The 286,511-nt window shown below is 42.9% G+C and overlaps 1 protein-coding gene across 1 annotated transcript; it reads left to right on the top strand.

The window, feature by feature from the left end:
* Positions 1-46,668: 46,668 nt before the first annotated feature.
* Positions 46,669-272,753, top strand: vwa5b1 (von Willebrand factor A domain containing 5B1). Its single transcript, XM_060852285.1, has 22 exons — positions 46,669-46,807; positions 64,590-64,751; positions 66,868-67,087; positions 68,391-68,533; positions 75,741-75,872; positions 98,062-98,186; positions 107,367-107,543; positions 116,648-116,758; positions 127,435-127,637; positions 139,594-139,708; positions 140,144-140,329; positions 146,611-146,800; positions 149,732-149,931; positions 166,585-166,807; positions 184,310-184,597; positions 186,741-186,886; positions 216,375-216,397; positions 219,083-219,186; positions 254,339-254,413; positions 269,288-269,348; positions 271,475-271,598; positions 272,001-272,753. Exons 1-22 carry the CDS (start codon positions 46,669-46,671, stop codon positions 272,751-272,753), a joined length of 3,900 nt encoding a protein of 1,299 aa, XP_060708268.1.
* The last annotated feature ends 13,758 nt before the right edge of the window (positions 272,754-286,511 follow it).

The raw sequence follows: 286,511 nt of genomic DNA, 5'->3' as shown, positions 1-286,511 counted from the left end.
TGTCCTCTGGTTCAAAATCTTCCACAACCAAGACATTGGTTTGGCCGCATTTAGAATACTGTGTACCGTTCTGGGCGCCACATTATCAAAAGGTTGTGGACGCTTTGGAAAGGGTGCAGAGAAGGTTTACGAGGATGTTGACTCGTATGGAAGGTGCTAGCTATGAAGGGAGGTTGAGTACGTTAGATTTATTTTCATTAGAAAAAAGGAGATTGAGGGGGACCTGATTGAGGTTTACAAAATCATGAAGGGTATAGATAGGGTGGATAGGGACAAGCTTTTTCCCAGGGTGAAGGATTAAATAACAAGAGGTCACACTTTAAAGGTGAGAGGTGGAAAGTTTAAGAGGGGTACACTCAGCAAGTACTTCACACGGAGGGTGATGGGCTTTTGGAATGTATTGCCAGCAGAGGTGGTAGAGGCAGGCATGGTAGATTCATTTAAGATGCATCTGGACAGATGCGTGAGTAGGTGGGCAACAGAGGGATACAGATACTTAGGAAGTGGGCGACAGGTTTAGACAGTACATTTAGATCGGGCCAGGCTTGGAGGGCTGAAGGGCCTGTTCCTGGGCTGTAAATTTTCTTTGTTCTTTGTTCTTAAACAGAAATGATTCATTCACATCTGCCCGGACAAGCCCTCTAAGAATCTTTTATGTCTCAAGAAGGTCACCTGTGATCCTTCTAAACTCCAGTGAGTACAGGCTCAACCCACAAAACCTTTCATCATAAGACAATCGCTCTCTACCTAGGATCAAACTAGTGAACCTTCTCTGAACTGTGACCAATACAAAATACCTTTCCTTAGATAAGAGGACCAAAATTGGTCCCAATATTTCAGTTGTGGTATGACTAATGACTTATATAGTTTGAGCAGACCTTCCTATTATTATACTCCATTCTCTTTGAAATAAAGGCAATCTTCCCTCTTACTTGCTGACCTTGGGTGCTAGCTTTTTGTCATTCAGGAGGACACCCAAATCCTTTTGTGCTACAGATTTCAATAGTCTTTCCCCAAGTAAATAACATTTAGCTCTTCAAAGATAGGCAGCACTGTAAATAGTGCAAATATCATAAAATGATAAAGGATATTGATAAACTAGGTAAACGGGCAAAATTGTGGCAGATGGAGATCGATGTAAGCAAAACTGATAAATCAGGGTACATTCTAAACGGCACAAAATTAATACGGTGGGTGTCTAATGAGATTTGGAGTTCAGATGCACAGACCTTTAAAATGCCATAAACAGGTAGAGAAAATATCCAAGAAGGCTAATGGAATGCTGGTCTTTATATTTAAAATACCAGAATATAAGGACACAGAGGTTATGCTGTAGCAATACAAAACCCTGCTTAAATCCCAGACCTCAAGAAGGATATATTGGCCTTGGAGGGAGAACAACGTACATTTTCAAGAATAATGCCTGGACTTCAGTTTGTGACGAAGCTGCTCCTTTAACAAGGTTATGGTGTCCTTGGCTCTTTTTTCAGAGAGGTCGTAAAAGACACAGATTCCGAAAATTCTAAGTTTAAAAGCTCTTAAGGCCAATTTGATTATAGCTAACAGATACTGCCTCAGGCTAAAGGCTTTAAAGTTTAAAAAAAACTTGGACAATGAAAGAGGCATGGCCAGTTATCCTAGCTCAGCTTTTCTCTGGTTTGATTTGGTTTTTGGCAGTCTGGCTGTTCACTGAAAGCAGTCAGGCAGCTTTGAAGCTGCTGGACCCAAAGAAGCAGGTCCATACTGATCCTCCCTCTCTCTGACATCATTCCTGTAAGACCCTGTGTTTGATTTACCTTTTGTGCCAAGGGGTGTTTATGGGGATTGTTGCAAGTATTAGGAACAGCATCATTAACTTGGTATAATCCGTTGGGTTTTGGATAGTTATTCCGTATTCTGTTGTGAGGGGGTCTGGCCTGGTCCATAACAAGTCACAATGAGTGATCATACAAATTAAGCCTTATTATCTTTAGAATTTAGAAAGTTAAGGGGTGATCTGATCGAAGTCTTCTAGCAGTTCCAGATCAACAGGATAGGGAAGAAGGCGTTTAGTATGCTCGCCTTTATTGGTCAGTGCACTGAGTGTAGGAATTGGGAGATCATGTTGCAGCTGTTCAGGACATTGGTCCAACCAGTTTTGGAATATCACATGCAGTTCTGATCTCCGTGCCAAAGGAAGGATGTTGTGAAACTTGAGAGGATTCTGAAAAGATTTACAAGAATGTTGCCAGTGTTGGAGGAATTGAGCTATAGGGAAAGGTTGAATAGGCTTGGGCTATTTTCCCTGGTGCATCGAAGGCTGAGGAGTGACTTTATAAAGGTTTATAAAATCATGAGGGGCATGAACAGAGTGAATAGACAAGGTTTTTTCCTTCAAATGGGGTATCCAAAATTAGAGGACATAGTTTTAAGGTGTGAGGGGAAAGAATTAATAAGGGACCTAAGGAACAATGTTTCTAGGGGAGACGATGGCCTTGTGGTATGATTGTTGTTTTGTTAATTCAGAGATCCAGGTAATGTTCTGGGAACCCAGGTTTGAATCTTACCACAGCAGGTGGTAGAATTTAAATTCAGCAAATGTCAGGAATTAAGAGTCTAATGATGACCATGATCCATTGTCAATTGTCAGGAAAAAGCCCATCTGGTTCATTAATGTCCTTCTGGGAAGGAAACTGCTATCCTTACCTGGTCTGGCCTACATTGACTCCAGAACTATAGCAATGTGGTTGACTCTCAACTATCTTCTGGGCAATTACGCATGGGCAATAAATGCTAGTCTAGCCAAGGACACCCTCAACGCTGGAATAAATTAAGTAAAATTTCCAGGCAAAGGGTGGTGTGAGTATGGAATGAACTGCCAAACGAAATGGTAGAGGTAGGTACAAATACAACATTTAAAAGGCATCTAGATTGGTATATGAATAGGAAGGGTTTAGTGGAATATGGGCCAAATGCTGGCAAATGGGACTAGATTAATTTAAGATATCTGGTCAGGATGGACAAATTGGACCGAAGGGTCTGTTTCCATGCTGTACAGCTCTATCACTCTCTATGACTGTATTTTAAAAGGAAAAGCCAGCATAGATAAAAATAACTTTTCCATGTGTTGAGATTTCTAGAATTAGGGCAGCATAATCTGAGAATTAGGGTCAGACCGTTCAGGAGAGATACTAGGAAGCACTTCTACATGCAAAAGGGTAGAGATTGGAAACTCTATTCTATAAATAGCAGTTGATATGCAGTTCTATAATTCTATGATCAGTTTTTAGTTTTAAAATCTGAGATGGATTTTTTTATTAAGCAAATGTATTATGGGATATTGGCCTAAGGCAAATGCATGGAGTTAGGCCACAGATCAGCCATGATCTCATTAAATGTGAGAACATGCTTGAGGGGCTAAATGGCCTATTCCTGCTTCTATAATCTATTTGTTATGATTTGAGCCACACTTAACCTGTCTATAGCTCACTTCAGACTCTTTATGTCATCTTCACTATCTGCCTTCCCACTTATTTTTGCGTCATCCAGAAATTTAGAAATAGTACATTTCCATTATTCAAGTCATTAATAGATATTCTAAATAATTGTGGCCTCAGCATTCTTTCCATCATGAAAACTCTCCCTTTATCACAACACTCTGTCCTTTATTGGTTAGCCAATCTTCTATTCATGCTAATACACTCTCCCTAACACTGTGGGCTCTTAGCTTATTACATCAATTTATGTGCAGTACCTTATCAAAGACCTTTGGAAATCCAAGTATACTTACTGGTTCTCCTTTGACTATCCTTCTTGCTGCCTCTTTAAAGAACCACCATATATTTGTCAGGTATGATTTCCCAATCATGAGACCACACAATTCTTCATGATTTTATCATGTATTTCAAGATTCATAGAAGACAGCATGGAAACAGGCCATTTGGCCCAACAAGTCCATACCGACCCTCTAAAGAGTAACCCACCCAGATTCATTCCCTATTACTCTACATTTCCCTGACTGATGCACCTAACCTAACCAATTCTAAACACTATGGGACAAATTAGCATGGCCAATTCACCTAATTTGCACATCTTTGGACTGTGGGAGGAAACCGGAGCACCAAAAGGAAACACACACAGACAGAATGTGCAAACTCCACACAGACAGTTGCTCAAGGCTGGAATCAAACTCAGGACCCTAGTGCTGTGAGGCAGCAATGTTAACCACTGACCCAACATGCCACCTCATGTATTTTCTTTGCTATTACGTAATTTATAATGAACTCTTAACATTTTTGCAATGGCAGTTGCCAAGATAACCGGCTTACAGTTGCTTATTCTTTTTCTCCTTTTCAAATAAGGATCTTGTGTCAGTAGGTTTCCAATCTTCTATCTCTATAAGTACTTTGTTTATAACTCTGGGCTGCAACACATCAGGTCTAGGTGATATATCAGCCTTTAGTCCCGTTAGTTTCCATAGGAACTTTTATCGAATGATAGTTATGGTGTTTATTTCCTTGGGCCCTTTGATTATTTCATATTTTTGGAATGCTATTGATGTCCTTTACTGTAAAGATATCTGCAAAGTATTTATTCACATTCTCCACCATTTCCTGCTTCTCTATTTTTATTTCTTCAGCCTCATTCTGTAAGGAACCTATATTTTGTTTTGGTCTCTCTTTTCCTTTTTATATTTTTAAAAAAATTCTTCCTGTCTGTTTTTACATTACTTGCTAGCTTGCCCTCATAGTTTATTTTAGAAATTATAGAATCCCTACTTTTGGAAGTAGGCCATCTGGCCCATCTATACCCACCCCCTGTAACCCTACATATACCATGCCTAATCCACTTAACCAACACACTTTGGGCAATTTAGCATGCCAAACCCACCTACCGTGCACATCTTTGAACTGTGGAAGGAAGCTGGAGCACCTGGAAGAAATCCATGGCAAACTCCACACAGGCAGTTGCCCAAGAGTGGAATTGAACCCATGCCCCTGGTACTGTGAGGGAGCAGTACTAACCAATGAGCCACCATGCCACCCTATTTTCTCCACCATAATTTTTTTTTGTATTTAAAACTTTCCCAATCATGTGGTTTACGACTGATATTTGCCAAATTGTATATTTTTTCTTTCATTTGGTACTATCCTTCTTTATTCAAACATTATTAGATTATCTCTTCATAGAATTCTTCCTCAGTAGGATATACTCTTCTGTGAGCCATGAACTATTTTCTTAAATGTCTGCCAATGATCTTTCAACATCTTTCTCTGTCTACGTCAGCCAACTCAGCCCTCCTCCCTATGTAATTATCTTTAAGTTTAGTACAGTTGTTTCCAACCCAAATTTCTTGCTCCCAGATTGAATACTAAAACATACCATGTTTTGTCATTGTTTGCTTGAGAATCTTTTACACTGAAACCTACCGCATTTATCAGAATCAAAGTAGCCTGGTCTCTGGTTGGATCATAACATAAATTATTACAGGATATTTTTCCCCAATACATTCTATGAAATCTTCCTCATAGCTACCTTTGTCAATTTGATTTTCCTAATCTACATGAAGATTAATGTCATCTATGATTAGTGCACTGCCTTTTTTTACATGCATTCATTAGCTCCTGATTTATTCTCTATCCTGCAGAGTAAGTATTGTTAGGAGGTCTACAGTCTACTCCAATCAATGTCTTCTTCCCCTCATATTTCTTACATTCACCCATATAGATTCTACATTTGCTGATGCAAGACAATTTCTTACTATTTATTCTGTCTCATACTAACAATGCTACCCCATCATACTTTCCTTCCTGCCTATTCATTTGCAAGGTGACATATCCCTGAATATTTAGTTGTTATTTTGGACTACCTTGTAATAATGTATCTGTAATGGATATAATATCATAACCATTAACATGTATTTTTGTGCCTTAAATTCATTTATAGATCCATTTAAGTGTAGAGCCATTTATTTAGCCTTTTTGTCAATATACCTATCTTGATCCTATTTACTAATGTCTTCTTATTCTTTGACACTTTGTCCCTTCCTGAGCCAGGAGAAAGTGAGGACTGCAGATGCTGGAGATCAGAGCTGAAAAATGTGTTGCTGGAAAAGCGCAGCAGGTCAGGCAGCATCCAAAGAGCAGGAGAGTCGACGTTTTGGGCATAAGAAAGGCTTATGCCCGGAAACGTCGATTCTCCTGCTCCTTTGACACTGCCTGACCTGCTGCGGTTTTCCAGCAACACATTTTTCAGCTCCCTTCCTGAGCCATCCGGGATATCATTATCAAAACATCTGCCCTGCAATGCCACATATCCTTTTGCTTTATAAACTTACATATCCCCAGTCCTAAGATAGCTCCCTTCCCTCCAAAATAGTTTTAATTCATCTCTACAGCCCTAAGTTATTCAATCCATTCAGATACTGGTCCCAAAGTAGTTCAAGTGAAGCCCATCCCACCAGAATATTTCCTTCTACTCCAGTACTGGTGCCAGCGTTCATGAACTGAAGTTCATTCCTCCAAAACTAATCTTTAAGCCAAATATTTAACTCCTTGATTATAAATACTAAGTAAGGAATCCTGAAACTATTAGCTTGAAGGTTCTGGTTTTTAGTTTTAGCTTCTAACTATTCAAATTCTTTCAACATAACCTCTTTTCCAGTTCTATCAATATCATTAGCACCAACACAAATTATACAATACCAAGTTATAATCCAACAGATTTATTTGGAAGTACAAGCTTTTGGAGCACTGCTCCTTCCACTGCTCATAGGACACAGAATTTATAGTAAAAGATCAAAGTGTCATACAACTGATGTGATGTAGTGAACAAATCTAGATTGCTGTTAAGTGCAGTTAACTTAGAATGAGTTGCAATCACTTAGAATGAGTTGCAGGTTTCAAATCACTAATATGTAAATCCAGAACTTCTTTCAATCACATTCCCGAAATAACTTAAGGTTAGATATAAAAAAGGTGACACCGCAGCTTAGACAATGCATTGAAGGTGTGAGGTTAGAGTCTGTCTGTATTCCAACCTTGAGTCAGACTGATTCTATTTCCAAAGTAGGTACTCATAAATGTCACATGGACTGACTGCCTGAAGATTGTGTGATTTTTGAACAAAATAGAATGTATCTGCAAATTCAAATTCACCCCATAGACTTATATGTGTGTGGATGTGCGCATGTGAGGGAGAGAGAGAGAGAGAATATGTGTGTGCACATGGAGTATATGCCTGTGAAAGGATATGCGTCTGAGTGGGTGTATATATCTGAGAGAGAGTGCGCGCATATGAGAGAAATCAGGTTCCCTACAGTATGGAAACAAGCCCTTCAGCCCAACAAGTCCACAGCGATCCTCCGAAGAGTAACCCACACATCCCCTACCCTATAATTACCCCGACTAATGCACCTAACACAATGGGCAATTTAGCATGGCCAATTCAACTGATTTGCACATTGTTTTGGATTGGAAGGAAACTGGACCACATGGAGGAAACCCATGCAGACACGGTTAAAGTCCAAAGATGTGCAGGTTAGGTGAATTGGCCATGCTAAAAGTCCCTGTAGTTTTAGGTGTAGGGGAATGGGTCAGGGTGGGTTGCTCTTCAGAGGGTCAGTATGGACTTGTTGGGCCGAAGGGCCTGTTCCCACATGTAACTAATCTAATCTAATCTAAACTCCACACAGTCACCCAAGGCGGGAATCAAACCCGGGTCCCTGGTGCTGAGGCAGCAGTGATAACCATTGAGCCACTGTGCCACCTGCGTGAGTCTGCGTGAGTGTGGTCATGCGTAAAAGTGTGTGTATATGTGCGTATAGTGTATCGTGTGACATGAATCTCAGATCTCAGCTAAGGCCATTCTCATGGGTACCGAACTTGGATATCAGCCTCTGCTTGGCAACTCCGCATTGTTGCATATCCGGGGATCACATTCTCACACACAAGCAGACCTTCTCTCATACACACGTTTTCTCTCAGACACACAGAACACACACACTTCAATACTCACACTCACGCACACACCCTCTCAAAGGCATATACTCCATCATACTCACACACACGCAGACATATTCTCTCTCTCTCTCTCTCTCTCTCTCTCTCTCTCCCCCCCCCTCTCCCTCTCACAGACACATACATTTTAGTCTATGGGGTGAATTTGCATTGCAGATTTGTATTTGCGGATACATTCTATTTTGTTCAAAAGGCACACAATCTGCAGGCAGCCAGTTCATGTGACATTTTTTAATTGAATTGAGTTGAATTTATTGTCATGTGTACCGAGACACAGTGAAAAGCTTTGTCTTGCAAGCAATACAGGCAGATCACAGAGTTCAGTCGCATAGATAAGAAATAATAGGTAACCAGCGGTAAAAACAAAAACACAGGTACAGGTGAATGTTAAGAGTTTGTGAGTCCATTCAGTATTCTAACAACAGTGGGGTAGAAACAGTTACAAAACTGGCGGTGTGTGTGTGTTCAGACTTCTGTACCTTCTCCCCGATGGTAGAGGTTGTAGAAAAATATTGCCAGGGTGGGATGGATCTTTAAGGATGCTGGCAGCCATTCCTTGACAGCGGGCCTGGTAGATGGATTCAATAGATGGGAGGTTATCTTTGTGACTGTCCGGGCCAATTTCACCACTCTCTGTAACTGTCTCCGATCTTGAAAGGTACAGTGCCATACCAGGTAGTGACACATCCAGACAGAATATTCTCGATGGCGCATCTATAAAAATTGGCAAGGGTATTCGCTGTCATGCCAAATTTCCTCAGTTGTGTGAGGAAGAAGAGACATTGTTGGGCCTTTGTAACCAGTGCGTCCACATGAAGAGTCCAAGAAAGCTTGTTGTGGATGACCATTCCCAGGAGCTTAACTCTCTCCACTTGTTCCACCTCTGTACTGCAGGGGTGGTTATTTATAAAACCTACTTTTGAAATAGAATGACCTGACTCAAGGTTGGAATACAAACAGATTTTAATCTCACACCTTTAATGCATTGTCTGAGCAGAGATGTCACTTTTTTTTATAGAACCTTAAGTTATATCAGAAGAGTGACTTGAAAGACGTTCTGGGATTTACAAATTAATGAATCAAAATCTGCAACCCATTCTAAAAGATGAAAGCCTTAACAGCAATCTAGGCTTGTTCAATACATTGCATCAGTTGTGTGACACTTTGATCTTTTACTATAAATTCTGTGTCCTATGATCCTGTCCCACTAGCTACCTAATGGAGAAGCAGCGCTCCTAAAGCTTGTACTTCCAAATAAACCTTTGGACTATAACTTGGTGTTGTGTGATTTTTAACTTTATCCATCCCAGTCCAATACTGGCACTCCACATCAATGTAAATGATGACAACTGGATCCTTCCTCTCCCTGTCAAACCTCCTCTTCAGCCCTGAGAAATGCCCTTAACCCGGCAAGGGGCAGGTAACACAGACTTTGAGCTTCACATTCTGAGCAGGAGAGAACATTATCTGTCTCCATATTTAGAAAATAGAACATAGAACTGTACAGCACAAGAATGAGCCCTTCAGCCCACAATGTTGTGCCAAACATGACGGCAAGTTAAATTCACCCCTTATGCCTGTCCTTGGTCCATATCCCTCCATTTCCTGCACGCTCATGGGCTTATCTAAAAGTCTCTTAAGTGCCCCTATTGTATAAGCCTCTATCTCTACCCCTAGCAGTGTGTTTCACAATCCTACCACTCTCTGTGTAAAATACTTGCCCCTCATATTTCCTTTGATCTTTCCCCTCTCACATTAAATGCTTGCCCCTAGTTTTTGACTCTGGGTAAATGATTCTAATCGTCAACCCTAGCTATATCTCACAGTTTTATAGACTTCTATCAAGTCTCTTCTCAGCCTCTGCTGCCCCAGAGAAAACTGCCAGAGTTTTTCTAGACTTACCTTATAGTTCCCACCCTCCAGTCGAGGCAGCAACTTGGTAAACCTCTTCTGCAACCTCTCCAAGGCCTCCACATGCTTCCTGTAATATGACGACCAGAGTTGAGTGCAATAATCTCAGTGTGGCCTAAATAAAGACTTATAAAGCTGCAAAATGAATCCTGACTCTTGTACTCAATTTCCTGACCTTTAAACGCAAGCATGCCATACATCTTCCTTACCATCTTATCTACTTGTGTGGCCACTTTCAGGGAGCTGTGGACCTGAACCCCAAGACCCCTCTGTACATCAATGCTACTCACGGTCCTGCCATTAACTATATACTTTGCCTTGACATTTGATTTCCCAAAGTGAAGCACCTCACACTTACCCGGATTAAACTTCATCTGCCATTTCTCCACCCATACCTGTAACTGGTCTATATCCTGCTGTATCCTTTGACAACCTTCTACGCTATCCACAACTCCACTGAACTTTGTATCATGTGCAAACATACCGATCCATCCATCTACATTTACATCCAAGTCATTTATATATATCACAAACAGCAGAGGTCCCGAGATGGATCCCTGTGGAACTATTCATGGGCCTCCAGCCTGATCAACAACCTTCCACCACTACCCTCTGCCTTCCATGGGCAAACTAATTCTGAATCCACCTGACCAAGTCACCAGGGCCTCCATGCACCTCAATCTTCTGGATGAGCATAGCCTTAAGTAAAATCCATGTAAACAGCATCCATTGCTCCACCCTCTTCGATCACCTTCTTCACCTCCTCAAAAAGTTCAATCAAGTTAATAAGATGTGACCTGCTCTGCACAAAGCCATGCTGACTGTCCCTGAAGTGTTCATCTATCCCTCTCTCACCAACCCGCACCGCCCCTGCCCCCGTCTATCTGCAGCTCCCCTTACACTCACCACCAGCCCTGAAGAAGGGTTACACCTGAAACGTTGACTTCTCCACCTCCTGATGCTGCCTGGCTTGCTGTGTCCTTCCAGCCTCCTGTCTGTCTACTTTGGATTCCAGCATCTGCAGATTTTTTGCCTCTAACCACGACTGTGCCGAATTAGGCCATGTCTTCCTAAACATGTGTAAATCCTATCCCTAACAATCCTCTCCAATGGCTTCCTAACCACTGATGTGATAGTCACTGGTCTGTAATTTCCTGGATTGTCCCTATTTCCCTTCTTGCACAGAGGAACAACATTAGCTAGTTGCCAGTTCCCTGGGATCGCTCCAGTGGCTAGTGAGGATACAAAGATCTTGGAGAATCGATGCCTCATCTTCCGCCAAGGAACCCTCCAACCACAAGGGATGAATGCAGATTTCACCAGCTTCCTCATTTCCCCTCCCCCCCACCTTATCTCAATCCCAACCCTTGGACTCAGCACCGCCTTCTTGACCTGCAATCTTTTTCCCGACATCTCCGCCCCCACCCCCTCTCCAGCCTATCACTCTCACCTTAACCTTCTTCCACCTATTGCATCCGCAACGCCCCTTCCCAAGTCCCTCCTCTCTACCTTTTATCTTAGCCTGCTTGGCACACCTTCCTCATTCCTGAAGAAGGGCTTATGCCCGAAACGTCGATTCTCCTGCTCCTTGGATGCTGCCTGACCTGCTGCGCTTTTCTAGCAACACATTTTTCACCTCTGATCTCCAGCATCTGCAGTCCTCACTTTCTCCTACAAATATCTTGGCCAAGGCCCCAACAATCTCCTCACTTGTCTCTCACTAATCTGGGGTAGATCATTAGGCCCTGAGGAAGTATCCACCTTAATGCCCTTCAAAAGACCCAAACGACTTCTTTCTTGATCTCAAAATGCCTTAGCATATTAGTATGCTCCACACTACTCTCTCTGTCCTGCATATTCTTCTCTTGAGTGAATACCAACGCAAAGTACTCATTTAGGATTTCACCCACATCCTCTGTCTCCAAGCATAAGTTTCCTCCTTTATCTTTGAGTTGTCCTACCTTTTGTCCTTTTAACTAAATCCAGAATGACTTCATTATCCAAGGATCTCTTACCTTGCCATCTTTGTCCTTCCACCTTACTGGAACATATTGGACTTGAACTCTCCCTAGCAGGTCTTTAAACAGTTCCCAAATGTCAAATGTGGTAACAGCTCCTCCCAATTAACACTCCCTAATTCCTGCCTAATACTGATATAATTTGCTCTCCCCAATTTATTACTTTGTTACAAGGTCCTCACTTATCCTTATTCATAGCTATCTTAAAACTTAAGAAGTTGTGATCATCGTTTCCAAAACGCTCTCCCACTGAAAGGTCAGTCACCTGGCCAGGATCATTAGCTACGATAAGGTCCAGTATAGCTGATCCCGTAGTTGGACTATCCACATACCATTTCAAGAAACCCATGCACTTAACAAATTCCACCTGCCTAATCCTCTTGATCTAAAAGAATCCCAGTCAATATTGGGGAAATTAAAGTCATCCACTATGACAACTCTGTTTTTATTCCATCTTTCCATAATCTGCCTACATTTTATTCCCCATTATCTCGGTGGCTGTTGGGGAGCCTATAGTATAATCCTATCAGAGTGACTGCATTCATCTTATCTTTTGAGCTCTACTCATATTGCCTCAATGGATGACCTCTCCAATATATCCTCTCTGAGTGCAGATGTGACATTCTCCCTGATTAGTAATGCAACTCCTTCACCTTTTTTTATCTGCCTCTCTATCTAGTCTAAAACAATGAAACCATGGAACATTGAGCAGCCAGTTCTGCCCTCTTTCAACCAAGTCTCTGTAATGGCCACAACATCACAGTTCCATCTACTAACCCAGGCTCGAAGCTCATTTGCCTTACCTTTTATACTCCTTGTGATGAAATAAACACACTTCACTCCATTAGTGCCATTGTGTTCATTTACCAGTCTCTGCCTGCCCTTTCTTTCTGATTCACTGGTGCTAACATGTATCTTCCTCTCAATCCCTCCACTTGCTAACTTGCTGCTCTGGTTCCCGGCCCCTGCCATAATAAGTTGAACCCTTCCGAGTAGCACTAGCAAACCTTACTGAGAGGATATTGGTATGCCTCCAGTTTAGGTGAAACCCATCCCTCTTGTGCAGGTCACCCCTGCCCCAGAAGACATCATAGTGATCCAAGAACCTGAAACTCTGCCCCCTACACCAGCTCCTTAGCCACACATTCATCTCTCCTATTTATACTGTCCCCTACTATTGCAACATTCTCATTTCCACCCCTGACTTGAGTATTGCTCTGTATGGTGGTCTCTGGGGTCAACCTCAACACTAGAAATCACAAGTGCTTTGCCAAGTCATGCATTAGCGTAAAAGTGGTGAAGTCACCCCAAAGTGTACTCAACAAACAGCCTGACATAGCCATATTCAACGAATCATACCTTATAGCCAATGTTCAAGACTTTTCTGTCACCTTCCAGAGACATATATGTTTCATCGACAGCAGGATAGACCACCAGAGATGGTGACAGCATGGAACAAGTGACCCTGGTTTCAAATCCTGAATGTTAACTTCAGAGCCCATAAAGCTTCAATGTATTAGATCAAGATGGGCGATAAAACTGCTTGATGATTTTAGTGAGATCAAATTGAGGCTGTAGAGAGAGAAGTCAATCCTCACACTGGTGACTGACAACCTTCATTATACTAGATATAAATGGGTAGGAGATAGCATTCTTAAAACTCTGCAGGCTCAGCCCCAATTCCAAGCAACCTAATATCATCAGCTATCCTGATAACATACATTATTCATTAATGAGACTTACCCAACATCCTACATTGATTACCATCTCCTGTTCTCTCTCATGTAAAACAGTACTTCTTCTTGATGAGTACCTGATGAAAGTGCCAAGGGCTCAGAATTTACTCTGGGAGATAACTTCAATGCACATCATAAAGAGAGATTTCCTGGCATCATTGCTGACTAAACTGAATCACAGAAGTGTGGCCAGAAATGGCCAGCATTTATTGCCTGTTCCTAGTTGTCCTCGAGAAGGTGGTGGTGAGCTGCCTTTATGAATGGCTGCAGACCACGTCTCTCCCTGAGATCTTTAAATAAAATACTAACACAGTTCATTTACTATTTAACATAGGTTCCTAAAGCTTGTTTTTATAAGCATCTATTTCTGGTGGTTTTCTCTTACTTTAAGCCATCCAGGATTTATTTCCTTCTGCCTTGACTATCTTGAAGACTTTTAAGGTGCATGCTGCCACATGGATTTTTCTCTTTGAAAGAATTGCTTCTTTCTGAGAGAAACCTGCATTCTGCCTTTCAAGTTAAATTGTTTCTGATTCTGCTTCTGTCTCCCTGTGTCATAGGTCACCTTACTAATAGGTGAACAAGCTATTTTTATCCTCACGTCTATTGTTACAATGAAACTGTTCTATTACCTAAGATTTATTAAAGACCTTATTGAGATGCATGTTAACAGATTTTCTGACAACCCAGCACATCACTGAACTCAAAAATGACATGATGACTATTTTGTTTTATTCACTCAGGAGATGAGGGTGTTGGTAGATGAGCTAGCACTTATTATCCATCTTCAGTTGCCCTTGAGAAGATGGTAGTGAACTATCTTCTTGAATGACTGTAATCCTCTTGGTGTAGGAACTTTCTCAGAGTTGTAAGGGCCCGTGTTCCAGAATTTTGACTCAACAACACTGAAGGAACAGTGATATATTTCCAACTCAGAATGTTGAGTGGCTTGGAGGGGGGACCTTGCAGGTGGTGGTGTTCCCATGAATCTGTTGCCCTCATCCTTCTGGAGGATGGTACATGTGGGTTTGGAAGGTGCTGTCTCCCTTTCTTAATGCTCACAACACAGAAATACAAATCAAACTCAAAACTAGACTTGGTTCTTTGATTTTAGAATTCACGTTTCCATATCATGAATCTTCATCACACACCTCAACCTCTGCCCAGTCTGTGACTAGATGCCTTCGTATAGGATATGACCAATTTAGTTTTAATCTATGCATTATCTAGATACATAAATTCAGTCAAATGCTCTCTTATGAGTAGTATACCAAAGGTCAAAACATAAATTTGGAGTATTTGAAGCATGATCAAACCAACTAAAATTAATGGAGTATTTTTGCTCATTAATTATTCCATATATTTAATCTTAATTTCCGGTTCAGAATTTTTCTCTTTTACCGTATTAAGTTGTGTTTTCAATTCCAAATGCTGTGTTTGATCCATATTTAATTAAAGAGTAATTACATTACAAAAGCTTTGTGGTGACCAAATGGTTTTAGCTTGAATTTAAATTACTTTAAATAAAATGGACTTTTAAAATTCTTGAAAGGCCCTATCTGTCCTCACACAAAATAGGCCAATATCATACAACTAAACTGCGAAATTATGGAGGATAAGGAAATTAACTCTTTTAATCATTTGCATGTTATGTTTCTACATAGGAACTAAGGGACAAGAGTAGGCCATTCAACATGTTGAGCCTGTCCTACCATACATTATGATCATGGCTGATCAAACACTTCAATATCTTTTACCCATTCCATCCCTGTAACCCTGTACACCACTGGGAATCAGAGATCTACTGATCTCTACCTTAAATATTCTCAAAGATCGAGTTATCACAGCCCTCTTTGGTCGATCATGGCAAAGATTCACAACCTTATGAGTAAAAATAAATTGTCCTTATCTCAGAGCGAAGTGGCATCCTCCTTATTTTTAAATTGTTTCCCCCAACTAAGGTTTTGATTCCCAACCAGGGAAACATCTTGCCTTCAACTACCTGCCTACCCTTTTAAGGATCTTGTCAGTTTCAAGTGGATTACCTTTCATTCTTCAAAACTCTACAGAATAAAGACTCAGTGTTCCAAAACTTTCCTCGTAGGATAGTGGTTATTGTTGAGATAATTTTTTGTTATCATTTATTCTTCCTGAGCCTATGGGCATTCTTTCCTAAGCTACTATTTATCACCCATCACAGATGTGAGCTGTTTTGGTCCCCTCATTTAAGGAAAGCTATCATTCATTGGAGGTAATTCAGAGAAAGTTCACTAGGATGATTCCTGGTATGGAGAGAATATGAACAAATGTTAAAACAGGTTGGAGCTCTACTCACTTGTGTTTAGAAGAATGAGAGGTGATCTTATTGAAACATAGGGAGTTCTTAAGGGCTTGATGGGGTAAATCCTACTGTGACAGGTTATTTAGGAAAAAGTTTCCATAACGTGTTAGAAATTCTAATTAGGATTACAAGTGAAATAGTTCAAATTAAACCCTAAATTGAAATAAAGGAACCTAATATATGAAGAGTGAGTTGACAGATTGAATAACTTCATTAAAAGGCATAACAATGGATAGGCAATGGCTAACATTTAAGGAATGAATGCATCCATTGCAATAGTTACATATTTCTTTTAGGTGAAAGAACACAATGGGAGCGTGACGGGCACCTGGAAGTACTCAGGGATGCCCTCATAAGAATGGGGTACGATGCTCAACAGTTCTGACGTGCCACAGCAAGGAACCGTAATGACCTCCTCAGGAGACAGAAACGAGCTGTAACCGACAGGGTATCCTTCGTTGTCCAGTACTTCCCAGGAGCCGATAAACTACGCCATGTTCTTTGTAGACTGCAACACATTATATATGAGGATGAGCACCTCACCAAGACCTTCCCCACGCCTCCACTTCCTGCCTTTGAACAGCCACCAAACCTTAAAAAGATCATTGTTCATAGCAAACTGCCCGGCTTTCAGGACATTACCATACAGCCTTGTCACGGTATACGCTGTGAGACGTGTCAGAATGTCGACATGGATACCACCATTATGCATGGGGACACCTCCCACCATGTACATGGCAGATACTCATGTGACTCAGCCAACATTGTCTATCTCATACTCTGCAGGCAAGGATGCCCTGAGGCAAGATACATTGGTGAGACCAAACAGAGGCTATGGCAACGGATGAATGGACACTGCTGAACAATCAACAGACAGGAGTGTTCCCTCCCAGTCGGAGAACACTTCAGAGGTCTGGGACATTCAACCTCTGACCTTCGGGTGACCGTCCTCCAAGGCAGACTTCGGGACAGGCAACAATGCAAAGAGGCCGAGCAGAGGAAGACAGCCAAGTTCGGTACCCATGGGGATGGCCACAGCCGGGACCTTGGGTTCATGTCACCCTACAGGTGACCTCACTACACACACACACACACACACACACACACACACACACACACACACACACACACACACACACACACACACACACACACACACCCTCACAGACTTAAATCCCTTTACGCTCACTTTCACACACATACACACACCCTCTCAGACACTCATAACCCAATCCCCTCCATACCCCCACCACCCCCACACACACCCACATGCACACATACACATATAAGTTTGTGGGTGAATTTATACTTGCAGAATTACATTTTACTTTGCTCAAAAACTGCACAAATCCATGTAAGATACTGTAAATCCATTTTTTAGATTAGAATCAGTCTGGCCATTGTGACACAGACAGCCTCACGTGGAGTTAACACCTTCAATACCTTATCTGGGCCGACATGACACCAATTGTTAAAGTGCACTTGAGAATGTAACTTTTAAAAAAGTTTTGTGATTTACGTGGGAAAGAACTGAAACCGAATGGTTATTCTGAAAGATGAGAGACTTAACAAACAATCCGGGTCTTTTTCAATATATAATTTCAGTTATATCACACTGTAAACTTTTGCTATAAATTCTGTGTCTTACAATCTGATTCTCCACAACACCTGATGAAGGAACAGCGCTCTGAAAGCTAATGCTTCCAAATAAACCTGTTGGACTATAACCTGGTGCAGTGTAATTTTTAACAATGGGATAACTCAGCTAATAATGGCTAACAAAATAAATTAAGAAACTTATTTGATTCTAAGACGTGTCATAAAAGTCTGAGGACTGAAACAAGCCTGAGGACTGTGGGCAGTTTAAAATTCAGCAAAGGAGGACCAAGAGTTTGATTTGGAAGGGAGAAATAAAACGTAAGAGTTAATTTGCAGGAAACATTAAGTCTGTTTTTAAGAGCTTCTATAAGAATGTAAAAATTGAACAAAAAGATTAATGAAGACAAATATAAGCCCTTTACAGTCTGAAATTCTCAGGAGAATTGACAATGGAGGTCGAGGAATTGTGAGAACAGTTAAACAATTACTTTTTGCTCCACTTTCATAGAAAACAAAAATAATTTTCATTGGAGAAGAGAAGGTTTAGGGGAGATCTGATAGAAGTGTATAAGATGATTAGGGGTTTAGATAGGGTAGATACTAAGAACCTTTTACCGCTAATGGAGTCAGGTGTTACTAGGGGACATAGCTTTAAATTAAGGGGTGGTAGGTATAGGACAGATGTTAGGGGTAGATTCTTCACACAGCGGGTTGTGAGTTCATGGAATGCCCTGCCCGTATCAGTGGTGAACTCTCCTTCTTTATGGTCATTTAAGCGGGCATTGGATAGGCATTTGGAAGTTATTGGGCTAGTATAGGTTAGGTAGGATTCGGTCGGCGCAACATCGAGGGCCGAAGGGCCTGTACTGCGCTGTATCCTTCTATGTTCTATGTTCTATGTAATTCCCTGGAATCGGAGGGAGGAATGTATTGGGAAAGAGAAATTGAAGGGGTCTTTAGCTGGTAGGATTAGGGAAAACCCAAAGGCTTTCTATAGGTATGTCAAGAATAAAAGGATGACTAGGGTAGGTATCGGTCCAGTCAAGGATAGTAGTGGGAAGTTGTGTGTGGAGGCGGAGGAGATTGGAGAGACATTAAATCAGTACTTTTCATCAGTATTCACTCAGGAACAGGACACTGTTGCTGATGTGAATATGGAATCACAAATAATTAGAATGGATGCCCTGGAAATATGCAGGGAAGAGGTTTTGGGAATATTGGAAAGGATGAATATAGATAAGTCTCCTGGGCCTGATGGCATTTACCCCAGGATCCTATGGGAAGCTAGGGAGGAGATAGCAGAGCCATTGGCCTGGATTTTTATGTCGTCATTGTCAACAGGAATAGTACCAGAGGACTGGAGGATAGCGAATGTGGTCCCATTGTTCAAGAAAGGGAGTAGGGATAGCCCTAGTAACTATAGGCCAGTGAGTCTGACTTCAGTGGTGGGCAAAGTCTTAGAGAGAATGGTAAGGGATAAGATTTATGAACATCTGGGTAGGAATAACGTGATCAGGGATAGCCAGCATGGTTTTGTGAAGGGCAGGTCGTGCCTCACAAACCTTATTGAGTTCTTTGAGAAGGTGACTAAGGAAGTGGATGAGGGTAAAGCAGTAGATGTTGTGTATATGGATTTTAGCAAGGCGTTCGATAAGGTTCCCCATGGTAGGCTAATGCTAAAACTTCGGAGGTATGGCATTGAGGATACATTAGAGGTTTGGATTAGGAATTGGCTGGCTGGAAGGAGACAGAGGGTAGTAGTTGATGGATTATGTTCATCTTGGAGCGCAGTTACTAGCGGTGTACCACAAGGATCTGTTTTGGGACCATTGCTTTTTGTTATCTTTATAAATGATCTAGAGGAAGGACTTGAAAGCTGGGTAAGCAAGTTTGCGGATGACACAAAAGTCGGTGGAGTTGTGGATAGTGAGGAAGGAAGTGGTAGGTTACAGCGGGATATAGATAAGTTGCAGAGCTGGGCGGAAATGTGGCAAATGGAATTCAATGTAGCTAAGTGCGAAGTCGTTCACTTTGGTAGGAATAACAAGATGATGGATTACTGGGCTAATGGTAGGCTACTTGGTAGTGTGGATGAGCAGAGGGATCTTGGTGTCCATGTACACAGATCTCTGAAAGTTGCCACCCAGGTAAATAGTGCTGTGAGGAAGGCATATGGTGTACTGGGCTTTATTGGCAGAGGAATTGAGTTCCGGAGTCCTGAGGTCATGTTGCAGTTGTATAAGACTCTGGTGAGGCCTCATCTGGAGTATTGTGTGCAGTTTTGGTCGCCATACTATAGGAAGGATGTGGAAGCTTTAGAACGAGTGCAGAGGAGGTTTACCAGGATGTTGCCTGGAATGGTAGGAAAATCTTATGAGGAAAGGCTGAGGCACTTGGGGCTGTTCTCATTGGAGAAGAGAAGGTTTAGGGGAGATCTGATAGAAGTGTATAAGATGATTAGGGGTTTAGATAGGGTAGATACTAAGAACCTTTTACCGCTAATGGAGTCAGGTGTTACTAGGGGACATAGCTTTAAATTAAGGGGTGGTAGGTATAGGACAGATGTTAGGGGTAGATTCTTCACACAGCGGGTTGTGAGTTCATGGAATGCCCTGCCCGTATCAGTGGTGAACTCTCCTTCTTTATGGTCATTTAAGCGGGCATTGGATAGGCATTTTAAAGTTATTGGGCTAGTATAGGTTAGGTAGGATTCGGTCGGCGCAACATCGAGGGCCGAAGGGCCTGTACTGCGCTGTATCCTTCTATGTTCTATGTTCTATGGGTCTGCCCAAATGTTGACTCTCCTGCTCCTCAGATGCTGCCTGACCTGCTGTGCATTTTCCAGCATCACACTTTATCGACTCTGACTCTTCAGCAGCTGCAGTCTTCACTCGGAAACATTGAAGATTAGCAGCAGTTAAAAAAAAATGCTGGATGATTAACTGGCCTTGAATATTAATAAATCCCCAGGGCCTGACAATGTACACCCAAGAATACAAGATGAGGTAAACTGTGGAAATAGTGGATGCATTGGCTGTCATCTTGCAAAATTCTGAAGTTCTAAAACATGGCAGACTGAGGGTTGCAAATGTAACCTTACCGTTTAAGAAAGGACAGCAGAAAACAAATATGGACTATAGGCTGGTTAGCCTAACATCAGTATTAGGGAAAATGTTGGAGTCTTTCATCAAGAATATAATAATGGGAGATGTACAGTCATAAAGTTACACAGCATGGAAACAGACCCTTCAGTTCAGTCACTGATCCATGCTAATATGTTACCCTCAACACCAGGAAATCTTGTTTTGCTTCAGAATCTATGATGTGGCAGCTTGCCAAATGCCTTCTGGAAATTTCCTTTATACTTGATGTATACAGTTTGATGATGTCACAAGATTCTACTGGTGGCACAGAGTATCACTTACAACTCAATCTGAGGCAGAGATACTAAAGGAGGGTCTGTGAGATTTCAAGTTCAAGAAATAAACCTGGAATTCAAAAATAGTCTTACTAATGATGATAATGAAAATATAAATGAGTGTATTAAAAAGCCATCTGGTTCACTAAGATTTTAGGGAAGATCATCTCATGTCCCTACCTGGTCTTGTCAACATATGAGTCCAGACCCACAGCAATGTAGCGACTGCCGTCTCTACACTGTAGCAAGTCACTCAGTTCAAGCTCAACTACGAATGAGCATAAAAGGCTGGTCTTTCTGCAATGCTCATATCCCATGAAAGAATGAATAATACTGTCTTCAGGAAGCATCATGTTCTGTGTTAACAGGATAGCCAGGAGGAAATTCTACACCTCAGGTCTGTAATGTGCTACTAGACCTCAGAGGACAGAAAACCCCAATCCTGATCCTTGTTTGGTTAACAAGTCTCTGCACAGAGATTCTTGAAAGACGACAAGAACTTTGCACTAGGAAACAACACGAATTTCATTATTTCTTGGCTTATGGCATTTATTGTTAAAAATAATAAAGTTTACATTGTACAAACTTCCCAAATGCGTTTGAAAAAATGTCAGGCAGCATTTGCCAATTGTGGCTTCAAGAAGCCCTTGTAAAGCTAGAGTTAATAGGAATTAGAGGAGAAATTATTTGCTGGTTGCAGTTATACTTGGCACATACAAAGATGGCTGTGGTTGTTGGAGGTCAGTCATCTCAGCTCCAGGACATCTCTTCAGGAATTACTTAGGGTGGTGTCCTAGGGTCAACCAACTTCAGCTACTTCATCCATGACTTTCCTATAAAAATGGGGATGTTTGTTGATGATTGCATAATGTTCAACATTGTTTAACTTTGTTCGTAACTCCTCAGTCTATAAATAAATGCAGCAAAATCTGGAAAATATCAAAGCTTGGGCTGATAACTGACAAGTAACAATTGTAGGTAAATATAGGCTTTTATTCTTACTTTCCCTGGTCCATCATGTGTTAAGGCAGTTGAGAATAGTGAGGTCATGACTGAGGCCTTGAAGTTGCAGGAGTGACCCGGCAAGCAGGAAGGTGGTTTGAAGTGTGTCCACTTCAACACCAGGAGCATCCAGAATAAGGTGGGTGAATTTGCAGCATGGGTTTGTACCTGGGATTTTGATGTTGTAGCCATTTTGGACACATGGTTAGAGCAGGGACAGGAATGGTTGTTGCAGGTTCCGGGATTTAGATGTTTCAGTTAGAACAGAGGAGGTGGTAAAAGGGTTGGGAGGGGGTGCAATGGGGGGAGGGGAGAGGGAGGAGGGGAGAGGGGTTTGGCATTGTTAGTCAAGGACAGTATTATGGTGGCAGAAAATTTGTTTGATGAGGACCCATCTACTGAGGTAGTATGGGCTGAGGTTAGGAAAGGAGAGGTGACCCTCTTGGGAGGTTTCAAGAGGCCACCGAAAAGTTCGAGAGATGTAGAGGAAAGGTTTTGCAAAGATGATTCTAGATAGGAGTGAAGGTAACAGGGTAATTGTTATGGGGGCTTTAACTTTCTAAATATTGACTGGAAATGCTATGGGTCAGTTTTTGTCCAATGTGTGCAGGAGGATTTCCTGACACAGTATGTAGACAGGCCAACAAGACACAATGCACATTGGATTTAGTACTGGGTAATGAACCCAGCCAGGTGTTAGATTTGGAGATAGGTGAGCACTTTGGTAATAGTGACCACAATTCGATTATGTTTACTTTAGCGATTGAAAGGGATAGGTATACAGTGCAGGGCAAGAGTTAAAGCTGAGGGAAAGGCAATTATGTTGCATAGGATGGGAAGGAAACTGCAGGGGATGGGCACATTTGAAATATGAAGCTTATTCAAGGAACAGCTACTGCTTGTCCTTGATAAGTATGTACTTGTCAAGCAGGGAGGAAGTGGTTGAGCAAGGGAACCCTGGTTTACTAAAGAAGTTGAATCTCTTGTCAAGAGGAAGATGGAGGCTGATGTAAGGATGAGACGTGAAGGCTCAGTCATGGTGCTTGAGAGTTATATGTTAACCATGAAGGAACTAAAGAGAGAACTAAGAAGAGCCAGGAGGGGATATGTGAAGTCTTTGGCAGGTAGGATCAATGAAATCCCTAAAGCTTTTTACAGGTATATCAGGAATAAAAGACTGATGAGAGTAAGATTAGGGCCAATCAAAGATAGTAGTGGGAAGTTGTGCTTGAAGTCTGAGGAGATAGGGGAATGATTTTCCTTAGTAATCACACAGGAAAAAGACAATGTTGTTGAGCAGAATATTGAGATACAAACTAGTAGACTAGATAGGATCGAGGTTCACAAGTGTGAAAATAGATAAGTCCCTTGGGCCAGATGAAATTTATCCTAGGATTCTCTGGGAAGCCAGGGAGGAGATTACACACCTTTGGCTTTGATCTTTATGTCATCATTGTCTACAGGAATAGTGCCAGATGACTGGAGGATAGCAAATGTTGCCCCCTTGTTCAAGAAGAGGAGTAGAGACAACCCTGGTAATTATAGACCAGTGAGCCTTACTTTGGCTGGGGGTGTGTTGGAAAAGGTTGTAAGAGATTGGATTTATAATCATCTAGAAAGGAATACATTGATTAAGGATGGTCAACGCAATTTTGTGAAGGATAGGTCATGCCTCACAAACCTTATTGAGCTCTTTGAAATGATGACCACACAGGATAATGAGGGAAAGCGGTTGATGTGCTGAATATGGATTTCAATAAGGCATTTGATAAGGTAGGCTATTGCACAAAATACGGAGGCATGGGATTGAGGGTGATTTAACAGTTTGGATCAGAGGTTGGCTAGCTGAAAGAAGACAGATGGTGGTGGTTAATGGGAAATGTTCATCCTGGAGTTCAGTTACTAGTGGTGTACCACAAGAATCTGTTTTGGGGCCACTGCTGTTTGTCATTTTTATAAATGACCCAGATGAGGGTGTAGAAGGATGGGTTAGTAAATTTGCAGATGACAGTAAGGTCAGTGGAGTTGTGGATAGAGCTGAACAATGTTGCAGGTTACAGAGGGACATAGATAAGCTGCAGAGCTGTGCTGAAAGGTGGCAAATTAAGTTTAATGCTGAAAAGTGTGAGGTGATTCACTTTGGAAGGAGTAACAGGAATAAAGAATACTGGGCTAATGGTAAGATTCTTGGTAGTGTAGACGAGCAGTGAGATCTCGGTGTTCATGTACATAGATTCCTGAAAGTTGCCACCCAGGTTGATAGGGTTGTTAAGAAGGTATACGGTGTGTTAGCTTTTATTGGTAGAGGGATTGAGTTTTGGAGCCATGAGGTCATGGTAGAGCTGCACAAACTCTGGTGCGGCAGCACTTGGAGTATTGTGTACAGTTCTGGTCACTGCATTATAGGAAGGATATGGAAGCTTTGGAAAGGGTTCAGAGGAGATTTACTAGAATGTTGCCTGATATGGAGGGAAGGTCTTATGAGGAAAGGCTGAGGGATTTGAGGCTGTATTTGTTAGAGAGAAGGTTGAGAGGAGACACATAAAATAATCAGAGGGTTAGATCGGGTGGACAGTGAGAGCTTTTTTCCTCAAATGGTGATGGCTAGCGCAAAGGGACTTAGCTTTAAACTGAAGGGTGATAGGCCAGTAAGGGCAATTTAGAATGGCCAACCCAACTATCCTGCATACCACTGGAGCATCCTGAGTAAACCCACGCAGAGACAAGGAGAATGTGCAAACTCCACTTAGACAGTCAGCTGACAGTTGAATCGAACCTGGGTCCCTCATGCTATGAGGCAGCAGTGCTAACCACTGAACTACTGTGCCATCCAAATTTGACTTGTACCTCTTTATTAATTCTCCAATTAATATTCATTGCTGTAAGCTGTTCCAATTCAACCTTCAAGCTCCTCTGCAGTCCTTGGGAAGTTTCTGCACTGTTTCCTGCTGATTCTAATTATTTTTCTGAACTCCTCCAACAACACAGTACATGATACATCCACTAACTCAGCATCAGCAAGAGGAAGTCAAAACACACCTCATGTGCAGGTTCAGTGCAATACCATTATGGCTTCAAAAATTCATAGAATTCATAGAGTATAGAAAGAGGCCAGAGTCTGCACCAACTCTCCAAACCCACCACTCAATTCCTGAAATCCTGCATTTAGCATGGCCAATCCACATAAAATGTACGTCTTTGGATTGTGGGAAGAAGCTGGAGCAACCGGAGGAAACCCACACAGTCACAAGGATAACATACAAACTCCACACAGTCACCCAAGGCTGGAATCAAACCCAAGTCCCTGGCAGCATGAGGCAGCAGTGCTAATCACTGAGCCACCGTACCATCCTTCCAAATATGGCATAGCTTGAGCATGCTCTGCCATTTAATAAGTTTGCGGCTGATCTGATTTTAACCTCAACAGCCTTTGGTTCCCTTGTTTCTCAAGAAGCTAACTTCCTTAACCTCAGAAGCCTTCGATGACCCTGCTTGCACCATTTTCTGGGGAAGAGGGTTCCACAAACTCATGATCCTCTGAGACAAAAAAAATTCTCTTTACCTGCCTTAAATGGGAAACCCCTTATTTGAAACAATGTCTCCCAGCTCTGATCTCTCCACAAGGAGAAACATCTTTTCAGTGTCCAAAATTATTCTAAGATCTTACCCATTTAAATAAGCTCATCTGTCAGCAGATTAGTCCAATGGTACAGGTTCAAATTGTCTTTCCTCCTTATACAATCCGCTCATCCCAGAGATCAGTTGAGTGAACTTTTTCTGAACTTGTCCATTTTGGCAGTTCACAATTCATGTAAGTGGAAAGAGAGTTCAGAACTCTGACATACAGAAGGATCTGTGTGTCTGGTGCATGAATCAAGAAAGTTTAGTTTGCAAATATTGCAATTAAGTAATTAGGAAGTCAATTTGTATATTGCAAGAGAAATGGAAAATTAAATAGAGATGTTATGCTATAGGGTACTATTGAGACCACATCTACTGTAATGTATTCAATTGTTGTCTTCTTACATAATTTTGGGGCAGTGTTTGTCCAATGTGTGCAGGAGGGTTTCCTGACACAATATGTAGACAGGCCAACAAGAGGTGAGGCTATACTGGATTTGGTCCTAGGTAATGAACCAAGCCAGGTGTTAGACTTGGAGGTAGGTGAGCACTTCGGGGACAGCGACCACAACTCGGTGACTTTTACTCTAGTGATGGAGAGGGATAAGTGTGCACTGCAGGGCAAGAGTTATAGCTGGGGGCAGGGAAATTATGATGCGGTGAGGCATGACTTAGGATGTGTGGATTGGAAAAATAGGCTTCAAGGAAAGAACACAAATGATATGTGGAGATTGTTCAAGGAACAGCTATTGGGTGTCCTTGATAAATATGTACCTGTCAGGCAGGGAGTAAAGGGTCTTGTGAGGGAGCCGTGGTTTAATAAGAAATTGGAATCCCTTGTGAAAGGGAAGAGGGCGGCCTATGAAAAGATGAGGCGTGAAGGTTCAGTTGGGGCGATTGAGAGTTATAAGTTAGCCAGGAAGGATCTAAAGAGAGAGCTAAGAGCAGCGAGAAGGGGACATGAAAAGTCCTTAATTGGTAGGATTAGGGAAAACCCAAAGGCTTTCTATAGGTATGTCAGGAATAAAAGTATGACTAGGGTAGGTATCGGTCCAGTCAAGGATAGTAGTGGGAAGTTGTGCGTGGAGGTGGAGGAGATTGGAGAGACACTAAATCAATATTTTTCGTCAGTATTCACTCAGGAACAGGACACTGTTGCTGATGTGAATATTGAGTCACAAGTGATTAGAATGGATGACCTTGAGGTATGTAGGGCAGAGGTCTGGGGAATACTGGAAAGGATGAAAATAGATAAGTCCCCTGGGCCTGATGACATTTATCCTAGGATCCTCTGGGAAGCTAGGGAGGAGATAGCAGAGCCATTGGCCTTGATTTTTATGTCGTCATTGTCTACGGGAATAGTGCCAGAAGACTGGAGGACAGCGAATGTGGTCCCCTTGTTCAAGAAGGGGAGTAGGGATAGCCCGAGTAACTATAGGCCAGTGAGTCTCACTTCTGTTGTGGGCAAAGTCTTAGAGAGAATTGTAAGGGATAGGATTTATGAACATCTGGATAGGAATAATGTGATCAAGGATAGTCAGCATGGTTTTGTGAAGGGCAGGTCATGCCTCACAAACCTTATTGAGTTCTTTGAGAAGGTGACCAAGGAAGTGGACGAGGGTAAAGCAGTAGATGTAGTGTATATGGATTTTAGCAAGGCGTTCGATAAGGTACCCCATGGTAGGCTAATGCAAAAACTACGGAGGTATGGCATTGAGGGTGCATTAGAGGTTTGGATTAGGAATTGGCTAGCTGGAAGGAGACAGAGGGTAATAGTTGATGGTATAGGTTCATCTTGGGGTGCAGTTACTAGTGGTGTTCCACAAGGATCTGTTTTGGGACCATTGCTGTTTGTCATTTTTATAAATGACCTAGAGGAGGGGCTTGAAAGCTGGGTGAGCAAGTTTGCGGATGACACGAAAGTCGGTGGAGTTGTGGACAGCGAAGAAGGATGTGGCAGGCTACAGCGGGATATAGATAAGTTGCAGAGCTGGGTAGAAAGGTGGCAAATGGAGTTCAATGTAGCTAAGTGTGAAGTCATTCACTTTGGTAGGAGTAACAAGAAGATGGATTACTGGGCTAATGGTAGGCTACTTATTCTCTATTCCTGAGATGCTGCCTGGCCTGCTGTGCTTTGACCAGCATCACATTTGCAGCTGTGATCTCCAGCATCTGCAGACCTCATTTTTTACTTGGTAGTGTGGATGAGCAGAGGGATCTTGGTGTCCATGTACACAGATCTCTGAAAGTTGCCACCAAGGTAAATAATGCTGTGAGGAAGGCATATGGTGTACTGGGCTTTATTGGTAGAGGAATTGAGTTCCGGAGTCCTGAGGTCATGTTGCAGTTGTATAAGACTCTGGTGCGGCCTCATCTGGAGTATTGTGTGCAGTTTTGGTCGCCATACTATAGGAAGGATGTGGAGGCATTGGAACGGGTGCAGAGGAGGTTTACCAGGATGTTGCCTGGCATGGTAGGAAGATCGTATGAGGAAAGGCTGAGGCACTTGGGGCTGTTCTCATTGGAGAAGAGAAGGTTTAGGGGAGATTTGATAGAGGTGTACAAGATGATTAGGGGTTTAGATAGGGTTGACAGTGAGAACCTTTTTCCGCTAATGGAGTCAGCTGTTACTAGGGGACACAGCTTTAAATTAAGGGGTGGTAAGTATAGGACAGATGTTAGGGGTAGATTCTTTACTCAGCGGGTTGTGAGTTCATGGAATGCCCTGCCAGTAGCAGTGGTGGACTCTCCCACTTTATGGTCCTTTAAGCGGGCATTGGATAAGCATATGGAGGTTATTGGGCTAGTGTAGGTTAGGTAGGCTTTGGTCAGCGCAACATCGAGGGCCCTAGGCTGTATTGTTCTATGTTCTATGTTCTATAATTAAGAAGGGACATAATTGTATTGGATAGTGTGAAGAATGTTCATTCAATTGATTCCTCAGATAAGATGTTATTTTCTTAGAATGTTAACTCTTCAATCGTGTTAGTCACTCATCAAAGAATTCAATGGTCATTTTGAAAGTGGGATATGCAACAATAGCCATGTATAAACTGCTTGAAACAGGGCCGGATCTTTCATGTGTTGGATAATACTGAGAATGAACAGTTGTGTTTGGACTTGATTGACGAGGATGGATAGATGTGTGAAAACTGATGGAGGATTATATATAGCAGTCGTAGAGTCATAGAGATGTACAGCATGGAAACAGATCCTTCGGTCCAACTCGTCCATGCCGATCAGACATCCCAACCTAATCTAGTCCCATTTGCCAGCACTTGACCTATATCCCTCTAAATACTGCCTATTCACATACCCACCCAGATGACTTTAAATGTTGCAATTGTACCAACCTCCACCACTTCCTCTGGCAGGTCATTCCACACACGTACCACCCTCTGTGTGAAAAGGTTGCCCCTTAGGTCTCTTTTATACCTTTCCACTGTCATCCTAAACTTATGCCCTCTATTCTGGACTCCCCCACCCCAGGGGAAAAACTTTGTCTGTTTATCCTATCCATGCCCCTTATAATTTTATAAACCTCTATAAGATTACTTACAGTGTGGAAACAGGCCCTTCGGCCCAACAAGTCCACACCGACCCGCCGAAGCGCAACCCACCCATACCCTTACATTTACCCCTTACCTAACACTACAGGCAATTTAGCATGGCCAATTCACCTGACCCGCACATCTTTGGACTGTGGGAGGAAACCGGAGCACCCGGAGGAAACCCACGCAGACACGGGGAGAACGTGCAAACTCCACACAGTCAGTCGCCTGAGTCGGGAATTGAACCCGGGTCTCAGGCGCTGTGAGGCAGCAGTGCTAACCACTGTGCCACCGTGCCGCCCACTAAGGTCACCCCTCAGCCTCCAAAGCTCCAGGGAAAACAGCCCCAGCCTATTCAGCCTCTCCCTATAGCTCAAATCCTCCAATCCTGGCAACAGCCTTGTAAAGCTTTTCTGAACCTTTTCAAGTTTCACAACATCCTTCTGATAGGAAGGAGATCAAAATTGCACACAATATTCCAAAAGTGGCCGAACCACTTTGTACAGCTGCAACATGACCTCCCAACTCCTGTACTCAATGCTCTGACCAATAAAGGAAAGCATACCAAATGCCTTCTTCACTATCCTATTTACATGTGACTCTACTTTCAAGGAGCTATGAACCTGCACTCCAAGGTATCTTTAGATGAGACATATAAGATAATCAGAGGGTTAGATAGGGTCAATAGTGAGAGCCTTTTTCCTTAGATGGTGATAGCTAGCACGAGGGGACATAGCTTTAAATTGAGGGGTGATAGAAATCGGACAGATTCCAGAGGTAGTTTCTTTACTCAGACAGTAATAGGAGCATGGAATACATGGCCTGCCAGCAACAGTAGTAGACTCGCCAGATTTAAGAGCATTTAAATGGTCACTGGATAAACATATGGATGAAAATGGAATTGTGTAGAATAGTTGAGCTTCAGATTGGTTTCACAGGTCAGCGCAGCATTGAGGGCTGAAATGCGTTGTAAAGTTCTATGTTCTGTCAATTGATCTATGCTCCATTCCGGGGTTTTATAGCCATCTATTCTTAATGCAAGGTAAAGGTCTTCAGTGGGCGTCCTTTTTATTCAAAATACTTGTCCATTGTCAAGACACATAATTATAAAATACTGATGTTTGTTCAGAAAATGCATTTTTACTACAGCTGAGACCTGTCCCATTCTTCCAGACATCAGTAAACTATAAGACACTCACTCTTATATCCAAAACCTGTTGCCCTGTACACTTTGACCCCAGCTAGGGTGCTCACTTGGAATAATTTATTAATGGGCAGAATATTCAATGCACACATTATGTTTTCATTGACAATAACCTCCAAATACTCTGTTTCTTCAGCAGATGCATTTTGTGTTATGGCTGGACAGATGACATTTTTAATATATGCAATGTCATGTTCCTACTCAATGTTACCGACATATGCTGATTGCTAATAATGCAATTTAAAATTTCCTATTCTTGTTTTTAAATGTATCCATGTCCTTTCAGTATTTCTGTAACATCCTCCAACACTATAATCTTCACACACCACTGCGTTCCTCAAATTCTGGTCTCACATACATTCCTAAACCTAATCACTCCACTTTTAATGACTGCCTTCAACTGACTTGGTCTAAAGCTCTGAATTCCCTTCCAAACTTGTTTCCTTTTCTACTTCTGTTTTATCTTTTAAGATATTTCTTAAAACCTAATTCTCTGACCAAGATTTTTAGCATCAATCCTAATACCTTCTGACGTGATTCAGCATTAAATTGTGTTTGATATAATACTGCAATGACACATCTTGAGATGTTTAACTACAATAAGGCTCAATATGAATGCAAGTTGTTGTTGCATACAAAGGAATAACAATTCTGGGGAATACAAAAATCGTGTTTGTATTCGTTCATGTCAGATACATCAGTCAAGCAAAGTTTGAATTGATGTGACATATAACTGTCTGGAAACCTTTTGGTACCAGCCTTGCAGCAAACAATCCTTCCTACATCCTTGCGGCTATTTAATTAGCTATAGCACAGACTCTTGGTCCTGACCATTAAAATGTATCTTTTTCTATAAATTGGACAGTTATTTTCTTGAAGGCGCAGTAAGGTTGAACAATGTAATCTGCAATTTCCTCTCACAATTATGGAAAAGAATAAGTAATATTTTTCATTTGATGTGAAATTAGGTGTACATTTGGTCTCACCGAAAACCTATTTATGTTCATTAGACACAGGAAATGTGTCAGATTCTATTGACAATACTTGATCCAGGTTGCAGACACTGGAAACAATTTTTTTAAATCATTATATCTCTCCATGGCTATATGAGAAATTTGAGACAAGTACCTGCCTGAAACATGGAAAATTGAATAGATGAAAGTTTGCATTTTTATTTTGGGAAGTGGGAAAATATTGAATATTCTTTGAATAACCTATTGCTTTATTTTTGCCATTTTAATATATTGTTCAATAAATTTTGCAAAACTCATCTTTTAATAATGATAAATAATGTTGCTTATTTCTATCTGCACAATGAAATTATTCTGCTTTAATATTACTAAGTAGCAAAGCCCAAATTAATTGTACAGCAAAAGGCACCAATATAGTTGCAGACTTTGCAGCATCCTTTGAGGAAAAAACTCAGTTATGCATCGATTGTCATGGTTACATGCTGCCAAACAGACGAACCTGGCTCAGATGTCCTCATAATGCAGTCACAAAGTCTGCCACATTGGATATTTCCATCTAAGGCTCTCATGTTCAAGCCTTTCAAATATTGTTTAAAATGTCTAAAGCTTGCTGGTAATTTGTGATATAAAAGCTGCAGTAAACAACGTAAGATGACAGAAGCATGCCATTAGAAAGACACGTGTTGCCGGCAGAGATTTGTTTTCAGCAAAGGATTACAAAGCCTGCAAAGCTGTAGGGTGTGGGGTGCTGATGAGGTTCAGGAAACATCGCAGATCCACAATTATTCACAAGATACTTTCAGTTTCTCATTTGGAATGGTGGCCAAGGTAGGCAACTGAAACAGACCAGCACTTCTGAACAGGACAAAAGGTAACCACATTGTTCCTCCTTCAATTCATCTTCTGAATAATATGCTAGATTCTGAGATCATAACAAGTGAAATTTTAGAGGATGTTATTTGTTAAAGTGCTTAAAGATACCTTCCCTTTTAAGGAATTGTGATTTGCTTTTAAAACTATATGATACATTATAAGATGTATTTAACTTAAAAAAACAAATTTAACAAAATATTATTCCAAGCATACAATGACATTAAAGTACTATACTGAATTTCTTAAGAAGTTTAGCTGAAAAGGAAAAATAAACTGACATAATGTGATGTAAAACCATATGTTTCTACTGTTAATGTCAATGATGAATTGTATTTTAAGCCATTACTTAACAAAATAACTTTAAGATTTGTTTTGAATATTTAAAATCTGAAATATAATTGATTCCTAATTTAATCAATAATTCCAAAATTAGTTTTCACAAACAATACTATAAGAAGAACAGTTCCAACAAGGCATGAGGCCATTGCATAATTGTATGATTTTTAAAAATTCTTTCATGGAATGTGGGTGTTGGTGACTCGGTCTGCATTTATTATCCATCTCTAACTGTCCTTGAGGAGGTGGTGATGAGGTGCCTTCTTGAAATGGTGTACTCAGTTTGCAGTCACCAACAGTGCTGTTAGGGATAGGATTCCAGGATTTTGACCCAGACAATGAAGAAACAATGATATAGTTCCAAATTAGGATGGTGTATGGCCTGGAAGGGAACTTGAGTATCAGACTACTTCTTCAATTTCTGGTATGGTTTTAAGCTAACTTGAAGAGGGAAATGTGGTGTTAGGCTCAGATATCTTGCTTTAGAGGAAAGATGAGGTGAATAATAATGTACTTTCTGTTGTTATTGTACTTAGTGCTTGCAATTTGTTTTTGTCTAGTTTCTAATTCCTTTTCTTGGAGGGAGAATTTCTCTTTTTGGTGACTTGCGTTAAATATATTCTTATGGAAAAAGCAAATGCATTATAAACTTATTTGTGGTACATTTCATCCTCTGATTTCGCTAACCTGCATGTGTGATTTTTAATTAGATTGAAAGCTGAGGGACAGCTGCTGAATCATGTACATGTAGGTTGACCATCAACCTGTTTTGTTCAACAGTTAATCATTCTCTTCCCAGTCAGATAGAATTGAATATGATGTATTACACCGTGTATTCTTTCTGTGTTGAATGGTTGCCCTAGCAACCATGCATTTTGCATATTTCTTGAGTAATGTTTTAGTTTTAAAAGACAAAGAATGTTGAATTCTAATTTTCTGTCTAATTATAATATTATTTGCTCTCAGCAGGATTAGTAGCAGGCACTTTTTAATGCACAGCAGTAAAATGTACTAGATCAATAACAATTTACTAACTGAATCTGAACTGAAGTTGTCTTCTGTTGGTGGTATAGTCCATAGTATTGTTAACAAAGGCATTACCTTGAATAAAAATGGAGACCTCTGTGCAAGCTGCATTGTTATTTCTTTAAAGGGAGTGCAGTGAAGGCTTACTAGGCTGATTCCTGGGATGGTGAGGGGAGGTTGAATTATATTTGCTAGAGTTCAGAAGATTTGGAGGGGATGTCATAAAAACCTATAAAATTCTAACTGGACCAGACAGGTTAGAACATAAATGATATTCCTGATGGCAGGAATCCAGAATTGAGGTCACAGTCTAAGGATACTGGACAATTCATTTAAAATTGAGATGAGGAGAAATTTCTTCACCCAGAGAGTGGTGAGCCTTTGGAATTCTCTACAACAAAAAGAGTAGTCAAGACCAAAACATTCAAGATTTCAAGAAAGAGTTGTGTATTGAACTTGGGGTTAAAGGGATCAAAGAATATGGGAGGAAAGCAGAAACAGTTGGATGAATAGGCATAACCTTAATGAATGGCAGAGCAGCTTCAAAGGGTTAAATAGCCTACACCTGTTCCTATATTTCTGTATAGTCAGAAGATCCAAGCTTTAATTTCCTGTTTGAACTGGTCAGCAAATCTGAGGCAGGAACAGACACAGTCAATTTCAGTTCAGCTCTGTTGCATAGTGCATTAATCTGTATCTAAAGGCCATTTTATCATTTGTCTCATCGATAGTTTAGGAGCTAGAGGAAGTAGCAAAGGATTGTGGCTCTCTCTCTTTCAGTCATCAGGTGAAACGAGATTCACTGCACTGAGCAATTATCTCAAGTACTTGAGAAGGATTAGCTTCAATGCTGATGATTCAAGCTGATGCTCCTACTGTGCAAGCCAGATGCTAGAATGAAATCTGACTTGGTAGATTATGGGGGGAGTCTAATATAGTTCTGAGCTTTGTGGGCTATGGAAAGATGTGTGGCAGAATTGACAAGTGTCAACATTGAGATGACACTGTTCCATCACCTATGCTTTTCACAAGTGGCATGACAAAATTCTCATTCAGCATTGGTGAGGTGACAATTGATTGTCTTATCACAGAATCCCTATAGTGTGGACACAGGCCATTTGGCCCAATAGGTCCACAACAAACAGCGTCCCACCCAGAACCATCTCCTTACCCTGTATTTCACATGGCTAACCACCTTGCCAACACATCCATGAACACAATGGATAGTTTTGCATGGCCAATCTGCCTAACTTGCACATTTTTGGACTGTGGGAGGAAACCAGTGCATCCAGAGGAAACTCACACAGATATAGAGAGAATGTGCAAACTTCACACAGTCACCCGAAGATAGCATCAAACCTGGGTCCCTGGAGCTGTGAGCAGTAGTGCTAAGCAATGTGCCACTTCGCTTGACAACTGACTTGTTAATGCCTCAACTCACTTCATCAATATTCAGACTCCAATTGCCTAACTTGCCAAATAAGCTCAAAGTTGGGAATGCTTGACAAGGAAACTACAGTTTGTACCTGTAGATTCAGTTTGCTTCTTGCAATAAATGACCTCCATATTAGACACTGGGCAGCAACATCTCAGGGCATGATCCATGGGCATCAGCAGAATTCACTCCTCCTCCATGGACATTGGCATCCAGAATCAGCAAACCCATCACAATCATCTAGCATTTCTAGTATGCAATGTTTTCTAGATGCAGAGACCTACATTGCAGGGCATACCAGAAACTGGCATTGAAAAGCTAAGCAGGGACATATTGTACATAGAGACAGGTATCCAGTTCACCAACTGGATTAGGCTGGATCTCAGGGCTGCTCACTTGCTCTCTTAGCATTCACTCACTTAGCATCTATCTGCTTGCTCACAGAATCCCAGTCTTGCCTTGTCCTGCCTTGCCATGCCTGGTTGCACAGTCACACAATGAGACAACTTGCCTTGCTGCTAGTGATCCTCATTACAGTTCATGGAGGAACCAGTCAGTCAGGAGGTCCCAGCTCAATGGGTCAAGGGTAGTCTTTGACATTGGCACTCGCCATGGTCAAACATCTTGGGGAGGTCTTGGTCAGAGGTCAGTACCTTTACAATCCAGGGAGTGGGCCACCATCAGTCCATTGGCTCTGTAGTGGCAAGTCTGGAGGGGTGTCCAGGGGGACTAGAGCAGTTATAGTTGGGGAGATTTACAGGCACATTCAGGAGTGTCAGCACATCATTGCTGGGGCTCTCTAATCATGTCAGTTGAAGCGTTGGCTATGGACAGTGTGTCAGGTCTGTCCACAGAAACTAAAGGGGAATGAGGAAGGTGGGTATGAAGTGCAACTGTAGCCATGGAACTGAAGCTCAGCAGTTCAGACATTGGTAATAGGGCCTGGAGGATCTGAACAAGGTCTCAGTATAATTGTGAGGAAGGGCAGAAGGCTTTGTAAGGGGTGGGGGGGGGGGGGGGGCAGTGCTGGGAAGGTTGCGATGCAGATGGATGGGGAGGGTGGGTGATGGAATGGTGTCATCTACAATCTGTTTGTGGTGGTGGGTGTGGGGGCAGGGTGGCGTGGAGAGAGAATGACAACACCAGGCATGGTGACTTCATAAGACAGGGCCTGGATGGAAAAGGTAGGCAGGTGTAAGCTAGATGCCTTGGGTGGGACTTGAAGAGCTGTGCAGACCATGGGGCTCTCAGAATGGACCACAAGGAGGGAATGCAGTTATTTTGAGGCTCACTGACATGGTTAAGTTGAAGCTGGAAGAGGAGTGGTGGCTGTTGCCTTCCACTGTCCTAGAAATCAAACCTGTGCAATGGGGGAAAAATGGCAGTGAGCACACTTGGAGTGGGTGTTTTAAGTGACATAATTTGTGAGGAAGGATTTATTGCAGAGGCCATTTAAACGGCTTTTAAATGCAAATATCTCTGGTCACAAGCCTGTGAAATGTAGAGCACACAGGCAAACAGGCTATCAACTGCCTGTTCATCCTCCAGTATTTACCCTCTCTGTAAATTGCATCTCCCTATTACAGCCATTACTCTTTGACAGGTTCACTTTGTGCAGAGAAGGAGCCAACATTTTAAGTGAAGAGGGGCAAATGTTCATTTAGGGGAGACAATGGCTTAGTGGCATTATCACTAGATTATTAATCCAGAAACTCAGCTCATGTTCTGGGGATCTGGGTTTGAATCCCACCATGGCACATGTTGGAACTTGAATCCAATTAAAACAAAATCTGGAATTATGAGTCTAATGTTGACCATGAAACTATTGTCATTTGTCAGAAAAACCTATCTGGTTCACAACTGTCCTTCAGGGAAGAAAATATGCAAACTTCATCTGGTCTGATTAGACCTGACTCCAAAGCAATGTGGATTTTCAATAGCCCTCTGGAATGGCCTAGCAAGCCACTCAGTATTATCAATTACTACTTAAGTCTCAATGAAAAGAAACCGGATGGGTCAAAACAACAGCAGTTTTAAAAGGGAGTAGAACAGACAAAGAAAGCACATGGTGAGGACAGTGCAGGAGAGAGAGAGAGAGAGAGAACCTGCACAGTTACTGCCTTTGCTGATTGAATTCATGTGTCACTGACATCGGAGTGCGTCTGGGAAAATTAACAAACAGTGAAATTCACAACTAATCTTGGAGGAACTGATTTGGGCAAAGTTCACAGCACAGAATCAGATAAGTTAATTGTTGTTTTAAATCTGTCCAAGAGAAAGGCTGCAGTAGTGAGTACAGTGGGTTCTTTCTTGATTATATGTTTTTGGAGAGAAGTCTCTTGATTAAACTTAAAATATAAGCCATAGCTATTAATTTAACCTGGGGCAGTGTTTTGTAGAGGATTAAGATGGTGTTATTTTCTCGGTCTGGAGATTGTGAAGGAGCAAAAATAGCCTTTGCAGTGATATGTACTTCTTGTCAGATGTGGGAGTTTAAAGCGAGTTTAAGGGTTACTGCGGATTATATCTGCCATAAATGCTGTTGGATGCAAATCTTATCAATCGAGTGGATTGGTTGGAGAGACAGATAGAAGCGATGAGGAATTTGCAACGGCATCAATATGTGATGGATGGCAGTTATAGGAAGGGGGGGAGGTCTCAGATACAGTCACATAGATGGGTTAACTCCAGGAAGGGTAAGAGAGGTTGGCACCTAGGGCAGGAGTCTTTGTGGATATACCCATTTCCAACAGGTATGCTGTTTTGGAAAATGTAGGGGGTGATGGATTCTCAGGGGAATGTAGCACAAACAGCCAAGTTTCTGGTATTGAGACTGGCTCTAATGCAATTAGGGGTACATCGGCTTCCAAGAGATCAATTGTATTAGGGGATTCTGTAGTCAGAGGTACAGACAGACATTTCTGTGGTCAGCAGAGAAAAAGCAGAATGGTGTGTTGTTTCCCTGGTGTCAGGATCAAGGATGTCCCATGGGGGAGAGGGGGCAGCAAGAGGTCGTTGTCCACATTGGAACTAACGATATAGGAAGGGAAAAGGTTGAGATCCTGAAGGGAGATTACAGAGAGTGAGGCAGATGTGTAAAAAGGAAGTCCCCAAGGGTAGTAATGTCTGGATTGCTCCCAGTGCTATGAGCTAGTGAGGGCAGGAATAGGAGGATAGAGCAGATGAATGCATGACTGAGGAGCTGGTGTATGGGAGAAGGATTCACATTTTTGGATCATTGGAATCTCTTTTGGGGTAGAAGTGACCTGTACAAGAAGGACAGATTGCACCTAAATTGGAAGGGGACTATGATAGTGAGGAAAGAGATCAATCTGAGATTGCTACAGTTGAGAACAGAAGTGACTTAAGCAGTCAGGGCAGGCAGGGACAAGGTAGGACTAATAAATTAAACTGCATTTATGTCAATGCAAGTGGCCTAACAGGGAAGGCAGATGAACATATGGCATGGTTAGGAACATGGGATTAGGATATCATAGCAATTACCGAAACCTGGCTCAGTGATGAACAGGACTAGCAGCTTAATGTTCCAGAATACAAATGCTACAGGAAGGAGAGAAAGGGAGGCAAGAGAGGAGGGGGAGTGGCATTTTTGATAAGGGATAGCATTACAGATGTGCTAAGGGAGGATATTCCTGGGGGAAATACATCCAGGGAAGTTATCTGGGTGGAACTGAGAAATAAGAAAGGGATGATCACCTTATTGGGATTGTATTATAGATATTCTAACAGTCAGAAGGAAATTGAGAAACAAACTTGTAAGGAGATGTCAGTTATCTGTAAGAATAATAGAGGAGTTATGGTCGGAGATTTTAACTTTCCAAACATCGACTGGGACTGCCATAGTGTTAAAGATTTAGATGGAGAGGAATTTTTTTAGTGCGTACAAGATAATTTTCTGATTCAGTATGTGAATGTACCTACTAGAGAAGGTGCAAAACTTGACCGACTCTTGGGAAATAAGGCAGGGCAGGTGACTGAGGTGTCAGTGGGGAAGCACTTTGGGGCCAGCGATCATAATTCTATTTGTTTTAAAATCGTGTTGGAAAAGAATAGATAAGACCTAAAAGTTGAAGTTCTAAATTGGATAAAGGCCAAATTTGACGGTATAAGGCAAGAACTTTTGAAAGCTGATTGGAGGCAGATGTTCGCAGGTAAAGGGACGGCTGGAAAATGGGAAGTCTTCAGAAATGAGATAACAAGAATCCAGGGAAAGTATATTCCTGTCAGGATGAAAGGGCTCTGGCCCGAAACATCAAATTTCCTGTTCCTTGGATGCTGCCTAACCTGCTGTGCTTTAACCAGCAACACATTTTCAGCTCTGGTCTCCAGAATCTGCAGACCTCACTTTTTACTACAGGATGAAAAGGAAGGCAGGTAGGTATAGGGAATGCTGGATAACTAAAGAAATTGTGGGTTTGATTAAAAAATAGAAGGAAGCGTATGTCAGCTATATGCAGGATAGATCGAGTGAATCCTTAGAAGAGCATAAAGGAAGTAGGAGTATACTTAAGAGGGAAATCAGGAGGGCAAACGGGGACATGAGATAGCTTTGGCAAATAGAATTAAGGAGAATCCAAAGGGCTTTTACAAATATATTAAGGACAAAAGGGTAACTAGGGAGAGAATAGGGCCCCTCAAAGACCAGCAAGGTGGCTTTTGTGTGGAGCCACAGAAAATGGGGGATATACTAAATGAATATTTTGCATCAGTATTTACTGTGGAAAAGGATATGGAAGATATAGACTGTAGGGAAATAGATGGTGACATCTTGCAAAATGTCCATATTACAGAGAAGGAAGTGCTGGATGTTTTGAAATGGTTAAAGGTGTACCTGAGAACTCTGTGGAAAGCCAGAGAAGTGATTGCTGGGCCTCTTGCTGCGATATTTGTATCATGGATAGTCACAGGTGAGGTGCCGGAAGACTGGAGGTTGGCAAACGTGGTGCCACTGTTTAAGAAGGGTGGTAAAGACAAGCCAGAGAACTATAGACTGGTGAGCCTGACCTCAGTGGTGGGCAAGTTGTTGGAGGGAATCCTGAGGGACAGATGTACATGTATTTGGAAAGGCAAGGACTGATTAGGTATAGTCAACATGGCTTTGTGCATGGGAAATCATGGCTCACAAACTTGATTGAGTTTTTTGAAGAAGTAACAAAGAAGATTGATGAGGGCAGAGTGGTAGATGTGATCTATATGGACTTCAGTAAGGCATTTGACAAAGTTCCCCATGGGAGACTGATTAGCAAAGTTAGATCTCATGGAATAAAGGGAGAACTAGCCATTTGGATACAGAACTGGTTCAAAGGTGGTGGTGGAGGATTGTTTTTCAGACTGGAGGCCTGTGACCAGTGGAGTGCCACAAGGATCAGTGCTGGGTCCTCCACTTTTTGTTATTTATATAAATGATTTGGATGCGAGCATAAGAGGTACAGTTAGCAAGTTTGCAGATGCCACCAAAATTGACGTGTAGTGGACAGCGAAGAGGGTTACCTCAGATTACAAGAGGATCTGGATCAGATGGGCCAATGGGCTGAGAAGTGACAGATGGAGTTTAATTCAGATAAATGCGAGGAGCTGCATTTTGGGAAAGCAAATCTTAGCAGGACTTCTACAATTAATGGTAAGGCCTCAGGGAGTGTTGCTGAACAAAGAGACCTTGGAGTGCAGGTTCATAGCTCCTTGACAATGGAGTCGCAGGTAGATAGGATAGTGAAGAAGGCATTTGGCATGCTTTCCTTTATTGGTCAGAGTATTGAGTACAGGAGTTGGGAGGTCATGTTGTGGCTGTACAGGACATTGGTTCGGCCACTGTTGGATTATTGCGTGCAATTCTGGTCTCCTTCCTATCGGAAAGATGTTGTGAAACTTGAAAGGGTTCAGAAAAGATTTACAAGGCTGTTGCCAGGGTTGGAGAATTTGAGCTATAGAGAGAGGCTGAACAGGGTGGGGCTGTTTTCCCTGGAGCATGGAGGCTGAGGGGTGACCTTATAGAGGTTTACAAAATTATGAGGGGCATGGATAGGAAAAATAGACAAATTTTTTCCCTGAGATTGGGGAATGCAGAACTAGAGGGCGTAGGTTCAGGGTGAGAGGGGAAAGATATAAAAGAGACCTAAGGGACAACATTTTCACGCAGAGGGTGGTACGTGTATGGAATGAGCTGCCAGAGGAAGTTGTGGAGACTGGTACAATTACAACATTTAAGAGGCATTTGGATGGGTATATGAATAGGAAGGATTTGGAGGGATATGGGCAGGGTGCTGGCAGGTGGGACTAGATTAGGTTGGGATATCTGGTCAGCGTGGACAGGTTGGATCGAAAGGTCTGTTTCCATGCTGTATGTCTCTATGGCTCTATGGCTCTATGACCTGGCATTGAATTAGGAACCGGAAAAGATAATAGCAGAAATAGCCTTATTACTTCTGCAAAGTCCTCCTCACTAACATTTGCCCGTGACAAATTTGGGAGAGCTATCTATAGACTAGTCAAGCAACAGTCTGACATTCATAGTCACAGAATCATACAATGTCCCAGACACTACCATCACCATTCCTGGATATGTCCTGTCCCATTGGCAGGATAGACCCAGCAGAGATGATAGCATAGTGGTATACAGTTGGGAGGCAGTTATCTTGGGAGTCCTGAACAGTGACTCCAGATCTCATGAAGTCTCATGGCTTCAAGTTAAATATGGGCAAGGAAATGTCTTGCTGATAACCATGTACTGTCCTCCCTCAGCTGATGTTGAACAATATTTGGAGGGAGCACTGAGGATGGTGAAGGGTCAAACTGTACTCTGGGTAGAAGGTTTCAAAATTCATCACTAGGAATGGCTTGGCAGCAGCACAACTGATTGAGCTGGCCATGTCCTCAAGGACAGACTGTTAGATTGGGTCTGTAGCATGTGGCGAGGGAACCAACAAGAGGGAAAAACATACTTGACCACATCCTTACCAATCTGCTAGCTGCAGATGCATCTGTCCGTAACGTTATCTTAAAGAGTGGCCAGCTTCACATTAGATATAATCTCCGTTGTGCTGTGTGGTACTATCACTGTGTTAAATGGGACAGACTTCAAACAGATCTAGCAGCTCAGGATTGGGCATCCATGAGGCACTGTGGGCCATCAACAACAGCAGAATTGTACTTCAACTCAATCTGCAATCCCATGGCCTGGCATATACCCCACTCCACCATTACCACCATGTCAGAAAATCTACCCTGCTTCAATGGAGAATGGAGGAGAGCAACCAGGAGCAGTTCAAGACATTACTAAAAATGAGGTGTCAACCTGGTGAAGCCACCAAACAGGACTACTTGCATGCCAAACAGCATAATCAGCAAGTGATAGAGCTAAAATCCTACAAACAATGGGTTGGTTCTAAGCTCTCAGGCTTGCCACAGCTAGTCATGAATGGTGGTGGACAATTAACCAATTCAATAAACAATGGTGGCAAAGGTGCCACAAATATCCTCAAAGATGGATGAGCCCAACACATCAGTGCAAAAGAAAAGGCTGAAGCATTCACAGCAATCATCAGACAGAAGTGTGGATGATCTCTCTTGGCCTCCTCCAGTGGTCCCCAGCATCACAGATACCAGTCTTCAGCCAATTTGATTCTCTCCACAAAATTTCAAGAAATGGTTGGAGGCACTGAATACTGAAAAGGCTGTGGGCCCTGACAACATTCCAGCAATAGTTCTGTAGACTGGTGCTCCAGAACTTGCCGCTCCCATAGCCAAGCTCTTCCAGTCCAGTTACAACAATGGCATCTATCCAACAATGTGGGTATGTCTGTACATAAAAAGCAGGACAAATCCAAACCAGCTAATTACCACCCTATCAGTCTACTTTCAATCATTAATGAAAATGATGGAAGGTGTCACCAACAGTGGTATCAAGCAGCACCTGCTCAGCAATAACCCACTCAGTGATGCCCAGTTTGGGTTCCATCAGAGCCACTAAGCTCATGACCTTTCTACAACCTTGATTCAGACATGGACTATAGACCTAAATTCCAGAGAGGAGAGTGACAACCCTTGACATCAAGGCTGCATTCCAACGAGTGTGGCATCAAGGAACCCTAGCAAAACTGGAATCAATGGGTATTCAGGGGCCAGACTCGCCACAAAATAGATCATACCTGGTACATAAGAAGATGGTTGTGGTTTTTGGAGGTCAGCCATCTCAACTCCAGATATCTCTGCAAGAGTTCCTCAGGGTAGTGTCCAAGACCCAACCATCTTCAGCTGCTTCATCAATGATCTTCCTTCCAGCAGAAGATGAGAAGTGGGGATGTTCACTGATGATTGCACAATGTTCAGCACCATTCATGACTCTTCAGATACTGAAGCAGTCCATATTCAAATGCAGTAAGATCTGGATAATGTCCAGGCTTGGGCTGACAAGAGCCAAGTAACATTTGCAACACACAAATGTGAGGCTATGATCACGTCCAATAGGAATTAGATTAAAAATTAGCTTTACTGTCTTTTGTACTCAAATTAGTACATTGAAAAGTTTACAAGTTATCACTTACAGAGCCATCACGGGTACAAAGGTATCTAGATACAGATTCTAAGTACAAATTCTTAGGGAAAGAAAATTAAGAAAATATAGAAATAAAAAGAGCCTAGCATGATAGATCATAGGAACAAATTAGGAATATAGAGAAATAAAAAGTTCAGAATAACAGTCCTTCCAACCCAGTTCACACCAGTACCTAGCCTCTAGTCCATGCTGGGCTTCACCTTGATGCTCTTGAGGATGAAGGCCACTCTGGAATCATCTCAAGGCTAGAAGTCCACGCTAAGGCCACAGTGGATGGAAAGTCCACCACGTTGAGTCACCAAGAGACTGCCACATCAGGCTGGGACACTGCCATGAAAGGCCAGAAGACCACCATGATGGACCGAGACAATCACTGAATGCCCTATTATTAATAACTTTGGGGTTACCATTGAACCTGAACTGGACCCACCACACAAACACACTGGCAACAAGAACAGGTCAGGGGCTAGGAATATTTGACAAGCAAATCACCTCCTGACTCCTCAAAGCCTGTCCATCATCTACAAGGCGCAAGTCAGGAGTGTGATGGAATATTCCCTACTTCCCTGGATGGGTGCAGCTCCAACGATCATCAGGAAACTTGATGCATCCACCACTAGGCAACCTAGTTGATTAGCATCACATCTACAAATATTCACTCCCTTCACCACCGACGCTTACTAGCACAATGTGCACTATCACTAAAGTTCCTCAGACAGCACCTTCCAAACTCATGATCATTTCCATCTAGAAGGACAAAGACAGCAGATATTTGGTAACAGTATTACTTGCAAATTCTCCTGCAAGCCACTCACCATCCTGACTAGGAAAAATATCACTGTTCCTTCAGCATTGCTGTAGTTGTTTGCAGATGGTGTAGTCATTGTGCTGCAATTATGTACTATTGATGTCTGTGCATTGATCCTCAGAAATTAATATGAACTGCTACCAGGAGCTATGAAAATGCATTGAGCACCAATCTAGAGAGACTTCCAAATACATACAAGACGGTAACATTATGAACATTAATGAAGAACCTGCTAACCACAAAAAAAAGCCTCTTTGCCTGTGCTGCTAAAGTGACCTCCATAGATTTTCTTTTCTCTCTCCATCCCATTATGTCCCAGTGTCTTCCCTGTTTCTGCAGCTGAGGTGCAAAGAGCTAACTGTAGTGTGGACCCTATTTTCCCTGGAGGTTTTGGGGTGCTGATTCTGGGGCACTTGAGTCCAGATAAGCCAATGAGCCGTTTGAGTCATAGATTTATGGAGGTCTACAACACAAAAAAAGGTTATTTAGCTCATCGAGTCTGTGCATCGAGAAACAACCACCTAACTATTCTAAACCTATTTGCACACACCAAACTCCGGTGTTATGATTTTAATAACTATTGATCCAAATGCCAGGGATAATTCCTCTGCTATGGGATCTTTCATGTCCATCTGAGAGGGCAGATAGAACCTCCAAAAGGAAATACATCCAATATTGCAGTACTCATTCTGTACTGTACTGGAGTGTCAGTTTTGGTTTTGTCCTCAATTCCTGAACTGATAATTGAATGAGAGACAAAAATACTACCAACTTGACCAGGACTGGCAGAGATGGCTGAACCTATAAATATCATATTGTAATTTTTTACATCCAGCTGCAGTGCTTACACCACTTGAATGCTGAAGAAGGGTGACTGGACCCAAAATGTTAACTCTGCCTTCTCTGCACAGATGCTGCTAGACCTCCTGAGTTTTTCCAGCAATTTCTGATTTTGGTTATAACACTAGCTATCTTAGAAAAATTAGCAAAGTTTAGATCCTTAAAAGTCACTCAGCAGAATTCCTGTTGGAGTCCAATCAATAATGATAACAGAATGAAATGTGTGAGCATTGAAACAGAGTTTGCAGAGTAACCAGAATCCACACACTACCAATCTGCCTCTTCAAAAAATCCCAGTCATGAAATCTCAAAATAATTTAGTATATTGAAACCAGAAAATCAATTGAGATATCTGTGAATGTTTTTATTAATTTTTAATAATTACGATTCTTAGTGTTTAACCTGTTCTATATAAACTGCTTGTTTTCAAATATTTTGAAGAGACTAAGAGGTCTCAGCCCATAACCACCATGTGCTCTGACAGTGTAAGAACTAACATATGAATGTACTCCGAGGTAATTCTGCATAACCTCAAATTTCAGTTTAATAAGCACTCAGTTTTTGAATCTTCCATTTGTAATTAATTAACAGGAAAAAAAAATCTTCTTTACATTTCTTAACATAGGATACGTGTTCCCTGATTTTGGCTGTTAATCTGGTCCAATCGGGGAGCCCTGGCTGACAGATATAAACAGGAATGTCAGAGGTCTGTTCACTCTGAGAGCTGGCTCTGAGGAAACTGGACCAGTGTCAAGTAATATGCGCATGTAAATAAAGGGTTACTAGGTGATGGGATACCAATCTCTCTGGAGTTATTTCAGGATGGACAATAAATTCCAGACTCACTAGAAATGCCCATACCCTATGCATAAATAAATCTAAGTAACACAAATCCAGAATATTTGTTAGACAACAAAAATTGTTTCACTAAAATCATGAAGAAAGGAACTCCAGCAATACTTTGGAGGAAGGTACTGTATAAGACATGCCTTTGTTAGTTTTAAAGTGTTGCAACTTCGGTTTCAGTAGAAGTTGCCATGTTTTTCATATCTATCTAACACAAAATTAGGATGTGATACAAAGTTCACATGTTCAATAGTGTTTTAAGGTTTCCTACAAATTTTGTGAAAGTTGATTATGTCTAAAAATTGCAGTAGTGGCATACATTGTGATTATTAATTGGAGATTGCATTGTGTTTGATTCTCAATTAATTTTCTATGATTGTTTCAGCTGATTGTCCTGTTGTCTGTGCCAGTGGTATAATGTTTATTCAGATGATGACAATATTTTCTTTCATAGGTTTTTTTTCTCCATCAGGTTAGAGCAAATTAAACTGCTTTGAACATTGCTGTATATATATGTGTGTCTACTTGTGTACCTGCACACAAAAGGTAAATGCTCCAACAAAATGCCAGGGCTTATTAACCGACACAACAATCTCAATCTGCCATTAAAAGCATCTGAAGTCACATCTTGTATGATAGGCTACAGCCTGGGAATGTCAGCATCTTTAGTTTATACCAACATGGATGATCATCCTGTTGAAGGTATGTGGTCATTAATTATAAAATATAATGTGATTGAAACAGAATTACAAATTTTATTAATTCACTCGACATTAAAATGTTACTAAAATGGAATATATAGCTGGTAGCATCAACAGTAAATATTAATGTCCCACGGTAGTAGACATGTAAAACATTACTTTGGGAAGTGTTTGATGGAAGGATTGAATTTTTGAGACTACTGTTTTTCAAACTTCATTAAATCTTGATTCTCTACCTTTCCAGTTTCTAATTTCTAAGGCTCTATCTTCCCCAACCTACCTGCATCCTGGTATTCTCCTTTTTAAAAAGCTCCCAACATGGTGAAAATAGCAACTGATACTGTAACAAGATGCTACTCTGCTCACTGATACCTGACAGGTTGAAACTCAGAGACCGAAATGCTTCATTTGCCACAGAAATGAACCCCTGTCAACTGCCACTAATTTGTTGCTTTATCAGTACAATATTTTCTCAATTGCTTGTTGAGAGGAGAAAGACAAAGCAATGGGGGATGGTGGGGGACAGCAGCTGATAGTGGAATAGTCCAGTGTCACTGTTCCTGTGCTGGAGTACCAGTTATAAATTCACCAACAGTAAAGCAACAATTTGAAAGTGGAACTTTCATTTGTAGCAAATTTAAGCAAAATAAAATTTTGCAACAAAAAAAACAAGGAGGAACAGAACATGCAACAACATAATTGCAGGTTTAGAAGATTTGTAATGTATCATGCTGGCATGGAAAATTAAGATCTTTAGATGGAAAAAATGTGAAGGCGTTAGGGAGCAGAAAAAGTTCATGAAAATAGTTTGAGGGAAGAGTAGTTTCAGTCGAGAAGATAGATTGGAGAAATTGGGACCATGTTCCTTGGAGAAAAGAAGTTTGAAGTATTGAATATAATGATTGAATATAATGATCTGATTGAAGTATTCAATATAATGAAAGATCTGGATTGGGTACATAGGGAGAAACTGTTTCCAATTTATTTTAAGTCTACCTTGCCTGAAAGAGACATCATCTGTAAGGACTCCAGGTGCTGTGAATAAACATTGCTGTATCTCTGCCTGCCAGTCAATCTAACTGGACTATGCCAGCTGTATACACAGAAACAATTTGCTCTGCTATAACAACGTACTACATTTTGTTGTCTTATATAAACTAAGTCATAGAACTCATAAATCTTCAATAAGTGATTGATTAACTGACCACTGTTAAGAACCAAAGCTCGCAGATTTAAAGCAATTGTCAAAATAAGGAAAAGTGAAATGAAAAGAAAACTTCTTAGCACAGCTAGGGATTAACATTGGGAAAGCACGACTTGTACATATGGTGCAGTTAGGTTCAAATCAAACCATACAAAAGGAAATTAGACTGTTATCTGGTATGGAAAAATACACAGGGTTATCGGGTGAAAATGGGAGCATGGCATAAACTGAATGGGTATTTGGAAAGCCAGTACAGACATGATGGATATCGTCCATTTGGAGCAGAATTCCATGAAAAAAAAAGAGATTTCTTTGGTTAAAAGGACATAACACTGTTGGATTAATCCAGGGAAGAAGAGTTTAAGGAATAGAGAGGATCATAATTTTTATACTTGATGAAAATTCTGTTAGAAGCAAAAAGAGGACACAAGACAGATTCATCTTCACTAAACTGCAACCATTCAAAGAATGGGTTGAGGTTAGAATGGCATAAGCAGCTGTCTTTATTCAACATTGCATAACCTTCGCTCAACTGATTTCAATAGAAACTGACCATGTTCTACCAAAGGTGACATGTTGCTAGGGTAAATCTCTGGTGCATGCCACATTACTGTCTAGGTGACTCGGTCACCTCCATAAATCCTAAAGTCTTTTAGTAACTCTAACCTGCTAAGAAACATTGATGATTTGAACAAGAGCAGAAGGTCATAGAGTCATAGAGATGAATAGCATGGAAACAGACCCTTCGGCCCAACTCGTCCATGTCGGCCAGATATCCCAACCCAATCTAGTCCCACCTGCCAGCACCCGGCCATTATCCCTCCAAACCCTTCCTATTCATATACCCATCCAAATGCCTCTTAAATGTTGTAATTGTACCAGCCTCCACCGCATCCTCTGGCAGCTCATTCCATACACGTACCATTCTCCACGTGAAAAAGTTGCCCCATTGGTCTCTTTTAAATCTTTTCCCTCTCACCCTAAACCTATGCCCTCTAGTTCTGTTCTCCCCAACCCCAGGGAAAAGACTTTGCCTATTTACCCTATCCATGCCCCTCATAATTTTGCAAACATCTATAAGGTCACCTCTCAGCCTCCAACACTCCAGGGAAAACAGCCCCAGCCTGTTCAGCCTCTCCCTATAGCTCAAATCCTTCAACCCTGGCAACATCCTTGTAAATCATTTCTGAACCTTTTCAAGTTTCACAACATCTTTCCGATAGGAGGGAGACCAGAACTGCGCACAATATTCCAAAAGTGGCCTAACCAATGTCCTGTACAGCTGAAACATGACCTCCCAACTCCTGTACTCAATACACTGACCAATAAAGGAAAGCATATCAATGCCTTCTTCACTATCCTATCTACCTGCGACTCCACTTTCAAGGAGCTATGAACCTGCACTCTAAGGTCTCTTTGTTCAGCAACACTCACTAGGACCTTACCATTAAGTGTATAAGTCCTGCTAAGATATGATTGCCAAAAATGCAGCACTTCGCATTTATCTGAATTAAACTCCATCTGTCACTTCTCAGCCCATTGGTCCATCTGGTCCAGATCCTCTTGTAATCTGAGGTAACCCTCTTCGCTGTCCACTACACCTCCAATTTTAGTGTCATCTGCAAACTTACTAACTGTACTTCATATGCTCGCATCCAAATCATTTATGTAAATGACAAAAAGTAGAGGACCCAGCACTGATCCTTGTGGCACTCCACTGATTCCTGAAGAAGGGCTTATGCCCGAAACGTCGAATTTCCTGTTCCATGGATGCTGCCTGACCTGCTGCGCTTTCCCAGCAACACATTTTCAGCACTCCACTGGTCACAGGCCTCCAGTCTGAAAAACAACCCTCCACCACCACCCTCTGTCTTCTACTTTTGAGTCAGTTCTATATCCAAATGGCTAGTTCTCCCTGCATTCCATGAGGTCTAACCTTGCTAATCAGTTTCCCATGGGAAACCTTGTCGAACACCTTACCATATAGATCACATCTACCACTCTGCCCTCATCAATCCTCTTTGTTACTTCCTCAAAAAACTCAATCAAGGTTGTGAGACATGATTTCCCATCCACAAAGCCATGTTGACTATCCCGAATCAGGCCTTGCCTTTCCAAATACATGTACATCCTGTCCCTCAGGATTCCCTCCAACAACTTGCCCACCACTGAGGTCAGACTCACCGGTCTATTGTTCCCTGGCTTGTTCTTACCACCCTTCTTAAACAGTGGCACCACTTTAGCCAACCTTCAGTCTTCCGGCACCTTACCTGTGACTATCCATGATACAAATATCTCAGCAAGAGGCCCAGCAATCACTTCTCTGGCTTCCCACAGAGTTCTTGGGTATACCTGATCAGGTCCTGGGGATTTATCCGCTTTTATGTGTTTCAAAACATCCAGCACTTCCTCCTCTGTAATCTGGACATTTTGCAAGATGTCACCATCTATTTCCCTACATTCTATATCTTCCATATCCTTTTCCACAGTAAATACTGATGCAAAATACTCAGTTAGTATCTCCCCCATTTTCTGCAGCTCCACACAAAGGCTGCCTTGCTGATCTTTGAGGGGCCCTATTCTCTCCTTTTGTCCTTAATATATTTGTAAAAATGCTTTGGATTCTCCTTAATTCTATCTCATGCCAAAGCTATCTCATGTTCCCTTTTTGCCTTCCTGATTTCCCTCTTAAGTATATTCCTACTTCCTTTATACACTTCTAAAGATTCACTCGATCTATCCTGTCTATACCTTCCATATGCTTCCTTCTTTTTCTTAACCAAACCCTCAATTTCTTTAGTCATCCAGCATTCCCTATACCTACCAGCCTTTCCTTTCATGATACTGCTGTCTCAAAAATGTAATTTCCTTGTGCAGTTAGATTAAGATTCGGTTTTATTTTGGTTTGGCTGTTATCTACTTTTTTAAAACTTAATGATGAAGGCATCATCCTTAATTTGGAATTCTCCAGGCTTTGTGTTTCCTGTACGGAAGTATTTGACCAAAATGAAGGAGAAGGCTGCAGTAGAGTAGTATTTGCTTCAGAATAGTTTACACTGTATAGTTGGGAACTACTTTTAAAAATTGAAATACAGGAAATTACTGAGACTTCCATAAAGCTGAAGTTAAAACAGAAAATGTTAGAAATACTCAGCAGGAGAGACACTACCTGTTAGAAGGGATCCAGATTTAATGGGTTCAATTTAATTCTGCGTCTTGCTGAGAGTGGGATTGGGAGGGGGTGTGTATGTGGGAAGTTTAGTAGTGAAAGATTTATAACTCAGTCATTGCATTAATTTGACTTCCATGATTACCAGTCCATTAGTCCGAGTGGGTGTGATATGGATTCACATGACACTGCAGCATTTAAAATAATACTCCAAGTTGGCAATTTGAAGGGGTTTGGATTTAGGAGTCAAGAAGAAAGAAGAGTTAGAATGAAATCTATTGACAAGGCTGTGCCTTGTCTCAGCAACTCCTTTCTACTGTTGCTGAGGATTGTGAGAAGGCAGAGTACAATACTCTTCCCTTTCAATCATGTTATCATTTTTTGTGATTAGTGTCTAATTATATCCAGGATTGGGGTTACTAGAGACTCCAGGAGATCTGTTCATTGCTACCTTTATTGAACATTGTTTTAAAATGATATACAGAAAAAAGACTTTAAATGAATCTTCTACAAAAAACCATCTCCCAGCAAGTTTTTTAGTCATGTGATCTTACCTCACCGCTGATGTAGATGATCTTATTTCCATTTGACATTTACACAACACCCATGAGAGGAAGTAACCTGGAGCAGAGGCCATTAGGGTCAGAGGAGAAGAGCAGCTGAAGCAAGGTGTTAAATCCCAGTTTCACTGCAGAATGCTTTAATGAGCTAAACAGGGCAGTAACGGTCAATATCACTTGATTCCCAGCATTGTTTTCTCAAGTCAATTCCATTCAACAACAGCAACTTATATCTAAAGAGCATCTCTCTTCACGCACAGTTACATTGCAGGGGTCTTACCCATCTTTATCAGCGATCTTCCTGTTTCTCTTTTTTCTGTACTCACATTGTTGTTAAGCAATGTCATGCTTTTCCATTATCATCACCGTTCTTAAATGTGCTTCATCAATTAGATGGATAAACGTCATTATTGACTGAAGGATAAACTATTGACTTTGAAATGGAAATTGGATTTAGTATCTCTTCTTATGATCCAAACTTCATATCAGTTGGTCAACAAACACCAGAAAGTTCCCTATAACTCTAAAAGTTGAACGCAATTTTTAAATGTAAATCAATTTGTAGAGAATTCTCAATTCTTGGTCAACACTCCACCCTGTTGCCTGTGCACATTTATCAGCTGTGATTCAACGGACTCTGATTCAGAAAGTTATGCTTTCAAGTCCCACTTCAGAGGAGTAAACATTTATCAGCTGTGATTCAACGGACTCTGATTCAGAAAGTTATGCTTTCAAGTCCCACTTCAGAGGAGTAAACACCTAGACAGTTGGTACTCAGGGAATCAAAAGAGAAACTGCGTAACTATCAATAGGTCTGGTGACATGTGTGGAGTGAGAAACATTTGAGATTAATGACTCTTGCCTTTGTAATAGCACACTGTTTGAGCCATATATGCTTTTATAGTTGTCATAAGACATTCTGGATAAATTAATTGTTAGTAGACTTCCACGTATCTAGCAAAGATATCACAGCGAGCGATGAGTTGGATTTGTGAATATCCCCAACCAAACATATTTGGGTTGAATAAGTTTGGTATGAACCAGGACTAGAATTTGAAATATTTTTAGAAATAATTTTTGTAATTCAGTCTTTGTGAAAGTTGGCAGACTAAGATTGCTGCATCAACAGCCAGTGTTGGGAGACTGTGAGTGTACAGCTATGACTGAGTATGTTTTGGTGCATTTATAGAGCGGCTGGAGAGGATTTTTGCTGCTAATACTATCCATACTAATACCACCCATACTATCCATACACTAATAGTTGACCTTCATGATAATCCAATTGTTAATCAGGCAGTGGGAGAAGGAAACGGACAATATTGATGACTAAAGCAGACTGAGTAGAATTTGAAACACTCAAAAGACACATTACCACCAGAGTTAAATAAAACAAAAAAAAACTGCAGATATTGGAGATCTGAAACAAAAACTGAAATTGCTGGTGAAACCCAAAAGGTCTGGCAGCATCTGTGGGAAGAGTCACTGGACTCGAAATGTTCCTCCGTTTTTTCACACTCTGTTCTTGTTTCATTGCTATTAGACATTTTGTATAAGCTTGAGCAGCACTATAGCTTAAAACCATCAGCAATTTCAGAAATCCATTGGTTTAGAACAAGGAATTAGTTAACCACTCAGGATAGTGGACACTTTATCATTGCTAGATTAGAGTTAGTTAACCACTCAGGATAGTGGACACTTTATCATTGCTAGATTAGAGTGGCGCTGGAAAAGCACCGCAGTTCAGGGAGCATCCAAGGAGCAACCTGAACTGCTGTGCTTTTCCAGCACCACTCAAATCTAAACTCTGGTTTCCAGCACCTGCTGCCATTGTTTTTACCTACTTTATCATTGCTTTAAATTCCATTGCAATTTTGGAGAATATTAGGAAAGAGAATGTGGGACAGATTTGTGTGCAGTTTAAAATATGAAGATATTTGTAGTAAGTTGATGGCATTATTAGAGTTACCTTTTGGCATAGCTTGCCAAACAGCATTGTCCATGGACTTGGCAGAATGTGAAGTATGAAATGTTATGGTTAACAACCCCTAGCCATCTGCAGAAGTAAATATGCTGCAGCTGAGCAAACTGAAGGCCCCAGCAAAGACAGTCACAAAGCCTTTTAATTCTCTTTTGCCATTAGCTACAAATTGCCCACTGTGAGCAGATTGCTGCAACAACAAGAGGGTCATCTCACCAAGTCAAATGAAGATAAAGGAATAAAATGTATACATGCATAGAGAAATGCAAGCAGAAGGAAAGGCTGTCACTGTATATGCAGCAGCCAATGATGGGATGGGAATGGTTCCAGTAAGCAATAAGCAAAATTATCATTAAGCCATTATCAAAGTAAAGGGTTAAAGGCCAGCTTTATTCAGAAGGAACTGGTTAAAAACGTTAAAGTTAAACTGGAAAAGAGCTTGAATTGAGGCAAAATGTATAGCATGAGATCACGTGATTAACAAGCACCTGCAGATGTTTAATGAAACTGGCAATCTGATTTATGGACATTAAGCATACCTATAGATTCAGAGGAATGCCAATCAACTCTGCCCTTAAGGGAGAAAATAGAACAAAAGGCAAAAAGATTAGAATGTGAGAACATTACCTCAAACTTTGAATAGAGTTGTTCAGTTACTCTCTTAGTGGTAATACCAAAGGCAGTGCAAGAATATGTGGGATTATAAAGTAATTGTAGAGTTTAGAAGAATGAGAGGCAATATTATGATACATGAAATTCTTTAGGGACATGATACGGTTGATTTAGATATGTTGTTTCCCACTGTGAGAGAATCTAGGTCTCGAGGGCATAATCTCAGAATAAGGGGTCAGGCATTTAGAACAGAGAACATAGAAAAATACAGTACAGAACAGGCCCACGATGTTGTGCCGAGATTTAGTCTAATGTGAAATATAGTAACTTAACCAAGCACCCCTCAACTCACTGCTATCCATGTGCATGTCCAGCAGTCACTTAAATGTCCCCAATGACTCTGCTTCCACCACCACAGCTGGCAACGCATTCCATGCATTCACATCTCTCTGTGTAAAGAACCTACCTCTGATGTCTCCTTTATACCTTCCTCCTAATATCTTCAAACTATGACTCCTCGTACCAGTCGATCCTGCCCTGGGGAAAAGTCTCTGGCTACTGACTCTATCTATTCCTCTCATTATCTTGTTTACCTCAATCAGGTCTCCTCTCTTCCTCCTTCTCTCCAGAGAGAAAAGCCCGAGCTTATTCAACCTTTCTTCATAAGGCAAGCCCTCCAGTCCAGGCAGTATCCTGGTAAACCTTCTTTGTACCCTCTCCAAAGCCTCTGTATCTTTCCAACAGTAGGATGACCAGAACTGGACACAATATTCCAAGTGTGGTCTCACCAGGGACTTGTAGAGCTGTAGCAAAACCTCATGGCTCTTAAACTCGATCCCCCTGTTAATGAAAGCCAATACACCATATGCTTTCTTAACGACCCTATCCACTTGGGTGGCAACTTTGAGGGATCTATGTACTTGCACACCCAGTTCCCTCTGTTCCTCCACACTGCCAAGAATCCAGTTTTTAATTCTATAATCAGCATTCGTGGTTGACCTTCCAAAATGCATCACTTGCATTTATCCAGATTGAACTCCAAGTGCCATTTCTCAGCCCAGCAATGCATCCTGTCTATGTCGTGCTGCAGCCTGCAGTAGCCCTCTATACTATCGACGACACCTCCAACCTTTATGTCATCTGCAAATTTACTAACCCACCCTTCAACCTCCTCATCCAAATCATTTAAAAAAACTACAAAGAGCAGAGGCCCAAGAACAGACCCCTGCAGGACCCCACTTAACACCGACCTCCAGGCAGAATACTTTCCACCTACAACCACTCTCTGCCTTCTGTCAGCCAGCCAATTCTGAATCCAGATAGCCAAATCTCCCTGTATCGCATACTTCCTGACTTTATGAATGAGCCTACCATGGGGAACCTTATCAAATGTCTTGCTGAATTAACAGAGATGAGGAGGAATTTCTTCTCTCAGAGTGTAGTGAATCTGTGGAATTCTTTATTTCAGATAGCTACCAAGACTGTGTAATTAAATACATTCAAGGCTAAGAAACACACGGATTTTTAATGAATAAGGGCCTTAGGGGTTATAGGAACAAGCAGGAAAATGAAGTTCACGAGTATCAGATTAGCCATGATCTCATTGAATGGCCTGAATGGCCTCTTCTGCTCCTATGTTTCATGATCTTAAATCAAGTTCTAGAATGCAAACGAACCAATAATTTGCCAAAAGTGGAGGATTTATTCATACTGTTATCAGGAGACAAGTTTAAGAAAAAACTCAATCTGACAAAAGTCTTTCTGCAACTGGAGTTAGATGGTGAGTCAAAGTTATAAATGACTACAGTATTAACATGGAATCAAGTTATTTTCATAGACTTCCATAAGACCATAAGACCATAAGACATAGGAATGGAAGTAAGGCCATTCGGCCCATCGAGTCCACTCCGCCATTCAATCATGGCTGATGGGCATTTCAACTCCACTTACCCGCATTCTCCCCGTAGCCCTTAATTCTTCGTGACATCAAGAATCTATCAATCTCTGCCTTGAAGACATTTAGCGTCCCAGCCTCCACTGCAGTCTGCGGAAATGAATTCCACAGGCCCACTACACTCTGGCTGAAGAAATGTCTCTGAATTTCTGTTCTGAAATGACCCCCTCTAATTCTAAGGCTGTGTCCACAGGTCCTAGTCTCCTCTCCTAATGGAAACAATTTCCTAGTGTCCACCCTTTCCAAGCCATGTATTATCTTATAAGTTTCTATTAAGTCTCCTCTTAATCTTCTAAATTCCAATGAATACAATCCCAGGATCCTCAGCCATTCCTCGTATGTTAGGTGCTTCTTCAGCCCCCAGAACTTTTTGAGGGTTAATGAACAAAATTGTGCAAGAAATTCAAGGTGTAGTGTGTGATTTGGATGATATACTTATTTCAGCTTCAAATAGGCAGAATCATGAAGACAGGCTGAGAAAGGTGCTCCAACATCTGGAAAAACCATGGAGTTCAGGTCAAGTTACACAAATCTGAAATGTTTAAAGATTCTCTTGAGCATTTAGGTCACAGAGTAGACACAGGTGGGTTGTAACTTCCCAAGTCTAAGTTTCAAGTACAATAAGGAATTGTTTAAATAAGGTTATAGAAGACACAGGGAAACAGACATTGAGTCAAGCTGTAGAATAGAGGATTCTACTGGGACACTTGCAACATAGAAATGGCTAGCTGGTATGTGACAGAAACCACACATTGACTTGGCAAAATTTGATGAGCAGCAACTTTTTGCTGTGAGTTGTAACCGTATGAAATAGGTTGAGGGCTTTCCAATTAATTAAACAATAACTAGCAAAGCTCTGGTGATTTTGCACGGTTTGATTATGGGTTCAGTTTGTTGAGAAGAGTTTTAAAAGTTCACAGAAATGGATGGAGTAATCACACTTAGGTTCTATCATATCAGCTTGCTTCAAATGGAGCAACGGAACACAGTAAAATTGTTATGCGTGCTCTTGTTAAACAAATATTAGATACAAATTGGAACAAACATCAGATGTCATTGATTCACAAACTGGCAAATGTTTTGTTTATTTATCATAACACATCTCACGCTATGATTGGTAAAATGCCAGCTGAATTGTTAGAAGACATGATAGAAATGTTACTGAGAGAAAGAAGTCTGAAGTTGAACCAAAGATTAGAGTAAAAGATAATCATCATACGTGTTTTATACAAATGAAATAGATGAAGGGACAGAAGGTACTTGCCAAAAACACAAAGATAAGTCAGAAAGTAATGTGTGAAGAGGATGGAAGGAGGCTACAAAAGATTTTGTGAGGTACCTGTTGCTTTGACAAGGTTAGGTGGTCCTTGGTTTTTTTTCAGGGAGGTTCTAAACAACCCAAGGTTCCAACTAGGCTGGGTTTGAAAGGGTTATTGGGGCCCTTTTCGTTTACCCCTAACAGATAATGCCTCCAGCCTAAGCCTTTCATGTCTTTAAAAAAAGGCATAATTAAAGGGGAGTGGCCAGCTGGCTGTGTAGCAAGCCTTTGTTTACATCAGAGTTAGTTCAACAGCAGTGTGTATAAAAAAGGCTGCTGAACTCTCTCCTCTGATTGGAAACCTAGAAGCTTTTTGAGTCATTTTTAATCTTTGTGCGAAGGGGTCTGTTTACGGGGATTGTTGCAAGTATCTTTTGAACAGCATCATTAAGTCAGGGATAGTCTATCGAGTTTGGATAGGATAAATTATCCAGACTTCTATTTTCTGTTCTTCGTGTTTCATTGCATAATTTTGTAAATAAATTCTGTTTGTTTAGAACTTGGCAGTCAGACCAGCTGATTCACTCCGCAAATATCCACTATATACTTAACAAAAACAAAGAACAAAGTTATGGTCTGGGCTACTTGCTTAAAAATGTTTTGAGAGCTCGGGCCTGGCCCATAACCATTTATATAAGTTAAATGAGTGGATAACGATTGGCAAATGGAAGGAAAATATGAAAATGTCTGTTTTGATAGGAAAAACAAAAAAAAACTAAATGTTGAGAGATTGCAGAACTCTGAGATGTGAGAGATCTGGGTGTCCTTGTGCATGAATCATAAAAGCTTCACATGCAGGTACAGCAGGTAATTAGGAAAACTAATAGAATGTGAACAATGATAACAAGGCAAATTAGAAGGGAGGTTATGCTTCAGATGTACAGGGCACTGGTGAGATTGTCACTGGAGGACTGGACACATTATCAGTCATCTTGCTTAAGGAAGGATGTAAATGTATTGGAGGCAGTTGAGAGAAGGTTTACTAGACTAAAACTTCCTGAAGAAGGGCTTATGCCCAAAACGTCGATTCCTCGGATGCTGCCCGGCCTGCTGTGTTTTTCCAGCACCACATTTTTCAACTCTAAAACTTGGAATGGATGGGTTATCTTAAAAGGAAATGTTGGACAGGCTAGGCCTGTATCCAAATGACCATGAACAAAAGAGTATATGAAATGAGAACGTAAGAACATAAGAACCTGGAGCAGGAGTAGGCTGTCTGGCCCTTCGAGCTTGCTCTGCCATTCATGGCTAATCTTTTCATGGCCTCAGCTCCACTTACTTGCCTTCTCACCATAACCCTTTATTCCTTTTATGTGCAAAACAATCTGTCTTAGCTTTAAAAACATTTACTGAGGAAGCCTCAACTACTTCACTGGGCAGGGATCTCCATAGATTATCACCCTCTGGGTGATAAAGATCTTTCTCAATTCAGTCCTAAACCTGTTCTCCCTAATTTTGAGGCTATGGCCTCTTGTTCTAGTTTCATCCACCAGTGGAAACATTCTCTCTACTTCTATCTTATCTATTTCCATCATAATTTTATATGTTTCCATAACATTCCCCACCTCATTCTTCTAAATTCCAAAGAATATAATATCAGTCCACTCAATCTCTCCTCATAAACCAAACCCCTCAACTCCAGAATCAACCTGGTGAACCTCCTCACAATGGCACCCAGATTCCTCTGCACAGCAGCATGCTGCAATCTTTTACCATTAAAGTAACAGTCCTTTTTACTGATATTCCTACCAAAACAAATGTCTTCGCATTGATCAATATTGTACTCCATCTGCCAGACCTTTGCCCACTTACTTAAATTATGTCCTTTTGCAAAGTTTCACAGTCCTCTGCACACTTTGCTCTACCATTCATCTTAGTGTCATCTTTGACACACTGCACGTGGTCCCCAACTCCAAATCATCTATGTAATTGTGGTCCCAGCACTGATTACTGAGGCACATCACTAGTTACTGATTGCCAACTACAAAAGCACTCATTTATCCTCACTATTTCCTTCCTATTAATTAACCAATAATCCTGTATTCATGCTAATACATTGCTCATAATGCCTTGCATCTTTATCTTATGCAGCAGCCTTTTGTGTGGCAACTTGTCAAATGTCTTTTGGAAATCTAGATACACCATATCTACTGGGTCCCTGTTATCCACCATGCTCGTAAGGTCTTCACAGAATTCCAGTAGATTAGTTAAGCATGACCTATTTTTCATAAACATATGCTGCATCTCCCTAACGAGACAATTTATAACTAGATGTCTTGCTATTTCTTCCTTGATAATAGACTCAAGAATCTTCTGCACTACAGAAGTTAAGCTAACTGATCTATAATTACCCATGTTTTGTCTACCTCCTCTTTGAAACAATGGCATCACATTTGCTGTTTTCAAATTTGCTGGAACTACCTCAGAGCCCAGCGAATTTTGGAAAATTACCATAAGTGCATCTGCTCTTTCTCCCACCATCTCTTTTAATACCCTGGGATGCATTCCATCAGGGCCAGGAGACTTGCCTACCTTTAGTTCCATTAGGTTGCCCAACATTACCTTTTTCGCAATAATAATTGTTTCCAGGAGCTCACCTACCTTCATCTTTTTGTCAATTACTGGCATATTGTTCATGTCCTCCGCTGTGAAGACCAACACAAGATACTTGTTCAATGCTTTGGCCATTTCCTCATATCCCATAACTAAATCCCCCTTTTTATCCTCTAAAGGACCAATGTTTACTTTAGTCACTCTTTTTCATTATATATATTTATAGATACTTTTGTTATCTGTCTTTATATTCTGAGCTAGTTTAGCTGATAGCTGATCTATCTTACTTTTCTTTATAGTTTTTCCTTTGGCTTTCTGTTGACCTTTAAAGCTTTCCCAACTTTCTAGTTTCCCACTGAACTTGGCCACTTTGTATGCCCTCTTTTTCAATTTGATAACCTTCCTTATTTCCTTAGATACCCATGGCAGATTTCCCTTTTTTCTACAATCCTTCCTTTTCACTGGAATATACTTTTGCTGAATACATTGAAAAATTGCTTTGAAATTCCTCCACTGTTCATCAACTGTCCCACTGTTTTTGCTTCCAGCCAACTCCAGTCTCATCCTATTGTAGTGTCCTCTGTTTAGCTACAGGACCTTGGTACTGGATTTTATCCTTGTACTTTCCATCTGCATTCTAAATTCAATCATACTGTGATCAATCTTTCCGAGAGGATCCCTAACTATGACATAATTAATTATTCCAGTGTCACTACACAGGACCAGACCTAGAGTAGCTTGCTCCCTCGTCAATTCCATTATGTAGAGTCATAGAGATGTACAGCATGGAAACAGGTTCCTCTGTCCAACTTGTCCACGCCGACCAGATATCCTAAATTAATCTAGTCACATTTGTCACCACTTGGCCCATATCCCTTTAAACCTTTCCTCTTCATGTGCCCATCCAGATGCCTTTTAAATGTTGTAATTGTACCAGCCTCTACTTCATCTTCTGACAGCTCATTCCATACATGCACCACCCTCTACATGAAAACGTTGCCCAATAGGTCTCTTTTAAATCTTTCCCCTTTCACCTTAAACTTATGCCCTCTACTTTTGGACTCCCCTACCCAAGGGAAAAACCCTTAGCTATTCACCGTTTCCATGCTCTTCATAATTTTATAAACCTCTATAAGGTCACCCCTCAGCCTCTGATTCTGCAGGGAAAATAGCCCCAGCCTGTTCAGCCTCTCCATATAACTGAAACTGTCCAATCCCATCAACACCTTTATAAATCTTTTCTGACCCCTTTCAAGTTTATCAATATCTTTACTATAGCAGGATTATCAGAATTGAACATCATATTCTAGAAGCGGTCTAATTAATGTCCTGACATCCTAACTCCTGTACTCAAAGGGAGAAAGGGGGGACTGCAGATACTGGTGATCAGAGTCAAAAAGTACAGCAAGTCAGGCAGCATCCGAGGAGCAGGAACCCTGATAAAGAACTCATGCTCGAAACATCGACTCTCCTCCTCTTTGGATGCTGCCTGACCTGCTGTACTTTTCCAGCACCATACTTTTCAACTTCTATATTCAGTGTACTGACCAATAAAGACAAAAGTACCAAACGTCTTCCCCACTACCCCTGTCCAACTGTGACTCCACCCTCAAGGAACTACGAACCTACACCCCAAGGTCTCTTTGTTTGACATATCTCCCCAGAACCCTCTCATTAACTGTCTAAGTCCTGCATTAATTTCCCTCACCAAAATACTGCACCTCAGATTTATCTAAATTAAACTCCACTCGCCACCCTTGTTTCATTGACCCATGTCATGGACAGGTACTGCTCCATAATGCTATTCACAGGCAGCAATGAGACAGTGACATCAAACATTCTTTAAATTAACAAAAGGTCAGTGCTCTCCAGAGAGCTTTTTCTTGCATGGATCCATCCAGCTGTTTAGACTTGATGCCACAACATGGTTCAAAATACAATACAAAAATGACATGTACCTTGGGCATTGTCCATAATCTCCCAAGAGGGATGGATGTCATCTTCCCAATGGCTAAACACACACACACACACACACACACACCTCATACTGCTCAAGCTAACTATCGCCAATATATTCAATGAACTTCTGCTCAGGCCTACCCCAAGTGACCCGGTTTGACCAATTGACATGTAGATTAAAACCCTCATGATAACTGCCATACCAGTTTTACAAGCATGACTTATTTCTTTGTTTATTTCCTGTCCCAATGTGCTATTATTATTTGTTGACCAAAGACCACGCCTACAGTAACGTTTTCTTCTTAGAATTTCTAATTTCTACCCAAATGGATTTAACCTTATTCTCCATAGAACTTATATAATCTCTCAGCACTGCTCTGAGGTCATCCGTAAATATCAGAGCTACACTACCTCCCTTACCTTCCTGTCTGCCCTTCCAAATAGTCTGATACCCCGGATATTTAACTCCCAGTCGTGACCATCCTGCAAACCATGTCTTCGTAATGGCTACCGAATCATATCCATTCGTGGTGATTTGTACCATTAACTCACCTACCTTGTCATGAATGCTACAAGCATTCAGGTAAAGTGCCTGTCCACTTTTGTGCTTTTTCCCCAGTAACACTTAATTCCTTAACCGATCAAGAATCTATCTCTCCGTCTTAAATATACACAAGTCTCTACCCCCACAGCTCTCATTGGCAAGCAATTTAATAGATTCACAACCCTCTGAGAGAAGAACTTTACGGTGAACAGCAAGTGGCTTAGAGCAGATTGAGAATTTTGTTTTACTCGGAGGGGAGTAGATATATGGAATGTGCTGCTTGAGAGGAGATGGAGCCAGGTACTCTCATCTAGATGAGTTCTTAAAATGCCAAGGCACTGTAGACCATGGACCAAGTGCAGTAAATAGGACTTACCAGTCATTTTATGTTTGTTGGTCGGCATAGATATGGTGGGCTTTAGATTCTGTTTCTATGCTGTGTAATGCTACGAATCCATGAACTCTAAGGAATTCCTCCTCATCTCAATCTTAAACTGGTACCTCTGCATTCTGAGACTCTGTCCTCTGGTCCTAGACTCTCCCATGAGGAGAAATATCCTCTGATCATTTACTCTGTCAAGCCCCTTAAAATCCTTTATGTTTCATGGAACTCACCTCATATTCTTCTAAATTCCAATGAGTAGAGTACTGACCTGCTTTAAGGTTACAATCAGTTCAGCCATAATCTTATCAAATGGCAGAGCAGGTGTGAAGGGTCCAAATGGTCTACTTCTGCCCTTATTTCTATGTTTCTAGGTATGTTTGTGTAAATGATTGAAGTGGCTACTAGGAAGAGTCATGAAAATAAATGGCTCTTGTTTATAATTAATCAAGCTATTTGGCAGTGGAAGGGTTAGATTTGTTCATGTTGATGATGCTTTTTCCGTCAGAAGTCCATAAAGTCGAGGGCTGGGAAGATTTAAATTAGTCTTATGGATTCCCTTCATTTTGATAACATTGCCCTTGTCAATTCTTTAGCCAAAGTTGACATCACATTTTTCCATTTGACTTCACCATTCAAATCTTTGCTCTTTCACTCCACCCTATTCTTGTACCTTTGTGGTATTTTGCAAGACTTGTTTTTCTCCTAATTTTTGGATCATCAACAACTTTGATTAAAATACACTGGTCGCTTCATTCAAGTGTTACAAAGACACAGTTTATTTTTTCTCTTGGAGTTCTTAGATTTTGAAGGAATGGCAAAAAAATGTATTTATTTTAAGTTTTCTGGAGTGGTTTCTTCAAAAATGATCGTTGTGTGGTCCCTGTGGCTATTGGAGCTTTTTTTTTAACAAGGCTTCCAATACATCACAAGACTGGTGATGACCTTGAGTAAGGCACTGTAAGACCATGCCAGGGCTGTTCTGAACAATGAGTAGTTTGTTTTTTCTGATCCTCAGCTGGAGGATAAGTCGCTTACACAGCTCATCTCCCATTTCTCAAAGGAAATCCTTCCTGATGAGGTCAAGTTGAAACCTATTTGTTTTTCTGATAGATTGATTGAAGAATTATCTGTCATGAAAAAGCTATATTGACAAGTTCCCGGAGACACTGACACGCTGTGGGGATGGGCATCATTGAGTGTCTGGCGGATGGTTATCAGTGACTCTCTGTGGGGATGGGGATTACTGACTGTCTGAGGGTGTGGGGATTACTGATTCTTTATGGGGATGGGGATCACTGTGGGATGGGGATCATTGAATGTCTGGGGGATGGGGATCACTGTGGGAATGGGGATCACTGTGGAAATGGGGATCACTGAGTCTCTGGGTGATGGGGATCACTGTGGGAATGGGGATCACTGACTCTCTGGGTGATGGGGATCACTGACTCTCTGGGTGATGGGGATTTCTGTGGGAATGGGGATCACTGACTCTCTGTTGGGGTGGGAAGAACTGATCACTTTCTTTAAAGCATTCTGTTTTCTTCCAGCTTTATTTATTTATCCCTTGGATGAATTCACTACTGTGATTGGATTTGAAGCAATGATTTCTGGGCGCATTATAACAATGCATATAAAGGACAAAGCTAAAATAGATAATTGTAATTTTGACTGTTGTAACAGCTCATCCAGATCTTTCCAGAAATGCCAAGGTAAAGACTTTTAAAAGTATTTCTTTTGATTGAAATTGTTTGAAGAATCATTTTTCTATTTTAACTCTCAGTTTCATATTCCTTTTATTGTGGAGATCAACATACTTACTAATAGCACTGAGACCTCAATGCTGAGTATCCAGTCAGTATATATTGTAGGGAATATGATTGAGAAATGCTGGAAGATTGCCTTTCTCTACTTTTTGGTCTTTTCCTGAAGGTGCCAATCTAACTTTTCATGTAAAAGAGATATATCTGAATAGAAGTTATTTTGGGATGAGCCGGGATGTGTTGGTTGTATGTCAGACCTAAGCATTATTAAGCCTCATCCAGTTCTCCTTTGATGCAATATTTTTACCCTTGGCTGTGTCATCATTGGAAAACTGATTTCCCTTATCCTGAGCCAATGTTAGCACCTCTGCTGCCATCACAGTCAAGGACAGTCCATTCAGTTCAGGCAAGAAATGCAGCCTGGGATTTTCCTGAAGTATGTAAACAAAGATCCAACTCCACTCCAATAGTTGAGTATTTTGGACTGCTGACATTCACAAATAAGCCATTGTTTTATTGCCTGTAAATTTTCACACTGAGCTATAATTTTATCTGCCAATTGTGTTAATATCTTGCCTCAAAACCCTTGAGTGAAATTGATTTTTTGGTTCCATTGAGTTGATGTTCATAACAACAGCCTGTGATGTGACTTTAATCTTGCCAGTTTAATGAAAACTACACAGCTGGGATTTACCTCCCAAGATGCTGTTGTATTTTCCTCAGACTCTGATTTTTAAATTGCTGTTTTGCAGGTGCGAAGGATATCTGCCAGTGAGAGCAGCAAAGTACATCTTTAAAATGCTAAACAAGTTTCAATTACATCTTTAGGGCCTGACAACCATCTTTAGCATAAAGTTGAGGCCTAATATTTCTGGATTTCACATTAATGTTCCTAGGTTCTATTGCCTGCCTCATACCATCCTTCAACTCCCCCCACCAACACCCCCCCCCCCCCCCCCCCCCGCAACAGCTGCTGGCCCAAGTTAATAGCAGCAGCTTTTTTAGTGGTCATTGAGGTAACTGAGGACTAAATAGAACAGTTGCATGTTGCTCTGGAAGACGTTAATCCAATTTATAAAATTTAATACCTTTTGTTAAGGTCAAATGAAAGGAGCTTATTTTGTATCAATTTTATCCATCTGGATTCTAGAAATTCACAAAATAAAAGTTAAATAATGAGTTTATATTTAAATTGAATTTCTGTTGGGAGCAGTGGTGGTGTTAACAGGGGAGTTTGACAAGAAACAGGGATGTTCAGCATCTTTGTTTACAGTTGGGAGAATGGTTAACTGCATGGGACCATGGGAGAAGAGCAATAGTGGACAGGCAGTAATAGTGGTGAATAAGCCTGAGAGGAGTCTTATTTGTTTTAAAGCCTAAACTCATGCAAAAGGCTGCCTCCTGACCTGACTGAAACAAGCCTACAAATCCGTCCCTCTTGTCCAATACTCATTGGAACCCTCCCTGCAACCGAAAGCATCTACATAATAAGTCTGAACAGCTGTTTGTGTGAATGCCAGCCATTGCTTCCTCTCACCACAGGCATGATGAATACCTATGGAATACTTTGAGAAATTGAGAACAAACAGTGACTCAAGAAGCTTGGACATAGTGCAACAGTCAGAATGCCAAATTATAGGACCATACTGGAAATTGTTGAATAAAATATATTTCATTCAATGTTCATGAGTTTTTGTTCATTTGATTCTCTCCAAACCTGTGACAACTACCATGTGGAAGGACAAATGCAGCAGATACTGAGACTACCACCACCTGCAGATTCCCCTCCAATTCACTCACCATCCTTTCGCTTTGTTGCATCAAAACCGTGAAATTCCCCACCACCACCCCCCAGCATTCTGGCTGTAACTACAGCATAGGGACTGCAGTTCAAGAAGGCAGCTCATCACCTCTTCTCAAGGGCAAGAAGGGAAGGGCAATAAATGCTGGCCCAGTCAGTGACACCCATGTGCCATGAATGAATAAAAAAACTCAGTATTATGCAATATTAGTTTAAAGCAACATGTTTTTAACATAAGAAAATTTTGACTTTTGTTTCTAACAGATCACTTTATTCTTGACGAAGATTTAGAACGCACATTATTTACTGTGAACTTCGGCATCATCCCACCACTTGAAACAGTAACTGTGCTGATTAATACTTCCTTGGAGCTGCAAACTCTGCCCAATGGGACAGTTAGGCTACAACTTCCATCCTTGTATGTCCCCAGGGTGACTTCTTCTAGGACTGATGAACAGAGTTCAACTGAAAATGAGCTCAAAAGGTAAATTATAAATTGACTATATCAAATTCTGTTTGAGTAAGCAGAGAAACTGACAGTTTACTTTAAAGAGTACATTTGTTTTGTTTAACTGTTTGAATTCACTTAATTTAAGTGTTATTTAACTGTAATTCAGCTGTTACTTTCAATTTTTTTAAAAAATGGGCGGTAGAGTGGCACAGTGGTTAGCACTGCTGCCTCACAGCGCCAGAGACCAGCGTTCAATTCCCGCCTCAGGCAACTGTCTATGTGGAGTTTGCACATTCTCCCTGTGTCTGTGTGGGTTTCCTCTGGGTGCTCTGGTTTCCTTCCACAGTCTAAAAAATTGTGCAGGTTAGGTGAATTGACCATGCTAAATTGCCCCTAGTGTTAGCTGCATCAGTCAGAGGGAAATGGGTTTGAGTGGGTTGCTCTTCAGAGGGTCGGTGTGGACTTGTTGGGCCAAGGGGCCTGTTTCCACACTGTTAGTAATTTAAAGATTGAATTTTTATTCAGATATTCTAACACAGTCAAAATTTTGGAATTTCTTTTCAACATACTGTACTGTTCAAAAAGGCAAATTGCCACCACCTTCTCAAGGGGCATGAGATGGCAACAAAACCTGATCTTAGTAACATTTCAGGTATGAATATTATTAAACCATCAGATAATAGGGCCAGGAAGCTGTGAGATTGAGTTTTAAATACCTGGAGATTTTAGGATTGAGGAATGTCAAATTATAGAATCTCTACAGTGTGGATACAAGCCATGCAGCCCATTGTATCCACATCAACACTCTGAAGAATATCCCACCCAGGACCATGTTCCTCCCATCCCTGCATTTCCTATGGCCAAACCACCTAACCTGCACATCTTTGGACTGTGGGAGAACATCCACATAGACACAGGGAGAATGTACAAACTCCATACAGAGAATTGCCTGAGGATGGAATTGAACTCAGATCCCTAGTGTTGTGAGGCAGCAGTGCTAACCACTGAACCACCATACCACCCTTTAATGGATATAGGGGATTTACACAATGTTGAGGGTGCAAGAAATGGTGAATGAGTCTTGAGGAAGGAAGGGAAAACTGCATTTAACACTTTAGAAGAACTAAAGAAAAATAATTTCAAACTTGCGTTATTTTTCCAGTGCGTATAAAGCTTATATTAACTTAGAAATGCATCAAACTGATCTTGTAATATTAGGTAAAATAGAGATAATAAAAGTATTTTCTTATGATTTTATTTAAAATAAAATAACATAAAATAAAATCATTCTCATGCTATTGATATTTTCTTTCTTTTTAAAATATATTTGTTGCAGCAAAGATAGATTTCGAAGTGGCTTCACCCCTCAGCACCAAAGTGGGAACTCGTTGGTAAAACACTTGGACAATGAGGTCACCAATCCTACTACATATGACTTTAGTTTCAAGCTTGAAATCAGAGCACCCTGCTTGCTGGCAGGTCAGAATGTGAAACATTTTACATATTTAAGTAAATAAACCTCAATGCATTGCTGCATGTTCAGATCATCATTGGAATAGCTTGAATTGTAGCACCTTGAACTTGAGCAAAAACCAGAGTGGGTGGGGGGGCTGGTGGTGCTTGGATGGTGACAATGCAGGGAAAAGGTTTGACCTCTACATTAATGCCCTCTCTGAAAGGTGGGAGAAGATAATCCTCAAGAGGCCTATCTAAACCTTTAGCTGTTAGCCAAATGACTGTTAGGCAGGAAGTGGATTACAAAATACTAACGATGTATTTTGGTCATGTTTTTGAATGCCAACTTTCTGGCCTCTCCTCATTGCCCTGAATGAGTTGTTTAGGCGGATTTGTGAGTCAAGTTGAAACCACGTTTATGGAATTCTAAGAGAAATAAGTTCCAACAATTTGATTTCTAGTATAACCAATCATAGATGAATGCATTTTATCTAATATTTTGAATGCTGGTTATTTTTCATAGAAACACATGCTTCTTTTTTATTGGGAACTCTCAAACTCTTGAATGTACTGGATATAAAATGACTGGAAATGTAGTAAGTTTGACTTTAGATTGAATGTGATTGGTTTTCCAATCAATTTTGACTGTTTATTCAACATGTCCAAATGTTGCTGTGTGAAATAACATAGAGGCTGGTATTCCATCACCAAGTCATCCTTTATTTAACATGAGCACTTCTTGACTTTAATATCGCCTCATTTAGAGTCAGTTTTTAGACTAATGGTAAACAGACACAGACCCTTTTCCTTTCCTATTTTTTATTTTTTAAAAATCTTTTTTATCCCCACTGTTATACAGCAGTAATGCTTCTATTTTCTCCAAGTCACCCCCAATTCTGTGTTTATACAGACTTAGTAAAAAAAGACACCATTGTGAAAGAACTTTATTCTGTATTTCCACCACCACTCATGTGGCCAGTGAAGCATTAACAAGCAATAAGGGCTATGCCTACATGAGAAAAACAAAGTGGAGAAGGGTAAGGACTAAATTAAAATCAAAGTGGAAGGGTAAATAAAGCATTCGATCCCCTGTGGTGCCAACCTCTCTAATTCTTTTTAATCTGTCAGCGAGGGCTTCCTGATTTTACCAAATTATCAGCCCCAATCACGGAACTCATATTCTATGAGGTGCATTAGGCTGACCTTGTTATAATCACTACATCCCTCCCTCTTTGAGCCCAAGGACATAGGTCATTCCTTTATGTTGGAGAGCCTCCTGGGGTGTTTTAGCACTGGGTCAGGTTCCTCTGACTCAGCAAAAATGAGGACTGCAGATTCTGGAGATTAAAGTTGAGAGTGTGGTGCTGGAAAAGCACAGCAAGTCAGGCAGCATCTGAGGAGTAGGAGAATCAAAGTTTTGGGCATAAGCCTTTCATTCTGGTGGAGGCCGGAAACCTTACAACCTTTATAGGACATTTGGATGAGCATTTCAAATATCATAACATCTAAGGATATGGGAGAAGTGCAGTAAATTACAGCATTTTTAGCAGTAGTTATATCGGTTCAGACTCAATGGGCTGAGGGCCTTTTCTTCACTGTATGAATTTATGAATTTATGATCAGCTGTGAGAGATGGTGTGTCTGCTTATGAGAGGTGGCTTCAGTGCATTTGCATTTGCTACTTGGCCTCCAGGGCCATGTCCTAACCTGGAATTATAAGCAGCTAGCATTGGAGCTCACCGCTAATTGTGGCCTGTAGCTATGGCTGGCACTGCCTTGTCCTCTTTAAGCAGACCAAGTCGGGGTTTGTGGGTGGTGATTGTCACAAATTTTCAACTGTAAAGGTATTGGTAGAATTTCCTGACTCCAATATGTGTGCCAATCCTTCTTTTCTCATCTGGGCATATTTACATTCTCCATTAACCAAAGTCCAAGATGCGTACACTATTGGACATTCCTCTCCATTTTGCCATCTATAAACTAATACAACGCTGATGCCATATGGGAAGAATCACATGTCAATACCAGATCTTTCTTATGATTATAATGTGCCAAAAGCTTACAGAATGAGAGCTGTTTCGTTACTTCATTGAAAGCTATGACTTGTATATATGACTATTTCCATGACTGACCCTTTTTTGGAGTCAATGCAGAGGTGTCAGGATGGAGGCTAGGTTATATGTGAACTTTGCATAATAATTTACCAGCCCCAAAAATAACCTAAGCTTGTGGACAGATGTGGGAGTTGGGGCACCTTTGATCGCCATCACTGTGTCTTCCAATGGGAGTAATGTGGTCTTCTCACCTCTATAGACTAGGTAGGTCACTTGGAATGTTTGGAACACACATTTTTTCTCTTTTCAGGCATGTGCCTGCCCTTAAAATTGTTTTAGGACTAAATCCAAATTCTCTAAATGTTCTCTATTAGTTTTGCCTGTTATTAAGATTTAACTTGGGTAAATGTCGAACTGGGGTAGACCTTGTAAAATGTTTTCCAGATTGCACAGGCTGATGATTCCCCAAATGGCGGTCTCATATATTGGTACAAACCCCAATGGATATAAATTGTAGCATACCTCTGGGAATCTTGGCCTAAATGCAATTGCAAGTAAGCATGGCTCATGTCCAGATTCATGAAGGACAGCCTCCCCATAATTTTTGCGTATAAATCCTCTATGTGAGGGATTGGGGATTTATCCAGTGATGTAAAATGGCGTTCCATTTGTTTGAAATCCACACAGAAGTGAATCAACTCACTGGGCTTCACAATAGGTATGACCAATGCTGCCCATTTCATAAATTGGTTTGGTTTGATGATTCCTTCACTTTCTAGTTTTCTGGTTCAACCAGAATTCTTCCTGATGAAAGTACAAGGTGGCCTTGGCTCCTCTGATAGTCCCTAGAACTTCTTGGAAGACTTCAGGGTATGTAATTCAGGCTTCACTAGACATTTCTAATTAAAAGTTTTGAGCCAATTTTTCTCCACCAAGCTTGGGCCCAAGCCTTTTACAACAATCATTGGTAACTGAACCAACTGCTTCGTACCCTTACTATATAAAGGTTCACTTGTATAGGTTCTCAGCCTAGCTGAGGTCTTGCACAAAGTTAAGGGCTGGAGTCCACAGTGAATTTTATCAAAAAGCTGGCTCTGTGATCACTGTTATGGCCACACTAGTATCAACTGCCACTAGAAACACATCAACATTTAACCGGACATTTATCATGATTGGTTCTAATTTTGTTAATCAATTTAACTGTGCCAAACCGATGTAGGTTGAACTTTCCAAGTACAAAATCTCCAGAATACCCTTCTGGATACCGGCCTATGAGTTATCTTGATCCTGAAGAAAATTTTAACTGTTTGGCTGAGCTTGGTTTTGTTTTGGGGTTTTGTTAAGGGCTGATCTAGAGTCTGTCTGATCAGGACATGTCCTGAGTAAGGCTGAGGACTTGTCTTCACTCAAGTGGTGCTCCCCAAGCTCAGTCTCAGCTGGAGATTGTGTCCACTTCTTTCGGAATAGCCTGCAACTCATATGCTCCACTTGCTGCATTTTTCAATGATAAAGCCAGTTGTAGTGCTGGTTTGAAAGCCAGTTCAGCCTCAGCCAGTATTTTTTCGTAACTACATCATGAATCCCACAGTGGAAAGTGAGGACTACAGATGCTGGAGATCAGAGTCTAGATTGGAGTGGTGCTGAAAAAGCACAGCAGGTCAGGCAGCATCTGAGGGGCAGGAAAATCGACGTTTCGGGCAAAAAACCTTCCCGATGAAGAATTTCCAGAAAACATTTGATAAGGTGTCACATCAAACAATATTGCGGAACATAAAAGCTCATGGTGTAGGGGAAAATATATATTCATGGAGAGAAGATGAGTTGGCTGGTAGAAAACAGTCAGTTTGCATAAATAGATCTGATTGTCAGAATGTGACCACTCAAATCCAGTCGGCATCTGTGTTCTAGCTTCAATAATTTACAATTGACATCATTGACTTGGATGAGGGGAGAGCAGCCTTGGAAATTAAATTTGCAAACAGCACTGAGATAGTTGGAAAGTATGTGATGATGAAGACTTAATGAAGTTGCCATTGATATAGATATGTTGAGTGCATGGCACAATATCTCGTAGATGAAGTATAATGTGCGAGAATGTGAACTTGTTCATTTTGACTCAAAGAATGAAAAAGCAGAATATTATTTAAAATGCGAATGACTGCAGAATTCTGAGATGCAGCAGGATTTAAGTGCTCTAGTCCATGAGTCACAAAGGTTAGTGTGTAAATACAGCATATAATCAAGAAGACTAATGGGTTGCTGTCCATTATTATGAGAGGAATTGAATAGAAAAATAAGGTTGTCATGTTTCACTTACACAAGGCATTAGTGAGAGTAGATCAGAAATGCTGTCTGCAGTTTTGCTCTTTTCTACTTAAAGAAGGATGGAAATGCAATGAGGGACAGTTCAAAGGAGGTTCACAAGGTTGATATCTGGAAAATCTGGAAAAGCTGTGTTTGTATGTGGACAGGTTGGAGAGACTGTTCTTGTTTCCACTCGAGTTTAGAAGAGTGAGGAGCAATTTGATTGAAGTGTATAAGGCGCTGAGTGGTGCTGTTAAGAGGGGCATGGATAATGTTTAAAAAGCTGAAATCAGTTGAATCACATTTAAGGAGGGGGTGTTCAAGATAGGACCTTAGATTTCAAATGTGTTGAAAGGAGTAAATTAGAAATCGAATTGGCAACATCTTTCTTGCTGAATTAAATAGGAAACAAGGCAGTTCTCACACAGGTGAGCTGATTGTGAAGGAAAGGCCCCACACATTTGAAGAGCCACATAGAAACATAGAACATAGAAAAATACAACGCAGTACAGGCCCTTCGGCCCTCGATGTTGCGCTGACCCAAGCCCACCTAACCTACACTAGCCCACTATCCTCCATATGTCTATCCAATGCCCGTTTATATGCCCATAAAGAGGGAGTGTCCACCACTGTTACTGGCAGGGCATTCCATGAATTCATGACTCGCTGAGTAAAGAATCTACCACTAACATCTGTCCTATACCTACCTCCCCTTAATTTAAAGCTATGCCCCCTCATAATAGCTGACTCCATATGTGGAAAAAGATTCTCATGGTCAACCCTATCTAAACCCCTAATCATCTTGTACACCTCTATCAAGTCACCCCTAAACCTTCTTTTCTCCAATGAAAACAGCCCCAAGTGCCTCAGCCTTTCCTCATACGATCTTCCTACCATACCAGGCAACATCCTGGTAAACCTCCTCTGCACCCGTTCCAGTGCCTCCACATCCTTCCTATAGTATGGCGACCAAAACTGCGCACAATACTCCAGATGCGGCTGCACCAGAGTCTTATGCAACTGCAACATGACCTCAGGACTCCGGAACTCAATTCCTCTACCAATAAAAGCCAGTAAGCCATATGCCTTCTTCACAGCACTATTTACCTGGGTGGCAACTTTCAGAAGTTTCAACATGGTGGAAGTGTAGACTCAATCCAGCCCCATTTGAGTCAGTGTGTTTCAAAGAACATGGGATCAATTAGGAATTGGATCCGTCCTGTGGGAGCCGAATGGTAAAATTATTAGCCCACAAACAAGACTGTTACTGCAACCATTCAAGGATCAGTTCAAGTGCTGCTGATAAGTCTCCATGTATCCAAAAACTGTTGTGCACAACTCACTGAGGCACATACAGGGGTTGAAGGAGGGATAGTAAAAAGTGAGGTCTGCAGATGCTGGAGATCAGAGCTGAAAATGTGTTGCTGGTTAAAGCACAGCAGGTCAGGCAGCATCCAAGGAGCAGGAGAGTCGATGTTTCGGGCACAAGCCCTTCCTCAGGAATGAGCCCAGCCTGGCCTGCTGAGTTTTTTCAGCTAACATATAAAAAGGGTCAGTGACAGAGATACTGAAACTCTGACTCTGTATGAGGCAGTGCTACAGTCATGCATAAATAAAGGGGACTTGGTGATGGGATACCGACATCTATGGAGTTATCTCAGTGGGTGTGAAAAAGATGTTTCCAATAGCGGGTCAAACATGAAAGTAGGGTACACAATTTTAAAATGTTCGGACAGAGAAGAGAATATTTTTCCCTCAGAGTGTTGTGCAACTTTGAAACTCTCTACCTCAGAAGGCAGTCATGGCAAGGTCACTAAACATTTTTAAGCTGGGGGTAGATAAATCTTTGTTAGGTAGCGGAATTGAAGAGTATCAGGAATAGATGGGAGTAGGCTGGAGCAGGCTTAAAGAGCAAATGTTCTTCTATTGCTCCTTATTCAAATATTGGCAATTGATTCTGCTGGATAAGCAAGAGGTTAAGCTAACCGACACCGTCTTTCCCACCTAATGGGGAAACAGAGATATTCCAGATACACCTAGAGATGGTGAGAGAGATACCTTATCTACTTGATGAGCTGAGGGCAGTGTATTAGGAGAAGGAAAGTGTAACAGAACTTGTACTGTCCGAAACAAAATCAGACAGGTTAGGACCAACCCCTCCTGAACGTGGCAGACTATGGAATCTTAATCTGATGTGAAGGATTATCATATTAACCATGATCTCATTGAATGTACAGCAGACTCAATAGCCTACTTTTGCTCCTCTGTCTTTTAGTGTAATGAACCTAAATGTCCAGTTATCAACTCTGGCAGAGAGCGATGGGAGAATGTAGCCACCCTGCTCAGGTAATTTAGAGAGTGGGTGTTCTGCACTGAGAGTCCGAGGGAGAATTCCCACCAATAAATCAAAAATCCCAGCAGCTGATACCTGATCCGGACACCCATTCGGTTAAAATCCAGAGCAACTCGAGACCACGGCCCCTGCCCCTGCCCTTCCCAATAACACACTGGTCCCCAAACTGAACAGATCAATGGGTGGGTGGGTGTGTGCCGGGGTGGGGAAGATCAGGTTGTCCTGACCTGGGAGAGCAGGAAAATGTTATGTCTGGAACAATGGGGAGATGTTATGTCTGGTATTGGTGCAGGGGAAGGTGTTAGACAAAGTGCTGGGGAGGGATGGTTGGGTCTGTGGTGGGGGTTATTAAGAGATTGTATTTGATCCAGCTTTGCAGAAGGGTGTTTTGGTCTGGTGGGGTTGATCCTCTTGTTCTGAGGTTATGCAAAGCACAGCAGGAATACAATTGTGCCTTAGGTCTATCAATTTACTGACAGCCTTTGCCCTGACTAAATCTCCAACTGTTAATGTTCTGCAGGTGTGGAAAGTCCAACTCACTCAATCCGAGCTGACGCAGACCCCTCAGCATTTTGTGCTTCCAGTGTGATGATTACATTGGCAGAGGAACATACCTTTGACAGACCGGTGGAAATCATCATACACCCGAGTGGTAGGGAAGGATTTCAATTTTAATTTCTCTTCCTTTTTTTAATTTCTTCATTAAATGCAGTTGTGGAACTTGCTAAACACACAAATTTTATTTTAAAGCAGAAATAATGGTATGGAAAACCCACTGGTTTTATTGAGAAAAGAAGATATAAATATTCATTCAAAGAATAGGAGTAGGTCAGTCAGTCCCTTGAGTGTGCTCTGCTATTCAATAAGATCACAGCTGATCCTGAATTTTCCTCAAATCCACATTCCGGCTTCTCCAGAAACTTTCATTCCTTTGGTTTTAATGAGAATCTATCTGCCTCTGCCTTTAAAATATTCAAGGACTCTTTTTCCATCACCTTTTCAAGAAAACATTTCAAAAAACTCAAACGTCTGGCAGAAACACTTTCACTTTATCTCGATTTCAAACAGTGAGCCCTAGTTCTAGATTCTAGACAAGTGGAAACATCCTCTCCACATTCAGCTTGTCAAGTCCCCTTAGAATCTTGTTTGATTTCATCAAATTGCTCCCCCCAGTTTACTGTGAACAACATTGGTCAGACTTCAATCTCTGAGCTAAATGAATATGGTGTACTTGGCTTCAGGAATTAGAAAAAAATAAACCAGTCTTCCAGCATCAGATACTTAGAGTAACTCGCAAGAATCTGAATGAAAGGAGGAGACAATGCGATCCATTCAGCCTTCTCTACCATTCAATACTATCCTGGCTGACCTTGGGCATTAGCTATACTTTCCTGCCAGCTCCTTGTGATTCCCCGAGAAACCAAAATTCATCCATTCAAGCCTCAAAGTTATTCAATACAAAGTTATTCAATAATTGATCTCACATGATTATGTACTTAGCTCTGCTGATAATCTATTTAGTTCATATGCAAATTATAGCCTGAGTTAAATGGTGAATTACATGCAGCTGGCGAGTAGGAAGTTCTTTCCAGGTGGGCCTTTTGGGGTCATAGGTTCAAATGCATTATTTAAAGGTAACATGAGCACACCATCGTTCATGGAAAGCTAGAAGCAACAGAACAGTCTGTGCTGATTGCTCCTATCCCCTTAGAAGTGACACAGTGAGGTCTCCAGGCATTATGTTCCAGAACATCTTTGGCAGAAGTGAGATCTTCCTGCACTGATAACTAAGGATAGGTCTCCTAGAGCAGACGTGGTGACTGTGACCACAATCAGTAAGGAGGTCAGTACCTGTGGACAGATTGACAGAACCTAAACTCAATGCAAATGTGAGATAACCTATCTTCTGCACTCCACAGGGGTAACTGCCATTATTTTTTGTAATGTAAACTCACACTCCTGAATTAGGCTGCTGCCCCAGCCACTGGCCAACTAACTACAATCACATTGTATGATACATACAGAAGGGCTCAGACCCACCTTCAGTTACAGATGTTCTAAAACTTTCCAGGCACTGCCCAGAAACAAACCTAACATTTTCAATCAGATATGACTGTTCTGAAAAAGAAGAGTCTGTTCTAAAGAGTCATAGAGGACTTGAAGTGTTAACCGTATTATTCTCTCCACAGATGCTACCAGACCTGTTGTGTTTCTGCAGTGATTTCTGTGTTTGTGGCAAGAGATAGGGCCTGGGACAACCATATGGCCCAGCCAACACAGGTGATGAGTGGAAGGGGTGCAGAGGTGAATAACATCTGCAGGCTGCAGGAAAAGACCACTACTTCCCTGATCAGAGTTTCCATACCCACAAAAGGTGCCCCCAGAATATGAAGGAGGCAATGCATGCCTGACAGTGACTTCCTGTATCCCTCAGTTGGGGGAGGTTGGTGGGGGGTGAGGCTAGTGGAGAGATGGTTTGTATTTGTCACTGAGGGTGCTCAGCCACTGCAGAAGTATTTTGAAGGACCAGAACATTCTACAGGACTGAGGGAAAAGTGAGGGATTAATGTGGTACTAGAATCCGATTTGATGTTGCTGAACTGGGAATCCTTCTCTAAGGTGAGTAGGAGGGATAATACAGGATCTTGTAACCCAGTATGAGCTGCTGCTCATGGGGCCACCCACTGTGCAGCAGTTACATCTGCATGGAGTTTATGTAAATTTTAGATTTTTATCCAAGCTTTCTGCCTCAAACAGATCACAATCAACAAACAACCATGATCTGAGACACTCTGTCTGGGTGTATTGCATTACACTACGTGACTGACCCAGGCATCTGAATCTCATCTTCAGGATGCTATTGTGGAGTGTGTGCAGCTCTGTATCTCTCCTCAGTATTGCCCTGAGGATTCTTGATGGCGTTAGAGGTTAGGTCCCCGACCTACTATCACTGTATGGTCGGAGGCTGGTTAAATGAAGCAGGCAAATGTGGGTTTACCACAATGTAGGCATCATGACCCTTCCCTGGATAACATGATTGTCGTGTCACATCTCAATGGGGAGCACATTGGAAATCAACTCTCGCTATTTCTATGGTCATCACAAAAGGTAATGTTTCATCAAAGTATGCAACATTTTCTGATTATACCTTCTTTTAAGACCATGTCGGCAGGTGGGGGGGAACAACTCATGGGTTCTGATAGTTTTGCCGGAGATTCTGCGGGGTGAGAGTGTGTTGCTGGAAAAGCAGAGCAGGTCAGGCAACATTCGAAGAATAGGAGAATTGATGCTTTGGGCCAGAGCCCTTCATCAGGAATGAGGCTGGGAACATCAGGGTGGAGAGACAAACCCTGGTGGTGGGGTCAGGGGGAAGGTAGCTGAGAGTGTAATAGGTGGATGGAGGTGGGGTAAAGGTGATAGGTAGGAGAGGAGGGTGGAGCGGATAGGTGGGAAGGAAGATGGACAGGTGGGGCAGGTCATGGGGATGGTGCTGAGCTGGAAGGTTGGAACTGGGGGAGAGGAAATGTGGAAACTAATGAAATCCACGTTGATGCCCTGGGGTTGAACAGTCCCGAGGTGGAAGATGAGGCGTTCTTCCTCCAGGTGTCGGGTGGTGAGGGAGCGGCGGTAGTGGAGGCCCAGGACCTGCATATCCTCGGCACAGTAGGAGGGGGAGTTGAAATGTTCGGCCATGGGGCAATGGGGTTGATTGGTGCGGGTGTCCTGGAGATGTTCTCTCAAAGCATTCTGCGAGAGGGCGTCCAGACTCCCCAGTGTAGAAGGGACTGCATCGGGAGTCACGGATTTAGTAAATGACATGTGTGGAAGTGCAGGTGATATTTGACTGATGTGGGAGGCTCCTTTGGGGCCTTGGATGGAGGTGAGTGGGGAGATGTGGGCACAAGATTTGCAATTCCTGCGATGGCAGGGGAAGGTGCCAGGACGGGAGGGTAGGTTGTTGGGGGGCATGGACCTGACCAGGTAGTCATGGAGGGAACGGTCTTTGTGGAAGGTGGATAGGGGTGGGGAGGGAAATATATCCCTGCTGGTGGGGTCCATTTGGAGGTGGCGGAAATGTCGGCAGATGATGCGATTTATGCGAAGGTTGGTGGGGTGGAAGGTGAGGACTAGGGGGGTCCTGTCCTTGTTACGGTTGGAGGGGTGGGGTTTGAGGGCGGAACTGTGGGATGTGGATGAGATGCATCGGAGGGCATCTTCAATCACGTGGGAGGGGACATTTCGATCTTTAAAGAAGCAGGCCATCTGGTGTGCTCTGTGGTGGAACTGCTCCTCCTGAGAGCAGATGCAGCCGCGGCCGAGGCAGAGGAATTGGGAATACGAGATTGCATTTTTGCAGGAGGTAGGGTGGGAGGAGGTGTAATCCAGGTAACTGTGGGAGCCGGGAGGTTTATAAAAAATGTCAGTTTAGAGTCTGTCCTCATGGATGGAGATGGAGAAGTCTAGGAAGGGGAGGGAAATTTCAGAGATGGTCCACATCAATTTGAAGTCGGGATGGAATATGTCTGTGAAATTGATGAACTGTTTGACCTCCTCATATGAGCACGAGGTGGTGCTGCAGCAGTCATCGATATAGTGGAGGATGAGTTGGCGAGTGGTGCCAGTGTAACTACGGAAGATAGACTGTTCCATGTAACTGTTACATGCTCTAATGAGTTATTAATTAATGGTATAACTAGTGTTGGGGCCTTGTAAACTACTCGCTCTGGAACTTTTAATCATTGCTTATTTCCTGCCATACTGATTGCATTTCCTAATTTTCCAAACTAATATCATCCCTCTCTCATGTACTTATGTCATTTCTTATAATCTAAACCTTCAGCATGTTACTGGTTAAAAATCAGAGTGAACTCGTCAGCTAAGAACGAGAGCACAGTTCATTTACATGCCCATAATTGAACAACTCATCAATGCTTGAGTATAAATTTCCCACTGGGCAGGTTCACTCATATCACAGGTTCACCACTTCAACATACAAAAACTCAAAATTGCTCAGTCAACCATAGTTAACAAAGGAAGTTAAGGATTATATATATATTTTTAAAAAAGATGTGTAAAAATTGCCACAAATAGCAGTAAATCTGAGGACCAGAAGGTTTTTAGAATATGGCAAATGAGGATCAAGAAAGGGAGAATGGAATATGGGGTGCAATCTAGCATAAAACGTAAACAGACAATAAAAGCTTCTTTAGGTACATTAAAAGGAAATGTTTAACTAAATCTAGTGTGAGTCCATTTAACTCACTTGTGCTACATGGATGTAACTGACTGAGCCAATATTTCTTGTCGATCTCTAGTTGCCCCTTCAGAAAGTGCTGATGATCTGAAGTCCATATGTTGTAGGTAGATCCCCGATGCCTATAGTGAGGGAATTCCAGGATTCTGTCTCAACGACACTGAAGGAATGGTGATATATTTCCAAGTCAGGATGGTGAGTGGCTTGGAGGAGAACTTGCAGGTAGTAGTGTTCCCATGTATCTGTTGCCCTTGTCCTTCAAGATGGAAATGGTCATGGGTTTGTAAGGAGCCTTGGTGAATTTCTTCAGTGAATCTTGTAGATAGTATATACTGCTGCTGTTGAATATTGGTGGCGAAGGGAGTGAATATTTATGGATGTGGTGCCAATCAAACATGCTGTTCTGTCCTGCTTTTTGAGTGTTGTTGGGTTTACACACATCCAGACATGTGGGGACTATTCCATCACACTCCTGACTTGGTCTTGTAGATAGTGGATAGGTTTTGGGGAGTCAGGAGTAATTCTTCGCCCCTGTCCTGCTCTTGTAGCCAATGTGTTTACATGGCTGGTCGAGTTGAGCTTTTGATCAGGATGGGGAAAATGGCAGAGAAACAATTGGTTACTTGGTGTCTGTTTTCACTAAGGAAGGTACCTGAAATCCTCCATACTGAGAGGGTTGCCATGAAGAATGGAGACTTGAAGGAAATTAGTGTTTGTAAAAAGATTTTACTGGAGAAACTAATGGGGCAGCAAGTTGATGATTCCCCAGCACCTGAGAGCAATGAGGCTTTGTGAGTGGAGCGAAGATCTACGTTGTGATCATTCTGATGCATTTTGATTGTCTTCCAAAATTCTACAGATTCTCGAATGGTTCGAAGAAAAGTAATAGGCATCGCCCCCACTATTTAAGAAGGGAGAAGGAGAGAAAACAGACCTGTCATCATTACATTAGTGATAGAGAAAATTTCAGAATTTATTATAAAGGATGTGATAAATAAACATTTGGACAATAATGATCTGATTGGGCATAGTCAGCATGAATTTGTATGAATGAATGATTTATTGCCGCATATATTTAGGGAGACAGAGTGAGAAGCTTTTTCTCACCACAATCCGGCACTACCTTAAGTAGAGTTGGTCTTCATCGGCCAGGGTCCCAAATATTGCTCCAGGGCTTCTGCAAGGTTCCTACTCTGGGCCAACTGCAGCCAGGAGTTCCCACTCTGGGCCTACTGCAGCCAGGAGTTCCCACTCTGGGCCTACTGCAGCCAGGAGTTCCCACTCTGGGCCTACTGCAGCCAGGAGTTCCCACTCTGGGCCTACTGCAGCCAGGAGTTCCCACTCTGGGCCAACTGCAGCTAGGAGTTCCCACTCTGGGCCTACTGCAGCCAGGAGTTCCCACTCTGCCATCACTGCAGCTGACACCTCGCAGTCAGTTCCAGGAGTGAATGAGAATTTGTGAATGGGAAATCATATTTGACAAATTTGTTAGTTTTGTTTTGGAGATTTTACTAGCAAAATTGACAAAGGGGATCCAATGGCTATAGTCCCTTGTAAGGGAAGAGAAATGAATTAGTTGCAACACAGTAGCCATTCAGTCCTTTGTGATAGCGTTGTCTGGCTGTAAGAGCAACAAACCTAGCCCTGCTAATTTTCATCCTCGGGCAAAAGATGTAGTGGTTATGTTATTAGACTAGAAATTCATGAGGCTTTGACTAAAATATCCAGGTATGAATTAAATTTCACCATGATAGTTTCTTGTCAGGTAAATATAAAAGTCCATATAATTTAGTAACTAGCTTTTATGTGAATTCTCACCCACAACAAACCATTCTGTCAAAAACATGGCTAATCACAACCCTGGCATGGGGGAGAAATATGACCATCAGCAGGAACACACATCCTGTGAATAAACAAATTCCAAAAGCCTTTTGGATTAAACTGCATTTATTTCAATGCAAGAGGGCTGACAGATAAAGACAATAAACTCAGGGCGTGGATAGGTACCTGGGTCTGGGAAATTGTAGCCATTATAGAAACATGGCTAAAAGAGAGATAGGACCTGCAACTTAATGTGGCAGGCTAAGGTGCTTTAGGTGGGACAGGTGGTGGAAAGAGAGGAGGGAGTTCAATTTTTGATGATGGTGAGTATCACCGTGGTAGTCAGAGATGAAATAACTGAAGAATCATCCAGTGAGGCTTTGAGTGGAGCTAAGAAATAAGAAGGGGATGGTAAGTTACTGGGGTTGTACCATAGGCCCCCAAATAGTCAACAGGAATTAGAGGAACAAATATGCAGGGAGATTGGGAGACTTGCAGGAGCAATAGGGTGTCATAGTAGAGGGTTTTTATTTTCCTAATATAGACTGAGACTACTAGAGGGTTAAGGGCTTAGATGGGGTGAAATTTAAGTGTGTTCAGGAAAGTTTCCTTAGCAGTATATAGAGGTTCCTACTTGGGAAAGGGCAAAACTCAACTTACTCTTGGGAAATAGGGCATGACACATGATTGAGGTGTCAGTGGGGAATACTTTGGGACCAGTGACCATAGTTCTATTAATTTTAAAATTGTTATGGAGAAGTATAAAACGGTCCAAAGGTTCAAGTTCTAAATGGGCTGAGGTGAACTTTGATGGAATTGGACAAGAGCTTACAGGAGTTGATTGGAATAGCTTGTTTGCAGGCAAAAGGACCTCTGGCAAGAGACAGGCCTTTCAAAGTGAGATAGCTGGAATCCAAGGTCTACATGTTCCTGTGAGGGTGAAGGACAAGTTTGGCAGCAATGGGGAACTCTGGATGACAAGAGATATTGAGGCTTTGACCAGAAAAAAGGAGAAGGCATGGCTCAGGTACAGGCAGCTGGGATCAAGGGAATCACTAGAGGTATACACCCTATTCTGATATAACACAATAAGTCTGTTCCTGTGTGATCCTGCATTATAAGAAAATCCTATAATTTAGGCACCATTTAAAGGGAAGGGACCAGAATCATGTTATAGCCAAAACAGGTAAGGAAAATTCTCCTACAAATAGTGGTCTAAATTCTTCAATCACATTATAGCCAATGTGTGCTGAAGAAACATGCATTAGAGCAGAACCGACTGTATGGGATAAAGGAGTGTGCCGAAGAAGGAAATCAGGAGAGTGAAAAGGGGACATAAGAGAGCCTTTGCTGAAAAGATTAGGGTGAATCCAAAGAGGTTCCTAAGTACATTAAAGGAAAAGGAATAGCTAGAGAGAGAATAGGGCTCCTCAGGGACCAGAGTGGTGATTTATGTGTCGAACCCCAGCAGATGGGCGAGATCCTCAATGAATACTTCTGTGTTTACCATGAGAAAGACATGAGGACTTAGGAACTTGGAAGTTAGTGGTGATATCTTGGGGACAGTCCATATCACAGTGGAGTAGGTGTTGGATGTTTCAGAATGTATGAAGGTGGATAAATCTCCTGGTTCTGACCAGAACGGGCGGCACGGTGGCACAGTGGTTAGCACTGCTGCCTCACAGCGCCAGGGACCTGGGTTCAATTCCCGCCTCAGGCGACTGACTGTGTGGAGTTTGCACGTTCTCCCCGTGTCTGCGTGGGTTTCCTTCGGGTGCTCCGGTTTCCTCCCACAGTCACAAAGATGTGCGGGTCAGGTGAATTGGCCATGCTAAATTGCCCGTAGTGTTAAGTAAGGGGTAAATGTGTGGGTGGGTGGCGCTTTGGCGGGTCGGTGTGGACTTGTTGGGCCGAAGGGCCTGTTTCCACACTGTAAGTAATCTAATCTAGATATATCCAGGAACCCATACAAAATGCCAGAGAAGAAATTGAGGGCCCTGGCTGATATTTTTGCATCATCACTAGCCACGGTGAGATCTTGGAAGACTGGATGTTAGCGAATGTTGTGCCCTTATTCGAGAAGGGCTACAAAGAAAATCTTGGGAACGAGAGACCAGCAAGCTTAACACCTGTGATTGGTTAGTTACTTGAGAGGATTCTGAAGCATAAGATATACATGCATTTGGGAAGACAGGGTTTGATTAGGAGTATTCAGCATGACCTTGTGAGTGAGAGATCATGCAACTCAAATTTGTTACAGTTCTTTGATGAAGTGACCAGAAAGGTTGTTGAAGGCAGGATAGTTGATGTAGTCTGTATGGATTTCAGTAAGGTCTTTGACAAGGTTCTACATGATAGGCTGTTCTGGAAGGTTAGATTGCATGGGAAGCTGGCAAATTGGGTGCCCAATGGCTTGATGGTAAGAAACAGAGGGCAATAGTGGAAGGATACTTGACAGACTGGAGACCTGTGACTAATGGAGTGCCTCAGGGGTCGGTGTTGGGCCCATAGCTGTTTGCTATCTATATCAATGTTTTGGATGAGAATGTAAGTTTGCAGATGACACTAAAATAAATGGTTTCATGGACCTTAAGGAGTGTAGTGGAACAGAGACCTTGGAGTTCAAGTGCACAGTTCTCTGAAAGTGGAGTCACAAGTAGACAGGGCAGTGATTAAGGCTTTTAGCACACTGGCCTTCATCAGTCAGGACATTGATTTATAAAAGCTGGGAAGTTATGGTGCAGTTGTACAGGACATGGGTGAGGCTGCTCTTGGGGTTTTGGTCACCTTGCTATAGGAAGGATATTATTAAACATGAAAGAGTGCAGGAAAAATTTACAAGGATGTTGCCAAGACTCAAAGGTCTGAGTTATAGGGAGACATTGGACAAGCTAAGGATTTATTTTCTTTGGAGTGTAGGAGACTGACAGGGATCTTATAGAAGTACATACTTTCATGAGAGGTGTAGAAAGGGTGAACGCACTCAGTCTTTTTCCCAGGGTTGGAGAATTGAGGACGAGAGGGCATCAGTTGCAGGTTAGAGGGGAAAGAATAAAGAGGGAACTTGAGGGCAACTTTTACACCCGGAGGGTGGCACACATATGGAATGAGCTGCCAGCAGGAGTGATTAAGGTGGACACATTAACAACATTTAAAACGCGTTTGGACAAATACAGTAGATGGATAGGAAAGGATTAGAAGGATATGGGCCAAGTGCAGGGAAATGGGGTTAGCGTGGACGGACATATTAGTTGTCATGGACCAGTTTGGGCTGAAGGGCTTGTCTACGTGATGCAGGACTCTATGATGCTAAAACGGAAATTCTGACACAGATTCCCATAAACTAATATTTGAATTGTGCACCTTTAACTGGGTACAATTGGTTAATTTGGAAGTACACCTTCAATTTCATTGGACAAAATCAAAAATTTTAGATAACTTTCTGGAAGAGATATATCAAATTCCAAGATGAAATTGAATGATTTTTAAAGAGGAGCATGAAGGCTAAAACCTGTTGGGTTCCTGATAATAAGCTGTTAAGTGATACCAGTCGTGAGCTCACAAGTTGACACAGGTGTAAATGAGAACTGCATATGTTCACTATGATAGAAATGATTCATTTTCTGCAGCCCATTAGTCACTGGCTCATTCCATTTGTACAAAAGATGTTTAAACATTGACTTGTTCATTTTTTACAAGTTGCTGTTGATGAGTGACTCATTCAACCAGCTCCTTGCTGATTCAATGTGTTAAAACACATGAAAGGTCTATTTTTAAAAAAAACTTCCACTTATAAAACCACTCTCCTCTTCCCCTGATTTCACCATCTGCTCATGATGGCTTGTGAAATGAGTCACCAGGTGAAAATCCACCTATCTCTGTACCTGGTCTTTGTAAGGTATTAGGTGGGATCAGAGCAAGAAGTAATGTAATAAGATCTAAATTCATTTACATAAACCTTTGTAAAACTAACACAATGTGGCAAAGTTTGGTGAGCAACAGGTGCAGATAGGTACAGAAGAATATGATGTTAGAACGATGATCGAGATCTGGCCTGAAAATGGACTGGACATCTAAAATTCCTGGATACAAAGTGTTCAGGAAAGACAGGGAAAGAGAGACTTTATTTTGTCCTACAACAATTTTATTCTAGAGGAATTTCTGGAATCATTAATTAAGAAAAACATTTCAGTATTGGAGACAGGTGTTCCAGAGAGGTCCAAGACAGAGCAATTTGGTCTGATTTAAGAAATAAAAGTATAATTACACTATTGGTGTATTGTATAAGCCATAAATTCATGGGAAATTCATAGAGGAACAAATTTAGAAGAAAATTAGAGAGAAGCAAATATTGTACAGGAGTTATAAGTTAATTGCCATTGTAGTTTCTCTTACGGCTATGTGAAGAGCAGAGAGTATGGAAGATTTCTTAAGAGTATTTTTTGATCAATGTTTCCCATTAAACAGGGAATGAATGTCACTGAATCTGATTCACAAGAATGAGGTCAGCTAAGTGGGCATTTCAGGGCCAGTGATCAGGGCAGCATGAAGTTTAGGGGAAGGTGTAGTATGGTGGTAATATCACTGATCCAATAAAATCCAGAGGCTCAGACAAATGCTCTAGGAAAACAAGTTCAAATCCCACAACTGCAGCTATTTGAAATTAAATTAATTGTTCTTGACGATACAGCTGGAATATTGTCCTGAAATTACCAACGTCATTTAAAGAAAGAAATTTTGCTATTCTTACCTGGCCTAGCCAATGTGCTGACATGAATTACCCTCTGAAGTGGCCAATATGCCATTCAGTTCAAGGCACTTAAAGATGACCAACAAACACTGCCTTTCCAGTGATGCCCAAATATCATGACAAAATAAAGGTAACGACATTTAGCAATGGAAAAAGGGAAGGTGCAATGCAAAGTATTTATTTGCAGAGATGAAAATGTGTTGCTGGAAAAGCGCAGCAGGTCAGGGAACATCCAAGGAGCAGGAGAATTGACGTTTCGGGCATGAGCCCTTCTTCCTCATTTATTTGCAGAGGGCCAATTTCAATATGATGAGAATGGATCTGGATAGGACTCAAAGACTGACAGGCCAAACATTAAAGGAATAATAACCTGGCTTTATAGAAGAGTTGGCTCAGTGGAATAGAGGTGTTTTCTTAGGGAGGGGAAAGATTGGAGGGGTTTGCTTATGAGGAGAGACTGAGTAGACTGGGATTATATTCATTGGAATTTAGGAGAATGAGGTGGGGACCTTGGAAACACATAAAATTATGAAGGGCATAGATGAGATAGAGGCAGGGAGGATGTTTCCTTGGCGGGTCAAACTAGATCAAGATGGCATGTCCTCAAAATTAGTAGGAGCAGCTTTAGGACTGAATTAAGAAGGGACTCCTTCGCCCAGAGGATTGTGAATCTATGGATTTCCATGCCCACTGAAGTAGTTGAAGCTACCTCATTGAATGCTTTTAAAGCTAAGATGGATATAATTTAAACAGTAATGGAATTAAGGGTTATGATGAGAGTGTGGGTAAGTGGAGCTGAGGCCATCAAAAGATCAGCCATGACCTTATTGAAGAGCCAGACGGCCTACTCCTGCTCCTAGTTCTTATATTCTTAAAACTGGATAAACCTCTAGTTCATTTATCCCAAGTTATTGAATGAGACAATGGAGGAAATAGCAGGGGTACTTGAAAAAACGTTCAATTCATCTCTGGCCACAAGAGAGATATTGGAGGACTTGAGAATATCTAATATAGTATCCATGATTTGGAGATGCCGGTGTTGGACTGGGGTGTACAAAGTTAAAAATCACACAACACCAGGTTATGGTCCAACAGGTTTAATTGGAAGCACACTAGCTTTCAGAGCAACTCTCCAAAAGCTAGTGTGCTTCCAATTAAACCTGTTGGACCATAACCTGGTGTTGTGTGGTTTTTAACTTAATATGGTATCATTATTCAAGAAGGGAGCAAAAGACAAATGAGGAAATGACAGATCAGTCAATCTAACCCTGCTGCTGAGGAAAATATTGGAAGCAGTTCTGAGGGACAGAATTAATCAGCACTTGGAGTGACAGGGATTAATCAAGACTAGTTAGCCTGAAACAAAACCTGAAATTGCAGGAAGATCTCAGCAGGTCTGGCAAAGTTAACGTTTTGGGTCCAGTGAACCTTCTTCTGAACAGTCAGCCTGGTTTTATTAAGTGGAGGGGTCATGTCTGACCAATTAGCAGTCATAGTGTCATAGGGCTTGTTTCCATGCTGTATGACTCTTCAGTACAACTTGTTCATGCCAACCAGACCTCCCAGTATGACCTATTCCCATTTGCCAGCATTTGGCCTATGTCCCTCCAAATCTTTCCTAATCATATACCCCCCCAAATGTCATTTAAATGTTGTAGTTGTACCAGCCTCCACCCCTTCCTCTGGCAGCTCATTCCATACTCTCACCGCCCTCTGCACAAGAAAGTTACCCCTCAGGTCTTTATTTTTAACTTTTCCCCTCTAACCTATGTTTTCTAGCTTTGGACTTCCTCACCATAGTTAAAAGACCTTGGATATTCACCTTGTCCATGACCCTCATGAATCTATAAATCTCTGTAAGGTCACTCCTCTGTTACCAGGGAAAAATGTCTCCGCCTATTCAACCTTTCCCTATAGCTCAAGCTCTCTGGGCCAGCAACATCCTTGTGAATTGTTTCTGCATCCTGTCAGATTAAATAACATCCTTCCTATAGAAGGGCGACCACATTGTATGCAGTATTCCAAAGATGACCTCACTGTGTTCTATATAACTGTAATATGACATCCTAATTCTTATACTGAATGTTATGACTAATGAAGGTAAGCATACCAATTGCCGCCTTCACCACCCTGTCTACCTGTGATCCCACTTTCAAGGAACTATACCCCAGCACTCCTAAATCTCTTTGTTTGGCAGCACTCCTCAGTGCCCTATCATTTACTGAATAAACCCCACTCTGATTTGCCTTTCCAAAATGCAGCACCTCACATTTAACTAATTAAACTCCATCTGCCACTCTTCTGCCCATTGGCCCATCTGATCAAGATCCCGTTGTACTGAGGTTACCTTCTTTGTTGTCCATTACACCTCCAATTTTGGTGTCATCTGCAATCTTACTAACTATATCTCCTATGTTCACATCCAAATCATTTATATAAATGATGAAAAGCAGTGGACCTTCACCAATCTTTGTAACATACCACTGGTCACAGGTGTCCAGCCTGAAAGGCAACCATCCATTTCTGCGTTCTATCTTTGAGCTAGTTCTGTATCCAAATGGCTAATTCTCCCTGTATTCCATGAGATTTAACTGTTTGATCAGGGCTGGGTTCACCACTTTTCATCATGTATATAAATAATTTGGATGTGAATATAGGAGGTATAGTTGAAGAAACCAAGAAACTGTTTATAGATGTTTGCTTTGATATACTTCAGGGCTGACCAGTCACAATATCGACCCACTCTTCATGTTGATTGAAAGGCTGCAGTGAGGCATTGATGAAAAGAGCTGTCTTGGTGGAATCTTTGATCTTCAATGTTAATTTTCTTTGAAGGATTTCTTCTGTTGCCTTCACTGTCCAAGAATCAGGGATACAGAGACTTTGATCTTTCCATCAGAATCACACACACATTCTAATGGATTCCCACATGAAGATGTGTGAAATAGCCAGGGAGGGGGGTTTCAGTCTATTTCCTCAGTTTCTTAATTCCAGCTGCCTGATCCTCCACTCTTACGTCTGCATGCATTGATCTGTTTAAATAGTTACTTATATCACCTTTAATTTTATTAACTCCAACAAAAGGAGAAAGTGAGGAGGCCACATCGGGTGCAGCGGATGCAGCAAATGATGTGTGTGGAGGTGCAGGTGAATTTGTGGTGGATATGGAAGGATCCCTTGAGGCCCTGGAGGGAAGTGAGGGGAGAGGTGTGGGCGCAAGTTTTGCATTTCTTGAGGTGGCAGGGGAAGGTGCCGGGAGTGGAGGTTGGGTTGGTGGGGGGTGTGGACCTGAAGAGGGAGTCACGGAGGGAGTGGTCTTTTCAGAACGCTGATAGGGGAGGGGAGGGAAATATATCCCTGGTGGTGGGGTCTGTTTGGAGGTGGCGGAAATGACGACGGATGATATGGAGGTTGGTGGGGTGGTAGGTGAGAACCAGTGGGGTTCTGTCCTGGTGGCGATTGGAGGGGCAGGGCTCAAGGGCAGAGGAGCAAGAAGTGGAGGAGATGCGGGGGAGGCCATCGTTGATCACGTCTGGGGGGAAATTGCGGTCTTTGAAGAAGGAGGCCATCTGGGTTGTACGGTATTGGAACTGGTCCTCCTGGGAACAGATGTGGCGGAGACGAATATTCCTAATTCCCCGATGTGGCCTCCTCTATATTGGGGAGACAGGCCGCCTACTTGCAGAACGCTTCAGAGAACACCTCTGGGACACCCGGACCAACCAACCCAACCACCTCGTGGCTCAACACTTCAACTCCCCCTCCCACTCCACCGAGGACATGGAGGTCCTTGGACTCCTCCATTGCCAGACCATGGCAACACGACGGTTGGAGGAAGAGCGCCTCATTTTCCGCCTAGGAACCCTCCAACCACAAGGGATAAATTCAGATTTCTCTAGTTTCCTTATTTTCCCTCCCCCCACCTTGTCTCAGTCAAATCCCTCAAACTCAGCACCACCTTCCTAACCTCTCCGTCCCCACCCCCACTCCGGCCTATCACCCTCACCTTAACCTCCTTCCACCTATCACATTTCCAACGCCCTTCCCCCAAGTCCCTCCTCCCTACCTTTTATCTTAGCCTGCTGGACACACTTTCCTCATTCCTGAAGAAGGGCTTATGCCCGAAACATTGATTCTCCTGTTCCTTGGATGCTGCCTGACCTGCTGCGCTTTTCCAGCAACACATTTTCAGCTCTTAACCCCAACAAAACCCAATCATTGTCCTGGCATTGGCCACAAAGATTTCAGACTTGTGCACATCTGGCACAGAGCTGCTATTTCTGTTTATTACTAGATTTATCACTGATGCAAATGGCCCTCTGCCTCATCCTGGCCTAACCCCCAACTGCAGCATTCCTCAATTTCTCTCTGATTTCCTCTCATATCCTGTTTAGTGTTGCCTTATCCAAGAAGCATGCATTCTGAAATAAAAGAAAAGAAGTAAGAGCAGGGGAGAGTCATTCATCCCCATCGATCCTCCACCACTCAATAGACTCATGGCTGATCTGATAGTGGTCTAAATTCCACGACACTACCTCTCCTCCATAATCTTTTTCTCCCTTGTAGATAGAAAGTCAATCAAATGTGACTTTAACTCTCTTCTGTTCCCTTGACCTCATTCCAGCAGAAGTACTGATTGCCCAACTGTTTCTGAAATCTACTTGTCAGTGTTGAAAATATTTTCTTCTCCTCATTCTCCTTTACAGAAGTTCCATCATTGAAGCTGAGCCCCACTTCTCCTCCATCATCCAGCTTGGCTATTCCAACATCAATAATAATAACAAAAGCAGCATGCTTCAGTTTTGCTGCCTAGTGGCCACTGAAATGAAGAGTAATGCAAAAGCAGGTAGACAAAGATAATGGTTTGACCTTCTGTGGTGAAGCAGTGGGTGAAAAGCGAGAGAGAGATGGGTGAAAAGGAACAGAATTCTCTCTGTGTGTGTCTCTCTCTCTGTGGCTCTCTCTGTACCATTCCATGCTCTTATTTCTTATCTTTTGTTTCGGAATGCATGTTTCTTGGATAAGGTAATGCTGGAGAGGATATGAGAGGAAATCAGAGAAATTGAGGAATAATGCAGTTTTGAGATTAGGCCAGGATGAAGCATCAGTGAGTAAGTAAAAGGGAGAGGCAGCTCAGCTGCCGCCTTTGATTCTCTCCCACAATTTTCACTGATGCACTGATTTACTGGTTTCTGATTTTGTCCTCTCATCAGTCCACACGGTTATCTCAGCTGCTGTATCTCACTAGCATCTATTAGTTGTTCCTCTCTGATGTAGTCCAAGTCTCTTGTATGATGTAACAAGGGCAGTCCCTGAACAGACTTGGAGATTCTTCCTTTTTGTTTCAGTGATATCTTCCACATCATCGCAAGAGTTCCATTTCTGTACTTCCACCTCCAGCTATGAGTAATCACAGGTGCTTGCAACTATTACATTTTTCCAAGTCTTCATGTATAATCTTTACACCTTCGCTCTTATTGTCTTCTTTAAATTTAAACTTATATTCATAAATTGTCTCTTTGGTCTATTTATCTCATGCATTCGTCTTATTTTTAAGAGGGTTCACCTTTGATGTGTACTGTGTGTACAACCTTAGGACGCTTCTAGGCAGTGGGCTTGTAGTATGTATGCAAGGGAAGCAGTTCACTTGTTGTGATGTCTGCTTCATGACTTATAATGTATCCTACTATTTTAAATAAGTTAAAATACAGAATGAATCAATCTCTGGAGAGTTTGATCTCTGGATCATTATCATAAACGTGACATCTTCCTGTAATCTTTTCCAGACACTCAAACTCCACACCACATGGCTCAATGCCACTTGCAAATGTAGCACTCCCCATCTCACTTCATCAGTTGGAACATTCCTGATATTTGGGAAAAGCAGGGTTCCTTTGCTTATAATAAGACTATAAAAAGTAGGAAGAGGAATCTATCTATCCATCTCAAACTTGACTATACACAAGAACTCTGCATGACACCAGTCTCTGTGGCAAGGAGTTCCAAAGTTTCTCAATGCTCTGAAAGAAGAAATTCCTGCACATCTTAATCTTAAATTGGCACCCCTTTAGTCTGAGACTACACCTCCTGAGCCTCGACTCTCCCATGAGGGAAACTTTCCTGCCAAGCCCTTTATGAATCCTATATATTTTAATGAGATCACCTTTCATTCTTTTAAACTGCAATGGATAGAGTCCCAACTTGTTTAAACCTTGTTCATAAGATAATTCCCTCTTACTAGAGATCATTCTAGTGAACTTTCTCTGAACTGTCTCCAATGAAATGATATCCTTCCTGAAATAAAGAAACCAAAATTGCTCACAGTGCTTCAGATGTGGTCTCACCAGCACTATGTACAGTAGTAGGATGACATTTCTATTTTTACTCCAACCCCCTTGATATAAGGTTCAACATTCCATTAGCCTTCCTTATTCCTTGCTGCCCTGTTTTGTTTCGTGCACCTGAAAATCCCTTTGTGTTGCAGATTCCTCTAGTTTTTCTCCATTTAAATAATATTCTGTCTTTGTTCTCCCTTCCCAAATGAACTTTATATTTTTCAGCATTTAGTGGTCAAAGAGTAAGCAGATGAAGTATTGTTAACTTACCAATATCTCTCTATAAACTGTTTGTATCCCTCTCTCAATCTGTCCTTCCACCTATTTTTGTGTTGTCTACAAATTTGTATGTCTATTTCCTTCTTTCAAGTCATTGGTGTATATTGTTAATAGTGGTCTTCCCAGCACTGATCCTTGTCACTAACCTGAAAAAAGACCCCACCTCTCCTCTTGCTGTTTTCTGTCCAACAGCCAATTCTCCATGCCAATGTACTATTTCTAACACTGTGGGCTCTTATCTTATGACTTAACCTTTTGTGAGGTAAAGTGTTGAACACCTTTTTGGAAGTCTAAATATAATACAAGTACTGGATCCCCTCTATCAACATTTTTAAGGAAGTCTCCACCACTCTAATAAATTTGTCAGGTGCAATTTCCCTTTCGTGAGGCGATTCTCACTCTGCTTGATTAGATTATGATTTTCTCAATGTTCTGGTATGATTTCCTCAATTTATTCAACACTTTTCCAGTGATAGATACTAGGCTAATCAGTGGATTGTTACCTGCTTTTTGCCAGTCTCCCTTTTTCAATAGGGATGTCACATTGGCAGTATTCCAATCCTATGGTACCTCTCCAGAATCCAAGAATTTTTGGAAAATTACAACCAATGCATTCAATATCTCTGTAGCTACCTCTTTTAGGGTCCTTGGATGCAAGCCATCAGAACCACGGAATTATCTGCATTTAGCTGTTGTGGTTCTGTTTGCCGAGCTGGAAGTTTTTGTTGCAAACGTTTCGTCCCCTGGCTAGGCGACATCATCAGTGCTTTGGAGCCTCCTGCGAAGCGCTTCTTTGATGTTTCTTCCGGTATTTATAGTGGTCTGTCCTTGCCGCTTCCGGGTGTCAGTTTCAGCTGTCCGTTGTAGTTGTTGGTATATTGGGTCCAGGTCGATGTGTTTGTTGATGGAGTTTGTGGATGAATGCCATGCCTCTAGGAATTCCCTAGCTGTTCCCTGTCTGGCTTGCCCTATGATAGTAGTGTTGTCCCAGTCGAATTCATGTTGCTTGTTGTCTGCGTGTGTGGCTACTAGGGATAGCTGGTCGTGTCGTTTTGTGGCTAGTTGATGTTCATGTATGCGGATTGTTAGCTGTCTTCCTGTTTGTCCTATATAGTGTTTTGTGCAGTCCTTGCATGGTATTTTGTAAACTACATTAGTTTTGCTCATGCATTTAGCCCCGTTAGTTTGTCTAATACAACTTCAGTGAGTCTGGTTCAATCCAACTTTTGATTTTGAAACTCCCTTTCTCATAGTTACATTAATCGCTGTCACAAAAACCTTCAAGCAGAAGTGTAGAGAGTAAGAGATAAAAATGTGTAACCAGTTAAGATCCTGTGGAATTGATTCCTATTTTTAAATGTCAACTGGTTCTTGAATATTATCATGTTGTAGTCTGATTGTTGCTACCATTTGAGAGTTTTTTAGGTAAAAATGTTTGTTTCAATCCATTTCCTCAAGGTCATTACCCAATTCCTCATTGTGACCCAAATTGTTTGTTTGAGATACATTTAAGCTGAATATCACTCCTTTTTGGTTCTAATATCAAGACATTCCACAATGCATATTTAAGGCAAACCTTCATATTTCTCCCATTCAGGTACCTGTCCAAATGCCTTCTAAAATGTTGTAACTGTACCTGCAAAAACCACATTTTTTGGCAGTTCATCCCATATACTCACCACTCTGTGTAAAAAAAACAGTTACTACCTCCAAGTTTACCTCCCCCAATCTTTCCACTCACCCCAAACCCATGCCCTAGAGTTTTGAACTTTCGGGAAAAGACCCTGACACTCAGCCCATCCATGCTTCTAATGATTCCCCAAACCTCTACAAGGCCACCCTTGACACTATGGTTCCAATTAATGTTGTCAAATAATTCCTCATTTACAGTGTAATAAACTAAAATTGTTTTTCCCATACCAAACATCTACTGTCCATAATAATTTCATACTACAATCTGCTATGACATAGCATATGATTAACATGTAATTTAGATTCACAACATTCCAATTGTTCCAGCTCCATTATTACAGAACAGACATGTCCTGATTAAAACCACAGTAATACAATATCATCTGCACATTTCCCAATCATATTTAAACTTCAAAGCCATTGACATTTAATGTTTACAAATTAATATGTATCCCACATAAATCTAAGTAATGATTTTTAGTTTTTTTTAGTAAAGGGCTTTGTATAAATGAAATCGCATTTTCTTTTTGATTGAAAAGGCTCAAATTTTACACTGGCGCTCGGATCCACACTGTGACCAATGGCGCTCGGATCCACACTGTGACCAATGGGGCTCGGATCCACACTGTGACCAATGGCGCTCGGATCCACACTGTGACCAATGGGGCTCGGATCCACACTGTGACCAATGGGTCTCGGATCCACACTGTGACCAATGGGGCTCGGATCCACACTGTGACCAATGGATCTCGGATCCACACTGTGACCAATGGGGCTCGGATCCACACTGTGACCAATGGGGCTCGGATCCACACTGTGAGCAATGGCGCTCGGATCCACACTGTGACCAATGGGGCTCGGATCCACACTGTGACCAATGGCGCTCGGATCCACACTGTGACCAATGGCGCTCGGATCCACACTGTGACCAATAGGGCTTGGATCCACACTCTGACCAATGGCGCTCGGATCCACACTGTGACCAATAGTGCTCGGATCCACACTGTGACCAATGGGGCTCGGATCCACACTGTGACCAATGGGGCTCAGATCCACACTGTGACCAATAGTGCTCGGATCCACACTGTGACCAATGGCGCTCGGAGCCACACTGTGACCAATGGCGCTCGGATCCACACTGTGACCAATGGGGCTCAGAGCCACACTATATTTGGAAGTTCCTCTGGTGCAGTGGTAGTGTCCTTACAACTGATCCATGAGATCCAGGTTCAAGTCCCTGACACATCTCTTCATCCTCCATTTCTCTGCATTGCCATCTCATCCCCATAGCAACAGTGACCAGGAGGCCTGCTGTGGCGTGGGGAATACCATAAACAGAACAGCTCCTTAGTAATGAGAGCAGTCAGCATTTCGGGTTCTGCCCAGGTCTCCAGGCAGTGAGACACAGGGCACTCTGACAAGGAGGGCCATGGGATGGCTCCACATGGACCTTCTTCTGATGAATTCAGCACCAGGCACGTGACAAAGGAAGAGTAGCAGATTGCTGCATGTGGCCTGAGACCTTGTCCTGCCAGCCTTACATCACCAGGAAAGGCAGCGTTGTAGGTCAGAGCATGGTGTAGAATACTTAGAGTTCAAAGTGAGAGGCATCAATTCAGTGCCACTGTGCAGCCAATGAGATCTTGAATTATTTTTGTTCTCTGGGGTCCTGAGGGGTCACTTTAAGGTCACCTGGGATTAATTCTGCTTCACAATCTAGGTCCCAGTGACGTGGTCAGGTTTACTTGTGCCTGGTTGGTATACCCCACCCAATTTGTCACTGCTGCATTTCCCAAGCAGGGAACAGTGAATACAGATGATTTTCATGTATGGTTTGCAATGCATGATTGATGTAATTGCCCCTTGAGTGGCCTACTGATGCTCAGAGATTAAGCCTGTGGGCAGAAGACAAACACTAATTGCATCTGCTCTGGGCATGGCCACAGCTAATTTCCATTTAATGGATAGCATTTAACACTCAAGTTGTGGAAGGCTATGCAGGTAGCACTGGGCACAGAGATCCAGATTCAGGCTGGTCATCAGGTTTTCCCACCCCAAACCTGCATGTCCCTCTATCCAGCGCAGCCTAGACAGTTCATCTTTACTGACCACACATGTTCCCAGCTCTCACCCTTAACTCTTGAGGCCCAAGACTGCAATTTGTTCATGTTCTCCATTGTGTTGCAAACTCCCCTTGTCGAGGTTGTGGGAATGGTGACTGACTACAACCTCTCATCCTGCAACATTCCATGTCACCAATGCACTCCCATCTTTTCCCCATGATATGTCAAGTTACCAGCTTTCACAGTCTTTGTCCCCCTGCATCCCAGGTTGATGTGTATAATCCCCAACATAGACTCCCACCATGAACAGGTAGAGAATAGAGGGATATGGACCATGTGCAGGTAGTTGGGATGTGTTTAGAATGGAATCCTGGTCAGCACAGCGATGGTGGGAAGAATGCCCTGTTCCTGTGCTGTACTGTTCGATTCTATGTCCGGTGTTGATGTCTGAGACTTGTTTGGAAAATATGACTTTTTGGTCTCAATGTCGAGAAGTGCCCAGTGAATATTTCACCTGATTTTCCCAGATTTCTCACGATAACCCTTATCATTCAGGGCCTAAGAAATTTCCAGCCATTAACTCTTGCCAGACCTCCTGCACTTCTGACTTTAATTGTTTGATAAAATGTTGTGATTATTTTCCTCAGAACCTCATATGCCACATATCTTAATAGAAAGTGGTGACATGACACCAGATGAGTACGAGCAATTCTTGAAAGGAAGAAATGATTTCATTAAAGGAACCAGGAAGGATCCCAGTTCAGAAAAAAAGGTAATGATTTGTCTCTCATTGTACAACAAAGCTACAGAATGTCTTTAGTTCCTAATCTGCAATCTGAAACCATCACATCTGCAGCCAAATTCTTAATTTTCTCATCCTTATCAAACTCTCTTTAGATTTTCACACTATTAACTGCATCACTCTCCTCCAGCACTACTTCACGGTTAACCAACTCACTAGATCAGCAATTTTTGGTTCCACAGAGTCATCAAACTTAACAGGCCCTTCAGCCTGCCCTGTCTATGATGACCAACAAATTCCAAACAACACTAATCCATTTACCTGCTCTTTGTCCATAGTCTACTATGACCTGGAATTTTAAGTGCTTGTCCAGATGCTGCTTTGATGTTAGAAGACTACATTGCTTTGGGTGAAGACATTTTTCTCCGATCCCCTCTAAACTAGGTATTCTTCACTTTAAACTTATGGCCTCTAGTCTTAAACACGTCTGTCATGGGGAAAAGATTTTAATGAACTATTCTGTCTATGCCTCTCTCAATTTTGTATATCTCACTCAGATCCCATCTTAGCTTCCTCCGCTCCAAAACAAAAACAAACCCAGCCTACCTAGACTCTCCTTATACCTGAGACTTTCAATCCCAGGCAAAATCCTGGTGAATTTCCTTTGCACCCTCTCCAGTGCAATCATTTCCTTCTGATAGCATAGCGACCAGAACTGTATACAGTATTCCATCTATGGTAAGGTGTTAAAAACTGTCCACATCTTTCCACCACCAGATGAGCTAATTGTGTTTGGAAGAAAAAACATTAAAATGTACTCCTTTTGCAAATTTTCAACCCTATTTTGCATTTGCATTGACTTTGCACTTGTATTCTGTACTTGCTTGATGCTGCATGAACAGTTCTATAGGTTTCTCTAGGAATACATTTTCCCAACAATGCAGGTTTGCTTAATGTGATAGAACACACTACTTTGTTAATTGAGACCAAATCATGACCTAGCAGGCCGATGGGAACCTAAATTGTAGGTCAAGTATAGAGGAGGTTGAGAGTAGTGACGTCCAAAGTAAGGTTTCAGGTCACGAGAGAGCATCAGCAAGCAAGAAGTTGGTTTAAAGTGTGTCTATTTCAAAGCCAGGAGCATCACGAATAAGATAGGTGAACTTGCAGCATGAGTCGGTACCTGGAATTTTGATGTTGTGGCCATTTCAGAGGCATGAGTAGAGCAGGGATAGGAATGGTTGTTGCTGATGATTCCGGGTTTTAGATGTTTCAGTATGAGCAGAGAAGTTGTAAAACAGGGGGAGATGTGGCATTGTTAGTCAAGGACAGTATTACGACTGCAGAAAGGACATTTTGAGGACTCGTCTACAGAGGTAGTATGAGCTGAGATTAGAAACAAGAATGGAGAGGTCACCCTGTTGGGAGCTTTCTATCAGCCTCCAGATAGTTCCAGGGATGTAGAGGAAAGGATAGCAAAGATGATTCTTGACAGAACCGAGAGTAACTGGGTAGTTGTTATGGGGGCCTTCAACTTCCCGAATATTGACTAGGAATACTATAGTTCCCAGATGGGTCAGGTTTTGTCCATTGTGTAGAGGAGGGTTTTCTGATGCAGTATGTAGACAGGCCAACAAGGGATGAGGCCACATTGGATTTGGTACTGGGTAATGAATCTGGCTGGGTGTTAAATTTGGAGATAGGTGAGCACTTTGGTGATAGTGGCCACAATTCAGTTATGTTTACTTTAGCAATGGAAAGGGTAGGTATACACTGGAGGGCAAAAGCTACAGCTTGGAGAAAGGCAATTACAATGTGATTAGACAACATTCAGGATGCAAAGGATGAGGAAGGAAACTGCAGGGGATGGGCAGAATAGAAATGTGAAGCTTATTCAAGGAACAGCTACTGGGTGTCCTTGATAATTATGTACCTGTCAGGCAGAGAAGATGTTGTTGAGCGTGAGAGTGTTTACTAAGGAGCACTTACTAAGGAAGTTGACTCTCTTGTCAAGAGGAAGAAGAAGCCTTAGGATGAGACATGAAGGCTCAGTTAGGGCGATTGAGAGTTACAAGGTAGTCAGGAAAGACCTAAACAGAGCAAAGACAAGAGAGGAGCGGACATGAAAAGTTATTGGCAGATAGGATCTATTGGTATATAGGAGATAAGAGGGCCAATCAAGGACAGCATGGAGTCAGAAGAGATAGGTAAAGTACTGTATGAATATTTTTTGTCAGTATTCACATGGAAAAAGACAATGTTGTTGAGAATACTGAGAAACCAGCTACTAGACTGGATGGGATTGAGGTTCACAAGGAGGAGGTGTTAGAAATTCTGGAAAGTGTGAAAATAAATAAATCCCCTGGACTAGATGGGATTTATCCTAGGATTCTCTGAGAAGACTTTTGCTTTGATCTTTATGTTGCCATTGTCTACAGGAATAGTACCAGTAGACTAGAGGACAGCAAATGTTGTCTGCTTGTTCAAGAAGGGGAGTAGAGACAACTCTGGTAGTTATAGACCAGTGAGACTCACTTCAGTTGTGGGTAAAGTGTTGGAAAAGGTTGTAAAATATAGGATTCATAATCATTTAGAGAGGAATAAGTTGATTAGGGATAGTATGGTTTTGTGAAGGGTAGGTAGTGCCACACAAACCTTATTGAGTTGTGAGATGGTGACCAACTCAATAAGGTTTGTGAGGCACGACCTACCCTTCACAAAACCATACTATCCATAGACAACTTATTCCTCTTTAAATGATTATGAATCCTATCTTTTACAACCTTTTCCAACACTTTACCCACAACTGAAGTGAGTCTCGCTGGTCTGTAACTACCAGGGTTGTCTCTACTCCCATTCTTGAACAAGCAGACAACATTTGCTGTCCTCTAGTCTACTGGTACTATTCCTGTAGACAATGGCAACATAAAGATCAAAGCAAAAGTCTCCTCAGGGAATCCTAGGATAAATCCCATCTAGTCCAGGGGATTTATTTATTTTCACACTTTCCAGGTGTGTAAGGGTAAAGCAGTCGATGTGGTGTATATGGATTTCAGTAAGGTGGTTGATAAGGCTCCCCATGATAGGCTACTGCACAAAATACTGAAGCATGGGATTGAGGGTGATTTAGTGGTTTGGATCAGAAATTGGCTAGCTGAAATAAGACATAGGGTGGTAGTTGATGGGAGTTCAGTTACTATTGGTGCACCATAAGGATCTGTTTTGGGTCCACTGCTGTTTGTCATTTTTATAAATGACATTGGTGAGGGCGGAGAAGGAAGCATTAGTAAATCTGTGGATGATACTAAGGTTGGTAGAGTTGTGGATAGTGCTGAAGGATGTTGCAGGTTACAGATGGAAATGGGTAAGCTGCAGAGTTGGGCTGAGAGGTGGAAAATGGAGTTTAATGCAGAAAAGTGTGAGGTGTTTCATTTTGGAAGGAGTAACAGGAATGCAGAATACTGGGCAAATAGTAAGAGTCTTGGTAGTGTGGGTGAGCAGGGAGATCTGTGTCCATGTACATAGATCCCTGGAAGTTGCCACCCAGGTTGATAGGGTTTTTAAGAAGACATGTGGTAGAGGGATTGAGTTTTGAAACCATGAGACCATGTTGCAGCTGTACTAAACTCTGTTGTGGCTGCATTTGGAATATTGCATGCACTTCTGGTCACCGCATTATAGGAAGATTGTGGAAGCTTTGGAAAGGGTTCAGAGCAGATTTACTAGGATGTTGCCTGGTATGAAGGGAAGGTCTTATGAGGAAATTCTGGGGGACTTGAGACTGTATTCATTAGAGAGAAGAAGGTTGAGAGGTGACTTAATTGAGACATATAAAATATGTCCTTTCCTGAAGAAGGGCTCATGCCCGAAACGTCGACTCTCCTGCTCCTTGGATGCTGCCTGACCTGCTGCGCTTTTCCAGCAACACATTTTCAGCACATATAAAATAATCAGAGGGTTAGATCAGGTGGACAGTGAGAGTCTTTTTCCTTGGATGGTGATGGTTAGCATAAGGGGGGAAGCTTCAAGTTCTGGGGTGATAGATATAGGACAGATGTCAGAGGTTGTTTCTTTACTCAGAATAATTAGGGGTGTGGAACGCGCTGCCTGCAACAGTAGACGACTGGCCAACTTTAAGGGCATTTAAATGATCATTGGATTGGCATATGGACGAGAATAGAATAGTGTAGGTTAGATGGGCTTCAGATTGGTTTCACAGCTTGAGGGCCGAAGGGCCTGTACTGCTCTGTAATGTTCAATGTTCTATGACCTGCAAATGAAATTAGAGATAGTATTTGATACAAGGAACAGGCATAAAATTGATCAGAAAAAGCAACAGACCTGAGGAATGGGAGCAGATTAGAAAGCAGCAAAGGAGGACCAAGGTGTTGATTAAGAAAGAGAAAATAAAGTTTAAGAGTAAGCTTGTGGGGAACATAATAACCAACTGTAGGAGTTTTTATAGATTAGCAAGGAGAAAAACGATTGGTGAGGACAAACGAAGTCCCTTATAGTCAGAAACAGGGAAGTTTATAATATAGAACAAAGAAATGGCCGACCAACTGAAGACATATTTTGGTTCTGAGTTCACAAATGAGGACAAAAATGTACCAGAACACAGGGGTTAGTCAAAGGGAGGAACTGAAGGAAATCAGTATTAGTAAGGAAATGGTATTAGGGAAGTTGTTGGGATTGAAGGCTGATAAATTTCTAGACACTGACGCTTAAGGACATAGCCTTCAAAATTTTGGATGATAGATGACCAACTTCCAATGTTCTATAAACTCTCGAACAGTTCCCACAAATTGGAGGACAGCTAATGGAACCCCACTATTTAGAAATATGACTCGTGGGTACCGCAGGGATCTGTGCGAGAACCTCAGCTATTCACAATATGTAACTGATTTAAAGGAGGGAATATAACATAAATATAATATAAACATAATATCTCAATCTGGGTGGGAGGATGAGCTCTGAGGAGGATGCAGAATGCTTCAGTGTGATTTGGACAAGATGAGTGAGTGGGTAAAGACAAGACAGAAGCAGTGTGAGGTACTTTGGTAGCAAAAACAGGAAGGTAGATTATTATTTGAAAGACTATAAATTGAGAAAAGGGAATATGCAACAAGACCTAGCTGGCAATAAACATGCAGGTGCAGCCAATGGTGAACAAGACACTTGGTATGTTGAACTTCGTAGTGAAAGGATTCAAGTAGGATTTGGGATGTCACAGACTTGGTGAGACCACAGCTAGAATATTGTGTGCAGCTTTGGTCTCCTTATCTGAGGAAGGCTTCCCTTTGGAGGGAATGTAGCAAAGGATTACCAGCTGTTTCCTCAGATTGTGGGACTGATGTATAAGGAGAGGTTGAATCAGTTAGGATCATATTCGCTGAAGTACAGAAGAATAGGAGGGGATCTCACAGAAACCTACAAAATCCTAACAGGACTAGACAGTGTATAAGCAGAAAAGATGGACTTGTTGGTGGGGGAGTCTAGAACCAGAAATTACAGAATAAAGGTACAGGTAAATCATTTAGAATTGAGGTGAGGAGAAATTTATTCTTCCAGAGAGTGCTGAGCTTGTGGAATTCATTGTCACAGAAAACATTTGAAGACAAAACATCAAATAATTTTAGGAAGGAATTAGATGTAACACTTGGGCTAAAGGAATCAAAGGATATAGAGGAAAAGCAGGAACAGGGTATTGAGTTGGATGACCAGCTGTGAGGTAGCAGGCTTAAAGGGCCAAGTTTTCTATATTTCTATTTTCTATAGTTCTATAATACTTGAACTCTGGAATTTCCTCAAAAGAGCAGGTGAACGTTTTGAGCTGAAAAGCTGTCCACACCAGTTGCAGAAAGGTTCAGTTCAGGGAGATGTTTTGTTTAGGCATTACAGCTAAATTATAGTAAAAGCATTTGATGAACTTAACAATTGTACAATATATTTACATGATCAGATTACAAAAAACTATAAATAAGCAGCCATTGACTTAAAGGTTGAATCAATGGTAGCTTAGAGAGGGCCACAGCATCATGGCGGTGAATGATGCTTAAGGATTTTCTGTTCTCAACTTATCTGTTTGTTTGACCGGGAGAGAGGTTAACTGCAGTTAGTGCTGAAACAAAGAAAATCCAGGCAGCACAAGTCAGAGTGTAGTCAGTTAGTGCAGGAGAAGTCCCTGAAAGCCGTAGAAAGTTAACTTCAGTTGAAAATGTGATGAAGGAAGCTCACCTACAGTATTCATTTGTACAGCTGAGAAAGATTAGAGCAAGAAATACAGCAATAGCTCAGTAAAGCTGGATGTTTGATATAAGCTGAATTTGTGTCAATAATGAGATTCTTGGAGCAGTCTCTGGAGTCCTGGGAGCTCACTCTCAGAAGAAGTTAGGCAAGGCAGGACACAATGAGTGTCAGGATGCCAGGTAGAAACAGGGATTCTGGAGTGCTTGTCCACAGATCCCTAAAGGTGGGAGGGCAGGTTAATATACAGTTAAAAAGATATATGAGACATATCTTTATCAGTCGTGGCATAGATAATAAGAACAGGGGAGATTATGTTAGAGCTAGACAGAACTTTGGTTTGAGCCAGAACTGGAGAACTGTGTTCAGTACTGGTACAGTGCAATCTGATCACCACACCTTAAGGTGTGATTACACTGGAGGGAATGCAAAGGAGATTTATCAGAATGCTGCCTGCGATGGAGCACTTCAACTATGAAGATTAACTGGATAAACTTATTGTTTTCTTTTGGTAGTGAAGGCTGAGGGATCCTTGGGTGAATAAAATTGAGGGGCATGTATAAGGTGGATAGATAAAACTGTTCCCCATAGATAAAACTGTTCCCCTTAGTTGATATACATAAATGATCTGGAAGAGGGCATTGGTGGTCTGATCAGTAAGTTTGCTGATAACACGAAGATTGGTGGAGTAGCAGAAAGCATAGGTGACTGTCAAAGAATACAGGAGGATATAGATAGACTGGAGAGTTGGGTGGAGAAGGGGCAGACAGAGTTCAATCCAGATAAATGTGTGGTGATGCATTTTCGGAGTCTAATTCTCGAGTAAACTATGCTGTGAACGGAAGAGCCTTGGGAAAAGTTGATGAGCAGAGAGATCTAGGAGTTCAGGCCCATTGTACCCTGAAAGTTGCTGCACAGGTGGATAGAGTGGTCAAGAAGGCATATGGTATGCTTGCCTTCATTGTACGGGGTATTGAGTATAAGAGCTGGCAGGTCATGTTAAAATTGTACAAGACATTTGTTCAGCCGCATTTAGAATACTGTGTACAGTTCTGGTCGCCACATTACCAAAAGGATGTGGACGCTTTGGAGAGGGTGCAGAGAAGGTTTACGAGGATGTTGCCTGGTATGGAAGGTGATAGCTATGAAGAGAGGTTGAGTAGGTTAGGTTTAAAAAGAAGATTGAGGGGGGACCTGATTGAGTCTATAAAATCATGAAGGGTATAGACAGGGTGTATAGAGACAAGCTTTTTCCCAGGGTGAAGGATTCAATAACAAGAGGTCACGCTTTCAAGGTGAGAGGTGGAAAGTTTAAGGGGGATACACATGGCAAGTACTTCACACAGAGGGTGGTAGGTGCCTGAAACGCTTGCCAGCAGAGGTAGTAGAGGCAGACACAGTAGATTCATCTGGACAGATGCATGAGTTGGTAGGGAGCAGAGGGATACAGATCCTCAGGAATTGGGCGATAGGTTTAGATGGTGAATTTAGATCAGCAAGGCTTGGAGGGCCAAAGGGCCTGTTCCTGGGCTGTAAATTTTCTTTGTTTAAAAGGTCAGTCCATAATGTTAAGGTGAAAGGCAAAAGGTTTAGAGGGAAACATTTTTCACCCAGTTGGTGGTGGGAATCTGGAATGCACTACCTGGGAGCCTAGTTGAGGCAAAACTCCTCAAATCATTTAAAAATATTTGAATGTGTACTTAATGTTAACACATTCAAGCTTATGGACCTATTGCTGGAAACTGGCACAAGCATAGTTTTAGATTAGTTCTTTTATCAATGCAGACTTGATGGACTGAGGGCATCTTCTGTAATGTACAAATCTGTGATTGTAAGAAGTTAACTACAAAGACGTGAGCAGTATGTAAGGCAGTTCTGAGGCAGAAATACTTTCAAGTGAGTTCTGAATCTAGATATTCAAAAGTGAACAATTAGAATCCCTTGCAAAGGAAACAGACTTTGAATTGGATTTGATGGTCCACACTGTCACTAACGTCTGGGTGGGATTTGTCTTGACTGCATCGGCCTTTTAAAGTGCTGTCTATGGGATGTATCCCAAAGTTTGTTTATTAACTCTATATTCATCATGTTAATGCTGTTCAATACCTGAATTGCATGGCTATTGTAAATTGTTTTATTTTCTAACTTTCTATAGTAGAAGTTTAGTTTTGGTTCAAAACTGTGGAGTTTCTTTTCTGCAGTAACTTTTATTTGATTGTTAAAACAATAGTGACAGCATTCTGCGGTTACGTTCCAGTAAAAGACCAAGTTAAATAAAACAAACAAGAAACAGATCCATCAAGCCAGATTTCATTCTGGGATCTGACTTGCCCAGGGTAACATTAACTAGGATGAGAACACAGTCATTCCACTGCTCACCCATCATAAACATATCTGATCAGCATGGACAAGTTGGGCCGAAGGGTCTGTTTCCATGCTGTACACCTCTATGACTCTATATGCACAAATGGATTAGGGGCAGGAGTGGGCCAGACCATGTATTTCAAGAAGTTTTGTGGCAGCAGGCTGTTTGGCTGTTGAAAACGTCATGGTTTATTCTATCCTTTGTTATTCCAATTTTCACAGGCTTTCTGTAAAATTTAGATTTTATACAGATTAATAATTCACTTCACAGTCTAAGACTAAGGGGTAAGTCTTTCAGGATCTGAGATGAGGAAGGACCTCTTCACTCAGAGCTGTAATTCTGTGGAATTCTCTCCCACAGGAAGCTCTTGGGGCCAGTCCGTTAGATACATTCAAGAGGGAGCGGGACGTGACCCTTGCTGATAGAGGGATCAAGGGGAGAGGCCAGGAATGGGATACTGAGATTACATGGTCATCCTTAATCATGATGAATGATGGGTCATGCTCGAAGGGCCAAATGATTTAATCCTGCAGCTATTTTCTATGTTTCTGCTTCTGTTTAATTTATGGTCAATTAAATATATGCTTTATTCCTGACAGTCTGAGATCATTAGAAAACGCCTCAACAAAGATATTGGGCACAATCCTGTCATCATGTTGAATTTCTGTCCTGATTTGAAGACTGTTTCCCCAGATTTAAGGATGGCACAGGGCGAGTTCATTTTTCTAATAGACTGTAGTGGAAGCATGAGTGGAGTGAATATCAGCTGTGCCAAGGTAAGGACAAACAGTTATGCTTTTACTGTTCACTGTTTTATTGAAGGGCATAGTCACAAATAATGTGTTCTTCCTCAGCTTGGGGTGGCATGGTAGCTCAGTGGTTAGCACTGCTGCCTTACAGCACCAGGGACCTGGGTTCGATTCCATCCTTGGGCGACTGTCTGTCTGTGTGGAGATTGCTCATTCTCCCCGTGTCTTTGTGGGTTTCCTCTGGATGCTCATGTTTCCTCCCACAATCACAAAGATTTGCAGGTTAGGTGAACTGGCCATGCTAAATTACTAGGAGAAAGTGAGGACTGCAGATGCTGGAGGTCAGAGCTGAAAATGTGTTGCTGGAAAAGCACAGCAGGTCAGACAGCATCCAAGGAGCAGGAGAATTGACGTTTCGGCGTGAGCCCTTCTTCAGGAAACTGATTCCTGCAGAAGGGCTCATGCCCGAAACATTGATTCTCCTGCTCCTTGGATGCTGCCTGACCTGCTGCACTTTTCCAGCAACACATTTTCAGCTCATGCTAAACTACCCCATCATGTTCAGGGATGTTTAAGTTAGGTGTATTAGTCTGGGGTAAATGTAGGGAATGGGTCTGGGTGGGTTACTCTTTAGAAGGTTGGTATGGACTTGTTGGGCTGAAGGACCTGTTTCCATGTAGGGATTCTATGTCTATGTTGAGCTATTTCCAAGAATCTTTCAACATATTGCACCATCCAGTGAAGAACAAACATCTATGTCTGACATTCACCCAGACAGTGAGATCCCCAATTCAAATGTGCCATATATTTGTGATTGCTGAGTAGAGATCAATTAAATCCCTATATGAATTGGAGAAAGCCTACATTCCTAATGGTGTGATTGTTTCAATAATTCACTTTTGATTTTAGATTCTGGGTGCTGCAGATTGTACTATCAACAGACAGTAGCTGCTTTAGCAATATGTTGAAGCCCAAAGATACATGAACCAAAATTCAGCTGAGGGTCTCAGATCAAGAGAACAGGCTAATTAAATAAATCAGTCCAATGACTGAACTCCTGCACATATTCATTTATTAAACTGTCTTGTAGGTAATTTTGATTAGTTAATCATTCCAGAAATTGGTGCATCCTGCACTTTAACATTGACAAGAATAAAAACAGAGTGTAACTTCTGGTGAAAGGTCACAGATCTGTAATGTTGGCTGGAATCTAATGGGGGTTTATGGAGTCTTGGCCACTATCTTGACATTCAGGAATGGCCTTGCATTCCTCTTTCCGGAGGGCCAAATGCATGACGGAATCACAGAATAATTACAATTTGGCTCAAAGTGTCTACACCAGATCGATTACTGGTCTGGATCTTTGTCTCGTGCCAATCTTAGAATCAACAGTACAGAAAGGGCCTTCAGCCCATCAAGTCTGTGCACCACCATAAAAATCAGCCAATTCCCTGCATTTTCCCCAAATCCATACTCATCATTAATATTTGCAGAAACCTCCATGTCCTCTGGAGTGCCTCAGTTATATTTCCAGGCAGTGCATTCTAGACTCTAACTGCTCACTGTGAGAAAAAGCTTCTTCTCATCTCAACTTTGCTTCACTTGCACATTACCTTGAATCTGAGCTGTCTCATTCTATTTTCTTTTACAAGTTGAAACAAATTCATCCTATCTACTCTGTCCAGTCCTCCATGGTTTTGAAAATTTTGATCAGATCTCCTCTCAGACTTTTCTGCAGGGACAACCTGTCCAGCCTATCCTTATAACTCAAATTTCTCATTCCTGGATCAATTCTGGTAAATCGCTTCTGCACTCCCTCCAATGAATTCACATCTTTCCTATAATGTGGAGCCTAGAACTTTACACAATGCTCAAACTGAGGTCTAAAATAGAAACATAGAAAATAGGAGCAGGAGTAGGCCCTTTGACCTGTTCCACCATTCAACATGTCTGATCATCCAACTCAGTTCCCTGTTTTCATTATTTCCCTTTACCCTTTGATTCCTTTATCTCTAAGAACCATATCTAACCATTTCTTGAAAGTGTTTAATATTTTGGCCTCAACCACTTTCTGTGACAGAGAATTTCATAGGGTCACCACACTCTGGGAGAAATTTCTCATCATCTCAGTCTGACATGGCCTTCCCCAAATCCTAAGACTCTGACCCCTGGTCCGGGACTCCCCAGTCATCAGGAACATCCTTCTTGCATTTACCCTGTTTAGTCTTGTTCGAATCTCACAGGTTTCCATGAGATCCTCCCTTATTTTTCTAAACTCCAGTGACTCTACTCCTTATTATCCAATCTCCCTTCATACATCAGTTCTACAGTCTAAGAAATCAGAATGGTAAATGTTTGATGCACTCCCACCAAAACCAGAACATCTTCCTCGCATAAGGAGACTAAAACTGCGTCCAATATTCTACTCCAGGCATGGTCTCACCAAGGCTCTGTCTAATTCCTTGTTACTGTACTCAAATACTGTCACCATGACGGTTAACATACTATCTGCTTTCTTCATTGCCTGCTGCACCTATTTATCTTCAGTGACTGGTGCACAAAGATACTCAGTTCTTGTTGCACCTTCCCCCTTCCCGCAGACAAGGGAGGCGCGGTGGTAGTTTGGCGCACTGACCTGTACACCGCTGAAGCCAAACGCCAGCTCGCGGACGCCTCCTCTTATCGCCCCCTTGACCACGACCCCACCTCCCACCACCAAACCATCATCTCCCAGACCATCCAGGACCTCATCACCTCAGGGGATCTCCCATCCACCGCCTCCAACCTCATAGTCCCACAACCCCGCACCGCCCGTTTCTACCTCCTGCCCAAAATCCACAAACCTGCCTGCCCCGGCCGACCCATTGTCTCAGCCTGCTCCTGCCCCACCGAACTCATCTCCCAATACCTCGACACGGTCCTGTCCCCTTTAGTCCAAGAACTCCCCACCTACGTTCGGGACACCACCCACGCCCTCCACCTCCTCCAGGATTTTCGCTTCCCCGGTCCCCAACGCCTTATTTTCACTATGGACATCCAGTCCCTGTACACCTCCATCCCCCATCACGAAGGACTCAAAGCCCTCCGCTTCTTCCTTTCCCGCCGCACTAACCAGTACCCTTCCACTGACACCCTCCTTCGACTGACTGAACTGGTCCTCACCCTGAATAACTTCTCTTTTCAATCCTCCCACTTCCTCCAAACTAAAGGAGTTGCCATGGGCACCCGCATGGGCCCCAGCTATGCCTGCCTCTTCGTAGGATATGTGGAACAGTCCATCTTCCGCAACTACACTGGCACCACCCCCCACCTTTTCCTCCGCTACATCGATGACTGTATCGGCGCTGCCTCGTGCTCCCACGAGGAGGTTGAACAGTTCATCAACTTTACTAACACCTTCCATCCCGACCTGAAATTCACCTGGACTGTCTCAGACTCCTCCCTCCCCTTCCTAGACCTTTCCATTTCTATCTCGGGCGACCGACTCAACACAGACATCTATTATAAACCGACTGACTCCCACAGCTACCTGGACTACACCTCCTCCCACCCTGCCCCCTGTAAAAACGCCATCCCATATTCCCAATTCCTTCGTCTCCGCCGCATCTGCTCCCAGGAGGACCAATTCCAACACCGCACAACCCAGATGGCCTCCTTCTTCAAGGACCGCAGATTCCCCCCAGACGTGATCGACGATGCCCTCCACCGCATCTCCTCCACTTCCCGCTCCTCCGCCCTTGAGCCCCGCTCCTCCAACCGCCACCAAGACAGAACCCCACTGGTTCTCACCTACCACCCCACCAACCTGCGCATACAACGTATTATCCGCCGCCATTTCCGCCACCTCCAAACGGACCCCACCACCCAGGATATATTTCCCTCCCCTCCCCTATCAGCGTTCCGCAAGGACCACTCCCTTCGTGACTCCCTTGTCAGATCCACACCCCCCACCAACCCAACCTCCACCCCCGGCACCTTCCCCTGCAACCGCAGGAAATGTAAAACTTGCGCCCACACCTCCACACTCACTTCCCTCCAAGGCCCCAAGGGATCCTTCCATATCCGCCACAAGTTCACCTGTACCTCCACACACATCATCTATTGCATCCGCTGCACCCGATGTGGCCTCCTCTATATTGGTGAGACAGGCCGCTTACTTGCGGAACGCTTCAGAGAACACCTCTGGGCCGCCCGAACCAACCAACCCAATCACCCCGTGGCTCAACACTTTAACTCCCCCTCCCACTCCACCGAGGACATGCAGGTCCTTGGACTCCTCCACCGGCAGAACACAACTACACGACGGCTGGAGGAGGAGCGCCTCATCTTCCGCCTGGGAACCCTCCAACCACAAGGTATGAATTCAGATTTCTCCAGCTTCCTCATTTCCCCTCCCCCCACCTTGTCTCAGTCGGTTCCCTCAACTCAGCACCGCCCTCCTAACCTGCAATCCTCTTCCTGACCTCTCCGCCCCCACCCCACTCCGGCCTATCACCCTCACCTTGACCTCCTTCCACCTATCCCACCTCCATCGCCCCTCCCCCTAGTCCCTCCTCCCTACCTTTTATCTCAGCCGGCTTGGCTCTCTCTCTCTTATTCCTGATGAAGGGCTTATGCTCGAAACGTCGAATTCTCTATTCCTGAGATGCTGCCTAACCTGCTGTGCTTTGACCAGCAACACATTTGCAGCTATTCCCATTCAGACAATAATTTGTCTGTTTTTACTCCAAAGGGGATAACCTCACATTTATTCACATATACAAATTCACCCATGCATTTACCCACTCACTCATCCTGTCCAAATCAAACTGAAGCATTCTCTCCATCCCCCTACCAAAAGAGAAAATACTGGAAAATCTCAGCAAGTCTGGCAGCATCTGTAAGGAGAAAAAAGAGCTGATGTTTCGTCTAACTGACCCTTTGTCTACATCCTCCTCACAGTTCGCCCTCCCACCCAGCTTTGTGTCATCTGCAAAGTTAGAGATATTACATTTAGTTCCCTCAACTAAACCATTAATATCTATTGAGAATACGTAGGGTTCATGCACTGATCCCTGCAGTATGCTAACAAGTGCTTTGTACAAGTTCAACATCACATCCTTACACTCTGCTCCTATTAGTAAAGCCAAGAGTACGATGTGCTTCATTTCGTATGCATTATGTGCCATTCAGGCTGCAGTGATAGGCCTCCCCCTGAGATTAAAGACTGCTGGAGTGGATGTCCTTTCTACTTGCAAATCAGAGGGTGGTAGCTTTATTGAACAACAATGCAACCAGGAAAGTAATGGCTGTTGCTGATGTGACACTCACCAGCAACACAAGATTGTCACTGAATTATAGGTCACATGTAAATGATGATAGCGGAAAGAAGTTGCAGATCAACACCATTTTTCCACCAGGATCTCCGATTAGGCAATACACACTGGGCTGGCTAGTCATGTCTTGATCCGTTGAAACAATTAAAACAAATGAAATCACTTCTCTTCCCATGGTCCTTCCTGTGCCAGTGCAATATCTGTTTCATTTACACTTTTACCTCTGCTTTCACACCATCCAGACTCCAAAACCTCTTTGCAGGTCAAAGAGCGATTGACTTGTGTTTTTTCTTTAAATTTAGCGTTTTGCATTTATTGTTTACCATGCAAGCTCTTCTATACTGGGGAGACCAAACACAGATTAGATAATCACTTTGTAGAGTATTTCCCCTAAATCTGTGAGAATAACCCTGAGCTCATGATTCCAAGGCAATTAGTGAGATTGAAACTAAAACATGTTTCTTTTCATGGCAGAAATTGTTTATGGACTTGTTACGTCTTACCCCTTACATCCCACATTCAGAATCACAATTGCTTCATTATGTTTTGTAAACTCCCACACTACTGCCAAACTGTGGTAGTGCTTATTTCTCCCCAGCATCCATGTCAGGTGTGTGTAGGTGTAGGACACATTGAGTGCAGAAAACTTTATTCATATTCCATCACCAGGAAGAAAAATCCCCCGAGTGGCCAGTGACAAGCTGTGCTCCTCTCTTTTGAGGCAATGCCTACGTGATTGAAAATTGCTTCCTTTTTATGTTTTCAAATGATTAATAGCTATCAAATATTTTCTTAATCTGAATCAAGACATTAACAAGCCTTATTAGCAAACATTATCACCCTGTGATAATTATTCTGCTGTGCTTCTCCAGCACCACACTTTTTGACTCTGATCTCCAGCATCTGCAGTCCTCACTTTCTCCTAAATATTATCACCCTGTAAACTGCCATTTTGATTCTTTGCCCTGATCCCCCTCTGGTCTTTCTCTTTCATGTTGAAAAGTCACAACTAATGGAATGCCACAATGTATAGTCTTAGAAACTTATTTATTATGTAAGTTAATGGCTAGGAGGAGGGGGACCAGGGCGTAATATATCTAAATTTGCTAATCGTAGAATCCGTACGATGTGGAAGGAGACCATTCAGCCCATCGAATCACAACAGTCCTCCAAAGAGTATACCATCCAGACCCCCAGTTTCCCCCAACCCCATCCCTGTAACTTTGCATTTTCCATTTCTAACCCACCTAACCTGCACATCTAACCTGCATTGTGGGCGGCACGGTGGCACAGTGGTTAGCACTGCTGCCTCACAGCGCCTGTAGATCCGGGTTCAATTCCCGACTCAGGCGACTGACTGTGTGGAGTTTGCACGTTCTCCCCGTGTCTGCGTGGGTTTCCTCCGGGTGCTCCGGTTTCCTCCCACAGTCCAAAGATGTGCGGGTCAGGTGAATTGGCCAAGCTAAATTGCCCGTAGTGTTAGGTAAGGGGTAAATGTAGGGGTATGGGTGGGTTGCGCTTCGGCGGGTCGGTGTGGACTTGTTGGGTCGAAGGGCCTGTTTCCACACTGTAAGTCTAATCTAAGTCTAATCTAATCTCTAGACACTATGGGCAATTTAGCACTGCCCATTCATCTACCCTGCACATCTTTGGGCTATGGGAGGAAACTGGAGCACCCGGAGGAAATCCATACAGATACAGGGAGAATGTGCAAATTCCACACACTCATCCGACACTCATCGAATCAAATCGTGGCCGTTGGCGCTGTGAGGCAGCAGTGCTAACCACTGCACCACCATGCTGCCCCATGATACCAATATAGGTGGGAGGCATGTTGTGATGAGATTAATATTGAATATGGAAAGAGATATGAATAGATGAGTGAGTGGGCAAAATTTTGGCAGATGAAGATTAATGTAAGAAAATGTGAGTTCATGCACTTGGAATCGAAAGACAGACTATTATTTAAACAGAGAGAGATTCCAAAAAAGTGCAGTATACAGGGATCTGGATGTTCTTATGAATACAACACACAAAGTTTGCATGCAGGAACAAGAAGTAATTAAAAAGGCAAATGGAATTTTGGCCTTCGTTGCTAAGAAATTGGAGTTTAAAAACAAGAAAGTATTGTTATAACTGTACGTGGTGGTGGTGAGGCCATTCCTTGAGTGCTATGTATAGTTTTGGTCCTTGTATATAAAAAAATGTATTAACATTGGAGGCTGTTCAAAACACTTACTAGGCTGATTCCTGGAATGAGTGGGTTGACTTATCAGGAACAACCAAACAGGTTAGGCCTTTCATCCTATTACTAGCCACTGATCGTCTCCATTAACAGCTATTCAACCTCCTAGCCAGATTGGTATCTACTCCTTTGTCTGTCCAACTGCTGTTCTGTCTCTTTGGTCTCTATTCCTACCTATCGTTTGCTCCTTACCTCTTCACTGGATCTGAAATGCTAACTCCAATTTCTAACCACAGATGCTGCCAGACCTGCTGACGTTTTCCAGCAACGTTTGTTTGTTAGGCCTTTAATTATTAGTGTTTAGGAGAACAAGAGGTGATCTGATTGAACCAACTCCTTAAATACTGAAACAGTCTGTGTTCAAATGCGGGGCAATATCGAGCTTGGGCTGACAGGAGGCAAATCACATTCATGCCACACAACTGCCTGGCAATGACCATTTCTAATAGAAGACAATATATCCACTGCACGTTGACATTGAAGGATGTGATCATCACTAAACCCCCTATCAAAATCCTGGGGGTTACCATTGACCAGACACTCAGCTGGACTTGCCACATAAACACTGTGGCTACAAGAGCAAGTCACGGGGTGGGAATACTGTGATGAATAACTCATCTCCTGACTCCCTAAAGCCTGTCCACCTTCTACAAGATGCCGATCAGGAGTGTGATGGAATACTCCTCACTTGTTTGGATGGTTACAGCTCCAACAACACTCAAGAAACTGACTCTGTCCAGGACAAATCAGCCCACTTGATTAGCACCACAAGCACAAACATCCACACCATCCAATAACAACGCTTTGAAGCAGTAGTGAATGCTAGTTACAAGATGCACTGCAGAAATTCATCAAAGATTCTCAGACAGCACCTTCCAGACCCATGACCACTTCTACCTAGAAGGACAAGGGCAGCAGGTACATTTGAACATCACCACCTGCATGTTTCCCTCCAAGCCGTTCATTCTGACTTGGAAATATATCACCATTCCTTCACTGTTGCTGAGTAAGAATCCTGGAATTCCCTCCCTCAGGGCATTGTGGATCTATCCACAGCACATGGACTGCATTAGTTTAAGAAGGCAGCTCACCACCATCCTCTCAAGGGCAACTAGAGACAGGCAATAAAAGCTGGTCTATCCAGCGACACTACATCCCATGTCCCATAGGTGAATAAAAAAAATATAAAAACATACAAATCTACTTCACTAAGATGTGTGTAGGGAGTTTACCTAACTGTGCAGTTAGCTTCTAAATGTTTATTGAGTGGTTATGTGAAGAAAGCTCAAACCAAAGTACCCAATGCCAGAACTGTCATTTATTCAATTTCTTTTTGTTTCTGTGAGCTTCTCTCCAGGTGACGATTTTATGCAAATTAATCCCGGTGACAGCAGTATAGAATGTATGTTTCAGCAGTCAGTAGGTGCTTTAACTGACTTCTATTGCCAGGAAACTCACTTCACATACACTCATCGATAGTTGCCTCAGGTTATTCTGTTTGAAGTATCCATGGGTAATATTTTATGTCTACTTCAAGGCACTAACTCTTTGCCTTTTTTGATGTTGTAAAGGATGCGATGCTGGTAGTCTTGAAGAGTCTCATGTCCTCATGTCTCTTTAATATAATTGGATTTGGTTCCACTTTTCGGACCTTGTTCCCAGCTAGCAGGTCTTACAATGAAGTAAGTCATTATTTTCTACTGCTCTTTATCATTATTTCCCAAAATATGTAATGCATAAAATGGAATTTGCCTGCCAGCTGTTTAGCACTGGTTTAAATTAATATTGAATGTTCCTTAACATTTTGAGTAGCTAGAATAGTTACCGCCCGTTTCTACCTCCTGCCCAAAATCCACAAACGTGCCTGCCCCGGCCGACCTATTGTCTCAGCCTGCTCCTGCCCCACCGAACTCATCTCCCAATACCTCGACACGGTTCTGTCCCCTTTAGCCCAAGAACTCCCCACCTATGTTCGGGACACCACCCACGCCCTCCACCTCCTCCAGGATTTTCGCTTCCCCGGTCCCCAACGCCTTATTTTCACTATGGACATCCAGTCCCTGTACACCTCCATCCCCCATCACGAAGGACTCAAAGCCCTCCGCTTCTTCCTTTCCTGCCGCACCAACCAGTACCCTTCCACTGACACCCTCCTTCGACTGACTGAACTGGTCCTCACCCTGAATAACTTCTCTTTTCAATCCTCCCACTTCCTCCAAACTAAAGGAGTTGCCATGGACACCCGCATGGGCCCCAGCTATGCCTGTCTCTTTGTAGGATATGTGGAACAGTCCATCTTCCGCAACTACACTGGCACCACACCCCACCTTTTCCTCCGCTACATCGATGACTGTATCGGCGCTGCCTCGTGCTCCCACGAGGAGGTTGAACAGTTCATCAACTTTACTAACACCTTCCATCCCGACCTCAAATTCACCTGGACTGTCTCAGACTCCTCCCTCCCCTTCCTAGACCTTTCCATTTCTATCTCGGGCGACCGACTCAACACAGACATCTACTATAAACCGACTGACTCCCACAGCTACCTGGACTACTCCTCCTCCCACCCTGCCCCCTGTAAAAACTCCATCCCATATTCCCAATTCCTTCGTCTCCGCCGCATCTGCTCCCAGGAGGACCAGTTCCAACACCGCACAGCCCAGATGGCCTCCTTCTTCAAGGACCGCAGATTCCCCCCAGACTTGATCGACGATGCCCTCTACCGCATCTCCTCCACTTCCCGCTCCTCCGCCCTTGAGCCCCGCTCCTCCAACCGCCACCAAGACAGAACCCCACTGGTTCTCACCTACCACCCACCTACCAACCTCCGTATACAACGTATCATCCGCCGTCATTTCCGCCACCTCCAAATGGACCCCACCACCCCTCCCTCCCCTATCAGCGTTACCAAAGACCACTCCCTTCGTGACTCCCTCATCAGGTCCACACCCCCCACCAACCCAACCTCCACTCCCGGCACCTTCCCCTGCAACCGCAGGAAATGTAAATCTTGCACCCACACCTCCTTCCTCACTTCCCTCCAAGGCCCCAAGGGATCCTTCCATATCCGCCACAAGTTCACCTGTACCTCCACACACATCATCTATTGCATCCGCTGCACCCGATGTGGCCTCCTCTATATTGGGGAGACGGGCCGCTTACTTGCGGAACGCTTCAGAGAACACCTCTGGGACGTCCGGACCAACCAACCCAACCACCCCGTGGCTCAATGCTTTAACTCTCCCTCCCACTCCACCGAGGACATGCAGGTCCTTGGACTCCTCCACCGGCAGAACATAACAACACGACGGCTGGAGGAGGAGTGCCTCATCTTCCGCCTGGGAACCCTCCAACCACAAGGAATGAACTCAGATTTCTCCAGTTTCCTCATTTCCCCTCCCCCCACCTTGTCTCAGTCGGTTCCCTCAACTCAGCACCGCCCTCCTAACCTGCAATCTTCTTCCTGACCTCTCTGTCCCCACCCCACTCCAGCCTATCACCCTCACCTTGACCTCCTTCCACCTATCACATCTCCATCGCCCCTCCCCCAAGTCCCTCCTCCCTACCTTTTATCTTAGCCTGCTTGGCACACTCTCCTCATTCCTGATGAAGGGCTTATGCCCGAAACATCGAATTTCCTGTTCCTTGGATGCTGCCTAACTTGCTGTGCTTTAACCAGCAACACATTTTCACCTGAAAATGATTGCAATGATAGAGATTGGGAAAACCCTGGTCATTTAATAGATCCATCTTTCTATCCAACATGACTTTTTCTGTGGTGCAAACATTTCCTTTTGTTTAAATTAACCTATTTTTCTGACCAACCCTGTTCAGTGTTATTACACACCTCTGCAACAGGTGAGACTTGAATTTCAGCCTCCCGGTCCAGGGGAAGGGGCTCCATTGCTGTACCACAAGAGGACCCTGACACTGAAAAAATCAATTTCTTTTTATTTTATCCATGGCCAGAGTTCTTTTGATTTTTTTTTTTCCTTTTGCTCCCATTATGCTGTAACTATGCAAGTTTGTCTCCTTAATTATAAATATCCATTGAAATCACATTCTACCGCACTGAGTCCACTCTAATTCATTCCTCCTTATAATTTGTGAATGCTGTAACCCTTATCTCTTCCTCCTTAAGCTTTTAAAACTTGAGCCATTTGGAGACGACTATTGCACTGTCAGGAATTCATAATGAAGCTTGGCTAGGAGCCCAGACATCCATTACTCCCTTGAAACACCTAAACCCCTTCTTGATTGACAGTTCTGGCTCTCTGATCATTGCTGTCAATTTCACCATGTTTATTTACACGCTGTTAAGACTCTTTTGTGAGGAGTCCTGAGATTGTTTGGAGACATGAGGTAGCATGGATGAATCATGAGGTGTGAGAACGTACTGGGTAAGGGCTAGAGGGCTGTTATGTTTTAATTCTAACTTGGACGAAGTTCCAGTCACTAGGCAGCCTTTACTAACCATAGGCCTGCACCAGGCAGTTCCTGTGACTGTCTCTGTTTCTGAACTTTTCCTCAGGGCAGCCAACATCCGCCCTCCACCCCCCACCCCCCCAAATGATCATCCTGGGTGGAATCTTCTGCTTATGAAGGTGGTTACACACACAGTTAGAAAAGATGATGAATTGAGCACCGAAAGCCCTCAGCCTGTCGTATTGGGATTAGCAAGTTGCAGGCAGGCATGTCACTATGTGGCATTCACAAATAGCTGCTGTCCCCCAAGAAGTTTGTCCATTTTCAGGGGGTGGTGTTCCTCAATAAAAGGCAAAGGACTGGCCAACAGACTACTCCTTTGGGGCCATTGTCTGCCCTTGCTTCCAACCCTTTGCCCTCTTGCTCAGTGAATCATGATCTGAGAAATCCTCCATCCCACACAGCGTATCTTTGTCCTTGGTCATCTGTGACCTTTGGACTCTAGGATACTCTCCCAATGGCAGCCATGCCTTCCTTTATGCATGAAAGATTCAAAGAGCTGACAGCCTCTGATTGGTCAGCAATTCGTACTGGGTGGTACCTCTACCCTGCCCAGGGTCTTGATATCAGGGAAGGTTCACCAGCAGTCTCTTGCCTTCCCTGGCATTTCTCTCGAGGTCAATAGACTGAGTCAAGCCTTGACACTGAAAATCCAGGTGGCCAGCTGCTTGTCTGCGTTTCTCCCGAAAGGAAAGATAACATGCCAGATTAATTACTTGGTTTGTAATGTTAAGATTTATGAATTTGTAATTGTATCAAAAGAACATGAGATCATATGAAATAGTAGCAAAATGAAATCATTTTGTCCCTCAGGCCTGTTTTGTTATTTGATTCATTTGTAGCTGAATTTTGACCTCAATGTCGCTGTTCTGCTTGAAATCCACAAATCTATCAATCTCGATTTTGAAATTGCTCAGTGATGAAGCATCCACAATCCTCTAGTGTGGTGAATTCCAAAAACTGATAATCCTGTCGAGTCAAGAAATTTCTCCTAATTTCAGTCCTAAATACCCTAGAACTCTGTGGGAAGAAAGGGAAGTGACTGCTGGACCTCTTGCTGAGATATTTGTGTCATTGATAGTCACAGGTGAGGTGCTGGAAGACTGGAGGTTGGCTAACGTGGTGCCACTGTTCAAGAAGGGTGGTAAGGACAAGCCAGGGAACTATCGTCCAGTGAGCCTGACCTCGGTGGTGGGCAAGTTGTTGGAGGGAATCCTGAGGGACAGGATGTACATGTATTTGGAACTGATTAGAGATAGTTACTATGGCTTTGTGCACGAAAAATCATGTCTCACAAACTTGATTGAGTTTTTTGAAGAAATAACAAATAGGACTGATGAGAGCAGAGTGGTAGACATAATCTATATGAATTTCAGTAAGGTGTTCGACAAGGTTCCCCATGGGAAACTAATTAGTAAAGTTAGATCTCACTGAATACAGGGAGAACTAGCCATTTGGATACAGAACTGACTGAAAGGTAGAAGACAGAGGGTAGTGTTGGAGGGTTGAATTTCAGACTGGAGGCCTGTGGTAAGTGGAGTGCCACAAAGATCAGTACTGGGTCCTCTATTTTTTTTCTTTTATTTAAATGATTTGGATGTGAGCTTAAGAGGTACAGTTAGTAAGTTTGCAGATGACACCAAAATTGGAGGAGTGGACATCGAAGAGGGTTACCTCAGATTACAACAGGATGGGCCAATGGGCTGTGAAGTGGCAGATGGAGTTTAATTCAGATAAATGTGAGGTGCTGCATTTTGGGAAAACAAATCTTAGTAGGACTTGTATACCTTAATGGTACGATCCTAGGGAGTGGTGCTGAACAAAGAGACCATGGAGTGCAGGTTCATAGCTCCTTGAAAGTGGAGTTGAAGGTAGATAGGATAGTGAAGGTGGTGTTTGGTATGCTTTCCTTTATTGGTCAGAGTATTGAGTACAGGAATTGGGAAATCAGTACATTGGTTCAGCCACTGTTGGAATATTGTGTGCAATTCTGGTTACCTTCCTATTGGAAGGATGTTGTGAAACTTGAAATGGTTCAGAAAAGATTTACAAGGATGTTGCCAGTTTTGGAGGACTTAAGCTATAAGGAGAGGTTGAATAGGCTGAGGCTTATTTCCCTGGAATGTCAGAGGCTGAGGGATGACCTTATAGAGGTTTATAAAATTATGAGGGTCGTGGATAGGGCAAATAGACAAGATCTTTTCCCTGTGGTGGGGGAATCCAGAATTAGAGGGCATAGGTTTAGGGTGAGAGGGGACAGATATAAAAGGGACCTAAGGGGCAACTTTTCCATGCAGAGGGTGATGCATGTGTGGAATGGGCTGTCAGAGAAAATGGCGGAGGCTGATACAATTACAACATTTAAAAATCATTTGGATGGGTATACGAATAGGAAGGGTTTAGAGAGATAAGGGCCAGGTGCTGGAAAGTGGGATTAGACTGGGTTGGGATATCTGGTTGGCATGGACGAGTTGGACCAAAGGGTCTGTTTCCGTGCTGTACATCTCTAAGATTCAATGACGCTAAATGATCAATTGTGCCTTGATTGTCAAGGGCCAGAGGTGAATGCAATGCCATCACTAAGAAGAAAGTGCTGGGGAAGCTGGAATCTCTGAAGGAGGATAAATCACCCTGACCAGGTGAACCAAAGGAGGTGACTGAGGAGATTATCGAGGCCTTGGTGGTGATCTTTCAGGAATCACTGAAGCCAGTGGACCGTATAAAGTTTAGTCAGAATATATGATCAGTACTCAATGAGCTGCATGAGCAATTTGTCTTACAGGTAAAAGCAATGACTGCAGATGCTGGAAACCAGATTCTGGATTAGAGTGGTGCTGGAAAAGCACAGCAGTTCAGGTAGCATCCAAGGAGCAGGAAAATTGACATTTCAGGCAAAAGCCCTTCATCAGGAATACAGCTTTTTTCCTGATGAAGGGCTTTTGCCCAAAACGTCAATTTTCCTGCTCCTCAGATGCTGCCTGAACTGTGCTTTCCAGCACCACTCTAATCCAGAACCCAACTTATCCTACAGCTTTGGAGAGAGTAATTAACTGGAAGAAATATCATTGTGTGAACGGGTGAAAGGGCAATCATCTGCTTAAAAACAAAACCAATTAAACCATGCCAGCTGAGCAAGAATCTTTCATGTGGAGATGGAGGTGGCACTTCATTGAGTTTTGGGTAATTATTTGCTGGAGTAAGAGGGATGGATCTTTCATTCTGATGTTGCTTATGAATGGTTCCAATAGTTCTTGTACAGTGGGATGGAGATGAGGCAGGGGAAAAGAGGGGTGAACGAATTATTAGTCACGCAAGCCTTCACCCTGGGGCTGTGTCATGCTGCACAAAATCATTGCAACCAGTACAGTCAATGTAACCAGTACAGTCAGTATAATTGGTATAAAACATAGAACATTACAGCGCAGTACAGGCCCTTTGGTCCTCAATGTTGCGCCAACCTGTGAAATCAATCTAAAGCTCATCTAACCTACACTATTCCATTTTCATCTACATGTTTATCCAATGAATGTTTAAATGCCTTTAACGTTGGTGAGTCTACTACAAACCAATATAAATACCGGAAGAAACATCAAAGCAGCGCTTCACACGAGGCTCCAACAGCACTGATGATGTTCCCTAGCCAGGGAATGAAACATTTGCAGCAAAAACTTCCAGCTCGGCGAGCAGAAACACAACAGTCTACTACTGTTGCAGGCAGGGCATTCCCCTCTCCTACTAATCTCTGAGTAAAGAAACTGTCTCTGACATCTGTCCTATATCTATCACCCCTCAATTTAAAGCTATGTCCCCTCATGCAAGCCATCACCTTCTGAGGAAAAGGACTCTGACTGTCCACCCTATCTAATCCTCTGATCTTCTTGTATGTCTCTAAGTCACCTCTTAACCTTCTCTCTAATGAAAACAGCCTCAAATCCCTCAGCCTTTCCTCATAAGACCTTCCCTCCATGCTAGTAAATCCCCTCTGCACCCTTTCCAAAGCTTCCACATCCTTCCTATAATGCAGTGACTTGAACGAGATAGAATACTCCAAATGTGGCTGCACCAGAATTCTGTACAGCTGTAGCATGACCTTATGGCTCCGAATAAAGCTAGCACACCACATGACTTCTTAACAACTCTATCAACCTGGGTGGAAACTTTCAGGGATCTATGTACATGGACACCGAGATCTCTCTGCTCATTCACACTATCAAGAATCTTACCATTTGCCCTGTACTCTGCTTTCCTGTTACTCCTTCCAAAATAAATCACCTCACACTTTTCTGAATAAAACTCCATTTGCCACCTTTCAGCCCAGTTCTGCAGCTCATCTGTCCCTCTGTAATCTGCAACATCCTTCAGCACTATCCACCACTCCACTGACCTTAGTGTCATTCACAAATTTAATAACCCATCCTTCTACACCCTCATCCAGGTCATTTATAAAAATGACAAACAGCAGTGGCCCCAAAACAAATCGTTGCAGTAAACCATAGTAACTGAACTCCAGGTTGAACATTTCCCATCAACCATCACCCTCTGTCTTCTTTAAGCTAGGCAATGTCTGATCCAAACTATTAAATCACCCTCAATCCCATGCCTCCATATTTCTGCAATAGCCTACCGTGGGGAACCTTGTGAAACACTTTACTGAAATCCATATAAACCACATCAACCACTTTACCCTCATCCACCTGTTTGGTCACCATCTCAAAGAACTCAATAAGGTTTGTGAGGCATGACCTACCCTTCATAAAACCGTGTTGATTATCCTTAATCAAATTATTCCTTTCTAGATTATTATTAATCTTACCTCTTATAATCCTTTCCAACACTTTACCCACAACCAAAGTAAGGCTCACTGGTCTATAATTACCAGGGTTGTCTCTACTCCCCTTGATCAAGGGAACAACATTTGCTATCTCCAGTCTATTGATATTATTCCTGTAGACATTAACGACATAAAGATCAAAGCCAAAGGCTCTGCAATCTCCTCCCTAGTTTCCCAGAGAATCCCAGGGTAACTCCCATCTGGCTCAGGGAACTTCTCTATTTTCAAACTTTCCAGAATTGCTAACACCTCCTTGTTAGTCTCACTCCCATCTCGTCTAAATAGCCTGTACCTTCGTATTCTCCTCAACAACATTTGTATTTTTTTCTGTGCGAATACTGATGAAAAATATTCATTTATTGCCTCTCCTATCTCTTCAGACTGCACGCACAATCTCTCACTACTATCCTTGATTGACCCTAATCTTTCTATTGTTATTTCTTTTATTCCTGTTATACCTAGAGAAGGCTTTAGGGTTTTCCTTGATCCCAACTGCCAAAGACCTCACATGGCTCCTCTTGGCTCTTCTTAGCTCACTCTTTAGGTTCTTCCTGGTGAACTTATAACTCTCAAGCACCCTAACTGAGCCTTCACGTCCCATCTTTACAGAAGCTTCCTTCTTTCTCTTGATAAGAGATTGAACTTCTTTAGTAAACTGCAATCCCCTCACTCGACCACTTCCTCCCTGCCTGACAGGTACATACTTATCAAGTATCTGCAATAGCTCTTCCTTGAACAAGCTCCACATTTCAGTTGTGTCAATCTCCTGCAGTTTCCTTCCCCATCCTATGCATTCTAAGTCTTGCCTAATCACATCATTATTGCCTTTTGCCCAGCTATAACTCCAGCCTTGCAGTTTAAACCTATCCCTTTCCATCACTAAAGTAAACATAACCAAATTGTGGTCACTAGCACCAAAGTGCACACCTACCTCCAAACCTAACACCTGACCTGATTCATTACCCAGTACCATCCAATGTGATCTCACCTCTTGTTGGCCTATCTACATACTGTCTAGATTAGAGTGTTGCTGGAAAAGCACAGCAGGTCGGGCAGCATCCAAGGAGCAGGAAAATCCTGATGAAGGGCTTTTGCCTGAAACGTCGATTTTTCCTTCTCCTCAGATGCTGCCTGACCTGCTGTGTTTTTCCAGCACCAAACTCTTGACTCTGATCGCCAGCATCTGCAGTCCTCACTTTCGCCTATCTACATACTGTATCAGGAAACTCTCCTGCACACATTGGACAAAAACTGACCCATTTAAAGTACTTGAACCATAGCAGTCAATATTTTGAAAGTTAAAGTCCCTCATAACAACTACCCTATTACTTTTGCTCCTCTCCAGAATCTCTGGAACCTTTCAGAGACATCTCAAAAACCCCCATTACTGTGATCTCTCCTTTCCTGTTTCTAACCTCAGCCCATACTATCTCCGTAGATGAGTCCTCAAACATCCTTTCTGCCACCGTAATATTGTCCTTGACAAATAATGCCACGCCCTCCCCCTCTTTTACCACCTTTCCTGTTCTTACTGAAACATCTAAAGCCCAGAACCTGCAACAACCATTCCTGTCCTGTTCTCTCCATGTCTCTGAAATGGCAGGAACATTAAAGTCCCAGGTACCAACCCATGCCGCAAGTTCACCCACCTTATTCCGGATGCTTCTGGCATTTGAAGTCTGTCTACTTCAAACACCTTTCTGCCTGCTGGTATACTCCTGTGACCTTGAAACCTTAGTTATGATCTCACTACTTTCAACCTCCTGTACACTGGAGCTACAGTTTAGGTTCCCATCCCCTTGCTGAATTAATTTAAACCCCTTTGAGGAGTAGTAGCAAACTCCCCCCAGGATATCGGTACCCCTCCGGTTCAGGAGTAGACAATCCTGTTTGTAGAGATTCCACCTACTCCAGAATCAGCCCAAATTATCCAGGCATCTGAAACCTTCCCTCCTGCGCCATCCCTGTAGCCACGTGTTCAACTCCTCACTATCCCGATTCCTCACCTCACTAGCATGTGGCACGAATAACAAGCCAGAGATAACAACTTAGCTTCCATCCCAGCTCCTTGAATTTCTGCCTTAAATCTCCATCCCTTTTCCTAACCTATATCGTTAGTGCCAATGTGGACCGCAATTTGGGGCTGCTCCCCCTCCCCCTCAAGGATCCTAAAAATACGATCCAAGACATCTTGGACCCTGGCAACCAGGAGGCATCATACCAATCACGCGTCTCTCTTGTTCCCACAGCACCTACTTTGTGTCCCCCTAACTGTGGAGTCCCCAATGACTAATGCTCTGCTCCTCTTCCACTCCCCCCCTCCCCCCAAACTCCCCCACCTTCCCTTCTGAGCAGCAGGGCAGATTCTGTGCCAGAGACCTGTACCCCATGGCTTATCCCTGGTAAATTGTACCCCCCAACAGTATCCAAAATGGTATACTGTACTTGTAATTGAGGGAAACGGCCACAAGGGATCTCTTTACTGTCTGCATAGTCAGTATAATCAGCATAGTTAGTATGATCGATATAGTCAGTATAATCAGTACAATCAGTAGAACACCACTTCTGCTAACTGCCTTACAACAAAATTCAAAATCAAAAACCTCCTCCAATTCAAATTCTCAAAGACATCACGGTTGATCTGCTCTGGTCCCCTCCCTGCAATATTCAGAATTACTCTGGTACTCTCTATTCAAGAGGCAGCTGGATATAGCACTCGAGGAGAATGGGGTCAAAGGGGAGAAAGCAGGATTAGGCTGTTGTGTTGGACGTTCAGCCATGATCATGATGAATAGTGGAGCACGCTCAAAGGGCCAAATGGCCACCTCCTGCTCCTATCTTCTATTTTTCTATGTTTACTCTGTCTGTCTGTTGTACTCCAGATGAGTTTCACTGATTCCATGTCTTACTTCACAGCTATGGGAATAATTGATTCAGAAAACACTAACTGATTGAATAGACCTTTGACAGTAAATAAAACATAAACAGAAATGTTAAAATCCATAGCTCCTAATTACAATGGTTTAAAATAAATCTTTGCAGGAGACACTGGCTGTAGGCTGTGACTATATCAGGAAACTCCGGGCTGACATGGGTGGAACAAATTTACTGGCACCTCTGAATTGGATCTTCCGCCAACCGATTCAGAGAGAGCACCCACGGCTGCTGTTTATCCTGACGGATGGCTCTGTCAGTAACACTGGGCGAGTGATAGAGTTAATCCGGAATCATGCACGTACAAGCAGGTAAAAAACATCAATCTTTCTGTTCTGTTGTCTTTCTTTTTAAATGGTGCAGATTTATATAAAAATTATCATTTAGAAACTTCAGTTCCACACAGCTGCTAAGCTAAAGTGGAGGCATTGTATTTATTTGTAAAATAAGTTTTCATTGAAACTCTTTAAATAGAAATAGCTAGAATTTTACAGTACAGCAACAGGCCTTTCAGTCCGACTGGCTCTTGCTGAAATTGAAGTTCCATATATATCTCTTTCCAGCAGACCCTTCCACTATTTACTCATGGATCAATTTGAGCTTCATCTTAGTTTGATTCGACTACTTACAGTGTAGAAACAGGCCCTTTGGCCTAACAAGTCCACACCAACCCACGCAGACATGGGGAAAATGCACAAACTCCACCCAGACAGTCACCTGAGGCAGGAATTGAACCCGGGTCTTTGGCGCTGTGAGGCAGCAGTGCTAACCACTGTGCCACTCACCAGGCAATGTTTTGAAAATCTTGACATGTCAATGATCAGAGAAATCTCAAACTGATGTACCCATCGAATGGAATGAGCAAGGGTTGGGGGGAAAGGGTGGGATGAATTAATTATTTGTCATATTATGACACTGATGAAGAAGACAAACGCTAATGGAACTGCTAGAGAGCAATTGTAGTCTCATAAAGGATCAAACTTGTCTGATCTAGTAACAGTCCCTTCGAAACCTGCTGGATCGAAGCTTTGAAGTAATATCGTCACAAAGCTACAGCCTTTAATGGTCTTGGAGATATTTTTAAAACTATTAAAACTCAGATCCAACGTACGAAGGCAGACTGGAACAATTAGGACTATATTCACTGGAGGTTAGCAGAATGAGGGAGAACCTTTATAGAACCCAACAATTTTAGTGGGACTAAACAGACGAGATGCCAGAAGGATGTTCCCAATGACTGGGGAGACTGGAACCAGAGGTCACAGTCTAAGGATACAAGAAGGCCATTTCAAAGGGAGATGAAAAGTTCCTTTACTCATTGTGGTGAGCTTGTAGAATGTGCTACTACAGAAAGTGGTTGAGATCAAAACAAAATGGAGTTAAGTATAGTTCTTAGAGTGATAGGAATCAAAAAGTATGGAAAGAAAGTAGAAACAGGGACCTGAATTGGCCAATGCCAGGATCACATTGAATATTATACCATGCATGAAAGGCCGAAAGGCCTATCCTTTTATAAAATTCAGTTTGGGACAAGAGTAGAACATAGAACATAGAACTTAGAAATATACAGCGCAGTACAGGCCCTTCGGCCCTCGATGTTGCGCCGACTGAAGCCTACCTAACCTACACTAGCCCAATAACCTCCATATGCTTATCCAATGCCCGCTTAAATGACCATAAAGAGGGAGAGTCCACCACTGCTACTGGCAGGGCATTCCATGAACTCACAACCCGCTGAGTAAAGAATCTACCCCTAACATCTGTCCTACACCAACCTCCCCTTAATTTAAAGCTGTGTCCCCTAGTAACAGCTGACTCCATTAGCAGAAAAAGGTTCTCACTGTCAACCCTATCTAAACCCCTAATCATCTTGTACACCTCTCTCAAATCTCCCCTATACCTTCTTTTCTCCAATGAGAACAGCCCCAAGTGCCTCAGCCTTTCCTCATACGATCTTCCTACCATACCAGGCAACATCCTGGTAAACCTCCTCTGCACTCGTTCCAATGCCTCCACGTCCTTCCTATAGTATGGCGACCAAAACTGCACACAATACTCCAGATGAGGCCGCACCAGAGTCTTATACAACTGCAACATGACCTCAGGACTCCGGAACTCAATTCCTCTACCAATAAAGCCCAGTACACCATATGCCTTCTTCACAGCACTATTTACCTGGGTGGCAACTTTCAGAGATCTGTGTACATGGACACCAAGATCCCTCTGCTCATCCACACTACCAAGTAGCCTACCATTAGCCCAGTAATCCATCTTCTTGTTACTCCTACCAAAGTGAATGACTTCACACTTAGCTACATTGAACTCCATTTGCCACCTTTCTGCCCAGCTCTGCAGCTTATATATATCCTGCTGTAACCTGCCACATCCTTCCTCACTGTCAACAACTCCACCGACTTTTGTATCATCCGCAAACTTGCTCACCCAGCCTTCAAGCCCCTCCTCTAGGTCATTTATAAAAATGACAAACAGCAATGGTCCCAAAACAGATCCTTGTGGAACACCGCTAGTAACTGCACCCCAAGATGAACCTATACCATCAACTACTACCCTCTGTCTCCTTCCAGCCAGCCAATTCCTAATCCAAACCTCTAATGCACCCTCAATGCCATACCTCCGTAATTTTTGCAGTAGCCTATCATGTGGTACCTTATTGAATGCCTTGCTAAAATCCATATACACTACATCTACTGCTTTACCCTCGTCCACTTCCTTGGTCACCTTCTCAAAGAACTCAATAAGGTTTGTGAGGCACAACCTGCCCTTCACAAAACCATGCTGACTATCCTTGATCACATTATTCCTATCCAGATGTTCATAAATCCTATCCCTTACAATTCTCTCTAAGACTTTGCCCACAACAGAAGTGAGACTCACTGGCCTATAGTTACTCGGGCTATCCCTACTCCCCTTCTTGAACAAGGGGACCTCATTCGCTATCCTCCAGTCTTCTGGCAGTATTCCTGTAGACGACGACGACATAAAAATCAAGGCCAATGGCTCCGCTATCTCCTCCCTAGTTTCCCAGAGGATCCTAGGATAAATGCCATCAGGCCCAGGGGACTTATCTATTTTCACCCTTTCCAGTATTTTCCAGACCTCTTCCCCACATACCTCAAAGCCATCCATTCTAATCACTTGTGACTCAAATATTCACATCAGCAACAATGTCCTGTTCCTGAGTGAATACTGACGAAAAGTATTGATTTAGTGTCTCTCCAATCTCCTCCACCTCATGCACAACTTCCCACTACTATCCTTGACTGGACCGATACCTACCCTAGTCATACTTTTATTCCTGACATACCTATAGAAAGCCTTTGGGTTTTCCCTAATCCTACCAACTAAGGACTTTTCATGTCCCCTTCTCGCTGCTCTTAGCTCTCTCTTTAAATCCTTCCTGGCTACCTTATAACTCTCAATCGCCCCAACTGAACCTTCACGCCTCATCTTTACATAGGCCGCCCTCTTCCTTTTCACAAGGGATTCCAATTCCTTATTAAACCAGGCTCCCTCACAAGACCCTTTCCTCCCTGCCTGACTGGTACATACTTATCAAGGACACCCAATAGCTGCTCCTTGAACAAGCTCCACATATCGATTGCAACCTTCCCTTGAAGCCTATTTTTCCAATCCACGCATCCTAAGTCATGCCTCACCGCATCATAATTTCCCTGCCCCCAGCTATAACTCTTGCCCTGCAGTGCACACTTATCCCTCTCCATCACTAGAGTAAAAGTCACCGAGTTGTGGTCACTGTCCCCGAAGTGCTCACCTACCTCCAAGTCTAACACCTGGCCTGGTTCATTACCCAGAACCAAATCCAGTATAGCCTCACCTCTTGTTGGCCTGTCTACATATTGTGTCAGGAAACCCTCCTGCACACATTGGACAAACACCGACCCATCTAACGAACTTGAGCTATAGCTTTCCCAGTCAATATCTGGGAAGTTAAAGTCCCCCATAACAACCACCCTACTACTTTCATTCTTCTCCTGAATCATCCTTGCAATACTTTCCTCTACGTCTCTTGGACTATTAGGAGGCCTGTAGAAAACTCCTAACAGAGTGACCTCACCTTTCCTATTCCTAACCTCAGCCCAAACTACCTCAGATGGCAAGTCTTCCTCCATCGTCCTTTCCACCGCTGTAATACTATCCTTGACAAGCAATGCCACACCACCCCCTCTTTTACCCCCCACCTTTGACCCTACTAAAACATTTAAACCCTGGAACCTGCAACAGCCATTCCTGTCCCTGTTCTACCCACGTCTCTGTAATGGCCACAACATCGAAGTCTCAGGTACCGACCCACGCTGCTGGATGGGTCAGTATTTATTGCCTGTCCCTAATTGCCCCTTGAGAAGGTGATTAGATTCGATTACTTAGTGTGGAAACAGGCCCTTTGACCCAACAAGTCCACACCGACCTGCAACCCACCCATACCCCTACATTTACCCCTTATCTAACACTAGGGCAATTTAGCATGGCCAATTCACCTGACCTGCACGTCTTTGGACTATGGGAGGAAACCAGAGTACCCGGAGGAAACCCACGCAGACATGGGTAGAACATGCAAACTCCACACAGTCAGTCGCCTGAGTTGGGAATTGAACCCGGGTCTCTGGCGCTGTGAGGCAGCAGTGCTAACCACTGTGCCATCATGGTGGTGAGCTGCCTTCTTGAACTGCTGCAGTCTGTGCTATAGGTTGATCCATAATGCTATTAGGGAGGGTATTCCAGGATGTTGACCCAGTAACAGTGAAAGACTGGCAACATATTTCCAAGTCAGGATGGTGAGTGGCTTGGAGGGAAACTTTGAATTGGTGGTGTTCCCATTTACTTGTCTTTCTAGTTTGAAGTGATCATGGATTTGGAAAGTGCTGTCTCAGGATATTTGGTGAACTTTTGCAGTACATCTTACAGATAATACATACTGCTGTTACTGAACGTCAGTGAAGAGAGCAGATGTTGGTGGATGTGATGCTAAACAAGTAGGAAATATTCCATCACACTCCTGACTTATGGAGTCATAGAGATGTACAGCATGATTAGATTACACACAGTGTGGAAACAGGCCCTTCGGCCCAACAAGTCCACACCGACCCGCCGAAGCGCAACCCACCCATTCCCCTACATTTATCCCTTTACCTAACACTAGGAGCAATTTAGCATGGCCAATTCACCTGACGTGCACATCTTTAGACTGAGAGAGGAAACCGGAGCACCCAGAGGAAACCCACACAGACACGGGGAGAACGTGCAAACTCCACACAGTCAGTTCCCTGAGTTGGGAATTGAACCCGGGTCTCTGGCGCTGTGAGGCAGTAGTGCTAACCACTGTGCCACCGTGCTGCATGAAACAGACCCTTTGATCCAACTCATCCATGCCAACCAGATATCCTAAATTAATCTTGTAGGTGGTGGATAGGCTTTTGCTAGTCAGGTGAGTAATTTACTGCAGTATTTCTAGCCTCTGACCTGCTCTTGGAGCTACTGTGTTTTTGTGGCAGTCCAGTTGAGTTTCTGGTAACTGTGTTGATGTTGATTGTGGGGATTCATGATGGTAACACCATTAAATGGCAAGGTGCAGGGGTTATATTGTCTCCTATAGGAGATGGTCAGTGTGTGGCATTTGTGTAGCATGAATGTTATTTGCCACTCGTCAGCCCAAATCTGGGTAATGTGCAGATCTTGTTGCATTTGAAATGGACTGTTTCAGTTTGAGGTGTCATGAACAGTACTGAACAGTGTGCAATCATCGACGAACATCTCCACTTCTGAGCTTTATAATTAAGGGAAGGCCATAGATGAAACATCTGAAGATGATTGGGCTAAGGACACTACCCTGAGGAAATCTTGCAGAGTAGTCCTGGAGCTGAGATTATTGACCTCCAACAACGACAATCATCTTCCTATGTGCCAGAAATGACTCTAATCAGTGAGAGTTTGCCCCCTGACACCCACTGATTCTAGTTTTGCCAGGACTTCTTGATGCCACTGTCGGTCAAATGCAAACTTGATATTAAGGGCTGTCACCCTCTTCTCCCCTCTAGAAATCAGTTCTATTTGTCCACGTTTGAACCAAGGCTGTAATGAGATCAGGAGCTGGTAGAACCTAAACTGGGCATCACTGAGCAGGTTATTGCTGAGCAGGTGCTGCTTGATATCATTGTTGATGGCACTTTCCATCGCATTACTGATGACTGAGAGTAGACCATTGGGGCAGTAATTAGCTGGGCTGAATTTGTCTCGCTTTTTATGTACAGGATATGTTTGGGCAATTTTCCACATTGTCAAATAGATGCCAGCGTTGTAACTACTGCAAGAGCTTGGCTAGGGGAGCAACAACTTCTGCAGCACAGGTCTTCAGTAGTATTGTCTGAATATTGTCAGGACCCATAGCCTTTGCACTATTCAATGTCTCTAAAATTTCAATTCATTCCATATTATATCAAGAATTGGCTGAAGTGTGGCACCTAAAATGTTGGGGATCATGTTGGAGGATGTGACGAATCCTCCACTCGATACTCCAGTTCCTATTTTCTATGCTTCTATAATTCCAGAAAATCAACTGATCAAGTTTTGTCTCATGCTAGAACATAGGCTTCAAGGATGTCCAAAAACTTTCTTTTTATTGAAATCTGCCCTTTTTATGATGGAGTCTGGAAAAGTGAACCATCACCGTGTTCCCCTGCTCCATGAGTCACAATATAAAATAAAAATACTTTTTCCAGCTACCTAGATGACAAATTAGATAACGTATCCAAGGCAGGATGAAGAACTTGTGAAGAAAATATAGAATATCAATGCTTTCTAGTAGAACTATTTGTAATAACGGAGAGAGAAATGAAAGATAAGCTAAATTATTGAGCTGCCAGAGAAAGTGGTGGAGGTTGGTACAATTGCAACATTTGGAAGGATATGGGCTGGGTGCTGGCAGGTGGGACTAGAGTGGGTTGGGATATCTGGTCAGCATGGGTTGGACTGAAGGGTCTGTTTCCATGCTGTACATCTCTATGACTCTATATTAATTTGTCTTTTCGCCACGGAAGATACAAGAAATCTCTCAATTAGAATGATTATGGAGAATGGGGAGTTGAAGGCGATTATTATCAATAAGAAGGTTGCATTGAAGAAAGTAATGGTGCTGAAAGTTGATAAATCGCCAGAACTTTACAGTCTACATATTGGAGAGTTGAAGGAAGTGGTTACAGTTATTGATGCATTGTGATTATCTTCAAAATATCATATTCCCACAGTTTGGACGCTTGCAAATGTCACTATTTCAAGAAAGGAGCAAAAGAGAAAATAGAGAGCTACAGGCCTATTAGTGTCTTCTCAGCCACAGAAAATGTGCTCGAATCTATCACTCAGGACATTTTAAATTGGCACTTGGATAAAGGTTATCTGATTGGATATTTCCAGCATGGATTTGCAAATAGGAAATTGTGTTTGACAAGCATTGAAGATTTTGGGGGATTTTAACTGACAAAATTAATAACAAAGGAATTAACGGATGTACCATCTTTTGTATTTTCAAAAGGCTTTTGATAAGGTCCTCCACAACAGGTTGATTAGAGAAATTAAAGCAAGTGGTACTGGAGGTAATGTACTGGCATGGATTAATGACTCGAGATGTAGGTTTGCTCACTGAGCTGGAAGATTCATTTCCAGATGTTTTGCCACTCTACTATATAACCTCTTCAGTGGGCCTCTGGGTGAAACACTGCTGATATATATAAATAGAAAGCAGGAATTATCAGCAGTGCTTTGCCTGGAGGCCCACTGAAGATGTTACCTAGTAGGGTGATGAAACGTCTAGAAATGGACCTTACAGCTCAGTGAGCAAACCTACATCCAGAACCTCCACCTGAGCTACAAATCTTCTCAAAACTCACTGGATTAATGACTGTCTAACAGAGAAAAAGGAGAGTTGAATTAAATAGGTCACTCTTGCTTTAACAGACTGACTAGTGGGGCACTGTAGAATAAGTATTTGGGCCTCAGCTGTTCACAATACAAATTGATGATTTAGATGTAGAGATCAAATACAATATTTCCAAATTTGCAGGTGATACAAAGCTAAGCAAAATGTGTGTGGGGAGAAAGATATAAAATATGTTCAGGATTGGATAGGCTTAGTAAATAGGCAAGATGGGACGTAATGTAAAAAATGTGAAATTATCCATGTTGATAGCAAGAACATATGTGGACAGTAATTCTTAAATGGTGAGAGGTTGCAAAGTGTAGATAGTACAAAGGGACCAGGGTGTCCTAAAGGCTGTGGTGCAATGAGCTAATGGAATATTAATCATTGTTGAAAGAGGATTTAAGTTCAGGAGTAGTTAGTTAAGTTCAGAAGACTTGCTACAATCGTATAGGAACTTGGTTGGACCTCATGGAGAGTATTGTATGTAGTTTTGGACTCCTTATTGCCACAGAGGGAATGCAAAAAAGATTTACCTGAGGGGGCCTGGTTCTCTATGGAGACTGAACACCAAGTATGTGCTGTGGGATGTGTATTCCTGCCTTCAGGAGTGGACTCTGCCTTTGGTTGTGGACTCTTTTTCTGACAGTGCATTCTGCAGACTACAGTGAACTCTTTTCCTGCGAATGGACTCTGTACTAGAAAGGACTGTTTGTTGGTAATTGACTCTGTATCTTGTTGCTTGTTGGGTTTATCACCTGCACTGTCTTGTCTCTGGGTCTGGCAAGTCTCACTGAGCTGGGAGGCTTATAGGTCATCATGAAAGCGAAAGGGTGGATAGGCTGTTCTGAGCACTGTCATCCCGAGAAGGAGTAATTGGGATGAGATGTCCTAGAGGTGGTCGGAGGCTGCGTCAGGGCAGACTGAGAGCTGGAAGGGGTGAAGGGGCAGGCTGCGTCTGAGTGGCCGAAAGGTGGGAGGGATGGGTGGTTTGCTGGGTTGCCAGGGGTCTATGATATACGCACTGTTTTATTGTTTGGTTTATCGGACTGTCTGTGTGTGATTATTTACAGTTTCTTTCTTGATTGATGTAAGGTGGGATTTGAGGTTTGTCCCCGTTTCCCTGTGCACTGATTGAATGGTAAGGTTTGGGGTCTGGCTTTGCTGCCCCTTTCCCCTGTAAATTGCTGTTTCTTGTATACAGTTAATGTTAACTGTGTTTTTAATTTGTACTGGTTAATGAAATAGGAGAAACATGTGTCTCAGTCTCCTCACCCAGGGACTGGCTCTGAGCTAGCTGGTCAGAGTTCATCTTCTATCTGTATCCAAAGTTTGTGCGAAGATTTGTAGCTCGGGTGCTTGTTGTAGTGGTTCTGATCGCTGAGCTGTATCAATATCTATCTGTATCAATAAGGGATGACTTGGTGATGGAATACCAGCCTCTGTTCAGTTATTTCAGGATATAGATATCTCAAGTGGTGGAGTTTAATGTAGGAAAGTGAGTCATGCACTTTGATATGCAAAATCTAAAAGCACACTATTATTTTAATGAAAACTGCAAAGAAAGCGCCATGCAGAGGGATGTGGCTGTTATTGTGCACAAAACAACAAATGTTAACATGCAGGAAATAGAGTTTTCTCCAGCTTAAAAGCATTAAGGGAAGGTGTCATGATTTCTTTGAAGTGCAGAGGGCTGGAAGGGCTGAATGGCCTTCTCCTGTTCCTAATGAGGTGGTGAACCAGCTGGGTTTGGAGTGAGTTGTTGCTACCTGTTCCTTTTTTGGGCTGTTTGCATCAGGCCATGATTGGGGTCAGCTGGCCATAGGCTAAACACACAGAGGATGAGTGAATGTTGAACAGAGGGCACAATGGGCCTGATCAAGGAGGCTGCCCACGAATGGAAGTGTGGCTGAGGAGACAGGGTGAAGGAGCCAGAAAGCTCACTGCACCATTCATTCAGTCTCCCAGAAAGTTCCTGTCTTGCAGAGAGTGAGTGTACATGAGGAGTTTCTTTAGATCTGGAGCATCACCTTTGATCTGGAAAAATAATGAAATGGCATTGACTTCCTGCAACCTCTGCCACAATACTTGCCTTGCTTCTAATGCATGCATATGTAATGAGCTGCTGACTGGGTGATAGTGCAAGATAGCCGTTCACTTCCACAGCCACCACCAAACCCAGAATTCCTGAGAAGATTCTCCCCATTGTCTCAAGCCTCATTTTCTCATTAATGACAAGGTTTCCAAAGATAATGCAGAATTTAACAAAAGGTGTCTTGAATAAAACAGTGATTCACATCCAGCCTATGGTACTTTGACTTGGGTTTATTGGTCCCTGAGCAAGCATGCAAAATAGATTAGCTGCCCAACCCACCATCTTTGCAGCCACCCTAAAATCGCCTTCACAATACACAAGGTAGACAGGTGCCAAAATTAGCAGCTCTCCGGCCATATTGAAATGTATAATGAACAGTCAGTGACAGATGTTGACAATTCCATTGACCTGGGATTGTGCCATTTGGCTGATAGGGGGGTGATGGGCAGGCTACTTTCTGTGCCAAATGGAAAGGGCATAAAGAAAGAGGGGTGTGTCCTGCACACATCAGTGGTACCCAGAGAAATAGGTCTGGGTGTGTTACTCTATAGAGGGTCAGTGTGGACGTGTTGGGTTGAATGGACTATGCCACACTGTATGATTCTATCCACAAGATGTCACAGTTTATCTTGTTTCCACATTTGCCTACCCTCTTAAAGTTTTCCCTTCCACTGGATACAACCTTATTAACTGTGGGCAATGCTTATGAAGCCAATGCCTTCTGAGACAGTCTGTTTAAAAATCTCAATAAAATAAATGTAAAATAGAACCAGGCTATTACTGTGTGGAGGAGTTGGGGGAGTATATCCACAGGATGGGTTTTGGTTGTGCCCCCACACAGGCAGGCTCAGGGTTAGATATGCTGCCAGGGATGGCATGCCATTCTGTCTATCACTTGTTAGTTGCCTTAAGGCAGTTGAACGGATCTTCCACTACATCAGGAAATTGACTGAAAAGTCCTATATGGCCTCCATTAGCCACCTTCAACAAGCCCGATGTCTACTTGCCTGAAACAGGTGGTCAGCCCTCCCAAGTCAGGACCCACTGTGGTCAAAATTATGTTGAATTCATCTTCAAAAAGCAGATGCTCTGACTAGCGTCAGTGTCCTTTCCCATACTTGGGAATTCCTGGCCATAATTTTCTGTTCCTTGTCCAAGCAGCAGAACCACTGAATCGACCTGAAATGGTTTTACCATCACATTCCCAACATTTGACTCTAGATGATGATAATAAGAGAGAAAGATAGGACAAAATTCTTCATTTCCTGATTGAGGGCTTTGCATTTGGGGTGCCAGAATTGGTGTAATTCTCTAAGTGGTTGCTCCCCATTTTCATCAATTTGTCTCCAATATTGTTTGTGTTGAAAGGGGCTATGGCAACTTGTCTATGTTCACTCCAGTTAAGGCCCTCAAGTGTCCAATAATTGCAGCTGATGGGAAGGGTTCAGGAGCAGAAGCTGAGCAGTTTAGTCTGCTTGGGCCTTGGGCAGTTCTCCCCTCAATGACCCACATTCCACACTCGATATTTTCTTCAAGGTCTACCCAGTAGCTACTTTCTCTGCCAGCCTCTCCATTAAAGACCCTCTTTCCATCTCCACACCTCCTCCTGGCTCTCTCAACTTCCTCCCATGCGAAACCTCCTACTCAGTCCTGGGACTCAAAGATAAAGACTGTTTAGCATCTGATTGTAGTGCTAGTCCTTGCTTCTATCCTGGACTGCACAGTTTCCAGCCATTCAGTCTGAAATACTTTTGAAGTGTTGTCAAATTGTTTTCAGCAATATGATTACATCAGAAAATCTACTTTATTTCAGTAAAAATACAGCACACCTTAGCATGGGCATTCAAGTAATTGCTCAATTGGACAATTAATTAAATGCAGCAATTTAAAACAAACAAATACATTGCAAGAGCAGCTTCTTATGTTGAAAGAGTTTATTCCTTTAAAAGTAATAATTTCATTTTAATTTAATATTAATTAATTATATGTGAATTTATCAGTTCAGAATACTGATAATGGCAAATTAATACACTTGATTTTGTTTTTGGGAATGTTGCATTTGGGTAGTTAGGAATGTGGGACACTCGCTGGATCTTTCATTCTTGTTCCATTTCTATTTCTGGCAGAGAGATTGGAAGAGAATGGAAAGACCTAGCCCTTGTGTATTTTCTGTATGACAAAATATACTTTTGCAAATAACTCCCTCACTACCTTTTGACCACAGGTGCTATACTTTTGGAATTGGGCAGAGTACTTGCAGAAGGTTGGTTCAGGGATTAGCCTCTGCTTCCAAAGGAGCAGCAGAATTTCTCGCAGAAGGGGAAAGGTTACAGCCAAAGGTACAAAATAAATATTTTAAAGACATTTACTGAGAATGGTTCAACTGTTACTGACTAAACATGGAAATAATAAGTTGGAGATTCAGCCAAATAAGATTTCAGCTTCACAAACTAAAAATTACATCTATTCTTGTTAAAATTAAATTTAAATGTTGTAAGTGATTTCTAACAATGACAGTAGGTGTTTAAAACAATCAATTTGTGAAAAAATACAGACTGAAGAAGAGACTAACTTAACGGTTCTAACAATTTTCCTGTTGGAGCTCTAGCCTTGTTAAAATGCCTGAATGGAATTATCTGGTGGTTACCTGGTTGTCTCTTCCTGTCATGACTTTAGTATCAGTGTCAAATAGGAATGAGATAGAGCTTTTCCATTTCCAGAATTCGATGTACAAATTAGACAGAGAATAATTAACTAATTTTCTGTTTTGGTAGATGATAAAATCACTGAAGAAAGCAATGGCCCCTGTTCTCAGTGATATCACCATTGAGTGGTTCTTTCCTGCAACAACTGAGGTACTCCTTTCACCAGTGGAACCAACTTTCTTATACCCTGGAGACAGACTAATTGGATATTGCGTAATGTGTGATACATCAAGGTATCATGCTAATCTCAAATCAGTAAGTATGAAACTTCACCCATTTTGGTATGATATTAAAATCTGTCAGCCTTGCAGTGGCCTAATTAAACCTAAAGCAGACAATGTACACTGATTTTTCAATGCTTAGGGCTCTAATTCTGAACTGCCTATGAACTAAGACTCACATTGTTAGAAGAGACCAAAAGGTTTATTGTGTGTTACAAATGCAATCTAATTGTGCACACATTCTTAAATGTGCTGTAAAGCCCTCTTGGGGTGTCTAAAGATTCTGGCCTAGCTAATAATAGCACACGACTGTGCAGGTACCGTTCCACGTGATATGGTGTAGTTTTATTGTGCTAACAATTGTACAACCTCATCGTGACACTGGTGCTTTGAGATCTTGCAAACCAGGGTCTGTCTCATTTCACCTGGCACATGGTCTGGAGCAGGTGACCAACCTGCTCAGTATACCTGCAGCGGTGAATTGTTTACCAATCTTTTCTTTGTACCCTTTCCCTTGCTATGACTGTGCCTTACAAGGTAACACCTGGTTTTGCTGACTTAATTGTTTTCAATTATGTCACTGTTCTGATTGAAAGCATCATCAGATGTATTTTGTCTGGGCATCTTTGAGGCCAATTCTGAATAAACTCAAGCAATTGATGAAGGTGTTATCTCTAAAATTTCTTAATGATGGAATATGGGAAATTGTTTTAGGATCAATTATGATTTTACGGATAGGATGCTATTTGGAAGGTTGGTGTGGACTTGAAGGGCTGAATGGCCTGCTTCCACACTAGCGATTCTATGGTTCATGATCATAAAAACAATGTCGTTCACAGCAGCCACACAGTTTCAGTAAATATCTGTGCCCTGCCAATATCTTTCTATCATCCTTTCCTGTTCCCATGTCCATATTACAGTTCTTTATTCAGGTTGCCAATTCTTCTTCAATGTCTATTCCACCAGCAAACCCAGCACCAGAATGTCACCAAATCAGCTAACATTCTTTAATGTGAAAGAAATGGTAGCATAGGGTGTAGGTTTGCTCGCTGAGCTGTAGGTTTGATATCCAGACGTTTCATTACCTGGCTAGGTAACATCATCAGTGGTGACCTCCAAATGAAGCGAAGCTGTTGTCTCCTGCATTCTATTTATATCTTTCTCCTGGATGGGGTTCCTGGGGTTTGTGGTGATGTCATTTCCTGTTCGTTTTCTGAGGGGTTGATATATGGTGTCTAGATCTATGTGTTTGTTTATGGCGTTGTGGTTGGAGTGCCAGGCCTCTAGGAATTCTCTGGCATGTCTTTGCTTAGCCTGTCCCAGGATAGATGTGTTGTCCCAATCGAAATGGTAGTTTTTTCATCCGTGTGTAGGGCTACGAGGGAGAGAGGGTCATGTCTTTTTGTGTATCCTGGTGGCTAACTTTCTTCCTGTTTGTCCTACGTAGTGTTTGTGGCAGTCCTTGCATGGAAATTTGTAGATGACGTTGGTTTTGTCCATGGGTTGTACTGGGTCTTTTAAGTTTGTTTGTTAGTTATGAAGTCACTGATTTTTTGGTTAAGAGCAACTGATAAGAGAAAATGAACTGACTTTCATCGGGCTTGCTATGTTTTTTTACAGCAGAGGAAAGGACAGCACCTTCCTCTCTACAGGGCCAATGAGTTTTGTTCAAAAACTCTCACGCACAAGCTGTTTAGCTACCTGGGGGCCAATCATATATCGTTTGGCAGGCAGAAAAGCATTGTCATCAAAAACTGATCACTTCCATGGACCAATCAACTAGTTATTATGCCAACTGAAATACCTTCATACAAACCTCCTTTTAAATTAATCCTTTTCCCACTTCAATCCACATCCAAAGAAAAATTATAAAGATTTAGTTTATAAACTGAAGTTAGAATGTTACTGGTACAATAATCATGTCCTTGGAACCTTTTTAATCAGATGAGTTTAACCATTGGAATGCAATCCATTTGCAACAGAATGAGGAGTATTTGAGGCTGCAGTAATCTATCAACCTGTGATCATCCAGTTTCTGATCAGTATCTGTTACAAATATATCACTGAGGATATCAGTCTCGGTCCTCCAGATCTTTTCTGTCACTGAAATAATACAAGTGTATCAATATCTGCTGCTGCTGCTGTCAATATTTGTCCAATTGTCCCCTGAGCTAAGGAAAGTACACTGTTCATTTACTAAAGAACTGACCGACTCTGTCACTCATCAATTCAGATCACGCTGGGAACTGTGATTCATTTGGTGGAGCTGTGTTGCTGTATTTTTGAAATTCTCTCCATTTCACCCCATCTCTGATTGATTCTGATATTTAATTCTCCAAATTCAAGCTATCCATTAGGATTTTTCCCAGTGCGAATTAACATGTTGACCTTTCCTGTTTTCTGACAAAAGACATGACTGCTCAGCCAAAGGATGGAATTGTAGTTTGACAATGTGCTGGGAGCAGAGTGTGGGTTGATGAAAAGGTGAGAACATACTCAAATGGCTGCCCCCCCCTCCCCCCTCCCAACCAATTTGGCCAGAGAATTCCAAAGGTGATGGCAGAAAACAGAAAGTATAGTGAAATGGTTTATTCCCAGGTTGGCAAGCTATGACCAGTGTGTTCTCACAAGTATCAGTTCTTGGACCTCAGAGTCATGTTGTATAGAATAGGCCCTTCAGTCCACCATATCTAAGCTGACCAAACTAGACTAATCCCATTGACTTGCAATTGATCCATATCCTATTAAATCATGGTATTTTAAGTTGCAAGAGAACCTGCCTCCACCACCCTCTCTGCCAGCATGTTCCACATATCTACCACCCTCTGGGTAAAAACATATTGTCTCACATCCCTCTTGCTCCTCAACTTAAACTTAAGCCACCTGCTCTTAGACACATCTGCCTTGGGGAAGTGATTCTCACAATCTCCTTGGTCTGTGCCTCTCATTATCAGATCCCCCCTCAGCCGCCTCTGCTCCAGGGAAAACAAACTTAACCTGTCCAGTTTCTTCTGATAACTGAGAGATTCCATCCCAGGTGACATCCTAGTGAATCTCCTCTGCACTCTGTCCAGTGCAAACACATCTGGGGCTAAATGTAATATTTCTGAGTTTTTTTGCTGAAATAAATTGAGAATGCAAGCTGTAAAAAGAATGCAGAGAGATTTCCTGGACCTTAGACAAGTTGAGTGATTACAAAAGAGACAGTGGATTAAATATAACACGGAAAATATGAAGTTATCCATTTTTGTTCAGAAAAACAGGAAGACAGAGTACTTCTGAAATGGAGGGATTGGGAAATATCAATGTAAAAGGGAGCTGATGTCCTAGTTCATGAGTTAGAGAAAGCAAACATTCAGATACAGCAATCATTATTTTTCTTCCTAAATCAGCTGGTCTTTATTTTAGGGGGATTTGAGAACAGTGATAAATGTGTTCTGCAGTTACAACAAGCCTGTGAAACTGCACCTAGAAGATTGAATACAGTTTGGGCTCATGCCATTAGGAGAACTGTGTTTGTCACAGAGTATAATGAAGGCTCACCAGATTACTCCCAAGGAAAGAAGGATTGTATGAAGTGGAGAGGTTGAGAAGACTGGACCGGTATTCTCTGGAGATTAGAAAAATATAAAGTGATCTCAGTGAAACCTTCAAAATTCTTCGAGACCCACAGAGTAGCTGCAGGAAGGCTGATGCCCTAGTGGGTGTGGTCTAGAACCAGCAGACAGTCTCACAAGACCAGGTAAGTCATTTAGGACTGAGATTAGGGAGAAATTCTTCAGTTGAATATGGTGAATCTTTGGAATTCTCCAGCCTAAACATCTTCAAAGCAGTGATCGATAAATTTCGAGATACGAATTCATCAAGTAATGTGAGCATGATGCAGTGTGTTACAGTCAAAGATTGGCTCTGATTTATTTGAATGGCAGAGCAAGCTTGATGGGGGTGAACGACCTGTTCCTCCTCCTAGTTCCTATATCCTGCATGTTTTGGAAGAAAGCGAGGAGGCATGCAATGTATAGGAAGTGAGTCCTGAGAAAAAATGAGAGCATCCAAGTATGATTCCTATCTCATTAATTGATATTTACTAAGTATTAAAGGGAGGAAGAGTCTGGGATGTAGATACAATTGAATATAAAATAGTTGCTACAAGAGGATGAAATGGTGGCACTCTTCTGCCCGTAAGCATTGATTTGCATTGTTTGTGTTTACCACCTTCAATAAAAATGCTTATCTATCTGTGACACTGGCACCAGCTCTGTTACCATGCTCAAGAGATTTATCTAATAATATTGGAGCTTGACATTTGGCAGTGAGCAGTTGCAAAAATTGATTGAAAGACAGAAGGGCAGCCACAAAGAAAGACAAATGATTGTACAATATTGTTAAGGTCAATGCGTCATGGCTGTTTTCTAATTCAAGTTATTCACAATATCATGATAAGTTGATGTTTGGAAAGTTAAAATCCCCTACCATAACAACCCTATTATTCTTACAGATAGCTGAGATCTCCTAACAAGTTTGTTTCTCAATTTCCCTCTGACTATTGGGGGGTCTATAATATACCCAAAGGTCTGTTTCCATGCTGGACATCTTTATGACTCTATGACTCTAAATAGTTACAATGATTTCCAATTATTAATGCTGAACCAAATTTAAGGCTTTTTACAGGAATGAGATTGGGGGCTGCATTTATTTGTTAACATTCTTACAGGAGAGACTTGATTTGATTATTGTCACATTTACTGAGTGGAAAATATTATTTTGCGTACTATCCAGGCAAATCATACCTTACATAAGTACATCAGAGTCATAGAGAATGCAGAATATAGATGAAATGGATGAAACATTTTTCATTGTTATGTTTATTAACAACTATTTCTGATGCAGAAAACAAAACTGTTCAGAACTGATGTCAAGTGTTCCAGGGATTTCTGCTGTCAGTGTGACTCCAATGGGAATGCACGTTTCTATGGTACAGCAATCCTGGAGCAATGAAGTGTTATATTAAGTTATGGGGCAAGTTTCTGGAATCAGCTTTGAAACAATAATTTTCTCTGCTCGGAGGAAAGAGTAATCCTAACTAAACAATACTGAACTTGATGTTGACTTGGAGATGCCGGTGTTGGACTATGGTGGATAAAGTTAAATATCACGCAACAGCAGGTTACAAGTCTAACAGGTTTATTTGGAAGCACTACCTTTCAGAGCACTGCTCCTTCATCAGGTGGTTGTGGAGGTTAAGATCATGTTCACAGAATTTATAGAAAAAGGAGTCCAGTGTCATGGAGATGTGATACAGTAAACAAACCAGTAAATCCCATTCTAAAAAATTAAATTTTTAATCTAAGATTATTTACTGTATCACATCTCCATGACACTGGACTCCTTTGGCTATAAATTCTGTGAACATGATCTTAACACCCACAACCACCTGATGAAGGAGCAGTGCTCTGAAAGGTAGTGCTTCCAAATAAAGCTGTTGGACTTGTAACCTGGTCTTGTCATTCTGAAGATAGCTCAGTTTTTTAACCAATAGCTATGAAGTCTGTCTGTGTCCCAATGCTATGTCAGACTGACAAACCCTCTGGATAGTTTTAGGGTTTTACATGGATTCATGCAGTTTTTGAGCAAAATAAAAGCTAATTCTGCAAAATCAAATTCACTCCATAAACTTGTATGTGTGTGCATGTAGAAACGATGGAGTGAGTGTGAGTGTAAGAATGAGCTGTGGTGTTGCTTGTCCTGAAGTCTGACTTGGAGGATGGTCACCTGAAGGTCCAAGGCCGAAGTTCCTGGCCGCTGAAGTGCTCCCCGACTGGGAGGGAACACTCCTGCCTGGTGACTGTTGTGCGGTGTCCATTCATGCATTGTCATAGTGTCTGTTCAGTCTCGCCAATGTACCATGCCTCAGGACATCCTTGCTTGCAGCATATGAGATAGATCATGTTGACTGAGTTCATGTTGCTATGGACACAGGGTACATCAAATATTTGTTCCCTTTTAGAATTCAAAAGAATTGTTAGCCTATGAGGCACATCCTACTTCAGTTGGCTAATGGTCTGTACTTCAGCAACATAGCAACAATCATGCCATTAACCTTCCTCTGTTCTTCACAATATTCTGTCTTATTTGGCTGAATGTTAATGAAACTCATCAGCCGAGCCAGTGGAAACTAGGTTCAGAAGTATCAGACAACAGTTACATTAGAGAGAGGAAGCTCTTTCAAAACTGGAGCCAAAGCCAACATACATGTTTTGTTTTGTATGTTAACTTGCCTCTGCATCAGCCCTGATATTTCTTGATTTATTTGAGGACAAACAGCGTAGGTACAGCATGATGTGGTCTCAGGAATCCAACAGTTCTGTGTTTTACCATTCTCAAGAAGAGGAGTCCAGCCGGATAAACTCTGAAAATTTGAGCAGCTGTAGAGATTCCGTAGTGGATTCTATAAATGACCAATCTCAAGATGTGATGTCTACTAATGAAGGCCAAGAAAATGAAGGTAATGCAACTGCTGTTGGGATTGTTATTTTTGATAGAATTGTTTAAAGAAATGTGTCAACTAAAAATTTCAAATTGTTTCATATCCAGCATGTTGGAAAATCATATCCAATTATAGAATTTAAGTTTATGCAGCCATTTAAAACAAAATTAAAACTTAAAATTTCAAAACAAAAATTGCTGCAAAAACCTTAACATATTTTTGCCTTGCTGACTTGCTGGATACAGCTAAATATAGAACATAGAACATAGAACAATACAACACAGAACAGGCCCTTTGGCCCTCGATGTTGCGCTGATCTGTGAACTATTCTCAGTTTGGCCCCCTACACTATCCCACAATCATCCATGTGCTTATCTAAGGATTGTTTAAATCTCCCTAATGTAGCTGAGTTGACTACATTAGCAGGTAGGGCATTCCACGCCCTTACCACACTCTGTGTAAAGAACCTGCCTCTGACATCTGTCTTAAATCTTAAATCAATTTGTAGTTATAGCCCCTTGTACACGCTGAAGTAATCATCCTAGGAAAAAGACTTTCAGTGTGTACCCTATCTAATCCTCTGATCATCTTGTATGTCTCTATCAAAGCCCTTCTTAGCCTTCTTCATGCCAATGAGAACAGGTTCAAGTCTCTCAGCCTTTCCTCATAAGACTTTCCCTCCAGACCAGGCAACCTCCTGGTAAATCTCCTCTGCACCTTTTTTCAATGCTTCCATGGGGACCAGAACTGTACTCAATATTCCAAGTATGGCTGCGCCAGCGTTTTGTATATTTTGCAGCATGATATTGCAGCTCTGGAACTCAATCCCTCTACCAATGAAACCTAACACACCGTATGCCTTCTTAACAGCACGATCCACCTGGGTGGTAACTTTTAGGAATCTATGTATATGCACATCCACACTACCAAGAATCTTTTCATTGACCCAGCACTCTGCCTTCCTGTTATTCTTCCCAAAGTGCATCACTTCACATTTAGCTGCATTGAACTCCATGTGCCACCTCTCAGCCCAATTCTGCAGTTTATCCAAGTCCCCCTGCAACCTGCAACATTCTTCCACACTGTCCACTACTCCACTGACTTTAGTGTCATCTACAAACTTACTAGTCCAACCACCTATGCCTGCGTCTAAGTCATTTATAAAACTGACAAACAGCAGTGGTCCCGAAACAGATCCTTGTGGCACACCACTGGTAACTGGACTCCAGGTTGAATATTTTCCATCAACCAGCACTCACTGCCTTCTTTCAGAAAACCAATTTCTAATCCAAACTGCTAAATCACCTTCAATTCCATGCGTCTGCATTTTCTCCAACAGCATACCATGTGGAACCTTATCAAAGGCTTTACTGAAGTCCATGTATATTACGTCAACTGCCCTACCCTCATCTACATGCTTGGCCATCTTCTCAAAAAAACTCAATGAGATTTGTGAGACATGACCTGCCCTTGATGAAACCACTGACTAACTCCAATCAAATTGTTGCTTTCTAGACAATTATAAATCTTATCTCTTATAATCCTTTCCAAAACCTTTCCTACAACAAAAGTAAGGCTCACTGGTCTATAATTACCTGGGTCATCTCTACTGCCCTTCTTGAACAAGGGCATAACATTTGCAATCTTCCAGTCAGATATATGTTAATAACAAAGGCTGTCCCAACAATCTGACTGGAAAAATATCAAAACCATGTACTGAGAATCAAACAATGATACCTTCTTGTTTGGACACTTGGTAATTTAATTGTCTGGTCCGGAGATCAAGGCAGGAAGACCCAAATCCAGAAAATCCCACTTTGAAACTGTTGGATTTGATTAGAATACTACAATAGGCTCAATCTCTAATGGGAAAAAAAACAGAACTGTCATTCCTGATTGGTGAATTGTAACAGCCAGTGGAAGTTGCGAGTAGGGTATGTGCATGAGTCTCGGATCATGTCAGTCATAATACCATCTAGCAACTGTTCCCACTTGCAAAAGGATCAAGAACAAGGTGCCACAGATTTAAAATGGTTTGCAAAAGGAGCAGGGATAATGCAAGACAAAAACATTTTCACTTTGGAGTAGTTAGTGTTTGGAATGCACTGCTGGAAAGTGTGGTGGGGCAGGTTCAATCAAAGCATTGAAGAGGGTATTTGATGATTATTTGGAACAGAAATACTGTGCAAGGGAATAAGGAGAAGGTAGGAAATTGGCCGTGGGTAGTTATGCTCGTTTGAAGAGCTGGTACAGGCATGATGGATCAAATGGCTTCCTTCTGCATCATTACACGTCTGTGTTTCTGTGAACAATATCTAAATCCAGATATAAGCAGTTTCCTGCCTGAGCTGTCAGAAGGAGATTAGTGACTCTTGACTGCTAGATAAAACAGGCAAATACTTACACTGGAAGACTGGTGCACAGGTGCAGCCTCTTGAAAGTTGTAAATTTCCTGTTACTTGAGTCTGAGGTGAAGAGTATTTAAGTGGCCATCAAAATCAAGTAAGTTTCTAACCTCACTGCAATATCCATCAGAGTAGTGGATCCTGGTGCTCCCATGATTTTTGCAACAATTTTAATTTAGGAATCTTACAAAGATTATATATGATGTAGAGGTGCTGGTGTTGGACTGGGGTGGACAAAGTTAAAAATCACACAACAACAGGTTATAGTCCAACAAGTTTGATATAGACATCTATACTATTCAATGTGATTGTTGTATGAAGATCAAGAATGGAAAGCTAAACGTGTGGTGCTCTCCGGCCTAAATTAGCTTGTAAAGAAAAGAGAATCTGGGAAATTTGGTTTAAGTTGCATCTGAATACATCCTTGTATCTGAATAATAACGGTGAAATATTTTGAATCTTGCAAAGTATAAATATGACCCAAACAGAATTAGAAAGCAAGGTTGAAGTTAATGATCTATAAATGTTTAAAATCAATTTCAAGGTATTGAATCAAAATTGTCTCCCAGAAGAAGAGCATTCAGTACAAATCACACAATCAGAAATGATACCTCGAAGAGAATGTTCACCCCGAGTGACCCGTCTTCAGCATTTGATAAACATCCTCTCCGGAGAGCAAGAGCGCAGCAGCTTGTTGGTTGTAGCAGCCCAGAAAGTGTCTGTCCTTGGCAAAGGCAATTTCAGGCAAGTTTGCATTTCCTTTATCTGTTAAGAAATAGATATTTTGAAAACCTAATTGTGAAATAATTTTAAGATAACTTCTGGACAAAGCAATAATAATCACGTGTCATGAATAAATTTAAAAGATAATTTGTTTTTTTGTCATTCATGGAAAATGGGCATCAATGGTTGAGCCAGCACTAGTTGCCTATCCCTAATAGTCCAACAGAAAATGGTGGCAAGTGAGGGGGTTCCATGAGCTGGGATGACTGACCTCCAATGATAACTGCCTGTTTCCTTTGTTTAGATCAGAGTGGTGCTGGAAAAGCACAGCAGGGCGTTTTGGGCAAAAGCCCTTCATCAGGAATCCTGATGAAGGGCTTTAGCCCGAAATGTTGATTTTCCTGCTCCTCAGATGCTGCCTGATCTGCTGTGCTTTTCCAGCACCACTCTGATCTAAACTCTGATTTCCAGCATCTGCAGTCCTCCCTTTTGGCCAGCTTCCTTTGTGCCAAGTATGACTGTGACCAGCTTAGAGGTTTTCCCCCGATTCACATTGACTCCAGTTTTGCCAGGGTTTCTTGATGTCATTCCTCAGTTAAATGTAGCCCTCATGTCAAGGGCAAACATCTCCCCTTTCCATATGTGAAAAGGATGTTGAGGTCACAATATACTTGTCATAAGAAGGTTCAAAGTACAAGAAGAAATACAGAGCTGAGTTTAAATGGCAAACTAGGAAAAATGAATTCTGTTCCACAAAAATTATCTGAATTGCTTGTGAATATTGAAGAAATTCATCCCCAATTAGATTTTAGTCAATTAATGCAGCCCATCGATGGCAGTGAATCCCCAAAATGCAATAATCTCATGTTCAAAGCAGTGACAAATGTAAAAAGTGACAAACCCCTTCGCTTCCTTGAATGGATATGGAAAATCCTTCCTTATACATTGCTCCAACTCTCTCAAAGGTCAAAAGCACTGACATTTATAACTCTGCAGGAGATAGAACATTGTTGTGGTTCTGCTCGCCGAGCTGGAAGTTTTTGCTGCAAACGTTTCGTTCCCTGGCTAGGGAACATCATCAGTGCTGTTGGAGCCTCGTGTGAAGCGCTGCTTTGATGTTTCTTCCGGTATTTATATTGGTTTGTTCTTGCCGCTTCCGGGTGTCAGTTTCAGCTGCAGTGATTTGTATGTGGGGTCCAGGTCGATGTCTCTGTTGATGGACGTTCTTGCCGCTTCCGGGTGTCAGTTTCAGCTGTAGTGGTTTGTATATGGTGTCCAGGTCAATGTGTCTGTTGATGGAGTTTGGGGATGAATGCCATGCTTCTAGGAATTCTCTGGCTGTTCTCAGTCTGGCTTGTCCTATGATAGTGGTGTTTTCCCAGTCAAATTCATGTTGCTGGTTGTCTGAGTGTATGGCTACTAGAGATAGCTGGTCGTGTCGTTTTGTGGCTAGCTGATGTTCATGGATGCGGATTGTTAGCTGTCTTCCTGTTTGTCCTATTATAGTGTTTTGTGCAGTCCTTGCATGGTATTTTGCAGGTAATAATAGAATATTACCTGACCTATAACTTGCTGCTATCAAAATAGTGGAAATAGCTCAGAATCAACAACTGTGAGTTTCTTATTTTAAATTCAAAGAGCCCAAGGGAATTAGCTTTCTTATTCAAATAAATAAAACACAAGTTTAGATTTTAGAACTGTAAGTCAGGAATGCAGAAGATAATAAAGGCCAATCTGTATTTGAGATTAGCAGGACACAAAACTCAGAACTTAATTGATAAACAAAAAAAGGTAGAATTTAATCTTTCAGGCTTATGGATTTAAAGGAATCCTGCTACAAAAGGAAACTTGAGATTTGGATTTTAGAATTGTCTCTTTTAAGAGAAGTTCAAATAGAACAAGTGGGTCATGTAACCAGTTTTCAATTCTGCTGTCAGCAAGCTTGGCTGCTGTGTTTGTTACAAATAATTGGACAGCTCAGGTATCAGGTCATGATTTGGAGATGCCGGTGTTGGACTGAAGTGGATAAAGTTAAAAATCACACAACACCAGGTTATAGTCCAACAGATTTGTTTGGAAGCAACCGCCTGATGAAGCAACGGCGCTCCGAAAGCTACTGCTTCCAATTAAACGTGTTGGACTATAACCTGGTCTTGTGTGATTTTTAACTTTGTCTTGGTACTGGGTAGAACTGTATACAGGAACGAGGGTAGCAGATATACACATGGATAAACTGTTAGCCTCAATATTTCCATGAAGGTGTTAGAATGTCAGGTTTTATAAAAAGATTGTACAATAAATGTCCACCATTTTCCTCAACTGAGAACTCTATGCTGCTGTGACCAGTCCCTCAGCTGTGTCCAACCCATCTCCAGCATTTCTGCCCTTTTCTCCTCCCTTTGGTGCTCAGCTTCTGCTCCACCATCCACATCCAGAGGATCATTAGCTGCCATTTCTGCTATCTCCAGGAGGATGTTACCACAAGACACATTCACCTACCCTCCCCTCCCTTGTCAGCTCCTGGAAACACCTGTGAAATGTACAGTTGGAGATGTGGCTCTAGGATCGGGCTCATCATCCACAAAAGGACCCACAGAATTCAGGACCAGTGACGTAGAATTTCCAAGGTGGACTAATATACTTGTTAGTGAATGATTGCCAAAGGTAGATCTTTTCATGCCTCTTTTTAGCCCTTCTGATCTTTTTAAGTCCCCTTTTGTACATTGCATACTCAAAGAACAAAGAAAATTTACAGCCCAGGAACAGGCCCTTCAACCCTCCAAACCTGAGTCGATCCAAATCCACTGTCTAAACCTGTCGCCCAATTCCTAACCATCTGTATCCCTCTGCTCCCCACCTACTCATGCATCTGTCCAGATGCTTCTTAAATGAATCTACTGTGCCTGTCTCCACTACCTCTGCAGGCAACGCATTCCAAGCACCCACCACCCTCTGTGTAAAGTACTTGCCGCGTGTATTCTCCTTAAGCTTTCCACCTCTCACCTTGAAAGCATGACCTCTCGTTATTGAATCCTTCACCCTGGGAAAAAACTTATCTCTATCTACCATGTCTATACCCTTCATGATATTTAAAGTTTGGGAGAAGATTTGTAGTTCGGGTGCTCGTTGTTGTTGTTCTGTTCGCCGAGCTGGGAATTTGTGTTGTAGACGTTTCGTCCCCTGTCTAGGTGACATCCTCAGTGCTTGGGAGCCTCCTGTGAAGCGCTTCTGGGATATTTCCTCCGGCATTTATAGTGATTTGTATCTGCCGCTTCCGGTTGTCAGTTCCAGCTGTCCGCTGCAGTGGTCGGTATATTGGGTCCAGGTCAATGAGCTTATTGATTGAATCTGTGGATGAGTGCCATGCCTCTAGGAATTCCCTGGCTGTTCTCTGTTTGGCTTGTCCTATAATAGTAGTGTTGTCCCAGTCAAACTCATGTTGCTTGTCATCTGAGTGTGTGGCTACTAAGGATAGCTGGTCGTGTCGTTTCGTGGCTAGTTGGTGTTCGTGGATGCGGGTTGTTAGCTGTCTTCCTGTTTGTCCTATGTAGTGTTTTGTGCAGTCCGTGCATGGGATTTTGTACACCACGTTGGTTTTGCTCATGCTGGGTATCGGGTCCTTCGCCCTGGTGAGTTGTTGTCTGAGAGTGGCTGTTGGTTTGTGTGCTGTTATGAGTCCTAGTGGTCGCAATAGTCTGGCTGTCAGTTCAGAAATGTTTTTGATGTATGGTAGTGTGGCTAGTCCTTTGGGTTGTGGCATGTCCTCGTTCTATTCATGATATTAGAGACCACAATCAGGTCCCCCCAGCCAATCTCCTTTTTTCTAATGAAAACAATCCTAACCTACTCAGCCTCTCGTCATAGCTAGCACCTTCCATACCAGGCAACATCCTCGTAAACCTTCTCTGTACACTCTCCAAAGCGTCCACATCCTTTTGGTAATGTGGTGACCAAACTGTACACAGTATTCCAAATACGGCTGGACCAATGTTTTGTACAATGTTAACATGACCTTCCAGCTCTTATACTCAATACCCTATCCAATGAAGGCAAGCATACCATATGCCGTCTTGACCACTCTATCCACCTGTGCAGCAACCTTCAGGTTGCAATGGACCTGAACTCCCAGATCTCTCTTCTCATCAACTTTACCCAAGGCTCTTCCGTTCACTGTAAAATTTGCTCTAGAATTAGACTTACCAAAATGCATTACCTCACATTTGTCTGGGTTGAAAGCCATCTGCCACTTTTCTGTCCAACTCTATCTATATTCTCCTGTATTCTCTGACAGTCCCTTCTGCTTTCTGCTATTCCACTAATCTTCGTGTCACCTGCAAACTTGCTGATCATACAAACAGTGCCCTCTTCCAGATCATTTATGTATATTACAAACAACAGTGGCTCCAGCACTGACCCCTGTGGAACGCCATTGGTCACCTTTCTCCATTTCGAGAAACTCTCTTTAACTACTTCTCTGTCTCCTGTCGCTCAACCATTTTTTTATCCACCTAACTAGAACAACCTACACACCATATGACTTCACTTTCTCCATTAGTCTACCATGGGGAACTTTATCAAATGCCTTACTAAAGTCCATGTATATGACATCAACAGCCCTTCCTTCATCTAACAACTTGGTCACTTCCTTGAAGAACTCTAAGTTGGTAAGGCATGATATCTCCTGCACAAAACCATGTTGCCTATCACTGATAAGCCCATTCTTTTCTAAATATAAGTAGATCCGATCCCTCAGTACCTTGTCCTGCAACTTTCTCACCACTGACGTCAGGCTCACTGGTCTGTAGTTACCCAGAATATCCCTACTACCCTTCTTGTACAAGGGGACAACATGAGCAACCTTCCAGTCGTCCAGCACCTCACCTGTATCTAAGGATGCCACAAAGATATCTGTCAGGGCCCCAGCTACTTCCTCTCTTGCCTCCCTCAGCAAGAAATCCCCCACCACAACTTCTACCTGTCCTGGCTCATTCCCCAGTACCAGGTCCAATATGGTCCCTTCCCTCATCGAACTATTGACATACTGCTCTAGAAAACTCTCCTGGACGCTTCTTACAAATTCTGCCCCATCCAGACCTCTGACGTTAAGTGTATCCCAGTCTAGGTTGGGAAAATTAAAATCTCCCATCACCACCACCCTGTTGCCTCTACATCTTTCCATAATCTGTTTACCAATTTGTTCTTCTACCTCACACTCACTGTTGGGAGGTCTGTAATACAGCCCCAACAATGTAACTGCACCCTTCTTATTTCTCAGCTCCACCTATAATGCCTTATTACTCAAGCCGTCCATAGTGTCCTCCTTTAGCACAGCCAAGATATCGTCCCTGACCAGCAAAGCAACTCCTCCCCCCATTTTACTTCTCTCCCTGTCCTGTCTGAAGCGTCTCTATCCTGAAACATTTAGTTCCCAATCATGCCCTTCCTTCAACCAAGTCTCTCTGATTGCAATAACATCATACTCCCAGGCACCAATCCAAGCCCTAGTTCATCTGTCTTACCCACTATACTCCTTGCATTAAAGTATATGCACTTCAGGCCACCAGTTCTTTTGCGTTCATCTGCTCTCTGCCTACTCTTTGCCTTATTAATACTATCTTCATGATTCTTACAGTCTCCAGTTTCCACCTCGCTGTCCATTTGTCTTGCCTTCTGGTTCCCAGTCCCCTGCCTTTAGGGTTTCTGCTGTTTGAAGGCCCTGGTATCTGCCATAAACCTCCCCTTTTTCCTTAATCTAATGCTGCATGTCACTTAATATCCAATGCTCACAGAATTATTCTGACCCTTTTTCTTTGTTGGAATGTGTTGGTCCTGTATTTTCCATACTCCCTCTTTATTGTAGATGTGGGTGTGTTCACCAAGCTGTGAAGGTGATTTGCAGATATTTTGTCCCCTGTCTCAGTGACATCTTCAGTGCTTTGGAGTCTCCTGTGAAGTGCTGCTGTACTGTGTCTTCTGGAATTTATTTGGTTCCGTTTCTGCTGCTTTCGGTTCCTGGTTCCAGTTGTTCGTTGTAGCGGTTGGTCTATTGGGTCTAGGTCAATTTCCTTGTTGATGGAGTCCGTGGATGAGTGCTTCTAGATATTGTCTGGCTGTTCTCTGTTTAGCCTGTCCTATGAACGCCGTGATGTCCCAGTTGAATTTGTGGTCCCAGTCATCTCTGTGTGTGGCTACTAGGGACAGCTGGTTGTGGTGTTTAGTGGGTTGTTGGTGTTCATGGATGTGGATTGCTAGCTGTCTGCCTGTTTGTTCTATATAGTGGTTTGTACAGTCTTTACATGAAATCTTGTAAATTATGTTTGTCTTGCACATGACGGGTACAGGGTCTTTTGTCCTGGTGAGTCATTCTGTCCTGGTGAATCCCAGTTGTCGGAGAAATCTAGCTGACAGTTCCAAGATGTTTATGTAAGGTAGCGTTGTTAGTGGGTTAGGTAGTGGCTTGTCCCCGTCACGTTGTTTGCCTGTTAGGCATCTACGTATGATGATGCGGGTATATCTGTTCTTGGCGAACACTCTGTGGAGGAACTGATAGCCAGACTTCTCCAACCACTAGGATTCATGACAGCCACGCTTAGATAATGACTCACCAGGACAAAAGACCCTGTGTCCATCATGTACAAGACAAACGTAATTTACAAGATTCAATGCAAAGACTCCACGAAACGCTATATAGGGCAAACAGGCAGACAGCTAGCAATCCACATCCATGACCCACTAAATACCACGACCAGCTGTCCCTCGCAGCCGCACTCACAGAAATGACAGGGACCACAAATTTGACTGGGACAGCACAACAATCATAGGACAGGCTAAACAGGACAGCCAGAGAATTTCCAGAATCATGGCACTCATCCACAGACTCCAGCAACAAGCACACAGACCGAGACACTATAAAACAGCCACTACAACAAAAAACCGGAACTGGCAACTGCAAGCAACAAGAAAGGAACCAAATAAACTCCAGAAGACGCAGTACAGCAGCACTTCACAGGAGGCTCCAAAGCACTGAAGATGTCACATAGGGGACAAAACATCTGAAAGTCAACTCCCCAGTTCACTGAACATGTCAACCAGCACCCGAGCTACAAATCTTTATTCAAACCTTGAACTTCCTCCTTGAATGCATCCTTGTTCTGAGACAGATTAACCTGAAATAATTTGCTTCCAGTGCACTTTGGCCAAATCATATCTGATCTTAAGTTGAAAAGTTTCAGTTTTCAGGCTCAATCTTGGCCTTTTCCACAACAATCTTGAATCTAATGGAGTTATGATTTGTCTATCTTTGTATTTAGATTAGATTAGGATGGAAACAGGCTCTTCAGCCCAGTAAGTCCACACTGACCCTCCAAGAGTAACCCTCCCAGACGCATTCCCCTACATTTGCCCCTGACTAAGGTACCAAACAGTGGGCAATTTTAACATGGTCAATTCACCTGATCGGCACATCTTTGGATTGTGGAAGGAAACCAGCGCACCCAGAGGAAACGCATGCATACATAGGGAGAATGTACAAACTCCACACAGACAGTCACCTGAGGCTGGAATCTAACCTGGGTCCCTGGCACTGAGGCAGCAGTGCTAACCACTGAGCCACCGTGTAACCCTAAATGTCTATTTAGTTTCAAGAGAGAATGAGTTTGGGAGTTTACAGAAAAACTCCTTAATTTTCTCCTTGGATATAATTAAGGTCTATATGTTTCACGCTGCTATGGAGATGAGCTTTAAGTAGAAAAGAATCCAAAGGATGTGTTCTGATCCCAGTGGAGGGTGAGACTGGATAAGTCAGATTCTTGTGTGAAACCTGGTTGGATTGTCTCACTTTAGCACATTGGCTCCCATTGTGGTCAGTCACTGAACATGTTCAGAACAGGTGGTCAGAATACTTTCAACAGAAGAACATATGGTTATTACACAAAGAATAGCAAACATTGTATGAATGAAATAATTCGGAAGGGTCTTATTGTAAAAAGCAAAAACGTTTCTCTGCAATATCCTTTACAGACACTTGACCCCAGTGATATCATTCTCATCTTCACTTTAATTTCTGACTCAACTGATATGATTGCAAATATTTCCTTTCAGTGAATTTTCAGAAACTCACCAGATTAAAGTCTTTCTGTTACTGTCTCTCCCTGAGTCTCACAGACACAAGATAGCTCATCAAAATTTTGCAAAGATCTCTAAGACAAAAATGCCGAGGTGTTTTCAAGCTTTTGATGATTTTTAGGCTTGTCAACAACACATCTGCTGGTTTGATTTTTTTTCTTTTTCTGAACTGAATGTGCTGTTGGCCTTTGGCTCCATTTATATCTCTGGGTTGTAAAAGCTCAACTAACGAAACCCTTCAGCAGATAGCTTGTCTAATCATTTAGCTTAAGTCACAATGTCTTGGAGGTATTGTCATGATCCTTAAAAAGAAACAAAGCTAAAAATCCCACAACACCAGGTTATAGACCAACAGGTTTATTTGGAAGCGCTAGCTTTCGGAACGCCGCTCCCTCATCAGACAAATGCCACAGTGAATGAAGATCACTATAGATGATGTCACAGATTTATACTTCTTCTGACCTGGAGTATTACTGCATAAAATCCAGAGACAAGAATTTAATTGGGTAATGGTGTTACCTCTGAATCAGGAAATCACGTTTTCAAATCTTTCTTCAGAGACAAAGTTGTCACTAAGATGTCCGTTCCTGTGAAATATCAAGTTAGCTCTCCTGTTTCAATATTTTCTTTCTACTGAGTTAAATTATGAATTGTCCTATTGTGTACTGTCTCAGGAATAATATACATTGAAAATAATAAATGCTGGAGATCACACCAGGTCAGGCAGCATCCATGGAGAGAGAGCAAGCTAATGTTTTGAGTCTAGATGATTCTTCTTCCGAGCTGAAGTCAAGGGAAGTGGGGTAGTGGATGTAGAGTGCTGGTGGAGAAAAGATGTCAATAGTTTACATTAACTGATTCCCAATACTTGGTGCTGCTATGGGCAGATCCTCCTACATTCTCCATTGAACTAGTTATGTGCATATTATATAAGAACAAATTACTGCAAATGCAGAGAGATCACAGCAGGTCAGACAGCATCCATGGAAAGAGAGCAAGCTAAGGTACCAAACAGGACTATCTGCATGCCAAACAACATAAGCAGCAAATGACTGATAGAGCTAAGCGATGTCACGGATCAGATCGAAGCTCTGCAGTTCTGCCACATCCAGTTGTGAATAGTGTTGGATAATTAAGCAATTCACTGGAAGGGGAGGCTCCACAAATATCCCCATCCTCAATGATGGAAGAGCTGAACACAAGAGTGCAAAACTTAAGGTTGAAGCATTTGCAGCCATCTTCAGTCAGAGATCTGAGTGAATATCCATCTCTATTTGCTTCAGTGGGCCCCAGCATCACAGATATCAGTCTTCAGCCAATTCAATTCACTCCACATTTGGAGGCATTGGATACTACAAAGGAAATTGGTCCTAACAGCATTCTGCCAATAGCACTGAAGACTTATGCTCAACAATGATGAAGGGCTTTTGCCTGAAACGTCGATTTTCTTGCTCCATGGATGCTGTCTGAACCGCTGTGCTTTTCCAGCATCACTCTAACCCAGAACTTGCTGTTCCCGTACAGTTACATCTACCGAACAAGGTGGAAAATTGCCCAGGTATGTTCTGTACATAAAAAACAGGACAAATCCAATCTGACCAATTACCACCTCAGTCTATTCTTGCTTATCAGGAAAGGTGTCATCAACAGTGCTATCAATCAGCACCTGCTCAGCAATAACCTGCTCAGTGACGCCCAATTTGGGTTCCACTGGGGCCACTCAGCCCCTGACCTCATTACAGCCTTGGTTCAAACATGGACAACAGAACTAATTTCCAGAGGAGAGGGGAGAGTGACAGTTGCATCAAGGAGCCCAACCAAAACTATAATCAGTGAGGATCAGGGGAAAACTGTCTACTGGTTGGAGTGATACCTGGCACATTGGAAGATGGTTGTGGTTGGTGGAGGTCAGTCATCTCGACTCCAGGACATCTCTGCAAGAGTTCCTCAGGGTAGTGTCCTAGGCCCAACAATCTTCAGTTATTTCACCAATGATCTTCCCTCTTTCATAAGATAAGAAATGGTAATGTTCTCTGATGATCGATTGTACAATGTTCAGTACCATTCACGATGACTCATTGTTTCGCACAATATCCAGGCAAATGGCATGTAACAATTGTGCCACACAAATGCCAGTCTATGACATTTCCAATCAGGGATAATCTAACCACCACCCCTTGATATTCAATGGTGTTACCATCGCTGAGTCATAGATTTATACAACACAGAAAAAGACCCTGTGACCCATAAAATCTGCACTGATATAATTCCCACTAATTGTGCGCTAATCCCAATTTACTGCACTTTTCATATCCTGGAATGGTACTGTATTTGAAGTACTGATCCAAATAATTTTTTAAAAGGCAGTGCATTCTAGATTCCTACCATTTGCTGAGTGAATGCCCACATTCAACATCCCAGGAGTTGCCGTTGACCAGAAACTCAGCTAGACTTTGCCATATAACTGAGTGGCAAATAGAGGAGATCAGAGGTAGGTAACTCACGTACTGACTTGCCAAAGCCTGTTCACCATCCAGAAGGCACAAGTCAGGAGTGTGATGGAAGACTCCCCAGTTGCCTGGATGGATGCAGCTCCAACAACTCTCAAGTAGCTTGGCACCATCCAGGACAAAGCAGACTTCTTTATGGCACTACACCCACAGACATCCACTCCCTCCACCACCAATGCTCAATAGCAGCAATATATACTTTCTTCAAAAATGCACTGCAGAAATTTACCAAAGATTCTCAGACAGCATCTTCAAAACCTGCGATCATTTCCTTCTTGAAGAACAGGGCAGCAAATACATGGGAACAGAACCCCCAGATTGTTTCCCTACAAGCCACTCACCATTCTGACTTGGAAATACGTCACTATTCTTTTACTGTCGCTGTGACACAATCCTGGAATTTACTTCCTAAGGGCATTGTGGGTGTATCGACAGCATATGAACTGTGGTGGTTCAAGAAGGCAGCTCACCACCTTCTCAAGGCAGTTATGGATGGGCAATCATTGCCAATCTGTAAGTTGGTGTTTCAGGTGGTGAGATTATGGGTCTAAGGGGTTACAGAACCAAATCACAGCCCTACTCAAAAAAAACTTCAGAAATATGGAGAAATAAATAAGACCGACTTCCAAAATATGAAATCAGATGGATCCAACATACTTCTATAGATAACCCAAAGTTCACAAACCAGGAGACCTCTCAAACCTATAGTCTCGCTACCTGGAGCACCAACTTACAGATTAGCCAAGGAGCTACACCAAAGACTAAAACACTTAGTAGAAGACTCATGCCACTCCATCCACTCCACCCAAGAATTCCTGAAGACCAAAGACACCAAGATAGAAGAGGATGAAATAATGGTCTCCATTGACATAACAGCCCTGCCCACATCCATCAACATCAACCTGGCCAAAGAAACATTGACTATACTATTAGAAGAATCAAAGACACATACACCAAACACCACCAACTTCATCAGCAAGGACATTATCGTCAAGCTATGCCTTACCACCCACTTCACCTTCTAGAACAAAACCTACAGACAAACCAACAGAACACCCATGGGATCTCCAATATCAGGGTTCTTAGCAGAGGCAGTAATGCAGAGATTCGAACAGCTCAGCCAACCATCCAGCCCAAACTTTGGGTCCGCTACGTGGATGCCACCTTTGTCATCACTAAACAAAGCAAATTAAAGGAAACCTTCAAGACCATCAATAATATTCTTACTGGCATAAAATTCACTAAAGAGGAGGAAAAACAATAACAAATTACCATTCCTACATGTCGCAGTAGAGCGAACAGCCAATGGGGAGCTTCAAACCAATGTCTACAGGAAAAACAACATATATGGACTAAATATGGAACTACAGAAGCAATCATCCCAATGTCCACCAAACGAAGCTACATTAGAACATGAGCCACCACACACTGCAGCACAGAGGAACTACACAGAGCAGAGGAAAATCACCTATACAGGGTATTCAAAAAGAACGGGTACCCAATGAACACAGTCTGCTGATTTCTCAGCAACAAACCCAAACAAGCAGACAAAATACATCCAGAAACTCTAGCCACTCTCCCCTACATTTAAATGCCCTTAATGTTGGAGAGTTTGTTACTGTTGCAGGTAGCACATTCCATGCCCTTCCTTCTCTCAATAAAGAAACTACCTCAGACATCTACCCTACATGTATCACTCCTCCATTTAAAGCTATGTCCCCTCATGTTTGCCATCACCATCCGAGGAAAAGGGCTGTCACTGTCCACTCTATTTAACCCTCTGATCATTTTGTATGTCTCTTAAGTCACCGTCTTCTCTCTAATAAAAACAGTCTCAAATCCCTCAGCCTTTCCTCGTAAGACCTTCCCTCCATACCAGGCAATATCCTAGTAAATCTCCCATTCCAAAGCTTCCACATCCTTCCTATAATGTGGTGACCAGAACTGTATGCAATACTCCAAGTGCGGCAGCATGGCTCCAAAACTCAATCCCTCTACCAATAAAAGCCTTCTGTATGCCTTCTTAACAACACTATCCACCTGGGTGGCAACTTTCAGGGATCTATCTATGTGGACACTGAAATTTCTCTATTCATCTACACGACCAAGAATCTTACCATTAGCCCAGTACCCTTTATTCCATTTACTCCTTCCAAAGTGAATCACCTCACACTTCTCCGCATTAAACTCCATTTGCCACCTCTCAGCCCAGCTCTGCAGCTTATCTATGTTCTTCTGTAATCTACAACAGCCTTTAGCCTTCTACCAACCCTAGTGTCACCCACAAATTTACTAACCCCCCATCCTTCTACACCTTCATCCAAGTCATTTATAAAATGACAAACACCAATGGCCCCAAACAGATCCTTGCAGTACACTACTAGTAACTGAACTCCAGGATGAACATTTTCCATCAACCTCTGTTTTCTTTCAACTAGCCAATTTCTGAACCAAATCATGAAATCATCCTCAATCACATGCCTCCATATTTTCTGCAATAGTCTACCATGGGGAACCTTATCAAACATCTTACTGAAATCCATACACACCACATCAACCACCTTACCCTCATCCACCAGTTTGGTCACCACCTCAAAAAACTCAGTAAGGTTTGTGAGACATAGCCTACCTTTCACAAAGCCGTGTTGACTATCTTTAATTGAATTATTCCTTTCTAGTTGGTTATAAATTCTCTCACTTATAATCCTTTCCAACACTTTACCCACAACTGAAGTAAGGCTCACTGGTCTATAATTACCAGGGTTGTCTCTACTCCCCTTCTTGAACATGGGAACAACATTTGCAATCCTCTGGTCTTCTGATATTATTCCTGTGGACAAAGATAACACAAAGATCAAAGCCAAAGGCTCTGCAATCTCCTCCTTGGCTTTCTAGAGAATCCTTGGATAAATCCCATCCAGCCTAGGTGACCTATCTATTTTCACACTTTCCAGAATTGTAACACCTCCGCCTTGTTAGCCTCACTCCCATCTAGTCTAAATAGCTCGTATCTCAGTGTTCTCCTTGACAGCATTGTCTTTTTCCTGTGTGAACACTGATGAAAAATATTAATTTAGCGCCTCTCCTATCCTTCTGACTCCACATACAGCTTCTCACTACTGCCCTTGTCAGGCATTAATCTTATTCTAGTCATTCTTTTATTCCTGACATACTGATGGAAAGCCTTAGGGTTTTCCTTGATCCTACAAGCCAAAGACTTCTCATGTCCCGTCCAGGCTTGAGTGTGCCTGTGTACACTGTCTAAATTGGTGACTGAAAGCTTTAGATGAAGCGATGGTGTTTCTTCCTATTCAGTCTGCTCAGCCTTTAGCCTTTTGCTTCTTTCAAACTGCTGGTCAAGTGGCAGCTCTTGGGTAGGTGATATTAGAAAGGCACAGTGGCAGTATTGGGGTGAGGGCTGTAGTAGTTATCTCCAACACTGTCTTCTCTGAGGGATGCTTTGAGAGAGTTTTGGACTGGGGTAGACAAAGTTAAAAATCACAACACCAGGTTATAGTTCAACAGGTTTATTTGCTCCTTCATTAAGTATTTACTTGTGCATTCAAGTAAAACTGTTGGACTATGACCTGGTGTTGTGTGATTTTTAACTTTCTCCTCGGGAGTCAGCACATATTACTGGGCCTGCCCTTGTAGATCATTAATTACTGCCATCTATTGTAAATTACCTTCTCCTGCAAGAGACAGGAAACTACAACTGTGAGGATATTGCAATAAGTACATTTGTCTGGGTTGGTTAGCTCAATTAGCTGGGTTTACATCAGAGTGGTGCTGGAAAAGCACAGCAGGTCAGGCAGCATCCGAGGAGCAGGAAAATCAACGTTTCGGGCATTTGCCTCAATTAGCTGGGTGACTGGTTTGTGACGTGTCAATGAGCCAGTGTATTCTGAGATGAACAAAGTTAAAAATCACAACACCAGGTGATTTTTAGTCCAACATTGGTCCAACAGCTTCATTTAGAAGCACTAGCTTTTGAAATGCTGCTCCTTCATCAGTGGTTATGGAGAATCAGATCCTAAAACACAATGTATAGCAAAAGATTGCAGTATCATGCAACTGAAATGATATATTGAACAAACCTGGATTGTTGCTAAGTCTTTCATCTTTTTGAATGGGTTGCAGGTTTCAGTTCATTAATAATATAAATCCCAGAACTTCTTTTAAGTCACCTTCAAGATAACTTAAAGTTTTATAACAAAAGGTGACATCTTAGCTCAGGCACTGCATTAAAGATGTCTGTATCCCAAGCTTGAGTCAGACTGTTTTATTTCCAAAGTGGAATTTACAAAATATGACATGTATTGACTACCTGCAGATTGAGCATTTTTTACACAAAATAGAATGTATTTCTATTTTGTATTTCTACAAATACAAATTCACCCCATAGACTTGTGTGTGGGGTGTATAAAAGATTGGCATACAGACAGCTTTAATACACTCTCTGAGTGGAGATATCATCTTTTTGTTATTAAAACCTTAACTTATCTCAAGAAGGTGACTTAAAAGAAGTTCTGGGATTTACATATTAATGAACTGAAACCTGTAACCCATTTAAAAGATGAAAAACTTAACAACAATCCACATTTGTTCAATATATCATTGCAGTGTCATGCAACTGAAATCTTTTGCTATATTCTGTTTTAGGATCTTATGCTCCACAATCACCTGATGAAGTAGCAGCTCTCAAAAGGCTAGTGCTTCCAAATAAACCTATTGGATTATAACCTGGTGTTGTGTGATTTGTCACACAAAGTGATGCAAACAGTGTGGGTTCTGCATTGACTGGGGTTACCATGAAAAAAAATCCTTCTCAGTTTATCCCCTTGCCTGGATTGTGGTGACCCTCCGGTTAAACCACAATCAATTGCTTCTCTCTAATAACAGATCAGTCCCTTGGGACTATGGTGACGGTACCAACTCTTCTGTAACCCGTCCAGACCCTGCTGCAGCATGTCACCTTTAAGATGTGTAAGTTAGCTTTAATTAGTGTTAGTTTCACACAAATTTGCCACCCCTGCTGAGGTGCACAGCTGCTGAACAATTCACCCAACAGCATGTGCTAATTGTAACTGTCAGGCTGCTGCCTGTTGAAAATGTGTTGCTGGTTAAAGCACAGCAGGTCAGGCAGCATCCAAGGAATAGGAAATTCGACGTTTCGGGCATAAGCCCTTCATTCCTGATGAAAGGCTTATGCCCGAAACGTCGAATTTCCTATTCCTTGGATGCTGCCTGACCTGCTGTGCTTTAACCAGCAACACATTTTCAACTGTGATCTCCAGCATCTGCAGACCTCATTTTTTGCCCCAGGCTGCTGCCTGTGCCAATCCAATCATTTTTGGGGTAATCACACATTGGAATTCAAATGCTCTATGTCAGAGGCCATCTGATGTTGTACCCAAAGTCTGAGAAAGCAAATTAGAAGAATCTGAATAATCCAAAATGGTTTGGAAATCTGTAGAAATATAAGATATGAAAAATAAAATAGAAATAGCTGCAGCAAGGAATGAAAGATTACTATCAAGGGACAATTCTTCATACGTTTAATTAACTGAGAGAGTAGTGGAAATAAAGTGTAAAATTGTGGGTTAAAGTTAAAATTTAAATACATTTTCCTTTTATTTATCCAACTGAAATTAAACAAGTTTTGTATTTGAGAGCTGGAAATATACAAAAGTTAGATTTAATCAAAATTTTACATATAAGAGATTTTTTTAAGTGTGACACTGGCTAGTAGCTCAAACCAATTGTGTATGAAGCTAAAAGCCTTTCACTCACCTTAGAAGTTTAGATCAAATATTCTGTAATTATTAATTACTATCATTCTTGCAGATAATCTCAAATTGTTAATTCCTAACAATATTACTACTGTTCTTTGTATTTATGTATTTGTTATTTATTATGTTATTTATCGATAATTCCATTTTGCACTTTCTTGTATTGGTAAATGTGCTGAGATATACTTTGTTTTTACTGGAGCTCAGATATATCAATAAAATTATACTCTGGTCGTGTTTAACTGCAGATAAATGTAGTGGGCTCCTGCACAAGTGCCACAAGGTCAAGGCTTGTTGGAAAAAGGAGACCATCTTTACTGCATCAGAACTGTGTTTCAAGTAGCCAAGATTCAGATGTACAGTCGAGTCCGCAGAAGTTAGCCACGGGGGATTACATAGTGCACAGTGATGGTAGCATCAACACCAGGTCATCCATAGAGAGTTCTTTGACTGGCAACTGTTCAGAATCTGGTGAGTAATTCTGTATGCTAAGAGTGAGTTTGGAACGGTTTGGGGAAATGGAGATAGGTTAAATCTAGACAAGGCCTCACTGCTCCTGTTATTTCACCTAATTTTCTGTACATGAAAATTGCAACAAGTTGGTAATTAATTAAAATGGCATGAAATGAAATTAATATTGTGCAAGTTTTGTAGAACAATCAAGAAACATTATTTACTAGGTGTCAAACAGCAAATTTCAATGGGACTTCTAATGTTTTATTTGTTTTTGCAAATGTTTTAAAGATGGTTATATGTAGTAATATCGGATTAGCTAGAACTGACTTACAGAGCATTTTAACTGAGTGGCAATACCCTTAGATTGATAATGATTCATCATGGAGAAGAACCATTTCTGAGCCTCCTTTCTGTGCATTGCACCCCTCCTCCCAGTCTCCCCCTCACATTGAATAAAACTTGTCCGCACTGTCATAAAGTTCGTCTGAAAAAGGAAGAAATTTCTCAGAGAAAATGGACCAATAAAAATGCAAGTCAAATACATTTCTATGCTGCGAGTCTGGAACTGCAGATAACCTTACTTTCAGAGTTGAAGCAATTTTCTAATTAAACAGTGAGATGATCCTTGTCAAGGCTACAGCCTTTGGAATGATAAGGTTGACCTCTAAGGGTGGATTTAAGATCCCAAGCACGAATCTGAAAGGAGTGCAAAAGTCACAAGCTTCCAAACAGAAAACAGCACTACTGACTGAGCAAGATATATGTACAAGTAAGTCCTGAATAATTGATGGTATTCACAGTGAAAGACAGCATTAAGAGCTAAAAGTTCAGGATTGGACTCACCACATGACGATGGTCAAAGTAAGTAGGTAGACTGTTGAGTCAGTTTATCAATGGGAAGGGACGCAGGTTCACAGTCAGGGTCGTATTGTGGACCGGGCAGACAAATGTGCATTGGTGAAGGGGAGGAGAACAGAGAAGGCAAAAGGAGGGCTCAAGGCAGGGGAGGAAATGAGCATAAAGGGAGAGGAACAACCGAAGGAGAAGGGGAGAAGGCAAGAAGTAAGGGAGATGACTATGAGAGGGAGGGGAGGCAACCAAGGAAAGAAAGGAGGTCTAATTAGTTTATTTGTTACCTTTGTAATGGAGTAAAGATCAGGTAGGCATGTAATGACAGGGATGATGGCAGATTATTAGTTAGGTAGTAAAGGTAAAGAACTACCCCGAGGTATTATGGCAGACACACTAAAGAATAGATTATTATCCAACATTACTACAGGAGTGTCATAGAAACATTCATTCAGAATTGATTACTGTACCTTTCATAACCTCTAGTTTTTGTTCAATTGTTTTTCAATGCTACTACATTTTTATGCTCAAAATTTTTTAAAAACTCATTCAAGGGATGAGGGTGTCACTGGCTCGGCCAGCGTTTATTGCCCATCCCTAATTGTCCAGAGGGCAGTTCAGCATCAACCGTATTGCTGTAGGCCAGACCAGGTAAGGATGGCAGTTTCCTTCCTTAAAGTACTTTAATGAAGCAGATGGGTTTTTCCTGACAATTGACAATGGATTCATGGCATCATTAAACTTTTTTTAAAGATTGAATTCAATTTCCACCATCTGCCATGGCAGAAGTTGAACCTGGGTCTCAGAACATTATTTTGGCGGTTTATTAATAGTCTTATGATAATGTCACTTGGCCTGCTGACCCTGCACAGACACAGTTGCAAAACCAACAATATGAGAGCAGAGTAAAATAATTATACAGAGTTTATATTCTATAACCATTATGAATCAATTAAGGTCCAGAAGTTACACTGTTTTGGTCCCAATTGTACAGAGTGCTTGGAATCTTTAAGGAGATAGATCTTATTAAAATGTGTGCAGTACCCAAACTTTGCTTTGAGTGATTCATTAAATTCTTTCTCCACTTTGCATTTCATTAAGCGGAATAAATGATATTTATTAAAGTTGGTTGCAGTCTGCAGTAACACACTGATTAAAGTCAAATTAGTAACATACAGATCAGACAATTACCATATCAATTATATATGAAGATATTTCAATAGTTACTCAGCACTGTACAATACAATATTCACCAAGAAGGTAGTCTCAATTCAGAATCAGAAAATTGTTATGTGCAGGAGGAAGCCATTCAGCCCATCATATCTGCACAAGCCCTCTGAGTATTCTAACTTGCACCAGTTTCCTGCCTTCTCCTAAGAACATAAGAAACAGGAGTAGACCATCTGGCCTGTTGAGCCTGCTCTGCTATTCAATAAGTTCACGGCTGATTTTTTTTTTGGACTCTGGTCCACTTACCCACCCACTCACCATAACGCTAATTCCTTTACTGTTCAAATATCTATCTTTGCCTTAACGAGGTAGCCTCAACTGCTTCACTGGGCAGGAAATACTACAAATTCACAACCCTTTGGATTAGGATGTTCCTCCACCAACTGTGAATGGTAAAGATGATCACAAGTGGGTTTTTGACTCCTGCACTTTGCAGGGTGGTGTTGCAAAGAGAGAGTGATCAAAGGCCTGTTGCTCTTTAAACAAGTTTCTCACAATCCTCTTCAATTGGCTTCAAGATTGATCCTCTTCCATCTGGAAGCTATGCTATGTGACCTCTTTCTGAAGGTCTTGTAGACTGTATATCTCTGCTCCTTGCAAATACAACATTGTTGCTGTTGTCTCTAGTGCATTTTCCTAATCAGGAATTCATAAGGCATCTTGGGGGGCTGATCCAGCAAGGCAATATGGGCAGAATATAGGAATAAGAAATGTGTCATCACTTTGGAGTTATGCTATAGCCATTCCAATGCCTAGCAGGAGATAGAGGAACAGATATACAGGCGGATCATGGAATGATGTAAAAACAACAAGGTGGGTGATTTTTTTTTTACTTACCCAACATTGACTGGAATCCCTTAGTGCCAGGGTTTTGATAGGGTAGAATTTGTTAGTTACATGCAGGAGGAACAATATATAGATAGTCCAACTAAGTAAGAGACCATATTAGACCTTGTGCTGGGGAATGAGCCTGGCCATGTGATTGAAGTTTCAGTGGGGGAACATTTTGGGAACAGTGATCATAATTCCACAAGTTTTAAGATAGTTAGCTATCAGGATAAGACTGTCCTCAAGCGAAAGTGCCAACTTCAGAGAAGGATAATTACAAGAAAATTAGGTAGGAAATGGAGAAATTGGATTTTGGGTGGATGTTTAGGGGCAAATCTGCGTCTTATATGAAGGAGACCTTTAAAGGCCAGTTGGTCAATGTTCAGCACCAACATGCTCTTGTGAAGATGAAAGATAAGGACAACAAAATTCAGGAGCCCTGGATGAAAAGAGTTACTCAAAGACTAGTCAGAATTAAAGAAGAAGCACATGTAAGTATAGGAAACTGAAATCAGACAAGGTTCTTGAGGAATAGAAAGGAAGCAAAGAAGGGGACAGTGACCACAACTCGGTGACTTTTACTTTAGTGATGGAGAGGGATAATCGTGCGCCGCAGGGCAAGAGCTATAGCTGGGGGCAGGGAAATTATGATGCAGTGAGGCATGACTTAGGTTGTGTGGATTGGAAAAACAGGCTTCAAGAGAAGAACACGAATGAGATGTGGGGATTGTTCAAGGAGCAGCTACTGTGTGTCCTCGATAGGTATGTACCAGTCAGGCATGGTGTAAAGGGCCTTGTGAGGCAGCCGTGGTTTAGTAAGGAATTGGAGTCCCTTGTGAAAGGGAAGAAGGCGGCATATGTAAAGATGAGGCGTGAAGGTTCAGTAGGGGCGATTGAGAGTTACAAGGTAGCCAGGAAGGAGCTAAAGAGGGAGCTAAGAAAAGCGAGAAGGGGACATGAAAAGTCTTTAGCTGGTAGGATTAGGGAAAACCCAAAGGCTTTCTATAGGTATGTCAAGAATAAAAGGATGACTAGGGTAGGTATCGGTCCAGTCAAGGATAGTAGTGGGAAGTTGTGTGTGGAGGCGGAGGAGATTGGAGAGACATTAAATCAGTACTTTTCATCAGTATTCACTCAGGAACAGGACACTGCTGATGTGAATATGGAATCACAAATAATTAGAATGGATGCCCTGGAAATATGCAGGGAAGAGGTTTTGGGAATATTGGAGAGGATGAATATAGATAAGTCTCCTGGGCCTGATGGCATTTACCCCAGGATCCTATGGGAAGCTAGGGAGGAGATAGCAGAGCCATTGGCCTGGATTTTTATGTCGTCATTGTCAACGGGAATAGTACCAGAGGACTGGAGGATAGCGAATGTGGTCCCATTGTTCAAGAAAGGGAGTAGGGATAGCCCTAGTAACTATAGGCCAGTGAGTCTGACTTCAGTGGTGGGCAAAGTCTTAGAGAGAATGGTAAGGGATAAGATTTATGAACATCTGGGTAGGAATAACGTGATCAGGGATAGCCAGCATGGTTTTGTGAAGGGCAGGTCATGCCTCACAAACCTTATTGAGTTCTTTGAGAAGGTGACTAGGGAAGTGGATGAGGGTAAAGCAGTAGATGTTGTGTATATGGATTTTAGTAAGGCGTTCGATAAGGTTCCCCATGGTAGGCTAATGCTAAAACTTCGGAGGTATGGCATTGAGGATACATTAGAGGTTTGGATTAGGAATTGGCTGGCTGGAAGGAGACAGAGGGTAGTAGTTGATGGATTATGTTCATCTTGGAGCGCAGTTACTAGCGGTGTACCACAAGGATCTGTTTTGGGACCATTGCTTTTTGTTATCTTTATAAATGATCTAGAGGAAGGACTTGAAAGCTGGGTAAGCAAGTTTGCGGATGACACGAAAGTCGGTGGAGTTGTGGATAGTGAGGAAGGAAGTGGTAGGTTACAGTGGGATATAGATAAGTTGCAGAGCTGGGCGGAAATGTGGCAAATGGAATTCAATGTAGCTAAGTGCGAAGTCGTTCACTTTGGTAGGAATAACAAGATGATGGATTACTGGGCTAATGGTAGGCTACTTGGTAGTGTGGATGAGCAGAGGGATCTTGGTGTCTATGTACACAGATCTCTGAAAGTTGCCACCCAGGTAAATAGTGCTGTGAGGAAGGCATATGGTGTACTGGGCTTTATTGGCAGAGGAATTGAGTTCCGGAGTCCTGAGGTCATGTTGCAGTTGTATAAGACTCTGGTGAGGCCTCATCTGGAGTATTGTGTGCAGTTTTGGTCGCCATACTATAGGAAGGATGTGGAAGCTTTAGAACGAGTGCAGAGGAGGTTTACCAGGATGTTGCCTGGAATGGTAGGAAAATCTTATGAGGAAAGGCTGAGGCACTTGGGGCTGTTCTCATTGGAGAAGAGAAGGTTTAGGGGAGATCTGATAGAAGTGTATAAGATGATTAGGGGTTTAGATAGGGTAGATACTAAGAACCTTTTACCGCTAATGGAGTCAGGTGTTACTAGGGGACATAGCTTTAAATTAAGGGGTGGTAGGTATAGGACAGATGTTAGGGGTAGATTCTTCACACAGCGGGTTGTGAGTTCATGGAATGCCCTGCCCGTATCAGTGGTGAACTCTCCTTCTTTATGTTCATTTAAGCGGGCATTGGATAGGCATTTGGAAGTTATTGGGCTAGTATAGGTTAGGTAGGACTCGGTCGGCGCAACATCGAGGGCCGAAAGGCCTGTACTGCGCTGTATCCTTCTATGTTCTATGTTCTATGTTCTAAGAACCTAAACAAGGAAATCGGAGGGCTAAAATGGGCCATGAAATGTGCTTGACCATTAGGTTTAAGGGGAATATTTTGAGAGCAAGAGAGTTAGGAAAAAGGTAGGTCCACTCAAGGAAAAACGAAAGAGTTTATGCATGGAGCCAGAGCAAGTGGGCAAGGTCCTTAATGAGTACTTCACATCATTATCCAGCAAGTAGAAAGACATGGGTGATGGTAAAATTCGGGAGTGGTATGTCTATATTCTCGGGTATGTTGATATTAAGGGTTGATATAAGTGTTGGGTTTCTTGAAAAACATTAGAGTAAATAGGTCCCCAGGATCCATCTCAGGATATTTTGGGAGATTGTTGAGGCCCTGATTGCACTCTTTGTATCCTCTTTAGCTACAGGTGAGGTCCCAGAATGCTGGAGAATAGCCAATGTTGTACCCTTTGTTCAAGAAGGGTAACAGGGATAATCCAGGAAATTATAGGCTGCTGAGCTTGACTTAATAGTCGGGAAATTATCAGAGAAGATTCTTTTGGACTGATTTCCTCACATTTAGTAAAAAATGGACTGGTTCAGGATAGTCAGCACGACTTTCTGCAGGGGTGGTTTTGTCTCACAAGCTTGACTGAGTTTTTTGAGGAAGTGACAAAGATGATTAATGAGAGCAGGGCAGTGGATGTTGACTTTGCAAAAGCATTTGATAAAGTCCCTCATGATACGCTGGTCATGAAGATTAAGTCATATGAGATCCATGATAAGGTGATAAGTTAGATACAAAATTTGTTTGGTTACAGAAGACAAAGATGGTAGTTGTGGAAGGGTGTTTTCTTGACTAGAAGTCTGTGACCAATAGTATTCCACAAGGATCAGTATTTGTTTGTAGTATGTATATATATGATTCAAATGAAAATGTAGGTGGTCTGATTAGTGAGCCTGCAGATGACATGAAAATTGTTGGATTTGTGAATAATGAGGAAGTCTTTTAAAGCAGGATATAGATTAGTTGGCAAGTTGGGTGGAGAAATGGCTGATGGAGTCTAATCTGAACAAGTGAGAGGTGATGCATTTTGGGAGGTCAAATGCAAGAGAAAAGTATACAGTAAAAAGCTGGACCATTAGGAGCATTGTTTTTTTTTGAAACACTCTTCTCCTTCTCAATACCAACAGGAACACACTGACTGCCGCACCAGCCACCACCTAAACTGAGGAGAGTCTAAATCTCCTGGGTATATATTTTTTTCCCCTCTATAAAACCCCCACACTGCTGCCTAACTGTGGTAGTGCTTATAAGGACCATTGATACACAGAAGGATCGTGGATCGCAAGTCCATAATTCCCTGAAAGTGGCAACACAAATATAAGGTGATAAAGAAGGTGTACAGCATTCTTCCCTTCATTGGTTGGGGCATTGAGTGTAAATGCTGGCAATTTGTATTTTTGTTTAACCTCATTTGGAGTATTGTGAGCAGCTCTGGTCGCCACACTCTAGGAAGAATGTGGGAGCTTTAGAGAGTGTACAAAGAGGTTAACCAGGATGTTGCCTGGATTGGACTGTATTATCTATGAGGAGAGGTTAGACAAACTTGGATTAATTTTGCCAGAACATTGGAGGCTGAAGGGCAACCTGATAGATGTGTATAAAATTTTGAGGAGCATGGATAGGATGGATAGTGGAGTCTTTTTCTTAGACTGCAAGTGTCAAATTCTAGGGCCATAGGTTTAAGGTGAGGGGGGAAAAGTTTAAAAGAGACGTGCACAGCAAATAATTTATAAAGCAGATGGTAGGTACCTGAAACATTCTGCTGGGGGATGGTGAATCAGATACAATAGCAACGTTTACAATAGTAAAGTTTAAGAGATATTTAGACAGATGCATGAACAGGCAGGGAATAAAGGGATATGGACCATATGCCGGCAGATGGGATTGAATTGAAATGGCATCTTGGTCAGTACAGATATGGTGTGCCAAAGGGTCTGTTCCTGTATTCTAATCTTCTTTGTGTATAAAATTAAAGAATTGTAGATTTTTACAGGGAAGGAGGTCATTCAACGCAACATGCCTGTACAGACTCCTGAAAGAACCATTCTCCAGCCCTATCTCCATAGTCCTCTGAATTTATCCCTTTTAATTATATATCTCTATTGAAACCTCCTAAGGAATCCACCTCCATCACTCTCACAGGCTGTACATTCCAAATCCTGACTCCTCTCTGAATAAAGACATTTCTCCTTATCTCTATCTGAGCAGTCTTGCTGACAGTCTTGAAATTGTGACCCCTAATTACTGACATACCAACTGGTGGGAACAGAATATCCTTCTTTATCCCATCAAAATCACTTATAATTTTGAATATCTCAACAAAGTCACCTCTTAACTCTTCTCACCTCCAAGGAGAATAAGCCCAGTTCTCTAATCTTTCCTTGTATCTGAAATCTCTCATTCCTGGTATCATTCTGGTAAATCTCCTTTGCACTCTATCCAGGGTTTTAACATTGTTCCTTTAAAGACACCCAGATCTGAATACAATACTTAAAATATGATCTGACCAATGATTTGTAGAGCTGTTGAATCACTTCCTTGCTTTTAGCCCTATGCATCTATTTATAAACTCAAGAATCTTTTAGACATTCTTAACAACTGTTTCCCCTTTGTAGAAATAACTATCAGGAACAGCAAGGGTCTCAATACTGATGCCTGGGGAGCTCCACAAGCCTGAGAATGCCCATTCATCACTACCTATTGCTTCTTATGGTACAAACTTAACTGTGGCAATGATGTTACTGTCCGTTCTATACCGTGACTGATAAAATTCCATCTAAGTCTGTTGTTCGACACTGTGAAACCCCTTACTTTATGATGTAAGGTGTGTGATTTATTTGTATTTTAATATAAATTATTTTAGAATTTGGATTTGAGCTGGTAGAATGTAGATTTTTGGTCTTTATATTTGAAAGAGTTTAATAATTAAGTTGTAAATATTTTTGTAGCCATGGTGATTTCTTCTAAAAACAGTGAGGGGGGAGTTCTTGGTGTGTAATGGGGTTTTTTGCATTAAGAGTGTTTTACTAGCAAACAAAACCAACAGCTGTGCATTAGATGCTTAGTTTAGAATGTCAGAGATTAAGTCTTTTTCTTTTGATTAGTGGAAACATCCAAACTTGGAAAAAGCTTTTGGGGTTCAATTTAAAGGCTTTGGCATTGTTGCTGCTGAGAAAGTGAGAGAGTTTAGAGCTATTAGAAGAAGGTTACTTCACTGTAAGGAATTTAGTTTTAAAGTTTCAGACCAGAAGTATTTGGTTGTAACACTGAAGGAGTTATTCAAAGATGAAAATGTTTAAAAACTCAATAGTAGAAAGATTCCAGGAAGAAGTGATTTGATTCTTACAATGGAAAGTTGAAGCCAGAGTTAAATTAAGCCCTATAAATGTGAAAGAGAAAGAAATTCTCTCTGGTATGAATTCTGTGAAGGATTACTTTTGGGATTAATGGAATTGCATTTTACCATGAGTTTCAGAACCTTCAAATTTGTGTTATGGATAAAAAGGTAAATTTATTCTGTTTTATCTTCATTTATTTTGAGCAATCGACTTCTGTTTTTATCATTGAAATCAAATCTGCAGCCTCATGCACTCATGTTTCAGTGAAAGACAGATCTTTTGATTTTAACAAAATCTATCAAGTGATATTTTAGTTGTGATCTGACTTGTCTAGTAATAACATTAAATGGGATCATAATGAAAGCACATCAACAGCCTTGCTTTCATCAATCTTCTGCTACCTCTTCAAAAACTCCAGCAAGTTAAACATAATTTTCCCTTAACAAATCCATCATAACTCTTCTGAATCATAGAATCCCTACAGTGCAGAGAGAGGCCATTCAGCCCATAGAGTATGCACTGATTACCCTCTCAACGTACATCTCACCCAGATCCACCCTAGCCTCACAGTTAACATGACTAACCCATCTAACCTGCACTTTCCTGGATATTCTGGATCAGTGGTGCTGGAAGAGCACAGCAGTTCAGGCAGTATCCAACAAGCAGCGAAATCGACGTTCCGGACAAAAGCCCTTCAACAGGAATAAAGGCAGTGAGCCTGAAGCATGGAGAGACACTTGCACCAATCAACCACACCGCCCCGTGGCCCAACATTTCAACTCCCCCTCCCACTCTGCCGAGGACATGGAGGTCCTGGGCCTCCTTCATCACTGCTCCCTCACCACCAGACGCCTAGAGGAAGAACGCCTCATCTTCCACCTCGGAACACTTCAACCCCACTTCAACAGCTTCTTCATTTCCCCTTCCCCCACCTCACCCTAGTTTCAAACTTCCAGCTCAGCACTGTCCCCATGACTTGTCCGGACTTGTCCGACCTGCCTAACTCCTCTTCCACCTATCCACTCCACTCTCTCCTCCCTGACCTATCACCTTCATCCCCTCTCCCACTCACCCATTGTACTCTATTCTACTCTCTCCCCACCCCCACCCTCCCCAACCTTATCTCTCCACGCTTCAGGCTCACTGCCTTTATTCCTGATGAAGGGCTTTTGCCCGAAACGCGATTTCGCTGTTCATTGGATGCTGCCTGAACTGCTATGCTCTTCCAGCACCACTGATCCAGAATCTGGTTTCCAGCATCTGCAGTCATTGTTTTTACTTCCCTGGATATTACAGAGCAATTTAGCCAATCCACTATACTACGTATCTTTGGACTGTGGGAGGAAACCGGAGCACCCAGAAGAAACCCACGCAGACACAGGGAAGACGTTCAAATTCCACGTAGACAATCATCCGAGGTTGGAATTGAACCCAACAGAGGGGTTTAAAATCATCAAGGGTTAGGTTAGAGTAAATAAAGAGAGGTTGCTTCCTCTGGCCCTGAGGGAAAGATAAGATAACTGAAAAAAGCAACTGCCAAGTGGAGGAGAAACCTTTATGCAATAGTGGTTAGGATTCAGAATATGCTGATTGATAGAATGGCGAATAACCATAAGACAATCCAAAAATCCCAAGCTATTGTTCTGGGAACATGGGCTTGCATCCCACCATAGCAAATGGTGAAATTTAAATTAAAGTTTGGAATTAAAAGCTAGTCTAACTGGGACCACCTTTTTTTTGTAGTAAAAACCTGCCTAGTTCAATAATGTCCTCATAGAAGCCTATAAACTTTGGACAGGATTAGACATAGTGAACACAGGAGGAAGTTCCTGATGACTGGGGAGTCCAGAACCAGAGGTCACTAAATTGAGGAGAAGTTCAGTCATCCAGAGAGTGGAGAGCCTGTGGAATTCTCTGCTACAGAAAGTGGTTTAGGCCAAAACATTGAATGTTTTCAAGAAGGAGTTAGATATAGTGCTTGAAGCTAATCAGATCAAAAGGCATAGGGAGAATGCGGGAACAGGGGACTGAGTTGGATGATCAGCTATCATCATTAAATGATAGGGCAAGGCCAAATAACCCTGTGTTCTTTTCTTTGTTTCAATATATATATTTGGTAAGAAAATCTGCCATTCCTTACTAGGTCTGGTTGACCTATGACTCCAGACCTCCAACAATGTAATTGATTCTGAAGTGCCCTGTGAAATAGTCAAACAAGCTATTCACTTCAAGGCCAGATAGGGATGGGCAATAAATGCTGGCACTGCCAGTGACACACATCCCATACAATAAAAATACAGATTTGACAATAACATTCCAAAGGAAAGTGGATATAGCCAAAGAGGAGATAAGATCTAGGATCTCTGAGCTGCAGAGCCTCCTGAAAGATGCTGTGAATTTATGAATTGCAAATTAATAGTTCTTGTTGAAATCTAATTTTCTTCTGCAAAATGATGAACTGATGAAGTTTTATCTATTTTCATGTATTACTACCCGTGATTGTGAATTACAAAACTGTTAGGTGAAATCCGAAATGAACTTCATCTACATTTTCAGATACCATTTAGTCATCAGTGATTCCTTTACATTTTGACTTTTTTTCATTTATTCCAATGATTAATTATTTATTCATAAACTTTCACAAACGTCCACCTTTAACTCTAACGAAACATAGCAACATGTGGCAGGGAGTTGGGAAGACAATATTTAATTTATTAGTAACTTATTAGTCAGCTCATGACTGACTAAGCAGGTCAGTTATAAAGAAACCTCTATGATTAATTAAGTAAATAATAATTTGACCTTCCCAATAATTTTGACCTAAACTGTCAATGTGATAAATGGACATACTCTTTTTTTTAGATCTGGAAAAAATACATGTACTTGGCTTTTTTTTATATCTCCCACTTTTTGATAAAGTTTTTGTAAGACAGTGACAACGTATTATATTCAAAACAAGTCAAAAGACACAAAATCATAATTAAAATGCTCCTGAGGTAAATGTCAGCATTTATTAAAATGTCAACTTATTACTGAATTGTTGAACTGAGATGAACTTTAATTTGAACAATACCAATGTTCATTTGAACACTGTCCATCAACTCCTAGCATAATTTGCTGTAATGACTAATGGACCAGATCCATCTATTTAGTTTTTGATCATTTAATACTTTTAATAACTGATCAAAATTCAGATGGGATTTTCATTGAAAAACTTCAAAACTCTTATTCTAGAAAAAAAGAGTTAACTCAACCTAAAATCAGCTTTTTATCCCCAAACAGCATCCAAATATATTTCCAAGAGGATGAACTAAGAAAAATATTTATCATGTTTTATAACATTGCTTAAGGATTTTCTGATTGATGGTTGTGAGGTGAACTTTCCATGATCCTTTAGGAGCTAAAGAATCTTCAACATAACCAAAATGTGTCTGGAGCTGCAACACTGCTTTAACAGATCTTGAGCAAAAAGCACTCTCATTAGAAAAGAGAAGAAATGTTTGCTAGCAACAGCCACCCAGAAGATGAAGACTCTGATCATTAAATTACTTGTTATAAAATGGCATTTGGTGGCCAGATGTACAATCAGTGACCTCTCCAAACAGTAGTCAATCATATTGCTGAAGATTCCAAGACATCTGAAGCCATGTTTACTATCCACTTCTTGGAGGTTTGATGAAGACCTTTGAGACAGTGTTAAATGTTCTGGGAACTTTCTTAAGGAGTGATCTACACTTTATTAACAACTTTCTCAGAAAGTCTCTGAGACCTTTACCTAAAGATAATGAATGCTACACTACTGTGCTTTGGAGTCACCAGAACAAAAACAACATGTTCTTGAGCATGCTAGAGTCGTCCCTTTGATCTGGAGGAGGAATGGAAGTGGGACATGAGTAAACCTGACAGTTCCAACCATTGCAGAGGAGAGTGACAGATGGGCAAGATGACTCACCCTTGCCTCAACCCAGAGAACCATAGAATCCCTACAGTATGGAAACAGGCCCTTGGTCATAACAAGTCCACACCGACCCTTCGAAGAGTAATCCACCCAGACTCATTTACCCCTAACTAATGCATCTAATCTGCACATTCCTGAACATTATGGGCAATTTAGCATGGCCAATTCACCCTAACCTGCAAATATTTGGATTGTGACAGAAACCCACGCAGACATGGGGAGAATGTGCAAACTCCACACAGGAATCGAATCCAGGACCCTGGCGCTGACTGCCTAGACCTATGTAACCCTAGCACACTGAGTGAACTCGGGCGTTCCAGTCCTTGAAGGTTTTGTGAACCACAGAAATACCAAACAAAATGCAAAAAAAACTGACTTGAATTTCTTACTGCCTTTTTTTGTTGTCTTCATTTAACTTCTCAGACGATAAGGAGCAAGAATTAACAATTCAGCCCATCTAGTCTGCTCTTCTGTTTAATAAGAGACAGTGCTCAACTGTCTCTCTGATCTGTTCTCAATTCTTCCACCAATGGAAATGGTTTCTCTCTCTTTATTCTGTCCTGACACATCACAAATTTCTCTTTTCCTCTGATAATTATTATTGCTTTGATGATTCGAAACCAAAATTGGGAGAGTCATATAGCTTCTATTCTCTTGTTTCCCTCTCTAACAACATAACTTGCTAATATTTGCTCTTAACTAAATGCAAAGATATTTTAACACCTGAAAATGTAGAAACTTGTTGTTCAACGTTTTCAGAAGACATTAGTGTTTTGCCTAAATTTAACCATTCAGTTGTGGGATTAGTTAATTATTCAATACCAATTTAAAGCACGATAATAGCCCTTTGAAACTGGTGTACCAAAGACACTATTATATTATTTCTTCTGGTACTGTACTAGAGCTCATTCTCCCTACCCCCCCACCCCACCACCACCACCACCAGCCTGCTGTGCTGATGATGATGCTCCTTTAACAAGGTTATTATGTCCTTTCTCTAGTTTTGGGATTGTTGGGGACCCAAAGAAACAGCTCCATGCTGATCTCTCTCTCTCTCCTGTAAGAACCTGGGTTGGAATTTACCTTTTTGCCATGGTGTGTGTTTATGGAATAGTGCAGGAAATCAGAACAGCTCTTTAAGTTGCATTTTTGGGTTGGTTTTCAAATAGTTGTTGTTCTAAATTTAGTTTTTTTTTGTTAGTGTGCAATAAATTCTGTTTCGTTTAAAACAGTGGTTTAACCAGCTGCATAGCTCCTGGAATATCCATCACACACCTGCCTAAAACAACTAGGGGAAAAAAATATTAGATTCTGGGCTACCTTCTGAAAATTTTTGGTGGGGTGTCTGGCCCAATCAATAACATTGCCAGCCCAGTTAAATACCTCCAATTTAAAAATCTATTTAAACATTATTTGACATCTACATTATTCTTTATTTGACTTTCTTCAATATGGCTTTATCTGGTTCCCAACTGTAAGACCTTGATATCTGTATAATCATGAATCTGACTTCCTAGTTCTATTTATCTGTCTCTTGACCACTGACAGTTTTGACTGTCACGCAGTGTCTAACATTTCTTTGATGCAACCTGCACTTGATGTATCCCTGGTTTACCTAGTTATGGCTGCCGTGTCAATTCTGGGGTATGCCTGAGGACCTTCTTGGCCTTGTCCTTTTCACTGCATTCTCTAATGGCATTCCTTAGAAAGAGTGATACAACTTCTTTTTCTGCATTGTTTCTTTTGTACATACATGGTATGTGGGATCACTGGCTGGAGTAGCATTTCCTGCCTAGTCTCAATTGCTCTGGAGAAATTTGTAATGCTCTGCCTTTTTGAAGCATTGCAGCCCCAAGGATTGTGGGTATACCCATAGTGCTTGTTAGGGAGTAAGTCCCAGGATTTTGATCCACAGTCACTTCAGGACAAGTGAAATGTTTGTAGGTCAGGATGATGGGTCACTTGGAGGAAAACTTACAGGTGGTGGCATTCCAAAGTATCTGTTGCCTCTGTCCTTCTAGGTGAGAGAGGTCAGGAATTCAGAAGTGCTGTGATGCTTTGTGTATATATTGCTAACAATGTTTAACTCAATCACCTACTTCCCTGATCTAGACATCAGAGTCATACAGTATAGAGACAGGCCCTTTAGCCCAAACTGGTCCATGACCAAAGTGTCCATCCACACTAACTCCATTTCCCTGCACTTGGTCCATATCCTTCTAAACTTTTTCTATCCATATACTTGTCCAAACACCTGTTAAATGTTGTTAATGTACCTGCCTCAACCACTTGCTCTGGCAGCTCATTCTATATGCATACCATCCCATTGTGAGTAAAAATAAGTTGCCCCTCAGGTTCTCTTTTATTCTTTCCTCTCTAACCATAAACTGATGCCATCTAATCCTCAATTCCCCAACCCTGGGAAAAACAGAGTGCATTCACATGATCCATGCCCCTCATGATCTTATACACTTCATAAGGTCCCTCATCAGAGTCCTATGCTCTAAAGAAAAAAGTCCTAGCTTGTCCACCCTCTCCCTTTAACTCAAATATTGAGACCTGGCAACATTCTTGTAGGTTTCTTCTGCACTCTTTCCAGTTTAATAATATCCTTCCTATAACAAGGTGACCAAAACTGAACACCATAGTCCAAGTGCAGCCGCACCAACGTTCTGTAAAACTGCACCATAACTTCCCAACTTCTAATTCAGTGCCCTGACTGATGAAGGCCAGTGTGTCAAAAGTCTTCTTCACTGGTCATATCTACCTGTGACTCCACTTTCAGAGAACCATGCATCTGAACTGCAAGGTTCTTCTGTTCCACTATGCTCCTTCAGGCAGTACCATTCACCATGACACTCCTACCTTGATTTGAATTTCCAAAATGCAAGACTTCACCCTTATCTATATTAAATTCCATTTGCCATTTCTCACTCCACTTCCCCAGCTGATCAAGGTCCAACTGCAATTTCTGATGACCTTCCTCACTGTTCACAATACCATCATTTTACTGTTATACACAAAGTTACTAATCGTATCTTGCACATTCTCATCCAGATCATTGATACAGATAACAATAGGCCCAGCACTGATCCTTGAAACACTCCACTAGTCACAGGACTCTAGCCTGACAAGCATCCTTCCGCTATTCCCCTCTGCTTCCTACCATCAATTCAATTGTGTATCCAATTTGCCAGCTCCACTTGATTTCCATGCAATTTAGCCTTCTAGAGCAGTCCACCACATGGAGCCTTATCAAAAGGCCTAACTGAAATCCATATAGGCCACATCTACCACTACATTTTCAATTTCTGATCATCCAAACGTTTGCTTGATTGAAAAACACAATATTGGAAATGCTACCCAGTGCTTGTGGCTTTGAAATCATTTGTTTCTCTGGCCTGACATTTTACATCAGATAAGGAGGTACCAAATCCATGATAATGTCTTAACTGCAAGCTCAAACTCTACCGTCCCCCTACACTGTTACACCAAACCAACAGTTTTTATATCTCTGCATATTGTATATCTAAAATCCTCATTCATCTCCAACGGCCAAAACTAATCAATAACTTTCCTCTGTCTTTCAAACTAGCCTTCACATTATCAATCCACTTTAAGCTTGACCTAACCCAAATGCCACATCTGCAAACTCCATACATTTATAAATTCCAATTCCACTCACCCTGGTGAACCTTCTTCAAGTCAGGTTGCAGCCTGTTAGTGAATTTGACCTCAAGCCACATTTTCCTTGGGTTTGAGTTTATTGACTGAATAGTCATAACTCCACCGCCACCCCCCCCACCCTCCTCCAACGCCCCCCCCCCCCCCTCCCCAGCATCATCTGTTCTTCTTTTCTATTCCTACAACCAGTTAATTATTAACCCCAGAACCCCAGTCAGCAGCTTAACACTTGCTAGACTGCCTCCCAGTAGCCCAATACAAACATTTAAATTGCTCCATGGTCTTAGCTAGCCACCTTCTTGTCTATTATTCCCCCTCACTTCACCACTAGGTCTGTACTCCTGTCCTTAGAAACATTTTAAATAGCTTTCTTCACCTTACCAGGCCTCTCTGTTTTTGAGGATTTTCTTTTTGATTGACTATTGAACCACCATTCCTGCTTGCTCTGGGAGTACTTTGTACGTCTGTGAGGTGTTTCAATAATGGTCACAACTACTGCAGTATTCAATCCATTCATTAAATAATTAAATAATTTAAATAAATCCATTGAAATGTATTTACCTTATGCCATTTTCAACCTGCCTTTCCTTTTCTATTCATTCTTACATCCTGTTTTTTACCAAAGTTTATTGTTTTACCTTAGCTTTATTTGAACTACCCTCAACTCACCTTAACCTCGTTATTCTTGAGATTTTATCAGAGATTTGGAATTATCAGATTGGATACATCTTGGATATATCTGTGTGTTGTAAAATCTTTTGCATTGAGTGCATAACGCTTGATTTCTTTTTGACTGTATTTGCAGGCCAGCTTCACCATCTGTCTTCAACTCTTGACACTGAATCAGTCCTTGAAGACCAGAATGTGTCAGTGATGGAAAACTTAACCAATAGCTGCAAAGCACTCATTTCAGGGCTATTGTGTGGTGAAATTATTCAATGGGAAGTTGGATTTGATCTTCAATCCTATCTTCAGCGCACAGCCAATAGTAATGTGGAAGATCTGTGGAGTGAAACAATCCATCACTTGGCAGCTAAGTCTATCATCAGAGATTTTGAACAAATGGCTGAAAGAGAATGTGAAATTGAATATGGTAAGAATTCAGCAGGATACACACTGAAGTGAGCACATGATACACATCAAATACACGGAGACAGTAAACTACATGATGAAGAGTGAATGTGTTTCTGAGTGACAGAATAGGATTTATTTCCCTTCAGAAGAGCAGGCTGTGTGTAGAATCAGGAAGGGAATTTCAGCAATGGTGAAGAGCAAGGATAATCCTACTGCCTGGAACTGAATTAAACTTAGGAACAGGAGCAGACCATTCAGCTCTTGAACCGAAACTGATGTTTTAGACCATGACTGTTTACCAATCTCAACTCTATTTTCCACAGCTCTCTTTGATAGACAATTTCAAAGATTCAGTCACATTTGATTGTAAACATTTCTCCTCACCTTCACTAACACTGTGAATGAGACAGAATGAGACTGTGCCTCCTATTTCTGGATGCTATGTGAAAGCCTTAGGGCAAGGGCACTGGAGCCCTTCTGGTGCGATGATAATGTTCTTACTTCTGAGCCAGAAGCCTTGGGTTCAAGTCCCACCTGCTCAACCTAGATCAGGTTGATTTAGAAATTATCTGGACAAGGAATGCAAGTCTCTTTGTATGTCAAGAGGATTTGTATTGATGGGGACATCAGTGGAGGTGAGATGGCACAGAAGAGAGGAGACTTTTGTTCCAATGGCGGTGGGGACTCATGCCTGACTACCAGGCCCTTAGCAGAATAAGAAAGAATGTAAAGTTGAACACTTTTCTTTATTTCTTTATGCTTCTGTCTTTATATACTGTGTTCAGAGAGGGTTCACGAGAATGGTTCCAGAAATGAAATGCTTAATATATGAGGAACATTTGAGGACTCTGAATTTATACTTGATGGAGTTTAGAAGGATAGTTGGGGAAGGGGGGGAGAGGAGGTGGGGTGGTGGAGCTAATTGAAACGTACAGAATACTGAATGGCCTGGACAGAGCAGATTTTGGGAAGATATTTCCATTGGTAGGAGAGACTTGGACCCAACGGCAGAGCAGACTCGGGCTGAATGGGTTAATTTCTGCTCCTATGTCTTATGGTCTTATTGTTTTGAATTATTTTTATATGTTTTAAGATGGTGTCAAAGAGTGGTGATGCTTTACAATGTTTTTGACTGTCTTCTGTAACAAGATACACATGACAATACTGTTTCTGTCATGTTCTTTCCCATTCTCTCAGCCTTTACTAATTACCTCAAAGTTTCTTTGCATCATTTTCATAACACACGTTCTCAGTGAGGTTGTTGTCATCTCAAAACTTGAAACTATTTAATTTAGTCCCACATCTAAATCATTGAGAGAAATTGTGAACAGTCTAAGAATCATTTAGGCCCGAGATGAAACATTTTCTTCACTCAAAGGGCAGTGAAACTGTGGAAATATCTGCCACAGAAAAAGCTGTTGAGGCCATGCCACTGAATATATTCCAGATAAGGGGCAGGTGCATTTCTAGACTTTAAAGGTATTAAGGGGTATGAGTGAGACAGGAATATGGCATTGAGGTAGAGGTTTAGCCATGATTGTACTGAGTATTGGATCAGACTCGAAGGGCCAAGAGGATTACTTCTGTTCCTATTTTCTACGTATTATTTCCTGTGGCTTCATCGGAGCCACGTCAACAGAAGGGAGAACTTGTCGATATAGCTATTCCACATTATTGCAACACTTTTTAAAAACAAATGTTATTGTATACATCTGGAACATGTAGGACCAGAACCCAGGCCTTCTACTTCAGAGCTATGGACACTATCACTGTACCACAAAACCCTCTTACAGCATTTTTTAATATCCAGAAGTACTTTTACACAAAACTGAACAGTTTTTGCAACATTTTATTAATTAATTGATCCAACTACAACAGCTGAATTTAATTGCAGATCTCCACTTGTTTAATAACTGATGGGATGTATCACTTTCTGTTACCCAGTTGTGAGCAATTGCAAATTGACTGAAACGTTATTCACACGATATTTATCATGCGGTAATCTTTATGTTTTTACTAAATCATTTTTCCATTTTGCATTGGTAAATAATGAAGGGGGAGAGATTGTGAATGTAAGTACCGTCTGTACAATGGCCTTACCAATACTAAACTTAAATAGTCAGGAAACCTGTAGGTATATTTATTTTGTTTTTTGATTGCAGGTTCTGGAAGGAGATACCAACTGAATGCGATTCACACTAGCAAGGCGTGCAATATCATTAGCAAGTATACAGCTTTGGTACCAATGTATCTGGACAACAATGAATATCTGCCAAATATTATAGCATGTTCAAACACAGGTACTGTTGCCATGTGAGCTACTTGATTTACTATCAAATCCTCAGTCTTTGATAATACGACAGTAAAATGTCAGCATTCTGTATATCTTATTAAAGTCTTTTTTTCCCCCCAAGGTCAGAAGAGCATTTACATTCCTGTATTTTCTTATTTAGCCAGATTAGTGTTGGCATTCCGTTAACAGTGCTGATCCTGTATAATTCCTTTATCAGTGCAGACCCTGTATCATTCCTTTATCAGTGCGGGCCCTGTGTCATTTCTTTGTCAGTGCGGGCCCTGTATCATTCCTTTATTACTGCGGACCCTGTATCATTCCTTTATCAGTGCGGACTCTGTATCATTCCTTTATCAGTGTGGACCCTGTATCATTCCTTTATCAGTGTGGACTCAGTATCATTCCTTTATCAGTGCGGACCCTGTATCATTCCTTTATCAGTGTGGGCCCTGTATCATTCCTTTATCCGTGCAGGCCCTGTATCATTCCTTTATCCGTGCGGACTCTGTATCATTCCTTCATCAGTGCGGACCCTGTATCATTCCTTTATCAGTGCGGACCCTGTATCATTCCTTTATCAGTGCGGGCCCTGTATCATTCCTTTATCAGTGCGGGCCCTGTATCATTCCTTTATCGGTGCGGGCCCTGTATCATTCCTTTATCGGTGCGGGCCCAGTATCATTCCTTTATCAGTGCGGACTCTGTGTCATTCCTTTATCGGTGCGGGCCCTGTATCATTTCTTTATCAGTGCGGAGCCTGTATCATTCCTTTATCAGTGCGGACTCTGTATCATTCCTTTATCGGTGCGGGCCCTGTATCATTCCTTGATCAGTGCGGGCCCTGTATCATTCCTTTATCAGTGCGGACTCTGTGTCATTCCTTTATCGGTGCGGGCCCTGTATCATTTCTTTATCAGTGCGGACCCTGTATCATTCCTTTATCAGTGCGGACCCTGTATCATTCCTTTATCAGTGCGGACCCTGTGTCATTTCTTTATCAGTGCGGACCCTGTGTCATTCCTTTATCAGTGCGGACCCTGTATCATTTCTTTATCAGTGCGGGCCCTGTATCATTCCTTTATCAGTGCGGACTCTGTATCATTTCTTTATCAGTGCGGGCCCTGTATCATTCCTTTATCAGTGCGGGCCCTGTATCATTCCTTTATCAGTGCGGACCCTGAATCATTCCTTTATCAGTGCGGGCCCTGTATCATTCCTTTATCAGTGCGGGCCCTGTATCATTCCTTTATCAGTGCGGACTCTGTGTCATTCCTTTATCGGTGCGGGCCCTGTATCATTTCTTTATCAGTGCGGAGCCTGTATCATTCCTTTATCAGTGCGGACTCTGTATCATTCCTTTATCGGTGCGGGCCCTGTATCATTCCTTGATCAGTGCGGGCCCTGTATCATTCCTTTATCAGTGCGGACTCTGTGTCATTCCTTTATCGGTGCGGGCCCTGTATCATTTCTTTATCAGTGCGGACCCTGTATCATTCCTTTATCAGTGCGGACCCTGTATCATTCCTTTATCAGTGCGGACCCTGTGTCATTTCTTTATCAGTGCGGACCCTGTGTCATTCCTTTATCAGTGCGGACCCTGTATCATTTCTTTATCAGTGCGGGCCCTGTATCATTCCTTTATCAGTGCGGACTCTGTATCATTTCTTTATCAGTGCGGGCCCTGTATCATTCCTTTATCAGTGCGGGCCCTGTATCATTCCTTTATCAGTGCGGACCCTGAATCATTCCTTTATCAGTGCGGGCCCTGTATCATTCCTTTATCAGTGCGGGCCCTGTATCATTCCTTTATCAGTGCGGACCCTGTATCATTTCTTTATCAGTGCGGACCCTGTATCATTCCTTTATCAGTGCGGGCCCTGTATCATTCCTTTATCGGTACGGACTCTGTATCATTCCTTTATCGGTGCGGGCCCTGTATCATTCCTTTATCAGTGCGGACCCTGTATCATTCCTTTATCAGTGCGGACTCAGTATCATTCCTTTATCGGTGCGGGCCCTGTATCATTCCTTTATCGGTGCGGGCCCTGTATCATTTCTTTATCAGTGCGGACCCTGTATCATTCCTTTATCAGTGCGGGCCCTGTATCATTCCTTTATCAGTGCGGACTCAGTATCATTCCTTTATCGGTGCGGGCCCTGTATCATTCCTTTATCAGTGCGGGCCCTGTATCATTCCTTTATCAGTGCGGACCCTGTATCATTTCTTTATCAGTGCGGGCCCTGTATCATTCCTTTATCAGTGCGGGCCCTGTATCATTCCTTTATCAGTGCGGGCCCTGTATCATTCATTTATCAGTGCGGACTCTGTATCATTCCTTTATCAGTGCGGACTCTGTGTCATTCCTTTATCGGTGCGGGCCCTGTATCATTCCTTTATCAGTGCGGGCCCTGTATCATTCCTTTATCAGTGCGGGCCGTGTATCATTCCTTTATCAGTGCGGACCCTGTATCATTTCTTTATCAGTGCGGACTCTGTATCATTTCTTTATCAGTGCGGGCCCTGTATCATTCCTTTATCAGTGCGGGCCCTGTATCATTCCTGTATCAGTGCGGACCCTGTATCATTCCTTTATCAGTGCGGACCCTGAATCATTCCTTTATCAGTGCGGACCCTGTAACATTTCTTTATCAATGTGGATTCTGTATCATTTCTTTATCAGTGCGGACCCTGTATCATTCCTTTATCAGTGCGGGCCCTGTATCATTCCTTTATCAATGCGGTCCCTGTATCATTCCTTTATCAGTGCGGGCCCTGTATCATTCCTTCATCAGTACGGACTCTGTATCATTCCTTCATCAGTGCGGACTCTGTATCATTTCTTTATCAGTGCGGACCCTGTATCATTCCTTTATCGGTGCGGGCCATGTATCATTCCTTTATCAGTGCGGACTCTGTATCATTTCTTTATCAGTGCGGACTCCGTATCATTCCTTTATCAGTGCGGGCCATGTATCATTCCTTTATCAGTGCGGACTCTGTATCATTTCTTTATCAGTGCGGACTCCGTATCATTCCTTTATCAGTGCGGGCCATGTATCATTCCTTTATCAGTGCGGGCCCTGTATCATTCCATTATCACTGCGGGCCCTGTATCATTCCTTTATCAGTGCGGGCCCTGTATCATTCCTTTATCAGTGCGGACCCTGTATCATTCCTTTATCAGTACGGACCCTGTATCATTTCATTATTAGTGCGGGCCCTGTATCATTTCTTTATCAGTGCGGACCCTGTATCATTCCTTTATCAGTGCGGGCCCTGTATCATTCCATTATCAGTGCGGGCCCTGTATCATTCCTTTATCAGTGCAGACTCTGTATCATTCCTTTATCAGTGCGGGCCCTGTATCATTCCATTATCAGTGCGGGCCCTGTATCATTCCTTTATCAGTGCGGGCCCTGTATCATTCCTTTATCAGTGCGGACTCTGTATCATTCCTTTATCAGTGCGGGCCCTGTATCATTTCTTTATCAGTGCGGACCCTGTATCATTCCTTTATCAGTGCGGGCCCTGTATCATTCCTTTATCAGTGCGGGCCCTGTATCATTTCTTTATCAGTGCAGACCCTGAATCATTCCTTTATCAGTGCGGACCCTGAATCATTCCTTTATCAGTGCGGACCCTGTATCATTCCTTTATCAGTGCGGGCCCTGTATCATTCCTTTATCAGTGCGGGCCCTGTACCATTCCTTTATAAGTGCGGACCCTGTATCATTCCTATATCAGTGCGGGCCCTGTATCATTTCTTTATCAGTGCGGGCCCTGTATCATTCCTTTATCAGTGCGGACCCTGTATCATTCCTTTATCAGTGCGGGCCCTGTATCATTCCTTTATCAGTGCGGGCCCTGTATCATTCCTTTATCAGTGCGGACCCTGAATCATTCCTTTATCAGTGTGGACCCTGTAACATTCCTTTATCAATGTGGATTCTGTATCATTACTTTATCAGTGCGGACCCTGTATCATTCCTTTATCAGTGCGGGCCCTGTATCATTCCTTTATCAGTGCGGACCCTGTATCATTCCTTTATCAGTGCGGACCTTGTGTCATTTCTTTATCAGTGCGGACCCTCTATCATTCCTTTATCAGTGCGGACCCTGTATCATTTCTTTATCAGTGCGGGCCCTGTATCATTCCTTTATCAGTGTGGTCCCTGTACCATTCCTTTATCAGTGCGGACTCTGTATCATTCCTTTATCAGTGCGGACCCTGTATCATTTCTTTATCAGTGCAGACCCTGTATCATTTCTTTATCAGTGCGGACCCTGTATCATTCCTTTATCAGTGCGGGCCCTGTATCATTCCTTTATCAGTGCGGGTCCTGTATCATTCCTTTATCAGTGCGGGCCCTGTATCATTCCTTCATCAGTGCGGGTCCTGTATCATTCCTTTATCATTGCGGGTCCTGTATCATTCCTTTATCAGTGCGGGCCCTGTATCATTCCTTCATCAGTACGGACTCTGCATCATTCCTTCATCAGTGCGGACTCTGTATCATTTCTTTATCAGTGCGGACCCTGTATCATTCCTTTATCAGTGCGGGCCATGTATCATTCCTTTATCAGTGCGGACTCTGTATCATTTCTTTATCAGTGCGGACTCTGTATCATTCCTTTATCAGTGCGGGCCATGTATCATTCCTTTATCAGTGCGGGCCCTGTATCATTCCATTATCAGTGCGGGCCCTGTATCATTCCTTTATCAGTGCGGACCCTGTATCATTCCTTTATCAGTGCGGACCCTGTATCATTTCTTTATTAGTGCGGGCCCTGTATCATTTCTTTATCAGTGCGGACCCTGTATCATTCCTTTATCAGTGCGGGCCCTGTATCATTCCATTATCAGTGCGGGCCCTGTATCATTCCTTTATCAGTGCGGACTCTGTATCATTCCTTTATCAGTGCGGACCCTGTATCATTCCATTATCAGTGCGGGCCCTGTATCATTCCTTTATCAGTGCGGGCCCTGTATCATTCCTTTATCAGTGCGGACTCTGTATCATTCCTTTATCAGTGCGGGCCCTGTATCATTCCTTTATCAGTACGGGCCCTGTATCATTCCTTTATCAGTGCGGGCCCTGTATCATTCCTTTATCAGTGCGGACCCTGTATCATTCCTTTATCAGTGCGGGCCCTATATCATTCTTTTATCAGTGCGGACCCTGTATCATTCCTTTATCAGTGCGGACCCTGTATCATTTCTTTATCAGTGCGGACCCGGTATCATTCCTTTATCAGTGCGGGCCCTGTATCATTCCTTTATCAGTGCGGACTCAGTATCATTCCTTTGTCAGTGCGGACCCTGTATCATTCCTTTATCAGTGCGGACTCAGTGTCATTTCTTTATCAGTGCGGACCCTGTATCATTCCTTTATCAGTGCGGGCCCTGTATCATTTCTTTATCAGTGCAGACCCTGTATCATTCCTTTATCAGTGCGGGCCCTGTATCATTCCTTTATCAGTGCGGACCCTGTATCATTCCATTATCAGTGCGGGCCCTGTATCATTCCTTTATCAGTGCGGGCCCTGTATCATTCCATTATCAGTGCGGGCCCTGTATCATTCCATTATCAGTGCGGGCCCTGTATCATTCCTTTATCAGTGCGGGCCCTGTATCATTCCATTATCAGTGCGGGCCCTGTATCATTCCTTTATCAGTGCGGACTCTGTATCATTCCTTTATCAGTGCGGGCCCTGTATCATTTCTTTATCAGTGCGGACCCTGTATCATTCCTTTATCAGTGCGGACCCTGTATCATTCCTTTATCAGTGCAGACCCTGTATCATTCCTTTATCAGTGCGAGCCCTGTATCATTCCTTTATCAGTGCGGGCCGTGTATCATTCCTTTATCAGTGCGGACCCTGAATCATTCCTATATCAGTGCGGGCCCTGTATCATTTCTTTATCAGTGCGGGCCCTGTATCATTTCTTTATCAGTGCGGACCCTGTATCATTCCTTTATCAGTGCGGGCCCTGTATCATTTCTTTATCAGTGCGGGCCCTGTATCATTCCTTTATCAGTGCGGACCTTGAATCATTCCTTTATCAGTGCGGACCCTGTAACATTCCTTTATCAATGTGGATTCTGTATCATTTCTTTATCAGTGTGGACCCTGTATCATTCCTTTATCAGTGTTGGCCCTGTATCATTCCTTTATCAGCGCGGGCCCTGTATCATTCCTTTATCAGTGCGGGCCCTGTATCATTCCTTTATCAGTGCGGACCTTGTGTCATTTCTTTATCAGTGCGGACCCTCTATCATTCCTTTATCAGTGCGGACCCTGTATCATTTCTTTATCAGTGCGGGCCCTGTATCATTCCTTTATCAGTGCGGTCCCTGTACCATTCCTTTATCAGTGCGGACTCTGTATCATTCCTTTATCGGTGCGGACCCTGTATCATTTCTTTATCAGTGCAGACCCTGTATCATTTCTTTATCAGTGCGGACCCTGTATCATTCCTTTATCAGTGCGGACCCTGTATCATTCCTTTATCAGTGCGGACCCTGTATCATTTCTTTATCAGTGCAGACCCTGTATCATTTCTTTATCAGTGCGGGCCCTGTATCATTCCTTTATCAGTGCGGTCCCTGTACCATTCCTTTATCAGTGCGGACTCTGTATCATTCCTTTATCGGTGCGGACCCTGTATCATTTCTTTATCAGTGCAGACCCTGTATCATTTCTTTATCAGTGCGGACCCTGTATCATTCCTTTATCAGTGCGGACCCTGTATCATTCCTTTATCAGTGCGGACCCTGTATCATTTCTTTATCAGTGCAGACCCTGTATCATTTCTTTATCAGTGCAGACCCTGTATCATTCCTTTATCAGTGCGGGCCCTGTATCATTTCTTTATCAGTGCAGACCCTGTATCATTCCTTTATCAGTGCGGGCCCTGTATCATTCCTTTATCAGTGCGGACTCTGTATCATTCCTTTATCAGTGCGGACCCTGTATCATTCCATTATCAGTGCGGGCCCAGTATCATTCCTTTATCAGTGCGGGCCCTGTATCATTCCTTTATCAGTGTGGACCCTGTATCATTCCATTATCAGTGCGGGCCCTGTATCATTCCATTATCAGTGCGGGCCCTGTATCATTCCTTTATCAGTGCGGACTCTGTATCATTCCTTTATCAGTGCGGGCCCTGTATCATTTCTTTATCAGTGCGGACCCTGTATCATTCCTTTATCAGTGCGGGCCCTGTATCATTCCTTTATCAGTGCGGGCCCTGTATCATTTCTTTATCAGTGCAGACCCTGAATCATTCCTTTATCAGTGCGGACCCTGAATCATTCCTTTATCAGTGCGGACCCTGTATCATTCCTTTATCAGTGCGGGCCCTGTATCATTCCTTTATCAGTGCGGGCCCTGTACCATTCCTTTATAAGTGCGGACCCTGAATCATTCCTATATCAGTGCGGGCCCTGTATCATTTCTTTATCAGTGCGGGCCCTGTATCATTCCTTTATCAGTGCGGGCCCTGTATCATTCCTTTATCAGTGCGGGCCCTGTATCATTCCTTTATCAGTGCGGACCCTGAATCATTCCTTTATCAGTGTGGACCCTGTAACATTCCTTTATCAATGTGGATTCTGTATCATTACTTTATCAGTGCGGACCCTGTATCATTCCTTTATCAGTGCGGGCCCTGTATCATTCCTTTATCAGTGCGGACCCTGTATCATTCCTTTATCAGTGCGGACCTTGTGTCATTTCTTTATCAGTGCGGACCCTCTATCATTCCTTTATCAGTGCGGACCCTGTATCATTTCTTTATCAGTGCGGGCCCTGTATCATTCCTTTATCAGTGTGGTCCCTGTACCATTCCTTTATCAGTGCGGACTCTGTATCATTCCTTTATCAGTGCGGACCCTGTATCATTCCTTTATCAGTGCGGACCCTGTATCATTTCTTTATCAGTGCGGGCCCTGTATCATTCCTTTATCAGTGTGGTCCCTGTACCATTCCTTTATCAGTGCGGACTCTGTATCATTCCTTTATCAGTGCGGGCCCTGTATCATTCCTGTATCAGTGCGGACTCTGTATCATTCCTTTATCAGTGCGGGCCCTGTATCATTTCTTTATCAGTGCGGACCCTGTATCATTCCTTTATCAGTGCGGGCCCTGTATCATTCCTTTATCAGTGCGGGCCCTGGATCATTTCTTTATCAGTGCAGACCCTGAATCATTCCTTTATCAGTGCGGACCCTGAATCATTCCTTTATCAGTGCGGACCCTGTATCATTCCTTTATCAGTGCGGGCCCTGTATCATTCCTTTATCAGTGCGGGCCCTGTACCATTCCTTTATAAGTGCGGACCCTGAATCATTCCTATATCAGTGCGGGCCCTGTATCATTTCTTTATCAGTGCGGGCCCTGTATCATTCCTTTATCAGTGCGGACCCTGTATCATTCCTTTATCAGTGCGGGCCCTGTATCATTCCTTTATCAGTGCGGGCCCTGTATCATTCCTTTATCAGTGCGGACCCTGAATCATTCCTTTATCAGTGTGGACCCTGTAACATTCCTTTATCAATGTGGATTCTGTATCATTACTTTATCAGTGCGGACCCTGTATCATTCCTTTATCAGTGCGGGCCCTGTATCATTCCTTTATCAGTGCGGACCCTGTATCATTCCTTTATCAGTGCGGACCTTGTGTCATTTCTTTATCAGTGCGGACCCTCTATCATTCCTTTATCAGTGCGGACCCTGTATCATTTCTTTATCAGTGCGGGCCCTGTATCATTCCTTTATCAGTGTGGTCCCTGTACCATTCCTTTATCAGTGCGGACTCTGTATCATTCCTTTATCAGTGCGGACCCTGTATCATTTCTTTATCAGTGCAGACCCTGTATCATTTCTTTATCAGTGCGGACCCTGTATCATTCCTTTATCAGTGCGGGCCCTGTATCATTCCTTTATCAGTGCGGGTCCTGTATCATTCCTTTATCAGTGCGGGCCCTGTATCATTCCTTCATCAGTGCGGGTCCTGTATCATTCCTTTATCATTGCGGGTCCTGTATCATTCCTTTATCAGTGCGGGCCCTGTATCATTCCTTCATCAGTACGGACTCTGCATCATTCCTTCATCAGTGCGGACTCTGTATCATTTCTTTATCAGTGCGGACCCTGTATCATTCCTTTATCAGTGCGGGCCATGTATCATTCCTTTATCAGTGCGGACTCTGTATCATTTCTTTATCAGTGCGGACTCTGTATCATTCCTTTATCAGTGCGGGCCATGTATCATTCCTTTATCAGTGCGGGCCCTGTATCATTCCATTATCAGTGCGGGCCCTGTATCATTCCTTTATCAGTGCGGACCCTGTATCATTCCTTTATCAGTGCGGACCCTGTATCATTTCTTTATTAGTGCGGGCCCTGTATCATTTCTTTATCAGTGCGGACCCTGTATCATTCCTTTATCAGTGCGGGCCCTGTATCATTCCATTATCAGTGCGGGCCCTGTATCATTCCTTTATCAGTGCGGACTCTGTATCATTCCTTTATCAGTGCGGACCCTGTATCATTCCATTATCAGTGCGGGCCCTGTATCATTCCTTTATCAGTGCGGGCCCTGTATCATTCCTTTATCAGTGCGGACTCTGTATCATTCCTTTATCAGTGCGGGCCCTGTATCATTCCTTTATCAGTACGGGCCCTGTATCATTCCTTTATCAGTGCGGGCCCTGTATCATTCCTTTATCAGTGCGCACCCTGTATCATTTCTTTATCAGTGCGGGCCCTATATCATTCTTTTATCAGTGCGGACCCTGTATCATTCCTTTATCAGTGCGGACCCTGTATCATTTCTTTATCAGTGCGGACCCGGTATCATTCCTTTATCAGTGCGGGCCCTGTATCATTCCTTTATCAGTGCGGACTCAGTATCATTCCTTTATCAGTGCGGACCCTGTATCATTCCTTTATCAGTGCGGACTCAGTGTCATTTCTTTATCAGTGCGGACCCTGTATCATTCCTTTATCAGTGCGGGCCCTGTATCATTTCTTTATCAGTGCAGACCCTGTATCATTCCTTTATCAGTGCGGGCCCTGTATCATTCCTTTATCAGTGCGGACCCTGTATCATTCCATTATCAGTGCGGGCCCTGTATCATTCCTTTATCAGTGCGGGCCCTGTATCATTCCATTATCAGTGCGGGCCCTGTATCATTCCTTTATCAGTGCGGACTCTGTATCATTCCTTTATCAGTGCGGACCCTGTATCATTCCATTATCAGTGCGGGCCCTGTATCATTCCTTTATCAGTGCGGGCCCTGTATCATTCCTTTATCAGTGCGGACTCTGTATCATTCCTTTATCAGTGCGGGCCCTGTATCATTCCTTTATCAGTACGGGCCCTGTATCATTCCTTTATCAGTGCGGGCCCTGTATCATTCCTTTATCAGTGCGGACCCTGTATCATTCCTTTATCAGTGCGGGCCCTATATAATTCTTTTATCAGTGCGGACCCTGTATCATTCCTTTATCAGTGCGGACCCTGTATCATTTCTTTATCAGTGCGGACCCGGTATCATTCCTTTATCAGTGCGGGCCCTGTATCATTCCTTTATCAGTGCGGACTCAGTATCATTCCTTTGTCAGTGCGGACCCTGTATCATTCCTTTATCAGTGCGGACTCAGTGTCATTTCTTTATCAGTGCGGACCCTGTATCATTCCTTTATCAGTGCGGGCCCTGTATCATTTCTTTATCAGTGCAGACCCTGTATCATTCCTTTATCAGTGCGGGCCCTGTATCATTCCTTTATCAGTGCGGACCCTGTATCATTCCATTATCAGTGCGGGCCCTGTATCATTCCTTTATCAGTGCGGGCCCTGTATCATTCCATTATCAGTGCGGGCCCTGTATCATTCCATTATCAGTGCGGGCCCTGTATCATTCCTTTATCAGTGCGGGCCCTGTATCATTCCATTATCAGTGCGGGCCCTGTATCATTCCTTTATCAGTGCGGACTCTGTATCATTCCTTTATCAGTGCGGGCCCTGTATCATTTCTTTATCAGTGCGGACCCTGTATCATTCCTTTATCAGTGCGGACCCTGTATCATTCCTTTATCAGTGCAGACCCTGTATCATTCCTTTATCAGTGCGAGCCCTGTATCATTCCTTTATCAGTGCGGGCCGTGTATCATTCCTTTATCAGTGCGGACCCTGTATCATTCCTATATCAGTGCGGGCCCTGTATCATTTCTTTATCAGTGCGGGCCCTGTATCATTTCTTTATCAGTGCGGACCCTGTATCATTCCTTTATCAGTGCGGGCCCTGTATCATTTCTTTATCAGTGCGGGCCCTGTATCATTCCTTTATCAGTGCGGACCCTGAATCATTCCTTTATCAGTGCGGACCCTGTAACATTCCTTTATCAATGTGGATTCTGTATCATTTCTTTATCAGTGTGGACCCTGTATCATTCCTTTATCAGTGTTGGCCCTGTATCATTCCTTTATCAGCGCGGGCCCTGTATCATTCCTTTATCAGTGCGGGCCCTGTATCATTCCTTTATCAGTGCGGACCTTGTGTCATTTCTTTATCAGTGCGGACCCTCTATCATTCCTTTATCAGTGCGGACCCTGTATCATTTCTTTATCAGTGCGGGCCCTGTATCATTCCTTTATCAGTGCGGTCCCTGTACCATTCCTTTATCAGTGCGGACTCTGTATCATTCCTTTATCGGTGCGGACCCTGTATCATTTCTTTATCAGTGCAGACCCTGTATCATTTCTTTATCAGTGCGGACCCTGTATCATTCCTTTATCAGTGCGGACCCTGTATCATTTCTTTATCAGTGCGGACCCTGTATCATTCCTTTATCAGTGCGGGCCCTGTATCATTCCATTATCAGTGCGGGCCCTGTATCATTCCTTTATCAGTGCGGACTCTGTATCATTCCTTTATCAGTGCGGACCCTGTATCATTCCATTATCAGTGCGGGCCCTGTATCATTCCTTTATCAGTGCGGGCCCTGTATCATTCCTTTATCAGTGCGGACTCTGTATCATTCCTTTATCAGTGCGGGCCCTGTATCATTCCTTTATCAGTGCGGGCCCTGTATCATTCCATTATCAGTGCGCACCCTGTATCATTTCTTTGTCAGTGCGGGCCCTGTATCATTTCTTTATCAGTGCGGGCCCTGTATCATTCCATTATCAGTGCGCACCCTGTATCATTTCTTTGTCAGTGCGGGCCCTGTATCATTTCTTTATCAGTGCGGGCCCTGTATCATTCCATTATCAGTGCGCACCCTGTATCATTTCTTTGTCAGTGCGGGCCCTGTATCATTTCTTTATCAGTGCGGACTCTGTATCATTCCTTTATCAGTGCGGACCCTGTATCATTCCTTTATCAGTGCGGGCCCTGTATCATTCCTTTATCAGTGCGGACCCTGTATCATTCCTTTATCAGTGCGGGCCCTGTATCATTCTTTTATCAGTGCGGACCCTGTATCATTCCTTTATCAGTGCGGACCCTGTATCATTTCTTTATCAGTGCGGACCCTGTATCATTCCGTTATCAGTGCGGGCCCTGTATCATTCCTTTATCAGTGCGGACTCAGTATCATTCCTTTATCAGTGCGGACCCTGTATCATTCCTTTATCAGTGCGGACCCTGTATCATTTCTTTATCAGTGCAGACCCTGTATCATTTCTTTATCAGTGCAGACCCTGTATCATTCCTTTATCAGTGCGGGCCCTGTATCATTTCTTTATCAGTGCAGACCCTGTATCATTCCTTTATCAGTGCGGGCCCTGTATCATTCCTTTATCAGTGCGGACTCTGTATCATTCCTTTATCAGTGCGGACCCTGTATCATTCCATTATCAGTGCGGGCCCAGTATCATTCCTTTATCAGTGCGGGCCCTGTATCATTCCTTTATCAGTGTGGACCCTGTGTCATTCCATTATCAGTGCGGGCCCTGTATCATTCCATTATCAGTGCGGGCCCTGTATCATTCCTTTATCAGTGCGGACTCTGTATCATTCCTTTATCAGTGCGGGCCCTGTATCATTTCTTTATCAGTGCGGACCCTGTATCATTCCTTTATCAGTGCGGGCCCTGTATCATTCCTTTATCAGTGCGGGCCCTGTATCATTTCTTTATCAGTGCAGACCCTGAATCATTCCTTTATCAGTGCGGACCCTGAATCATTCCTTTATCAGTGCGGACCCTGTATCATTCCTTTATCAGTGCGGGCCCTGTATCATTCCTTTATCAGTGCGGGCCCTGTACCATTCCTTTATAAGTGCGGACCCTGAATCATTCCTATATCAGTGCGGGCCCTGTATCATTTCTTTATCAGTGCGGGCCCTGTATCATTCCTTTATCAGTGCGGGCCCTGTATCATTCCTTTATCAGTGCGGGCCCTGTATCATTCCTTTATCAGTGCGGACCCTGAATCATTCCTTTATCAGTGTGGACCCTGTAACATTCCTTTATCAATGTGGATTCTGTATCATTACTTTATCAGTGCGGACCCTGTATCATTCCTTTATCAGTGCGGGCCCTGTATCATTCCTTTATCAGTGCGGACCCTGTATCATTCCTTTATCAGTGCGGACCTTGTGTCATTTCTTTATCAGTGCGGACCCTCTATCATTCCTTTATCAGTGCGGACCCTGTATCATTTCTTTATCAGTGCGGGCCCTGTATCATTCCTTTATCAGTGTGGTCCCTGTACCATTCCTTTATCAGTGCGGACTCTGTATCATTCCTTTATCAGTGCGGACCCTGTATCATTCCTTTATCAGTGCGGACCCTGTATCATTTCTTTATCAGTGCGGGCCCTGTATCATTCCTTTATCAGTGTGGTCCCTGTACCATTCCTTTATCAGTGCGGACTCTGTATCATTCCTTTATCAGTGCGGGCCCTGTATCATTCCTTTATCAGTGCGGACTCTGTATCATTCCTTTATCAGTGCGGGCCCTGTATCATTTCTTTATCAGTGCGGACCCTGTATCATTCCTTTATCAGTGCGGGCCCTGTATCATTCCTTTATCAGTGCGGGCCCTGGATCATTTCTTTATCAGTGCAGACCCTGAATCATTCCTTTATCAGTGCGGACCCTGAATCATTCCTTTATCAGTGCGGACCCTGTATCATTCCTTTATCAGTGCGGGCCCTGTATCATTCCTTTATCAGTGCGGGCCCTGTACCATTCCTTTATAAGTGCGGACCCTGAATCATTCCTATATCAGTGCGGGCCCTGTATCATTTCTTTATCAGTGCGGGCCCTGTATCATTCCTTTATCAGTGCGGACCCTGTATCATTCCTTTATCAGTGCGGGCCCTGTATCATTCCTTTATCAGTGCGGGCCCTGTATCATTCCTTTATCAGTGCGGACCCTGAATCATTCCTTTATCAGTGTGGACCCTGTAACATTCCTTTATCAATGTGGATTCTGTATCATTACTTTATCAGTGCGGACCCTGTATCATTCCTTTATCAGTGCGGGCCCTGTATCATTCCTTTATCAGTGCGGACCCTGTATCATTCCTTTATCAGTGCGGACCTTGTGTCATTTCTTTATCAGTGCGGACCCTCTATCATTCCTTTATCAGTGCGGACCCTGTATCATTTCTTTATCAGTGCGGGCCCTGTATCATTCCTTTATCAGTGCGGTCCCTGTATCATTCCTTTATCAGTGCGGACTCTGTATCATTCCTTTATCAGTGCGGACCCTGTATCATTTCTTTATCAGTGCAGACCCTGTATCATTTCTTTATCAGTGCGGACCCTGTATCATTCCTTTATCAGTGCGGGCCCTGTATCATTCCTTTATCAGTGCGGGTCCTGTATCATTCCTTTATCAGTGCGGGCCCTGTATCATTCCTTCATCAGTGCGGGTCCTGTATCATTCCTTTATCATTGCGGGTCCTGTATCATTCCTTTATCAGTGCGGGCCCTGTATCATTCCTTCATCAGTACGGACTCTGCATCATTCCTTCATCAGTGCGGACTCTGTATCATTTCTTTATCAGTGCGGACCCTGTATCATTCCTTTATCAGTGCGGGCCATGTATCATTCCTTTATCAGTGCGGACTCTGTATCATTTCTTTATCAGTGCGGACTCTGTATCATTCCTTTATCAGTGCGGGCCATGTATCATTCCTTTATCAGTGCGGGCCCTGTATCATTCCATTATCAGTGCGGGCCCTGTATCATTCCTTTATCAGTGCGGACCCTGTATCATTCCTTTATCAGTGCGGACCCTGTATCATTTCTTTATTAGTGCGGGCCCTGTATCATTTCTTTATCAGTGCGGACCCTGTATCATTCCTTTATCAGTGCGGGCCCTGTATCATTCCATTATCAGTGCGGGCCCTGTATCATTCCTTTATCAGTGCGGACTCTGTATCATTCCTTTATCAGTGCGGACCCTGTATCATTCCATTATCAGTGCGGGCCCTGTATCATTCCTTTATCAGTGCGGGCCCTGTATCATTCCTTTATCAGTGCGGACTCTGTATCATTCCTTTATCAGTGCGGGCCCTGTATCATTCCTTTATCAGTACGGGCCCTGTATCATTCCTTTATCAGTGCGGGCCCTGTATCATTCCTTTATCAGTGCGCACCCTGTATCATTTCTTTATCAGTGCGGGCCCTATATCATTCTTTTATCAGTGCGGACCCTGTATCATTCCTTTATCAGTGCGGACCCTGTATCATTTCTTTATCAGTGCGGACCCGGTATCATTCCTTTATCAGTGCGGGCCCTGTATCATTCCTTTATCAGTGCGGACTCAGTATCATTCCTTTATCAGTGCGGACCCTGTATCATTCCTTTATCAGTGCGGACTCAGTGTCATTTCTTTATCAGTGCGGACCCTGTATCATTCCTTTATCAGTGCGGGCCCTGTATCATTTCTTTATCAGTGCAGACCCTGTATCATTCCTTTATCAGTGCGGGCCCTGTATCATTCCTTTATCAGTGCGGACCCTGTATCATTCCATTATCAGTGCGGGCCCTGTATCATTCCTTTATCAGTGCGGGCCCTGTATCATTCCATTATCAGTGCGGGCCCTGTATCATTCCATTATCAGTGCGGGCCCTGTATCATTCCTTTATCAGTGCGGGCCCTGTATCATTCCATTATCAGTGCGGGCCCTGTATCATTCCTTTATCAGTGCGGACTCTGTATCATTCCTTTATCAGTGCGGGCCCTGTATCATTTCTTTATCAGTGCGGACCCTGTATCATTCCTTTATCAGTGCGGACCCTGTATCATTCCTTTATCAGTGCAGACCCTGTATCATTCCTTTATCAGTGCGAGCCCTGTATCATTCCTTTATCAGTGCGGGCCGTGTATCATTCCTTTATCAGTGCGGACCCTGAATCATTCCTATATCAGTGCGGGCCCTGTATCATTTCTTTATCAGTGCGGGCCCTGTATCATTTCTTTATCAGTGCGGACCCTGTATCATTCCTTTATCAGTGCGGGCCCTGTATCATTTCTTTATCAGTGCGGGCCCTGTATCATTCCTTTATCAGTGCGGACCCTGAATCATTCCTTTATCAGTGCGGACCCTGTAACATTCCTTTATCAATGTGGATTCTGTATCATTTCTTTATCAGTGTGGACCCTGTATCATTCCTTTATCAGTGTTGGCCCTGTATCATTCCTTTATCAGCGCGGGCCCTGTATCATTCCTTTATCAGTGCGGGCCCTGTATCATTCCTTTATCAGTGCGGACCTTGTGTCATTTCTTTATCAGTGCGGACCCTCTATCATTCCTTTATCAGTGCGGACCCTGTATCATTTCTTTATCAGTGCGGGCCCTGTATCATTCCTTTATCAGTGCGGTCCCTGTACCATTCCTTTATCAGTGCGGACTCTGTATCATTCCTTTATCGGTGCGGACCCTGTATCATTTCTTTATCAGTGCAGACCCTGTATCATTTCTTTATCAGTGCGGACCCTGTATCATTCCTTTATCAGTGCGGGCCCTGTATCATTCCTTTATCAGTGCGGGTCCTGTATCATTCCTTTATCAGTGCGGGCCCTGTATCATTCCTTCATCAGTGCGGGTCCTGTATCATTCCTTTATCATTGCGGGTCCTGTATCATTCCTTTATCAGTGCGGGCCCTGTATCATTCCTTCATCAGTACGGACTCTGCATCATTCCTTCATCAGTGCGCACTCTGTATCATTTCTTTATCAGTGCGGGCCCTGTATCATTCCATTATCAGTGCGCACCCTGTATCATTTCTTTGTCAGTGCGTGCCCTGTATCATTTCTTTATCAGTGCGGACTCTGTATCATTCCTTTATCAGTGCGGACCCTGTATCATTCCTTTATCAGTGCGGGCCCTGTATCATTCCTTTATCAGTGCGGACCCTGTATCATTCCTTTATCAGTGCGGGCCCTGTATCATTCTTTTATCAGTGCGGACCCTGTATCATTCCTTTATCAGTGCGGACCCTGTATCATTTCTTTATCAGTGCGGACCCTGTATCATTCCTTTATCAGTGCGGGCCCTGTATCATTCCATTATCAGTGCGGGCCCTGTATCATTCCTTTATCAGTGCGGACTCTGTATCATTCCTTTATCAGTGCGGACCCTGTATCATTCCATTATCAGTGCGGGCCCTGTATCATTCCTTTATCAGTGCGGGCCCTGTATCATTCCTTTATCAGTGCGGACTCTGTATCATTCCTTTATCAGTGCGGGCCCTGTATCATTCCTTTATCAGTGCGGGCCCTGTATCATTCCATTATCAGTGCGCACCCTGTATCATTTCTTTGTCAGTGCGGGCCCTGTATCATTTCTTTATCAGTGCGGGCCCTGTATCATTCCATTATCAGTGCGCACCCTGTATCATTTCTTTGTCAGTGCGGGCCCTGTATCATTTCTTTATCAGTGCGGGCCCTGTATCATTCCATTATCAGTGCGCACCCTGTATCATTTCTTTGTCAGTGCGGGCCCTGTATCATTTCTTTATCAGTGCGGACTCTGTATCATTCCTTTATCAGTGCGGACCCTGTATCATTCCTTTATCAGTGCGGGCCCTGTATCATTCCTTTATCAGTGCGGACCCTGTATCATTCCTTTATCAGTGCGGGCCCTGTATCATTCTTTTATCAGTGCGGACCCTGTATCATTCCTTTATCAGTGCGGACCCTGTATCATTTCTTTATCAGTGCGGACCCTGTATCATTCCGTTATCAGTGCGGGCCCTGTATCATTCCTTTATCAGTGCGGACTCAGTATCATTCCTTTATCAGTGCGGACCCTGTATCATTCCTTTATCAGTGCGGACCCTGTATCATTTCTTTATCAGTGCAGACCCTGTATCATTTCTTTATCAGTGCAGACCCTGTATCATTCCTTTATCAGTGCGGGCCCTGTATCATTTCTTTATCAGTGCAGACCCTGTATCATTCCTTTATCAGTGCGGGCCCTGTATCATTCCTTTATCAGTGCGGACTCTGTATCATTCCTTTATCAGTGCGGACCCTGTATCATTCCATTATCAGTGCGGGCCCAGTATCATTCCTTTATCAGTGCGGGCCCTGTATCATTCCTTTATCAGTGTGGACCCTGTATCATTCCATTATCAGTGCGGGCCCTGTATCATTCCATTATCAGTGCGGGCCCTGTATCATTCCTTTATCAGTGCGGACCCTGTATCATTTCTTTATCAGTGCAGACTCTGTATCATTTCTTTATCAGTGCGGACCCTGTATCATTCCTTTATCAGTGCGGGCCCTGTATCATTCCTTTATCAGTGCGGGTCCTGTATCATTCCTTTATCAGTGCGGACCCTGTATCATTCCTTCATCAGTGCGGGTCCTGTATCATTCCTTTATCATTGCGGGTCTGTATCATTCCTTTATCAGTGCGGGCCCTGTATCATTCCTTCATCAGTACGGACTCTGCATCATTCCTTCATCATTGCGGACTCTGTATCATTTCTTTATCAGTGCGGACTCTGTATCATTCCTTTATCAGTGCGGGCCATGTATCATTCCTTTATCAGTGCGGACTCTGTATCATTTCTTTATCAGTGCGGACTCTGTATCATTCCTTTATCAGTGCGTGCCATGTATCATTCCTTTATCAGTGCGGGCCCTGTATCATTCCATTATCAGTGCGGGCCCTGTATCATTCCTTTATCAGTGCGGACCCTGTATCATTCCTTTATCAGTGCGGACCCTGTATCATTTCTTTATTAGTGCGGGCCCTGTATCATTTCTTTATCAGTGCGGACCCTGTATCATTCCTTTATCAGTGCGGGCCCTGTATCATTCCATTATCAGTGCGGGCCCTGTATCATTCCTTTATCAGTGCGGACTCTGTATCATTCCTTTATCAGTGCGGACCCTGTATCATTCCATTATCAGTGCGGGCCCTGTATCATTCCTTTATCAGTGCGGGCCCTGTATCATTCCTTTATCAGTGCGGACTCTGTATCATTCCTTTATCAGTGCGGGCCCTGTATCATTCCTTTATCAGTGCGGGCCCTGTATCATTCCATTATCAGTGCGCACCCTGTATCATTTCTTTGTCAGTGCGGGCCCTGTATCATTTCTTTGTCAGTGCGGGCCCTGTATCATTTCTTTATCAGTGCGGACTCTGTATCATTCCTTTATCAGTGCGGGCCCTGTATCATTCTTTTTTCAGTGCGGACCCTGTATCATTCCTTTATCAGTGCGGACCCTGTATCATTTCTTTATTAGTGCGGACCCTGTATCATTTCTTTATCAGTGCGGACCCTGTATCATTTCTTTATCAGTGCGGACCCTGTATCATTCCTTTATCAGTGCGGGCCCTGTATCATTCCTTTATCAGTGCGGACTCAGTATCATTCCTTTATCAGTGCGGACCCTGTATCATTCCTTTATCAGTGCGGACCCTGTATCATTTCTTAATCAGTGCGCACCCTGTATCATTCCTTTATCAGTGCGGGCCCTGTATCATTTCTTTATCAGTGCAGACCCTGTATCATTCCTTTATCAGTGCGGGCCCTGTATCATTCCTTTATCAGTGCGGACTCTGTATCATTCCTTTATCAGTGCGGACCCTGTATCATTCCATTATCAGTGCGGGCCCTGTATCATTCCTTTATCAGTGCGGGCCCTGTATCATTCCTTTATCAGTGCGGGCCCTGTATCATTCCTTTATCAGTGCGGACCCTGTATCATTCCATTATCAGTGCGGGCCCTGTATCATTCCATTATCAGTGCGGGCCCTGTATCATTCCTTTATCAGTGCGGACCCTGTATCATTTCTTTATCAGTGCAGACTCTGTATCATTTCTTTATCAGTGCGGACCCTGTATCATTCCTTTATCAGTGCGGGCCCTGTATCATTCCTTTATCAGTGCGGGTCCTGTATCATTCCTTTATCAGTGCGGGCCGTGTATCATTCCTTCATCAGTGCGGGTCCTGTATCATTCCTTTATCATTGCGTGTCCTGTATCATTCCTTTATCAGTGCGGACCCTGTATCATTTCTTTATCAGTGCAGACTCTGTATCATTCCTTTATCAGTGCGGGCCCTGTATCATTCCTTTATCAGTGCGGGCCCTGTATCATTCCTTTATCAGTGCGGACCCTGTATCATTCCATTATCAGTGCGGGCCCTGTATCATTCCATTATCAGTGCGGGCCCTGTATCATTTCTTTATCAGTGCAGACTCTGTATCATTTCTTTATCAGTGCGGACCCTGTATCATTCCTTTATCAGTGCGGGCCCTGTATCATTCCTTTATCAGTGCGGGTCCTGTATCATTCCTTTATCAGTGCGGGCCCTGTATCATTCCTTCATCAGTACGGACTCTGCATCATTCCTTCATCATTGCGGACTCTGTATCATTTCTTTATCAGTGCGGACTCTGTATCATTCCTTTATCAGTGCGGGCCATGTATCATTCCTTTATCAGTGCGGACTCTGTATCATTTCTTTATCAGTGCGGACTCTGTATCATTCCTTTATCAGTGCGGGCCATGTATCTTTCCTTTATCAGTGCGGGCCCTGTATCATTCCATTATCATTGCGGACCCTGTATCATTCCTTTATCAGTGCGGACCCTGTATCATTCCTTTATCAGTGCAGACCCTGTATCATTTCTTTATTAGTGCGGGCCCTGTATCATTTCTTTATCAGTGCGGACCCTGTATCATTCCTTTATCAGTGCGGGCCCTGTATCATTCCATTATCAGTGCGGGCCCTGTATCATTCCTTTATCAGTGCGGACTCTGTATCATTCCTTTATCAGTGCGGACCCTGTATCATTCCATTATCAGTGCGGGCCCTGTATCATTCCTTTATCAGTGCGGGCCCTGTATCATTCCTTTATCAGTGCGGACTCTGTATCATTCCTTTATCAGTGCGGGCCCTGTATCATTCCTTTATCAGTGCGGGCCCTGTATCATTCCATTATCAGTGCGCACCCTGTATCATTTCTTTGTCAGTGCGGGCCCTGTATCATTTCTTTATCAGTGCGGGCCCTGTATCATTCCATTATCAGTGCGCACCCTGTATCATTTCTTTGTCAGTGCGGGCCCTGTATCATTTCTTTATCAGTGCGGACTCTGTATCATTCCTTTATCAGTGCGGGCCCTGTATCATTCCTTTATCAGTGCGGACCCCGTATCATTCCTTTATCAGTGCGGGCCCTGTATCATTCTTTTATCAGTGCGGACCCTGTATCATTCCTTTATCAGTGCGGACCCTGTATCATTTCTTTATTAGTGCGGACCCTGTATCATTTCTTTATCAGTGCGGACCCTGTATCATTTCTTTATCAGTGCGGACCCTGTATCATTCCTTTATCAGTGCGGGCCCTGTATCATTCCTTTATCAGTGCGGACTCAGTATCATTCCTTTATCAGTGCGGACCCTGTATCATTCCTTTATCAGTGCGGGCCCTGTATCATTTCTTTATCAGTGCAGACCCTGTATCATTCCTTTATCAGTGCGGGCCCTGTATCATTCCTTTATCAGTGCGGACTCTGTATCATTCCTTTATCAGTGCGGACCCTGTATCATTCCATTATCAGTGCGGGCCCTGTATCATTCCTTTATCAGTGCGGGCCCTGTATCATTCCTTTATCAGTGCGGACCCTGTATCATTCCATTATCAGTGCGGGCCCTGTATCATTCCATTATCAGTGCGGGCCCTGTACCATTCCTTTATCAGTGCGGGCCCTGTATCATTCCTTTATCAGTGAGGGCCCTGTATCATTCCTTTATCAGTGAGGACCCTGTATCATTCCTTTATCAGTGCGGACCCTGTATCATTTCTTTATTAGTGCGGGCCCTGTATCATTTCTTTATCAGTGCGGACCCTGTATCATTCCTTTATCAGTGCGGGCCCTGTATCATTCCATTATCAGTGCGGGCCCTGTATCATTCCTTTATCAGTGCAGACTCTTTATCATTCCTTTATCAGTGCGGGCCCTGTATCATTCCATTATCAGTGCGGGCCCTGTATCATTCCTTTATCAGTGCGGGCCCTGTATCATTCCTTTATCAGTGCGGACTCTGTATCATTCCTTTATCAGTGCGGGCCCTGTATCATTTCTTTATCAGTGCGGACCCTGTATCATTCCTTTATCAGTGCGGACCCTGTATCATTCCTTTATCAGTGCGCACCCTGTATCATTTCTTTATCAGTGCAGACCCTTTATCATTCCTTTATCAGTGCGGGCCCTGTATCATTCCTTTATCAGTGCGGACCCTGTATCATTCCTTTATCAGTGCGGACCCTGTATCATTTCTTTATTAGTGCGGGCCCTGTATCATTTCTTTATCAGTGCGGACCCTGTATCATTCCTTTATCAGTGCGGGCCCTGTATCATTCCTTTATCAGTGCGGACCCTGTATCATTCCTTTATCAGTGCGGACCCTGTATCATTTCTTTATCAGTGCAGACCCTGTATCATTCCTTTATCAGTGCGAGCCCTGTATCATTCCTTTATCAGTGCGGACTCTGTATCATTCCTTTATCAGTGCGGGCCCTGTATCATTTCTTTATCAGTGCGGACTCTGTATAATTCCTTTATCAGTGCTGGCCCTGTATCATTCCTTCATCAGTGCGGGCCCTGTGTCATTCCTTTATCAGTGCGGGCCGTGTATCATTCCTTTATCAGTGTGGATTCTGTATCATTCCTTTATCATCGAGTAAAAAGTGAGGTCTGCAGATGCTGGAGATCAGAGCTGAAAATGTGTTGCTGGTTAAAGCACAGCTGGTTAGGCAGCATCCAAGGAACAGGAAAATCGACGTTTCGGGCCAGAGCCCTTCATCAGGAATGAGGAGAGTGTGCCAGGCAGGCTAAGATAAAAGGTAGGGAGGAGGGACTTGGGGGAGGGGCGATGGAGATGTGATAGGTGGAAGGAGGTCAAAGTGAGGGCTATAGGCCCGAGTTGGCTGGGGCGGAGAGGTCAGGAAGAAGATTGCAGGTTAGGAGGGCGGTGCTGAGTTGAGGGAACCGACTGAGACAAGGTGGGGGGAGGGGAAATGAGGAAACTGGAGAAATCTGTGTTCATTCCTTGTAGTTGGAGGGTTCCCAGGCGGAAGATGAGGCGCTCTTCCTTCAACCGTCATGTTGTTATGTTCTGCCGATGGAGGAGTCCAAGGACCTGCATGTCCTCGGTGGAGTGGGAGGGAGAGTTAAAGTGTTGAGCCACGGGATGGTTGGGTTGGTTGATCCGGGCATCCCAGAGGTGTTCCCTGAAGCGTTCCGCAAGTAGGCGGCCCGTCTCCCCAATATAGAGGAGACCACATCAGGTGCAGCGGATGCAATAGATGATGTGTGTGGAGGTGCAGGTGAATTTGTGGCGGATATGGAAGGATCCCTTGGGGCCTTGGAGAGAAGTAAGGGAGGAGGTGTTGGCGCAAGTTTTACATTTCCTGCGGTTGCAGGGGAAGTTTGCAAGGGAGTGGAGGTTGGGTTGGTGGGGGGTGTGGACCTGACGAGGGAGTCACGAAGGGAGTGGTCTTTGCGGAACGCTGATAGGGGAGGGGAGGGAAATATATCCCTGGTGGTGGGGTCCGTTTGGAGGTGGCGGAAATGACAGTGGATGATACGCTGTATACGGAGGTTGGTGGGGTGGTAGGTGAGAACCAGTGGGGTTCTGTCTTGGTGGCGGTTGGTGGAGTGGGGCTCAAGGGCGGAGGAGCGGGAAGTGGAAGAGATGTGGTGGAGGGCATCGTCGATCACGTCTGGGGGGAATCCGCGGTCCTTGAAGAAGGAGGCCATCTGGGCTGTACGGTATTGAAACTGGTCCTCCTGGGAGCAGATGCTTGGAACTGGTCCTCCTGGGAAGACAGAACCCCACTGGTTCTCACCTACCACCCCACCAACCTCCGTATACAGCGTATCATCCACTGTCATTTCCGCCACCTCCAAACGGACCCCACCACCAGGGATATATTTCCCTCCCCTCCCCTATCAGCGTTCCGCAAAGACCACTCCCTTCGTGACTCCCTCGTCAGGTCCACACCCCCCACCAACCCAACCTCCACTCCCGGCACCTTCCCCTGCAACCGCAGGAAATGTAAAACTTGCGCCAACACCTCCTCCCTTACTTCTCTCCAAGGCCCCAAGGGATCCTTCCATATCCGCCACAAATTCACCTGCACCTCCACACACATCATCTATTGCATCCGCTGCACCTGATGTGGTCTCCTCTATATTGGGGAGACGGGCCGCCTACTTGCGGAACGCTTCAGGGAACACCTCTGGGACGCCCGGATCAACCAACCCAACCATCCCGTGGCTCAACACTTTAACTCTCCCTCCCACTCCACCGAGGACATGCAGGTCCTTGGACTCCTCCATCGGCAGAACATAACAACACAACGGTTGAAGGAAGAGCGCCTCATCTTCCGCCTGGGAACCCTCCAACCACAAGGAATGAACACAGATTTCTCCAGTTTCCTCATTTCCCCACCCCCCCACCTTGTCTCAGTCAGTTCCCTCAACTCAGCACCGCCCTCCTAACCTGCAATCTTCTTCCTGACCTCTCCGCCCCCACCCCACTCCGGCCTATCACCCTCACCTTGACCTCCTTCCACCTATCACATCTCCATCGCCCCTCCCCCAAGTCCCTCCTCCCTACCTTTTATCTTAGCCTGCCTGGCACACTCTCCTCATTCCTGATGAAGGGCTCTGGCCCGAAACGTCGATTTTCCTGTTCCTTGGATGCTGCCTAACCAGCTGTGCTTTAACCAGCAACACATTTTCAGCTCATTCCTTTATCAGTGCGGACCCTGTATCATTCCTTTATCAGTGCGGGCCCTGTATCATTCCTTTATCAGTGCGGACCCTGTATCATTCCTTTATCAGTGCGGGCCCTGTATCATTCCTTTATCAGTGCGGACCATGTATCATTCCTTTATCAGTGCGGGCCCTGTATCATTTCTTTATCAGTGCGGGCCCTGTATCATTCCTTTATCAGTGCGGACTCTGTATCATTCCTTTATCAGTGCGGGCCCTGTATCATTCCGTTATCAGTGCGGGGCCTGCATCATTCCTTTATCAGTGCGGACTCTGTATCATTCCTTTATCAGTGCGTGCCCTGTATCATTCCTTTATCAGTGCGTGCCCTGTATCATTCCTTTATCAGTGCGGGCCCTGTATCATTCCTTTACCAGTGCAGACCCTGTATCATTCCTTTATCAATGTGGATTCTGTATCATTCCTTTATCAGTGCAGACTCTGTATCATTGGCAGTTGATTCATGCCCTGACAACATGAATACTGAAAACATGAAAGCTTCAGTTTATAAAAGATAGAACAAATAGATCTATCCATCCTGAGTAGAATGAAATTGTAAAGCTGTTCAAAGCTGTCAACAGCTCATTTGTAGTGCAGGGTCTGCTCTTGGTTGTGCTGAAAATCTCAGAAGCAGCAGGTAAAATAATATTACAGTCATCCACCAAAAAACAATTCATATTCAAACTTTATTCAAGTGTTCTTGGAGATGCTACAAAGCTGAGCAAATATTGAATAATTCTTCATTACAATAAGATGCAATTGCTGGATTTCTTCAAAATTAATTCTTTTTCATAAATTTAATATTTTGTTTGTAGATGCTCAATAGATTCAGAGTTGTTACAGAATTGTCAAATTAGACAGTGCAAACTATTAAAACATATTCTATGTTTAATGGTGAAATGTTGCTAAAAAGAGGTTAAAGTTGAACCTTATAGTTGTGCAATCATTTAAGACTAGATTTTCAGGGAGGGTTGGCAGACCACACTTTGCCCCATCCCATGTACATAAATCAGTATGAACTCAGAGAGGACAGCGGATGAACCCAGCCCACAGCCATACCATTCTGTGGGCCGCTAAATCATTGCAGGTTGGGACGTTTGCTCCTCACTGGCAGAAAGTTCCACTGTGTGGAGATGCTAGCCAATTTGATTGGCTGACAACTCTAACAATCCTGATGGTGCAGAGCGCAGTCATGAGCACTGCTGGTACTGCAGTCTGGTCCACATGGAGAGTCCCTTGCAAAAAGGGTGAACCCAGGGATGGTTGGGAAGGTGATGACCTCAGGATCCATATATTTTACAAGCCAACTCCAACAGAAAACTCACCTGGTGCTTTATGTAATATCCAGGCCATACCTTTTTTCACTAATGTTTATGTTCTCTAACAAACAAGTATTTTACTCATTATTAATATTTCCAAGTGTGTCATCTGCAACCTCGTCATTGTATTCAAGTTGAAAATCAACTAAACTTAGAGTCATAGAGGCTGCAGTACAGAAAAAGACCCTTTGGCCCATCAAGTCTGTGATGGTCAAATCCAAAAACACTTGGAAAGGAAGGGATTGATCAGTCATAGTCAGCTCGGAATTGTTAGTGGGTGATTCTTTCTGACTAATTTAATTGAGTTTTTTTGAAAAGATAAAATATATTGATGAGGGTAGTCCAGTCAATGTGGCTGACGTGGACTTAAGTAAGGCCCATGACAAGATCCCACATGGAAGGCCAGTCCTAAAGGGAAAAGCCCATGGCAGGTTGGCAAACTGGATCGAACATTGTCTTTCCAAAAGCAAGCAAAGGGTGATTGTGGAGGAGTGTGTTTTGTAATTGGAAGTTTGTGAGCTTAAGCATACCACAGTGATCCTGTGCTGGGACGCCTGTTGTTTGTTGTTTACATTAAGAACTGGATGTGAATGTAGAAGGTATAATTAGTGAGTTTGTAAAAGACAAGAAAATTGGTGGTGTTGTTGATAGTGAGGAGGACGGCTACAGTCTGATATTGATCATCTGGCAGATGGAACTTACTTCTGATAATTACAAGGTGATGTATTTTGAGAGGTCAAATAAGGGAAATATAGATAATAAGTGGTAGGTCCCTTGGCAGTACTGAGGAACAAGGAGGCGTTGTTGTGCAAATCCATAGATCCCTGAAGGTGTCAGCACAGGTGAACAGGGTGGCGAAACAAACTTGCTTTCAGTAGCCAGAGCATTGAATATTGGAGCAGGCAAGTCTTGTTACAAATTGATAAAATATTGGTTAGGCCACAGATTGAATATTGTATGCAATGCAATGTTGGTTGGAAGAATGTGATTGCATTGGAGAGGTTGCAGAGGAGATTCATCAAGGTATTGCCTTGGATGAAAACTCTGAGTAATGAGGACAGATTGAAATGCTGGCTTTGTTTTCCTTGGAGCAGAGGATGCTGATGGGAGATCTGTGTGAGGTAGACAAAATTATGAGCGGTATAGACCAAATAGATTGTGAGAATCTTTTCCCCATGGCAGAAGTCTAAAACCAGAGGGCATAGGTTTAAGGTGAGGATCAAGGTTTTTTAGAAGAGAACGGAAAAAAATGTTTTTACCTAGAGGGTAGTAGAAATATGAAATGTGCTGTAATAGATGGCTGAGTATTTTAAGACAAAAAGTGTGGTGCTGGAAAAGTACCGCAGGTCAGGCAGCTCATCAGCTCATTCCTGCTGAAGGGCTTATGTCAATCTCCTGCTCCCTGGATGCTGCCTGACTTGTTGTGCTATTCCATTCTGATCTCCAGCATCTGCAGTCCACCTGATTAGTAAGGTTAGATTACATGGAATCCAGGGGTAGCTAGCCAGTTGGATAGAAAATTGGCTCGAAGGTAGGAGACAGAGGATGGTAAGGGGTTGTTTTTTGAACTGGATGCCTGTGACCAACAGTGTGCCACAAGAATCAGTGCTGGGTCCACTGCTTTTTTGTTATTTATATAAGTGATTCGGTTGTGAATCGAGGAGGAATGGTTAGTAAGTTTGCAGATGACATCAAAATAGGTGGTGTAGTGGACAGTGAAGAAGATTATCTGAGTACAATGGGACCTTGATCAGATGGGACAATGGACCAAGGAGTGGCAGATGGAGTATAATTTAGATAAGTGTGAGGTGTTACATTTTAGTGTGACAAACCAGAGTAGACTTTGCAGAGTTAATGGTAGAGCCTGAGGAAGTGTTGCTGAGCAAAGAGGTGTATGGGTGCAGGTGCATAGTTTCTTGAAAGTGGAGTCATAGGAAAAGAATGTGGCGAGGTATTTGGCATGCTTGCCTTCATTGGTCAGAGCATTGAGTATAAGAGTTGGGACATCATGTTGTGGCTGTACATGACATTGGTGAGGCCACTTTTAGAATATTGCATTTGATTCTGGTTTCTCTGCTATAGGAAAGATGTTAAACTTGAAAGTGTTCAAAAAAGATTTACAACAATATTGTCAGGATTGGAGGATTCAGCTATAAGGAAAAGCTGAATAAGTTGGGGCTTTTTTCCCTGGAGCATTGGATGCTGACGAGTGATCTTGTAGAAATTTATAAAATCGTGAGGGGCAGGGGAGTCTAGGGGACCTGATGAGTAACATTTTCACACAGAAGGTGGTCGTGTATTGAGTGAGCTACCAGAGGAAGTGATGGAGGCTGGTAAAATTACAACATTTAAAAGGCATCTGGATGAGTATATGAATAGGAAGGGTTTAGAGGGATATGGGCCAAGTGCTGGCAAATGGGAGTAGGTCAGATTGGGATTTGTGGTTAACTCAGACAAGTTAGACAGAAGAGTCTGTTTCTGTGCTGTGTGAATCTATGATTCTATCCTGAGAGCATGGTGGAAGCAGGTACTCTGGCATCAATTAAGAAGAATCTGGATGAATACTTAAAATGCTGTCGTAGTCATGGATAAAGTAGGATTAGTGTAGTTTTGTGTTTGCTGGTTGGTATAGGGACAGTGGCCCGAAAGACCAATTTCTATGTTGTATGACTCCATGACTCTATGACTTTATCACCTGATAAAAACCTAACTGTTCGAATCCTGTGCCCCATTGCCTTGTCTGTGTTGGCATCGCAAGTGTACATCTAAATAGTTCCTAAATGTTTTGAGGATTTCTGCCTCTCCCACCCTTAAAGGCAGTGAGTTCCAGATTCCCACCGCACACTTTTGAACCTCCTGCCCCTTACCTTAAATCCAGCCCGTCTGGCATTGATCTCTCCACAAAGGGAAAGGTTTCTTCCCAGCTACCGTATCTATGACCCTCAAAATGTCATACGTCTCAATTATGTCTCCTCTGCTTCAAACAAAACATCTTCTTTTACAATAAATTATGTTTCAGGACCTAAAACATGTTGAACTCCTTTCTGTGTCTGTTTCATATATTGTTGTAACCATAATTTTGAAATCTATGATTTTATATTTTGTTATCTTCTTTCCCTGTCTGCTTTAATTGTCTCAGCACTGTGGGATTTTGTACCTTCAGTTATACACTTTGCACCTTCTGAACAGTACAACAATCCTATCAATGGGACATTGGTTATCACTATAATATCAGGATTGTGCCTTAAAAACCAAATCAAATTAGAGCACCCCCCACCCCGACTCACAATACTGCTGCTTCGACAGGACCCTGATCTGGAAACTTTGGGATTCATGTTTTCTGTGGGTGCAACATGAATGGAGGGATTTTTGTTTAAAATTCATGGGACATGGGTGTCTCTGGTTGGTCTGGAGAAGGTGGTGGTGAGCTGCCACTTTGAACTGCGGTAGTGTGTGTTGTAGGAAGACCCACAATGCTGTTAGGGAGGGAGTTCCAAGATTTTTGACCCAGAGACAGTAAAGGAATGGTGTTATATTTCCAAATGAGGATGGTGAGTGGCTTGGAGGAGAATTTTCAGAAGATGGTGTTCCCATGTATCTGCTGCCCTTGTTCTTCTAGAAGAAGTGGTAATGGGTTTGAAAGGTGCTGTCTAAGGACCTTTGGTAAATTCCTGCTGTGAATCTTGTAGTTGGTATACACTGCTGCAACTGACTTGTGTCTTGTAGATGGTGGACAGCCTTTGGGGAGTCGAGAGGTGAGTTACTTCCTGTAGAATTCTGAAAATCTGACCTGCTCTTGTTAGTATTATATTTGATGCAGAGAATCCAGTTCAGTTTCTAGTCAATGGCAATCCCCATGGTGTGGTTAGTGATGGTAGGATTCAGTGATGGTAGTGCCATTCAATGTCACGGGGTGGTGGTTAGATTATCCGAGATTCATAGTATCCTACCACATGGAGACAAGCCCTTTGGCCCAAACTGGTCCACGCTGACCAAAGTGTCCATCAATGCTAACTCCATTTCCCTGCACGTGGCCCATATCCTTCTAATCCTTTCCTCCCCATGTATTTGTTCAAATGCCTTTTAAATGTTGTTAATGTACCCACAGCAACCATTTCTGCTGGCAGCTCATTCCATATGCGTACCACCCTCTGTGTAAAAAAGGTTGCCCCACAGGTTTCCTTTTATTCTTTCCCCTCTAAACTTAAACTGATGCCCTCTAGTCCTTGATTACCCAACCCTGGGAAAAGACTGAATGCATTCATCCTATCCATGCTTCTCATGATCTTATACATTTCTATAAGATTCCCCCCTCAGAATCCTATGCTCTAAAGAAAAATGTCCTAGCTTGTCCAACCTCACCCTTTAACTCAGACATTGAGTCCAGGCAACATCGTTGTAAGTTTCTTCTGCACTTTTTCCATTTTAATGACATCCTTCCTATAGCAAGGTGATCAAAGCTGAACACAATACTCCAAGTGCAGCCTCACTAATGTTCTGTATAACTACACCATAGCTTCCCAACTTCTAAACTCAGTGTCCTGACTGATGAAGGCCAGTGTCAAAAGAACCATGCATCTGAACACTAAGGTCCCTCTGTATCGCTACATTACTTAAGGCCCTACTATTCACTATGAAAACCCTACCTTGATTTGACTTTCCAAAATGCAAGACCTTACCGTTATCTATATTAAACTCCATTTGCCATTTCTCGGCCCACTTCCTCAGCTGATCAAGATCCTGCTGCAATTTCTGATAACCTTCCTCACTGTCCACAATACCACCTATTTTACTATCATCAGCAAACTTATTAATCATTCCTTGCACATTCTCATCCAAATCATTGATATAGATAATAAACAGTAATGGGCCAGCACCGACCCCTGAGGCACTCCACTAGTTACAGGACTCTAGCCTGACAATCATCTGTCCACTATTACCATCTGCTTCCTTCCATCAAACCAATTGTGTATCCAATTTGCCAGCTTCCCCTGTAGTCCATGCAATCTAACCTTCCAGAGCAGCTTACCATGTGGAACCTTATCAAAGGCCTTACTGAAACCCATATAGACTATGTCTACTGCCCTGCCCTCGTCAACCTTCCTGGTCACTTCATCATAGAATTCAAATAAAAGTGTCTCTTATTGCAGATTGTTATTGCCTGGCATTTGTGTGACACAAATGTTATATGCCAGTTTTCAGCACAAACTTGGATATTATCCAGATCTTGTTGCATTTTAACATGGTCTACTTCAGTATCTTTAGGAAGAAAGAGTAGAATTCTATGAGGAAGAACTCTGAAATTAGAAGAGGTCAAAATTGAGGAAGATCTCTTTGAATAGAAATGACCAAGACTTGATAATTTCCTATTTATTCTGACCTGGATATTCATGCAGTATTTACTCATAGCTAAGGAATAGTACCATATTCCACAGTGTGCACAGCTGCAGTCATGTTTTGCAGCTTAAATCAGATTTGTTTTCCATTCGGAAGGGGAGATAGATTTTTAATTAATTTCAAATGACTTGAAACACATTGTAAATTTGGTGACACTGCATTGGCCTCATTCTGTTCTAACTCTTTCAGCTGGAACAAAGTGGAACAATCAAAGGAGGTCACACTCTGGAAGCTGCAGGCATAGAGATTACTCGATTGGTCTTGGCCGTTCTCAATCTGAATACGAAGCTGATGGAGTTGACGATGGCTTTTCCACTTTATGTAAGGCACAGAAATATTTATATTTTGCCTATTGTGCAAGCTGAGTTAATGAAAATGCTTCCAACCATGTTTTAACAGACAGGGTCTTTGAATTTTGGTATTTCTGCTCTGAAATATATTTCCTCAAACCTTTCTCTTTTGATGTTGTCTTGAGTACATGAATTTATAAATCCTGAGTGTGCAATGTTCTTCCTGAGAAGAGGATTCATAGAACCCCGACAGTGTGGAAGCAGGCCATTTGGTCCAATGATTTCACACCAACCCTCCAAAGAGCAGACCCATCCCCATCCTATTTCTGTAGCTCTATATTTCCCGTGGTTAATCCACTTCAACTGCACACCTTTGGAATGTGGGAGGAAACCAGAGCACCCGAAGGAAACCCACACGGACACAGGGAGAACGTGCAAACTCCACACAAACACTCACCCGAGGCTGGAATCAAACCAGGGTCCCTGGCATTGTGAGGTAGCAATGCTCACCACTGAACCACCATGCTGCCCCGACTCTATTGATGAGTTGCTTCACTCAGCTTCAATCTGTTGCAGTTGTTGGTTTTCTGACTTCACCTATTCAGTTTGAGAGACAAAGTCAAGAGGAACAATTGCAATCACGTTAATCCAGTTTAATGCTTTGTTCATAAACCTTATCTAACGAAAGAAAATGTTCCCTGAAGGATAGCAGTGTAAAAAAAACATGTTGCAGAGCAGGATTGAGCAATCAGTTTGTCAGTTAGGTTGCCACAGAAGTATCATCTCGGATGCTTGGAAAAATATCGTTCTTGGATCATTGATTGTGATCACAAGGTGAGCATAAACTGTCCTTGAGCACATGTTGGAATGTTGCTTACTTGTAAAAGGCTGCAGTCTGTGTGGTGAAAATTATCCAAACTGTCGATAGTGAATTTTCATAATGGTGTTGTCATATTACAAGATGATTTCATTTAAAGATTTTCTCATTGGATAATGGTGCTGCTGGCTGGGACAACATTTATTATCCCTCTCTTATTGCCCTGGAGAGGTTGATGTTTTGTAATCGTGAACCACTACAGTCCTTGGTGTGTAGATAGACTCATAATGCCATTAGGGAGGGAATCCCAGAATTCTGACCCAGTGACAGTGAAGAAAAAGCAATATATTTCCAAGTCAGGATGGGAAATGGCTTGGAGGGGAAATGTCAGATTGCAGTGTTCCACGTATCTGCTGCCCTTGTCATTGGACACGGAAGGAGCCATGGGTTTGGAAGGTGCTGTTGGCAGAGGCTTGTGAATCAATAATTTACCTTCAATTCCATGAGCTTCAGTTTTAATCAACAGTCTCTTTTTGAGGGACTATGTTAAGTATCTTCTGAAAATCCAAATAAATACCATTTCCCAAAGACTTTCCCTACGTCTTTAGCCACATTTACACAAACATCAATCAGATTCTACACGTTATCTAATCTCAACAATTCCATACTGGTGATTCTATTTCAGAAAGTTACATTGCGAAGAATAAAACTGAATCCTATCTCCTCTCATTTGTTTGTGTATTTATATAAATTGACACATTACCAACACACACCTAAGACTTTCCATTTCAGTTTGTATTGATTTATAGGGGGCTCAAGAAAATAGAAAGTTAGTACCCACTGTCTGTGTATCCGTGTTCAGTGTTGCCTATTTAGAAGGTGGTTTTAGATTAGCCCTTCATCAGGAAGGGCTTTTGCCCGAAACATCGATTTTCCTGCCCTTCAGGTGCTGCCTGAACTGCTGTGCTTTTCTAGCACCACTCTAATCTAGAATCTGGTTTCCGGCATCTGCAGTCCTTGTTTTTACCTATTTGGAAGGTGGTGCCTACTCAGAGTTGTGCATTTCTGCTCTCAATTTCTCAACAACAGACTTTAGAATTCCTCAGTTCGCTTTCTCACTCTTCTGAAAGACATCTACAACGTTCCACTCAAAAGGGACATTTCCTGAACCAAGAGGATTCCGAAGAGTGTAGATGGGGATGAATTTTTAAGTGAGTTTGGAAACGCAATGCCAAATTTGGGTCCTGACCTCATGTCTCAGGAGTGTTGTTCACATGATGTTATCGTTAAACGTAAATCTCGAATTCAGCAAGAAGCGAAATTGGTCCTCAATTAATGCTAATGAGTACCTCCAAGGAATGCATGCCATGCCTGATGCAATTAGCAAAGATAGACAGTAACCAGGGTATGACTGTGCTGCATGGTCACAGAGAATAGGTAGTGCCTCAGAGAGTAGCAGCAGAGTGACCTGAAGTTGTGGATGAATGAGGCACTGAACACATTTGAGTACAAGATTCTTGGAGGTTCAACAACGATAAACTTATACTTTGCCCTTTTTCCGATTGTGAACTCAATAGCGATGTACTGGCATGAATCGGTTTGTTCACATATTTGTTGAAATCTCTCCTGAAAATTACACCAGCACATTTAGAGTCATAGAAATGTACAGCATGGAAACAGACCCTTCTGTCCAAGCCATCCATGTCGACCAGCTATCCCAACCCAATCTAGTCCCACCTGCCAGCACCCGGCCCATATCCCTCCAAACCCTTCCTATTCATGCACCAATCCAAATGCCTCTTAAATGTTGCAGTTGTACCAGCCTCCACCACTTCCTCTGGCAGCTCACTCCATACATGTACCACACTCTTTGGAAGTTCTGAAAGGATTTTAATGGCATATCAGAGTACAATAAAGAACTCTGCCCTTCGAGTCTGTTTTGGCTGATCTGACCTTCACCTCAACTCAACATTTCTGCATCTCCTTAATCATCTTTTATGACCTTGGACATGAACTAGAAGTGAACAAGTTCCTTGTTTCTCCCCCCACCTTCACTTTCAAAATTGCAGCATGCCCCCCTGAGTGATTGGGACCGGAGATGAGCTCGGTGGACTATGACTTGGACACTGGAGTGGGGAGCACCGTAGCTGTAGCATTAGTCAGACCTGTGTAAGTAGCTAACTATCCAGTTAGTTATTTGCACAGGGTCCCCTTCAGGAGGTAGGGAGCAGCCAGAGAGGAAGGATCCAGTTAGGAGACTGTCACATTTCACTGTACAGTTTCATGCAATGAACAGCTTCATTCAGATGCAGGGAGAATGTCACTGAGCCACAAGTTAGCCCATTGATTGCTGCCTCCAGTTGATGAGCAATACTACAGCTATTTGCTGCCTTGTTGAAACAGGAAGAAAGTCCTCTCTCGATGTTTCCCACTTTTACATTAACAGGCCTTTCGCATAAACGCTTATTCCTCACACCCACTTCCCTTAAACCTATCTGTCTCCAGAGACTGGTAAAATGCAGCCCCCTGTTTCTGATTCAGTATTCATTCCAGGGAATGTCAGGCATACTGACAACTTGCTCTGTGTTGCTGGAAAGCAATTATTCACCATATTTCCATTTCTGTATTTAATTTGACAATACCTGTCAAGGTGAAAATGAAGGCTGCTGGTATAGGGAATGCTGGATGACTAAAGAAATTGAGGGTTTGGTTAAGAAAAAGAAGGAAGCATATGTCAGGTATAGACAGGATAGATCGAGTGAATCCTTAGAAGAGTATAAAGAAAGTAGGAGTATACTTAAGAGGGAAATCAGGAGGGCAAAACAGGGACATGAGATAGTTTTGGCGAACAGAATTAAGGAGAATCCAAAGGGGTTTTGCAAATATAGTAAGGACAAAAGGGTAACTAGGGAGAGAAAGGGCACCTCAAAGATCAACAAGGTGGCCTTTGTGTGGAGCCACAGAAAATGGGGGATATACTAAATGAATATTTTTCATCAATATTTACTGTGGAAAAGGATATGGAAGATATAGACTGAAGGAAATAGATGGTGACATCTTGCAAAATGTCCAGATTACAGAGGAGGAAGTGCTGGATGTCTTGAAATGGATAAATCCCCAGGACCTGATCAGGTGTACCCGAGAACTCTGTGGGAAGCTACAGAAGTGATTGCTGGGCCTCTTGCTGAGATATTTGTATCATCGATAGTCACAGGTGAGGTGCCGGAAGACTGGAGGTTGGCAAACGTGGTGCCACTGTTTAAGGAGGGCGATAAAGGCAAGCCTGGGAACTATAGACCGGTGAGCCTGCCCTCAGCGGTGGGCAAGTTGTTGGAGGGAATCCTGAGGGACAGGATGTACATGTATTTGGAAAGACAAGGACTGATTAGGGATAGACAACATTGTGTGTGGGAAATCATGTCTCACAAACTTGATTGAGTTTTTTGAGGAAGTAGCAAAGAGAATTGATGAGGGCAGAGTGGTAGATGTGATCTATATGGACTTCAGTAAGGCGTTCGACAAGGTTCCCCATGGGAGACTGATTAGCAAGGTTAGATCTCATGGAATACAGGGAGAACTAGCCATTTGGATACAGAACTGGCTCAAAGGTAGAATACAGAGGGTGGTGGTGGAGGGTAGTTTTTCAGACTGGAGGCCTGTGACCAGTGGAGTGCCACAAGGATCAGTGCTGGGCCCTCTACTTTTTGTCATTTACATAAATGATTTGGATGCGAGCATAAGAGGCACAGTTGGTAAGTTTACAGATGACATCAAAATTGGAGGTGTAGTGAACAGCGAAGAGGGTTACCTCAGATTACAACAGGATCTGGACCAGATAGGTCAATGGGCCGAGAAGTGATAGATGGAGTTTAATTCAGATAAATGCGAGGTGCTGCATTTTGGGAAAGCAAATCTTAGTATGACTTATATACTTAATGGTAAGGTCCTAGGGAGTGTTCCTGAACAGAGAGACCTTGGAGTGCAGGTTCATAGCTCCTTGAAAGTGGAGTCACAGGTAGATAGGATAGTGAAGAAGGCGTTTGGTATGCTTTCCTTTATTGGTCAGAGTATTGAGTACAGGAGTTGGGCGATCATGTTGCAGCTGTACAGGACATTAGTTCGGACACTGTTGGAATATTGCGTGCAGTTCTGGTCTCCTTCCTAACGGAAAGATGTTGTGAAACTTGAAAGGGTTCAGAAAAGATTTACAAGGATGTTGCCAGGGTTGGAGGATCTGAGCTACAGGGAGAGGCTGAACAGGCTGGGGCTGTTTTCCCTGGAGCGTCGGAGGCTGAGGGGTGACCTTATAGAGGTTTACAAAATTATGAGGGCATGGATAGGATAAATAGACAAAGTCTTTTCCCTGGGGTCAGGGAGTCCAGAACTAGAGGGCATAGGTTTAGGGTGAGAGGGGAAAGATATAAAACAGATCTAAGGGGCAACCTTTTCACGCAGAGGGTGGTACGTGTATGGAATGAGCTGCCAGAGGATGTGGTTGAGGCTGGTACAGTTGCAACATGTAAGAGGTATTTGGATGGGGATATGAATAGGAAGGGTTTGGAGGGATATGGGCCAGGTGCTGGCATGTGGGACTAGATTGGGTTGGGATATCTGGTCAGCATGGATGGGTTGGACCAAAGGGTCTGTTTCCATGCTGTACATCTCAATGACTCTATCATCTTTATCAGTTTTCAAGGAGCCTACATTGTACCTGAAAACTCTTTTTCCTAAAATAATTATGAAAAATGTTTTGTTGGTTTAGGGTGAGGGGGAAAAAATATAAAAAGGACCTAAAGGGCAACTTTTTCACGCAAAGGGTGGTGTGTGTATGGAATGAGTTGCCAATGGTGGGGTACAATTACAACATTTAAAAGGCGTGATCTTGAGACCCTTTGCAAGTTTCTTTATTTAATCTCTGTTTTGTAGCCCCTTCCATTTGTTTTGTTATCCTTTGCTCCTCTGTATTTCTCTGACTCTCGAACCTATGTCAGATGATTTTTTTTACATGTTTTGTCTTAGTTTGTTATTGTCTCTTTCCTCCTCAGCTGTTCATGGTTATCTTTTTTGAGGGATAGGCTGGGGTTAAATTGTTTCAACAGCACATTATTTTTTTTAAAAGCTACTACTCACTTTGTTATTTTCACCATAAACAAATTTGTCTAGTTCATGATGAGCATTTTTATCATGTCTTAAATAAATCCAAAAACTGATTTTCAATATAATGTTGATTTTAATCGTTGGGATGATTCAGAGCTGAACATTGCTACCTCACAGCTCTCATTCCTGAAGAAGGGCTTATGCCCAAAATGTCGACTCTCCTGCTCCTTGGATGCTGCCTGACCTGCTGCGCTTTGCCAGCAACACATTTTTCAGCTCTGACCTCCAGAATCTGCAGTCCTCACTTTCTCCTACCTCACAGCACCAAGGACCTGCGTTTGATTCCAGCCTTGCACAACTGTCTGTGTGGAGTTTGCACATTCTCCCTGTGTTTGTGGGGTTTCCTCCAGGTGCACCAGTTTCATCCCACAGTCCAAAGATGAGCAGGTAAAGTGGATTGGCCATGCTAAATTGCTAGACATGTGTACATTAGGTGGGTTAAGTGTCCAAGGATGTGTAAATAAGGTGGGTTAGCCATGGGAAATGCAGGGTTGCAGGGATGGGGTGGGTCTGGACTGGATGCTCTTCAGAGGGTCAATGTGGACTCGATAGGCTGAATGGCCTGTTTCCACACTGTAGGGATTCTATGGTTTTATGTTCACTATTATAATCATGTTTATGCACTAAATAAATCAGTCTGTTTTCTTGTTACTAAATCTAATGTGGCCTTTCCATGAGAAGGATTGTGACAGACTTTGCAATATCTTGAGTAAAGCTCAATGCAATGTTTCCAAGTTCAAAACCTTCTCTTTTAGTCTGTCATGAGCATGTCGAGTGAAGTCTTGTGAAATTCATTCACAGTTGCTGGCAATACCTATCCGTTTAATCAATTAGCTGGCTACTTACAGCGAAGACAGGATGGTGAAGTGATGCATAGACAATCCTGTTACTCTGTTATTTTGTTATAAATGCATCTTGTCTCCATCTATCAGATTGTCTTAGGCAGAGATTTTTGAATCTTCTAAGGTAAAGGTGACTCAATATTTCATGGGACATGGGTTTCTCACTCACAGCCAGCGTTTATTGCCCAATTCTAATTGATCTTGAACTGAATGGCTTGCTAGGCCATTTCAAAGCACAGTTCAGAGTCAACACCATTAGTATGCATCTGAGTCACAGGTCTGCCTGACCAGATAAGGACAGCAGATTGCAGTAAGGACAGTTGTGGTGCTCTCATATATCTGCTGCACTTGTCCTTCTAGATGAATTTAGAAGGTCCTATAGATAGTACACAGCTGCTACTGAGCATCAGTGGGGGAGGAAGTAAAGTTTTGTGATTAAAGTACTAATCAAGCACATTCTTTGTTCTGGATGATATTGTGCTCTTTGAGTGCTATTGGAGCTGCACGAGCCAAACAAGGTAGAAGTATACCACTTTATTTTTTGGTCAATGGTAACCCCCAGGGTATTGATTGTGGAGGATTCAGTGATGGTAACAATACTGAATGTCAAGGGGTGGTGGTTAAATTATGTCTTATTGGAGATGCTCACATCCTGGCATTTGTGTGGCATGAATGTTACTTGCCATTTGTCAGCTGAAGCCTGGATATTGTCCAGATCTTGTTGTATTTGAACATGGACCACTTCAGTATCTGAGGAGTTGAAAATGTTGCTGAATATTATGCAATCATCAACAAATATCCCCATTTCTGACCTTATGATGGAGGGCAGGTCATTTATGAAGCAACTGAAGATTGTTTGGCCGAGGACATTACCCACAGGAACGTCTGCAGAGATGTCCTGGAACTGAGAAGACTGGCTTCCAACAATTACAACATCTTCCTATGTTCCTGATGGAATTTTCCCCAACTTGTCTGGATGAATGCAGCTCCGACAATATTTGAAAAGCTTGCCGCCAGCCAAGACAAAGCATCCCCTATTTGATTGTCACCACATGTTAAATCCCCAGGACCTGATCAGGTATACCCGAGAACTCTGTGGGAAGCTAGAGAAGTGATTGCTGGGCCTCTTGCTGAGATATTTGTATCATCAATAGTCACAGGGGAGGTGCTGGTAGACTGGAGGCTGGTGCCACTGTTTAAGAAGGGCGGTAAAGACAAGTCTGGGAACTATAGACCGGTGAGCCTGACCTCGGTGGTGGGCAAATTGTTGGAGGGAATACTGAGGGACAGGATGTACATGTATTTGGAAAGGCAAGGACTGTTTTGGGATAGTTAACATGGTTTTGTGCATGGGAAATCATGTCTCACACTTGATTAAGTTTTTTGAAGAAGTAATAAAGATGATTGATGAGGGCAGAGCAGTAGATGTGATCTACATGGACTTCAGTAAGGCGTTCAACAAGGTTCCCCATGGGAGACTGATTAGCAAGGTTAGGTTTCATGGAATACAGGAAGAACTAGCCATTTGGATACAGAACTGGCTCAAAGGTAGAAGACAGAGGGTGGTGGTGGAGGGTAGTTTTTCAGACTGGAGGCCTGTGACCAGTGGAGTGCCACAAGGATCAGAGCTGGGCCGTCTACTTTTTGTCATTTACATAAATAATTTGGATGCGAGCACAAGAGGTACAGTTAGTAAGTTTGCAGATGACACCAAAATTGGAGGTGTAGTGAACAGCGAAGAGGGTTACCTCAGATACAACAGGATCTGGACCAGATGGGCCAATGGGCTGAGAAGTGGCATATGGAGTTTAATTTAGATAAATGCGAGGTGCTGCATTTTGGGAAAGCAAATCTTAGCATGACTTATACACTTAATGGTAAGGTCCAAGGGAGTGTTGCTGAACAAAGAGACCTTGGAGTGCAGGTTCATAACTCCTTGAAAGTGGAGTCGCGGGTATATAGGATAGTGAAGAATGCGTTTGGTATGCTTTCCTTTATTGGTCAGAATATTGAGTACAGGAGTTGGGAGGTCATGTTGCGGCTGTACAAGACATTGGTTCGGCCACTGTTGGTATATTGCATGCAATTCTGGTCTCCTTCCTATCAGAAAGATGTTGTGAAACTTGAAAGGGTTCAGAAAAGATTTACAAGGATGTTGCCAGAGTTGGAGGATCTGAGCTACAGGGAGAGGCTGAACAGACTGTGGCTGTTTTCCCTGGAGCGTTGGAGGCTGAGGGGTGACCTTATAAAGGTTTTCACAATTATGAGGGGCATGGATAGGATAAATAGGCAAAGACTTTTCCCTGGGGTTGGGGAGTCCAGAACTAGAGGGCATAGGTTTAGGGTGAGAGGGGAAAGATATAAAAGAGACATAAGGGGCAACGTTTTCACACAAAGGGTGGTACGTGTATGGAATGAGCTGCCAGAGGATGTGGTGGAGGCTGGTACAATTGCAATATTTAAGAGGCATATGGATGGGTATTATGAATAGGAAGGGTTTGGAGGGAAATGGGCCAGGTGCTGGCAAGTGGGGCTAGATTGGGTTGGGATACCTGATCAGCATAGACAGGTTGGACTGAAGGGTCTGTTTCCATGATGTACATCTCTATGACTCTATGGCATCCACAATCCTTCATGATTGATACACAGCAGCAGCAAAGTGTTCTAGCCACAAGGTGCACTGTTAAAATTCACCAAGGCTCCTCAGATAGCACCTTCCAAACCCGTGGCCACTTCCGTCTAGAATGACAAGTACATGGGAATACCTCCATCTGCAAGTTCCTCTTGGAGCTACTCAACATTCTGAGTTGGAAATATATCGCTATTCCTTCATTGTCACTGGGTCCAAATCCTGGCATTCCCTTCCAAAGGGTAATACCAATCAACCTACAGCATATAAACTACAGTGCTTTAACAGGGTAGTTTACCACCACCACCTCAAAGGACAGTAAATGCTGACCCAGCCAGTGACGGTCACAAGTGAATGATTTAAAATAAAACCTTCTATCCATGGTTCACATGTTTATATCGAGCACCTGCAGGTCTTTGTGATCTAGTTACACAGTGTGCTTGAAGTGATATAAATTATTTTCACCCATTGGCCATGCACATCTTGTAGCCTAGCTCAGGATAAAACTAGTTGTATATGGAGGATATGATACCAGTAATCATGAAACTGATTGTCTCATGGGTTAAACTTCATCCTGATCTTCTGTGTGACTTTCTGTTACTTTCACCACAGAACAGATGGGTATTACCAAACAGATTTTTTGTTGCAGAATTTCGCTCTGAGCTTAGCAGTTCTGATGTAATAATCAGGGTTGATCTGCCGAATATAGGCAATCTAATACTCACCGAGCTATCCATGTGTGACTGTAAGCCTGTGACCTGTGGAGTATTCCTGCTTTTACAGAATATCGATGCATAGGGCTCACTGAATCTAAAGCTATAATTTAAAATAAATTATATGCAAATTTGCTTTAAAAACATTCTTCAATTAGAAATCAATGTAAGGATGATCCTGTAACCTATTCCCAGCTGTGTAGCTGTGTATATGCAGTGAGTATGGGCTGGATGTTTTCGGTGAAGTGGAATAAGTTTGATTAAGAAGGCCAGTCAAAGGTCAAAGCTGTGGTCACGGGTACTGGCCTAGGCCCCAGTTACACTGTCTCTCTGTGGGGTATGTGGAACATTCCTTGTTCCAGTCCTATTCAGTCCGAACTCTCAACTCTTTCTGCAGTACATCGATGATATCATCGATGCTGCTTCCTTGTCTTGTCCAGAATTGGAAAGGTTTATTTATTTTGCTTCCAATTTCCAACTGTTCTCACCTGGTCCATCTCTTATTCTCTTCCCTTTCCTTCCTCAGTATCTCTGTTCCCATTTCTAGAGATAAGCTGGCCACCAATATCCACTACAACCTACTGACTCCTAGAGTTACCTTCGCTATGCATTCTCACATCTTCCTGTAAAGTCTGTATTCCATTCTCCCAACTCCACCATCTCCACTGCATCTATTCTGACGATGCCAGCTTTGACAACGAAGCCTCCAAAGTGTCCATCTTTTTCCTCAACCAAGGATTCCCCAGCATGTTGTTGACAGTGCCCTCAGCTGGGTCTGACCCGTCTCCTGCACTTCCGCCCTCATCCCCTCTGTTCCCTCCCACAACAGTGATAGTTTTGTCCACGTCTTTACCTACCATCCCCCCAGAATCCACATCCGGAGGATCATTAGCTGCTATTTCTGCCACCTAGGTGGGATGTCACCATCATTCCCTCCGCTCCCTTGTACACCTTCCACAGGGACTGTTCACTCCGGGACACCTTGATCCACTCTTCCTTCACTCCCAACACTCCCCTACAGACTTGCAGCACCTTCTCTTGCAATTGCAAGAGGTGTAACACCTGCTCATTTACCTCCTTCCTCCCTCATTATCCAAGGGCCTAAACACACCTTCCAGGTGAAGCAGCACTTTACCTGCACTTCTCACAATCTAGTCTACTGCATTCGTTGCTCTCAATGTGGTCTCCTCTCCACTGGGAAAATGAAGTATAGACTGGGTGACTGTTTCACTGAACATCTACGTTCTGCCCAAACGAAAGACCCTGAGTTTCTAGTTGCCTGCCACTTCAATAGACCACCTTGTTCCCTGGCCGACATCTCTGTCTCAGACTTGCAGCAGTGCTCCAGTGGAGTTCAGTCCAAGCTGGAAGAACAAGAACTCATTTTCTACTTGGGAACTGGATAGTCTTCTGGACTTAATATCAAGTTCAACAATTTCAGGGCTTAAGGCACCTTCTTCCACATCCTTAACCCCAACTCCCACACACCAGGCCTTGTTATCACATCGACTGTGTGAGAAACAAAGCTCACTCACTGCAGTAATTTCAGTCCGAGGCAAGATCTGAATCAATAGTGCCCTTTATTTCACACTTACAAGTGGGTGTGATGTCCACAAGGCAGGGACAAAACACACTGATTTCAACAAATACTCGATATTTATATAATTTGGTTCCTACATATTTCTTTCTTATTTCAGTGTTTCCCCCCTGTTTACATCCTCCACTTCCCTAAGACCGGTACCCATTCCTCCTGTTTATCTCATGTCTTATCCAGTCTCTTCTGTGAAATAAATGCTTATTCCTGTTCTCAAGGCCATTCGCCCTCACCCTGCTGTGGGTGCATCCTTGCCTTACCATTATCTACTCCTTCCATCTGTGCTGCCCCTCTCAGCATCTTATCACTAAGCCCTTTTAATTGGGGTTTGTTCCTGTGTTGCTGTAAAAGTGGGGAAACAGATGTTTGTACCTATTGTTTATACAGGCCTGTCTTCACAGCATCTTATACTAAGCCTGTAATATCTACCATTGTCTTACAGTCCCATTTCTTTCTTGCATACATTTTTAGCTAATACAAAAAAAATTATGTATTTCCTCCACACTGATGTGAGTTCATTCACCTTGTATCAGAAATTATAATTGAGAATTGCAGAAGTAACATTAATTTACCATATTCCACAACTGCCACACACACAACCAATTGTCAGTCACTATTAGCCCCATTAACAGATACTCATTGTCCCAGGCTGACCTTTGCTCACTACGCTGTCTGTCCAACTGTTATCTCTCTTTGGCCTCTGTGTCCATCTATTGTTTATTTTCCCTGTCCTCCCCCATCTTCAGCATTTACAGAGGAACCTCGATTATCTCAATATCAATTATCCGAATATCAGACTATCCAAAGGAGATCCCAAGGTCCCGATAGAATCATTATACAAAGACATGTTTCCATCACTGATCGCATCTTTTGTTTACAATGGTTAAACAGGCACCATCTCCAAATGAGTGACCTCCCACCCTATCTCTCTCCTCCAACACTTTCCCTGGTGTTTTACAGAGCGGTGTACCCAAAACTCCCCTTCCCCCGATACTCTCTCTAACATTGTCCTGTACAAAGCAAAGGTAGAACCTGTCAAAACGTTGCACTAAAAGGTTGTGTGTGTGCTACGTGTGTCATGCTATTTGGAGACTCACCCCCCAAAAGGCAGCAGCAGCAGCAGCAGCACTCCCCGGAGCAGGGGTGGGGGAATGGGCAGGGGGGTGCGGTGTTGGACAGGGAGTGCAGGTGGGGGTCAGTGTTGGACGGGGTTGGGGGGGCTCACGCGCTGTGCTGCTGCCTCATCTCCTGAATGGGGAGAGACTTTAAAAAAACTCCGAGCCCCAGAGGAAAGGCATTTAATTGATTAACAGAACAAAATAGTGCCGTCCATCTCGTTCGGATAATCGAGGTTCCTCTGTATACCTAGTTGCCATCAGTTGTGAAGATAGGTCACTGGACCCAAAACATTATTTCTGCTTTCTCTCCACAGATGCTGCCAGATTTGTTGAGTTTTTCTCAGGAATTTGTGTTTTTGTTTCTGATTTCCAGTATCCATAGTTCGTTCAGTTCTCTGATTAAGAAATAGTTCTGCCACCACTGAATGATAAATTATGTTTCATGAGAAAGATTTTTCATAGAATCATAGAATCCCTACAGTGTGGAAACAGGCCCTTCGGCCCAACAAGTTCACACCGGCTCTCTGAAAAGTAACCCAGCTAGCGCCATTCCCCTACTACTCAACATTTACCCCTGAATAAGGAACCTAACCTACACATCCTGAACACTGTGGGCAATTTAGCATGGTCAATTCACCTAACCTGCGCATCTCTGGATTATGAGAAGAAACCGAATACCCTAAGGAAGCCCATGTAGACACTGGGAGAATGTGCAAACTCCACACAGACAGTCTCTGAGGCTGGAATTGAACCCAGGTCCCTGCTGCTGTGAGGCAGCAGTGCGAAGCCACCATGTACCGTCTTTATCGTAATGTTAGATAGGGGGAGTGTTTGAAAAGTCAGTTAACAGCCAATAAGCAAATTTTAAGCACTCTGGCATGCTCATTCATAGGACCAGTATTTATTAATCATCCCTAGTTGCCCTTAAGAGGATGGTGGTGAATGGTCATATATTTCCAAGTCAAGGTGGTGAGTGGCTTGGAGGGAAACTTGCAGGTGATGGTGTTCTCATATATCTGCTTCCCTTGTCCTTCGAGATGTTAGTGTCTTGGCTTTGGAAGATGCTGTCTGAGGATCTTTGAATTTCTGCAGTGCATCTTGTAGATAGGACACACTACTGCAACTGAGCATCAGTAATAGAGGGAGTGAACATTGAAGTTGGTGGGTGGAGTAATAATCAATTTACGTTTTTCATGCATGGTATTACAATTTTTGAATGGTATTGGAAAAACAGTCATCCAGCTTTGGAGAGTAGGAGATGAGTTATTTGTTGCAAGATTCCTAGCCTCTGATTTGCTTGTCAGGATACTATGTGTATGGCTAGTCCAGCTCAGTTTATCATCAAAGGTAATCTCCAGCATGTTGATCATAAGGGATTCAATGATATTAATATCATTAACTGTGAAGGCATTTGATTGATTAGATTGTCTCTTGTAGGAGGTGATAATTTCCTGGCATTCACCTAGTGAGAATATTACTTGCTACTTGTTGGCCCAAGCCTACTTATTGTCCAAATCTTGTTGCATTTGAACATTGGTTCAAATGGTGCTGAACATTGTGCAATTGTCAGCGAACACCCCAACTTCTGATCTTATGATAGAGGGAAAGTCACTAATGAACTTAAGATGGTTGGACCTTGAACACTATCCTGAGGAACTCCTGCAGAGATGTCCTAGAGCTGAGATGACTGACCTCCAACAATTGCAACCATCCTCTTTTATGCCAGGTATGAGTCCAACCAGCAGAGAGATTCTTAATTGATTCCAATTGACTCCAGTTTTGCCTGAGACTCTTTGATGCCACACTTGGTCAAAAGATGATTTAATGTCAAAGGCTGGCATTCTCACCTCATCTCTGGAATTCAGCTCTTTTGTCAATGCTTGGACAAAGTTTGAATGATGTCAGGAGCCAAATGGTCCTGTCAGAACCCAAGCTGAATATCTGTGAGCAAGTGCTGCATAATATTACTATTGATGACCCCGTTAATCATTTTGCTGTGGTTGAAGAATGTAATCAATCTGAGAGATAAAGAAAGATTTGCATTTATATAGTGTCTTTCGCATCCACAGACTGTATTAAATGATTTACAGCTAATCAAAGAAAAGCCCAAAGAACTGCAGATGTTGGAAATAAGAAACAAATATAGAAATTGCAGAAAAACTCAGCAGGTCTGGCAGTGTCTGTAGTGAGAGAAACAGGGTTAACATTTTGAGTTCAGTGACTTGTCCTCTTCTGAAGAAAGGCCTCTGAACTCCAAACATTAACCCTGTTTCTCTCTCTACAAATGCTGCTAGACCTATCGATTTTCTCCAGGGTTATGAAGATGAGGCAGGAACAGGATACTGATTAAGGATGATCAGCCATGATTTTCTCCAGCATTTTCTGTTTTAGTTTCTGGTTTTCAGCTAATGTCAGTTATGTTTATCTGGGTGTTGTATAAAACCTGACAGTCAAATCTTTCACAGCAAGATCCCACATACCTCAAAGTGCTGACAAACAAACAATATTTATTCTTCAAACAACATCAATAATATGAGAAAACTTTCCTGCTCTTGTCAAAAAATTCCATGCATTTTTTAAAAAAAAACTCCATCTGAAAATAGCAATTGAGGCCTTGGATTAATATTTTGTGCAAAGTTGGATTTTTGCAGAAGAATGTCTCCTTATTTTTTTTACAACTTAGTTCCAGTTATTTATTGTGAATGGAAAGTTCATTGATACAGAAATCAGTGGAAATGCTTTCTGTGACCAGATTTCATTTCAGAGCTCCAATAATCAGTTGCATTTATTTATCCTCATTGTCAGGTTACAGTCTAGAAATTATCTTCCTAAATACATCAGACATAGATTCAGTGTATAAGAATAATTGTAAATTGGCACATCAGCAAGCAATTGCTTTTTTCTCCTGAACTCTAGCATCGATGTCCATTCAAATAAAACCCGCAAGTTTGAGTTTGCATGTTACACATTGATGTTATTTTTGAGAGAAATTGAAATCTCTTATATCAGAAAGTCTTTTCATTCTTTTGCATCATGTTGCTGTGAGACTGATTTTATCGCAAATTCAAGCTGCTTGTATAATTTAAATCCTGTATCTGTACTGATGATTTCCTGACACTAGATGGTGTTTGCTAGCTGTTTCGTGATTCTTTAGAATTCTGGCAGTGTCTCTGAATTCAGCACTATCTGTAAAGTCAAGCAAGCTATTGGTAAGAAATCCTGAATTATGTTTTATATATACACAAGTAGCTAGATAATTAAGTTTGTTGGAAGCATTGAAAGATTGGAGCGACTGGGCTTGTATACCCTTGAGTTTAGAAGACTGAGAGGGGATCTGATTGAGACGTACAAGATTATTAAAGGAGGCAGGAAACATGTTTCCACTGATGGGTGAGTCCCGAACCAGAGGACACAGCTTAAAAATAAGGGGTAGGCCATTTAGGACAGAGATGAGGAGAAACTTCTTCACCCGGAGAGTGGTGGCTGTGTGGAATGCTCTGCCCCAAAAGGCAGTGCAGGCCCAGTCTCTGGATTCATTTAAAAAAGAGTTGGATAGAGCTCTCAAGGATATTGGAATCAAGGGTTATGGAGATAAGGCAGGAACAGGATACTGATTGAGGATGATCAGCCATGATCATAATGAATGATGGTGCAGGCTCGAAGGGCAGAATGGCCTACTCCTGCATCTATTCTCTATGGTCTATTGTCGTTCCAAAAATGTCCATTATCCAAATTTGGGTGATTTTAATTTAATCAAATTGACCAGTTGGTGTTTGAAAAATTAACCCCTGTGTGTAGAAGATTCATGAGAACAAAAGGCCTTCACTGTGGTCCAGAGATGGCATTACATTGTAGGAAGGGATCTTCTGAGGGAGCATTGCATTGTGAAGGGTCAGTGCTGAGGGAGTGCTGCACTGTCGGAGGGTCAGTGCTAAGGGAGTGCCGCACTGTCAGGGGGGTCAGTGATGAGGGAATGCTGCACTGTCGGAGGGTCAGTGCTAAGGGAGTGCCGCACTGTCAGGGGGGTCAGTGCCGAGGGAGTGTCACACTGTCAGATGGTCAGTACTGAGGGAGTGCTGCACTGTGGGAGGGTCACTGCTAAGGGAGTGATGCAGTGTCAGAGGGTCAGTGCCGAGGGAGTGCTGAACTGTCGGAGGGTCAGTACTGAGGGAGTACTGCACTGTCGGAAGGTCAGTGCTGAGGGAGTGGGCACTGTCGGAGGGTCAGTGCTGAGGGAGTGGGCACTGTCGGAGGGTCAGTGCCAAGGGAGTGCCGCCCTGTTGAAGGGTCAGTGCTGAGGGAGTGATGCACTATCGGGGGGTTAGTGCCGAGGGAGTGATGCACTGTTGGAGGGTCAGTGCTAAGGGAGTGATGCAGTGTCAGAGGGTCAGTGCCAAGGGAGTGATGCAGTGTCAGAGGGTCAGTGCCGAGGGAGTGCTGCACTGTCGGGGGGTTAGTGCCGAGGGATTGCTGCACTGTCGAGGGGTTAGTGCCAAGGGAGTGCTGCACTGTGGGAGGGCCAGTGCCAAGGAGTGGGCACTGTTGGATGGTTAGTGCTGAGGGAGTGCTGCACTGTCAGAGGGTCATTGCCGAGGGAATGCTGCACTGTTGGGGGGTCAGTGCCGAGGGAGTGGGCACTGTCGGAGGATCAGTGCCGAGGAAGTGATGCACTGTCGGTGGGTCAGTGCTGAGGGAGTGCCGCCCTGTTGAAGGGTCAATGCTGAGGGTAGTGCTGCCCTGTCAGAGGGTCAGTGCCGAGGGAGAAATGCACTTTCGGTGGGTCAGTACTGAGGGATTGATGCAGTGTCAGAGTTTCAGAGCCGAGGAAGTGCTGCACTGTCGGAGGGTAGGTGCCGAGGGTGTGCCGCATTGTTGAAGATTCAGTGCTGAGGTAGTGCCGCACTGTCAGAGGATCAGTGACGAGGGAGTGATGCACTGTTGGGGGGTCCAGTACTGAGGGAGTGATGCAGTGTCGTAGGGTCAGTGCTGAGGGAGTGCCGCACTGTCAGAGGGTCAGGGCTGAGGGAGTGCCGCACTGTCAGAGGGTCAGTGCTAAGAGAGTGCTGCACTGTCGGAGGGTCAGTGCTGAGGGAGTGATGCACTGTCGGAGGGTCAGTGCTGAGGGAGTGCCGCCATGTTGGGGGGTCATTACCGAGGGAGTGCCACCCTGTCAGAGCGTCCGTGCTGAGGGAGTCCTGCACGGCCGGATGGTCAGTACTGAGGGAGTGCTGCCCTATCGGAGAGTCAGTGCCGAGGGAGTGATGCACTGTCGTGGGGTCAGTGCTAAGGGAATGCTGCCCTGTCGGAAGGTCAGTGCCGAGGAAGCATCATACTGTTGGGGGGTCAGTGCTGAGGGAGCGCTGCACTGTCGGGGGGTCAGTGCCATGGGAGTGCTGCACTGTTGGGGGGTCAGTACTGAGGGAGTGATGCACTGTCGGGGGGTCAGTGCCGAGGGAGTGCTGCACTGTCAGAGAGTCAGTGCCGAGGGAGTGGGCACTGTCGGAGGGTCAGTGCCAAGGGAGTGCTGCACCGTCAGGGGGTCTGTGCCGAGGGAGTGCTGCACTGTCACAGGGTCAGTGCTGAGGGACTGATGCACTGTCGGAGGGTCAGTGCCAAGGGAGTGCTGCACTGTCGGAGGGTCAGTGCCGAGGGAGTGATGCACTGTTGGGGGGTCAGTACTGAGGGAGTGATGCACTGTCGGGGGGTCAGTGCCGAGGGAGTGCTGCACTGTCAGAGAGTCAGTGCCGAGGGAGTGATGCACTGTTGGGGGGTCAGTACTGAGGGAGTGATGCACTGTCGGGGGGTCAGTGCCGAGGGAGTGCTGCACTGTCAGAGAGTCAGTGCCGAGGGAGTGGGCACTGTCGGAGGGTCAGTGCCAAGGCAGTGCTGCACCGTCAGGGGGTCTGTGCCGAGGGAGTGCTGCACTGTCACAGGGTCAGTGCTGAGGGAGTGCCGCCCTGTCGGAGGGTCAATGCCGAGGGAGTGCTGCACTGCCAGTGGGCCAGTGCTGAGGGACAGATGCACTGTCGGAGGGTCAGTGCCAAGGGAGTGCTGCACTGTCGAAGGGTCAGTGCCGAGGGAGTGCTGCACTGTCGGAGGGTCAGTGCTGAGGGAGTGATGCACTGTCAGAGGGTCAGTGCCAAGGGAGTGCTGCACTGTCGGAGGGTCAGTGCCAAGGGAATGCTGCACTGTCAGCGAGTCAGTGCCAAGGGAGTGCTGCACTGTCGGAGGGTCATTGCCAAGGGAGTGCTGTACTGTCAGTGGGCCAGTGCTGAGGGACTGATGCACTGTCGGGGGGTCAGTTCGAAGGGAGTGCTGCACTGTCGGAGGGTCAGTGCCAAGGGAGTGCTGCACTGTCAGTGGGGCTTCGCCATGGTCAGTAGCAGTCAGGGAAGTCACATATCATTCATCAGGGAGCTGTAAACAGCAGCTGTAGGTCTGATCAGCCATGTCCAGGGGCTGCTACAGTCCAAAGGGTGGGTTTGTTGATCCGGATGGAGAGTGAAGGGGAGGTGATCTATGGGCAAATGGAATAAGGGGGCTCATTGCTGAAAAGGTTGGGGGAGTGTGGCAGAGGTGTTTGTTAACGTAGGAGCAAGAAAGATGATGGGAGAAACTCAAGGACTGTAGGCATTGGGAGGTGGGTTATTGGTCGTGACGACACCCTGGCCTCCACAACGGAACAGTGGGCATCTTTAATATGCAATGTCAGGGTTCAGAGGCTGGGAGGGCAGATGGAGGAAAATTTCAATGTGGAGTGTCTCCATATTGGGGAGAGTGGGGGGAGAGGGCTAGTGGGTGGAAATGGGCTGTTGAGGTAGTGAAGAGTAAAAGGATGCACGAGCGCTCAGGGTGGATGGTGGTGGGGGCGTACTTGGTGATCAGGCAGAGCCCATTGGCTGTTCTTAGTGAGCTGCATTGCCTGTCATCGCTTGTTCCCCTCTCGACATAAAAGGTAGCTGGAAAATAGCTGAGAATCATGTGTGTGATGGCAAAAATGTGGGATCTATGTCTCCTGGATGCTAGGATATTGAGGAGCAAATACAGGAAGAATCTGTTTCCAAGCTCCAGCTCCATTTTTTGCAACTGTTTCTGTTGTACAAAAGCAGAGTGAACTTGCTGAGGGGTCAAATGCCTGGTCAAAGGTAGATTGTTGTAGCTAATCTATCATTGCCGTTTGAGTGATGCAGACATTAACAGCAATTAATGCCAACAGACATTTATAAAGAGGAAACTGCTACTCAAAAACCCGCATCACATGGTGAGGTGGGGGGGAGGGGAGCAGATTCAAAACAGCAAGGGACAAAAGAGAAGGTTGAACACAAAACAGAGGTTAAAGAGACCAAGCTAAATAGTAAAGGCAAAAATATAAATTGCAGGAAAAGGTCAGCAGGTCTGATTAGATTAGATTAGATTACTTACAGTGTGGAAACAGGCCCTTCGGCCCAACAAGTCCACACCGACCCACCGAAGCGCAACCCACCCATACCCCTACATTTACCCCTTACCTAACACTACGGGCAATTTAGCATGGCCAATTCACCTGACCTGCACATCTTTGGACTGTGGGAGGAAACCGGAGCACCCGGAGGAAACCCACGCAGACACGGGGAGAACGTGCAAACTCCACACAGTCAGTCGCCTGAGGTGGGAATTGAACCCGGGTCTCTGGCGCTGTGAGGCAGCAGTGCTAACCACTGTGCCACCGTGCTGCCCGTGTCTGGCAGCATCTGTGGAGAAAAATCAGAGTTAACATTTCAGAATGAGTGACCCTTCCTCAGAACAGAAATAGTAAAGGCAGCATTAGTAATCCCAGTACTAGACAGAGAAGGCAAGCTCAAGGCAGGAAACTGGTAAAGTCTGGGTTAGACTGCAGTTATTTTAATGCAAGAGGCCTGACAGGTTAGGCAAATGAACTCAGGGCATGGATAGGTACATGGGACACTGGGATATTATAGCTATTACAGAAACATGGCTGAGGATTGGCAGTTCAACGTTCTGGGATAGAGATGCTGTGGGAGGATGGAAGGGGAGGGAAGAGAGGAGGGGGAGCTATGTTTTTGATTCGGGAGAATATCGCTATAGTTCTGAGAAAGGATATTCTTGAGGGTTTGTTCACTGAGTCTTTGTGGATGGAACTGAGAACTAAAAATGGGAGATCACTTTGATAGCTTTGTACTATAAGCACCTATTCATCAGCATGAGATTGAGGAACAAATATGTCGGGAGATCACAGATAGCTGCAGAAGTAATAGGGCTGTAATGGTGTGGGGTTGGAGGGGGAGAGGTTAACTTTCCTAATATCCACTGGGACTGCCATAGTGTTAAGAGCTTGTATGGAGAGACATTTGTCAAGTTTGTCTAGGAAGAATGTCTCATGCAGTCTGTAGATGGTCCTATTAGAGAAAGGGCAAAACTTGACCACCTCTTGGGAAATAAACAAAGGAAGTGTCAGAAGTGTTAGTGGGGCAGCATGTCGGCACCAGGGACCACAATTTCATTTGTTTTAAAATAGCTATAGAAAAGGGTGGCTCAGAGTCCTCAAGTTAAAGTTCTTAATTGAGGCAAGGCCAATTTTGATGGTCTTAGAATGGAGCTTTCAATAGTTGATTGGGGAAGGCTGTTTTCAGGCAAAGAAATGTTTAGTAAGTGGGAGGCTTTCAAAAGTGAGTTAATGAGGGTTCAGGGCCAGCGTGTTTCTGTTGGCGTGAAGGGTAGAATTGGCAGGAGTAGGGAACCTTGGTTGATAATTATCAAGGCCCAGGCCAAGAAAAAGAAGGAGGCCTGCATAGGCAGCTGGGATCAAGTGAATTCTTTGGAGTACAGGGAGTATCAGAGCACACTGAGGAGGGAAATCAGGACGGTCAAAAGGGAACTCAATATGGCTTTGGCAGATACGGTAAAGCAGAATCCAACGAGATATGACAAGAACTTGAAGGGCAAAAGATCAACAAGAAAGTGATTAGGGCCTCTTAAAGATCAACAAGATTGTCTATTTTCAAAGCCACAAGCGACCATAGAATCCCTACAGGGTCGAAGCAGGTCATCCAGTCCATCAAGCCCACGTTGACCTCCAAAAAGCAGCTCACCCAGACCCACCCCCTTCACCTATTCCCTGTAACCCTGTTTTTTCCCATGGCTAATCATTCCAGCCTGCACATCTTTGAACTGTGGGACGAAACCTACTGAGACATGGGAAGATTGTAGAAACTCCACACAGATGGTGCAAATCTTTAATATTGTCAGTTACTTATTGCCTGCTGCTCTAGTGCCTCAATATTCTGTGCTGCTAGCAGATTTGAGGGCTGGAACCAGTACAATCCAGTTAGCAGCCCACTGCTGACCTACCTGCACCAGCTCCTCTATGCATTGAGTCATAAAGCATGGAAACAAACCCTTCAGTCTGACTTGACCATGCCAACCAGACATCCCAACCTGACCTAGTCCCATTTGCCAGTATTTGGCCCACATCCCTCTAAACCTTTCCTATTCATATACGCAGTCAGGTGCATTTTAAATGTCATAATTGTACAAGCCTTTACCACTTCCTCTGGCAGCTCGTTCTATACACACACACACCACCCTCTGTTGTTGCCCCTCAGGTCCCTTTTGAATCTTTCCCTTCTCCCCTTAAACCAATGCCCTCTAATTTTGGATTCCCATACACTGGGAGAAAGACGTTGGCTATTCACCCTATCCATGTCACTCACGATTTTATCAACTTCTATAAAGTCACCCTTCTGACACCTCAGGAAAGAAAGCCCCAGCCTATTCTGCTTCTCCCCGTAGCTCAGATCCTCCAACCCTGGCAACATCCTTGTTAATGTTTTCTGAATCCTTTCAAGTTTAACAACAGCTTTCACATTGTAGGAGAACAGAAGTTAATGCTGTATTCTAAAAGTGGCAGGAACCAATGTCCTATACAGCTGCAGCACGACCTCCCAACTCCTATACTCAATGCACTGACCAATAAAGGCAAGCATCCCAAACACCACCTTCACCAATCTATCTACCTGTGACTCCACTTTCAAGGATCTATGAACCTTCATCCCTAGATCTCTTTCCTTGGCAGCACTCCTCAGGATCTTCGCGTTAACTATATAAATCCTGCGAGTAAAAAATGAGGTCTGCAGATGCTGGAGATCACAGCTGCAAATGTGTTGCTGGTCAAAGCACAGCAGGTTAGGCAGCATCTCAGGAATAGAGAATTCGACGTTTCGAGCATAAGCCCTTCATCAGGAATATTCCTGATGAAGGGCTTATGCTCGAAACGTCGAATTCTCTATTCCTGAGATGCTGCCTAACCTGCTGTGCTTTGACCAGCAACACATTTGCATATATAAATCCTGCCCTGACTTTCCTTACCAAAAGCAACACATTAATTTAAATTAAACTGCAGCTGGGGAATGTGTTATTTCAAAATATCGGAACACATGATTGAGTATATTTGAATGTAGTAGTTTGAAAACCTAGTCATTTAGTGACACGTGTTAGGATCTTATATAACTGCAGTTAGGCAAGGTTCATCCTCCATCAGTACAAGATGCTCACCAAAACACACAGGCTCGTTGTATAAGAGGCTGGTGCTTCACTTGAGTGCAGCTCTGCTTCTGCTTTTGTACAACATCCAACCAGTAAATCAATGCAGCGGTATTTAAACTTCAAGCCTAATGGACATTCTTTAATGAACCAATATCAGATTTTAAAAAGGAAACCGCATTCAATTAATCTCGGCATTCAGGAGGAGCTGCAGTACCATTGCAGCAAATGTTTGTCATTTCACATTTTTATCTTTTTTCTAGAAAAATGGAAAATCAAAACTGGATATAGTACCTGTGTTACAGACATATAAACAAAAAAGGACATTTTATATTAATGTTAATGCTTCTTAAGGTGGATATTTTACCTGCTTCTGCAGGCTTTGAAATTTCTGCACACACTAATCCCATTTGCCTTTCATTGTTCGCCTATTGGGAGTTCAAAGTCTATGATTAAATGATCTTGCACTTTGTTGAGCAGTTCTATTATTATATCATTAACAATCCTTCCTAATTTATTCTCAATCTATTGGGGCCTGTCAAAATTTAAACAAAACGACATGAGAATAGAATGGGAAGTTTAAAGGGGATATGGAAAAAGAAGAGGTTTTATTAGTAATGTGGAGTTTTTGTTGACTGCAATCTGAACATATGGGCTTGTGTACTTGATGGGAAATTGTCAAAGCAAGAATCAATCAAACATTTAATAAACACAACAGGCAAAGCCAAAGAAACCCTTTCTCATCAAATGAAGAATGAACAGGGGACTATAGTAACATTTCACAAACCGACAAACATGGCTACGTGTAACTATCTGACATAAAACCATGGATTGAAAGAGATTGAACAGCATCTGTCTGATCAACTGTCACTGTAACTGCATGCATAAGAATCAAACTACACAGATATCCCACTCTGATCATCACGCACTTTCATATCCCACCCTGAGCATCACGCACCTTAATATCCCACTCTGAGCATCATACACCTTAATATCCCACCCTGAGCATCACACACTTTAATATCCCACCCTGAGCATCATACACCTTAATATCCCACCCTGAGCATCACACACTTTAATATCCCACTCTGAGCATCATACACCTTAATATCCCACCCTGAGCATCATACACCTTAATATCCCACCCTGAGCATCATCACACTTTGATGTCCCACCCTGAGCATTATACACATTAGAATCCCATCAGGGAGACTGCTGTCTTTTCCCCAATGCTCAGTAAAGCCCAGCATCTTCTCATTGTTCCGGAATGTGATGGTTCCACATTGCATAACGAGAAGAAAAGAAACACAAAAAGCCGCATTTGCTTCTGGGATCACACAGGAATTGCTTGGCTTTCAAGCAGGAACACATTTACATTCAGTGAGTGATCACTGCACCATGCGCTGCTTCACTGGAATTGAGCATTAATTAAGTTCCTGTCTGGCGTGTAATGGCTGATGTTCTTTCATGCAGAAGATGATGTTCCTCCTGCTCAATGTCGTCATCTTTCTCCTCAGAAGGCAGTTCCTGATCTCCCAGCTCTTCAGCCTCCATCACACTCCCTCTCTGCCTCTTCCAGTATTATAGAGCACCCCATGCTTGGATAATTCAGCACTCTCTGTTTGGAGTCACCACTAACTCTATGCCTTCTATGTCCCTTACACACGTCTGAATCTCATCTCCAGGTGACTTATTATCTGCTCCTCAATAGTCCCGGGTGAAGAATGGGCTGTATTATGTCTATGTGGCCTCAATCATGGGGTTACATAATGGAGATATCAGTCATTGGTACACAGGGTAGCCCTCATCTCTCAGTAACCATCATTCTGCCTTGAAACAAAGCAGGAACATAGCAGTTGTCATGGATGTAGGTATATGGCAGCTCCCAGAGTACCATATACTTCTGATGTTCAGATGTTGGCAGCAATGACCACAAATCACTTGTACATTGACAAAATGGAAATATTTTGTTGATGAAGCCAACTGTTTTATGCTATGGCTGACTGTGGTGAGATGCTCTTTCACCTGACTGAGGGTGACTCTCTTAAATCTTGAAGTAATGGCCATTTGCAACACATACAGTGTGTTTGCCTCATAAGCTGCTGGCGCATGCTGTAGACATTAAATTAACTTCGCACAGCATTGTGCAGCTGCATGTCAATTCCCTTGACTAATCCCTGCTGACAATTAGGATTTACTGCCTGGCTTTGTGTCTGCCCTCAAAGGCAAGGGAAGAGAGAAGGACAGTGAGCCTTTAACTTCTGAATAAAACAGCAAAGCAGAAAAAGACAAAGCAAGGCAGTGATGCTGCGATTATCCAAATAGGCACAAATAAATGAATGTGAAGAAAGCAAGCAAGGAGCCCTGAGGTGCATTTTTCACCAATATATGAACTGGGTGCCTGTCCCTGTGCACAAATTGTCCTGGCAGCAACATTACAAAGCAAGATGTCAGTGCACTCTGATTGCAGCATTGAGGTAGAGAACTATATTTTGAATGATTTACAGATGTGCCATAAGGATATGGTGAGGCTGGTGTATTGCCTGATGCCAACCTCCAGAGAACATGCCCTGAGATATCGCTGCCTGGTGACCAAGATGGAGGGCTGGGAGGAGCAAGTAGTGAGCTGGAATCTCCAGGTACCCACTCAGATTCTTGTGGAGAATTGTCGCCACCTGGTTTCTCTCTAGCAGGCCAGGGAAAGGGAAACTGTATCTCAGTGAGGGGAGATAATGCAATGGTAATAACATGGATCTGGATTCAGATCAGCTTTGCACTACTCATGAGTCAGATTCTCAGCTCACTGTTCAAAATATGGTTGAAGAATCAGATTTCTTTACCTTAACTTCAGAATATAATTTTACCAAACTCACCTTAATTTTCATTCAGCAGCTCGGAAAGTGAAGCCCATAGCTGCACATTAACGGTTCATTGATGCCGAGTCTTGGCTGCGTTTCCAGCAGTTTCATAAATGTGGAAGAAATGCTCCATTTTCTGCATAATTCCCAATTCACTGCTGACAGCATGGAGATAGGGTCTGCACAGAAAAATACTGCACAGGAAATCCAGAACAGTGAAGAAACCATAAAGAAAGAAGCAACTGAATAAATAAGATGGTAAAGAAGGCATACTTATGCTTGACTTTATCAGTCAGAGCATTCAATATAAAAGTTCACAAATTATATTGCAACTGTATAAAACTCTAGTTAGGCCACCTTTGATCTATTGCATGCAGTTCTGGTTGTCACACTGTAAGAAAGATGTGCACAGTTTGGAGACAGTGCAAAAGAGGTTTACCAGGATGCTGTCTTGACTAGAGAGTATTTGCTACAATGAAAGGTCCGGTTTCTTAAGTTTTTGGAAAATGATTGAATTGATATTACCTGCAAAGTGACAGACTCTCTTGATAAAAAAATTTCACTGTTCTTTAAACCCTGAGCATCTCACTTAATCTGCTCTTGTGATCAACTGTTATATAATTTGACAAATTATACCAAACAGTGATGAAATGTAATAATTTAAAATTAAGCAGATTCCTGATATTGATAGAAAAACATTGCTGGGGAAATGACAGCACAGTAATTATCTTCTAGGAATAGTAATAGAGGGGCCTCTAATTCTCCAAGACAGGATTCAAATTTCAAGTCACTAATGGTGACCATGAAACTACTGGATCACTCTAAAAACCCATCTGATTCCTCAATGCCCTTTGGGGAAGGAAACTTTTTTTTATTAATTTGTGGTACACAGGTGTTGCTGGCTGGCTGCATTTTAGTGCATCTTGTAGATAGTACACGCTGCTGCTACTGAGTGCCAGTGATGGATGGAGTGGATGCTTGTGGATGTGGTGCCAATCAAGCAGGTATCAAGGTTCTTGAATGTTGTTAGAGTTACAACAATCTAAGTAAATGGGGACCATCTTGACTTGTGCCTTCTAAATGTTGCACAGTCTCTGGGGTCGGGGTGGGGGAGGGGTTCAGAGTGTGAGTAACTCATCAGTGTTCCTCGCCTCTGACCTGCTCTTGTAACTACTGTGTTTATGTGTCAAGTCCAGTGAGTTTCTGGTCCATGGTAACCCAAAGAATGTTGATGGTTGGAGATTCAATGATGGTAACACCATTGAATGTTATGGGCCTGTGGTTAAACTGTCTTTTCTTGGATATGGTAATTGTCTAGCATTTGGGTGGCGTAAATGTTACTTGCTACTCGTTGGCCAAAGTCTGAGATTGTCCAGATCTTGTTGCATTTGAACATGGACTGCTTCAGTATCTGAGGAGTTGCAAATGGTACTGAACATTTTGCAATCATCAATAAACGTCCCTACTTCTGACTTTATGAAGGACTAATGGGCATTGATGAAGGAGCTGAAGATGGTTGGGCCTAGGCTACTACACTGAGGAACTCCTGCAAAGATGTCCTGGAGCTGAGATGGCTGACCTCCAACAACCAAAACCATCCTCCAAAGCGTCAGCTATGACCCCAACCAGCAGAAGGTTTTCTTTGATTCCCATAGATTCCAGTTTGGCTCTGACTCCTTGATGCCACATTTGGTTGAATGCAGTCTTGATGTCAAGGGCTGGTACTCTCACCTCCCCTCTGGAATTCAGCTCTTTTGTTCATGTTTGAACCAAGGCTTATATGAAGAGCTGAGTGGTCCTGGCAAAACCCAAACTGGGCGTCACTGAGCCGGTTATTGCTGAGCAGGTGCTGCTTGATAGCACTGTTGATGACACCTTCCATCACTTTACTGATGATCGAGAGTAGAGAGTTGGGGCAGTAATTGGTAGAGTTGGATGTGTCCTGCCTTTTGTGTACAAGACATGCCTGGGCAACAGCAAATGATGCCACTGTTTAAAAAGGGCAGTAGACAAAAGATGGTGAACTATAGACAGATTAGTTTAACTTCTATAGTGGGGAAGGTGCTTGAATCTGTTATCAAGAAGGAAATAGCAAGGCATCTAGATAGAAATTGTTCCATTGGGCAGATGCAGCATGGGTTCATGCTGAGCTAATCTACTGGAATTCTATGAAGATATTATGAGCATAGTGGACAATGGGGACCCAGTAGATGTGGTGTACCTAGATTTCCCACAGGCCTTTGACAAGGTGCCACATAAGAGTCTGCTGCATAAGATAAAGATGCATGGCATTATGGGTAAAGTATTTAGCATGGATGGAAGATTGGTTAACTAACAGGAAGCAAAGAATGGGGATAAGTGAGTATTATTATGGTCAGCAATCAGTAACTAGTGGTGTGCCTCAGGGATCAGTGTTAGGACCACAATTATTCACGATTTTCATAGATGATTTGGAGTTGGGGACCACGTGTAGTGTATCAAAGTTTGGAGGTGACACTAAAATGAATGGTAAAACAAAGTGTGCAGAGGACTGTGAAACTTTGCAGAGGAACCTAGATATATTGAGTGAGTGGACAAAAGCCTGGCAGATGGAATATAATGTTACTAAATGTGACGCCATCCATTTTGGTAGGAATAGCAGTAAAAAGGACTATTACTTGAATCGTAAAAGGTTGCAGCATGCTGCTATGCAGAGGGACCTGGGTGCCTTTGTGCATGAATCTTAAACATTTGGTCTGCAGGTGCAACAGGTCATTAGGAAGGCAAATGGAATTTTGTCCTTCATTGCTAAAGGGATTGAGTTGAAAAGCAGGGAAGCTATGTTACATCTGTACAGGGTGCTGGTGAGGCCGCACCTGGAGTATTGTGTCCAATTTAGGTCTTCTTACTTGAGAAAGGATGAACTGGCAGTGGAGGGGGCGGAGGAGGTTCATGAGGTTGATTCCGGAGTTGAGGGAGTTGGCTTATGAGGAGAGACTGAGTAGACTGGGATTATATTCGCTGGAATTTAGGAGAATGAGGGGGGATCTTATAAAAACATATAAAATTATGAAGGGAATAGACAAGATGGTTGTGGGGAGGATATTTCCATTGGCAGGTGAAACTAGAACAAGAGGGAATAGCCTCAAAATCAGGGAGAACAGGTTTAGGACTGAATTAAGAAGGAACTTCTTCACCCAGAGGGTTGTAAATCTATGGAATTCCCTGCCCAGTGAAGTAGTTGATGCTATTTCAATAAACATTTTTAAAGCTAAAGTAGTTTTTATTTACAATAAAGGAATTAAGGGTTACGCTGTGAGGTTGGGTAAGTGGAGCTGAGGCCACAAAAAGGTCACCCATGATCTTATTGAATGGTGGAGCAGGCTCAAAGGGCCAGGTGGCCTACTCCCGCTCCAGGTTCTTACGTTCTTATGTAATTTTCCACATTGTCAAGTAGATGCCATTGTTTAACTGTACTGGAAGAGCTTGGCTAGGGGAGTGGCAAGTTCTGGAATACAAGTCTTCAGTCCTTTTGCTTGAATGTTGTCAGGACTCATAAACTTCACAGTATCCAGTGTCTCCAACCATTTCTTGATATCACACGGAGTGAATTGATTTGGCTGAAGACTGATATCTGTAATTCCGGGGACCACTGGAGGAGGCCAAGATGAATGATCTATTCAGCATTTCTGCCTGGAGTTTGTTACAAATGCTTCAACCTTAACTTTTGCATTGATGTGTTGGTACCTTCCACCATAGACAATAGGGATATTTATGAAATTTCCTCTGCTGAATTGTTTAATTGTCCACTACCATTCACAAATCAATATGGCAGGATAGCAGAGCATTGGTTGTGGGATTGCTTTGCTTTGTCTATCACTTGCTACTTACAGCGTGCAAGTTTTCCTGTTTGGCTTCATCAGGTTGACACCTCTTCTTCAGCAATGCCTGGTGCTTCTCTGAGCATGCCCTCCTGCACACTCCAGTGAACCAGGGTTGATCCCCTGGTTTGGTGGCAATGGTTGAGTGGGGGAATTTACCAGGCTATGAGGTTGCAGATTGTGCTGGAGTACAATTCTGCTGCTGTGTTGATGGCCCATAGCAGCTCATGGCTGACAAATCCCTAGTTGCTAGGTCTGTTTGAAGTCTGTCTCATTTAGTGTGGTAACAGTGCCACACAACATGATAGAGGTTATTCTCAATGTGAAAGTGGGACTTTGTCTCTGCAAAGACTGTGCAGTGGTCTCTCTTACCGATACTGTCAAGGACAGATACACCTGCAGCCGACAGATTGGAAAGGATGAGGTCAGGTATGTTCTTCCCTCCTGTTGGATGGTTCATCATCTGCTGCAGACCCAGTCGAGCAGGTATATCCTTTCGGACCCAACCACTTGATTGGTAACTGCTGGTACTGAGCCATTCTTGGTGGTGGATTACAAAATCCCCCACCCAGAGTACATTTTGTACCCTTGCTACGCTCAGTGCTGGAATATTGTTCATCATGGAAGAGTACTGACTTTCCCAATGATCAATAATGGTTTCATGGTCATTAGTAGATTTTATTTCCAGATATTGTTTTTATTGAATTTAAATTCCACCATCTGCCATGGCAAGATTCAAACTTGGGTCCCCAGAATGTTTGCTGAGTGTCTGGATAAATAGTCTAGCAATAATACAATAAGGTTATCGCCTCCACTGCCCTTACCTGGTCTGGCCTACATGTGACTCCAGACCCACAGCAATATTTGCCTCCTAACTGCCCTGTGAAGTGGTCTAGCTGGTCACTCTGTTGTACTCATGAAGATAGTTCATTACCACCTTCTCTTGGACAACTAAGATGTACATTAGATGCTGCCAGTAGCGCCCCCCCCCCCCCCCCCATCCTGTGAACAGAGGGATACCTTGGGGTAGGTCAGTAACAACATTTCTTGCCACCAGAGAAATCCAGCTCATGCTGGGATGGTAAGTGACTGGGATCAGAATTTTGTGATGAAGAAACTGCTGGGTGTGTGGGAGGCTAAATCGAAGACAGGGGAGAGGTATAGGATTGGGCAATTGGAAGAACTCTCATTGGACTGGTTCCTAGAGACTTCATCCCACAACCTCCTCTCTCCAGTTATTCTGCTCAGTCAAAATTACCTTTTTCTAGTCATTTCCCAAGTCTTGTTGCTGAGGAATCAAAGTATTTAAAGGATAAGAAAAAGATACAATTTGTTTAGTGCGTCTTTCACCTTAAACTTGCCGAGATTTAACTATTAATCCCGAAGGAGATGAGGGCCAGAGTTCTTGTTAAAGTAGACGACAGCCTGGGGTAAGGGAAAGCCAATTTTTCCCAATTTGAGAATATGTATTAAATGGATTTGATGTATATATATATTATATATATCTGGGTGGGTCATTTAACAGGTATAGCAATGTGAAATGAATCGTGAGGCAGCGAATCACGTTTCTTTGTGATATTTGGGACAATCGCTTAACAAATTAACAATGGTCTGGCTTCAGCCGTCCAAAATGCATCAATCTATTTTGATGAAAGACATTAGCTGTCAGCAGATTCGCTTCTTTTGCAGGTTTGTGGACTCAAACTAGCAAAAAGTGAGAGTGAGATCCCTGTCTCATGGAAGGAGTCACCATCAGTAAATTGCCCAAAAGAAATCACTTAAAAATAGCTCGCAGATAGATTGCAGACATAACCTTGATGCTTTTTTATGTGTTTTCCAGGCAGAGTATTAAATCACAGGTATCTGGAAGCAATGCTGCAATTTGCAGTAGCAGGATTAGCGCACTTTATTGCCTGGTTGGGAGTCTAGTATAAAATTATTTTCAGGAAATAAGTTACAAATTAGGGGTGTGGCACTTTGATTGAAGATGTGGATAAATTGTTTTACTCAGAGGGTTGTGAATGCTTGGATTTCTTTGCCACAGAGGGCTGTGTAACCTCAGTTGTGTGTGTGTGTATGGTAGAGATCGATAGATTTCTGAATACACTGGAGAATTGTGTACTGTTAGTTGGGGAGCTGCAGACACAGTGACTAGATGTCTGCTCAGTCATGTCCAAGGGCTGCTCATTAAACTGGATCAAAGTCTTGAGGGGGTGGGAGTGCCCATTCATTGACAATGAAGGCACCACAATATTTTTCCCAGTCAAATGGTGAGTGGCTTGGAGGGGAACTTGCAGGAGGTGATGTTCCCATGTGTCTGTTGCCCTTGTCCTTCTAGATGGTAGTGATCATGGGTTTGGAAGATATTATTAAAGGAGCCTTAATGAATTTCTGCAGTACATCTTGTCATTAGTACACGCTGCTGCTACTGAGCATTATTGGAGGAAGGAGTGGATGTTTGTGGATGGGGTACCAATTATGTGGACTGCTTTGTCCTGAATGGTATCTGTTTTGAGTGTTGTTGGGGCTGCACCCATCCAGGCAAGTGAGGAGTAATCCATCATACTCCTGACTTGTGCCTTGTAGATGAAGGAAGCTCACTTATGGTTGAGGAGGCAAGGATCAGACAGGGCTTTTGAGGGTTACAAGCTAGCCAGGAAGGAACTAAAGAATGGACTTAGGAAAGCTAGAAGGCACATGAAACACTTTAGCAGGTAGCATTAAGGAAATCCCTCAGGCATTCTACACTTATGTGAGGAACAAGAGGATGGCCACAGTGAGGTTAGGGTGGATCTGGGATAGTGAAGGGAACTTGCTCCTGGAGTCAGAGGAAGCAAAGAAGGTCCTTAATGAATACGTTGCTTTAGTATTAACTACTGAAAGGGACCTTGCTGTTTCTGAGGACAATGTGAAACAGACTGATATGCTAGAAAAGGTTGATATTAAGAAGGAGAATGTGCTGAAAATTTTGAAAAGCGTAAGGATAAATAAATACCCTGCACCAGATGTGATATAACCCTAGGTTACTACAGGAAGCGAGGGAAGATATTGCTGTTCCTTTGGCAATGATCTTTGCATCTTCACTGTCCACTGGGGTAGTGCCAGACGATTGGAGGATGGCAAATGTTATTCCCTTGTTCAAGAAAGGGAATAAGGATAATCTTGGGAATTACAGACTAGTTAGCCTTATGTCTGTGGTGTGCAACATGTTGGAGAGGATTCTGAGAGACCGGATTTAGGATTACTTGGAAAATCATAGTTTGATTAGTCAACATGACTTTGTGAGGGGCTGGTCATGCCTCACAAACCTTATTGATTTTTTTGCGAATGTGTCAAAACATTTTGATGAAGGTAGAGCAATGGATGTGCTGTACATGGATTGCAGCAAAGCATTTGATAATGTTCCCCATGGTAGACTCATTCAGAAAGTAATGAGGCATGGGATACAGGGAAACCTGTCAGTCTGCATACAGAATTGGTTGGCCCATAGATGACAGAGGGTGGTAGTTGAATGAAAGTATTCAGCCTGGAGCTCGATGATCAATCGTATTCCAAAGGGATTGGTTCTGGGATCACTGCTCTTCGTGATTTTTATTAATGACTTGGATGAGGAAATGGAAGGGTGGGTTAGTAAGTTTGCCAATGGCACAAAGGTTGGTGGAGGGTAGATAGTGTGGAGGCTTGTTATATATTGCAACGGGACATTGACAGGATGCAGAACTGGGCTGATAAGTGGCAGATGGAATTCAACCTGGAAAAGTTGAAGTCATTCACTTTGGAAGGTCGAATTTGAATTCAGAATATGGGGCTAAAGGCAAGGTTCTTGGCAGTGTGGAGGAACAAAGGGATCTTGGGGTCCATGTCCATAGATCGCTCAAAGTTGCCACCTTGGTAGATCAGGTTGATTGCAGGCTTATGGTGTATTGGCATTCATTAGTAGGGGGATTGAATGGAAGAGCCGAGAGGTTATGTTGCAGCTCTATAGAGCCCTGGTTAGACCACACATGGAATATTGTGTTCAGTTCTGGTTGCCTCATTATAGGGAGGATGTGGAAGCTTTAGAGAGGGTGCAGAGGAGATTTACCAGGATGCTGCCTGGACTGGAGGCATGTCTTATGAAGAAAGTTTGAGGGAGCTAGGGCTTTCCTCATTGGAGTGAAGAAGGATTAGAGGTGACTCGATCGAGGTGTACAAGGTGATGAGAGACATAGATAGAGTGGATAACCAGAGACTTTTTCCCAGGGTGGAAATGGCTATAATTTTAAGGTAATCGGAGGAAGGTTTAGGGAAGATGTCAAAGGTCAGTTCTTTACACAGAGTGTGGTAAGTGTGTGTGGAATGCACTGTCAGCAGCGGTAGTAAAGTCAGAGATATTAGGGACATTTAAGCAACTCTTGGATAGGCACATGGAAGTTAGTACAATGAAGGGTGTGTAGGTCAGTCTGATCTTAGAGTAAGATAGAAGACCGGCACAGCATTGAGGGCTGAAGGGCCTGTACTGTGCTGTACTGTTCTATGTTCTGTGATGGACAGGCTTTGGGGAGATAGGAGATGAGTCACATAATTTACAGCCTCTGATGTGCTGTGATAGCCACGTATTTGTATGGCTAGTCAGTTCAGTTTCTGTTCGATGGTAACCCCCAGGATATTTATAGTGGAGGATCAGTGATAGTATTGACAATGAATAATGGTTAGATTCACTCCACTTGGAAGTGGTTGTTGCCTGGCACTTTTGTGATACACATGTTTCTTGGAATTTATCAGCTCAAGCCTAGGCATTGTTCAGGTCTTATTGGATTTGGAAATGGGCTGATTCAATATCTAATGATTTGTGAAAGCTGAACATTGTACAAGCATCAGCAAACATCCCAAGGATACTAACTTGAAAGATGTCCTGGAGCTGAAATGATTGACCTCCAACAATCACAATGACTCACTTTCGCAAGATCACTCCGAATTGACTGTGTCCACTGAATCATTGCCAAGTCCACATAATTCTTTTGACTAATGCTTTTGAACATTTTAATGTATAAAACTGTTTTTGTATGTTTTTCAGCAATGGAGAACAGTAGTCAATCCCCTTGTAGTAGCTCACCCTCTTCAGGATGGGAGAGATACAGCTTCACCGATGGTAAGGCCAAGAAATTTCTTGAATGAATACTTACTGACCTAGTAGAACATAGAATGTTACAGTGCAGTCCAGGCCCTTCGGCCCTTGATGTTGCACCAAGCTGTGAATTCAACCTGAAGCCCATCAAATCCAAACTATTCCAACTTCATCCATATGTTTATTCAATGACCATTTAAATTCCCTTAAAGTTGGTGAGTCTACTACTGTTGCAGGCAGGGCATTCCATGCACTTACTATTCTCTGAGTAAAGAAACTTCTTCTGACATCCGTCCTATATCTATCACCTCTCAAAAAGGTTCTCACTATCCACCCTATCTAACTCTCTGATTATCCTAAATGTCTCAATTAAGTCACCTCTCAACTTCCTTCTCTCACACAAAAACAGCCTCAAGTCTCTCAGCCTTTCCTCATAAGACCTTCCCCCCACCCCCCTGCCTCCATACCAGGCAACATCCTAGTAAATCTCCTTTGCACTCTTTCCAAAGCTTCCACATCCTTCCTATAGTGCAGTGACCAGAACTGTACACAATACTCCAAGTGCGGCCGGATCAGAGTTTTGTACAGCTGCAACATGATCCCATGGTCCTGGTAAAGGGATTAATTTCTGATACAACTCCTTTCAGGCAAATATAATTTTTGTCCCTATTCTTTCATGGGATGTGAGCATCATTGACAAGTCCTTGAACTAAGTAACTTGCCTAGCCTCTTCAGCAGGCAATAAAGAGTCTACCATATTGCTTACAGTCTGGATTCATATGTAAACCTGACAATGTAAAGATGGTAGATTTCCTTCTTTTGTTAAGATTAGTAAAGAAACAATTGGGTAATTATAAAAATTGATGATAGTTCAGTGGTTACCATTAAGACTAGCTTTTATTTCTATATTTATTAATTTAATTCAAATTCTATCAGCTGTCAGGTGAACCCTTACCCCCATAGCATTTGTAGTGGACCTCTGCAATACTAATCCATTAACATCACCCTGACAGTCAAAAATTGATTATATTTCAGGGAGAGAGAAAACAATGGGACAAACATTGCAGAACTATAGAGAGTGGAGCTAGCTGACAGCTAGCTCAGACATGACAGCACAAAGAGCCTCTCTTTGTTATTACTATTCTCTGATTCTCTTTTTCTTCCTAATGCTACCAAATCATCAAATATTTTCATCTTTTCAATCATGTTTGAGATTTACAGCATCCCTTGTATTGTGTCATCATAAATGCAATTTAGGCAAGCAGTAGTCATAGTTTGGATCTGGGCCATGGTGCTGAAATTTCCAAGACTTTGACCAATGAGAATAATTAAAAAGTGTCCTCCTTGGTCCTAAGGGAAATGCAGAACAGTCTTTTACTATAACTTGTCCCAACAGATTGAAATTTAAAGTGTTTGGGCCTGGTATTACCACAGAATAATACAATCTACCCATCTCTCAGGCAGGGTGCTTGGGTTAAAGTGTGCCCATTGCTCTCGATGTGGTCTCCTCTACATTGGGGAGACATGATGCCAACTCGCGGAATGTTTCAGAGAACATGTCTGAGTCACGCACACTAAACAATCCCACTGACCTGCCAACCACTTCAACTCCCCCTCCCACTCTGCCAAGAACATGCAAGTCCTGGGCCGCCTCCACCGCCAAATCAAAGCTACCCGACGCCTGGAGGAAGAACTTCTCATCTTCCACCTTGGGACCCTCCAACCACATGGAGCTAATGTCGATTTCACCAGTCTCCTCATTTCCCCACCCCCAACCTCATCCCAGATCCAGCCCTCCAACACGGCACCGCCCTCTTGAACTGTCCGACGTGTCCATCTTCCTTGCCACCTTTCCCCCAGCCCTACATTCCCCTATTTATTTCTCAACACACACACACATTCCTGATGAAGAGTTTATACCCGAGCTGTTGACTCTCCTGCTCCTCGGATGCTACCTGACTGGCTGTGCTTTTCCAGCTTCACATTCAGCATCTGCAGTCCTCACTTTCACCTTCAAGCACCACCGGTTCCAGAAGTGTACGATAACATCTCTGAACAAGGTGATTAGGAAATTTCAGCATTTAACATAGAGAGAAAACAGATACAATGTTTCACTCCAGTGACCCTTCTTCAGAGAAGTCACTGGATTCAGTAAAGAATCTCTCTCTCTCCACAGATGCTCCAAATCTGCTGAGTTTCACCAGCAATTTCCACTTTTGTTTCAGATTTCCAGCATTTGCAAAGAACAAAGAACTAAGAACAAAGAAAATGTACAGCCCAGGAACAGGCCCTTCAGCCCTCCAACCCTGAGCTGATCCAAATGTACTGTCTAACCTGTCAATCAATTCCTGAGCATCTGTATCCCTCTGCTCCCCACCTACTCATGCATCTGTCCAGATGTATCTTAAATGTATCTACCGTGCCTGCCTCTACCACCTCTGCTGGCAACGCGTTCCAAACGCCCACCACCCTCTGTGTGAAGTACTTACCGCATGTATCCCCCTTAAACTTTCCACCTCTCACCTTGAAAGCGTGACCTCTCGTTATTGAATCCTTCACCCTGGGAAAAAGCTTGTCTTTATCCACCCTATCTATACCCTTCATGATTTTGTAACTCTCGATCAGATCCCCCCTCAATCTCCTTTTTTCTAGTGAAAATAAACCTAACCTGCTCAACCTTTCTTCAGAGCTAGCACCTTCCATACCAGGCAACATCCTCATAAACCTTCTCTGCACCCTCTCCAAAGCGTCCACATCCTTTTGGTAATGTGGCGACCAGAAATGTAGACAGTATTCTAAATGTGACGGAACCAATGTATTGCACAATTTTAACATGACTTGCCAGCTCTTATACTCAATACCCCGCCCAGTGAAGGCAAGCATATTATATGCCTTCTTGACCACTCTATCCACCTGTGCAGCAACCTTCAGGGTACAATGGATCTGTACTCCCAGATCTCTCCGCCCATCAACTTTTCCCAAGGCTCTTCCATTCATTGTATAATTCGCTCTAGAATTAGACTTCCCTAAATGCATCACCTCACATTTTTCAGGATTGAAATCCATCTGCCACTTTTCCAGTCTATCTATATTCTCCTGTATTCTATGACAGTCCCTTATGTTTTCTGCTACTCCACCAATCTTCGTGTCATCTGCAAACTTGCTGATCATACCAACAGTGCCCTCTTCCAGATTATTTATGTATATCACAAACAAAAGTGGCCCCAGCTCTGATCCCTGTAGAACACCACTGGGCACCTTTCTCCATTTTGAGAAACTCCCTTCAACTTCTGTCTCCTGTTGCTCAGCCAGTTCTTTATCCCCCTTGCTAGAACACCCTGCACACCATGTATCTTCACTTTCTCCATTAGTCTACCATGGGGAACCTTATCAAACGCCTTACTAAAGCCCATGTATATGACATCAATAGCCCTTCCTTTATCTATCAACTTGGTCACTTCCTTGAAGAACTCTATTAAGTTGGTAAGGCATGATCTCCCCAAAACCATGTTGCCCATCACTGATAAGCCCATTCTTTTCTAAATATAAATAGACCCTATCCCTCAGTACTTTCTCCAGCATCTTTCCCACCACCAACATCAGGCTCACTGGTCTGTAGTTACCCAGAATATCCCTACTACCATTCTTGTACAGGGGGACAACATGAGCAGCCCTCCGGTCCTCCAGCACCTCACCTGTGTTTAAGGATGCCACAAAGATTTCTGTTAGGGTCACAGCTATTTCCTCTCTCGCCTCTCTCAACAACCTGGGATAGATCCCATCCGGTCCTGGGGATTTGTCCACCTTTATAGCCTCTAGCTTACCCAACACATCTTCCCTACTTATGTCAATGTGATCCAGACTAATAAAACTTCTATCTCTAATCCCAACACTCACCATGTTCCTCTCCTCAGTGAACACTGATGCAAAGTAATCATTCAGAATCTCACCCATTCTCTCAGGTTTGACACACAGCCTTCCTTCGTTATCCTTTAGTGGACCAATCCTTTCTCTAGTTACCCACTTGCTTCTTATATATTAATAAAATGCTTTGGGATTCTCCTTAATTCTCTCGCTAAAGTTATTTCATGACCCCTTTTAGCCCGCTTGATTCCTCGTTGAAGACTAGTCCTAATCTCCCAATATTCTTCCAGGGCCTGTTCTGTTCTTAGCTGCCTAGACCTAATGTACCTTTCCCTTTTCCTCTTGGCTAGTCGTACAATTTCTCCTGTCATCCATGGTTCAGGAATCTTGCCCTTCCTATCCTTTGCTTTCAACGGGACATGCCTATCCTGCATTATCTTTAACCTATCTTTGAAAGCCTCCCATATCTCAAATGTGGACTTCCCTTTAAATAGCTGTGTCCAATCCACATTTCCCAGCTCCTGCCTAATTTTGATATAAAATCTGACTGAAGATTTGTAGCTCGGGTATCTGTTGTTGTGGTGCTGCTCGCCGAGCTGGAAGTTTTTGCTGCAAACGTTTCGTTCCCTGGCTAGGGAACATCATCAGTGCTGTTGGAGCCTCGTGTGAAGCGCTGCTTTGATGTTTCTTCCAGTATTTATATTGGTTTGTTCTTGCCGCTTCCGGGTGTCAGTTTCAGCTGCAGTGATTTGTATGTGGGGTCCAGGTCGATGTGTCTGTTGATGGACGTTCTTGCCGCTTCCAGGTGTCAGTTTCAGCTGTAGTGGTTTGTATATGGTGTCCAGGTCAATGTGTCTGTTGATGGAGTTTGGGGATGAATGCCATGCTTCTAGGAATTCTCTGGCTGTTCTCTGTCTGGCTTGTCCTATGATAGTGATGTTTTCCCAGTCAAATTCATGTTGCTGGTTGTCTGAGTGTATGGCTACTAGAGATAGCTGGTCGTGTCGTTTTGTGGCTAGCTGATGTTCATGGATGCGGATTGTTAGCTGTCTTCCTGTTTGTCCTATATAGTGTTTTGTGCAGTCCTTGCATGGTATTTTGTAAACTACGTTAGTTTGGCTCATGCTGGGTACTGGGTCCTTTGTTCTAGTGAGTTGTTGTCTGAGCGTGGATGTTGGCTTGTGTGCTGTTATGAGTCCTAAGGGTCGCAGTAGTCTGGCTGTCAGTTCTGAGACGCTCCTGACGTATGGTAGAGTGGCTAGTCCTAGTAGACTAGCCACTCTACCATACGTCAGGAGCGTCTCAGAACTGACAGCCAGACTACTGCGACCCTTAGGACTCATAACAGCACACAAGCCAACATCCACGCTCAGACAACAACTCACTAGAACAAAGGACCCAATACCCAGCATGAGCCAAACTAACGTAGTTTACAAAATACCATGCAAGGACTGCACAAAACACTATATAGGACAAACAGGAAGACAGCTAACAATCCGCATCCATGAACATCAGCTAGCCACAAAACGACACGACCAGCTATCTCTAGTAGCCATACACTCAGACAACCAGCAACATGAATTTGACTGGGAAAACACTACCATCACAGGACAAGCCAGACAGAGAACAGCCAGAGAATTCCTAGAAGCATGGCATTCATCCCCAAACTCCATCAACAGACACATTGACCTGGACACCATATACAAACCACTACAGCTGAAACTGACACCCGGAAGCGGCAAGAACATCCATCAACAGACTCATCGACCTGGACCCCACATACAAATCACTGCAGCTGAAACTGACACCCGGAAGCGGCAAGAACAAACCAATATAAATACCGGAAGAAACATCAAAGCAGCGCTTCACACGAGGCTCCAACAGCACTGATGATGTTCCCTAGCCAGGGAACGAAACGTTTGCAGCAAAAACTTCCAGCTCGGCGAGCAGAACCACAATAATTTTGATATAATTGGCCTTGGTCCAGTTTAGTACTCTTCCCTTAGGACCATTCTCATCTTTATCTACGAGTATTCTAAAACTTACAGAATTGTGGTCACTGTTCCCAAAGAAATCCCACCCCACAACTTTTACCACCTGGCCTGGCTCGTTCCCCAACACCAGGTCCAATATGGCCCCTTCCCTCGTCGGAATATTGACATACATTTGATCTTACTGTAGATCAGATTTCAATTATTTTTGAATACTGAATTTAAACCACCCTCAACAAACGGCAGTTTCATAACTTCCAACAGGATGCAGCCGTTTATTTCTAATCTTCAGCATTTCTGTGTTTTGTTCATAGTTTATTTCACATAAATTCCTTACCTAATAATTTGTAGCATAAAAAATACCACTGAGGTTAGTGGAAACCGGAGACATCCTCCACCTCAAAGGGACTTTAGTGTTTCAAAGTCTGCATTTGTTAGCTATCCCTAATTATCTGTGAGCTAATTGGTTTCCTCAGTCATTGAAGAGAGCATTTAAAAGTCAACAACATTATTGTCAATCAGAAATGAGTAAAGTGTAGTGGGTTTTTGATGACAATTGATGGTAGTTTGATAGCTACTGTTACTGAGACTATCGTTATGTTTATATTCCAAATTGATTAAATTCAAACTGCACCAGGTACCATCGTGGGAATTGAACCCATATTCCCAGAGCTTTAACAAAAATGGAAGTTTCTGGAAAATCTAAGCAAGTCTGGCAATATCTATGGAGAGAAATGAGAGTTAATGTTTCAGGTCCGGTTAGCCTTGAAGAAGAAGATTGAGATTTTCCAGCAATTTCTGTTTTTGTTAAAATTTCGGGACGTGGGTTCAATTCCCAACAGCCTGAGTCATCGAGTTACCAGTCCAGTGACACTACCAACATGTTCCCATCTCCCATAAATCAAATGGTGTTTGACTTGAAGGGGAGCTCCAGGCAGTCGCATTTCAATGTGACCTCTCCAGAGGTCAAGGCTTTGGATGGCTTTCTGAGCTTTGTCTCCGACATGCTGCTTCTGCTGTTTAGTAATTGTGAGCTGCTATTTCACCAGTTTGACACCTCATTTTCAGGTGTAGCTGGTGCTGCTTCTGGCATAGCCTCCATCCCCTGGCCCGATGGGAATGGTTGAGTGGGGGTTCTGCTGGGCCATGAGATTATACATTGTGTTGGAGTACAATTCTGCTGCTGCTGATGGCCCACAGCACCTCATGGAAGCCCAGACTTGAGTTACTAAATCTCGTTGAATCAAAACTAAAATCAAAATGCCAAAACTAATCTTGACCTTCCACCAGAACTCTTTTGAATCAATCCCTTTCTTTCAGGGATAATACTATAAATCACAATGGAGAGTCCCTTCAGTGGGAAAGTGGGAGCTCTGTTTCCATTAAAGGATTGTGCGATGGTCACTCTTACTCACACTGTCAGTGATAGGCGGGTTGGGAAGGCCAAGGTAAAGCGATGGCTGTTTACCTCTCAACCTGCTGCAGGTTTGATGGATAGAAGGAGCCAGCCAGCTTTGTCACTAGTGGTGCCACCAAACTACTCTCAGTGGTGGCCTTTGAAGCACCGTATCTAGACTATCTTCTCTACCTTACTATTGCTTTAATCCTGTTTGTAATGTTAACATTTAGAAAGAAATTCAAACTTAAAGCACTCAACCAATCGAATTACAGGAATTCATGCTTTAACTTGCTGATTTCACATTTCTGATGGATAGGTAGGACATGGACTGCTCTGCCCCAGAAGGCTGTGGAGGCCAAGTCTCTGGATACTTTCAAGAAAGAGATGGATAGAGCTCTTAAAGATAGTGGGATCAAGGGTCATGGAGATAAGGAAGGCACAGGATACTGATTGTGGATGATTAGCCATGACCATAATGTATGGTGGTGCTGGCTCAAAGGGCTGAATGGCCTTCTCCTGCACCTATTGTCTATTGTCTATTGACAGTCAAGAGGGTGGTGCTGAGTTGGAAGGTTGGATCTGGGATAAGGTGGGGGGAGGGGGTTGGAGAAACTGGTGAAATCCACATTGATTCCATGTGGGTGCAGGGTCCCAAGGCTGAAGATGAGGCGTTTTTCCTCCAGGCATTGGGCGGCTAGAGTTTGGCGATGGAGGAGGTCCAAGACTTGTACATACTTGGTGGAGTGGAAGGGGGAGTTAAAGTGTTTAGCCACAGGGTGGTGGAGCTATTTAGCATGTGTCCCAGAGATGTTCTCTGAAATGTTCCTTAAGTTGGTGTCCTGTCTCCCTCATGTAGAGGATACCACACCAAGAACAACAAACATAGTAGGTGACGTGTGTGAAAGTATAGGTAAATCTCTGCTGGATGTGGAAGGATCCTTTGGTGCCTTAGACAGAGGTGAGGGAGGAGGTGTGAGTGCAGAGTTTTGCACTTCTTACGGTGGCAGGGAAAGGTGCCGGGAGTGGAGGGTGGTTTGGTGAGGGGTGTGGACATAACAATGGAGGCTCAGTGGGAATGATCTCCAGAATGCAGATAGAGGTAAGGAGGGATCATTTGTAGGTGCAGAAATGGCGGAGGATGATGCGATGTATCTGGTGGTTGATGAGGTGGAAGGGGGATGCTCTAAACAAATGGGATCAATGTGGATTTCACCAATTTCCCCACTTGCTCTCCCCCTCCTTATTCCAGATCCAATCTTCCAACTCGGTATCGCCCTCTTGAACTGTTCTACCTATCCATCTTCATTCCCACCTATCAGCCCCACCCTCTGCTCTGACCTATCACCTTCACCCCCCCACCTTCATCTACCTATTGCATTCCCAGCTACCTTCCCCCCAGGCCCACTCCCGCTCCCATTTATCTCTCAGCTCCTTGGGCCACTGTCCACCCATTCCTGATGAAGGGCTTATCCCTGAAACGTCGACTCTCCTGCTCCTCGGATGCTGCCTGACCTGTTGTGCTTTTCCAGCACCACACACTTCGACTCTGATTTCCAGCATCTACAGTCTTCACTTTCTCCTTTACATTTCTGATGCCTAGATTGATGCAGTTTTATTCTTTCCAGTTTTTTTTAACTGTTTGAGATAGCTCAGTTAGTTAGTTATGGTTTTCCACACAACATGTTTGCTTTTTGCCAGTTCATAAACCCAACTATTTGCTACAAGAATAAAGACACAAGGTTCATAGTTTAAATTTAAATAATTTTGCTGTTGCAAAATCAAAGACTATGAGTCCTAACAATTAAAATCTGTTTTAAATAATCGGTTATGTTAAAGCTATTAATAGTTTGAGGTGAACAGAAGTACTCAGTTACCTATAATTTAAACTGAACTTTTTTAAACACATTTCCTCAAGCACATATTAAACTTACATCCTCAAGGCAGATGCTTATTAAAAACTGAAAGACTAACTGTTTGGGCTGCTTGATGTTTCATAGATTTGAGTAAAGGTTGATATCACCTGGGCTTTTCACTCAGATCTGGCAAAGTTGTCTGTTTACGTCTCTTCCAGCAGTTGTACAATTGCAGGCTTTACTCAGTTAATCAGTGTCCCCACTTTGGTTCAGTTTGGCTCTAATATCCATCGACTTTTTTAAGTTCATAAACCCTTTTAGCCAACACACTAAATTCCACCTTCTCTCTGTTTGAGAGAGATATTTTCTCTTCTATCACCCACATGCTCTAAAACCTAAAGATTAAACAATTTAAACCAGGAACCTGATAACCTGATATGTAACTTCTTTACCTCTTTTCCCGAATGTTTAACTCCCTGGGAAGGTTGGTGATATGATTGTTTAGTGGAGTTTTTTTTTCCCAGAGATGAAACACACAGGATACGAGCAGAAGAAGCCATTCAGCCCTTCAAACCTGCTCTGCTACTCAGTGAGATCATGGTTGAAATGCTTTTATTTCAATTCCACGTTCCCATCTATCCTGATAACCTTTGATTCATTGTCTAACACGAATCTATCCCTACTTTAAAAAAATACTCAATACCAACCCCTCCTGATGCAGTGCTTTAAAGTTGCACAATGCTCTGAGAGAGGTTTCCCCTCACTTCTGTCCTAAAAGGCCAATCACTAAGTTTGCAATTGTGCCTTCTAGTTCTGGACTGGCCCCAAGGGAAATATCTTTTTTCGTGTCCAGCACATCATGTGAGATGCTGGAGAAACCAGCTCTTAAAGGGATCATCACTCATGGATAAAATATAGTTCTCCCTTCCCAAGCGCATACGTGCCATCACAAGAATGTATTGTGATCTACAGCAGATCATTGGCAGAAATGTCAAGTGGAAGCTTCATTGTATCACAGAATTATTACAGCACAGTCATTATTGGCCCTTCAGCCCATTGTGTTTATCTTGGTCTATTGTCAGGTGGTGTTTTACATGAATATAGGTAGTTCTTCTATTACTGGATGTAGGTTTGCTCGCTGAGCTGGAAGGTTCATTTTCAGATGTTTCATCACCATACTAGGTAACATCTTCATTGAGCCTCCAGACAAAGCACTGCGATGTATCCTGCTTTCTATTTATATGTTTGGGTTTCCTTGGATTAGAGATGTCATTTCCTGTGGTGACCTCATTTCCTAATGAGGCAGACTTGACTGGGGAATTTAAGACGAAGGAACCCCTAGTAAGCAGTGACTGTAATATGACAGAATTCATCATGCAGTTTGAGATGGAGAAGGTGTAACTGTACTACAGTTGAGTCGAGGTAACTGCAAAGACATGAGGGAGGAGTTAGCCAGAGTTAATTGTAAAGAGAGCCTAGCAGGAAAGACTAGAAATGAGAGGTTTCTGGGATTAATTCAGGAGACACAGCATAAATTCATCCCAAGGAGTAAGAAACATACTAAAGGACTGACAAAGGAAGTCAGGGACATTATAAAATCAAAAGAGAAAACATCTAATGTAGTAAAGATTAGTGGGAAGTCAGAGGATTGGGAAGTAAAAACCAGAAGAGGCTAATGATAAAAGCAAAGGAAAGTTGGGGGTGGGGGCAGGTAGTGGAGAAGATGAAAAATCAGAGTAAACTAGCTACTAATGTCAAAGAAAATTGCAAGAGCTTTTTTAGGACATAAAAACAGTAAGAGAGACAAGAGTGGACACTAGCCTGTTGGAAAATGAGGTTGGTAAAGCAGTAATGTGGAACAAAGAAATGGAGGAGGAACCCAATACATACATTGTATAAATTTTCACAGTGGAAGACAGCAGCAGCATTCCAGAACTTCAAGAGAGTCAGGCGCAGAGGTGAGTGTATTGGTCATCAAAAGGTGCTGAGGAAGCTGAAAGGCCTGAAGGTGGATGATCTACATTCCAGAGTTCAGAAGGAGATAACTGAGAAGATTGTAGAGGTATTGGTGGTAGTCTTTCAGAAATGACTGGAGTCAGGGATAGTCTCAGAAACTGGAAAATGATTAATGTAGGGATTAAGAAGGGAGTGAGGCAGAGTATAGGAAACTATGGGTCACTTAGCCTGACCTCAGTCAATGGTGAAGTTTTAGAGTCCATTATATGATGATACTATGGCTTTAAGAGGTGTATTTTGTCCATTTTTTAATGAAAAGAGGTTAAGACAGAAATACCAAGCAGTCTGTTACAAGCCAATAAAGTAAGCAGTTTGTGAGGCCTTGGGTCTTTTTTTTAAGTTGGAAAAATAGAAGCAGCCTGAACAGGTGGAATCAGCTCCCACAGAAGCAGGATTTTAATTTAGTTTTCAGCAATTATTGGGGCTTTGAAGCTGCCATATGTCTCTCCCTACCACAGCAAAATATTTGAGTTCTCTCCCTCTCTCTCTCTCTCTCTCTCGCTCTCTCTCTCTCTCTCTCTCCTGGACTAGAGAAACATTGCACATGATACAATCCATTTTACTGAATTTGCCTTTGCCATGAATGTGTTAATGGGCTGTTACTATATTGGAACAGATACTATTTGGCTGTTAACAGAATAGTAGATTATTGAGGTTTTCCGATAGTGTTAAAGTTATACCAAATCCTCTTTCTTTTATTGATATTTTAGCTGTACAGAGGAACCTCGATTATCCGAATGAGATGAGCCTACACTATTTTGTTCAGATAATTAATTATTTGGTTAATCGATTAAATGTCTTTCCTCTGGGGCTTGGAGTTTTTAAAGTCTTCTCCCCGTTCAGGAGATGAGGCAGCAGCACTCCGCGTGTGAACCCCTTCCCCAACGCCGTCCAACACCGCCCCCCCAACCTGTCCAAGACCGCCTGCCCACTGCCACTCAACCTCATCAAACACCACCCCCCCACCCTCAATCCCATCCAACACTGCCCCCTGCCCACCCCCAACATCGCCCACTGTCCACAGCCCCTCCAACACTGCCCCTCGCCCATCCCCAATCCCATCCAACACCGTTCCCCACCGCCCCAACACTGCCCCACCCATCTCCTACTTTGCCCGCCACCCACAATCCCTCCAGCACTGCCCCCCACCCGCACCCAAACCCCATCCAAAACCACCACCCGCCCCCCCAAACCCGATTCAAACTCACCACCCACCCCCCAAACCCCATCCAAAACCACCACCCGCACCCCCCCAACCCTGTCCAATACCAACCCCGCCCCCCAACCCTATTACACAGGAGGCTGCTAAATATGTTAAGAGCCCATGGTGTTAGAAATGAATTACTTGTATGAGTAATTGAGTGATTGGTTGACTTGCAGATGGGAATAAAGGAGGCTTTTTCAGGATTGCAGCTGGTTACTAGTGGAATTCTGCTGTGTTGGATCCGCAACAATTCATATTATACATTCATGTGAAATATTGGACAAAAAAATCATAATGAGAGAAAGTGCTTGCGGATTTGGAATCCTTAAAAGTTGATAAGTTGCCAGGGTTGGATGAGGAAAAACATTTTTATGCAGAAGGTGGTGTGTGGTCAGAATTTGCGGTCTGAGTTAGGGGTGGAGGCAAAGACCCTACACTCTTTTAAAAATTACCTGGATCTTAAATGGTGTAAAATGCAGGGGTATGGGTTTATAAAGGGATCTGGGATTGCCTTTTGGTCGTATGGGCAAGATGGGTCAAATGGCACCCTTGAGTTCTGTATTGTTTCTTTGGTCCTACAGTTCTATTAATGATCTGAACGAAGGAATTGAGGGCATTATTGCTAAGTTTGCAGGTAGGTGGAGGGGCAATGATAATGTGAGGAAGCATTGAGGCTGCAGAAGGACTTGGATATGCTGGGAGAGTGGACAAAGAATTTGCAGATGGAATATAATGTGGGAAATTGTGAGGTTATGCACTTTGGTAGGAGGAGTAAAGACATAGACTATTTTCTAAATGGGGAAGGCTTCAGAAAGCTGAAGCACAAAGTGACTTAGGAAACCTAGGTCAGGATTCTCTTAAGGTTAACATGTAGGTTCAATTGGCAGTTAGGAAGGGAAATGCAATGTTAGTAGTCATTTCAAGATGGTTAGAATACAAGAGCAGCGATGTACTACTGAGACTGTGTAAGGCTCTAGTCAGGCAGCATTTGAAATACTGTGAGCAGATTTGGGCCCATGTCTAAGGAAAGGTGTGCTGGCCTTGGAGAGGGTCCACGGGGATTTACAAGAATGATTTTGGGATGACGGGGTTGTCATACGAGGAGTAGCTGAGGACTCTGGGTCTGTATTCGGAGTTTTGAAGGATGAGTGTGGATCTGACTGAAACTTACAGAATACTGAGAAGCCCTGGAGAGAGTGGATGTGAAGGTGTTACCACAAGAAGGAGAGACTAGAACCCAAGGGCATATCCTCAGAGTGAAGGGACAATGCTTCAGAACGGAGATGAGGAGGAATTTCTTCAGCCAGAGGACGGTGAATCTGTGGAACAGAGGGCTGCGAGGCCAGTGATTGAGTGTATTTAAGACCGAGATAGATAGGTTTCCTAATTAGTAAGAGGATCAAGTGTTATGGGGAGAAGGCAAGAGAATGGGCTGGAGAAATGTATCAGCCACGATTGATTGGCTCAATGGTTGGAATGACCTAATTCTGCTCTTTATATGTTATGGTCTGGCTTTCACCACTACAGGGAAACGAGAGAACTGTTCCAATGGGATGGGCTTCACCTGAATCATGTTGGGACCAGAATGCAGACAAATTGGGCTGTAGATAGGGCTCGAAGAGTGTGGTGCTGGTAAAGCACAGCCAGAGGGCAACATCCAAAGAGCAGGAGAATCGACGATTTGGACCTAAGTCTTTCAACAGGAATCAGGATTCTTGATGAAGGCTTACGCCCAAGACATCAATTCTCCTGCTTCTTGGATGCTGCCTGACCAGCTGTGCTTTTCCAGCACCACACTCTCGACTCTGATTTCCAGCATATGCAATCCTCATTTTCTCCCTGTAGATAAGGCTTTAAACCAAATAGTGTGCAGGGGGTCAGTTTCATGGAAACTAAAATCAAAGGTGAAGGAGAAGGTAGGATTGCAGGATGGAGCTGATTGTTACCAGAAAATAAAAGGGTCAGAATGTGAGCATCATATTGCATCAAGGAACTAAAGAAGTGTTGGGAAATGTTCTAGAATGCAGTGCCTGGAAATGTGGTGATGTCAGGTTCATTTAGGCACTGGACGGATCTTTGGATAGTAATTGTGTGCAAGGCTAGTGGGAAAGGCAGGAGATTAGTGCTGGGTAATGGAGTTGGTGGAGGCTGAATGGACACCTTTTGCACTGTAATAATTCTGTGATTGTGTTTCTACCGAATCTCCAAATGAGTTGCTTATATTTGTATTCTCCCTGTAATTCTACATTGTGTTCCTTTTAAAATAACCATTCAGTTTTGTTTTAAATGCCTCATTGAACTTCAATTGTTGTGAGGACTTTGAAGCATCATTAGAATTAATTAACATAAACTTGAATCCCAATCTAAGAAATCCTCATAGTGTCTGTATAATTCTCTTCCCTCTCCTGAAAGAAACTGGAAGAAGAATGTCATCTTGACAATGCTCTATAAGTACCTAAGGTTTATCAGCAAAATAGCATACATATTCAGAATTGTGGAAAAGAAACTTTGTAACTTAAGAAATACTTAATCTTGAATTATTTCTGATCATGTTATCTCTCCTTCTTTTAGCATCAGTGAGAAGCCCTTCAGTTTCATCGCAACGTTCTGCAGAAAGCCTATTTACTACGAGGTACTCGAAGTGTGACAATTGTGCTATTAATTCAAACTTATCATCTTGTTTTCTTTCTTGTGTCTATTTTGCATTTCATTAAGCAAAGGGTGTTAGTGCAGGGAAATCAAATATTTAATAGTGTTGGATACACCCAATTCAGATAGCAAAGGCTCACTTACAGAGAAAACTTTATCCAAAGAATGTGTCCAGCCCAAAACTCAGACAGACATTGCTGCTACCCTGGTCAGGGTACTGAGGACTCAAATATATGTGGAGACATTAAAACAGGGATTAACAACTGGGAAAGATTGCAGATTTGTTTCTCCCCATTGATGCTGTCTGACCTGTTGTGTCATTTCACCATGTTCTGTTCTTTCGGGATTTCAAACCAGATGGATGTATGAAAGATATCAAAGAGACTTAAACTAAAATGACTGGATCTTCAGGAAATTAGTGGTTTAACAGACCTGAGAATGTGCTAAACAATGACTACAGGCATTTTGAACAAAATAATTTTCCTCTGTCTAATTCTCAGGCTGAAAGCTGCTTATATTGCATTGTATGTCCATTAGAAAAGAAGGATATCTATTTAAAGCCCCAGTGTTTTTGTTCTGTTATTCTTCATGGTTGCAGGTGCAACCCTTGTGAGAACAAAGTGCAGAGAGGGCACCCTCAGAGTAAGACTGACAAAGTGGCAGATGGTGGGGCAATGCTGCTGGATTTGTATTCCAGAGGCTAAGGCTAAAGTTCTGGAGACCTGGGTTCACATCCCACCCCAGGAGCTGGTGGATTTAATTGACAAGTCTGAAAAGAAAACTAGAGCTGGTAATGGGTGACTGAAAATATCACAATTATGTTATTTCAGTTCACTAAACTCCTGGAGGGAAGCTGGTCTGTGACTACATCTGATTCCACACTCACACCAATTCAGTTAACTCGAAACTGTCCTTTTGAATTAAAAGTAACAAATGCTGATCTTGCCATTGGCACCCACATTCCATGAAACCAAAAGAAAGGAAGACTTTAATGCCTCTCGACCAAGAGATGGGTTACTATATTTAATCAGCACTGGGAGATCATCTTCACAATTTGAAGCTGTATGAACAGGCAGTAAGGACAGAGACCCAGTGAGACAGGGTCTTTCTTTGTATGTGCAGATTGGATGGTAGGTTTATGGGAAAAACTAAAGGCTTAACAACCAATAGTTTTCTGTCCATGTATCAATGCTTTTGGAGAGAAAGCAGCAAAGATTACACAAAATATAAAGAACCTTGAGGTAGGTTGGTATTGAGGAGATATTTGAAATCATGTGCATGGAATTTTATTGAATGGACATGTTATTTCATAAAAGCATTTTAATTTTTGGAAGCATTAAAGTTAATTGTAACCTTTTGCAAAATCAAAATTTAATGAACCCGTAACAAATTATCTGGTTCTGGATGATAGGAGAAATAGTCCAGGAGCCTCATTTCTGATGATCATGTTGCCTTATTGACAGTTCATTAGAATTTTTACATTGTTAGACTTGCAGTTTTTAGTTTAATTTAAACTGTTCACCCTAATATTAAACTGAGGTCTCAGTCACATCACTGAAATAACTCATCGAAGCTAGTATCCCATCACCAGGTCACCCTTTATCTACAAATGCACAGTACGTGACACTGACCCAGTTAGCTCAGAGCTGGCTCCTGGATTGAATAGAACCTCTGACACTCCTGTTTATATCTATCAGCCAGGGCTCCCTGGTTAGACCAGATTAACAGCCCCAATTAAGGAGCTCCTATCCTATGAGATCCACCTGGCTAACCTTGTTCTAATCACTACAATCACTTTTAAATGCTTGATTTTATTTCATTAAAGATCCACAAATGAAGTAAGATATTCAATTTTTTTTAAAAATTGCAACACTCACATAATAGAAAAGTTCAAAAGTATCTTATTATCAGTTGTTTCAAACATACTATTCGGTTCAATAACAATACTTAAAGATTGGTGCAATATACTGTGTAAAAGCAAATTAATTTACAGATATTTGCAAGAAATAATTCAAGGAGAAATTGCTTATAATCTAGATGGTGTCATTTATAATCTCCCAGCCAATGAGTAGTGGAATTTTGAAGATTTTAAAAAATATTTTATTGAAGGTTGAACCTTGGTAAAACCCGAATATTGACTCAAGCTGCAAAAGGGTTTCTGTGCAGATCAGCCAGTAAGGTGAGCGAGTCTGCCTGTGAGCCAGAGACTGACAACAATGACTACCTACCACTGGTCAGTAGCAACATTCTATTTCACTATTTCTACTGTTGAAAAAATGTTTTTATTTTATTTAACAGATACTAACTGTTTAAAAGTGATAAATCCTCCAGAATAGCGTTAAGAAGTATCTTGGATTCTGTTGAAGCAGATTAATCAGTGTAGAGCTTTTGCTTTTTCATTCAGCGCAAATAGAAAAGTCAAAATTAACTCATTTCCAAATAACCTATTTTCAATAACGTTTCCAAACTCTGAACAACTAATTGTAGATTCAATGTATATAATTAACACTTAAAATTAAGAAACTTTTGATTTTCTCTCAATTTAAGCTCTCATGCTGTTATGAATTGAATGAAATTGTCCGTCTCGAGTGCAGTAAATATTATAATGACATAGTGATATCATTGCATTCTTCAGATTAATTTGCAGTTGGCATCGGGAGCTTTCTTGCTTAATCTGGCTTTTTGTGAAGCCATTAATATTCCCATGGAGCAGCTGAAATGGACCTCACCCTTTACATGTCATCGATCAAACACCAGTCCCGGCTCTCGTGGTCATTGCAGTACTTTCCATGATAAAAGAGCAGTGCAGCGTGATGGAGAGAATGGAACCAGAGAAGCTTTCCGTCAGAAAGAAACTGGGAAACTGGCAGCATTGAATTATTTGGGATTGGAGGAATGCCGAGGTGGTTTAGAACAGTTAGGACCGCGTCACTTTTCAAGCAGTTTAGTTGAAATCCAATCCAAGGTTATGAGTGGCAGTCCCGACCTTCTCCCTCCAACTGTAATTGTGCGGCGATTCTCATCTCCAGGAAATCCTGAGGCATCTAGTGCTCTGCAGACTGACAGTGGCAGAGGGTCTGAAACAGACAGCAGTGATATTTCATTCTCAACAACTTCCATTGACCTTCAACAGTTCACGGATCCAGAGGGAACAGTCTGGTCCACAGCTGTTGCCTTAGCCTGGTTGGAGCACAGCTCTGCTGCTTATTTCATTGAGTGGGAGCTGGTGGCTGCAAAGGCCAGTATGTGGCTGGATACACAGGTTATACCAGAGGGTCGTGAACTGGCCACTGTAAAAGCTTCAGCCAGACAGCTATTTGTTCTGTTAAGGCATTGGGATGAAAACCTGCAGCTGAATATGTTGTGCTACAACCCAAACAGTGTTTAAATGCTTTGCCTCAGTATAGCTGAATTCTCAATCTTCTTTCTTAACAACTTTCTTTGCAAATTTAGAAATCATTAAATTATTAATAACTGGCCTAAGGTTTACACTAACTTTGGCCTTATGGTTCTTTTGAAGACATCCCTCAGTTTGTGAGTGCATTGGTCCAGGCTGGGGCGTTCTGTATTGACCCTCACTGTCAGTCTGCATTGTTGAGAGGGTTGATATCATTGGGTTGGTTTTATTGAATTGTTCTGATAATTAAAGCAGTATTTCAAATTTGTGACTTAGTTATATGTGTTTGACAAAAATGTTTCTTTATTGTAAGCTTTTAATGTCATGAATGGTTTAACAATAGAGTACAGGGTGATTCATGTCCCTTCAGCATTCATCTCCTCGGGTTTGTTGAATAAAACAATGGTACAGTTTAACCTGAATGGACTCATGCCAATTTTAAAGTGCACACTTTGGATTAATTATAAAAATTGCCATTAAAATTGTTTTTCTACAGATTAACTCATGGATTTTTATAATTTTCCTGATACAAATGGATGGAAGTTGGGGAAAGAATAAAGAAAGTAACTGGCTGGCCTTTAAAGAATGTTAGCTGAGGTCACATGGTGGTTAACTGGCGTGATCAAGTTGTCCACTGTAAGTGAAGAGTTAAAAACCGGTGAGGTGTTGAAAGTGGCCAGCCTAATCCTGTTACATTTCCCCTGGGGAAAATGTTACCCCATGACTCTTTACTGATTTCTTTTGATACTAATCCATGAAAGCCTAACACATTCATCTGAGAATCCTTTCATACCTTTGCTAAAATACTGCAGTGGAGATAAACAGCACATAATCAAATTTAGTCTTAAAACACTGATCATGCAAAGTAACTTCAGGCTGAGAGGAATCTTAACATTGATGATAGTGTGGGCTGCCCAATTCTTCCATTAACTTCACCAGTGGCAGCTCATTAGATATTCTTCAAAGTTAAATGTACCCTAATGTATTTAGGAAAATTGCCCCTAAGAAAGTGGTGGTGAACTGTCTTCTTGAGCTAGTGAATGCATTCAGGAACTACCATAGTGTTGTTAGGAACAGAGTTCCAGGATTTTGACCCAGTCACACTGGAGGAACAGATATACTTTCAAGTCAGGATGGTGAGCAGATTGGAAGGAACCTGCAGTTCATGTTGTTTCCATGTATCTGCTGCCCTTGTCCTTTTATATGGTGGAGATTGTGGGTTTAGAAGGTGTTGTTAAAGGAACCTTGGTGAATTTCTGAAATGCATCTTATGGTTGGTACATACTGTTGCTATTGAGCATCGATGGTGGAACGAGAGGATGTTTATCATTCTAAATGGTAGAGGTTAGGGGCTTGGAAGATGTTGTTGAAGGAGACTAGGTGAGTTTCTGAAATGTATATGAGGAGAAAGTGAGGTCTGCAGATGCTGGAGATCAGAGCTGAAAATGTGTTGCTGGAAAAGCACAGCAGGTCAGGCAGCATCCAAGGAGCAGGAGATTCGACGTTTCGGGCATAAGCCCTTCTTCAGGAAGAAGGGCTTATGCCCAAAACGTCGAATCTCCTGCTCCTTGGATGCTGCCTGACCTGCTGCGTTTTTCCAGCAACACATTTTCAGTACTGAAATGTATATGGTTTACACTGCAGTGACTAATCATTGAAGTCACCACATCTCCTACCACCAGACTATGACAGGAAGTCTGCACTATTGAAGTAATTGATGTGTGCCTGGAACCAGAATTAATCTCCAACCCATTCACAGGCACATGTTCAGGACCAACTGATGCTGTACCTTCGGGCATCACACGTTTTATTTGATTCACTTGTGATGCATGAGCATTGCTGGCTGGCTAGCATTTATTATTAGTCTCTAGTTCTTCAGAAGGTGGTGAGCCACCTTCTTGAATTACTTAAAAAATCACACAACACCAGGTTCTAGTCCAACATGTTTATTTGGAAGCATTAGCTTTCATAGCGCTGCTCCTTCATCAGTCCATGCACTATAGGGAGACCCACAATGCCACAAGGGAGGGAATTCTAGGACCAAAAGAGAAAATGCTTGAAAATCTCAGCAGGTCTGGCAGCATCTGTAAGGAGAGAAAAGAGCTGATGTTTCGAATCTAACTGACCCTTTGTCAAAGCTTTAACAAAGGGTCAATTAGACTCAAAATGTCAGCTCTTTTCTCTTCTTACAGATGCTGCCAGACCTGCTGAGATTTTCCAGCATTTTCTCTTTTGGTTTCAGATTCCAGCATCCGCAGTAATTTGCTTTTATATAGGGAATTCTAGGATTTTTACCCAGCGACAGTAAAGGAATGGTGATATATTTCCAAGTCTGGATGGTTAGTGACTTTATTATTATTCTTTCACGGGATGAGGGTGTTGCTGGCTGGAATACCATTTATTGCCCATCTCTAAATGCCCAGAGGGCAGTTAAGCATCAACCACATTGCTGTGTCTGGAGTCACATGTAGTCACAGGTTAGGATGGCAGTTTCCTTCCCTAAAAGACACTAGTGAACCAGATGGGGTTTTTCCTGACAATTGACAATGAATTCATGGTCTTATTAGACTCTTAATTCCAGATTTTATTTATTGAATTCAAATTCCACCATCTACCATGGCTGGATTCAACCCCAGGTCCCAGAGCATTACCTGGCTGTGGAGATTAACAGTCCACTGATAATACCACTAGGCCATCACTGCTCTCCCTTGCAGGTGATTGTGTTCTCATATTGTCTGCTGCCATTGTCCTTTAAGATGATAGTGGTCATGGATTTGGAAGATGCTACCAAAGCATCTTTCGTGAATTTCTGCAGTGCATCTTGCAGATAGCATCGGTGGTGGAGAGAGTGGATTTTTGTGGATCAAGCAGGATGCTTTGTCCTGGATGGAGTGAAGCTCCTTGAATGTTGTTGTAGCTGCATCCATCCAGGCAAGTGGGGAGTATCCTATCACACTCCTGACTTGTGCATTGCAGATGGTGGACAGTCACTGGGGACTCAGGAGGTGACCTACTTCTTGCAGCCACTGTATTTATGTGATAAGTTCAGGTGACTTTCTGGTCAATGACAACCCCAATGATGTTGATAGTGGGAGTTTCAGTGATGGTAACACCATTGAATGTTAAGAGCCGGTGGTTAGGTGGACCCTTACTGGAGATGGTCATTGCCTGGCATTTGTGTGGTGCAAATGTTACCCACACTTGTTGTCCTAGTCACCAAATTCCAGTCGCTGGTCCACTTGGTATTCCACTCATTGCAACTCTTTCTGTCCCATTCCCAACCTTTGCAGCCTCCCTCACACTCAAAGGGTATGGTAAATGGTGACAGAACACGGCAGTGAGTGGGAGAGGGGCTGTGAGGAGTCCTGAGCAACTAGGAGAAAGTGAGAACTGCAGATGCTGGAGTACCAGAGATGAAAAATGTGGTGCTGGAAAAACACAACAGGCCAGGCAGCATCCTAGGAGCAGGAGAATCGAATTCCTGAAGAAGATTCCTGAAGAAGGGCTTATGTCCGAAACGTCGATTCCCCTGCTCCTCGGATACTGCCTGGCCCGCTGTGTTTTTCCAGCACTACATTTTGCAACACAGGAGTCCTGAGCAAGGCAGACAAGTGTTGGGAGTTGGGCTGCATGACTATCATGAACCTAGGATTTGAACTGAATTGATTCAGAAGTAAGTCCTTTCATTGGTCCTCTTATTTGATGCAGTAGTTAACCACAGCAGTGATGTGGCAGGTGCAGTGACCACCTGGTGCTGACTGTGTCTCTGTAGTACTGGCCTCTGCTAATTCACCCTTAGGAAAAACAAAAATAACAAAAGAAAGGAACATTTTGATAGCTCCAACTTCAATATAAATAATGTTTAATCAATAAAATAATCCAATTAGACAATGGGGAAGCAGAGAATTAGGAGTAAGAAGACTGAATATGATTAAATGATTAATTTTGATAATGCTAACTACAGTTAGATTTGATATTGTAATTTTATTTGCTTTTGGCTAAGATTAATACAATAAACGTCTCTTGACACATTGGAGACCTGTATCAATGTAATTTTTGCAGTTGTTTCAGCTCAGGATTGTGAACAAAAATGGACCAGATTGGAATAGTGTAAGACAACAATGATTTCTCTCAGGTGAAAGTGAGGACTGCAGATGCTGGAGATCAAAGTCAAAAAGTATGGTGCTGGAAAAGCACAGCTAGTCAGGCAGTATCCGAGCAGCGGGAGAGTCAACATTTCGAGCATAAGTTCTTCTTCATTCCTTATGCTCGAAATATCGAGTCTCCTGCTGCTCGGATGCTGCCTGACTGGCTGTACCTATCCAGCACCGCACGTTTTGACAATGATTTCTCTCAGGCCACTGACTGTCAATGGTTTGAATTTCTTAGCAACTCATAACTACAGTCAAACAGAACAAGCTGACGAATGGTCATTCTTTTCCATTTTGCTTTAAACACTAGAGCTAATAACCTTTAGACTACTGAAACATATTTAATAGATTCTGGATCAGTGGTGCTGGAAGAGCACAGCAGTTCAGGCAGCATCCAAAGTGCAGCGAAATCGGCGTTTCGGGCAAAAGCCCTTCATCAGGAATAAAGGCAGTGAGCCTGAAGCGTGAAGAGATAAGCTAGAGGAGGGTGGGGGTGGGGAGAAAGAAGCATAGAGTACAATGGGTGAGTGGGGGAGGAGATGAAGGTGATAGGTCAGGGAGGAGAGGGTGGAGTGGATAGGTGGAAAAGGAGCTAGGCAGGTAGGACAAGTCCGGACAAGTCATGGGGACAGTGCTGAGCTGGAAGTTTGGAACTCGGGTGAGGTGGGGGAAGGGGAAATGAGGAAACTGTTGAAGTCCACATTGATGCCCTGGGGTTGAAGTGTTCCGAGGCTGAAAATGAGGCGTTCTTCCTCCAGGCGTCTGGTGGCGAGGGAGCGGCAGTGAAGGAGGCCCAGGACTTCCATGTCCTTAGCAGAGTGGGAGGGGGAGTTGAAATGTTGGGCCACGGGGCGGTGTGGTTGATTGGTGCGGGTGTCCCGGAGATGTTCCCTAAAGCGTTCTGCTAGGAGCCGCCCAGTCTCCCCAATGTAGAGGAGACCGCATTGGGAGCAACAGATACAATAAATGATATTAGTGGATGTGCAGGTAAAACTTTGGATGTGGAAGGCTCCTTTAGGACCTTGGATAGAAGTGAGGGAGGAGGTGTGGGCACAGGTTTTACAGTTCCTGCGGTGGCAGGGGTAAGTGCCAGGATGGGAGGGTGGGTTGTAGGGGGCGTGACTTCCCACATGGTTAAAGATGCCTTCCAATGCATCTGGTCCACATCCCGCACCTCCACCCTCAGACCCCACCCCTCCAACCATAACAAGGACAGAACGCCCCTGGTGCTCACCTTCTACCCTACAAACCTTCGCACAAACCAAATCATCCACCGTCATTTCCGCCACCTCCAAAAAGATCCCACCACCAGGGATATATTTCCCTCCCCACCCCTTTCGGCCTTCCGCAAAGACCGTTCCCTCCGTGACTACCTGGTCAGGTCCACGCCCCCCTACAACCCACTCTCCCATCCTGGCACTTTACCCTGCCACCACAGGAACTGTAACACCTGTGCCCACACCTCCTCCCTCACCTCTATCCAAGGCCCCAAAGGAGCCTTCCACATCCAAAGTTTTACCTGCACATCCACTAATATCATTTATTGTATCCGTTGCTCCCGATGTGGTCTCCTCTACATTGGGGAGACTGGGCGCCTCCTAGCAGAGCGCTTTAGGTAACATCTCCGAGACACCCGCACCAATCAACCACATCGCCCCATGGCCCAACATTTCAACTCCCTCTCCCACTCTGCCGAGGACATGGAGGTCCGGGGCCTCCTTCACTGCTGCTCCCTCACCACCAGACGCCTGGAGGAAGAACGCCTCATCTTCCGCCTCGGAACACTTCAACCCCAGGGCATCAATGTGGACTTCAACAGTTTCCTCATTTCCCCTTCCCCCACCTCACCTGAGTTCCAAACTTCCAGCTCAGCACTGTCCCCATGACTTGTCCAGACTTGTCCAACCTGCCTAGCTCCTTTTCCACCTATCCACTCCACCCTCTCCTCCCTGACCTATCACCTTCATCCCCTCCCCCACTCACCCATTGTACTCTATGCTACTTTCTCCCCACCCCCACCCTCCTCTAGCTTATCTCTCCACGCTTCAGGCTCTCTGCCTTTATTCCTGATGAAGGGCTTTTGCCCGAAATGTTGATTTTGCTGCACCTCGGATGCTGCCTGAACTGCTGTGCTCTTCCAGCACCACTGATCCAGAATCTGGTTTCCAGCATCTGCAGTCATTGTTTTTACCATATTTAATAGATCCCAGCCTTTCTGCATGATTTCTGTTCTATACTATTTCAAAGTGTAACATTGAAGAGTAATAACGTAGGTGGTCAGATTCCAGTGTTCTATGTGGGTTTTAACCCTCATTTAAGATTTTGATTTTTGAACAATAAAATGAAACCAGTTTCAGTTACCAGGTGTAATTGGTCGCCCAGTGATTTGATCACTATTACATGCAGTTCTTTCAGGATGTTGAATAACATTGGTAATGAAACAGTCTACATACACAGTCAGTCATTATTTTATTTGTTTCAATATTAAATCTTGGAACATTGTTTGGCTTGACTTTTATTGTATGATCATTAAAATGTGCATGAAGGTCAGATTGTGTTCATAGAATCATAAATCAGACAGTACAGAAAAGGCCTCATGTCCCTTCACATCTGCATGACAAAACTACTCTAAATCTACACTGGTCTCACTTTCTAGAACTTGGTTAATACCCTGGAATATTATGACATTTCAGTGCTCATCCAAGTATTATTTAAAGGGTATGGAGTTACCCACTTCAACTAACCTCCGAGATGGTTCATTCCCCCATCACCCTCTGGGTGAAAATATTTTTCCTGAAATCCCCCCTTCTATACCTCCTGCCTTTAACCTTAAAATTTTGAAAATATTTTAATTGATGCTAGTAAAATATAATGCAGCTCACAGCTTGCTGAGTAGGAGTCAGTAAGAATTGCGTGATAATGTTCATGTGCCAAAAGATTTACTTGAATTCTGAACTGGGAAACGGGTTATGAAAACAAATTTCACCTTTAGAATGAGCAAGGGAAAAGGATATTGGAGATAGCACAGAATTGAGAACTTGCCCCTGTCTAGAAGCTTAGTTAAAATGACTGGCACTGTCAGGATGCTGCCAAGATGAGGAGTGTTATGGGGTGACCTGAGAATCTGGGATTATTTTCCTTCAAATAGAAAACTCTAAGGAGACATTTAAGGCAAAAGTGAGGACTGCAGATGCTGGACATTAGAGTCGCGAGTTTGGTGCTGGAAATGCACAGCAGGTGAGGCAGCATCCAAGGAGCAGGAAAATCGACATATTCCTGATGAAGGGCTTTTGCCCGAAACGTTGGTTCCCCTGCTCCTCGGATGCCACCTGATCTGCTATGGAGACATTTAATACAGGGGGTTCAAACTTATAAATAATTTCTCCAAATAATTAAGCAAAACCAATTTCCAGTGTCAGTTTGATTGGTGAACAGAAAATAATTTCTAAAAGAGCCAGAGCAGAAGATGAGGTGAAATTTTATTGAAGCAGAGAATTGTTATGGGGCTGGGCGTTATGGGACTCATGGGTTGTGTCTTTGGCAGGGAAGGGAGTGGTGAGAGGGGGTGGGGGATGTATTGGTGCAGGACAGGAGGGCAGGGGGCAGGCGAGGTAGGGAGTAGATAAAGTAGGTTGGGTAGCTAGTTCACCAATTCCTGGGGCTCGTCCCAAAATATGCTGTGGGTTGTGGGCACCAAAAACAGCAGCTCCCCTGCAACATTTACCAGAATGGATTTGGTCAGTCAGATTTGTTATTCAACACAAGAATGCAAGCTATTTTCTTTAAAATATATATATATACTTTTAAATGGTTGAGAAAGAAGGAAAGATAATATATCCCCACCTTGGGGGCACACCCCTCTGAGTACACCAATCCTTTCCTACCTCCTGCTCTCTAACCACCTCCACCATACCCTTCCCTTCCCTTTGCTGTTTAAACTCTCCCTGACTCCAGGATCCACTGGGCCTTGAGTCAGTGTTCCGTACAAACTGCCCATTGCCCAGCTCTTGGCATTATCAGTGTTGCTGGGCTGCTGCCCAGTTTGATGGACCAACAGCTCCAAAGACTGGATCTACCTCTCCCAGATTAGCCTCTCCTCAGTATGCTGTGACTGTGGACACACTGCTTGTTCTGTCAGCTGTCAAGTGACTTCTCTCAGGGTTGAAGGGGAAAACATGTCTCCCCTCCCCCAGGAAAATCCTACAATGGTGTGCAATCTGTTGCATGAAAGGGTCACAGAAACACATTCAATATTAATGTTAAGAAGAAAGTTGGACATAAATTTGAGGAAAAAAACATGCAACGTTTTGGGGAGAAAAGCAGGGGTAGAGAGACCAATTTGGCGAGCTTTTTCAACGTTCCAGTAAAGACAAATGGCCTCCTTCTGTCCTGTAAGATGCTATGATTTGTGGTGTATCTAATTCTTATAAAGTGCCTAACTAATGTCATTGTTTTTTACTTTGTAAAATGTAACACTAAAGATGAAAGTATAGTGATTGTTTACAAATCACATGTGCTTCAGAGATCCATATGATATTGTCTCTTGGCTTTGTGTTTGTCTGTAATGGAATCGAATGCAAGCAGCTTGTTTGGCTAAAATTATTGTACTGTATTGTGTTGGAAAATAATGCTGAACTGAGTGCTGTCTTTGTTTTACTTATTGTAAATTGCATGAGGCTACCCAATGTTGACTTTTTGAAAAGGGTATAATATATTAAAATGTAACTTGTTCACTGTCTCAGAATTAATTATTTTAAAAAAAAATTTCATGCTACATTTTTAGATTACAATTTTAAATGTTTCTGATTAGATTAAATTTTAAACTCTGCTCTTATCTCAACCTTTCCCATTCTATCCACAAACTTTCTTTCCCATGTTGTCCCAATCTTCAGCCTGAATTGGCTTTTTAAAGACCTCATTCTAATTTCATCATATCCATAATACGTAAATGATTTGGAGGAAGGTGTAGGTTGCCTCATTAGCAAGTTTGCAGATGACACTAAGATTGGTGGATAGCAAATAGTGAAGGGAACTGTCAGAAAATACAGCAGAGCATATGTAGATTGGAGAGTTGGGCAGAAAAATGTATGGGCAGCAAGGTGGCACAGTGGTTAGCAATGATGTCTCAGTGCCAGAGACCCGGGTTCAATTCTCGCCTCAGGCGACTGACTGTGTGGAGTTTGCACATTCTCCCCGTGTCTGCGTGGGTTTGCTCCGGTTTCCTCCCACAGTCCATAAATGTACAGGTTAGGTGAATTGGCCGTGCTAAAACTGCCCATAGTGTTAGGGGAATGGGTCTGGGTGGGTTGCGCTTCGGTGGGTCGGTGTGGACTTGTTGGGCCAAAGGGCCTGTTTCCACACTGTAAGTAATCTAATCTGGGCAACTGCGAGGTGATGCATTTTGGAAGATGCAATTTGAGAGCAAATTATGCAGTAAGAGGTTCACCAGGATGTTGCCTGGTATGGAGGACACTAGCTATGAGGAGAGGTTGAATAGATTAGGAGTATTTTCATTAGAAAGACAGAGGTTGAGGGGGTACCTGATTAGGGCCTACAAAATGAGGAGAGGTACAGACAGGGTGGATATTAAGAAATTTTTTACCCGAGTGGAAATTACTAGGGGTCATGAGTTCAAAGTGAGAAGGGAAAACTTTAGGGAAGATATACAGAGAAAGTTCTTTACACAGAGGTTGGTGGGGGCCTGTAACGCATTGCCAGCGGAGGTGATAGAGTTGGGCACGATAGCATCATTTAAGATGTATCTAGAGAGATACATGAATGTGCAGGGAACAAAGGGATACAGACCTTTAGAAAATAGGCGACAGGTTTAGATAGAGGATCTGGATTGGCACAGACTTGGAGGGCTGAAGGGTCTGTTCCTGTGCTTTAATGTTCTTTGTTCTTTGTTCATAGCATGTTATTTTTGTTTGCCCTAGGATTTACACAGAAATCAGTGAATGCAAAACATTCTGGTGGATCATTCTGATTGTAATCTGATGTGTGCAATGTCAGAGCACAGACACCTGAACCTGCTTCAGCGTTTGATTTAGAGTCCTACGGGATAGCCATTTTGGCCCAAACTGGCCCATGATGGCCAAAATGGCCATCCATGTGAACCTTATTTCCTGCACTTGGTCCATATCCTTCTAATCCTTTCCTATTCATGCGTTCGTCCAAATGCCTTTTAAATGTTGTTAATATACCTGCCTCAATCTCTTCCTGGCAGCTCATTCCACATGTGTATCACCTTCTTGTGTAAAAAGGTTGCCCCCCGCCCCAGGTTCCCTTTTATTCTTTCCCCTGTAACCTTAAACTGATGCCCTCTAGTCCTCGATTCCCCAACCCTGGGAAAAAGACTGTGTGCATTCATCCTATCCATGCCTCTCACGATCTTGTACACTTCTGTATGATAGCCTGCTCAGTCTCCTACACTCTAAAGAAATAGGTCCTAGCTTATCCAACCTCTCCCTATAACTGAGACCCTTGAGTCCTTGCAACGAACTTTTCCATTTCTTCTGCATTCATTCCAGTTTAATAGTCTCTTTCCTACAGCAAGATGATGAAAACTGAACACAATACTCCAAGTGCAGCCTCACCAAAGTCCTGTACAACTGCAACATAACTTCCCAACTTGTACACTCAGTGCCTTTACTGATGAAGGCAAGTGAGCCCAAAGTTTTCTTTGCTGTCTTTCTACCTGTGACTCTTACTTTAGGAGGACCATGCATCTGAACTCTACGTTCCCTCTGTTCCACCACACTCCTTAAGGCTCTACCTTTCATCATGAAACCATGAAAACTGATTTGACTTTTAAAACTGCAAGACCTTACACTTATCTATAATAAACTCCATTTGCCATTTCTCAGCCCGCTTCCCCAGCTAATCATGGTTCAATCGCACTGAGACTGAATCCTCACCCAGCATTAGGCAGAGAAATTGCAACATTCAAAGATTCATTGAACTACTGACCTGAACTATTAAACTAAGCTGTGATAAATCAATGGTTGCAGAATCAGAGAGCATAGCAGCTTGAGAAACTGTATTGCAATGAATTTAAAAATCAGTTCAATTGCTATGGATAAAACTGTCCTGCCATAAAGATCCTGACTGAGTGAAAGGGCAGACTCTTCTCTCTCAGGAATTATAGGTTTGCTGCTGATTGTAGAAGTGAGTGTCTCTCCTGCTCAGGGATTTTCTTGGACCATTGCCCAGTCGTCAGCTCATTACATGTGTAAGCATGGGGAGCAAGTTGAACCATGTGGCAAGGGGAGTGTAGGAAGTCAATACCCACTCTGTTATTTTTCCAGATCGAAGGTCCTGCTCTATATCTAATGCTGACACAGGAACAGTGTTCAAACTCCAACAGGCAGTTGCCTAAGGCTGGAATTAAACCTGTGTCCCAGATGCTGTGAGACAATAGTGCCAACATCTGAGCAATTGCCACCCCAATTTGAGTGTTGATCCCATTCCAGATCCTGTCAGACTTGTGCAGCTCCCATCTTTCCCAGAACCAAACCCAGTGATCCAGGAAACCAAAGCTCTCCTTCCTGCATCAACTCTTCAGTCATACATAAGAACTAGGAGCAGGAGTATGATGCTGGCGCTTTGAGCCTGTTCTACCACTCACTAAGATCATGGCTAATCTTTTCATGGACTCAGCTCCACTTACCTGCGTTTTCACCATATCCCTTGATTTCTTTATTTTTCAAAAAGGTGTCTATCTTAGCTTTAAAAGCAATTATTGAAGTAGTGTCAACTACTTTTCTGGCAAGGAATTCCATCGATTAACAACCCTCTGGATGAAGAAGTTCCTTTTCAGTTCAGTTCCTCTAATCTTGAGGCACTGCCCTCTTGTCCTAGTTTCACCTTCCAGTGGAAACGTCTTCTCTATTTCTATTTTTTTCTATTCCCATCATAATTGTATATGTTTCTATAAGATCCCCCTCATTCTTCTAAATCCCAATGAATATAATCCCAGTCTACTCAGTCTCTCCTCATAAACCAATCCCATCAACTCTGGAATCAACTTAGTGAACCTCCTCTGCACCCTCTCCAGTGCCAGGACATCCTTTCTCAAGTAAGGAGACCAAAACTGCACACAGTACTCTGGGTGTGGCCTCATCAGCACCTTATACAGCTGTAACATTACCTCTTTGCTTTAAAACTCAACTCCCTTAGCAAGATTCCATTTGCCTTCCTTATTACCTGATGTACCTGCTGACCAACCTTCTGTCATCATGCACAAGGACACCAATCATCTTTCTATCCACCCTGTTCCTACATCCACTAACACATGGCACGAGGAGTAATCTGGAGACACAGCATTTAAGGTCCTGATTTTTAATTTGCTTCTCAATTTTTTTTTATATAGGGCTTCATCTATCTATCTATGTCATTGGTCCCAATGTGACCATTATCTCTGACAAAGTTAAAAATCACACAACACCAGGTTATAGTCCATCAGGTTTATCTGGAAGTACTTGCTTTTGGAGCGCTGCTCCTTCACCAGGTGGTTGTGGAGGTTAAGATCATGGTCACAGAATTTTTAGCCAAAGGAGTCAGGGAGATGTGATACAGTAAACCATCTTAGAGTAAAACTATTATCTTTTAGAATGGGATAATGCTGATTTCTGTTCTTTGATATGTAAATCCCAGAACTTCTTTTAAATTACATTCTCAAGTTAGCTCAGCTTTTTAACCAATAGATGTGAAGTCTGTCTGTGTCCCAATGCTATGTCAGACTGACAAACCCTCTGGATTGTTTTATAGAGTTTTACAAGGATTCATGCAGTTTTTGAGCAAAATGAAATGTAATTCTGCAAAAACAAATTCACCCCATAAGCTTATATGTGTGAGCATGTAAAAATGACAGATTGAGTGTGCAAATGAGTACAGATGTGAGTGTGTAAGCTTGGTTAAGTGTGGTGTGTGTGTGTGTGTGTGTGTGTGTGTGGTGCAGTGCAGTGCGGTCACCTGTATTGTGACATGAGCCCAAGGTCCCAGTTGAGGCCATCGAATGTCCCAGACCACTGGAGTGTTCTCCGACTGGAAGGGAACACTCCTGTGTGGTGATCATTGCGCGATATCCATTCACATTGCCTTAGCATCTGTTTGGTCTCACCAATGTACCATGCCACGGGGCATCCTTGTATGAGATACACAATGTAGGCTGAGTCACATGAGTACCTGCTGTGTAGTGGGTGGTTTCCCATGTGTAATGGTGGTATCCATGTCGACACCCTGAAACGTCTTGCAGTGGTTGTCATGACAGGGTTGTGTGGTGTTCTGGTCGATGTTGTCCTGAAGGCTGGGTAGCTTGCTGTGAACAATGGGCTGTTTAAGGTTTGATGGTTGTTTAAAGGTGAGGAGTGGAGGTGTAGGGAAGGTCCTGGCGAAGGTGCTTATTCTCATTGATACTGTGTTGCAGGCTGCGAAGAACATGGCTTTTCCACTCCTGGGAAGTACTGGAAAACGAAGGGTACTCTATCTGTTACAAACTGAGACAATGTCATGAGGAGGTCATTACAGTTTCTTGCTGTGGCACGTCAGAACTGGCGGTCGATGAGTTGAGCATCATACCCTGTTCTTATGAGGGCAT

Source organism: Hemiscyllium ocellatum, chromosome 37 (assembly GCF_020745735.1).
Source record: "Hemiscyllium ocellatum isolate sHemOce1 chromosome 37, sHemOce1.pat.X.cur, whole genome shotgun sequence".
NCBI classification, from domain to species: Eukaryota; Metazoa; Chordata; class Chondrichthyes; order Orectolobiformes; family Hemiscylliidae; genus Hemiscyllium; species Hemiscyllium ocellatum.
This window is presented reverse-complemented; position numbering and strand designations above follow the sequence as displayed.

Coding starts and splice junctions, on each gene's coding strand:
- vwa5b1 (XM_060852285.1), top strand. CDS start 46,669: ATGCCAGGGCTTATTAACCGACACAACAATCTCAATCTGCCATTAAAA. Junction 184,598..186,740: donor AGAATGTGAAATTGAATATG/GTAAGAATTCAG, acceptor TTTTGATTGCAG/GTTCTGGAAGGAGATACCAA. Junction 216,398..219,082: donor AAGGTTTCTTCCCAGCTACC/GTATCTATGACC, acceptor CAATCAAAGGAG/GTCACACTCTGGAAGCTGCA.